The sequence below is a fragment of the Notamacropus eugenii genome, chromosome 1 (genome assembly GCF_028372415.1).
Source record: "Notamacropus eugenii isolate mMacEug1 chromosome 1, mMacEug1.pri_v2, whole genome shotgun sequence".
NCBI lineage: Eukaryota > Metazoa > Chordata > Mammalia > Diprotodontia > Macropodidae > Notamacropus > Notamacropus eugenii.
The window spans coordinates 695,924,693-696,164,089 of record NC_092872.1 but is presented as its reverse complement, the minus strand read 5'-3'; the positions used below and the strand labels follow the sequence as shown (position 1 = coordinate 696,164,089).

At 41.6% G+C, this 239,397-nt stretch overlaps 3 protein-coding genes and 1 pseudogene across 15 annotated transcripts; 2 read left to right on the top strand and 2 right to left on the bottom strand.

Moving 5' to 3' along the window:
- The first annotated feature begins 22,547 nt into the window (after nucleotides 1–22,547).
- CENPT (centromere protein T) lies at nucleotides 22,548–31,211 on the top strand. 6 transcript variants are annotated; one of them, XM_072636111.1, is made up of 13 exons: nucleotides 22,548–22,615; nucleotides 23,796–23,922; nucleotides 25,267–25,348; nucleotides 26,124–26,238; nucleotides 26,488–26,575; nucleotides 26,663–26,799; nucleotides 27,038–27,086; nucleotides 27,330–27,475; nucleotides 28,640–28,918; nucleotides 29,350–29,455; nucleotides 30,268–30,435; nucleotides 30,616–30,720; nucleotides 30,933–31,211. In XM_072636111.1, the coding sequence occupies exons 2-13, from the start codon at nucleotides 23,819–23,821 to the stop codon at nucleotides 31,054–31,056; spliced, it is 1,503 nt and encodes a 500-aa protein (XP_072492212.1). In that variant the 5' UTR covers nucleotides 22,548–22,615; nucleotides 23,796–23,818; the 3' UTR covers nucleotides 31,057–31,211. The 6 variants fall into 6 exon arrangements, with proteins under 6 accessions (XP_072492212.1, XP_072492211.1, XP_072492208.1 ...); XM_072636110.1 differs by having other exon boundaries at nucleotides 22,551–22,637; XM_072636107.1 differs by having other exon boundaries at nucleotides 22,557–22,637; nucleotides 25,264–25,348.
- A 728-nt stretch (nucleotides 31,212–31,939) lies between these two features.
- Nucleotides 31,940–58,954, bottom strand: TSNAXIP1 (translin associated factor X interacting protein 1). 2 transcript variants are annotated; one of them, XM_072636099.1, is made up of 16 exons: nucleotides 58,339–58,954; nucleotides 49,503–49,602; nucleotides 48,878–48,984; nucleotides 48,143–48,269; nucleotides 46,114–46,207; nucleotides 40,090–40,286; nucleotides 39,470–39,605; nucleotides 38,530–38,699; nucleotides 37,790–37,949; nucleotides 36,849–36,979; nucleotides 36,469–36,594; nucleotides 35,918–36,079; nucleotides 34,652–34,761; nucleotides 33,807–33,933; nucleotides 33,257–33,363; nucleotides 31,940–32,328 (listed from the first exon to the last, which is right to left on the bottom strand). In XM_072636099.1, the coding sequence occupies exons 1-16, from the start codon at nucleotides 58,389–58,391 to the stop codon at nucleotides 32,109–32,111; spliced, it is 2,127 nt and encodes a 708-aa protein (XP_072492200.1). In that variant the 5' UTR covers nucleotides 58,392–58,954; the 3' UTR covers nucleotides 31,940–32,108. The 2 variants fall into 2 exon arrangements, with proteins under 2 accessions (XP_072492200.1, XP_072492201.1); XM_072636100.1 differs by lacking the exons at nucleotides 40,090–40,286; nucleotides 46,114–46,207; nucleotides 48,143–48,269; ... (1 more) ...; nucleotides 49,503–49,602; nucleotides 58,339–58,954 and having other exon boundaries at nucleotides 39,440–39,572.
- Nucleotides 58,955–59,049: 95 nt separating this feature from the next.
- Nucleotides 59,050–221,997, top strand: RANBP10 (RAN binding protein 10). Of its 7 annotated transcripts, none has more exons than XR_011972860.1 (14): nucleotides 59,050–59,327; nucleotides 60,806–60,917; nucleotides 81,200–81,252; nucleotides 166,269–166,436; nucleotides 196,147–196,169; nucleotides 200,628–200,812; nucleotides 204,674–204,786; nucleotides 208,489–208,597; nucleotides 208,744–208,892; nucleotides 209,949–210,144; nucleotides 211,824–211,948; nucleotides 212,771–212,916; nucleotides 213,250–213,456; nucleotides 213,600–213,685. XR_011972860.1 is itself a non-coding variant. In XM_072636101.1 (14 exons), the coding sequence occupies exons 1-14, from the start codon at nucleotides 59,087–59,089 to the stop codon at nucleotides 215,512–215,514; spliced, it is 1,860 nt and encodes a 619-aa protein (XP_072492202.1). In that variant the 5' UTR covers nucleotides 59,050–59,086; the 3' UTR covers nucleotides 215,515–221,997. The 7 variants fall into 7 exon arrangements, 6 of the variants coding, with proteins under 6 accessions (XP_072492202.1, XP_072492203.1, XP_072492204.1 ...); XM_072636101.1 differs by lacking the exon at nucleotides 213,250–213,456 and adding an exon at nucleotides 215,384–221,997 and having other exon boundaries at nucleotides 212,774–212,916; nucleotides 213,600–213,711; XM_072636103.1 differs by lacking the exon at nucleotides 213,250–213,456 and adding an exon at nucleotides 215,384–221,997 and having other exon boundaries at nucleotides 59,057–59,327; nucleotides 213,600–213,711.
- Nucleotides 92,460–93,225, bottom strand: LOC140521266 (zinc finger CCHC-type and RNA-binding motif-containing protein 1 pseudogene; annotated as a pseudogene).
- Nucleotides 221,998–239,397: the final 17,400 nt, after the last annotated feature.

Here is a 239,397-nt window from a genome sequence, read left to right as displayed (position 1 = left end):
AAGATTCATTTCTGGGGTAACCCAGCCTCTAATAAGAGGATTTAGACTCTCATTTTTATTTATTTCATTAAGTATTTCTCCATTTCTTGTAAAAAAATTTAACAATTTTTAAAATTTTGAGTTCCAAATTCTCTCCTTTCTTACCCTCTTCTACCCTTTGAGAAGTCAAGCAATATCTCAAGTATACATGTGAAGCATGCAAAACACTTCCACATTAGACAAGTTTCAAAAGAAAACACACACACATGAAACCCAAGAAAAATTTTTAAAAGTATGCTTAAATTTGCACTCAGAGTTCATCAGTTCTCTCTCTGAAAATGGATGGTATTTGTAATCATGGATCTTTGGGTACCATCTTGGATCATTGTCCTGATCAGTGGCTCTCTTTTTTTAAATTAATTTTTAGTTTTCAACATTCAGTTTTGTAAGATTTTTCCGTTCTAAATTTTCTTCTTCCCTTCTCTCCTCCCCCAGACAGCATGCAATCTGATATAGGCTATACATGTACAATTATATCAAGCATATTTCCACATTAGTCACGTTGTGAAAGAAGAATCAAAACAAAAGGAAAAACCAAAAAAAAAGAGAGAAAATGGTATGCTTTGATCTGCGTTGGGGCTCTACAGTTCTTTCCCTGGATGTGGATAGCATTTTCCATCATGAGTCTTTTGAAATTGTTTTAGATCATTGCATTGTGACAAGAGCTAAATCTATCCAAGCCAGTCATTGTACAATGTTGCTGTTACTGAGTACAATGTTCTCCTCGTTCCGTTCATTTCACTCAGCATCACTTCATGTAAGTCCAGGTTTTTCTGAAGTCAGCCTGCTCATCATTTCTTATGAAACAATAATATTCCATTATCTTCACATACTACAACTTGTTCAGCCATTCATCAGTTGGTGGGCATCCTCTCAATTTCTTTTTTTTTTTTTTGAGGGGGGAAAGCAAGGCAATTGGGGTTAGGTGACTTGATCAAGGTCACACAGCTAGTAATTGTCAAGTGTCTGAGGCCAGATTTGAACTCAGGTTTTCCTGACTCCAGGACCAGTGCTGTATTCACTGTGCCACCCAGCTGCCCCTCAATTTCCAATTCTTTGCCACACAAAAAGAGCTGCTAGAAATATTTTTCTACTTGTGGGTCCTTTTCCCATTTTTATGATCTCTTTGGGATACAGACCTAGTAGTGGCATTGCTGGATCAAAGAGTATGAGCAGTTTTATAGCCCTTTGGGCATAGTTCCAAATTTCTCTCCAGAATGGTTAGATCAGTTCACAATTCCACCAACAATGCATTAGTATTCCAGTTTTCCCATTCTCCAACGTGTATCATTTTCCCATTTTGTCATGTTAGAGGCTGTCCTTTATAAAAACATTTTTTCTATTAAAATTATTTTTCCCTTCCTTCTTCCCAATTAAAAAAGAAAACCAAGTCCCTTGTAACAAAAATGTGTAGTCAAACAAAACAATTTGCCACATTGACTATATTTTAAAATGTATGCCTCATTCTGCATGTTGAGTTCATCACCTTTCATTCAGGAGGTGAATAGCGGTGGTTCTTCACTGATCCTTCCCAGTTAGAGTTGGTCATTGCATTGATTAGAGGACTCAAATCTTTCAAAGTTATTTGCCTTATAGTGTCATATGTTGTATAAATTGTTCTCCAGGTTCTGCTCATTTCCCTGTGGATCACTTTGCACAAATCTTCACAGGTGAAACTGCCTTTTATAATTTTTCCAACAATGGTATTATTAGGCTTTTTCTCACACTAGTAATCCAGAGAAAACTTGCTTTGGTGCCCGTCTATGATCTATTCAAGGTAGGGAGCAGAAAAAGTATTTCATTTACAATGTAAATCAGATATGGGACAGATTTATTTCAAATCAAAACACAACTGGAAATGTACATGTAGAACCCATATAAGACTGCATGTCGTCCTGGGGAGGGGATTTATGGAAGTGATTGTTGAAAACTGAAAACAAATTAATAAATTTGGGGAAAAAAACCCACTGGAACTGGAAGGGAAGCTTTTTCACAGGCGATGAAAAATTTACATGTTAGTTAAGCCAACAGTCATTTATTACATGTTTCACATTAAATTACATCAACAATCATTTCTTGTTTAATATGTGTCAGTAACATGATTGTTATCTAAATGGTTGTAAAGTGGAGAGATAGATAGCACAGATTCTCCAAAGATACAAACAGAAAACAAAATAAAATTTAAACCAATTACCTGAACTCAAGAAGCTCAGAGACTAATGAGTTCTGGGAATGATACTCTGAATTGTCAGGATAATTTTCATTTTAAGTGTTTCACAAAGCACCCCTCCTAAGTTCATCATGAAAATGGTTATTCACAGAGACAGAAAATTATATAGTCACAAGAAATGGGAAGCAGAGCCTGTGCCTGGTTTGGTCCCAGCCCCTCAAGATTCAGAAAAGAATCTAATGCAATTTTAAAAGAATTTTGATGAATCCGGTAGAGTCTTTGGGACCATCTCTGTCAGCCCTTCCAGAATGTTTAGAAGAGACTCCTTTAAGATATACGGTTTATTTTTTTTCCCCAAGTGTGTTGTTTATATTCTAAACCCAAAGTTAAGACCAATTCCTACATCTCCCATAATACAAATTGTTTTTCCACCCCACCACACAATTGCTCTGCATATTACATCTCATTGTGCATGCAACTTTCTTAATTTCTCCACCCTTAAAAATCCTCTTTTCCACCAATTAGTACTTTGTACTTCCCAAATAAAAGGCTCTGTGGGGACTGGAAGAAAAATTAGGAATCTTATACATATCACCTTCAGAGTGATTTCACTGGTTCCAGAAGTTGCTGCTGCTGTTGCTATTGGAGCCACAGAAACCAGGAATGTTCCTTAACCAGCCCTTGGAAATCATCTGTTCCCATTGGTCAAAGAGGTGAAGGGATCTACCTGCCCAGTGTCAAACAGTTAACTAAAACCCTGGTGGTCCCCAGATTCTTTCTCCAGCACACAACAGCATCCCCCCCTCTCCCCCAGCCAACTGAAGAAAATCAAATTCATTGGAGGGCTAGAAACTGTTTAATCAGTTAATTAACATTCAAACATAACTCTCAGAAGTCCCTAATCCCAAAGCATAGCAGAGAGTGACTGGACAATTTACCTCAAGTATTTTCATCTCAGAATTTACTCAATTTTTCTCAAAGGAGGTGGGCAGTGAGGTACAGTGAAAAGCTGTCCAAAAGAGGTCTTGGATTCAAACTGTGCCCCTGATGTTACCTGTGTGACCTTAGAACTTTTTGAGTCAGTTTCTTCAACTGCAAAATGAGGAGGATTTAACTAAATGGCATCTGAGATTCCAACTGAAGTCTTATCCAGCTTATTCTTCCCTGATTAACCCATTTAGTTCTCCTGGCTCACATACTCTGGATCATCCTTTCCTCCATCTATTTACATATCTTCTCCGTTGCCAAGTCATCACCCTGATTCAGGACCTCATTACCTCTCACCTGGACTCTTGTCATTGTCTCCTAATTGCACCTTTCAGGCTGTCTCCAAACATTCCATTCTTCACTCTGATGCCGGAACAATCTTCCAGAACTACAAGTCTGACCACATCTCTTCCCAGTTCAGAAACCTCAGTGTCTCCCCATTACCTTGAAGATAAGATATGAACTCTTCAGTTTGTCATTTAAAGTCCTCACAATCTGCTTCCAACTTACTGTGGAAAGCAGACATATATGCTCCTTGTCTCCCTTTCAATAAAATTAAAGTATTTTAAAATGATAAATTTTATATGTTTAAATTATAAACTTTATAAGTGTTTAAGAATTAACCACTTAGTTAAGAAACTGGCAATGTTCCTGGCAATGGATTAAGGTATCTCAATGGAAAATGCCTCAGTCTAGTTAAGATCCATTGCCTAGCCCCATACTCTGAAAGGAATAGGGCAATGAGAGAACTAAGTGGTCCATAGTAAGTAAAGTTCTGGACCTGGAGTCAGAAAGACCTGAGGTTGAACCCTGCCTCCATCAACTACTAGAAGTGTGATCCTGAGTAAGTCATTAGCCCCTCTTGACTCAGTTTCCTCATCTGTAAAATGGGTATAATAATAGCAGCTACCTCACAGTTGTGAGAATCAGCTGATATAATGTGTGTAAACCTTAAAACTATAGATTACTGTAAGCTATTGTTATTATCAGACTGAAGTCTCTTGAATTCACCTTAGACCAGATGGAAAGGAGAAACTTTGAAGGGAGCTGGAGATCAAAGAAAGACTTAAGAATTTTAGGAAAAGAATTCTCCCCAAAGTGATTATTGTTCTTGTTGATGAAGCAAACTGTTAAATGAACTTTTACTTTACCCTGAGCCCTGGGACCTGAGATGAGTAGATCATGGCATTTAAGGATATTTAAAGGGTCAGGAATTTGAGAGACCATCAACACTGATGTTGAAGTCCTCCAGTATATAAGGGCAGAAGAAGAAGGTAGACCATATTCTGAACTCTTCAAGAAAAGGGTGAGAATGGCCTTATGGTTAGCAGCGACCATAGTTTGGATTAGGTGGACATTGTTGCTTCTGTGGATTTGAAAGGAGGAGAGAGAAGAGGGGTTCCTGAATGACAGTGATAAAGGCAGAGTCTGAAAAGGACTGAGGAGAAACAAGGAGTATTCTAATTATTCCTGCTAGGTAGCCAACTGGCCACTGGGCACAGGAGAGGGGGCAGTAAACACAAGTTAAGGAAGGATGAACTGAGCAGGGAGAATATGACCTCCACCAGATGTCCCCTACCATGGTATAGTGAATAATGTTAGACGGGGAATTCAGGAATTATACTAGCTATGTGTCTTTGGGAAAGTCACTTGACTTTTCTCAGACTCAGTTTCCTCTTCTGTAAAATGGGGTTAACAGTTTCAACCTTCCAGGGTTGTTATAAAGATCAAATGAGATAATGTATGTAAAGTGCTTAGCACAGTGCCAGGTATATAATAGTCACTATATAAATGCTAGCTATTATTATGTCAGACACCAAGAAACAAAAGGTCACCAAACTGTTGGGGGTGCAGGGTGTATGAGTGTTGTGGTGTCGCCTCAAAAGAATTTGCTCAGACATCTCTAAATCAAGTAAAAGAATTTATTCTGGGTAACACACCAAGTGGCCTCTTTCTTCAGGAAGGTCACAGCCCCTCAAGGGGGGACAGCCCCCTAATGGGAGGCAACATCCTAAGGAAGATGGCCCTGAACCAGGAGAAGCTAGGGAGCTTACAGAGGCAGATGAGGTAATCAGGTACAGGAAGGTGAAGAAACCAGGGGCCTGTAGGCATGGGGAGGTCGCACATCACTGTTCCATTGTTGAGCCCATTTGCCCAGGGAGGAGGGGCCCCTGTTAGTTTCAGTATTTCATTGACCAACCTATTTGAATCTCTTTATCTCATTGACCAGTCTATAGGGCAGAGGGGCCTGTTTTTCCTCATCATTTCCAGAAAAGCTTCAACTAATCTCATTATCTCCCCCCTCAAGAAAAAAGTACCCAAATTCATTTTGGAAAAAGGGCAAAGGTCATGCCTCCCTCATTACTACCATGTCAGTATTCAAAGCTGTCTGCCAACTCTTGCCTCATCTTATCTTCCCTCTGCTCAGCCTCTATCTCTATCTGGGGCTTTGTGGGGCCAAATTACCCCCACTGCCAACAACACATCAATATCCTTCCCAGGGTGCATTAATGTCCTCACTACTAAACAACTAACCCATACTACAAATGCAGACCTCAAAATATGCTAGGGAACTTCAGCAAGAAATTATGCTGGAACCAGACCACTATTTGGTCAGATAGACCAATAGAACAAGCTGTTATATACCTGGATATAACACTGGTACATAAAATCACAAGAACAACATTTTAAATAGACGTTGTATGCCAAATACTCATAATCTCCAAGCAGTATGGAATGAAACATAGCACCACTCTGCAGCCATTTCCCAAACTCTCCCTCCCACTAATGCCTTCAGAAGGTGGCTGTGCAGTAGGGTGCTCAAGGTTCTTGGGAAAATCCTGAGAGTCTGGGTTTGTTGCTTCAGAATCACCAGTAGTGCACTTCTCACTGATGTCAAACAGTATCAGTAAGCATTTGTTAAGCACCTACAATGTGCCAAGCACTCTGCTAAGCCCAAGCACAGAGGTAACCAAGAAAGGGCAAAAGCTTTTGAGGAGCTCACAGTCTAGTGAAGGAAACATGCATACACCTATGGACAAACAAGTTATATTCAAGATAATTTGGAAATAATCAGCAGAAGGAAGGTACTAACTTTAAGGGGGATCAGGAAAGGCTTTCTGTAGAAGGTGGAGTTTTTAGCTGGAACTTGAAGGAAGTGGAGAGTTAGGAGGAAGAATATTCCCAGCATGTCCTTGGGTGTCCACATAGAAAACTGTCTCCTAACACACCACTGGTGCAATGATGTCAAGAACAGATGATATAAAGTGTGGCATTCTTCAGGGAAGCAGTTTAAGCTCTTTATGGTTCTCCTAATCTTAAATATGTATTCATCTCTCTTAATTAGAACAAGATATGGCTCTCAAATTAAAGAGAGAATTGAACCAAAGGATCTTATAGACATTTGATAGATAACATCAAGTTACATGGCTCTACCGAGAAGCATATTAAACACCCCCTTCATCTCGTGGAATCTTTATCATTAGATTATAAGCTCCTTGAAGGCAGGGAGTGTTTTTTGAATTCTGAATTCCCAGTGCTTCACACAGTGCCTGGCGCATAGTAGGTGCTTAACAAATGTTTGATTGATATAAAAAAATCACTTAGATTCAATAAATCCCATAATGATATTTATCATCAGAATGTTAATTCCTTAAGGGCAGTGACTGTTTTTTGTCTCATTTTGTATCCCTAGTGCTCAGCATTATGTGCCTGGCACATAGTAGACAATAAATATTTGATTGATATCAAAATGTCACTTAGATTTGACAAATGACTGTAAAAGTAAGCACCCCAACATACACAGGGAGGCCTGCTATCACAGGTTTTTTGATCTTCTTTTCTAAAAGGAAAGGTAACTTTTGAGGGGTCAACAATCTCTTTAATCAAGCACATATATCATTCACTTAGTACAGGGGGAAAAGTCAGCACCCTGAACTTCAGAGAAAATACAGAGAAACAAAGATCAACCAACAGACAGGGCTTCCAGCTACCTGACCAAAAGCAATACCTGGTTGGTTGTTGTCCTTCCTTCTCAAAGAGGACCAAAATGACATCACCATAATAAAGTGAAGTTTCAGTGTGTCTAACTGTGGTTGACCAGACCAATGTGAGCTCAGAATACTCTATCACAGGTTGGACACAGATAGTCCATATGAATTTTTGGGTGGGTACTCCAAATTTGCACATCCTACCTTTACTTTGTGCTGTCTCAATTCAGCTTTGCTCATAGAGCATAGCACCCTTTTTGATGTGGGCATGCCATGCTGAGCGATCCTGTGCCAGTGTCTCCCATGTTGCACAGTCAAATCCAAAGTTCTTGAGAGAGACCTTGAGAGTGTCCTCGTATTGTTTCTTCTGGCCATCATGTGATCGCCTGTCCCATAAGAGTTCTCCATAAAATAGTCTTTTTAGCAAGTGCACATTTTGCATTTGAACAACATGACCAGCCCAATGGAGTTGTGCTTTCTGAAGCACAGTTATGAATGCTTGGCAGTTCAGCTCGAGCAAGGACTTCAGTGTCTGGTACCTTATCCTGCCAGGTGATCCTCAGAATCTTCCTAAGACAGTTCAAATGGAAGCAATTCAGTTTCCTGGCATGGCACTGGTAAACTGTCCATGTTTCATAGGTACACAACAATGAGGTCAGCACAACAGCTCTGTAGACCTTCAGTTTGGTAGTCAGTCTAATACCTCTTCTCTCCCAAACCTTTCTTTGGAGCCTCCCAAACACTGAGCTAGCTCTGGCAATGCGTGCATCAACCTCATTGTCAGTGTGTACATCCCTGGAAAGTACACTACCAAGGTTAGTGAACTTATCCATAGCATTCAAAACTTCTCCATTTGTTGTAACCTATGGTTCCATGTATGGATGGTGTGGTGGTGGCTGATGGAGCACCTGTGTTTTTTTGGTGTTAATTATTAGGTCAAAATTAGTACAGGCAGCAGAGAATTGATCCATACTTTGTTGCATCTCAGCTTCAGAGGCTGCATTGAGTGCACAGTCATCTGCAAACAGAAAATCATGCACCAGCACTCCCTCCATTTTGGTCTTGGCTTGTAGCCTTTTCAAATTGAAGAACTTACCATCAGTATGGTAGTTGACCTTGATGCTGTGTTCATCCTTGTTGAAGCATTTGACAACATAGCTGAAAATATCATGCTAAAAAGCATAGGAGCAAGCACACAGCCCTGTTTCACTCCATTAGTGACTAGTGATAATGTTTAATATAAAATTTTGGAATAATCTCTTTGCTCTCTCTGAAGCAAACTCAGAGAATGCCTCTTCCTATGTCAACAAAAGCCAGCCAAGGCTGACTTAACATTCCTTAAGAGACCTTTAACCTAAGACACTATCTTGAATAATGGGACGTTTTCCATATCTTAATATTGGTAGACATATACTATGTTATGGCATGTTAATGGTAAAGAAAATACAGATATCTTAGATCATAATTTCTATTTGAACTTTGTTTACCCTTTCCTATGTCAGCTATTTCAAATATCTGTTTAGGACAGGAAGCCTGCCAGTCACTAGTGGTGGGATTTCCTTTCTTGTCTTATGTCACTGAGACATATGTTTACCCAGCCTGGAATTGCAAGGCTCAACTGACATTGCTCTATTAATTGTCTTGTCTTACTGAATTTATGATTTGTTCAACTAAAAGAGTTCCTTTCTCACAGCAAAATGTATAAGCCAGAAGATTTCTGTACTGGGTAGCCAGAACATTTTTCTGGCTCCATAATGCATTATGTTACCATTTTCTTTAATAGGGAATTGATTAATTAGTTAATTAAATCATAAAATGTATGTATTTAGCCTGTTGCCTTTTCTTTAACCAAGTTTTCAGGTTAACACGAGGAAGGCATAAGCAATAGATACATCACAGATCAACAGACAGATAACTGTCAGATCATACATACATAGTTACCAGAGAGAGAAGCACCAACATCTTTGTTTTCAGAGGCGGGGGGTGGGGCTCCTTAGAGTCAGGAAGACCTGAGTTCAAATCCTGCCTCTGATATTTGCTAGCTATGTGACCTCAGTTTCCTTTTCTATAAAATGGGGGAAATAATAGCATCTACCTCTCAGGGCTATTGTGAGGATAAAAATGAAATAATGTTTGGAAAGGGCTTTACAAGCCATAAAGTTCTATGTAAATGCTAGCTATTATTATTATTATTAAAAAAACAGTAGAAATCACCACGTATTATAGTGTACAAATTTAGAGCTTACAAAATACCTAGCAAGAAATGACATGATGTCTAGGTTATCAGAAGCTTGCTGTCTTTAATGATTTGCCAGATGACAGAACTTCACATTACAAACAAATATCTCAAAATATCCTTGAGAACTCAACCCATAAACTGAATTGGAACTAGATCATTACCATAGACTAAACAGATCTTTATAGTTACCTGGACATAACTGATGCATAAAAACATAAGAACAATATATTTAATTTCAGTTGTGTCCAATTCTTTGTGACCTCTTTTGGGGTTTTCTTAGCAGAGATACTAGTGTGGTTTGCCATTTCCTTCTTCAGCTTATTTTACAGATGAGGAAACTGAGGCAAAAAGGATTTAAAAGACTTGCCCAGGGTCACACAGCTAGTAAGTGTTTGAGGCTGGATTTAAACTCAAGGTCTTCCTAACTCCAAGTCTAGCACTTTATCCTCTGCACCATCCAACTACCTATAATTATTTAATGGCTGTTGCCATACAAGATACTCATACTCTCCAAGCAACATGGAGGTGAAATGTAGAACCCACTCTGGGGTCACTTCCCCAACTTGGTTCAGGTTTCCAGAGGGCAGCTGACCACTTCTTTGCTTAAGGTTCTGAGGAGGATTAAGAGACCAAGTTTCCTGTACTATTGTTCACGAACTATCCCTGGTGTGCTTTGAATTCATGTCAATTTAGTCATTAAACACTTATGAAACACCTACTATATGCCAGGCATTGTGCTAAAGCACTAGAGGTATAAAAAAATAAAAAGACAATTCTTGCTCTCAAGTAACTGAAAGTAAGGTTTAAGAAGAAAGGTAAAATGGGGGTGGGGTTAGGGTAGGTCATAAAAGGTTTTGACCATGGAACAGCAGATCAGCTACACTTTAATTATCTTTTAGAAAAAGGTATTTACTAAGGCAATATAATAAGAACAGTAATTATGGAAATATTCCTCCCAAACTAGTGGCACATTTTTGCCTTGACTATGAAATGCCCCTAGGAAAAATAGGCTCAAACTTCAATCATGGCAGTGAGGCACAGGTGTAGACAGCTCATATTGCCAGAGTAGGTTCAATATTCCTGGTTAGGAGAAATCCTTTCTTGAGTCTTTAGGCAGTATTCTTCCCTGGGGCAAAGGATCAAGAGGTGAGAAGCTTGTTCTTCCCGGATGCCTATCTTTCTCCCATGCCCTTATTTGTCCATGTTTATCCTAGGTCTGTCATCTGGATAAATGGTCCCAGCTCCTGGGTCTCAGATAATATGGGAAATTGTTGGGAGGGTGACACTCCTTCAGGGGTACACTCCCTCCAGTTTTCTGTATTTTCATAAAGAGAAAAGATCTGACTTCTCCCAAGCCTGGAGCCCTCAGCCTCTTGAATAAAAATTGCTAACATTTCTTCTCCTTTTTAAAAAAAAATCCCAGGGGATTTGGTTAGCTTGTTGGGTAAGCAATCACTGTGGTCACTTCACCCTAGCCAGCTCCTGTCTTACTCTTGCTATACTTGCTATACATACTCTTTCTTCCATCCAGTGACACTGGCTTCCTAGATGTTCTTCAACCAACACACTCTATCTCTTGGCATTTTTCCCTGACTGTTCCTACCTCTTGGCTTCACTGGCATCTTTTAAGTCCTAACTAAAATCTCACATATATGTATATTTACAGAAACCCTTCTTAACTCCTCTTTATTCTAGTGCTTTCCCTCTGCTCACTATTTCCTATTTATCCTACATATAGCTTGTTTGTATATATTTATTTGCACGTTGTTTCTCCCATTAAATTACAAGCTCCTTGAGGGTAGGAATTCTTTTGCCTCTTTTTTGTATCCTGAGTGCCTAGCACATAGTGAGCATTTAATAAATATTTGATTGATTGATTCTTTCCATGTGTCCTACTGTCACAAAAACTTGCTTTGCATATATTTGTTTCTTGAGGGGACTGTCTTTTGCCTCTTTTTATATCCCCACAGTGCCTATACACAATACCTGTCACATAGTAGGCATTTGATAAATGTTTATTGATTGGTTGATAGAGATCACAGGATGTAGACAATTTTGATTACAGATTATGAAAGTCTAATATGTCTTTTCATTGACTGACTGATGTAGAAATATAGAACTCCTTCCCTTACAAAATCTTTGCAAATATAGAGGGCTCAAAAAGGACTTCAAAAATATATGAAAATAGGAGAAAAGGAAACAGTCCTTGCCCTCAAGGGGCTTACACTGTAAAATTGCAAAAGAAAGAGAAAATAAGCAGCTCAATAAAATAAACCAAAACATCAAGTGCATTTGATAGCATAGTCAAGGCTCTTCACCCATAGTCACTTACCTCTGCAAAAAAGGAAGGAATGTTCTCTTAGCTCACCTGAAGAGACAAGCTTGGTCATTAAAGTTACATAGCATTCAGTTTTGATTTTTGTTCTTTCCATTTACATTGTTTTGGTCACTGTGTATATTGTCTTCCTGATTCTGTTCCTTTCACTCTGCATCAGTTCAGCCATCTCCTCATGCTTCTCCGAAATATTCATCTTCAGCATTTCTCATAGTGTAATAATATTTCCTTACATCCAGTACCACAATTTATTCAGCCTTTTGCCAGTCACTTGGGCATCTATTTGTTTGTTATTCTTTGCTATTAAAAAAGGGCTGCTATGAATATGTAATTGATGAAACCACAGCAATAACACATTAAAATGTTTTCAGAAGCACAAATATATTCATTACCCCTTCCAAAAAAAATGAGATGTGGGAATAGGATGAGGTGCCTATCATTCCTGTTGTCCTGTCTGTGAATATAATTTAAGTGATTCAGGAGGGGATATGCTTACCCTTTCTTGGAGGCAGATCTCTAATGCTTAGTTAGTTAATTCTTAGTTCAGGTTCAGTGTTGGGATAAAACAAGGAGTTCACAAGTCATTGAACATTTAACAGAGGAAGATTACACTGTCATAACATAGCAAGAAGGTTATGGTGGTACTTAGCTCCTCTGGATATGGCCCCTCTCCTCTCCATCTAGACACACATCTGGTCAGTAGTCACCTCAGGATATGGTGTTTCTTGTATTCTTAGGTGCCCAACAATTCTGAGAGGTCCAGATTTCATATGACTTAAACTTTTTAATGTTCCTAGATAACCATGAAGTCCCATTAGGGACTTTAACCTTAGGAAAGCTGAGGCCAGTCAGGTCCCTGGGGCAGATTCATTCCATCACATACCACCTCTTTACGGCAAGGTGCTAAGGATCTTCTGGAGGGACAGTATCAAACAATAGAAACATGGGCTGCTAAGCCAGGCTGCATGTTAGCTTAGTTTTAAAATGTGATATTAATCTATATTTTTTTATATTTTCATTAATTTTGTCAAATAATTCCCATTTCATTTTAATGTGCTTCAGGATGCACTTGGGATTATTTTGGGCCACTGGGAAAAGGGGTGGGGGAGGGAGGAAGGGGAAAAAAATGAAAAATAAAACAAAAATGTGGAAGGGAATTTAAAGCCAATAATCTTAGGTCTTTCTTCTCCCCTTCAGAAGGGCCACGTCTCAAATCTGTTACTGAATAGCCCTCTTAGCATGGGCAGTATTTTAAATATATATATGCATATATATATACATTATTTGGTTAAATTTTTCCCAATTACATCTAATAATTTTTAACATTAATTTTTAGAAATTTTGAGTTCTAAATCATCTCCCCTGCCCCTTGTCTGTACCCTATCTCTTAAGAAGGCAGACAATATGGCATTAGTTATATATGTGAAGTCATGCAAAAAATATTTCCATATTAACCAGAGCTTGGGCAATATTAAGGGAAAAAGGCAGATAGAAACAAAAGTATCTAAGGGTCATAAGCCTCTTGTATACAACCTGTCCCCAGGATCAAAGTCAATGGAGGTTTTCCTTACACCACAGCCACCCATTCAGTATTCCCTGACCCACCTGCCAAAAGCTCCCCCTCCCTGAGGATTGATACAAAATCTTTTCCCCCTTACAGACCTCTATGTATGGGGCTGCCTTCTTCTTCCACAGTGGCTAAATTAGAACTCTTCCTCATCCTCATCCAGTAACTCAGAATTACCACCAATGCAACTACGGGATTCTTTCTTCCAGGTAAATACACGCCCATACAGTATAGTAGGGAGTTAATACATATTTCTTGAATTAGACAGAATGCAAAGAAATATGGAAACCCTAATGTGAAATGATGAAGAGGGGAGAAAGCAGATCTGCTTTTGTTACTTTTGTCTTTATATCCCAGTGTTTGGAATGATGCTTCCAACATGAATACTTGATTGGTTAATTAACTAAAACAACAATATACATACTGACTACAATGAAAATAATAAAGTTCCTCAATTCCATTTCACAAGAAGAGCAGCAGTGAAATCTAGGGAAATGCATAGGAAGGGGAAAAAGTTCAGAAAGGGAAATTGAAACAATTTAATTAATTGAAACAAAATAATTTCCCTACTACTTTGTTAAAGGCATATATACATATGTGCAATTTAAAAAATTTTAAAACTATAAATAACATATATGGTTTCATATACCAATGCCTTTTATTCCTGTTTATGTAAGAGAAGGACTGATTGATATTTACTTAATCAAGTGATCCAGTGACTAATCACAGGACTTAGACTAATTATGAAAAGTCTTTTTTTGTGGAAGTGTGAGGTTGCCAGACAGGAAGTCTGTTCCCTTGACTAGAGGATTTCTTCACATCCATGAATCAGTTATAAAAAGCATTTCAGGCTGGGAGGGAAACAGTTACTATTGATAATCACTCTGAAGCCAGGAGGGTTCAGAAGAGAGCTTTAGGCAGGGGGCAGGGGCCCCATGGTAACTGAGCTTCACAGTGCAGTAGGCTCAAGGTTCAGGGATGCGAAGGAAAGGGAAGAGCCTTTACTAGCCAGTAAAACCCAAGTCAACTGAGCATCTTTTGGCCATCCAAATTTACCTTCCTTTGGAGAGGAGAAGGAAGGGGAGGGGGAGACAGACAGCAGAGGAGGAGCTGAGTCTACTCACAGGGTTGTGTTCATCCTTTGCTGCCAAAGAGGACCGTGCCATCAGAGAAATGATGACATGACTTGCACTTGACTTTTGAGTGAGGGAAGGGTGAGGAAGGTCACCAGCCTCACTTCTCCTCCAGAGCCATCAATAAAGGATGAACACACAACAAAAAGCATTTATTTAACTAGAATCCAAAATTCCAGAAAATGAGACTCTAGAACTGAAAATCCAGAATTCCAGAAAGCAAAGTAAGCTTGGAGTTCTAGCTGAACCTCCTGAGAAGAAACCTTGAGTAGTGGGAGCAAAGGAAAGGCAGTGGTTTTGGCTTTGCTTGGTATCTTTCCCTCTTTGTCCCTGTTGGCTATAAAAGGAACTTGGGAGCTTTTCTCCTGGGTCCCCTTCTCTTCTCCCTCTGTATTATTTCATTTCATGATTCCATCAACTCCCATGGATTCAGTTACCATCTCTATGCTGGTGATGTTCAAATCTACCTGTCCTGGCCCAAACTCTCTGCTGATGTCTAATCTTGCATCTCCAACTGCCTTTCAGACATCTCTAACTGAATGTCCAGTAAACATCTTAAACTCAACATGTCCAAAGCAGAGCTTATTATCCTTCCTTTTCCCCTAAACCCTCCCTTGGTCCTTTGAATTGAACTGCCAAGCATTCAAACTATGCTTCAGAGAGCACAACTCCAATGAGCTGGCCACATTGTTTGAATGTAAAATGTACACTTGACAAAAAGACTATTTTATGGAGAACTCACATGGTGGTCAGAAGAAGCGATACAATGACACTCTCAAGGTTTCTCTAGAGAACTTTGGATTTGACTGTGTGATGTGGGAAATGCTGACAAAGGACTGCTCAGCATGGCGTGCCCACATCAGAAAGGGTGCTGTGCTCTATGAGCAAAGCAGAATTGAGACAGCAAAAAGTAAACATAGGATGAGCAAATTTGGAGGATCCACCCCCAAAATTCATACGGATTATCTGTCCCCAACCTGTGGTAGAGCATTCCGAGCTCATACTGGTCTGATCAGCCACAGTTGGGCACACTGAAATTTCACTTTATCATTAGTGATGTCATTTTGGTTCTCTCTGAGAACGAAGGACAACAACCAACCAAGAAGGCAATACCATTCTCCCAGCCTGTCAAGTTTGTAACCTATGAGTTGTCCTTGACTTTCCACTATCCTTCACCCCCTATATCCAAGCTGTTGCCAAGGCCTGTTGAAATTTCACCTTTGCTGCATCTCTTCAATACATTTTCTTCTCTCTTCTCATACTGCTCCCACCTTGTTGCCTCCACCTTTATCACCTACACACCTGAACTATTGCAGTAGTCTGTTGGGGGGTCAGTCTGTCTCAAGTCTCTCCCCACTCCAATCCATCCTCCATTCAGAAAACAAAGTGATTTTCCTAAAACTAAGGTCAGACCAAGTTACTGACCTACTCAATAAACTCCATTGGTTCCCTATGGCCTTCAGGATCAAATGCACAATGCTATATTCAGCATTCAGAGACCTTCATAACTTAGCCCTCTCCTACCTTTCTAATCTTCTTACACCTTAGTCCCCACCACACTCTTACATTCAGTGACCCTGGCTTTCTGGCCATTCCACAATACTCTCTCCTTACCTCCACCACAAAAATTCCTTTCTTTAGCATTCAACTTAACCACCATCTTCAGCATGAAGTTTTTCCTGATTCCTCCAACTGCTAATGCCTTTTCTCCCAACCTTCCTTGGATTCAACTACTTTGCATGTATTCATATTTATTCATTTTATACTTATGCTGTATATATATACATATATACATACATATTTGATGTCTCCTTTATTAGATGATAAGGTATATGTAAGTAGAGATTGCTTCACTTTTTGTACTTATAAGCCCATTACCTGGCACACAGTAGACTTCTAATAAATGGTTGCTGATCAATACTATGTGCAGGGCACTAAGTTAGGCATTAGGGATAGATAAAATGGGAAACACTGCCATCCTCAAAGAGATTATGTTCTACTGTGGAGAGGTTCATAACAACATGTAAACATATAAGTATGCTATATATGACTATTTGAGGCTAGAGAAAGCACTGTCAGCTGGGCAGTGGGTAAGAATCTGAGCAGGCATCATGGGGTTTGGGTTAGTTTACTTTATAGGCTGAACCTTGAAGCAAACCAGAGATTATAATTAGTGAAAAGGAAGAGTTTTCCAGACATGAAGAAACGTCTGTGAAAAGAGAAGAGCAAGTCAGTCAGTCCAGCTGAGAGTTCACGTGAAATAAGCCTGGAAATGTGTCAAGGAAAATCCTGTACTAGTTAATGTAAGAACAAGCCTAGCAGGAAATATTTTTTATTAATTTGTGGTTATTTTAATTTGAAGCATTTTTCTGTTTAGAGAAATATCCAAACTGCTGGGAGTTGCCTCATGTCTTTGAACATCTCTTTAATACAAGTCATTTTGAAGTCCCAATTTAAAGGATTCTAGCACAATATGGTAAAATTTAATTATAAGTAGGGATGCTCTGGGGCCAACTGGAACTGTTTCTCATTGTTGAATTCAGTATGAACATTTACACCTTGGGAAACAGCAAACGTAAACCAGGGCTTAATTTATTGCTTTTTGATAGTCTAAAGTAGACTTAAGTGTTGGAGAAAATATCAATAATGCAAATTAAACTTCTTAATATTTTATATTTTTCCCAATTACATGTAAGAACAGTTTTTAACATTCTTCTTTTTAAATTTTGAGCTCAAAATTCCCTTCCTTCTCCCCTTTCCTTACTCCCTTCATTGAAAAGGCAAGCAATTTGATATAGGTTATACATATATACAGTTATGCAAAACATTTGTCTCTATTAGTCATGTTATGAAAGAAAATACAGACCAAAAAACCCCCAAAACTCAACAACCTCAAAACCCAAGAAAAATTAAATTTAAAAAAAGTATGCATCAATCTTCATTCAGACTCCATCAGTTCCTTCTCTGGAGATGGATAGCATTTTTCATCATAAGTCCTTCAGAATTATCTTGGATCATATATTGCTGAAAATAGCTAAGTCTTTCATAGTTAATCATCATGCCATATTGCAACTCTTGTATATAATGTTCTCCTGGTCCTGCATCAGTTCATAAAAATCTTTCTGAGTTTTTCTGAAAGCATTCTACTCATCATTTTTTATACCACAATAGTATTCCATCACAATCATATATCACAACTAACAAGCTGATGAGCATCCTCTCAATTTCCAATTCTGCCACCACAAAGAGCGGCTATAAATATTGTGTACATAGAGGTCTTTCTCCTTTAAGTTTTTTTTTTTTTTATCTCTTTGGGACACAGATCTAGCAGTTGTATTGCTGGGTCAACGAGTACGCACAGTTTTATACTCCTTTGGGTGTAGTTCCAAATTGCTCTGCAGAATGGTTGAATCAGTTCACAGTTCCACCAACAGTGCATTAGTGTCTCAATTTTTCCACATTCTTTCCAACATTTATCCTTTTCCTTTTCTATCATATAAGCCAATCTGATAGGTGTGAGGCAATACCTCAGAATTGTTTGAATTTGCATTTCTTTAATTCCATATAACTATAGATAACTTTGATTACTTTTTCTGAAAACAACCTGTTCATATCTTATAAATTTTACTCAGTTCTCTATATATTTGAGAAAAGAGGTCTTTATCACAGCAACTTCTGTAAAAATTTTTTAGTTATGTTTATTTTCCTCCATTCTGTTTTTTCTGTTTATCCTTCTCTCTCTCTTCTTTCACCCTGTCCATGCTCAAAAGTGTTTTGCTTTTGACTACTGCCTTCCCCAATCTACCCTACAGTCTATCAGTCCCACCCCCTTTCTTTTATCCCTTTTCCTTATCCTCTTTCCAGCTCTTACTTTCCTGTAGAGTAAGACAGATTTCTATACCCAACTGAATGTGTATGTTATATTCCCTTTTTGAGTCAATTCCAATGAGCATAATGTTCAAACACTTCTCCCTACCTCCACTCTTTCTCTCCATTGTAAAAGCTCTTTCATGCCTCCTTTATGTGAGGCAATTTACCCTATTCTGCCTCTCCCTTTCCCCTTCTCCCAGTGCATTCCTCTTTTTCAATCCTTAATTTTTTTTAAGATATCATCTCATCATATTCAACTCACACTCTGTATATTCTATGTATATTCATGTATATTCTATGTATATTCCTTCTACTTGCCTTACAATGACAGAGTTCTTAGGAGTTACAAGTATCATCTTCCCATGTAGGAATATAAACAATTTAACCTTATTGAATCCATTATGGTTTCATTTTCCTGTTTACCTTTTGGTACTTCTCTTTGAATTTTGTATTTGAAAGTCAAATTTTCTATTTTAGATCTGGTCTTTTCATCAGGAATGCTTGAAAGTTCTCAGTTTCATTAAATATCCATTTTTTCCCTGAAAAATTATATTCAGTTTTTCTGGGTAGATGATTCTTGGTTGTAATCCAAGCTTCTTTGCCCTTAGAAATATCATATTCTAAACTCTCCAGTTGCTTAATGTAGAAGCTGCTAAATCTTGTGTTATCCTGACTGTGGCTCCATGATGTTTCAATTGTTTCTTTCTAGCTGCTTGCAATATTTTCTCCTTGACTTGGGAGCTCTGGAATTTGGCTATAATATTCCCAGGAGTTTTTATTTTGGGATCTCTTTTAGGGGATGATTGGTGAATTTTTTAAAGTTCTATTTTACTCTCTGGTTCTAGAATATCAGGGCAGTTTACCTTGATAATTTCTTGAAAGATGAAGTCTAGGATCTTTTATTTATTTATTTATTTGATCATGGCTTTAATTCTAAAATTATCTAACCTTTATCTGTTTTCCAGGTCAGTTGTTTTTCCACTGAGGTATTTTACATTTTCTCCCATTTTTTCATTCTTTTTATTTTGTTTGTTTCTTGACATTTTATAAAATTATTAGCTTCCACTTGTCCAATTCTAGTTTTTAAGGAACTATTTTCTTTAGTGAGCTTTCGTGCCTCCTTTTCCATTTGGTCAATTCTACTTTTTAAGTTCTTCAGTAAATTTTTGTACATGTGCTTTTCCATTTGGCTAATTCTGCTTTTTAAGACGTTCTCCTCTTTATTGGATTTTTTTCTTGCTACTTTGACCATTTGGCTTATTCTGTTTTTTTAAGGTATTAGTTTCTTCAGTATTGTTTATTGTCACCTTTACCAAGCAGTCGATTCTTTTTTTCATGATTTTCTTGCATCATTCTCATTTCTTTCACCAATTTTTCCTCCACCTCTCTTATTTGATTTTTAAAATCCATTTTTAACTCTTTCAGAAATTCTTTTTGGGCCCAAGACCAATTCATATTTTTTTTTCAGGCTTTGAATGTAGCAATTTTTACTTTGTGGTCTTCTGTGTTTGTGTTTTGTTTGTCTTTTATATTCCTTGTTACTACAGAAACTTTCTATGGTCAGGTTCTTTTTTTGTTGTTTGCTCATTTTGTAGCTGATTCCTTAACTTTTAACTTTATGTTAAAAATTAGACTCTGCTCCTTGGGTGGAGGGGACACTGTCCCAAGCTTCAGATTTTTTGTGTACCTGTTTTCAGAGCTAGTTCTGGGAGTTTGTAAGTTTTCAGTTCTTCCAAGGTAGTATGATCTAGGGACAGATGTGTTTACTATTCTCCTGACCTGTGCTCTGGTCTGTGAGTGACCTCAAGGAGTCTTTTCTTCTCCAGGATCCCTTGCTCCTCTGTGGTCCCAAGCCTTGATGTGCTAATGCTCCTCTTTACCGTGAGACTATGACCCATGACTGTGACCCAAATTATAGAATGGGCAATGCAACAGAGTCCTGCACCCAGTGCCAACAAAGGGAACTTTGTAATCTTCTTCTGACCAGTTTTCTGATTCCTTTACCATCTGTGGACTGAGATCCCCAGAAGCCATCAATTCAGTTGCCCTCTTGAAGCCTGTGCTCCACTCTCACCCCAGTGTGACAGATCTTTTTCCTACTGACCTAAGTTATTTCGGGCTGGAAAATTGTTTCACCCCTTCACTTTTGCTCCAGGTACCATAATTGCTAATTATGTCTCTGGAAAGGGATCCCAGGACACAAACATTAAACAAACAAACAAACAGAGTTCTCTATCCCTCTAAAAGTTCTATCTGGTATCTTCAATGAATCAACAAGTATCAAACAAATTCAGTTCACCCTACCAGAGGCCTTGGGGCATTCTGGAAAGAGCACTAGACCTGGATTTGGGTTCAGATCCTGATAGTAACCTTGGCCAACTAATTTTTCCTCTCTTGGCCTCAGTTTCCTCATTGGTAAACTAGGCAGTTGGACTAGATATCTAAGATACCTTCCAATTCTAGATATGTAAGGGCTTACTATAAAAAGCTACATTTTTACAGACCTTTAAAGCTAACAAAGTATTAGACATTTATTTTATTTGAAACTCATGACAATTCTCTGGAGTAAATACTGCAAATATTATCATTCCCATTTTATAGATGAAGTCATTTACCCACAGTTAGATGATACAGTACATAGAGCTTCGGGTCTAGAGTCAGGAAGACCCGTGTTCAAATCCAGCCTCAGACTCTTATTAGCTACGTGACCCTAGTGCGAGTCATTTAACCGCTGCCTGCCTCAATTTCTTCAATTGTAAGAGGAGGATAATAATAGCACCTACCTCCCAGGGTTGTTGTGAGGATCAATGAGATGATATTTGTAAAGTGACTAGAACAGTGTCGGCATATAGTAGGTACTTAATAAATGCCTTCCACATATATGTAGCAAGTGGTGGAGACTGGACAAAGTCTTTTCTTTCGATGACAAATCCAGAATTCCCACTACAACATTATACATCTTGTGCTATCCTGATCACTGAGGGAGATGGGAAGATAAATAAGACAGGCCACTAAGGAAAGTGTACACAAATAATAATAAAAGCAGGCAAGGACAAGTGCATGGAAGACACGGGAAAATGCTAGCAGAATTGGAAGAGATGACTGATAGCAGGAGAGGATCTCATTAGAATTTATGGATGCAGTATTCATTGATTAATCAACAAACATTTATTAAATGTTTATGGTGGGCCAGGTACAGAACTAAGTAACCAATCAATTAGCAAACATCTATTAAGTGCCTACTATGTGCCAGACACCGGGCTAAGGCTGGGGATACAAAAAAAGGCAAAAGACAGTCCCTGTCCTCAAGGAGCTTACAGTCTAATGAGACAACATGCAAGAGAGAGGGAGAGAAAGAGACAGAGAGAGGGAGAGAGGGAGAGACAGATAGACAGAGACAGAGAGACAGAGACAGAGAGACAGTAAGGGAGACAGAGGGAGAGACAGAGAGAGGGGGAGAGAGAGAGGGAGAGACAGAGAGACAGACAGAGAGAGACAGAAACAGACAGTGAGGGATTCAGGGACAGACAGAGGGAGAGACAGACGGAGAGACAGACAGACAGACAGAGACAGAGAGAGGGAGAGACAGATGGTGAGGGAGACGGACAGACAGAGGGAGAGACAGACAGAGACAGAGAGAGGGAGAGAGAGAGACAGAGAGAAACAGAGAGGGAGACAGAAAGAGGGAGAGAGAGACAGAGACAGACAGAGACAGAGAGAGGGAGAGAGAGAGACAGAGAGAAACAGAGAGGGAGACAGAAAGAGGGAGAGAGAGACAGAGACAGAGAGAGGGAGAGAGAGAGACAGAGAGAAACAGAGAGGGAGACAGAAAGAGGGAGAGAGAGACAGAGACAGACAGAGACAGAGAGAGGGAGAGAGAGAGACAGAGAGAAACAGAGAGGGAGACAGAAAGAGGGAGAGAGAGACAGAGACAGACAGAGACAGAGAGAGGGAGAGAGAGAGACAGAGAGAAACAGAGAGGGAGACAGAAAGAGACAGAGACAGACAGAGACAGAGAGAGGGAGGATACATAGCAGACAGTTCCTAGAGGAGAGAGCTTTGTGCAGCTCAGAGCCCCCAGAAATGCGGAGAGAAGGGGTCATGGCTGCAACATCCCCGTGTTTCTCTTCCACACCTGCTAGGAACCTCGGCAGTCCCGCCCCAGACGCCCGCGGCCGAGAACTACATTTCCCGTGGGGCTGTGCGGCTGCGCTCGCGATATTTGGCTCAAATTTAAGGCGGGCGCGGAAGCACTAGCCCGGGCGGTGGGGCTGTCTGCGCGCCCGGTACGTCTGTCTGGCCTCCCAGGTAGGCCAGCCCCAGCCTCCGCTCGCCCCCTCTTTCTGCGCTTTCTCCCTGGGTCTCACCCGGCCCCACTCGGGCTCCGCGGGCTCCATCTCCCGATGTCCCGTGAACGCCACCTCCGCCTTCCCACGGGCCTCCCACGGGCCTCCCCCAGACCAGAGGGGGAGCACCTCCCTAAGCCCCCCCCCCCCCCCCCGCAGCCCCTCCACGGTCTCCCCCGGTACCCCCCTTGGCCCACCTACGGGCCCGCAGCCTGAGGGGGCAGCTCCACCCCAGCGGGGGCCCCCTTGCCCACGGGCACCAATCGATCCCACCCACGGACTCGCGGAACGCCCCTGCTGGGCCTGCCCCACCGGAGCCCCTCAGGAGTCCCTGGTGTGCCCCCTCCCCAGGGGCCCTGTCCCACCATGGATTCCTTCCCTCTTTGCAACCGTCCTTGCCCGTGATTGTCACCCCTCCCAGAAAGGCCCCTCCCCCTCCTCATCCTGCTCTGGGGTGCCCCCCCAACTGGCCTTGCTCTGCTCCCCCTCTGCCCTGCACGGGCCCTGTCAGGGTCTAAAGGTGCTGGGGACCCCGAGATTCAAGGGGTCCTGCTTTGCCCCCCTCCAGCCTTCTTTCAGTCAGAGACAAGGTTTATTAAAAGCCGGGTTGGGATGGCGGCCATTGACCAGGCTTAAGGAATCTGAGGATCCGCGTGGGGCAAGACGGACACACCTACCGTGGTCCATGAGCTGGGTCTGGGGTCGGGCCAGGTGCAGACCACTGGGGCCACTGTGTAAAAGCTAGGGATCTGAGCGAGGGCTGGTTCTTGAATTCCTGGGAGAGCTCAGAAGCCCCACCGCACCGCTTCTTAGGGCTCTCCCCTGGGGTGGGGAAGCCTTCTCTGGGCCCTACTCTCACCATCTTGCCCCAGAGGGTACTTTGTGGCTCTAGCCTCTGCCCAGCGTCCTAGTTCCTGCCCTACCCCTTATCCCCCGGCCTCCTTTTTCCCTTCTGTCCTTAAGGCTCATCCAGTGTCCTGGTACTTCCATACTCTACATTTCATTTATTTTCCTTTAGGCCCCATCTCCACCGGATTCTCTCTGTTCTTTGTCCTTACCTGCCCCTCCCAATGAAGGAGGTTGTCTGAGAACCCTGCCAATCAAATTTGATTCTTTCCAGGTGATCCCATCCAGGTGAACAACATGGCATTTGTCCCTGACAATGAAGGGACCACTCGGACTCTGCTCCATCATGTGCTAGAGACTCAGCCTGTAAGCTCCCCGGTCTCATCTAACACTAGGTCAAGGTTGGTCTGTTTTCCCCTCAACACTGCCCCTTAGTCCAGGGTCAGGCATCAATACTTACCTTAAGGACTCTGCACAGTTTGTGGTGGTTGTGGCTTTGGGACTGGCTAAGGTCAGCGTGTAAGCACAGATGGCCCTACTGGACATTGTGAGGGATACATTTCAAAACAAAACAGAAATGGAAATCTTTCTGTATAATGATGGTGGGAGACTGGGCACAATTAGCTGCATGTGAGCATCATTTAGAATTCCCTGGGGGCTCCATGTGAAATTTAGGACAGCATGGTTTAATGGTTGTTGTTGAGTCCTGTCCACCTCTAGGTGATCCCATTTGGGTTTCCTTGGCAAAGATCCTGGGGGGGTTTGCTATTTCTTTCTCCAGTTCATTTTACAGACGAGGAAACTGAGGCAAACAGGGTGAAGTGACTTTGTCCAAGGTCACACAGCTAGTAAGTGTCTGAGGCCAAATTTGAACTCAGAAAGATAAGTAAGTCTTCCTGACTGGACCCAACACTCTGTGTACTATGGCACCACCAAGCTGCCCTATGGTCTAATGGAAAGAATGTCAGATTTGGACTCTGGAGAGACCTTTGTTGAAATGCTGCATCTGAAGTTACATTAAGTTACTACCCCACTGCGGATCAGTTTCTTTTTCTATAACGTGAGCATAATAATACCTCCTTCTACAAGGGACAATGTACTGAAAACTTTAAAAGAAATTTGTAAGTGCTAGATAAATGTGGGTAGCCTGAGCCTTCTGACCGCCCTCTTATCTTCTTTTTAAGGATATCTATCATAGTTTACCTGTCAGAGTTAATTACCATAGGACAAAGGTTTTAGATCTAGAGTGTACCTTAGGAATGACCTAGTCCAACCTTATTTTGCAGATGAAAAAATTGAAGAAAGAGGCTTGAAATGACTTGTTGAAAATCACAAGGCAATATTCTAAAGCTTTCTCCGGGTTTGCCCTGCAAAGTTTAAAAAAAATATGTTAAAGGTCTAAACTTTAGCTTGAAAGATAAAGCATTTATTAAATACCTACTCTGTGCTTGGCAGGCAAGATAATACCTACCTTCAAGGACCTTACATTCTAATTGGGGAAGACATGTAAAGGACAGCTAGAAGGAGGGGAGGCTATGTGTCCTGAAGGTAAGCCTCCTTCCTTCAGAGATAGAGGAAAAGGTCATCTATGAGAGTCCTGGAGAGTTCCAGGGGAGGTGGTATTTTTAAGAGTGTTTTTCACATACCTTTGGACATAATGTAGAACTGATCTAATTAGAATAAGGCACCTCTAGTAACAGTCCTACTTCTGGGTCTTCTTAATTACCTATATTCTTTTTCAGCAGAAGTCTTTCCACATCTACAGACCGTTCCAGCGGAAGCCGACGTGACAATTTGCGCCGGACTCTTCTGAGTAAGCAAGCAAAGGTAAACATTGGGCATTCCATTATCTACCTCTACAGTAGACTTGGAATGATAGGAAGGGGGAGAGGTGTACTATGAAACCTGGAGGTCCTCTGTTCTGGAAACTGAGGATACAGTCCCACCTTTCCTTTGTTGTTGTGTTATTTCAGTCATGTGTGACTCTTGATCAAAACTGATTTGGAATTTTCTTGGCAAAAATACTGGAGTGGTTTGCCATTTCCTTCTCCAGCTCATTTTACATTTGAGGAAAATGAGGCAAATCAGGTTAAATGACGTGCCCAGGGTCACCAGCTAGTAAATGTCTGAGGCCAGTTTGAACTGAGATTTTCCTGGCTCCAGGCCTGTCCCTCTATCCACAGGGCAACCACCTAGCTGCCCCAAGATGATGGGGACTTGGCCTGGCTAAGTAGAGTCTTCAAATCTATAAAAGTGTTGTGCTTGTATGGGACTTGGAGGAAGAAGACCTGGGTACGAATTTCTTCTCTGTCACTAGTGACAGTAGGTTTGGCTTTACTCAACTTTAAAATGAGATATGCAATACTTAGCTCATAGAATTGTCTGGGGAGAATTTTACAAACCTTAATGGTACAGAATTGAGTTGTTATTATTAGTATTGGATGAATCTTAGCCATAATTCCAGTTCAGAATGATAGGAAGAAGGGTTTCTAAAAACCAGATCCATGGGTGATGGATTACTGGGGATACTGACCCCAGGTTCTTCCTAAAATAAGTACCTTGGTATTGACATGCTTGTTTGCTCCTTATATGCCCTCTCTAGACTGCACCTGCTCAGCCAAAAAACATTGGAGCTAATGGTCAGCTCTGTGTTGAGCTCTATAACATCTTGGAAGAAGGCACACCCAGGACTCTTCTGAAGAAAATCCTGCAGACTGGTGAGCACTGTTTGAACCTCACAGCAGGAGAGGCCATACTTGGATGTACAGCTTCAGGGTGGTCCGAGCCAAGGTGTGGACAGTTGGCTCTTCAATGAAAGATCCTTGTTTTCTCTAGAGGAAGCTTGCCGCTTCCCAGAGCAGAACAACATGGGGTCAGAGGCTGCTGAAATAAAGATGGATTCCTCTTGACCCTTGCTCCTGTGCTTGAGCATCTCAGCTCCCTTCCAACAAGTGTTCTTTTTGCAGCTTCAGAAGCCTCTGTCCTGGTACCAGCGCTGGTGAATTCACAGGAGCCACAACCTGTTGAGTTACAGAAGGAAAGCAAGTGGAACAGGTCTAAGGCATTTTGAGGGTTAAAAGCTTCTAGGGAAGCCAAAGGACCAAAGGCATATGGCTGAAAGTTGGCCCAATTTCCTTTCAGCCTGGAGTTGCAGCTTCCTGAGCTGGAGCCCTCTGTGACCGTAGCTCCAAGGCTGCTGGTCCAAAGCAGGAAGAAGCGATGCCTTAGAGTGTCTGAGTTTGAACAGGAAGTAGACCAAGGACTTGCTGTTGCTTCAGGTGAGCTTTCCAGGGTCCTGACCCCTTCACTGGGCCTCCTGTGGGGCCTGTTCACTGCTGATTGCTCTACTGAACTTTGAGAATGCCTGGAACTTCCTGGGCAGCAGGTTTGAGACAATGTTTGGAGGAGACATCCACAGGGATGAATTTCCAACTGTGCCTCTTTCTCCCCCACCCCCCATCTTCCTGCACTAATAATCAGGATTTCTTCTCTGTTTCTTTTGTTTTTGGACAAAAGATCTCACTGGAGAGCAGCCAGCTTCAGCCAACAAGTCCTCTGTGACCAGGTGCCTAAAAAAATATTTATATTACCATGATGGGGAAGGGGTAGACAGAACCCAGAGACTGGAAGAAGGACAGATTATAGAATGTAGCCAGAAGCCATCCAGTAGCTATTGGAAGACAAATCTTTTTGGAGACATTGAGTTTTCCAAGGAAATAGGCCATGGCAGGGGAGAGTGCCAGCTAACACCATTGGGGGATGGATGTCCAACACAGTAGGGACTCACAGCAAACCTCCCTTTTGTCAGGTCCTTTAATCTGACCTTGGCCACACTTATGCCCCCTGAGTCTGTAAAGAGGCCTGGCTTGGCCCGAAGGCCCCCAACCCGTAAGACAATTGACATGGAAGCATTTGAAGAAAGACTGAAGGACATACCACTGACTCATCTCTCAGGTAAGGCCATCTAGCCCTGGGCTCTGAGGAGAGGGTCTAGACTTTTATCACAGAAAAAAGCAAGTATTCTTGCCTTTTCTCCTTTCCTCCCACCCTCACTACCTGGGCATTCTGGCTTCAGTGGTGTTTCAGGATCACGTTTTTTCCTTTTCAAGTCTGTTTTGATTTTCCCAAGTCATATAATTGATGTGAGAAGGAAGTGACTGAAGAGTTGTCTATTTTTATCTCCGTTTTGAAAATTCCTTGGAACAGCAAGGAAGGAGATGTTATAAGTCATGAACTTAGAGTGAAAGATAAAATCATCAAGTTATGCAGTGTCTAGTGTATTGCTTAGTGCAGCAATGGGACAACTTCTAAATTCCCTGTCCATGATAGAGGCAGTATCTTGAAACCATGAAGAAGGCAGCCTTGGACCTCCTTCACTGCTCCTTGTAGCTTGATCTCAAGGCAGAAAAGGAGCCCCCTCCCATGTACATACATCATGCCAGAGGTCACCCAGCCTTTCCATTAGTACTGACTGCAGGGTGGCTGAGGGAGTAGGCTGCCGGCAGATGAGGAACAGAGAAGTTGTGAAGAGCCTCTGAGCCCTTGGGGCTTTTCCCTAAGAGATGGCTGAGTAGGGCCTGAAGCTTTGTGGCATTAGGGTGGTTTTCAGTGTGGCTAGCCAGCTAGGGGTGAGCTCCTAAGCCAGAGACTTTATTCCAGTTCAGGAGCTCAGCCTTCTGACAGTCATCTCCTTTCCATTTCTTTCCTTCATGTCTAACTTGTCAGACTTATCACAATGCCACTCCTGTGGATGGGGATAGGATTTTCCAGGCAAGTCCTGTCTCCACAGGCTTTAGGAGAAGCTTGGTAAAGGGCCAGGAACTGAGGGCCATGACCCAGCAGGGTAATCAAAGAACAGAGAATGGTATAGGGGCCAGATTGGGACAGAGGGCTGTCATAGTCAACGTTAGCCCAAGTGTTTGGTGCTATGTGTAGCAAATTGGTGCTTTCTACTCATCCTAGGATGTGACGGTGGTGGGTGTTACCCTTAATCATTGTATGACCACATGCTTTTCTAGTCCAGGTATCTGGTTGGATATTGGAGGTGGGATAGGCCCTGAGGGATCAGGGTTATAGAGAACTCATCAATCATTTTTTATTTTCTTCTTTGGTATGTAGGTCCTGGGAAACCAACGAAGTCTGGTACAAAAAGTCGAAGTCAAAATACTTCCTTTTCTGCCAGCTCCATGTCTATTGGAACACGAACCAGACCTTGTACGGAAACACCAAGTCAAAACAGTTGCTTTTCTGCTCACTCTTTACCTGCTAGAAGCAGCATCTCCAGGGAAGCCAGAGCAAAGTCAGTTGTGGCTCATCAAGTAGAAGAGGAAGAAGAGAGATCGGTGGATGAGGAGGCAAAAGAGTCTGACGAGGACACAGAAATCCCCCAAAGGACTGGTAATATCAGGGTTCAGCCAAGACCAGTGGTAACTAGGCCAGTTCAAGTTGATTCACCTTTTCCTTATGAGGGTTTCAGAAACATACAATACTCCCAATATCATTCTGTTACACAGTGAGGGAAAAGCTACTTACATTTTTGCTGGGAACCTTTGCTTCCTGAGACTTCTGAGCAGCTTAACCTGCTTGAATGTGGGGAGTGTTGAAAGAAAAATTCCTTGGGATTAATGATCAGTATATCATTCACACATTCAAACATAGGGAAAGGGATTTTCCCATCTACCTAGGGCCTCATTGTGGAAATCCAGAGAACCATGTTGGTTTGTTGACCAGTGCTGCTAGGGGTTGGGAAGAGGCAGACTTTGAGGGGATAGCTGGGTTTCCATCTGGCCAGTGGGTGGAATCGGTCATTCCTCATCTTTTTTTTTCAGCCATCTCAGAACTTAGTGTGAAGACACCAGAATTTCTCCGGGCCAAACGATATCATTCCCTTTCACAGCCTACCTCCCCAGTACCTCCTAATACTAACACTACCCGGTAAGTATACAGTATATTGCTCTGACACACCCTTTTTCCTTGCATTATTCATCTGACAGGGAACAGGGCCCTGGAAAAACTGGTGTTCACCATCCCTAGTCCATGGTTCAGTCTCAGGGGTATTTACAGCTGTTCTCCTGCAGCTGTTCAGGGCCTCTGGCCTCCTGTCCTTCCCAGGGTTTCAGAGGCCTAGAATGCTCGCTGAATCTTACCCTTTCTGCTTCTTTTGTGTCTTCGGTTGATGGAGGGGGATATGCCTTGTTAAGGTTTCTCTTGGGGCTTAGAGATAGCTGCCTGACCCTGTCAAGGGCAGAGGGAGCAGCAGCTCTTCAGGTATTCAGGGGCTTTCCCCAACACAGGCCTGGTTCTGGATGTGTAAGGGATTTTGTTCCCAAATAGCTAACAGGTACAAAGCTACTGTGTGAGACACAAATGTGAATAGGTGCACCCTCCCAAGAAGGTTCGGGAAGTCTCAGAGAAGAGAGATGAAAGGCTTTCTGGAGGAGGCCTGCACCTGAGCAGGGGGGGCATGGGAGAGGCAGTGAGAGCAGGATGGCCAGTCTTGAACGGTCCAGTACAGCTGAAGCAAGGCTATGTGTGGGGGAATTGTGGAAGATGAAGCTGGAGACTAGGTTGGGGCCAGGTGACAAGCAGGTGTTTGGTCTGGGCCTGTTCAGTACTTACACAATTTACCTCACAGTCATTGTGGTGGAAGTGCTGTAGAAATTCAAACAGGGCATGAGGAACCTCACCCTGCCAGGTTCCGGCCAGGCTGGCAGACCCATCCTGTTTATGCTCTTCCTGATTCCTAGGTTGCCCTCCAAGCTTCCCCAGGCCAAACGTGCTCCTAAACGCCGTGCCCCAGGCCCTCAGCAACCCCGTGATCCACACAAAGCTGGCTTGAACAATTACTGCAAAGTTTTCCGCTTCTATGCCAAAATTCCTATGGAGAAGTCAGCCTCTGAGGCCCTGGTGAAGTGGTGAGCTGGCATGGGCAATGGTCAGGGCCAGGGGCCACTTTTTCTTCTTTTCCCTCACTCCTGGGAAGGGAGACTTGCATGTTTGTGGATGTCCAGTGTACAGACCTACTTCATAGTAGAGTGGACTCTGACTTTGTGTTTCTGAGCTCCTAACTCTTGCCTTACCTTTCCTCATTGTAGCTTGGACCAGTATTTCAGGACACTTTGTGATGACCTAGAGACCTTTGCTCACCATGCAGGCCGAAAAACTGTGCTGTTGGCTGACTTGGAGCTGTTGATGAGGCGGTCAGTAGGGCCTGAACCCTGGTCTTTTCTGCCTGTCACCCAACTTCAGTAATACCAGGGGTGGGGGTGGGTTAGGGTGGGCAGCAGGAGGTGGGGAAGGGTTGGAAAGATCCTCTTCCAGGGAGAGGGTCTGATGCTGAAATTTCAGAGGAATTCCTTAAATATGATATGACCATTCTCTTATCTTTTCCCCTCCATTTTCCCCACTCTAGGCAGGGCCTAGTGACCGATGATGTTCCCCTCTATGTGCTTGTGGAGAGATACCTGCCCTTGGAGTACCGGAGGCTGCTCATCCCTTGTGCAGCCAGTGGCAATTCTGTCTTCCCTGCTGGGTAGGGATGGTATCATCCCAGCTTCCCCTCTCCTCTCTAAGTAAAGGAGCCTAGGCTGGGACTCCTTAGAGGCCTCCAGGTAAGGCCTTTCCAAGAGTGGACTCTTCACATGCAATATACTGTCAGTGTCAATAAAATGTAATAAAACCACTTTAAAAAGATGCTGATGTGGCTGAGTTGGGGGCCAAAAGCAAAAGCCAACCTTTCCCCCCTCCTAGGTGGGGGACTCATTCCCTTTCAGTCTGTACAGATGCATGCAGTAGTCAGGGAGGATGATTAAGCAGCACAGTCACAGAACCTTAGAACTTGGAGTTTGGGGATCAGTCAGTCCAGCCTCTTCTGGTCTCCTGCCCATGGGCATTTTACTTGGCCTCCTGGCCTCCACAATAATCTTCCTAATGCACGGGTGTGACCCCATCATTCCTCTGCTCTAAAACCTTCAGGGGCTCCCTTTTGCATACATAAGAAATCACATCCTCTTGATCCTGGCACCTTAAGTTCTTGGGCCCTCTGGCTCAGATCCCATCAAGCAGCTGTTTTGGTTTTTGACTGACCGTCTCCCACCTGTTCCTCCAGGTGATTCTGGGTGTAGGAAGTGTGCTCTATCCCCACCTCTCCAGGAGCCTTTCTTTGCTCCAGTATCCTTCTACCTACACATGGTGTGTCCCCTACTAAGTTGAGAAACTGTGAGGGTGGGGACTGTGATTTCTGTTGATTGGACCTAGGTCATGGCCCATATTAAGAAGGTGCTTGAGCCAAGATTCAGACCTAGCTCTTTAGACTCTTCTTGCCACTTCCCACGTTGGAATCTCAGTTTTCCTTTCAGCCACCCTTATTTCTTTGTCCTTTCCTTCCCAAGCATGTCATAGATAGTCATGGAACACAAATTCTTACAAATGATATATTTGTTTGCAAAATTAAGGAATCTTTGCTTCTGTAACGGGGATGGAAGGAGGGAAGGGAAACAAGGCTGTGGCTTGGAGTGGCTTTTGACCCTCTGCCCTTGCTTCCATGGACAAAATGTAGGATTTTTACTTTGATTGGTTGGGAGAGGTTCTAGGAACCTGGCTCAAGCTCCCGAGGGCCCATGCGCTTGATGGCTGCATTCTGTAAGCGGGCTAGCAGAACTTCTTCTTCCTGGACACAATCTGGCTCCAATTCTGCTATCGGGGTCTGGAAGGCCTGGCTCACGTAGCTGTCCAGGGTTTGCTCATCCAGAGAGGGGTCAATGGACATCAGGGCCTGGCGCAGCTGTTCTGGGGTTATCTCAGCGACCCTAGCGCCAGATAAACTGACCTCAGCAGTGCTTACTTCTTCCCAGCCGTCACCAAATACTGCCCCATCAGATGGTCACTGGGAGGGAGCATATGGCATCTCCTTCCCCCAAGGAGAGGAGAGCTGTCCCAGGGGGCCCAGAGAACATCCACTCTAAAGGGGCCCTGAGTCAGGTCCTGTGGGGCACACTCGGGTATGAGTTCAGTTTACAGCCTTCAAGGAGCCTGGTTTGTCCATTGAAGGTAAGAGCAAGCACTGGACTTGAAATCAGAATTCAATAGGAAACATTTGTCAACTAGCCTGGGCAGAGCACTGGGCAAAGATCAAAAGGGTGACAAGGGTGTTTTCCTTAGGGAGCTGACATTTTGTTAATCATAGCTACTACAGATGTAGTGCCTTCAACAGAGTTCCTCACAACTGCCCTGGGAGGCAGGTGCTATTAGCCTCATTTTTACAGAGGAGGAAACTAAGGCTGAACAAAGTTTGATGCTTGCCCAGGCTCACACAACTAGTAAGTGTGTTAGGCAGGATACGAATTTGAGTGTTGTGACTGAGTCCAGAACAGTATTTCTGATGCCACCTAGTCAAATAAAAGATTGGGAGGGTTGGTGGAGGGTGATTGACCAAGGGAGAAATCTGAACCAGGTACCAGAGGAAAATTTAAGGCAGTGGAGAGCACAGGATTTTGGTCCTGTTTCTGACTCCAGTGCTGTGACCAGAGGCAAGTCACTTCTCTGAACCTTAGTTTCCTCATCTATAAATGGAGGTTCCATTTGTATTAACCACATTACAGGGATGTTGAGAGAAGAACACTTTGTAAACCCTTAAGCGCTCTATAAATGTGAACTGTTAGGTTGCTTTTCTGGATGAGGAGAAGCACAGGTGGAGCAGAGAGGTGATGATTTGGGAAATAACAGGGGAACACTCACTTGTTAGGACCAAGTTCCGTCTCCAGTTCCAGCAGATAGGCCTGCTTCTCATTCTGAGCCTGGTCCCACAGTTTATGAATGAAAGGCCCTGACGCACCCAATTCATCCTGGGAGAGGTCACAGACTGGAGTTAGGGCTCTGCAACACTTCTGGGTCTGGCTCTTTGCCAGCCACTACAGAGAATGCCCTAAACTGGAAGAAATCACTCATTCCACTTTTGGAAGAAGGAATCCTATCTATATAGGAGGCCCAGGACGAGGGAGATTGGAATGAAGATTGATCTCTCTCTTTCCTTCAGGCTTGGAGGAGGGCTCCTATGAACAAAAAGTCCTTCCTCAATGCTTAACCAAGCTTTGCCTTCTCCCAGCCCCAGCCCATCCATCTTGCTGCTGGAGTTCAGTTTGCAAGATCAGCCCAGACACCCCAGTGACAATATTTCAAACCTGGTGGCATGGGGCTGGGCTTCCTGGGGAGGGCATCCCTGGCTGCAATGATCTCCCTTGAAGGATGGGACATGGGGCAAAGACAAAGGGCCTGCTGGTGGTGTTACCTCAGTAAACAAAAGTCGGTAGTGAATGACATCTTGGGGGATGCCCTCTAACTGGACCTTTGCCAACTCCAGCAACTCCTGAATCTGTTCATCTGTCTTGAGAGGGAAGGCGTTCTTGAGCACTGTGCTGTATAGTGAGAGAAGATACCAGGCAGTGGGAGAGGAACCAACCTAACGGCTAGTTTTGATGCAACAAACAGTAAGCAGCTGCTGATTATATGCACAGAGATCCTGGCTTAGGTGTTGGTGTTACAAAGTGGAAGGTAGCCCTGCTAGCTTAAGGAGCCCAGCATGACCAGGTCTCTCTTCCCCTTGGCCATAGTTTTGGATGAAGGGTGGTGGGAGGTGTATGATAAACAATGGCAGATGGAGTGGGACTGTCCATGGTGCTGGTGTGGTAGTGATTGGCCAGATGGCCTCTTACTGATTTGTCATGGATTTTTTTTTTTTCAGTTATTTTGGTAAGCCTAGGGGTAAGCATCATTTTGGAAGCTTAGACTTTCAGACCTCTCCTCCCCTCATTCAATATGAGACTGTGCAGAATCCCCAGAGGATCCTGAGAGCAGATAGAGCACTCACAAACATGTGGCTTGCCTCAGTGCTTCCTCTTCCTATAGGGCCCTCAAGCTCCAGTGGAAGATCAGTCCAACAAATCAACCAGTATCATCAGGGGGCTCAGTGTTAGTTATTGGGGCCACTGAGACAAAAGAAGGATCCCTGTCTTCCATGAGTTTGTCTTATGGGGCTACTGTTCCTAAATTCCAATCCTGAGTGCTCAGGGGCAGGGAGGAGGATTTGGGGGGGGGGGCAGGGCAAGAGGTTGCCAGGGCCCTGGCCTTTCCAACCTGAACTGTTCTAAGGTGAGGTTTCCCTCGTTTTGGATATCACTGTTGTTCAACTCCTTCAGCAGATAGGACACGAGTTCTCTCTGGCCAACGTACACGTTTTCTTCTACCTGGGAAGAAAAACCTGGTCTGTGGCTCCAGGGGTTGGTGTCATTCATTCCACTGCTGGCCTATAGGAGCCCACCCAGGTTTTATGGGAAAAGCTAGATCCGAGAGGGGCAACAGAGCTCTTTCTCAGGGGCCTCCCAAGGCAAAGGAGGTAGGAGAGAAAAAAAGGTGATGGTGCTGACTGCCCAGGTATGACTTAGCCCTATTCCTCATCTGTGGGTGGGGATAGAAATTTCATGGAGGGATTTCTATAGAGGGCATTTCAGAGCCCATAGGTCAGATCTGGAAGGTGTCCTTAGAAGTCATCTAGGCCAGACTGCATCTTTTATAGTTGAGAAAACTGAGGGGAAGTTACTCAGCCTCTGAGAAAGGGCTCTGGTTTGTATCCAGTGCTATGCCCACTGTGCCAAGTCATATTTTGAGGATAACAGAAACCTAGTTTGAGACAAAGCTCCGCTTCAGAGTGAAACTGCTGGACTGGCCATGTTGTCTGAATGCAAAACGTATGCTTGCCAAAAAGTGTTTACATGGCTAGAAGTGATACAAGGACACTCTCAAGGTCTCTCTTAAGAACTCTGGAACTGATTGTGTGACATGGGAGACACTGGCACAGGACTGCTCAGCATGGTGTGCCCACATCAGAAGGTGCTATGCTCTATGAGCAAAGTAGAATTGAAACAGCTCGAAGGAAATGTATGATATGCAAAGTTAGAGCATCCAACCCAAATGTTCACACAGACTACGCTGGCCTGTGGTAGAGCATTCCGAGTTGATACTGGTCTGATCAGCCACAGTTAGATACACCGTAACTTGCCTCTAGCATAGTGAGGTCATTTTTGGTCCTCTGAGAAGGAAGGACAATGTCCTAACCTAACCTAAGCTGAGTCTGGACATTAGCCTAGCATCAGCAATGGCTTTTGTCCACAGCTCATTAGTGTCAAGATTAGGATGGGAACTCAGGCCTCCCTTTTGACTCCTTCACCTCAGTGCCTTTTGTATTCACATTATGGCGGCTTTAGAGAATCTAAGATTCCTTCCAGGTCTGAAATTGGTTCACTGACCTTATACTCTTTTCCCTCTTCTGCTTGTTCCATTTCAGGCAAATGGATACTCCTTTGGCAGCCCTTCTTTTTCTAGGTTGTAAGGGGTTAAGCTTACCTTTCCTGTGAGGACATCATGGAACTGCTTCATGACCTCACTGGAGTGAAAGAGTTTGACATTTTCAAAAATTGTGTAAGACCAGTCCATGGCAGAGGCATCCCCAAACCGTTTTTTCAGGTAGTTGAGGAAAAACTGGGCCAAAGTGGATGTCTTCTCTTTCTGCAAGGAAATGAAGGGGTGAGGTTGCAGGTCAAGTGGTCAGGAAACTTGTGAGATCTACCAAGCCTGCTTTATCATCTGCCTTGGGAGAACTATTTAGCCCATTGGGCCCCTTAAGAATTCTATTCTGCTGAGGCCATAGGGCTTTCATCCTAGATGAATTCCTTATAGCATTTTCCAAAAATGCCCATGTCTATCCTGTCCCTTGCCACCAGGAGCCTCACAGAGCTTGTAAAGACCAGTTCCCTTTATTTCCCCATTTTCTGGGCTAGAAGAGTGAGGGCCTTTTTTACCCTCCCTTTTCTGTCTGATTTTGCTGAAGTATTTGCACCATCCACCCACTCTCCTCCCACTGTTGTCCTCTTGCCAGCCACAATCAGCCCAAGGACCTGGTCTTCAGCCATCCGCTCTTTCCAGACATCTTTGATAATGTCCACCACTTCCTTTTTGCTTAGCTTTTTGTTTCGGACAAACCCTCCAGACCGAAGGAACTCTGGAATGTCTTCAGTGGAGCCCTGGAAAAGGGGATATGTTCTTACCACCCATAGAGTTCTAAGCCAATGTGCTTTCATTAATTCAAGTATTTTACTAAGCACCTACTGTGTGCTGACGTGCAGAGCTTGGGCCAGTTTTGACTAGGATTTGAAAGCCCTCCCTAAGCCACAAAGTATATACAGTACTTTCCTAGAGACAAAATTGGGAGTTGCCCCTCAAAGAGCTTGGAGAGCAGAGGATACATGTGCTGGCCAATCCCAGGGAAAGGTCCTACCAGGCCTTGGAAGGTCTCCCTTTCTTGGAGAAGTCCTGAACCAATCTCTTCTAGCAGCACATCAACAAGCTGGTCGCTGCTTTTCCCTTCAGACAAAAATTGCCAGCGTTCTTGTCCCCCAGATATCACATCTGTGAGAGGAAAAGCAAGGGAAGAAGTTGGAGGCTGATGAACCTAGGCACCAAGTAGATGATGAGAGAGGGCTCCTAGAATCAGAATTCTAGGAGGTCACCTGGTCTAGCCATAACCAAGCAACAATTCCTTCCACAGTATCCCTAACAAGCAATCTTTCAGTGTCTGCTTGAAGACTTTCAGTTATGGGAAAACCCACTACCTTCTAAGGGAACACACTCAACCTTTGGATCATTAGGAAATTTTTTATATGGAATGTTGCTTATTTACAATTTTCACCTATCCAACTGCTCCTAAGTCTAAGCTCTAGGGCCAAACAACCTAAGTTTAATATTTCTTCTCCCTGACAACCCTTCAATACTGGGAATATTATTGTACCCCATCCCTTGCCTCCAAGTCTTAGCTTTTCCAGGCTAAACACACTTTGGGCCCTTTACAAATCTTTGTATAGCACTCTTCCCCTGTCATGCTGGTTATCTTGTTCTGAATGGGCTATAGCTTACCCTAAAATATGGCACCTTGAACAGTGTGCCAGCTGTGGCTGATCAGGGTCCTGGACTCTGAAGATCCTCCCCCCCTCATTTTTTATATCATGTTTTTGTTATTGTAGCCCAAGACTTGATCACTGCCATGACCCACTGATGACTCATTGAGTTTCTAAGTGCCCAGGCTGTTCTACTCTGGAGGGTCTTCCTCCCCAATCCACTCAACCCTACACCAGAGGGGCAAGAGCTAATGCTGCAGCTTGGTCTTTGTTTTAGAGTGGGTTCTTAGCCCCAGCTCTGCCCCTCTTCCCACCCTCTGGCTACCTTCACACTTGGACCAGTTGGGCCTGGGAGTGGATGTCCGTTGTATCTCTTGTAGTTCATTGTAGAATTCATCCCTATCCCTTACAATTGTCATGTGAACCTGTAGCAGTGTGTCATACTCCTTTCGTATCTCTTCAAAGTCAGTTTTTAAGCTCTCCACCTGGAAGACAGGTCCAGTTCAGATCAAACACTGGAGGCCCCTATGGAAGTACCGTGTGGTGGTATTGTGGAAAGAGAACTGCTTTTTGAGTCAGAGGACCTCTGGTTGAGTTCCTGCTTAGCTCCTTGGAACCTCTGTTTCCTTGGGTAATAATAGTAATAAACAGCAATTACATAGCACTTTAGGGTTTACAAAATGCTTTATAAATATCTCATTTTATCTTCACAACAACACTGGGAGGTAGGTACTGTTATCCCCATTTTACAGAAAAGGGAAATGAAGCAGAGGTTAAATGACTTGTCCATGGTTACACAGCTGGTGAGTGTCTGAATCTGGGTTTGAACTTGCGTCTTTCTTACTGCAGGCCCACTCCTTTTACATACTGCACCACCTAGCTATCGCTGACCTCATTTTCATAATCTATCAAATGGGGTATCAGCCTAGATCATAGTTAAGATTCACTGTAGCTCTCAATCACATAATGAATTCCCCCTTTCAACATTGGACTATGAGGGAAGAATTCTCTCCCTAGTCAATCTCCTTACTATATCCAGCTTTACGGTGGGGAAAATAGCCTCACCATTTCAAATAACTCCTTGTTTCTTTTCTCCTCCATTTCAAAGTCCCTCCTGGGGACAACATCACCAAAATTTGCCTTCATTGTGTTCAGTTCCTTCTGAGTTTTGGTGAGGTCTTGACGAGCCATCTTCAAAGCCAGGGTTAACTTTACAGGGTCTTCTCCCCACACATCTTGAAAGATAATCACCCAGTTAGTACCCCTGGCTTATTTCTCTCCAGGTTCCAGCAAAAAAACCCCAAACAAACACCTAAAGCCCTTTCTTTCCTCTTGATGCAGCCTTCTGAGGTTGCTCTAACCACTAAGTGGTTCAATTTAACTGAGTGCCTAACTTTGTGCAAGGCTTTGTGCTAGAGTTTGGAGGGTGAATACAAAGGGAGATGATAAACTGAACCTCAAACCTACCCAATGGTAGGGGGGAGAAGCTACCACAAATAACTATAATGCAGATTAAAATCTGAATAGTGCATAAGAAAGGGACAAGGATGGAAACATCACTTTGGATTGGTCAGTGAGGGAAACATTAGAGATCATCTCACCCAATTTCCTTATTTTACAGATAAAGAGTTTGAGTCTAGGAGACCTTACGTGATTTGCCCAGGATCACACAGGTAGAGACAAAGTCAGGATTGGAACGTAGGTGGGCTTCAATCTGTTGATTTTTCTTTTATGCTACACTGCCTCAGGCAAAACCTGAGATGGTCCCAATAGCCCTTGCTACAACTTCTTCTGTGTCCATCTTATGAAAGATTTCCAAGTTCAGATCTGAGATTCACTACCAGTCTCTCCGACTCTAGAGATCACCCACATTCCTCAGTACCTACTAGAGAGAAAACCCTGTAGAACAACACCCCACACCCATATCTCCTTTTGTTTCTGACTATACCCAAAACGGAAACTCCAGAGAAGATACCTTTGGAGGCTGAACAGCTGCTTTATCTACCTGGAGATTGGGCAAGGGACATGTCTTCCCGCTGATATCGAAGCTCATTAAGATCAGCAATGAGGATCCTTCTGGCATCTCGTTCATTAAGGAAATGAAGATATTCCTCTGCCAAGTTTTTCCGGAGCTTGCTCACCTGGAGGACAGGCAAGCTCAGCTTGGACCGTACTTAGGGGCAGCCACAACTTTTCTGACCTTACCAGGACCAGATGAGAGGCTAACAGGGCATGTTCTGTTAATGTAATGATGCTCGTGCTTACCATACGTGTACAACTGGAAGAACAAGACACATATGACCTTTGTGGGGACTTAGTTGAATTGATTTAGTTAGGACTGAGGAAGAGGAGAAAGGGGAAATATAATTGTTTCTAAGACTCAGAAGAGAAAGGTATTCACAGGGACAAAGTTGGAGCTCTGAGGGAATACACATTTTTCTCATCTTGACCCATGGACTGGACTATCAGCTAGTAAGGAGGTTTCAGTACATGCTTTCAGGTAGAGCTAGACACTGTGCCAGCTAGATGTTTCCTAAGCAACAGGCTCCTCTTAGGACCCTGCCCCATCCCCACATCCCCCATCAGCCAGGAAAAAACTGATTTGGCAGACTTCATCAGACCCACTTGAGTTTGCAGAGAGATCTTTTCTTCGTTCTTTTTGTCAATGAGCTTTAATAGGTTAATTTTCTCTTTCTTCAACATTTTGATTTCATATCTCTCCTCTGCCCTGATAGCCAAGATTTTTTCATTGCAGTCTTCAGACACATTGACCAGCATGGCTTTCAGTGGCTCCAGAGACCGAATCTTCTCCCTAAAGTGAGCTGATCAAAGCCAGAGAACATGAGAGGAGTCCTTCAGTCAGTTGACTAGGGGGTGTGGGGGATGTGGGGCAGCTCTCCAGGTCCTCCCTGAACAAGGGGTCTTTGTAAAAAACATTTCAAGGAGGGCTGGACTGGTTGGTGGTATTCTAGGAAACAGGTGTTTAAAAGATTATGGGATTAGAATGTAGCCCAACCTCATTTTATAGATTAGGAAGCAGATCCACAGAAATCCAGATCCAGTAACTTGTCTAAGGTCACACAGTTACTTAATGACTGAACCTGAGTTGTCTCTTAATCCAGTGCTTCTTTCATGATACCACTTGGTTTACTTGACTACAGTCTAGACACTCTCATATCTGAAGGCTTCAGGGTTGAGACAGAAACCTGTCCAGACAAATCCAGAGCAATACCCCTGAGATTTTATCTAGGCTAGGACTGGGTATAAAAAAAAGAAAAAAAGCTTAGGGCTACAAAAGGCCATAAAACTGCATATCCTTTGTCCCAGCAATAGCACAACTAGGTCTGTATCCCAAAGAGATCAAAGGAAAACTATGTGTACAAAAATATAGAACTTTTTTGTGGTGGCAAGGAATTGGAAATTGAGGGGATAGTTGAACAAGTTATGGCAGATGGTTGTGATGGAATACTATTGTGCTATAAGAAAGGAGCAAAATGCTTTCAGAAAAACTTGAAAAGATTTATGTGAACTGATGCAAAGTGAAGTGAGCGCAACCAGGACATCAATTGTGAATGACTTAGCTTTTTAAAAAAATTTTTTTTATGACTTAGCAATATGGTGATCACTTTTTAAAATCAATTCTGAAGGACTCCATGATGAAAAATGCTATCTACCTCCAGAGAACTGATAGAGTCTGGATGCAGATTAAAGGGTTTTTAAAAAACTTTCTTCATTTTTCTTTTTTTTTTTTTGGTCTGCCTTTTTTTTCACAACTAGACTAATATGGATATATTTTTTGCATGACTGCACATGTATAATCTATATCAAATTGCTTACCTTCTCAATGAGTGGGGAGGAGAGGAAGGGAAAGAATTTGGAACTCAAAATTTAAAAAAACTAACGTTAAAATGTTTTTACATGTAATTGGGAAAACAATATTTGAAATAAAAGCAGCAACAGCAGTTTAGGACTGGCTGACAGACTTTATTTAAATATAGGGTTTTCCCCAAAGTCTCAGTAAAGCTTAAAACTACACTAAGACTTTTGAGAAACTCTGTATAATACAGGTACTGATTTTTTTGTGAACATACCAAAACGAAGGTCTAAACAAATACTGACCATTAAAAATAGTTCCCTTAGGATTCGTATATTTATTTCAATGACATTACCACTGCTCTGGATTTGGATCTCTTGGGGAATGGCCTCCAGAGCTTTTAGCACAATTTTTAAAAAAATATATTCAATGGTAGAAAATTCTTGACCTTTGAAAGTAGAGTCAATTTTCTGAAATAGTTAAAATTATTTGGAGTGATGTGTGGCAAATAAAGTGGTGAAATTCAGGCTGGAGAATATATGTTGAGAAAGAGACAGAGGAAGATATAGAGAGAATGAAAGGAAAGAGGAGAATAGGAAGGAGAGAATGGGAAATAGAAAGAGAGAATGATAGGGAGAGGAGAAGGGAGACATGAGTGGCTAGAACACTAGAATGAGATTTGGAAGGTACTATAAAGTTCATCTCGCCTGCCTCTCAACAGTTTGAATAATCCCAGTGATGAACAGCTAATGGACAAAACAGGTCGTTCTATTTTTAGACAAATCTAATGGCTAGGAAGGTCTTATACTGAGCCAAAAAGTAGACACATTTTGTTTATTTACTGTTTCTGGAGGCTGTTCCTAAAGAGGAGCCCAGATATCAAATCATAAGATCTACCGCTGGAAGGGGCCTTAAAGGTAATTTAATTTAAATCCATAATTTAACAGATTAGGAAACTGAGGCTCTGAAATGTAGACATGATTTGTCCAAGGCCACACAGGTAATAAGGAGCAGAGCTGGGTTTATTAAGCCAGGTCCTCTGACTCCAAATCCAACACTCTCTCCGCTTCATTCTTCAGGGTGTTTTAAGCAATGAAGGCATTATGGACTAAATGTCTAGTTTCTCAAGGTGGTTATTTGGAAAAAGACAACGCTCATTTGGATGTATGAAGAGCTGACTATTTAAAATGGAGCACATAACCTCAAGCTGTGGTTCTTAGAACAAACATGAGAACATTCCCTATCTACTAGGGCTGAAAGAATGACATTGGCATAGATGGTATCCAAGGGTCTCTCCAGGTTTAGGTTCTTTGACTATTGTCTAGCTAAAGAATGGAGTCCTGAGATGAACAAGAAGACTTCAGAGAGGCCTGGAAGGACTTATATGACCTGATGCTGAGTGAAAGGAGCAGAACCAGGAGAACTTTATGCACAGCAACAACCACAGTGTGTGAGAGTTTTTTCTGGTAGACTTAGATTTTTGTAATAACACAAGAACTTCTGAAAAAAAAAAAAAATCCCAATGGTGGACCTCAAGGCAAAAAGCCTTCCACACTCAGAGAGAGAAATATGGAAGTCACTCACATAATGTAGCAGATCATGTTTGTGTATGTGTATCTGTTTGTGTATCATGTTCTGATTTGTTATACGGATTCTTTCATTTATCTTAGTCTGACTACACAGCATGATGATAGTGAAAATATACTCAATAGGAAAGTTTATGTAGAATCTATACAGAATTGTATGCAGTCGTGGGGAGGGAGGGAGGTAGTGGGGGGTGGGTGGGGAGGGATAAAATCGCAATTGTATGGCAGTGATTGTTAAACATTAAAAAAAATAAAAAAATTAAAAAAAAAAAAAAAACAAAAAAAAAAAAAAAAAAAAAAAAAAGAATGGAGTCCTGAACAGGGCCCCAAAGATAAAGGGACCCTTCCTCAGAGACTGTGACACCTGCCCTCCCTGCTCCCCTCCCCCTCGCCAATCAGAAGGCTGACTTGTACAGGTCTCTCTCAGACCACCTGACTCACCTGGGGCAGACTGCCCCTCCCTCTTCCTACCTAGCCTCCCAGCCTGTCTTTTTCTGGATGCTTCCAAACCCCTTGCTCTTACTCCCCACTTGGTGTAACTGAGCCTCCCCTCTACAGCCAAGTACCTAGTGCTCCTTTTGCAGTGACTAGAAATAGAATACCAACCAGTTGTGACTGAGAACTGCCTCCTTTCTTAAAAACCCCATGATTATCTCACTGAGGTGTATGTGTGTGTGGGGCTCTTGTGAACCTCCTATTTCCTGCCAGCTCTTTTGCCCCTCTCTATCATACCCCCATACTGGGTACTTTCTTCATCCACCTCTACTCTCCCTCTTCTCCTTTTAGCTTTCTTTCAGGGTGTTGTCTTCCCCTATGAGACTGGAAGCCCTCCACGTGCAGGATTATCTTGTTTTTTTGTATTTGTATGCCCAGTGCCTAGCACATAGTAGGTGCTTAATAAATATTTACTAACTGACAGATTAAAGATGATTGTCGCCCTAGCATCCAATGCATCCCTTCCTCCCACTGCCTTGAGACCATTCTGCCTGATGGCTCAGCAAACCACCCCGGCTGGATTCTGCCCTTGTTGCCCATTCCCCATGTTCTGGCTCCCCCAGGTTTTATTTTAGGTCTTGAGTCTCCCCTTGTGTGAATTCAAGTGCCCAATAATAAATCACCTACTGCTTTAGGCATTCATTATTAGTCAGATTCTTTTGTGAAAAAACTCACAAACTGCTGACAAAGACAGGTGGAAGACCCCTTGTTCAGCTCAGTTTAACCCAGTCTGTACAGTGGAGGGAGGAAAATCTGGGAGTCCCAGGAATCCAAGTGGGTGTCAGTGTTGGGCAGTGGGGCAAGTCCTGGGTTGAGTCAGAAAACTCAATCCTATTACTGCTCTGGATGTCCTACTAGCTAAGTCACAGGATCTCCTGGAGACTCTGTCCATCTGCAAAATGAGGAAAGATGTCAGGTAAGGTGATCTTTAGAGTCCCTTCTAATTCTCAGAAACCACTAGGCTTTCCTCAACCCCAATGACTAACTCCTTGAATGACAATTTGTTGTCTCCTCTCTTGTGAAATGTTAAAGTTCCTCTCTGTTCTAAAAAGAAAACCCTATCTTGTTTTCCATGGGAAAAGTGATATAAGGAACTGGGGGGTGGGGAGTGGGGGAAAAGTTCTATGTGAATAGCAGGGTTATTAGACAATATCCTAAAAGATGTGACCTTTCTTTTCCACTCTAGAGTTCTTATTCTTGTGATAAGCAGCAGTCCAGAAGTATAGTGAGAGACAACCTGATTACAGGGAAAGGCACAGGATTTATGGGTCAGAAAACCAAATCTTCGCTCAGAAATTTAGTAGCTGTGTGGTCATAAGCAAGTCATTCAATCTCACTAAGACTCATCTATCTATAAGACTCATCGATTCAATTTCTTCATCTATGAAACAGAGATAGGAAATATTTGCATTACCTACATGGCAGGGTGCTTGGGAGAAGAATTCTTTGTGAACCTTAAGGCATGATAGAATTGTTATGTAATGGTTCTCAACATACACTCTTCATAGCAGGTAGTCTAACTCTCCTCATTTTTAAAGTGAGGAAACTGGGCCTCAGAAATGTTACGTGTCCTTGCTGAAAGTCCCAGTAGCCGAGCTTGGGTTGGAGCTCAGATTTCTCCTTTCAGTCCAGGGTTTTCCCCATGACACCCTTGTTTCCTAAGCTGCACACTCCCCAGAAAAGGAGCTACATGAGAAAAATTCAATGCTAGCTATTTTTCCTTTCTAAAATGTTTTTAGTTATATATGAAATTTGCTAAATATTGCAGGGGAACCTATCTGCTTCAATTTTTTAGTACAAAGAGGTTAAATTTTCTATTTTCTTCCAAAACTTTTTTATGCTTTCCATCCTCCCTCTCTTTATCACAGGGACATTCCTGAGGAGGATTGGTGAGTTCTGTCAATATGTTTCAAGCCCTGAAGTGTTATATGGTCAGATTAGCGTGAAGGGCTCTGCCATAGGAAGGAGAATGCCTCTCATTCTATTATACTATGACACTGACTTCCATGGGCTTGACTACAGAGGCAAGGGCTAGGGATTGGTGAAGAAATACTCTCCATATACAGGACAGTACCTTCTCTGCAGTTTATAGTCTTAAAGCAGGGTTTTTTAAACCTTGTTTTTCTTCTGGTCATGAACACCCTCCCCATAATAATGTTTTAAAATGCATAAAATAAAATACACAGTACTACCAAGGAAACCAATTATATTAATTATAATATAGGTATCAAAATATAAAAATAAATTAAAAACAAAACAAGTCCAGGTTAATCCCAGGTTAAGAATCCCTGTCCTCCTGAGTTCCTTAGAATACTGAGAGATTAAGTGATAACCCTGTAGGGTTACAGGGGCAATATGCGTTACAGGCAGGACTTGAACCCAGGTCTTCTTGGTTCTGACAACAGCTCTATTGTCTTTCTGTGAGGCAGAGAATAAAAACCAACTCCCTCCCTTAAAGGTATTGGGAAAATGAATTTGTGAACCATTCTGAAGTGATGAGGTGCCCTGGGTAGTTACAATAACCTGGCGCTACCCTGTGCACCTCACTGTAGAGGGAGGTGTCAGACTGACTGTTGAGCAGATTTTTGGAAATTTGGTTGTTAGGACTTCTCTAGTACCTGCAAAGGACCTTCCAAGAATTATAGAACCAGAATTCAGAGGGACTCAGTCAATTTGCCACTGGAGGCAGCACCCATTCATATACACACACTCACACATGCTGGCTGGAGGGACCAGTGGCACCCGAGGTCTTACCTAGTGTAACTTCATATGCATTCTTTATGGAAGACAAGAGGGGCTTGTAGGTTTTGAAGTCCTCTATAAAGAATTCAAAGATTTCCCTGTAAGGCTAGTGAAAAAAGGAGAGAAACAAACCATGGAGGGAAAGCTAAGGGAAGAAGACCTTCTGTCCTGTTTCTACCTCTTTGGAATGCCCTTCCTGGGCACATATAGTGGGTGAAGGAGATGACTTCTTCTATCTTCACTCCCAATCCTTGGGGCCATATTGGATAATGAGAGGATGACAAATGACTAGAAATCCCACAACAACCATGGCCAATGTTACTATTTTTGCCAAGTACAAGCAAAGATGGGCTCACTTTTGCATTTCTGCTCTCTAGAGGCCCTCACAGGAAGGGATGTGGGTTGGGGTTCAGAACCTTACTTTCTGATTCAATGACCCCCTAATGCTGCCCTTGCTTCTCTTGTCTTTCAATCTGTAGCACCCTCCTCCAACTCTCTGATGGGACGGGAGCAATACCCATATCTCAGCCTTCGAGGCCTCTTTTCAAGCTTCACCCTACACCTGAGGAGACCCGAGTTTGCTCCTGGCTCTCCCATCATTCTCAGGTTAGACTGTGGGCAAGGGCCTTGCCCTCTCTAGCCCTCTCTCAGTTTCAAAGGAGGAGGTTTGAACAGAGTGGTCTCTACCATTTCTTCTAACATCCTATGAGTCTCTAACTTCCTTTTGAATCAACTCTCTTCAAACATGGCATTTCCTTGACTCCGTAAGATGCACAGATAATGTCAGTGCCATAATCATATTTTTAAAGGTCTGTGCTGGGTATTTTCCCTATGCATATTTGTGATCTATGTCCATCTCTCATCTATCTTTGACTGTAAGATGCAGTATGTAGCTTAGCAGAAGACAGATGAATAACATTGTGACAAGGGCCCATAGAGGTTAGTACAAAGCCACTCCTGGAAACCTTAAGGGTGAGAAACACTGTCCTCTCAGCAAGGACTCAGAGAAACACAGAATTCTTGAATTCCAGGAGATATCAGAGTGGCCAAGAGTCCAAGTCCTTCATTTGACAGATCAGGAAACCGAGGCCCAGAGAGAGGAAGGAACTTTCTTCGGGTCACACAGCTAGCTACTGTCATCACCCCATGGCCTAAAAGTCAGCTGTCTTCTATGCCAAGACTCACAGGTGTATGCTCCTCTCAATGGGTCTGCTGCCTCTGAGGAGACCTCTCTTAAAAAGCTGGGCTCTAAGCAGTAAGTCTGAGGGATTTACTTTGGCACCATTTCTCACATCTACGCCCTTATCTCCACTCATATTGACACTGTCCCATTTATGATCTCTCCACTTCTTGTCTAGACTATCCCAACAGCCTCCTAATTGAACTTCTGGACTCCAGCCTGTCTCCCTCTGTAATCTGTTCTCCAGGCAGCTGCCAACAAGACATTCCTCAAGCAGAGACCTTCCCCTATCACTCCCCTGGTCTACAGAGGTTCAGTGGCTCCCAAACTCCTCCGTTTGGCATTTAAAGTCCTTCACAATCTGGCCTCAGCCTTCATGTCCCTCCATGCACTCTAAAATTCAGTCAAATGGGCCACCTTGGGGCTGGAACTCAGTCCTCCTTCTCCTTCCACCTTCAACCTGCCTCCTGGTCTTCCTCACATATGGAATGCACTCTCCTCCTCTTAGTGCCTTTTCTTCAAGTACAATCTCCCCATTGATCACTTACACACTTATCTAATTTAGAGCACAAGCTCTCTGAAGGTAGTGATTGCTTTTTGTTTTGTTTTCTTATCTCCTGCACCTAGCAGTACTCTTGGACTGCACCTTCCCAGCCAGTCATATGTAGACCTTTTCCTGGGGTCAAAATCTGACCTAAGGGTTTGACTCCAAGCTAACCCACGGCTGGCCTTATGCAGACAGGAGGGCCTGGCAGCTGTTCTCTCAGTGTCAGCTGCTGCTTCTCAACCCCAGGATTCTTCCCTGTGAGGGCTCCCTCCCATAGGGACCCCCTTCTCCAAGCCTGACTGGAGCAGCCGCACCTGGAGCTTGAGCTCCAGAGCGTTTTCTTTCGTCATATCCAGAAGAAGCAACTCTTTCCTCAGGTAATTCTCTAGTTGTTCCAGGTATCTGGGCTTTGAAATGGTGATTGAGGGCTTGTCTCTGGCCCTGTAGGAAACATTGGGAAAGAGGTTGGTTCTTCATTGCAGACAGAAGTCTAGATCGATTGGCTTTCTGAGAATGAATAATTCTTATCTGTGGGGCAGTTTTCTGTCCTCCCATCACTCCCTGACCCCCAGACCTTCTGGAGAGTCCATAGCTCAGAGGAAGCTGTGTTCATGTGCTGAGTATTTAGAAACAGTCCCTTGGATGAAGTGGCCACAAAGCTATTCCAGGCATCCAGTAGGAAGAGAGAGTAGAAAGACTTGGATCACCTTGGAAAAATCTGTCCTGCCACATGGACCCCCTGTTTTGAATAGTGATGGCTACATTTGCCCTTCTGGAGAGCTCCAGATACAGGAAGATTCAGAACTCACTCCAGGCTGTCTTAATTGAAAAGGAGGAACACACATATGTGTGTGCAGTGTATATGTGAATGTGTGCACGCACATGTGTGTACATGTGCCCATCAGCACGTGTGAGAGTTCATACGTGTGAACATCTGTGTGCACAAGGAGGTATGTGAATGTATACATGCATGCGCATGTGAACACATGTGCATACTGAGTATGAGTGCATGTGTGTGTGTGTGTGTGTGCTTACTTCCACATACTTACCCTGTTTTGTCGGTGGTGGAGCAGGGTTTTCGGTTTTGTAAGATAGCTTGTGCACTGGCATATGCAGGCCATGAGGAGAGACGGCCACCCACAGAAAAATGAAGTGGCTGAAAAACGGGTTCAAGAGAGAGCACTCACTTTGCTGAGCCCCCAGCCCAGTGCTCTTGACGTTTCCTGCCCTCCCACTTTCCCGTCACTGACTTGGCCTGTGTCTTGTGTCATGGTCGCACTGGACTGGGAGATCCTGTGAACAGGGATGGCCTTCTGCTTAGCCCAGTGCCTGGCACAGAGCACCACTTAATAAATGCTTGTTGGCCAATGGACCATGAGGAAGTTGCTGCATTCAGAGCCCTCGCTCTCACCCTGCCCAGGTTGTGCCATGTGGGGTACATTTAGGGTTAGTAGGGGCTGTGGGGACTGGATAAGAGAGATGCTGGGAGCTGCCTGCATAAAGCATGGGGGAACCCCCTCACTCTGCATTTATCTTGTATTGTTGGAGGGGCCTCATAGCTTTTATATGTCATCGTCCCATCAATGAAATGGAGGAAAGGAAGCGAGATGCTAGCTTGGGCCCCCTAGCCCATCAGCTACCTTGGAAGGATACTAATAGGAAATGCCCACTCACTGGTGTTTTGCGGTGCTGAAAGATCTTCCGTTTATGGAGATTCTTAACTTCTGAGAGAGGGTTGTATGTTGCACGTACCGTAGGCAGAGCAGGATGTTCTCTGAATGTGGGAAGGACAAGAACTTGTCACTGGACAGAGGCTACCCCAGGGCTTTTGTTGAGGAGAAACAGAGAACCATTTAACGGGATCCAGCCCTTTCCCTTCCTCCCCTCCAATGGAGACAATGAAGTGTTGGGGCACCTCAGTTTCTTGCCCTACTCTGTTGTCTCCTGGAAACCCTTTCCTTCTATTCACCAGCACTTCCTATGGCCGACCACAAGGAACACAGGACAACGTGCTCAGGTAGGCTTGCTTTGTCATTCATTTCCAAGTGTTTTCACCTCCAAATAAAAAGAGACCAAAAAAACACACCAATTGAGCACAATGGGAAGATGGGATAGTAGTGATGAGGTAGCTTCTGGTAGGCAGAAAGGAGGGAAGTGGATCTTTCCCGCATTTCCTCAATCCTCAGGCAGTCACTGGCCTTTAGGGTTAGGGTTAGAGCAGTGAAGGAAGGGTCATGGCATGAGAGATCTCAGAGCTGGATGGAACTTTAGAGGTTATCCTGTAGCAGAAAGAGCTTGGAGTCCCAGGATTTGTGTTTTGGTCCTGGGTCAGTTTCTCACTAGTCCTGATTAGGAGTGTTGGTCATCTCTTGGCATTAGGTAAGTGGCTAGAGTCTCTCAGAGCATGTCTGGCACACAGTAAGCACTTAATAAGTGTTTAGCGACAGAGGGGTAGCCAGGTGGCACAGTGGATAGACCACCAGCTCTGGAGTCAGGAGGACCTGAGTTCAAATGTGGCCTCAGAAACATAGTAGCTGTGTGACCTTGGCCAAGTCACTTAACCCGAATTGATTAATTGATTAAAAAAAATGTTTATTGACTGATAGGAGCAGAATATAGGACAAGTACTGGGGCCGCATGTGCAAAGGAGGGGAGCAGATTGATTATATTTGTGAAAGGAAAAGGAAAACATCCTGGCCTTGGGAGTTTGGAAGATCTAGGTTTGTGTCCTGGTTCTCTTCCTAAGTAGCTGTGGGACTGTGAGCACAGTCCCTTGACTTCTGTCTCCTCATCTGTAAAATGGGGATGATAATCCTTGTTCTGTCTACCTCACAGGGTTTGTAAGGAAAATGCTTTGTTAAAGTTGTTTTTGAAAATGAACTGTTAAAAAAAAAAAAAAAAAGAAAATGAACTGTTAATGTTGACAGTCACTAGAAATTTCCCTCATGCCTCACTAAGGTTCACTGAGGCTGGTGTGGAGCAGCCTGTCGGTAGTCTTGGAAAGGTACCAGATGTAGACTGTCATCCGTCCTTTCTGAGGACCAGCCTTGCCAAGTGTGCAGCAGCTCCTCACCCATGCAGCCTTTTCTTTCTTCAGAGACATTGGCAGAATAACAGAAAGTGCTAACAATTCCTCTCTGTTAAGATTCCCTCAGCTACCAGTAATTTTAATGTGAGTTCCCTGTTCAGGTGGCTGAGAGTGGATCTGGTCTGGAGGTGGAAGGGGCTTGGACACCATTTAGTGCAACCCTCTCATTTTAGAGGTAAGTAAACTGAGGTCAAAGGTAAGTAAACAGAAGTCAAAGGACTTATCTGAGGCCAGAGAAGGGCTAAACATCAGGGCATACCATGAACCCAAGCCTCTGACTTGACTTCGTCTAGGCACGCTCAGTTATTTTACTGGAGAAATCGCTTGGTTCATTTCAGTTTTGTCATACTTACTACAAGTGAAATTGGAAGACAAAATGAAGTTGCAGCTTAACAGAAGGAGGTTTTATAGGTTCTCATTGGAGAGCTAAATCAAGTCAGAGGGCCGGGTTGTATCCTACAGTCATTTCATGGGACACTTGGTTATCTGATACGGCAATGCTCATGATCAACATTTGCAAAACATATCACCAAGAAGTTGAGAGGCAGCATGGCTTGGAGGATAGAGAGTGGGCCTCAGATCTAGGAAGAGCTGGGTTCAAGCCTGAGCCAAGGCTATCCTGAACAAGTTGTTTAACCTCTCAGTGCTCTAATGATAATATTTCCATAGTGCCTATTTGCCAGGCACTTTACAAGTATTATCTCATTTGATCCTCACACCCTTGGGAGGTAGGTGCTATTATTATCAGGTTAAGTGACTGGCCCATGGTAGATTTGAACTCAGGTCATTCTGACTTCAGACCCCATGATCAATCTAGATATACTTTTGACATGTGATGACTTTGTTACAAAGGGGGCATGAGGTCCTTCAATGAAAAAAGAGACACAGGGGAGAATGGCAAAAGCTATTTTGGAAGATAGCTTGGGAGAAAACAAGGAGAAGGGCCAGAGATTTGTAGACAGCCTGAGGCCTAGCCTGATGAAGAGCCCAGTGTGTGGACTGCTAAGGGGACAGGAAGTCAAGATGGAGGAATACAGGCAGCAACCCAACTGAATTTTCCCAATATTGCCCCCAAAACAAATCTGAAATAATTCCTCAAATCAAATTTTGGGACAGCAGAGCCAACAAGGTCAGTGAGTCATTTTTCAAGCCTAAGGCAATGTAGGAGGTTGGAAAGAGAGATTTCTGACCCTGGAGTGGGAGCTAGCCTAGAGTTCAGCAGGAGCACGAAGTAGTGGCCTTGGAGGCAGCTGTTAAGGCAGCAAAAGCAGCAGCAGCCACTTTGGGAGCCCTCAGCCCAGACACAGTGAGGAGATGGTACAACTGATCAGAAAGAGATTATAGGACACCCTTTGCTGGTACTGGATGCAGCCAGTGCTGACTGGCAACTGTGCATATGCAGGTTTGCGTTGCAGTCCCAGGACAGAGAGGAGTGCTTGTGGTTGGTCATATGGGAGTGGGGTTTCTGGTTGCAATTCCAAGGCAGAGGGGGGGCTCTAGTGCTTGTGGCTGCAGAAGAGCAGGGGAACTGGTCACAGTTCCAGGGCCAGGAGGAGCATTAGCACTTGTGGCTGAAGGGAAACCAGGGGTCCTTCCTGGGTAAAGACCAGGACACAGACCAGGACAGCAGTGACCACTCCTTTCCCCAGACCACATCACCTTGGAAGTCCTAAAAACTTGCAGATCCCCAAAACTAGCTCTGAAAACAGTAGCATGAAAAAACCTGAAGCATGGCACACAGTGCTTCCCCATCCCCAGGTGAACAGAGCCCAACTTTAACATAGAGTTCAAAGTCAAGAAAAGAAGCTGGAAAAATGAGTAAACAACAAAAAAATAACTTGACCATCAAAATTTACTATGGTGAGAGAGAAGATTCAGATACAAACTCAGAAAAAAAAACCCAAACAAACATGAAAACAGCTACAAGCAAAGCCTCAAAGAAAAATACTAATTGGATCCAAGAATAATAAGAATTCCTGGAAGAGTAAAAGAAAGAGATGAGTGGTAGAGGATAAACTGGGAAAGGAAATAAGACTGATGCAAGAAAATTATAAAGAGAGAGAATTAGCAGCACGGTAAAAGAAGTGCAACAATTCAGTGAAGAAAATAACTACTTGAAAAAAGCAAAATAGACCAAATAGAAAAGGAGGTATAAAAATTCACTGAAGAAAATAGTTCCTTAAAAATTAGAATTGGAAGCTAATGATCTGTGAGACATCAAAAAACAAAACCAAACCAAAAGAATGAAAAAAATAGAAGAAAATGTGAACTATTGGAAAAATACTGACTTGGAAAATGGATTGAGAAAAGATAATTTAAGAATCATTGGATTGCCTGAAAGTCATGATCAAAAAAGGAGTCTAGATATCACATTTCAAATAAATTATGCAGGAAAACTACTCTGATATCTTAGATCCAGAGAGTAAAGTAGAAATTGAAAAATCCCACCAGTTACCTCCTGAAAAATATTTCCAAATGAAAAATTTCCAGGAATATTATGGCCAATTTCCAGAGCTCCCAGATCAAGGAGAAAATATTGCAAGTAGCCAAAAAAAATTCATATATCATGAAGCCACAGTCAGGATCACGCAAGACTTAGTGGTTATCAAGTTAAAGGATCAGAGGGCTTGAAGTATGATACTCTGAAAGGCAAAGGAGCTAAGATTAAAACCAAGAATCATCTACTCAGAAACACTGAGGATAATCCTTCAGAGGAAAAAATGGACATTTAATGAAATTGAAGATTTTTATGCACTTTTGATGGAAAGACCAAAGCTAAATAGAAAATCTGACATTCAAACACAGGACTCAAGAAAAGCATAACAAGGTAAATATGAAAGAGTGATCATAAGGGACTCAACAAAGTTAACTTGTTTACATTCCTATATGGGAAGATGATACATGGCACTCCTAAGAACTTTGTCATTATTAGGGCAGTTAGAAAGAGTCTACATAGACAGAGGGCACAACTGTGAATCAATTATATTGGAATGATTAAAAAAAATGAAGGAATGAAAGAGAGAGATGACCTGGGAAAATGTGAGAGAGGTAGAAGGGGAAAATCTTCTCACATAAAAGAGACTTGTAAGGAAGCACTTCTGTAGTGGAAGAGAAAATGGGGAGGTGGTAGATAATGCTTGGGCATGCAAAGGAGAACTTTTATGATGTAGGGGAAAACAGGGTGGGGGGAGTGGCAGCAACCCTTGAACCTCACTCTCATCAGAATGGTTCAAAGAGTAAATACTAAATACCCACTCAGTTGGGTATAGAAATCTATCTTACTCAATAAGGAAATAAGAGGGGAGGGGGACTAGAGATGTGGCGGGGGGATGAGAAAAGGGAGGGCAGGTTTAGGGAGGCAGAAGCAAAACAGATTTTTGAGAAAGAACAATATAAAAAAAAAGAAAGAGAAGGGCAGACAGAAGAAAATAGGATAGAGGGAAATATGTAGTAATCATAACTGGATGAGAATGGGATGAGCTCACCCATGAGATGGAAGCAGATAGCATAATGGATTAGAAAAAAGAACCTAATGATATATTTGAAATAGAAACACACACACAGAGTTAATATAAAAGGCTAGAGCAGAATCTATTATGCTTTAGTGGAAGTAAAAAAAAAGTCAGGGCTAGTAATCATGATTTCAGCAAAAGCAAAAATAGATCTAATTAAAAAAGATCAGGGAAAATATGTTTTGCTAAAAGGTACCATAAATAATGGAGTATAATTTTTTTACAGTAAATTGATCTGATAAAAACCCTGTGGAGCCAAATGACTTTCAGTGCTACTCTGACAGTTATCCCTCGAAGGCTAAGTTCATCAGTTTTCTCTAAGGGGCAGGTAGGACAGAGGCCATGTTTTCAGGGACCAGAGAAAGTATATGTCCTCTAGGTGGTGCTGTTCCCCTATATTCAGTGGTTCCCCAAATGCCAACAGGGTGCCAGCCCCACGGATGACTGTGGGTCAGTGTCTTAGGGTTGTCTTCATTAGAGCCAGGTTGTGTTGAAGCAATTCTGTTTCGTTTCTCCATCCCTCATTTCTTACCGCTCCCCTCCCCACCATGGAAAGAGTTTCTCTTAGGGTCCATTTCAAAATGGTTTAAAGAGAGTGTGGTCCCATTCTGGACTTGTTTTGCCTTAGGGCAGAAGGTACAGCTGTTCCCTTCCTATCAACATCTGGTAACCTCTTAAAGTGCTCAGAATCTCATTGAAAGAGGGGTACCGTCAGAATGGGTAATGATACTGCTCCTCAACATTTCACACCCTTCCAGAGGGATTCAAGGTTCCAAGCAAAACAAAGGGGAATTCAGTTGGTGCCAGTACAAATACCTGTGGCCAGATTTTTTTGATAAGAAAGTCCAAGGATCATGAGAGGTGGAGGATACGCTTTAAGATGAGGCCTTAGAAATCAATTCGTTCTAGGCTCTCATTTTTCGACTTGCCCAAGTTCAAACTAGTAGTATTAGAGTCAATATCTGAACCCAGATTATACTGGATTCTTTTCAATTGATCTAGTATTGATCTTCTTTGTACAAAGTGATTGGCATATTGTCTTCCCAATTAGATGGTGAGCTCCTTAATAAAAGAGCATTTCTATATCATCTACTATGTGCCAGGCACTTTACCAGTATTATTTCATTTCATCTTCATGATAACCCTGGGATGTAACCGCTATGAGTATCCCCATTTTACAGTTAAGGAAAACTGAGGCAAACAGAGGTTAAGTACTTGCCCAAGGTCACACAGCTAGTAAATATCTGAGGCCAGATTTGATATCAGGTTTTCTTAAGTTTTGGCACAGGGGAGTGAAGTGAGTATTGATTCACTCAACAGCCATTTATTAGGAATTTACTATACCCAAAGCATTTCATAATTTATGGGGCCTATGGGAAAAATCGTTTGTGAAGAAGCCCTGATTCAGGTCCTCATCTTCATCATCAACAACTTTCACCTTCCAATACCTCTTCAGGCAACAGCTACAAAAATACACCACCCCCTTTGCCAACAGCTGATATGAAAGACAATTGCATATTTTATTTTGCAGATGAGGAGCAATGACTTGAGGAGATCATACAGGTACCTGGGCTAGGATCTGAATGTAGGCTTTCTGACCACAGATCCCTTGCCTGTGTTTTACCTTACCAGTGCTGCCTTAATTCAATGAATGTAAGTATCCGTTCAGTGGACATCCTAATTGTCTTTGCATCTTTATTGGCATGAACTTCAAGAAAGGTATCATTGGATTTTAGAACTGGAAAGGCCCTTCAGATCATTTAGTCCATGCTCCTAATTTTACAGATGAGGAAGCTGAAACCTAGAGAAAGGAAATGATCTGCCCAAGGACACACAGATGTGTGCTGATGGAGACGAGGTTGGGACTGAGGAGGAAGTGTTATAGAATGTGAGCAGTAGTGGAAAGGACAGGAGAGTTAGAGTCAGAAAACCTTGCTCTGTTACTTGCCAGCTGTGTAATTGTGGGCAAGTCTCTTGACCATTCTAGGCTTTAATTTAATCCTTTGTAAAATGGAGAGTTTTCACTGTATTGATACCTAAGGTCCCCTTCAATTTTAAACCTGGTCATCCTAAGTGCTACAGAAACATGAGGTTTTTTAAAAAATCATTGGTGAATCTCTCTATCTAATAGGACTGTACTTTGCATTTAACCTGTATGATCTGGAGCACATGCTTCTTTTCTCCAGATCCCAGTTCTATCCTTGGTTCTCTCACTTGTGTAATTTGGAGCAAATAGCTTCCCTCTCTGGGTCTGTTTTATCCTCTGTAAAATGAGGGGTTGGACTAAATCTCCAAGGTATCTTCCAGCTCTAAATCTTATTAGATACACAGGATAGTAGAGTGGAAAGAATTAGAGCTGGAATCTGGTAATCTTGGATCCAAATCTGCCTCTGATACTTTACCAGCCCCTCTGTCCCCCAGGGCAAATCATTTCAGCTTCTAAAGTCCCAGTTTTGTTATCTAGAAATACGAGGAAGGATAATACTGGTAAGGATTATAAATACTTCACAGGGCTGTTGAGAGGAAGCCTTTTGTAAACCTTAAGACACCATGGAAATGAGAGTTATTCCAGGACTCCAAATTAATGGAGTGGCCTCTAGGTGTCAGTAATGGATAGGGTGTGTACTTAAGAGTTAAGGAAACAGAAGTTCAAATCTTGGCCTCCATCACTTTCTGTCTGTAATTCTGGCCAAGTTCGTTAACCAAGCTCAGTCTTAAGTCAAGTCAACAAGCATTTTTAAGTGCCCACTCTGTGTCAGGCACTATGCTTAGCACGGAATACAAGGAAAGGCAACACCACTCCCTGCTTTCAAGGAGGCAGCTAGGTGGCCCTGTGGATAGAGAGACTGGCCTCAAGACATGAAGACCTGAGTTCAAATGTGTCCTCACATACGGTGTGACCTTGCACAAGTTACTTAACCTCAAGTTTCCTCAACTGTAAAACTGGGATTGTAGTAGTAACTGGCACATAGTAGGTGTTACAGAAATGCCAGTTATTACTATTATATTTGGTGTTCCTCTCTGCTTTATTTTTTAGCGTTCATTTTAAAAAATTTTGCGTTTCAAATTCTCTCTCCCTCCTGTCCCTTTTCCCCATCCATTGAAAAGGCAAGCAATATATCAATTATACATGTGGAGTCATTCAAAACTAATTTCCATGTTAGCCATGTTGCAAAAAAAAAAAATGCAACAAAAGTAAATGAAAAATAAATAAAATAAAATGCTTCAATCTGCACCTAAGAGTTCACAGTTCTCTTTCTGGAGGTAGACAAATGCTAGCTATTATTAAGGAGCTCACAGTCTAATGTGGGAGACAACAGTGCCAACTACTTCGTATAAAGAAAATATATACTAGATATGTTGGAAACAGTCTCTAAGGCAAGGCACTAGAAATTAGGAAGCCCTGAAAAGCTTGCAGAAGGTGGGGACTCTGAAACTTGAAGGAAGCCAGGAAGTGGAGATGAGGAGGGATAGAACTCCGGGCATGGGACATATCCAGGGAAAATGCCAAGGGCAGGGGGACAAAAGAGCAGGGAGTCCAGTGTCAACGGCCAGCAGAGTTGGAGGATGGAGGAGGAGAGGGAGGTCAGGTGTACTCAGACTTTAAAAGTCAAAAGCAGGATTTTATCATTTTTCTGGGTTTACAGACTCATTTTACTGAATCGGGACGCTTCCGTTCACTCATTTATAAAATGGGAATGATCCTAGCAAAGCACTTTGGAAATCTTAAAGCTCCATGGAAATGCTAGCTATTACTAGGCGCAGTTATTCTCCTAATACACGTGGGCACCCTCACAGCGAGTGCCAGTCTCTCGCCCCCGGAGGTACCAGCTATGCCCCCCCCCCCCCCCCCCCTGCAGCTGAGGAGAAAGCGAGAAGCCCGGGGATCCAGCTTCTGCCCCAGCCATACCTCACTGTCGCTTGGGACAAGGTAGTATCGCCTTTAGGCCGAGGGAGAGCCATATCCCTTTCCTAGGGCAGCGACCGTTCGCCCGCAGCCTCAGCGCCTTACTCCAGGAGCCTCCGCCGGGATTTGTTTACAGTCCGTCGCTATGGAAACGCAGCCTCGCGAAGACCCCCGCGGACAGGGGTGGCTGCGATACTGCCTGAGTCGCGCGGCCCGTAGCTAGGTCAGGGTCCCTGCCCCCGACGAGGAGCAGCTCTGGCCCCTTGTATGGGAGGTCTGGGAAGGAGAGATTCACGTCCGCTTGGGGGAGACTTCCCTAGGATATTCACACAGGTGAGAAGTAATACTTAGAGATAAACAAGTTAACACGCTCCAAGGCAACAGAATTACGGTGGCTTCGGGGTGGGGGGCGGTGTCGAAGGCTGAGAGGCCAAAGCCGCTTTCCTTTAGGGAATTGTAGTTTTTACCGTCCGAAAGTCTCCCCTTGACAGGGTTCCAACTGAAGAGATACGGACTACCACCCCCGGTAAGCCTTGCGCGTCCACCCTCTCAAGCGAATTCGCCCCGCCCCTGAGACCGCTGGCACTGTGGGACTTGTAGTCATTCCGACGGGAAGACACGCATGCGAACACGGAAGTCAAACTCAGTTTCCCTACGGCCTCCGCGGGCGCGCAGCTTATTGGCTGGGAGCGGCGGATCTGGTGCTTGTCTCCCCCCGCCTCTCTGTGACACAATAGCGGCTCCCTCCAAGATGGCGGCAGCGGCGGCGGATCCGGGAGCGGGGAGCCCCCCAGCTGGCGAGCCTTGCGGCGGGGGCGGCAGCGGCGCTGGCGGGCTCCCCTCTCCCGGGGAGCAGGAACTGACCCGGCGCCTGCAGCGCCTCTACCCGGCTGTCAACCAGCACGAGACGCCGCTGCCCCGCTCCTGGAGCCCCAAGGACAAGTACAACTACATCGGCCTCTCCCAGAGCAACCTCCGCGTCCACTACAAAGGTGCCGGGGTCGGGGCCGTGGGGGACGGGGGGTCCGCGGGGGTCCGCGGGGGTCCGCGGGGCCGGGCCGCCCTTGGACAGGGCTCGGGGGATCTGGAGAGAGCTTAGAGACCGCCTAGCGCACCGCCCCCTCCTCCATCCCCCCATTTCACAGGTGAGGAAACTGAGGCTCAGAGAGGGAAAGAGACTGTCCCAAGGTCACACAGCTCACCGGTGCCAGAGCTGGGATTCGAACCCGGGCCTTCCGAGCACCCAATCCGGGACCTCGCAGCGGAGTCTCCTCCCTGCGGTCTGAGCCCGCGGCAGATATTTGGGGAGGGGAGAAGGGGACAGAGAAGAGGGGAGGGCCTACAGCCCCTCTCGGCCCCCCCCAAATTTCTGTCCTTCATTCTTTCCCTTTCGGGCCTTTCTTTCCCTGATCCGAGAGGCTCTTAACGTGTGTGAGTGTGTAAGACACCGTGTCCTGCCCCATAGCTTTGTTCTCATCCTTACCTAGTCATAAGTAAACCTAGGTCTTGGATGTTTGGGGTTAGGGTTGGAGACCTAGTTTTAACCCTTTCCTTTTTTGGGGGGGAGGGAAACTGAGGCCCAAGGGGTCCAAGTGCCTTGAGCTAAAACTGAAACCTTTGCTTTTGAGCTCCACACTCCATGCTCTTTCCACCTTCCTTTTGTCTGTCTTCTCCGAATTCAGCCTGATTCAGTTTGGGGGGGCCCCCATCCCCCCCCATTTCCCTGGAGAAGGTTGTCCTGATGGCTTACTGAATCCCCAGGAGTCCCAGCAGGTGTCCCCTGTCTCCTGCCGGCACCTTACATAATGCACTGGGCCCTCCAGGCTCCCTGCTACACAGGCTTCTTAGCTTCTTGTAGCTCAGACTGCCGAGCCATTGGCCATTTTGTAGTTTTCCTGATGTTAACCTCTTGGTAGTGACCTCCCCAACCGTAGGCCAGAGGCCTGTTGGCACTTTTTCCTGCTAAACCTCCTCAGGAAGCCCCGCATTTCTTATTTAAGGGGAAACATTTAAGTAAATAGAACAGGGTATTGGTTCTCTCCCCCCCCACTTCCCAGATGCCCGAAAGGTGCCTGCCACAATTTCCTGAGGACTGACAGACATCACCTCCTTATCTTTAGAAGTCACACAGACACACAGCCTTTTATTAGGGAACATCGTTACCTAGTTTTCCTCTGTATTGCTGCCAGTTTCTCAGTCAGCGCTACTGCTTCTGTCTCTCTAAGTCCTGGAAGAGGTGAGACAAAGTAAAACCCACAGCCATAGCATGTTCTGTAGGTCATTGACATAGTTACATGCAGGGCCAGACTGTTAACTGATTGAATTATCATCAAATTCCTCCTTGTACTGTGTGAGAATTACTTGTGATGAGTCCTTGCTTGGGCTCCACTGCAGTAATCACCAAACAGGAAAGAGAGAGGCTGCTGTTAGCATTTCCTTTTCCTGAAGCTTCCTTATCCCTTTCTTCCAGGTCATGGCAAAAATCACAAAGACGCTGCATCAGTTCGTGCAACTCACCCCATACCTGCTGCCTGTGGCATTTATTACTTTGAAGTGAAGATTGTCAGTAAAGGTAGAGATGGGTAAGTTACCTCTCACACCAGTCTACCTAGTGTCCCCAAAGATGAGTTTTCCTTGTCAGTCAGGGTTGGAGGTCACCCAGTTGATGTTTGTGAGCCAACAGGTGGTAAGCTAGTAATGTATGCTGAAAGAGCAGAAGGCCCTTACATGTTGCCCTTGGCCTAGTTGATTGTGGGTTTTCCATTTAGCACTATTGTCTCATCTGGTAAACCCAGCTGAAAGACAGGTCTTTGCTAGGCGTGATGTAAGAGGTATGGAACCACAAGGGGATTGTCTGCTGCTCATTCTTTTGGATGGGAAGTTTACAAAATTGTCTCACATTCATGTGTTGGGCTTTCCCAACATATGGAAATATGCTAGGTCACTCTTCCGTCCTCTCCCCCCCTGCCATTATAGCTCTTACCACACTTGAGTCTGTTTCTTATAGGTTATAATCACTTGCAGATTTCAAGGGGAGGGAGAAAATTACGGATTTTGGTAGCATTCGTAAAGGCAGTGAGAGAAGACACAGACTGAGGAAGGACAAAAAGAAACTGTCTTTAAGTACTTAGAGAGATGTCATATTTGGAGAAGGAGGGACTAGATTTGTTTTCTTTGGTGCCATAGGGTGGACCTTGGAGAAATGGGTGGAAGTGGTAGAGGGACACATTTTTGGTTCAGTGTAACCTTAAAATTCCCCAATAATTAGACCTGTTTCAATGTGGAATGAGCTGATGAGGAGGTGGTGAGCTTCCCACAAGTAGCAATGGGATGACCAGTTGTTAGAGATGTTGTTGAGGATGATTTCTGAGGTACCTTCTAACCATGACTGTGCATCTTTGACTTGCCTCTAGGGAAACAATGAATACCAGTGTTGGCCTTGCTGCACCTAGAGGTGTTTTTAAGTGGAGAGATTTGAATACCCATCTGACTAGCTTTAAAGGGGTCTAATTAAAGTAAGCTGGAGTGAGGCACACTAATTCAGGGTACTCCAACACTAAATACACAGGAACTATCAAAGTAGTCACTGGGGAGAAAATTTTTTTCTTCTATTTCCTCCCTACTCCCAATCCCATCTGTAGCAACTATCTTTTTTTAATGGCTGGAAACAGAGCAGGTGTTTAGGTTGTGAAAGAACATGAAAGTAAATGCATTGGAAATCCTTCCCCAGTCATTGTTAGGTGTGCTGTGGGAAATAGGCCATCCCTTGCTAATGATCTGAGCTCTCAAGCTGCTTGTTCTCTGAGCTCCTGTGTAACTTCTTCCTTCCCATTCCAGCATGCACAGAGAGCTCTGCTGAGTGCTTTACCAGAGGGCAACCTGGTCAGCAGGGCCAGAGGCTGGCCTGCCTTTGTCGTCAGTAGGCATTAGTGAGCCCAGGTAGAAGCCATGCTGCTTATTCTTGAGTCTCAGATTACATATGAGTTGGAGCATCATGTTGTTGTGGAAAGAGGGCTGAATCAGGAGTCAGGAGATCAGGGTTCAAATCCCAGTCCCAACACTTAGTTACTGTGTGACCTAGTGCTACTGACCTCATTGTTTGAGCCTTGGTTTCCTCATCTGTAAAGTGGTGATGATAATACTTGTAATGTCCACCTTACAGGGTGGCTATGAAGGAATCACTTTGTTAAACTTTAAAAGACCATAGAAATGGGAGCTGGTCAAAGTAGAGGTTTAGAGAAGAGCTGTGGTGATTTGAACATGAAGTCATTACGTAGGGTCTTCTTACTTTAGGGGTTTTTCAGAGAATCTTCAGAAAATTTGGGGTGTGTGTGTGTCTGTGTGTGTGTCTGTGTCTGTGTCTCTGTATGTCTGTGTGTGTTTTGTGTGTGCATAGTGGTGGTGAATTTGTCTCTTGGATAGCCCAAGGAGTATGGCTTTGACAAAGGACCTAGATGAGCCAAGCCTAGATTGAAACTCAGCTGACAGCTCACCACTGGCTAAGACTCATAAACCACCTAGGTAGGTGTGCCCTGAAGGGAAGGAAGGTGCTGGTGTGAACCCTAGCAGGCCCTTCCGCCTCCTTTCCCGGGCACATGGGACAGATGTTGGTTGGAGTAGGTGGGCCAGTCTGACCACATTCACGACTGAGGCCGTCACCAGGCAGGAATGCTCTGGGCAGTCTCTTTTGATCTGGGACACACCTATGAATGGTTTTTTCCCCCTCATTTTGTATGGTGCTTGTTCATTCATTATCTCATTTGATCTTAGACCACCTCAGTGAAATAGATGGGGCTAGTGGCATTATTCACATTCTGCAGATGAGGAAACTGCGGCTTAGGGAGATGAGGTGATTTACCCTAAGGTCACCCAGTGTGTCACTATAGGGGTTCCATGACTCTTAGGCTAGATCATGAAATCTTCTGTTAGTATGCATCATAAGCATCCCTGGTAGCCCTCCCCTGGTCCAGTCATTTGCTCATCCCTTCCCCCCAACTATATTTAGAGATGTTTAGAACTATGTCAAAATCGTTTTAATTCAACAGATATCACAGTCATCACACATATTGCACCTCCTACAATTTTCCTCATCAAGAATTGGGTGAGGAGGGGGGATGGCTGGGTGGATGTTGCTGTTTTCTTTTGTTTGTTTTTTGATGGATATTTTCATGCTCTGGTTGGTAAACTCTGGAGCTGGATGATTTAGATGAAAAATGCAATGTTTAGGGGATGTGGTTTTTCTGTCCGTGCTATGTTGGAATTGGACATTGGTCCTAACTTCTCTCCCCACTGAGATGGTAACTTCTAATTTGCAAATTTGAGAATTGTCACTTTGCACAGTGTGCTTATAAATATAACATTCAAAAAAGAATTTCTGTATTTCAGTGTTGGGATTACAGAGGAGTGTGGTAAATACTATAGAGCTCAAATTTATTTCCAAATGCCTCTTGGTGGCAATGGGCAAGTTCTGAATTAAGAACTGAATCTTTGGTCATGTGACAAAGTAATCATTAGTGGTCTGCTTGATAGAAAATACATCCATACATATGTGTGGTAAATACAAAAGCCTTAATTGGAAAACTGAGCTTAGCGTATAATTTAGGGAATTCTGATGGTGGTGGCCTTTGGTACCTTTTGCCCCATTACCATGAGATGATATTTCATGGAGTCCTAGCAGACCAGATTGTGTGTTTGGGAGAAAGACCATCTGACAAGAAAACATCAGACTTCTTTTAGTGGGTGTCAGGAGAAACATGGCAGAGTCCTTTTAACTGACGTTCAGCTTCATCTTGTTAGAAAGCCCCAGAAGCACCAAAATGGAGTTTCCTCTGAGATGATCTGCGTCCTGGGGATGGCAGCATGCAACTCTGCTGGAATCCATAGTTCTCTGGGATGACACACTGAGGGTGGGGCTGGCAAACAGATACTATAATATTACTCTCAAAATAGATTGTAACCTCATCCAGGCTATAGCCTTCTGATGCATCATGTGTGGCTGTACCTAAGTGTGAGCCCTCTTGGAGGACCTCCTCCTTCCTCCCCCCACACTTGGGCTCATGAACTCCTCTCTTCCCTCATTGTTGTTTCAGTCTCTGAGTTCCTGGTAGAGAGCTCTGAATGGTGTTTGCCTTCTCTGCTGATGCTGACTCTACGTACTCTGCCTGGAGAACAGTGACTTAATTTTACCCAGGCAGCAGAGCATTGTCAGAGAGGCTGTGTAAGCAGGAAGGCAGTTAACTTTGTTTGGATCATGTGAAGTTTTTGAGGAATGAGGAGGGGGAGCCTAGTCTGCTGGCTTGCTTTAAAGCCAGGCCTCTTTAGTTCTGCCTAGAGGCCTAGTATAGTGAGGCTGTAGTTCCTTAGTTAATATAAAATGTCAGGCCTAGTGTTTGAGTACCTGGTAGTTGAGATGCTGAGGTTTGGCTTGAGAATGGTAGGAAGGGAGGCCCCCTCAGAGGTAAACAGATTGTAAATTTCTTTCATTTTCAGGCGTTGTCTTGTCTGAACACTCTAGGTCTAGGTCATGATGTTGTCTTGGCTTCACACAACCAAGAATCTCACACGTGCCAGAAGAAAGTGAATTCAAAGTTTCTAATTGTACCTAGATAACAATTTGGTGAATTAAGACTTCATAAAACACAGGCTTAGCTAGACATTAAATAATAGTGACGTATTAAATAATGGTGCTTAAAGGCCTTTTTCTTTGTAGATCTCTAGCATCTTCAACTTAGTATAATTGCCATAATGATTTAAGTTTCTTCCTGCTTCTTCCTGTACTGGGTTTGCTTTTCACTACAGTTTATGGGGTTATCCTTAAGCTGCAAAGCAGTAGAAGGGTTGAGTCTTAACCACCCCTGAGTAATAATCTCCCCTACCCCAGGCCAGCCAAGAGATCTGCAGCACTCTTACTGCCCCTTGGCCTGACTTCTAGACTCTCAGGAGAGATTTTTCAGGGAATTTAGAAAAGTTGTTTTGGGCCACATTGGCTGTAATGGAATTTGAGGCATTCTGGAATCTACCCTTTCTACTTCATATATGAGTTAATAGTCCATTTTGGGGGCTTAGAGTAAGGGAGGCTGGTGAGGTTCAGAATGATGTTCAGCCTCGCTTCTGGTGATCTCTGCTGTGGTCCAGTGTGGGGACCCCAGGTCCTACTTATGCCCCTTCTCCTTTAGGTCATAGGTATTGCTGAGTGGTGGTGGTGCAAATATTGAGTTCAGCCTTTCTAACCCTCACAGCGCAAACCAGGTGCCTCCCTCCAGAGTGCAAAATTCCAGGGAGCTATGGCTGTATTTTCTCTAATTGGAGGCTTCCCTGGGCCTCAGGCTTGCCATGGGAGGGTTTGCCAGAGCTCCTCACATGAGTCTGAGGTTGCTGCCTCTATTTTCACTCTCCAGTGGCCTTTCCAATTCTTTGAAATGACCCTCTTCTCAAAGCAGTGCTGTGTGTTACAGATTAATGGGAGAGATCTTGACAGTTATAGAGTAGATTGATATTCAGGCATGTCCTGGAAAAGGCAGGAGGTCACAGCCCCAGCTTAAGGCAGGTTCGGCTCCTTTGCAGAGTCTCCATGTGCCAGGAACAGTTGCACCACCACCACCATCCTGAAGCCATTCGGGAGGAGATCCAGGGCCCCGAGATCGGAGTTTGGATACCTTGAAGAGGGTAAGAAATTACTGTTGGGGGAGGCATAAGAAAATAAGAAAACATAAGCCTGGGTTAACACTGTACAAGGCCTTTCCTGCAAATCTCTTAAAAGTACAGGTAAAGTCCCATTGTAGTAGCTGTAGGGGACTAGCCATGTGGTTTTGATGTAATGGAATTTAGTTATCATGGATATGTTGCTAAAAATCCCATCCGTGCTCTGTAGAACCTGACATAGATAAGAGCTGGGACCCTACAGAGACAGTCTCTGTGGTGAATTAGCTGGTGATAGTGTGTGTGCGCGTGTGTGCTTGTATATGTGTACACACACACACATACACACATACACATACACACACACACACACATACACATACACACACACCCCTTCTATGTGTCAGTTTTTCCTCTCTCATTCTCCCTCCCTTTCCTTTACCTTCTCTTCCCCCATTCTCCCTTTTCTCATCACTATCTCCTTGCCTTCCTACTCTCCCTACTTTTCCTCTTTTGTTCCTCCCAGCTCTTGCATGATTTTTGTGGTGTTGAGGTGGGTGACTGGAGAGTTGTTTTGTTTAGATATTCGAGGTGGGAGGAGTGAGAAGAGTTAAATTTAATTTAGCCAACATTTATTAAATGCCTTCATTGCACAAGTACTATATATAGTATTGGGCATGAAAAAAACCACAGTTATTTCCCTCAAGGATGTTATGGTCTAATAGGGGAATATAACATGTATGCAGATAAGTATGATACAAGGTAAAGTGTGATGGAATCCAAAGAGAGATCTAGTCACAATGTTCTAGGAACATTTCAGGAGGAAGAGAACACTTAGTGGAGGAAGGGGAACCTGATCTGAGCCTCTAAAGAGAAGGCTTTTGGTGTGTAGAAATGAGGAGGCCTGGCTTCTGCCAATGAATGGATGCTGGAGCTAGCACCGTGAAGATGACATTGGAGCTCTGGGAATCCAGAGTGGGTGAGGGCAGGAATGAAACAAAAGATGGCTAGATAGGGCAGAGATAGTTTGTCCATCCCCTGGGAAGGAATTTTAACTTTATTCTAGAGGTAATAGGGAGCCACTGAAGAGTTTTGAGTGGGTAAGCCTTTTTTTTTTTGTAGTAGGAGGATTTTTGAAGTGAAAAGGTAATGAATTTGCATCTTGATGGGACTTAAACTCAGCTCTTCTTTTGGACAGTACAAGCATGATTCTAGAGAAGTGCGACTAGAGAAGACACCTGTATACCCAAGATAGAGTATCTGTTATATAAAATTTGTTGCAGTCATACCAAAAAAGCTGTGCTTCTTGTAGGTTTTTGCTAATATTTGGGAATATATTTATAGATTATAATACTTTATTATAGTATTCATTGGATGGGAATTCCTATCATATGGTTTTGGTGGTGGGGGATGGTGGCGTGCTGTGGTCCCTATTAATGATGATTAAGGATAGCCATGAGTTGCTCTGTCCCCTTTTCTGTGAGGCATGTTGTACCCCCCAGGCCACCTCCAGGATCTTCTTGGTCGTCCCTTAGTGGAGAACTTTTGTAGCATGAGCTTGTTCATTTCTGGGGGTGGGGTGGGGGGGTGTAGTAGGAAAATGGACAAAACAACTTCACTCCGCCTGGTAGTGTTGTAGTCTTTAGTGAGGTTCACTAGGTTATCAGCAATATACCCTGGCTCAAATTATTGACTCATTTTACAGTTCAAAGCCAGGGGGCTGCTTTTCCTGAAATGTTTCCATTCTTGGACCTAGAGACTTTCCAGGTTTTCCTCCTATCTCTTGTTGCCTTCTGCTTCCTGAGTGGGAGGGGTGGCCAGCTCTTTGGGTGTCTGATTGAGTCAAAGAGTGTTAGAATGAGGGGGTACATACCCACTGAGAATGGGCATCTAGTCAGACTTCATCAGTCAGATGAGCAAAATGGGTGCTAGAGAAGAGGTGTTCCCTTATGATATTGTTATTGATAGAATGCAAAGCAGAACTGAGTGTTTTGTGCCCCAGACCAGGGTTTGAGTTAGAAAGAGCCATTTCTGGAACCCTGTTTTGGGTTCTCATTCCATTCCACCTCTCATTCTTGAAGTTGTGGAAGCGTAGATCCTTCTCATGGACAGCAGGACAGTTCTCTTCTAGGTCCTGGAATCAGACTTCTCCTGCTTCTGGAACAACTAGTCAGAGTCATTTCTTAAAGAAAAGCATCTGAAGGAACAAGTTCTAACATAACTCCTTCTAGATCTCACGTGGTTCATTTGTGTACAATTGCTCCATTTGTGGTTTAAAGGTTTTATTAGTATTCAGTGGGTTTGATTCAGTCAACAAGTGGGAACTCAGTTATCTTGTTTGCTTTGGTATGGTGCGGATCACTCAGACTACCTGACCCTGGCGGGATAATCTTGTGTGACACAGAATCCTGTATTTTATCCATTTCATCATCGCTAGTCTTCATTGATTGCTTACTCTCCGGTGCCACAGTATTCATAGAGGTGCTTGTGTAGGCAGGAGGTTTGTCCCTTTGGTAGCTCTCTGGTGGTAGTGGGATTGATTTACCCTTTCCCTGTTTTTTTTTTTGCCCTTTCTTGAGGGTGCACTATCATTGATGCATCCATCCCCCTGTTGATACCCAGGAGATCATGATATATGTTAGGATAGTCACTGACAAGCTCAGTATGACACTTGAACTTGCTTGTGACCTTGGGAGGGTAATTTAACTTTTTAGGGCCTCTGTTTCTTTATCCGTAAAATGGGGGTAAAATTGCACTACCTCACAGTGTTGTGGAAAGGATCAAATGAGATAATAATGTGTGTAAAGCTCTTTGCAGACCTTAAAGCTCCATAAAATGTTAGTTATCACCATCACCATCCTCATCTGTACTTTACATGGTCTAGTAGGAGCACTGGGCATGATGTCAGAAGATCTGTGTTTAAATTTCTTTTCTACTTTTTATTATCCACATGAGCTTGAGCGAGTTATTTTCCTTCTTTAGGACTGATTTCTAATTTGTGAAATGACAGTTTCCAGGTAGGTAATTTTTAAGATCTGCAAGCTTAGGATTTGGAGCATGTTTGGCATCCTAGCCTGGAAGGGCCATTTTGTCATAACATGTTATGTGTTGGGCACTTCTGGTCAGATGTGGCAGAGAACACAGTCTGTACTTTGTCTGTGGAATCTGAGCCTTCCAAAGGCAGTTAGTGTCCTGGGGCTCCACAGTGCCAGGGCTGTGCGCTTCTTGTTCTGGCGTTTTTTGTCATCTTCTGGAAAGCATTTCTTGGATTAGTTCGAAGTGCTCACTCCTTCTAGGTTTTGTTTTCACTGAAGGGGTGGTGTTCCTATGTGAACAGACCTCACTTAGAGACCCTTGTACTTCTCAGGCCCAGGCCTCTCTAGCCAAGGCACAACACAGATCCACTGCATGGTGCCCTTCTCCCCGGCTTATGCCTGTGCCATCGCTGCCAGCCAAGGTCTCCCTAATCAGTTTCACTAAGGGGTTGCTTTTCAGCTTTCATTGGGGAAAGTTTGGCTATGGGGAGGGCTTGGTAGGAGGAGTTTTAAGCACATCCATGACTTCACTGTAACCAAGGGTCTTTCTTCGTTCTCATTCTTCATTTCTACTAAACTTGTCTGGGCAGGTCATTTTTTGTCTTGTGACCAAACTAAAGAAAGAGGTGAATCATGATTGTTTCCAGTCCCTTCACAAGGGCTGTGGCATGAGGGATTCTTTCCTTGGGTTCAGAAGAAGTTGTGACACATTTATGGAATACTCGACTCTTGAGAAAAGTTTGTCTGCCAAGAATGAAAGTCCCAAGATAGAAACTTGTGGAGCTTGAGCTCTGTCTCCTTATACAGCCCCCAGCAGCAGAAGGCTCTGGTGACTTTGCAGAGTGGCAAGTTTGTGGTCTCTTCAGAAGCAGGTTCAGCCCAACTCATTCTGGTGTGCTCCTGGCTGAGCGTGCACACACATGGGTGCACACATCAAATCCCTTGTCTGGGAGCATTTGGGGAATAGATGAGAATTACAAATGAAAAAGCTACTCAAACAGTCCTCAACAAACAAACATTTGATATATCAGGATCTTTCTGAAGAATATGGTGTAGGCTTTTGAACTGCCAATGTATTTATTTTTAACCAACAGCCAGAGAAGCCTCTATTTATTCTGATTCAAGAACTTTTTTCTTTTGTGTTTACCTGTCTTACCATAGCTTGAATTTAAACCTGAAAGCATTGGTGGGGAAGACAGGTCATTCTGAAGGTTTGGTGACATCATTCCTGGTTGATTAGAGTGAATTAAAAAAAAATGATTTTTATTGTTACCCCTGGTTTTCACATTACCTTCATTTCCAAATATATCCTTCTTTCTCCTCCATCTTTGTTGTAAGAAAGATTAAAAAAGAGAAAGCAAAACAGTTCAGCAAAATTAAGCCACACTTCCACCCTGTCTGACAGCATATGCAATGTTGCATACCCTAGTTCTTGTTCTGGTGATGAGGGGAGGGAGGTACATTTTTCAGCTCTTTGGAGCTATGCTTGATCATGATAATTACGCAGGGTTTTGTTTTTTTTCTCCAATTACACTGTTATAGTCATTGTGCATATTGTTTTCTTTTTATTTCACTCTGCATCAGTTTATTCATGCCTCCCTGCGCTTCTCTGAATTCTTCCGGTTCATCCTTTGTTGTGGCTTACTAGTATTCCATTACATTGACATACCTCAAACTTGGAGAGTGAATTTCTTTAATCATTCCCTTTTTAAAGAAATCATTTTGATAATAGCGATGGATATTGTAGCTCCTGAAATTGTGAGATTAAATTGGAGGTGAAGAGCTCACAGCTTTATTTTAGCTTGGTGGTGTAAACATAAAATTTTTTGTTATTGTAAGTTGAGGTTTTCACAGGTTTCACAGATTAAAAAGCACAAAACCATTTATTCATTTTCTTGGCTTCTCATTATAGAATTTGGATTGATCTTGATGGCCAGCTGATCTACTCTCTTCACAGTGAGTTAGATTCTTAGATGTTTTAATTAAAAAAAAATTTCTTTTTCTGTTCTATAATTGAGGAACATGATGAAACATGAGAATTTCCATGTCTACAGAAGTAGAAAAAATGGAATGTATGTAAAACTGTGACTCTATTACATTGAGTGTGCATTAAAAAAAGGAATATAATTCAGCATGTTAGTTTTGAAGCTATCCTACTTGTCTGTCTTGGAAATGCTATATAGAAATGTTCATTGTGCACATTGGGAGCACTTCTAGTTTTTGACATTGTACCCAGAACTTCCTGACTCTTCAGCGGCATGTGTTTTGTGCTATTGCTTTCATAACCAATATTGGGTATCATTATTGCCCGTTGTTATATCAGTGTCTCTTGGTTCATAACAGTTTTGTTTGGTCTTGTCATATCCTCCCAACCAGTGTGAGATGAATGAGGTTCTCTTCTTGACCATTGTAGCCATCCTGAGGACTGGAATGCTGATAGCTTCCTCAGTGGACAATCAAGGAAGCCAGCTAAGAGTGAAACTCTCTTAGTTAGCCCTCTTCTTCCCCCTCCACCCAGCATTTATCCTTGACTATCACTGGATCACAGTTTTAGAACTAAGTGAACCTTAGGAATTGTGTAGTACAGTAGTGTTCCGCTCAAATAGAAATGGATCCCTGCCCAAGCACAGCTTCTTAGAAAACCACAAATTAATGCTTGGTTGTATGGTATTTTTGTTTATTTTGTGAAATATTTCCCAATTATATTTTTATCTGATTTGGGCTACACCCAGGAGTTAGGTGAACGTGAGTTCAGAGGTGTTGAAGTCACCCCTCCCATCTTACAAATCTCCATTCCATTTTACAAATAAGAAAACTGACTCTTATTGATAAATGAAACTTCTTTTGATGTTGTTGTTCAGTTGTTTCATTGTGCTCAACTCTTTGTGATCCTATTTGGGGTTTTCTTGGCAAAGATCCTGGAGTGATTTGCCATTTCCTTCTCCTCATTTTACAGAGGAGGAAACTGAGGCAACAGGGTTTAGTGGCTTGGCCACGGTCACACAGCTAGCAAGTGTCTGATGCCAGTTTTGAACTCGAGGACTCCAGGCCTGGCACTCTATCCACTGCTCCACTCAGCTGCCCCAGGCTTCTTACTGGAAGTCTTCGTAAGCTGAGATTGGACAGTTGATCTTGCCTACGTCAATACAGGCAGTAAATGGCAGATCCAGGACTCAAGACTAGGTCTTTCACTGCCTGTCCAGTGCATATTTCCTCCCAAAGGTTTTTACTTTCAAAGCAAGCTGTGGGATCTTACCTGTTTTCTTCAAATTTCTGTGTACAGTATTTACTTATCCATGTTGAATTTAAGCTGGTCCTCTAACCACAAATCGAGTGGTGTCTCACTACACTTTTGCTTTTATTGGGTGTTTTCTGTTTCTTTAACTTTTTTCATCATTTTAGTCTATGTAAGCTACTAGAGAGCTGGAACTGATTGGCCTGAAACCTTGTTTGGGTATTGGGTTTTTGCTGTTTGTGGCGGGGATATAAGACATGTTTTCTGCCCTCATGGAGATTTTGCTGTTTAGTTGGGGGAATAATGCACAAATGACCAATAGAAAATTTAACTCCAGCATGCGTACTAAGTGCCTTTTTGGAGAAGACATTTCAAGGCTGCATGGACTACTTGAGAAACAATAATGGGGAATGATTGATGGAGAAATGAAATGGTGGTTGAAGACCATTTTCTGTTGCTAGTTTTGTGGCCTTAGACAAGGCATTTAACCTGTTAGTACTTCAGGAAAATAATATCTGATGATCTGCTCACCTCACAAGGATATTGTGTTATAAGCCTTCCTTTGGAGCCCCTTTATGAAGGCAGTATTACAGAACTGGAAGGGACCTTAGAACATAAATTGTCCAAAATGGATAGGACTTTAGAAGTCATCAGGTCCAACTCCTCAGTTCTTTACAGAGACAAGAAACTAATAAGAGTGATCCCAGAAAGCAGTGGTAGCTTTCCTGTAGGGATCACCCGTGATACCACACCTGCCAGTCAGTGAGCATTCGGATCTTTCTGTTTTCCTGAGGAATACTGGGAATTCCTTCATGGAACATATGGGCACTTAAAGGACTTGGCTTTCTTCTGCTCCAGCTTCTTGGGCCTGAGAGCTTGAGGATAGAGTGTAATTTTGACCTTCAGTACTTGTGTTGGATATTGAGGCAGTGTGTTGTAACAGAACACAAAATCTGGTGTCAAGGGGAGCAGCCTTCAGACCTTAACCCTGCTTCTTACCAGCCACAGGACATTGGGGATGTCACGAACTCTCTGGGCCTCAGCTTTCTCTTCTATAAAATAAGGAGGTTGGATTAGTTCTTTCAAGTTCTTCCCAATTTCAGACCCAGGGATCCTGTGATAGCCTTAGACTTCCCTCCTGTTCATTTACCTGATGACGCAGAGAGGTGGAGATGCAGGCAGACTGGCAGAAGGAAGTTGACACACACACCTAGGAGCTTTCTCAGTCCCCAGGTTTCAGTTACACATAGAGCAGTTCAAAACAAAAGTCCAGGTGACTTAGCAACATGAAGTTTGAAGTTACTTTAGCATTTGTATTTGGGTCCAAGATGGATAAAAGCCTTGTCCTCCAAATACCAGGGGTTACATTAACAGCCTCTGTCAATAACCTGGCTTTCCAGCATGCAAAAGTGCTACCTTTTAACTGTAAGCAAATTTTAGAAAACTTCAAGAAAGAGTTCTCTCCCTTTCTTAAGCACAACAGGCCAGGCCAGCATATACAATAAATATCCTGCATACATAAGATGTTAATGATTTTGGAGGAGAACAAATGAATCCAGCAATTATTAAGTGCCTCTCATTTGCAAAGAACTATGCCAGCATCTGAATATACCAAGTCCAAAAGGAAAAAATAGTTCCTGCTCTCACTTAATTTAGGAATATATTTGATCCCAAGATCCAAGCATTCTAAAGCTCTAATGAAGCCTTGTATTTTAGGAGCAAGAATCAGACCCTTTTCTACTTTATAAATTACTGAAGGGAGTATATAGAAAAATGGTTTCACTATGCTGACATGTCAAAACAGGAAGGTGCCTCAGGAGGTGGTGAGTTCCCCATGATTGGAGGTATTCAAATAGAGGCTGAATGATTGTCAGGGATGACATAGAAGAGATTCCTGACCAGATATGGTCAGGTGACCTTGGGTTGTCAGTCTATTACAGAGCCCTGATGATGCAGTTCAGTTGAATTCAGTAAACATTAAGTATGTACACCTGACCAGGCGCTAACTCTGCAAAGAAAAAACAAGTTTCCAAGAAAAGTTTTTTCTCCCATTCTAAATGCAGAAACACAGTGGCCCCTATCCTCCTTTGACTTAAGTGCAGCCTCTAAGTAGAGAAGTAACTACAAGGGGATTTAGGAGAAAACAGCTAAGAGCCCATAACTTGCTCTAAAAATGGGGACCTTTGGGAAGATACATGTACTGGACAAGGACTCAAAGAGCTGGGCTGGAGTCCTGGCCCTGCTGTTAGCTGCTTGTATTGTCTTAGGCAGGTCCTTGGTCCTCTTTGGGCCTCAGTTTCCTCATCTGAACAAAATAAATAGGCTGAGCTTGATGGTCTATCATTGGACATTGCCTCATTTGGGGTTCTTTGACTGGGAAGATCTCCGGGTGAATGCCATTTCTAAGTAAGGAATCCGTAGGTATTTCCCTTTCTTAAACATCCCTGTCAGTGAAATGGTATGAGGTGTAATCCTGAATTGATGAAGAGTTGCCCTTTCAATGGGCATTGCTGGCTGCAGATGCTCCAAGAAAGAGGTTTGTCCAGCAGAGAGGGTTATCTAGTAGAATAATCATGGAGCTTATTTCTCTGTTATTAGCAAGGACAGACTTTGAATCATTCCTAGTATGTATGTGCCTAGCATTTCCCTAGGCAGAGTTGTTGTGTTTGTCCTTCATTCTCGAAGAAGACCATGACATCAAGATGATGACATGACTTGCAGTTGACTTTGATTTGAGTGAGGGAGGGCTGTGCAAGGTCACCAGCCTCGCTTTCTTCTCCTGATCCGTCTGGGTCCAGTGGCCTGATATTCATTAGGACTACTGGAGATGACTCAGGATGCAATGTGAGACCCTGGCCCTTTCAGGCTAAGTTCTTATCACATTCTCACTTTGAGTGAGATATACCCATTTAATGGAATTCATAGACTGGACAACAAGTCCTTACCCACCTAGCACAGAGTGAATGTCATTCCTAAATCTTAATTGTTTCTCTTTTACCCAGGAACCCCGAGGGTCTTCCCCTCCCAGTTTGATTTTATTTTATTTTTTGACTAAAGGGGCCATTCCTTGAGTAATTACTTTTTTATTTTATTTGTTTGTTTGTTTTCAGTTTTCTTTTTTTAAAATTAATTTTATTTATTTTCAGTGTTCTACAATCACTACCATATAACTTAGATTTTTTCCCCTCTCCTCCCCCTTACCTACCCCTCCCTTCCCTAGATGGAATAAAATTTTATATAGGTGCTACACAGAAAAAACTCTCGCACACTATGGTCATTGCTGTGCACACAGTTGCTCCGTTTGCTCAGCATCAGATCATATAAGTCTTTCCTGGCCTCTCTGAAGTCTTCCCGTTCATCATTTCTCATAGCACAATAGTATTCCATTACATTCATATACCACAACTTGTTCATCCATTCCCCAATTGATGGGCATCCCCTTGATTTCCAGTTTTTGGCCACCACAAAGAGTGCTGCTATAAATATTCTTGTACATGTGGGATCCTTTCCCATTTTTATGGTCTCTTGGGGATACACAGAAGTGATATAGCTGGGTCAAAGGGTATGCATATTTTTGTAGCCCTTTGGGCATAGTTCCAAATTGCTCTTCGGAATGGTTGGATCAGTTCACAGTTCCCCCAACAATGAATTAGTGTTCCAACTCTCCTGCATCTTCTCCAACATTTATTGTCTTCCTGTTCTTTCATGTTTACCAATCTGATAGGTGTGATGTGGTACCTCAGAGTTGTTTTGATTTGTATCTCTCTAATCAATAGTGATTTAGAGCATTTTTTCATATGACTATAGATATCTTTAATTTCTTCCTCTGAAAACTGCCTGTTCATATCCTTTGACCATTTATCATTTGGGGAATGACTTGTATTTTTGTACATTTGACTCAGTTCTCTGTATATTCTAGAAATGAGGCCTTTATGACAGACACTAGTTGCAAAAATTCTTCCCCAGTTTTCTGTATCCCTGCGAATCTTAGTTGCATTGGGTTTGTTTGTGCAAAAACTTTTCAGTTTAATGCAATCAAAATTACCCATCTTGCATTTCATAATGCTTTCTATCTCTTCTTTAGTCAAAAATTCTTCCCTTCTCCATAAATGTGGCAAAGTGGGTGTTGAGAGGTTAAGTGACTTGCCCAGTGTTTTATAGCCAGCATGTGTGAAAGGCTAGATTTGAATCCAGAGCTCCCTGACCTTCCTTTGTCATGGCTTTCAAAATGCTTTAGATCAACCACTTGTTGATGGTGGTTGTTACTGCTCCTGTTTTTTGTTTTGAAATTTTTTGTTCTAAGGAATGGTTCTCTTAGGGGGTGGGGGATGAGGGGATATAAAAACAAAAGATGTGAATAAAAATCTGCATTTTAAAAATGCTTTAAATCAAGTTGGGGAGGCAAAGTTATTGATGACTCCAGTAACAATATTGGACAAATTGCTTAACTTCTGTGGACCTTAGTTTCTTCATCAATAAAATTAATCATCAATAAACATTTATTAAGTGCCTGCTATGTAAGTGTCAGGCACTCTGCTGGAGATACAAAAACAGCAAAAGACAGTTCCTACCCTCAAGGAGTTCACAATCATGAAAACAAGCAGGTGAACTGAAAGTAATTAACAGAGGGAAGAACTAGAATAGGGGGTAGGAAAGGCTTCCTGTAGAAGATGAGATGTGAAAGGAACCTAGGGAGGTCAGGAGTCAGAGTGGAAGAGGCTTGGCAGATAGTCACATCTCAAGCCAAGAAAATGCCTGGAGCTGACATGGAGAATCAGCTTTGTAGGAGAAACATCCCAGAGGCCAGTGTGCCTGGATCAAAGCATATGTGTAGGGGCATAAGGTTATAAAGGGCTAAAGTATGCCAAAAGGAGACAGTTGAAGTAAGGTCCCTTGTGGATCTAAATTTTGTGATTTCTGTGATCTCTGTGATCCTTATGTCTTCTCCAAAGGCTGTTTCCAGGTTACTGAGGGAATTCTTCACCCAGCACAGTGCTTTGTATTGTAAATAGGTGTTCAATGAATGTTGAGAATGATGAGGAGTCATGCATGGTAATTGCCCTTTTTTGCATTGGAGCCTTCATCAATGGTTTGACAAACACCTTTATCTCAGACTTTTTTCTTATGACACCATGAAGACTGATGAGTTTCTCTTATTTGGTGAATTAGTAAGTTTGCACCCAGGTAGCATGACTTAACTTGGGGAGTTGTTGGGTGGTTAAAGAGGGTTTCTGCTGAAGCCCTCATGAATGAATGAGCAGCTTACTAAATGAACTGTCATGACCATTCTGGTCACACGAAGAAATAGTTAGTTCTATAGTCCTTTCCCACCAAAGGAACAGCTATGGGGTGTATGTGAGGCAATTTGCTACTTGGTTGTTCCAGAAGTTGAAAGGACAGAAGCCTACCTTTGGGAGCCTCTGAAGTATAAATGCTGGAGAAAAATATTTGTGTTACCATTTTTCTTGGGAAAAGGTTCATCCTATAACCTGATGGGAAATCTACCAGCATTATCAACTTCCCCTTGTAAGCAGGCAATTGGTTGACCATGTTTACATCTCTTTTTTGAGCTAGGCATAGCCTGATTAGGTATTAGCATTTGCATATTTGTAGAGTTTAAGAGACCAATTGTACATTCCAAGGACTATATAGAAAATAAGCCAACTTGTCTTTTTACAGTAGGGAATACTGCTCCAAATTCTGTTTATTTTTCTTTAGCTTTCTGCATTTGTTAAATTCAGTGACGTTTTTGACAGACCTTGTTTTTTTTCCTTTGCTTGCTTATGACAACTAGGTCATAATACTTTTTGGTCTCTGAGCAGTGTCCTGTATCATATTGAGACAGTGGGTCTTGGAGCAACTGGGACAGCTTAGGGAGACCTCCTTCACCACCAGATCCTGGTTCCATAGAAGGCATCTATTCTCTGATTGCCAAACAATTCACTCAAAGCAGACTTTGCCTTTCAGAAGAGGAGCTACATTCCCCTTGATGTCTGGTTCAGTGTTATCATCTATCCCACCTGTAGTTAACCATTCTCCAAAACAGCATGCTAATCAAATGCCCCATGCAGACTTCCTTTGAATTGATTGGTGAGATAGAGTTGCATTGATATCTCATTCATCTGGCATTGTTGAGCAGTGAAGTGTTCCTACAGAAGTTTTACAAATAACTAAAGCTTATTCCTTTGAGTGCCAAATCTTTTTTAAAATTTCAACCATTTTGAATGAAAATCTCTCTAAAATATATCTCATACATCTCTGCTTCCTTTTTTTTAAAGTTTTTTATCTTCTAGTGTTTTAAAGTGTTTTATCTTCTAGTAATTTTCCAATAGATTCTTTCAGATCCCTTCTTTCTTAACAAAGAAAAACAGTTAAATAAAACCAACCAGTACATTTGAATCATAGCTTATGCAACATTCTACACTTAGTCCTTGGCCTCTTTATAGAGAGGAGAAAGGTTTGTTTTATCACTTGTTCTTCTGAAATAAAATTGGTTATCATATTCAATCTGAGACTAGCTGCCTCTTAGCATAGTTTTCATTTATATTATTGTCGTTTTTGTTTATGTCTTTCTTTGGTTTCTGCTGTCTTAAGCAATATAATGAACATAATTTAACCTTTCCCTAATGACTTAGCATCATCATGAACAGTATTTATCATTATATGCTGTAATGCCGGCTTACCACACCACCCACTCTCTCCCTCTGTCCCCCGCCAAATGACCTCAAACTTAGGTGCTTTTTATATTCTTCCTTCTTCTCAGTCTATGTGTCATCATTTTTTACTGTGGGCAGTGAACCTGCATCTAGCAGTGTCCTCTACTCACACCTCTAACTTGCTTCTAATCTATTAGAGGCTATGAAACCAAATAACACTACTGGTTAGAATTATTTGTAAAGCAAGATTAAGTAGCCTCTAAGTGAGGATCTGGAGGGCTTACTGAATCTGTGACCTTTGTGATACAGCGCCAGCATCTAGGACAGCACTCAGTGCCTTGTTTTTATTTGTGACACGATGATATATTGTGACTGTTTGGAGGCCTTTGGGGCTTTCTTCTCAGTTTTCAACTGTTTTTAGTAGTAGAGATTGCTGTGTGTATAACTTGATTAATCCATTATTTCCTCATCTACTTGCCTAAAGGAATAATGATATGCATGTCTGTGTACATAGATCTACACACATACATGTATACATGTATGTGTATGCATGTAAGCATGTTAGCTTATATGTGTGTGTATATGCACATGCACATTAACGTGTGTGTGTGAGAGAAATGCTCCAGGAATGCTTGGAATGAGGAAGTTTTCACTGTAATATTTAGCTAGAGGTAGTTCCATGTTCAGCCTTTGACAGAATCACAGAATCTCAAGGTTGAAAGGGATGGTCCATTCCATACCTGAATCTGCCAGTCAATGCTCATATTCTAAGGCACTTTGCCTAGATGCTGGGGATACAGATATGATCAGAAAACTTTCCTGGCAAGAATCTTGTCTTGCTCAGTGAGCTCTCCAGGCAGCATTGTCGGGGTTCTTGTGGAGAGAAAGAAGACCAGACCTTGGAGGCCTGGCCTTGCCACTTACTAGCTTTGTGACTTTCACAAATCCTTTAACCTTTAACCTTTGCCGTCTTTTAGCTTGAATGTTTCTTGAGGGTCTCATCTACAGATTTTGTCAAGTTCTCATACCTAATGTTTAGCATGTAGTAGATGCTTCATGAATATTTGTAAATTTTTGAAGAACCTCTTTGAACTTTATTCTTTCATCTGTAAAATGAGTAGTTATACTGCTTACCTCCCAGGGTTATTTTGAGGTTCAGATGAGATAAAGTTTGTAAAATGCTTGTTAAATTTACTTGGAGAAGACTATGTCCAAAATATTCATTATCCTTGGGGCAAACTGAACTTGGCTAGATTGAGTCTCAGAGGATGGACATACACAGTCTGTCCATATTCAGAGCCCTTCCAATCACAACTGTGTTCTTCTGAAAATCTTTGTGAACCCATGGTTGCCTCTGCCACAGTGACTCAATAGAGAGGTACTTAAGTGGGGTGATTCAGCAGGGAGATAACACATTTACAAATGTAGTTGTGTTCTTCTGGGACTTTTCTCAAGAGAAAGTCAGAACCTTGGTGTAATAGTGAAACTTATCTGGGTTTTCTAGGTCTTTGGAACTGTTGCTTAGTAAACTTTAAATTCTGTGAAGCAGCAAGCCATATGATGATGTGCTAAGGTGGGTTCTACAGTCAAGGACCCTTATATCTGAAAGGGGAGGGACATAGTTGTATTATCCCCATTAAGCCTTTAAAAAAATGTCAGCAGTGTCTCCTCATCAAGCAGAGTTCTGTATATGGTGAGTGGGCTCATGAGGGATGATCACCTTGCTCTTGTAGCAGGGTCCTAGATGGTGTTGGAAGGTTAAGCTAAACCTCAGGCCATCAAATGTCCAGAACAGTAGGGATACCAGAGAGCCCATGACACCCCTGTGGGGTGCTATGAGGGTTGTGGAAAAAGCATGATCCTGTCATTGATACCCAGTTAGGTTATATCCTTATTTTCCTGTGTCAGATCTGGGTCACTTATGCAGAGCCACTTTCCTATGGGACTCAGTCATCTGTATTGCTGTGCCAATAAGTACAATACCACTTCTTATTGACTTTCATTTTTGTCAGCTCCTGGGAGCTACCTTTGCAGGCATTTAAAAACGAAGATTACTTGAAGCCAGTTAGCCTTGAAAATAGGGCTGGACGCTTCCAATTTGATAGACTACCTCGCTCTTTTCCCTGCTTTAAGATACTTTCCACTTGAACATTAGAATTCAGACTTCCCTGAGAGACTTGATGCTTTAACCGTTTTTTCTAGTTTGTTGTTCTTTCCATTCTCCTTCCTCTCTTCCCCCAAGAAGCTTTCAGGAGGGGGAAGGATAACTGTATGCTAACCAACGTTATTTTTTTTTTAAGGTACATGGGAATAGGACTCTCAGCCCAAGGTGTCAACATGAACAGACTGCCTGGTGAGTCACTAGTCAAAAGAACGTTTGTTCTGCTCTCTAGATCTGTTATGGGAAGGGAATCCTCTTAGTATAAAGCCATGATAGGATTCCTATCTATCTATGAGTCAAACCTAGAATACGGTTGGAGGGAGAATGGCAAATTGGAGATGCACTCATTGGTTTGTGATGTGATTTTGGGGACCAGCCAATGATCTGGAATTTTTGATCTTTGTGGGATTCAATTCCAAAAATGAATTTGCATTTGCTTTGCATTAGTGGAATTTGAACAGTTGATAGTTTCAGCCAAGTGACCTGGGCATTTTTCCAGTGTGATACGCCTCAGTAACCAAAAATTCCCATTGGCTTTTATTAACTAAACTGGGGCTTGGGACATGGGCCTTCAGCAGGTGTGTTGCCAGTTTCACAGTGTTTAAGATCAAAGTCTTTAAATTACTTTAATACGTGGAACTGAGTTGTTGAGATTTTTTTTTAGCAAATGAGATGGCATTATAAGTAGGCTATAGGGCACCATGGTAACTACTGTCAACAACACTAAATCATGCGGAGTTTTGGTCTTTGTCCTTTTAGCCATTTGGGAAAACTTAGGTTGTTTGTTATAAATATTGAAGTACTTTGAAAGGTAGGGGCAGCTAGATGGAGCAGAGAGGATAGAGCACCAGGCCTGGAGTCATGAAGACTCCTCTCCCTGAATTTAAATCTAGCCTCAGACATTTACTAGCTGTGTGACCCTGGGCAAGTCACTTCACCCCTGTTTGCTTCAGTTTCCTCATCTGTAAATCATCTGGACAAGGAAATGGCAAACCACTCCAATATCTTTGCCAAGGAAACCCCAGATGGGGTCACAGATTCGGAAATGATTGAACAATAGCGGCACTTTGAAAGATGGGTGATTACCTTGATATGGATAAAGAATACAGCGGCTCCACATCTGAGATAGCTTCTGCACCAGAATAATTCATCCCTTGGTGGCCACATGTCTGGTACTGAGCTTCTCCCTATGTAGCGAGCCAGGTTGTGTCTGGGATGATGCATACATGGTTAGGAGCTAGAGAAAGAAGTACATGTATGTATATATATATATGTTTAAAGCTAGAGAAAAATAATTAGCTACAAGACCAGTCTGGCAACTGAGCAATCAGGATCCAAATGTATGTAGTGGAGCAGATGGCAGACTGACATCTTTTATTTGAATGTAGCTCTGTAGCTGTTCCACTTGAAAAGATGAAAAGTGAAAAGATGAAGACTTTTCTGACTCTCAGGGAGTGTTAGACCACAATTATTGCTTGAGTTATTTGTCTGTCTTTGGATGGGTGGAACTAGGCAGGGCTTGAGGAGGAGGAGGTAAATAAAATACTGTGTGAAGACTGAGGTGTGAAAGAAGAAGAATCCTTTTAAAATGACATAACCCCAAATTTCAAAGAATAGCTTCCAAATTATTATAGTAACTGGAATGCATGATGTGAAAAGATCCCTCCAAAAGAGAAATCCCCAAAGTGCTTGAGAAAAATCACCTAAACAGTGATGGTCTGTTGCATATAGGCACTCTAGTAGGAAGATGAAGAAAAGGATCTCTTAGAAAGGTGTGTGTCTGTGCGTCTGTGTCTGTGTCTGTGTCTGTCTATCTGTGTGTGCCTCTGTGTGCCAATGCCTGTGTGTGTGCCTCTGTGTGCGTGTGTGTGCCTGTGTGTCTGTCTGTGTGTGCATGCTGTGTGTGTGTCTGTGTGTGTGTGTGTGTGTGTGTGTGTGTGTGTGTGTGCACGCGCACGTGCCTGGGTACAGGCTCCTTTCTTTGAAATAAAGTCAATTTCTGACTATAAAGCCTTTTCTCCAAGGCTGATACTCTTCAGTCCAGTGGTTGCAGACCTCCTTGGCACACACTGCTAGAAAGTAGGCTAGTGGTTTTCTTTTGATGCTTTGGGATTTGCTCTTCTGCCCATTCCTGTGTTCTTATGGCCAGCTCTTGCTTTCCTTAAGGTGAGGGGGCTGGTCTCAGGTTCCTTTTGTCTCTACCTTTGTGCTCCCATGATTTTATCAGCCTTTGGTCTGTCCTTGTCTCTTGCCTCTGTGTCTGTTTCTTTTTCTGACATTGGATGGGCTCTGGGAAGATGGGCATAAGGTTTTCTCCATAGAAGCAGAGATTTTTCTCTTTTACACCCTTTTCCCACATACTGACATTCATCCCAGGCAGCTTATTACAAAGTGGCGCTAATTAGAATTTGCTAAAATGTAAGCACCTGCCCCAAGAGCAGCCCGGTGTCACGGAAAGAAGGCTGATGCATTGGCATCAGGTAATCTGCATTGAGTCCTGTTTTGACTCTGGCTGGGCAAGTCACTTTATTTCTGTAATCCCCTATCCTGCCTCTGACTCACAGGGGCTGTGTGAAGAAAGAGCTTTGTAAACATTAAAATGCAATAAAGATGTGTGCCGTGGTTATGGGGATCACGAGCAATGGTAGGTGTTAGCTGATAGTATCACCTAACTCAAAGAATCACATGGTCATAGATTTAGAACCAAACAGGACATCAAAAGGCAGCTCTACCAGCTCTTTTGTTTTTGTCAGAGTAGGACCTTTTGAGCATGGAAATTTTAAAAATCTTCAATAATGTATTCTAAAGGACATTTCATCTCCTCGGAGCACTGTCACTGGCTGTCTCCCATGCTTGGGGCTATCTCCCCCCTCATCTCTACCTCCTGGACTCCCTGGCTTCCTCCAAGTCACAGAAAAAGGCTTACTTTCTACAAGAGCCTGTCCTAGTCCTCCTTAACCTTGGTGCCATCTCTCTGAGAGTACCCTGAGTTTTTGTTACAGTTACTTTGTACGGTTATTTGCATGTTGTCTCCTCGCAGTGTTTTTTGCCTTTTCTTTCTAAGTGTATCTTTTTTTTTTGAGGGGGAAGGTAAGGCAGTTGGAATTAAGTGACTTGCCCAAGGTCTCACAACTAGTGTGTCAAGTGTCTGAGGCTGGATTTGAACTCAGGACCTTCAGGCTCCAAGGCTGGTGCTCTATCCTCTGCCCCACCTAGCAGGCCTGCTAAGTGTATTTTTAAGGCTTAGCAGAGTGTTGAGCACCTAGTAAGTGATTAATTAATGCCTGTTGAATTAAAACAGGATTTGATAGGGTTGTTTTAAGGACTCACAGCCCTGCCTGGGGGTGCCTTTGTCTTTGTGGACCCTTTCAAGTGGTGGTTCTGCAGGCTTCTTTTTCCTTCCTTTAGTGAACTCTCCACTCAGTGAATTTCCTAGAAATGTTTTATTCCTCTTTTTCATGACCCACTTATGCTTTTCTGGACTTCTGTACTGATTAACCAGTGGGGAGAAAGGAATTGCTTGAGGTCTGCAGAAAAAGTAACATCTCTACCATGATAATGGAACAGCAGCTTAAATACTAAGAGAAATGAGCTCTTAACAAGCAGGAGGAGCTCTGGCAGCCCGTCCTGTGGGCGACTACGTAGTGCTGGCTTTAAACCTATGTTAACTTTAATTGGTTGTTTCCTACATAGGAGAGACTTTTTACTTGTTCCTTTTTCTGCCTCTTAGATAACTCCAATTTCCTATTTGATTGCTTGCGTTTAATTGTAGCAGCCAGTCTTGATCATTATAACAATCAGAAAAACAGATAATGAAACATGTCTGTCTCTCTTCTTGAGGAGTTTGCAGGACTGCGGATCTGCTCTCAGGCATAGTCACGTGACTGCTTGTTTTCGTCCTCTTTTTTCTGTTTGTATAATGGGGAGCTGGGTGAGGGGTAAGGGGTGAGGGTGTATTTAAAAAGGCCTATGATAGAAAAGCAAAAAATCTAGAAAATTTCTTGTTGCTGTTTTATCGTAAGCTCCTCCAGGGCAGGAATATGTAGTTTCTCATCTTTGTCGTTCCAGGCATTTGACATGTGTTGAATTGAATAGCAAAAGTAATTGAATCTTAAGTGCCTTCTCTGTGTTAGGTACTGTGCTAGATGACAGAAATGCAAATTTGAAAAAACAGCTGAGTCCTTGCTCATAATGAGCTTACAAACAAATGTGGAAAGGGGGAGAATAAAACATATCTACAGAAATGTCTAATGCATGGAGAACAAAAGATAGAGTGCTCTCACAGGAGGGTCAGAGCCCTTGGAGTCAAGGGGATCCAGGAGGGTTCCACGTAGGAAGTGGCCCCTCTGGAGCCTGAAGGAGGAGGAGGATTCTCGATCCTGTGGCTGCTAGTGTAGCATTGGCAGCTCATATGTTTGGAGTCTTTCCATGTTCCATGCCCCCATGGAGGGATGTGGGTGCAAACATGTGGACATAGGAAGCAGCAGGTGAATGAAACTCGGGACTGACCAGTGGGCCAGTTTGGCAGCAGTGTGAAGGGCTAAGGCTGGAGAAGTAGGCTGGACCCAGCTATGGGAAAGGCTTCTTGGTTTTTGACTTGCCCATCGTAAGCCCCCATGAATGGTTTGTTGAACTTGAAAAGAATTTTTCTTCAGTAAATTAATTTGCAGTAGAATAGCCTTTTGCACATAGTTTTTTTTTATCCTAACTTTGCAGTGTCTTTTGTGATTTAGGATAAGTTTTATCATTTTGTGCCTCTGTTTCTTCATTTATAAAGTGGGGATATTTACTCATCAGGGCTAGGTTGAGGCTGTTAATATTTGTCCAATGCTTTGAAGTCATCCTTTTGAAGTTGCCATGTTAGAATAGTACTGGATGTAGCCTGGTTTCGTGAAGCAAGAATATTAGGTCAGTTACTACCAATTAAGGTTTGTAGGGAATGAAGGGTATAAGAGTGAGGAGGGAAAGGTGTTTTGAAAAGAACATTTCCCTTGTGTCATCAGGAAATTTGGCTTCCCTTTACTATTCCTACTGACTGTTGGTTTTCCAGGTAAATCTAGGGGATCATTTCATTCAGATCTAGAAAGATGCTTCTAGATAATTCAGTCCAGTTTTTTACATTTTACAGATAATTGGATGCTTAAAGTCACACAACTAGTAAGTATCAGAGCTGGAATTTGAATCTGGTCCATGCCTCTAAATAATTGTTCTTTCTGCTCCACCATTCTGTACTCAGTGATTTTTTTTTTTCTGTAGATGAGAAGGGGAAAAGGTACTGCAGGTAAGGTTGTTCTCACCATTTTTTTATTTACTAACTCGTAGCAGGCATAAGTCGTCCAGGGGCCCCCAAACCAGCCTTAGCCCATCATTACCTGCAGAAGGCTTAAAGCCTGGATCTGGCCAATCAGGAGAAAGACGTTTTTTGGCCCAGTCTGAGCTCAACCTGCAATAATGCTTTGTGTGTCCATCATAACAGACTTGCTTCTCTTGGCCCTCTGAGTGAACCCAAGCTCTCCTGTTGGATTTTACTGACTGGGAACATTCTTCTGCCAAGGACTAGGCACCTTGGACTGGACACTAGCTTGAGTAATAGGACTTTTCTTACCTTGTTATTTTATGGTTACTGTTATGTTATATCCTATTGTGACATCCATGTTTTACGAATCTATCTTATTAAGGAATTGTGTTTTTATATTATGGTTAACACATATGGAGACTGTAATTTTGGCTGACATAGGCATTCTGAGCCAGGAAGGGAGGGAAAAGGAAACGCTTCCTTGCTCTAAGGATATAAAGTCCTCTCCAACTGTCCTTTCCTTGAGCTCATTCTTATGACTCCCTTGTAAATACTGGTCTTCTGCTTTGACAGAATAAATATGCGCATGCAGCCTAATGTTGTTTGTCTTTCTTAGAATGAACTCTAAAGGTTGACACAGGCTTCCTTCCTTCTACATAGTATCCTCCTTTCCCTACCTCTTAAAGATTAAAAATGGAAAATAGAGATCAGATTTCATCTAGATAAGAGTTTATTCCTTGAGGATCCTAAGACAAAGAATTAGTTTTCCTAATTAATAGTCAGAGTAGCTCCCTCAGCCCCAGAGAACCATTTTACAATGGGTCAGTTCCACACACAGGTAGGCTTTCCTGTTAGGGTATCAGCACAGTTTCCTTTGGAGACACCATCTCCGTGTTGCTTTATTTTGTGTAGGACACAGTTGCTCAGCAGGCTCAGTGTTAGTGGCAAGTTTACTAACAAATTATACTCACACTGAACAAGGCACTTGATCTCCTGGTCTGCAAGATAAATGTCACATTCTGTATGTTTCCTTTTCTTCTGACATTAAGAAGAACAAATATATGTTTAAATGATCATTTTGGGACATTAAATCCAAATGCTCAATAATAACAGTGGGACTTGTAAACCCTTCCAGGTACCTAAGGTAGGGTTTTTTGCTCAGCGTGTCACTAAAGCTTTCTTCCATTATCTCTTCATGGCAGAGGCCTGACCCTCGCTTCTCTGACCATTGAATGTGGAAATCTTAGAGGACTTGACTAGCTGTGAAGGCTTCAGGTTCAGGCAGGTGATACACCTCCTATCTGTTGTCTGAGGACAGGCCTAATCAAGTTTGGAGAGTCTTGTCACTAGGTTGTTGTAAGATGATGGGTTTTGACTATAGCTAGCTGTGTCCAAGATGATACACTAAACTGTAAAAGAGTCCACTCTGCCATTGTGGAGACAATATCCACATGTTGATAAAATCACAGATCCTTGAGTTTCTCTCCTAGCTGCCTAGTGTTTATTGTATTTCTCTAACTTGGTTAGGTCAATGGCTCTTACCCTGAGTCTGTGATTTCAAAGTAAGCTGTGAACTTGGATAGGAAAATAATTAGATCTTTATTTTCACTAACCTATAACTGGCATTTAAATTTCCTTCTGTTATTTAAAAGCATATTTATGAGAAAGGGTCCAGAGACTTCCCCAGACTTCCATGACACACAACAAAGGTTTAGATAAAATCTAACCCATTTGCTTTTACTTGGTAGCTCTTAAATTGGCGAAGAGAATAAGCCAAACCCTCCAAAGAGAGTATGATAGGATTATAAGATTTCGAACTTGGAAGCACTTTAGGGATCATCTGACTGAATTCCCTCGTTTTCAAGTGAGGAGATTAAGGTTCAGAACGGTGCCCTGTGAACTTGCTCACGATCATACAGAGAGTGAGAGGCAGAACTGGTATTGGAACTTCAGTTTTCTGGCTTCTTTCGCTGTAGCTCAGAGCCTTCTCTTATCCTTGATGCTTGCTGATTTCGGTCTTTGTGTTAGATTAGTTTCTACAGTGTTTATTTTCTCTTGGTTAAAGAGATCCAGAATCATTTTGTTTCACAAGGCATTGAGAACTGCTCACTCCCATAAGGTGAGCTGTTAAAACTTGGTGTTTCTGTTTCTGTGGGCTAGGCTTTTGTTCAAATGCACATGTCCACCTCTGATGGGAATGTTTACTTGAAATGTTCTTTGCCTTCTGTAGCTCTCGTGGACATCGTTCGTACAGGATGAGAAATTCTAAATTTCCAGGAATGGGCGGAGAGAGCTGCCTTTCCCCAGCTTTTTTCCTTCTGAAATATCTTTTGAATCTTTAGCTTTATGTTGAACAGAAGAGTGAAAAGTATGGGTCTGAGGCCAGAAAATTAGAATGCAAGAGGGGATATTTCTATAATATCAGAAATGTTGTCGCACAGTGCCTTGAACCCAGAGTAGGCCTTTAATTAATATTTGTTGTAATTTGGCCAGTATTTTAAGTTGGTGTTTTATTTTAGATTTTTATTTTAAGGTTCACTTAACAGGTTCCTATGGAATATTTACTTCTGTAACTTTCATAATTTTGTATTGCTTTCATTACATTTTTGGATCAGTCTCTTTTTTAATGTCAACTATTAACAATCTTTTTTCCCCACAGAAATCCCCAGATTGTTAGAATTGGAAGGAACCTAGAATGTCATTTTACAGTTTAGTAAACTGAGACCTAGAGAATGAAAGTGATTTGCCCAATGTTATAGAGGTAGTACTCAGAGCAGATCTGGGATTCAAACACAGGTTTTTAAACTCTGAATCCTGTGCTTTGTCAGCATCCTGGTTTGGATACATTTGCTTTTCCTTTCTCCACGTTGGCAAATTTATAATACATTTTTCCAGTCCTTATATTAATTAAATTAATTAATTAAAGAAGCATTGAACATGTTTACCTGAAGGGGAAGGGAAGGTGCTGGAATTCAGAAGGTAAGGTAGTGAAGAACTTTGAAAAAGAGGACCCTGTTGGCGGACAAATTATTCATGGTATAATGGCCCATGGTCAGAGAACATATGGGGAAGCAAGAACAGTGGTATCAGCCAGAGGGAGTGATCCTATAGTTGTTGCAGTGGACACAGTCTGGAGAGACAGCTGTAACTTTTTCTATTGACTGTTGTGCATGGGGATCAAACCCACTGGCTCAGCTGTCTTCAGCTTCTTCATAGGAAAGGAAGACAGTGTCTAACCATCCTCAGGCATGCTTTGTCAGCTTTGGAGCAGATAGAAGAAGGTCTTTCTCTATTCTCCATCAGAAAACATGGTAGGAACCAGGGGTGTTTAGAGTGTGGGAGGAATAGTTGGCACTCAGGATACTTGAGCTTTCATTGACTTTTCAGGTTCACAGGCTCATGGGTTAAGTGGCTATTTCCATATCCACTTTGACTCTGCCTGTACTTCTTTGCGTGTATTTTTTTTAATTGAATTATTTTATTTGTTTTCGGTGTTCAACAATCACTTTCATATATCTTAGATTTTTTTTCACTCCCTCCCCCTCATCATCCCCTCCCTCCTCATTCCCTCCCTGAAACGGCTTACAATCTTATGTAGGTTCTACATGTACATTCCTATTAGATGCATGTGGCATAGAAGAATTAAAATGAATAGGAGAAACCATAAAACAAAACATAATACAAAAGAAAATTGTCTGTTTCTATCTGCGATCCAATTCCATAGTTCTTTCTCTGGATTTGGAAGGCATTTTGCCTCGAGTCCATTGGAAATTTTTTAAGTCCATGCATTTTAGTGAAGTGCTAAGTCTACCAGAAAGGTTCCTTGCACACTGTGGTTGTTACTGTTCTCCTGGTTCTGCTCCTTTCACTCAGAATCAGTTCATATAAGTCTTTCCAGGCTTCTCTGAAGTCTTCCTGTTCATCATTTCTTATAGCACAATGGTATTCCATTACATTCATATACCACAACTTTTTCAGTCATTCCCCAGTTGATGGGTATTCCCTTGATTTCCAATTCTTGGACATCACAAAGAGAGCTGCTATAAATATTTTTGTGCGTGTGGAATCTTTTCCCATTTTTATGATCTCTTGGGGATATAGTCCTAGAAGCGATATTGCTGGGTCAAAGATGGTATGCACATTTTTGTAGCCCTTTGGGCATAGCTCTAAATTGCTCTCCAGAATGATTGGATCAGCTCAGAGCTCCACCAACGATGAATTAATGTTCCAACTCTCCCACATCTTTGCCAACATTTATCATCTTCCTGTTTTGTCATGTTAGCCAATTTGATAGGTGTGATGTGGCGTGTGTGTTTGTCCTTTGTTGCCGAAGACCATGCCATCAGAGAAATAATGACATGACTCGCACTTGACTTTGTTTTGAGTGAGGGAGGGCTGTGCAGGTCACCAGCCTCACTTCTCCTCCAGAGTCATCTGAATCCAGTGACCAGATATTTATCAGGATGACTGGAGATCACCCAGGATGAGGCAGTTGGGGTTAAATGACTTGACCAAGGTCACACAGCTAGTGAGTGTCAAGTGTCTTAAGGTGAGATTTCAACTCAGGTTCTCCTGTCTCCTGCACTGGTGCTCTATCCACTGCACCACCTAGCTGCCCCTATTGTGATGTGGTAGCTCTGTAATCATATGAAAAAATGCTTTGCGTGTATTTTTGACATTTGTTGCTTGCACTTGATAAATATTTGGTAGTCAAAGTCATCATGTGTTGTGAAAGTGGAATTCGGATGATTTCTTTAGAGTGAATATTGAAGTAAATATACTTTGTGAACTAGATTCAGATAGGACTTTATCAGTATTGGTTTTCTGACTTACAATTTCATTTGAATTTTTCCAAGTTGAGTTATCTTGCTCTTTCAGTTTTCTTAGCCTGTTGTTTGGCTCTCTAATCATTTGCCTCCATCACATTCATCCTATATTTACTTACCTAGTTAGGGGTGAGAATGCCACTTTTACCTTTGTATCCCTAGTGCCCAGCCCAATGAGAGCAGACTCTTAATAATATTAGTTTAATTGAATTTGAGTAATTTATTTTGATGACTCAGGAAGGCAGGTGATGAGGAAAGCATGAACTTGGCACTAGGTTTTGTTTTGGCTTTTTGCTTCTGTTTAGATTTGGAGGAGACTGTCTGAAAGAGGAAGTTAGTTTTTGTGCTTTGTCAGGGGAAAAAAATGAGCTCATGATGGAGTCAATGGTGGCCAGCTAGTGAGTGATTCCCTCTTTCCCAATACCAGCTTTCTGAATGTGTCTCATATTTTGGGTTGATAGAGAGGTTGGCAAATTCTGGTCACTGTTATTCTTTTACCTAATCAGGGTTTAATGATTTTTTAAAAAAATGCCCTCCAGCTTGCACTAGTGATCATCCTGGAGCCAGCGTCAGGTTTCTGGTGGCCAGTGGCTAATGGAGCAGCATTCACATTTGATAGATGATTCTATCAGTTCCTGGTGTTTAGGAAGCAGAGAATGAAGAGTGGTCAGGGGGACTTGGAGAATGTAAACTTGCTTCAAATCTAGGCTGTCATACAACTTTTTGTGTGTGTGTGTGTGTGTGTGTGTGTGTGTGTGTGTGTGTGTGTGATCAATTTATGTTTTATATAAGTAGAACACATAGTAAATTCTACCCCTCTTCCTCCAAATCCTGCCATTCATCCATTAAAAAAATTCTTTTGGAAAATTTAGTAAAGAACATTTCTAAGTACAGTTAAGTCACTGACTTTAATTTTTAGGAAGCTTTTGTTTAAAATTAGATTTGAGAAGTGCTCAAGTTGACATGTGAAATGTGAAGAAAGCTTTAACTTTTTAGTTGCTTTTTAGTAGCTTTCTATATTAAGTATGAAGCTTTATCTCTTTAATGCATGTCTGTAGTGGCATCATGACAATATTTAGCAATTTAGTTTATTACTGAATGTTACTGATTAGGTTGCATTTAGGTATGGTTCTAGAAAGGTCATAGTTTTAGAAGCAAAATTTGACTTATTACTTTATTAAAATAAATTTAGAAACATGTTTCTAAATTAATTTTTGGTTTCCTATGAAAATAAACTTTGTAATCCTAGTTTTAAGGTGTAAAACTAGTTACATGTTTCCTTCTATTCAAAATTTGAAGGGTAATTCTGACGCCAATTAAACTGTAAATTTTTGTGCTTCAGTAATATGTATGTAATAAATCAGTTTCAATCACTAAGTTCTTCTTTATCACTGAAATATTCACTTTTCTTTATCCTTGGGTGTCTTGAATCATCTGATGTTGAGGGTTCCCCTGCACTGGGCTTCCATCTTTGTTGGTCTTCAATTTTGGCTTTCTGGAAAGCTATGGCTTGGCTGAGTCTATCAAGAGCAGGCTCTTCTCTTTCATCCTCACTTTCTTCCACATCTTCAGTTTCTTCTTCCAATTCAACAATTTTCTTTTTTTTTTTTTGGTGGTTCACGTTCTCCAAGCACACTTTTAGGCATAATTTTGGTGACCTGTTTTTCCACATTCATAACACCTAGATTTATCAAAGTCGCTGTGCCTTTGGATGAACTCAGCAGCTCTTCCATTGTCAATAGCAATGCTTACTTTTATTGCTCTGTCAGGTAACTGCTTATTGTTTAGTGCCCTGGAACAGTTTATTCCGATTCTTTATCCAGAAACAAAATAAATGCAACACCTTGACTCTTCCTGTTTTCTTTGTCTTTCATAATAGTAATCTTTACAACTTTTCCACATTTGGAAAATATCCCGTATAAGTCATTGTTTGTCAAAGAAAAAGGCAAGTTGGATACATATACAGTGCTTTTAGTTGATGCTGATTCACTGCTCATTTCTTTTGCTTTTTTCTTTTGCACAAAGTGCCAGAAAATCCTTAGAGTTTCCCTGTACCCCTGAAGATTCAATCCGACTTTATACTTCCGTAGCTCCCAACAGCAGTCATAACATCACCAGGCCAGGGGTCTTAAAGACAAAGAGCCACATAACTTCTTAAAGCCTCGGTTTTCCCCATTTAAAAGTAGGGATAATAATATTTATATCTCTGACCTCAGGGTGGTTGTGAGTAAAAACATTACCCATTTTTATGCCTTTTCTCAGGTTGTCCTTAGGACTAGTTTCCTTCAAAGCACAACTGAGATGCCCCCCTGTTTCCTTGTCGCCTTAGCTTCTAGTGCCTTCTCCCTCAAACTAGCTGAGACTTATTTTACCTATTCTTATTTGTTATACATATTGTGTGGATTGTCCCATCTATGGAATGTAAACTCCTTGAACTGTTCCATTTTTATATTTAAATTACCCCCCCCCCCCCCCACAAGCTCGAACAGTGTTTTATTCATTGCATGCCCTTTTACTCCACTGTGAATTCTGGGATGTGCTTGTAGAACAACCTCAGTATGAAAGGAGAATGTGATTAGTGATGGCTCATCCCAGTTCTTGGAAAGGCTAGACTTCTAGGTCTGAATGACCCTGCCTGAGAAAGTTTGCCAGCAGGAAAACTTCAGCATCAATGTGTTTACAACCTCCCTTGAAGTGTTCTCCTTGGGGTTATTGGGAGATCTCTGGTTGTTTAACTATCCCTTATGGTGGCTACAGATTACAGAAAATGGAGTCTGTAGGGGCTTCTAAATAGGAGAGCTTGGTGGGAACGAGTTTAGAGCCATTGACTTCACATTTCTTACAGACACTGATAGATGTCTCTGCTACAGATTGTGGAAGGACAGCTAGAAAGGATCAGCCATGGTGCTTGTCTTGGTTTCTTTGTCAAATAATGAGTGATGCTGGATTCCCTTCTTGATGATAACACTTTCTTCTGTGTTCCTGGGAGACTGTTCTACCAGCTTGTGTCTTTTCTTGAGATGTTTGTTTTTTTCCAGATTTCAAACTGATAGCACTGTGTGGTGAGTTGATGTACCGAAGTGTTTCTGGAGAGCCAAGACAGTTCTTTAAGATGTTCAGAGACAGATTTTCTGGTATTTGTATCACTTAAAGTGTTATTACCAAGCCTATATTCATCTGTTGTGGAACTGGGTATTACATCAAGGTTGCCCCAAAAGCTTATAAGCCGCGTGAGAGCAGGGAATGTTTCATTTTGGTGTTTGTACCTCATGTGCCTGGCTTAGTGATACTTAGGCATAAGCAGTTTTTAACACACACTTGTGGATTGAATTGACCCAGGGTTTTCTCTTTCCTCTTTTGGAGACTGAGTGTTTTGACTTGAAGGAAGGAATGTTTATGATTTCAATGTTCTTTGACTTTTGCTCTTTACAGAAAACATTGGGCAATGTCTGTTTTTAGAAAATTTATCTTCTCATTGGAAGTCAGGTTTTGGCATGGACTAATACTTTGTTTTCTTAGTGGCCTCTGCCTAGTGCTGAGGTTCTGGAGAATTGGGTTATAAAATCCAAGTAGCAAATCAGAGGAGGGTTTGAGATTCATTCATTCAACCATCTCTTGTCTATGTACTATTCTGTACTAGGGATAATGGAGAATGTCAGAGACATGCTTTCCACCTTTAATAAATGTATACTGCTGCTGGGGAGACAAAATAAGAATGTAAAATAACTACGTATAAGCAAATGTGTGGTAGCACCGTATAGGCCATACTTACAGACTTGGATGGATTTATAATCTCATCAACGTGGGCAGTTTCTCCTCCAGTGCAGGCAGCAAACGAATGGTACCTTTAAGTCCTGTCCATAAAGTCCCCTTAGAGGATCAACTGTGTACATATATGCTGGAGCAATGAAAAGACAGGCCTGATGTTAAATACAGCTTCATTGAAGAAATGCTTTAAACCAAGCCTTGATAGAGATGGAGATTTTTAAATAGAAGAACAGCTGGGGAAGGCCATGAGTGTAGCACTGAAATAAGCAGAGGGTGATTAGGAGATGGTTAGGACACTTAAATGACTAGAGCAGAGTCATGACTGGGGGAGTGGAAGATAATTTGGGGCTAATTGCTAATAGGCTTTGATGCAGAGGAGCTTTGAGTCATGTTGAGCCTTCCCTTGAGCCTTGTTGGTTGCTTATTATTCAGAAACGGTGGCATGGACCTACATATGTATTTACTTATGTTGTATCTGTAGTTGAGGTAGGGGCAAGGGTGAGATGGAACATTTCAGTTTACACCAGGGAGGTTTTAACTTTTTTTGTGTTATGGCCACCTTTGGTACTCTGGTGATAGCTATGGGCCCTTTCTCAGAATGTTTTTAATTGCATAAAATGAAATAAATACAGGGTGTACCAAAAGACTCAGGGGGATTTTTAAGCTTTAATAGCTTAAGAAGTATAAAGGCTACAAACTGACACAAAACATTTGAAGAGTTGGTTATTTAAAATTTTTAGATATTGGTATGTCTCATATTAACATTCAGCATAACCACTGTCTTGTGCTACAGGTTACAGTAGCTGATTTTTTAACTTTGTAAAAGCTTTCATCAGCTGCTTCTTAATGACTAAAAGGATTGTATTTGTAGTCTTGTCCTTAAAGGCATTCAGAAAATGAGGTTTTGATGCATTCATGACAATTTTGATGTGACCCTACAAATAGGAGTTTAATGGAGATAGATCTGGGATCAGGGTGGTGAAGCAAGAGGACCCTCCTTTAGTGATCCCCTGGTCTGAGAAAGTCTCACACATGCAATATGTAATGAGAAGATGGCCCATCTTGTTAAAAATATAATAAAACATTTATTATTCAAAATTCAAAAGACTAAGTGCACAAGAAATTTAAACAAACTTTGAAATGTCACTTTTTGTAAACTTGTATCCTTTATACTTTTGAAGTTATTAAAGCTTAAAACTGCACTAACACTTATCAGACACCTTGTAGGATCACAAAAGAAATAAATTGTATTGAAATACAGATATTAAAATAATTTTTAAAAAGCTATTCAGAGATCCAAGGATAAGAACGTTGGTTTACTTGAATGTGGGAATCTTTGTTTTTGATCATCCTGGAAATTCCTGACGTGATTATAAACTAAGCAAAAACTCATCAGCTGCATTCTTGAATTTCTTGCGGTACCTGGTAGACTTTAAGTGATTTGCCTGTGTTTACATAGCTAGTGAATTTGGGAGTCAGAATTTGAACCCAGTTTGAAGCCTCACATTCTTGTCTCTATTACTTGGTGACTGTATTTGTTTATTCTTTGAAAGCATGATTGTCTTGATAAGTCAAGACAAAGCTCATGTTAACTTCCTTGCATGTTTACAGCTGGGGTTTCTGTTTCTCATATTGAAATCTCTGCCTTAGCTCTGGGATCCTGCTCTTTGCTCTTGTGTATTCTCTTTCCATCACCTCAAAACAGGGAGAAGACAAGACCCTTCCAGAAGCAATCACTGCAGCAAAGGAGCTGTGGAGAAAGAAGACAACTGTCACCTTGCTCTGAGGGCAGCCTCTTTGTGGCATCCATGTGTCTCCTGATGCTTGGGTATCCCTGATAAATGACAGAAATCCTTTGAGATCAGATCACTTGCTTTGTCCATGGAGAAAAAAATAATATTTTCCCTTCAGGTCATTGGTATCCTGTTGTCGCTAAGGATGATGATGATAATTGGGCAGTGTTGACAGTAGGAGAATTTAAGTGAGCCAGTCCTTGTTGAACTCTTTTTTAAGAAGAAAAGATTCCATTACAACGGCCCTTGTTCACTCTGCTCATTCTAGTGAGTGCTTAGTCCCATCTTCTCAGAGAGCCAAGAGAAGGCATCTCTAAGTGAAGGATCTACGCAGTGTAAATTGAAGGGAACATTTCTCATGGTTCTTGGGACATCAATGCATATATAACTGATAACAGCAGATAATGGATGGCAAAAAATGGTACATGGAAACTTCCCACTGGTGGAGCAGAAACTTTGAGCTCCCAGTATATGGAGACATCCAAGTTTTAGCACACATGGTCATAGGATTTAGAGCTAGGAGGGACCTTAGAAATAATCTAGTTGCACAGAAACTCATAATTGTAGGGGAACTCTGAGGTCATCTAGTTCAACTCAGTCCCTTCCATCTGACAGTCCTGACAGGTACTCATTCAGTGTCTACCTATGGTAGAGTTCATCTCCTCCTGAGGCAGCTCATTACACTTTTGGACAGGTATAATTATTAGGAAGTTTTAACTTACATGAAGCCGGAAATCTTTGTCATTGCAGCTTCCACCTAACTACTCCAAGTTCCACCCTCTGGCAAGCAAATAAAACAAGTGTCACTCCTCTCCATATGACAGCCCTTCATCAAGTACTTATCTTATCTCCCCCAAGCCCAAGTCTTCTCTTGTTGAGTGCTACTGATGTTCTACTTTTCTCTCTCCCCTTGAATTTGTGGTAAAAAGAAAGAAGATGGGGAGGAGGTTGACCTGGTGGGCTTCTGTATCGCCAACCCTAAATACATATTCTAGTTAGAAAAGCCAAATCTATCAATCTGAAGTTTTGTAAACTTCCCATCCAAAAAAAAAAAAAATAAGCAGCCCATAGTCTCCTTGTGGTCACTTCACACTTGTTTCATCATTCCTCTTAGTTGGGCTTGAATGCTTAGACAGTAATAAAATAAATGGAATGCCCACAGCCAGGCATAATGTAGTTTCTAGGCAGAGTTTAACAACCTCATTTTACAGATGAGGAAACTGAGACTCAGAGAGGGTTAGTGACTTGCTTGCCAAAGGTTACCAGGGAGCAAGTAGAACCAGAATTTTAAGCCAGGTCCCCTGACTACCAATCCAGTGCTCTTTCCTTTCCCACGCAGTGCTTGGCATAGTGATAAGCACTTGATAACTGCTTGTTGCCTGCCCTGTGCAGCCAGTCTTAGAAGACTTAGGCATTTGCCAAAGAAAGATGGCTGGAAACAACCTGACATTTTAACCACAGAACATTGCAGGTGTCTCGTAGAATACACACTGTGGAAAAAACAGCTCAATAGAGGTGGTCCAAGGTGTGCCCTTCAGTTGTCTGTGCCTGCTCTGTGCTTCACAAGGGCATAGAGTGATCTCTGTGAGGTCTTTGGATAAAAGCAGCCTTTGCAGCAGATAGCTTTTGAAGGCTTCCCAAGCAGGGCTACTGGTCATCCCAGTGAGTCACGCTCTTTTTTTGTAGGGGAGAGTAAGTGGGGGAGGTGTTGTGGTCAACTTCTCAGAATACCTTTAGGACTCTGCCTGTCTGTCGTCTGTCTAGTTGTTTTTGATGATAACCTTTGATGATAACCCAGTGATGATATCACTGGGATCTCTGAATGCATCACTTCTCACCAAGTAAACTGTTCTTATAAGATTTTAAAAAAAAAAGAACCGTTCAATAGAACTCGTCAGCACATAAACTCTGACAATGTGCACAGCATCCATATCCATACCTGTCTACCTCTACAGAGAACAGGAGGTGATCTTCTCAGTTTTCTCCAGTAACCATGCTTTTAAAAAGGTTTTATTGATTATTTTTCTTTTAGAAAATATTTTTCCTTGGTATTTTTTCTTTTTATATCATTGTCATTTCCCAGTGACTCACTCATGCCCCTCCTTCAACCCCACATTCGAGAAGGCCAATATTTGATATTGCTTTATATGTGGAACCATACAATATTTCTTTGGAGGTGGACAGCATTTGCCTTCCTAAGTTCTCTATAGTCAATTTGAATGTTCATAATACTGAGAATAGCTTAGGCATTTTCTCCCAACAGCATTGCTGTTTGTATAGAACATTCTTTTGTTTTTGCCCATTTCAGTCTTCATTGTTTTCTTGCGAGTCTTTCCATAGTTTTCTCAAGTGAGCCATCGTTTCTTACAGTACAGTAATATTCTGTCACAATCATATACCACCGCTTATTCAGCCATTCGCCAATTGATAGGCATCCCCTCAAATTCTAATTCTTTTGCCACCACAAAAAGAGCTGCTATAGGTATTCTAGAACATATAGATTATTTTCTTTTTGCCCTGGTCACCTTGGGAAATAGACATGGTATTGCCGGGTTAAATGGTGTATATATACACAGTTCTATAACTCTTTGGGCATAATTCCATATTGCTCTCTAAAATGGTTGGATCAGTTCACAGTTCCACCAACAAACAGTGTATTAGTGTCTTAATTTTTCCACATCCCCTCCAACATTTGTCCTTCCTTTTTCTAGCATTTTAACCAATCTGGTAGGTGTGAGATGATATCTCAGAATTGTTTTAATTTGCAAGTAGATCCAGTACTTAGAGGTTCACTGACTTGTCCAGAGTACCACAGAGTTTGAAGTTATAGGGAATACAGTTCATATTAGACTGAACCTTGCCTTTTAGATTTTGCTGTTTCTGTCTGGTCATAGGACAAGTTAGTGCATGGAGGCCAACTTTGCACTTAAGTGAATAGTCAGTGATACTGGAGATAGATAATAGTTGCTTTGATTTCATAAGTATGGAAACTTCCTCTGTTGATAGATTACAATAATTTCTGTCTTGTAATGTTATATAATGCTTGTCTACATTCTCTTATAAATCCTTCATAAAATGTCCAGTGGATGTCATAAAAGACCTTCCCTGGTCTATTAATTTTCATTCTTTCTATGTATATATGACTGACCTACTTTCTTTTCTCATCATGCATGTGTTGTCTTTTGCCTTACTTCTCCTACTTGTATTATTCTTTTTTTTATATTCTTTTATTTTTTTTATTTTTATTTTTTAATGTTTAACAATCACTGCCATACAATTGCGATTTTATCCCTCCCCACCTACTCCCCACTACCCCCCTCCCTCCCCACGACTGCATACAATTCTGTATAGATTCTACATATACTTTCCTATTGAGTATATTTTCACTATAGTCATGCTATGTAGTCAGACTAAGATAAATGAAAGAAATCGTATAACAAATCAGAACATGATACACAAACACATACACATACACAAACATGATCTGCTACATTATGTGAGTGACTTCCATATTTCTCTCTCTGAGTGTGGAAGGCATTTTGCCTTGAGGTCCACCATTGGGATTTTTTTTTTTTTGTAAGAAGTTCTTGTGTTATTACAAAAATCTAAGTCTACCAGAAAAAGCTCTCACACACTGTGGTTGTTGCTGTGCATAAAGTTCTCCTGGTTCTGCTCCTTTCACTCAGCATCAGGTCATATAAGTCCTTCCAGGCCTCTCTGAAGTCTTCTTGTTCATCATTTCTTATGGCACAATAGTACTCCATTACATTCATATACCATAATTTATTCAGCCATTCCCCAATTGATGGACATCCCCTTGACTTCCAGTTTTTGGCAACTACATAGAGTGCTGCTATAAATATTTTTGTACATGTGGGACCCTTTCCCATTTTTATGATCTCTTGGGGATATAGTCCTAGTAGCGATATTGCTGGGTCAAAGGGTATGCACATTTTTGTAGCCCTTTGGGCATAGTTCCAAATTGCTCTCCAGAATGGTTGGATGCGCTCGCAGCTCCACCAACAATGAATTAGTGTTCCAACTCTCCCACATCCTCTCCAGCATTTATCATTTTCTTGTTCTGTCATGTTTGCCAATCTTATAGGTGTGATGTGGTACCTCAGAGTTGTTTTGATTTGCATCTCTCTAACCAATAGTGATTTAGAGCATTTTTTCATATGATTACAGATAGCTTTAATTTCTTCCTCTGAAAATTGCCTGTTCATATCCTTTGACCATTTATCAATTGGGGAATGACTTGTATGATTATACATTTGGGTCAGTTCTCTATATATTCTAGAAATGAGGCCTTTATCCCCGAGCTTAGCTGTAAAAATTCTTTCCCAATTTACTACATCCCTCCGGATTTTGGTTGCATTGGGTTTGGTTGTGCAAAAACTTCTCAGTTTAATGTAATCAAAGTTATCCATTTTGCATTTCATAATGCTTTCTATCTCTCCTTTAGTAAAGAATTCTGTCCAAATGGGTACATGATTTAGGTATAAAGATTGATACCATGAATAAACTGGAGAAGCAAGGAATAGTGTATTTATCAGATCTATGGAGAAGGGAAGAATTCTTTACTAAAGGAGAGATAGAATGCATTATGAAATGCAAAATGGATAACTTTGAGTACATTAAACTGAGAAGTTTTTGCACAACCAAAGCCAATGCAACCAAAATCCGGAGGGATGTAGTAAATTGGGAAAGAATTTTTACAGCTAAGCTCGGGGATAAAGGCCTCATTTCTAGAATATATAGAGAACTGACCCAAATGTATAATCATACAAGTCATTCCCCAATTGATAAATGGTCAAAGGATATGAACAGGCAATTTTCAGAGGAAGAAATTAAAGCTATCTGTAATCATATGAAAAAATGCTCTAAATCACTATTGGTTAGAGAGATGCAAATCAAAACAACTCTGAGGTACCACATCACACCTATAAGATTGGCAAACATGACAGAACAAGAAAATGATAAATGCTGGAGAGGATGTGGGAGAGTTGGAACACTAATTCATTGTTGGTGGAGCTGCGAGCGCATCCAACCATTCTGGAGAGCAATTTGGAACTATGCCCAAAGGGCTACAAAAATGTGCATACCCTTTGACCCAGCAATATCGCTACTAGGACTATATCCCCAAGAGATCATAAAAATGGGAAAGGGTCCCACATGTACAAAAATATTTATAGCAGCACTCTATGTAGTTGCCAAAAACTGGAAGTCAAGGGGATGTCCATCAATTGGGGAATGGCTGAATAAATTATGGTATATGAATGTAATGGAGTACTATTGTGCCATAAGAAATGATGAACAAGAAGACTTCAGAGAGGCCTGGAAGGACTTATATGACCTGATGCTGAGTGAAAGGAGCAGAACCAGGAGAACTTTATGCACAGCAACAACCACAGTGTGTGAGAGCTTTTTCTGGTAGACTTAGATTTTTGTAATAACACAAGAACTTCTTACAAAAAAAAAAAAATCCCAATGGTGGACCTCAAGGCAAAATGCCTTCCACACTCAGAGAGAGAAATATGGAAGTCACTCACATAATGTAGCAGATCATGTTTGTGTATGTGTATGTGTTTGTGTATCATGTTCTGATTTGTTATACGATTTCTTTCATTTATCTTAGTCTGACTACATAGCATGACTATAGTGAAAATATACTCAATAGGAAAGTATATGTAGAATCTATACAGAATTGTATGCAGTCGTGGGGAGGGAGGGAGGTAGTGGGGGGTGGGTGGGGAGGGATAAAATCGCAATTGTATGGCAGTGATTGTTAAACATTAAAAAAAAAAAAAAAAGAATTCTTCCCTTCTCCATAGATCTGATAAATACTTGTATTATTCTTGAAAAATCTCTAGGAATCGCATGCAATTTCTTTGTTTATTTTTTTAAAATATTCATTTTTTATTTTGAGTTCCAAATTACCTCCCTTGCAGTCTTTGCCCCACCCATTTAAAAGGCAAGCAATATGATATCTATATTACATGTGAAGTCATGCAAAACATTTTCATATTAGCCATTTTGCAAAAAAGAAAAAGAAAAGGAATCTCATTCAATTTCAATAAATATTTAAGAAATAAAAATTTGAACTGGATCTGAGTGTTAAAGGAAAGGAGAGGACATTGAAGGACATCGACCTATTTATTGTCAGAGCTGTGAACTTTGTTGATGCCAATTTCTGTATTTCAGGTTTTTCCTGACAAGTTATGCTGGATTGGCAGGATCTCCCAGTCCTAGGTCGTATCAGAAGAGGTGGCATATGTGTCATGTGGGTATAGGGTACAAACAGAAGTGGCTTGAGTGATTTCATCTTATCCTTGAGGCAGAAGTTTAATCTGGTCCTCTTGTCCGAGACTTTGACCTTCCCAGATGTTTGGAATAGGAGTATAGTGTTGGGGGATTTTTAATTTCTTGGAGAAAATCTAGGTGTGTTTTAGGTGTTTTTGGTGTCCTATATGTGTGGAACTAATAAACAGGTGACATGGTGTTTGGGTGTGGCCCAAAACTGTGAGCAGCATAATAATGGACTAAAGGGTATGGAAGCAGGACTGGATGAAATTCAGGGTGAGTGTGCCAGTTTCCCCACCTACATGTGAGTTGCTGAGAAAGGGCTAGGTGAACAGGATCTCTAAACCCATGGACATTGTTGGAGGAAGCACTTGTGGTGAGGGCAGTGATGTTGTATTAGGTAGAGTGGTATAAACTGGTTCCCTCTCAGGTGAAGGAAGCAATGGATGAATTGGTGTACGCTGACATTTGAGAGGATGTGTGGTCCTTTGAGGTGACCAAGATTAGAGGTAGAGGTAGGCTCTGGGCTTGTGAGGCAGTTACCCATTGCTGGCAAGGAGATTGTTTTAATGGGAACTTGTACCCCTATTCTGTAGTTTTAGCTTCTCCTAGTGCTTACACTAAGGACTTTGCCAGAGTTATTGTAGAAGTGCCAGTAAGAATACTGGAAACAGCTCAGGTTTGAAGATCCAAGAGTCTTCTGCCACCTGAGCTTCAACTTTTTGGTTTTACAGAAATGGGGAAATACCTTTGTAAGAAACTGGACCATCCGGTTGGAGGTTGTAGCAGCTTTTCCTGGAACAGATTCAGTTACCATAAATAAAAAGAAAAACACATCTAACGAGGCGCGGGTTTATTTCATGTGTGACATTCTTGATTGGATTTTGTTAGGGAAATAACTAGATACCGTTGTGAGCTGTCAGCAAAAGCCACATATTTGACTGCAGATAGCTTGTTCTGGTTGTATGCTTTGGCTGGGAGTCTGGTTTGAGGAATAGCCTGGTTCTCAAAGTCCAGTCTTGCAAGAGAGATTCAGGCATTGAGAATGGTCAGTGTGGAACTAGCACATTGTCCTTAGCCTCTGGTTCTAACAGATGGTTGGAGTTCACTCTGGGTCACTTGTAAGTAGGTGTATTGCATGGTGTGAGCATCATTAACCAGTTGTCCCTGGGACATCCATCTAGTCCCATTGGGTGGGGCCCAATGGGGAGATGCTTTTTTTGGGTGGAGAGTTTTCTGCAGCCAGCTGATATTTGACTTCCACATCAGCTTTAGGAAGAGGACAGGCTGATATCTTAGATCAGTGTGGGACATAGAGCCGTTGACAGTTGTTTGTGCCAAGTTTTGGCCTGGGCCAAGTTGCATGAGATTGCACCAGAAGCTGAACACTATTTTTGCATCAAGATTGAGAAGAGCAGGGTTATACAAGTGCTCTTCTTACCTTCCTACTTCTCTTAAGGACAAGGCTATATGCATGAAAGTCATGTTATTGATGAAAGTAATTCTGCTGGGTAAAACTACATATTGAATGATGAGCAGAAATAGGTTTTTATCTTCCAGTTAATCTTTAGCTACTTGATATGCTTAAAAATGGTGTATTTTACTCTCAGAAAGACAACAGAAGTTATGACAAACATCACCATTAATATCTTTCTACCTTGTCATTGTGGTTTGAAACTAAAGGGATTTAGGAGACTATCACTTTCCCCCAGAGAATTGAAGGCAGCAATGTGTATAGAGAAAAGAAAACAGGATTTCATTTCAGAGAATCTGGTTTCCAGTTCCAGCTCTGTTCTTTGTTAGTTATGTGACCTTGGGCAATCCACTTCTCCTCTGGGATTCATTGTACTCATTTGAAAAATGAGAGAATTGGACCAGATGGATGTCTAAAGCCTCTTCTAGCTTGAAGTCTTATGATCCCATGATTCCAGTACAGTTGACTAAGAAGATGACAGCTTAGAGAATTTACAATAAACTATAAAAATGACTCCAGCGACCCTCATTTCTAAGGGTCTTGTGGATGATCCCTTTTCAGGACAAAATGTAGGAATTGTGCCTTAACTAATATTAAGTGATTGAGGCATGTAGTGGTTCCCATCTTTGTATATCCTAGCTTACACTTTCCACTTTGTTATGCAACTCCTTTCTAGAAGACTTGCCAGCCTTTCGTTACTGATATTAGCCTATAGAATGTTTTATTTAGCTAAGACATACAGCTACACAAGGAGATTTTTTTGTCATTTTTTTAAAAAAAGCAACTTTAAAAATGAAATAAACAATATGCTTATATTAATATGGCCTTCATTTCAGATATAATAAGGTTCAATGATTAATATCTTTGAATTAATATCCCTGAATAGAGATAACTTTTAATTATACTATGTCAGAAGGTTATATCTTCGTGTGACTTTTTGAGAAAAGTTCCAGAAGTAATTGAAACAGACCATTCACTATTTCAACTGATTTTCTCACCAACATTCTGGATATTTTGTGTTCCCACCAGTCCTAAATAGAGATTATCAAAGAGTTGGTTATACTTGAGTAGTTATCCTTCATCTTCCTTCTGTCACACAAAGTCTAATGAGTCCATTTGTCGACGAGTTTTGCAATAAGACTCAGCAAAATGTTGAGGATCTTTCATGAGTGGGGCACATGAAATTCTACCATAAACTGATGGAAATCACATGGCTCACCCCCGCTAGACACATGGTAGTGGTTCCTCCTTTTTCTTCCTGGCTGTTCTTGCTAGCCACCTTGCCACTCCTTCACACGTTCCTGCTCTGGAACTGTGTTTTTTTGTTGTTGTTGTTTTTTTTTGTCTGCTCCTGCAAGGCATAAAATTTCTTGTCCCCATAGTAATTATTACTACTTCTTGCATATATAGTAAGCACTTGGCAAATGTTTTTTTAATTCTTTTTTGATACTGGTTGATGTTTTCATTGTGTTTGCCAAATTATATTACAAATATCATTTGTTGAATTGGGGCTGACTTATTTATTTAAACAGTAGTTTTTAACTTTCTTTTTCATCCTTGACCTTTCTGGCAGTCTGGTAGAACCCATGGACTCTTTCTTGGAATGTTTTCAAATGTACAAAATAAAGTACATGGAATTACAAGGGAAACGAATTATATTAAAGTACAATTATCTGAATATATATATATTTTAAACCAAGTTCATGGACCTTCAGGTTAAGAATTCGTGAAAAATTAAAATGACCCAAATAGATGCTACTAACTCCATGAAGTAACAAGAAATATTAAAACAAAGTCAAAAGCTTAAAAAAAGAGAAGAAAATATGAGGTATCTCATATTAAAAACAACTGACTTTGTTGAATAATGTAAAAATCAAAAGAATCCTGAAAGGAACTTCAAAATGAAAATTCCAAGGAATCTTAAAGCCAAAATCTAGACCTCTCAGGTCAAAGAAAGAATGTACTGCAAGCAGCCAAGAAAAAAGAATCCAAGTACTGAGGAGGTGCTGCAGTCAGGATCATAAAAGAGTTGGCATCCACCCATTACATAGGAGTGGAGAGCTTGGAATATGGTATTCCAGAATGCAAAGGCTTTAGGTTTATAACCAGCAAAACTGAGACTGAGGGAAAACAGACGATTTCTAAGCATTCCTAATGAGAGACCAGAGCTGAGACAAAAATCTGACATGCAGTTATAGGAGTTAAGCTTAAAAAGGTGAACGTTAGCCAGCAATCCTAAGGGTCTAAATAAGGTTAAATTGTTACATTCTTATGTGGAGAAATGATATGTGTAGTCACTCAGAACTCTCGTTATCCTCAGGGGTCATAGAGGGAGGCTAATTAGATAAGGCCTGGGAGCAGTTCATACTAAGTCTTGATGATCTTAACGATCATTCTAGAAGAATAGAAAGAGACAGGAAGAGGAATATAAAGGAGAGGCAGGGAAGGGAGAGGAAGAATGAGGAAAATTATCTCATATAAATGGAATGGTCAACAGAAGTCTGTGCACAACAAGGAGAAGGAATTAGGAATGAGCAGACAACACTTGAATTTCACTCATTTGAACTGGTCATAGTAGGGGGAAAATATACATTCACACACAAAGTTGGGTACAGAAATAGATTTCACCCAGTAGGAAATTGGGAGGGGAAAGGGGAAGAGATAAACAGGAGAGTAGATTATGGGAAGAATTAGTAAGAGAAGCAAAACAAACTCTTAAATGCTCATGAAAACAAAGAGAAGAAAAAGTAGGACAATAGAATGGAAGGAAATAATACAGTTAATAAACATAGCTGTGAACGTGAATGGAATGAGCTCATTCATCAAATGGAAGATAGCAGAATATATTAGAAACCAGAACCCAATAATGTTATTTACAAGAAACATACTTGAAACAGAAAGAGACATACAGTTAAAATAAGGGGCTGAAACATTCTGTGTCCAGCCTAATTGCCATGGGCTGCCCAGGTCATCTTACCTATCTCCAGGTCTTTGGTGGCCAGCCAGATAAACGAATGAGAGAAGAGACCTCCGGAGTCAAACAGAGGTGTAGGCTTTATTCCAGATCTTAGCTACATGTCACCATGCATGGAGCCCCCTTCTCCTTCCGGATAAGAGAGGAATCCAACCCCTCAGGCTTTCCTGTCCCCATTTAAGTTCTCCCAGCTGCATAGTTCGCTCACAGACACCGTGCATGCTCTCAGCCCCTTAGCTAATTAACAAAAAGGTGTGCTCAGGCCATGGACCAATCTCAAGGGTGGGATGTTCTCCCCAGCAAGTTTCCACTGAGAAGAGGTGGAAAAACGAGATAGCTCGTGTCTCACTCCTCAGTTCCCAGCTGTTCTCTGGGGGCCTCATGAGAGCTCCACGGTTTAGAAGCCCTCACCTTTACCTGACCCGGGGCCGTTCACGTGAGAACTGCGCCTACCTTAACAATTCTGTTTTGTTTTGGCTGAAGTAAAAAACTCGGGTGGCAGTCATGTCCTCAGACAAAAGTAAAAGCAAAAATAGACTTAATTAAAGAGATGAATAGAAAAATTACATTTTGCTGAAAGGTACCACAAACAACGGGGCAGCTAGATGGTACAATAGATAAGAGCACCAGACCTGACGTCAGGAAGACCCATCCTCCTGAATTCAAAGCTGCATGATGCTAGACAAATCACTTCACATTGTTTGCCTTCGCTTCCTCATCTGTAAGATGAGCTGGAGTAGAGAATGGCAAACCACTGCAGTATCTCCTTTGCCACGAAAGCCCTAGGTGGAGTTACCAACAGTCCAATATGACTGAAACGACTGAACAACAACACAATAGACAATGAATTAATAGCAATACAATATGTACATATATTTTAGAAAAGATAGATATGACAGACTTCTGGAGAGTATTGAATGAGAATAGGAATATGTGTGGCATGTTCACCAAAATTGATCATGTATTAAGGCATAAAAGGACAGGTACGTTACCCAGTGGAGGCCTTGATTCAAGAATACTCATCTTCCTGAGTTCAGATCAGACCTCAGACACTTAGCTAGCTGTGTGATTACCCTGGGCAAGTCACTTATCCCTGTTTGTTAACCCTGTTTCCCTCAGTTCGTCATCTGTAAAATGAGAAACTGGCAAACCACTCCAGTATCTTTTGCCACGAAAACCCCAAAATGGGGTCATGAAGAGTTGACTGTGACTAAATCAATGCAACAACAAAGCATAAAGAATCACAAATAAAAACAGAAATATTAATTGCATCTTTTACTGACTACAATGCAATAAGAAATAAATTCCATAAAGAGCCTTTGAAGCAAAACTTAATAGTTACTTGCAAACTGGAGTGGGTGAGTCAGAGAACAAATCAGAAACAGTCAACAGTTTCCTTAAAGATAATGACAAGGAGACAACATGCCACAATTTTGACAATTCAGGCAAATTAACAGTTAGGGGAAATTTTATATCTTTAAGTGCTTTTGTTGTGGTTGGCAGGTGTATGTTATAGGGTGGTCTTAAAAGAAGTCATAGACTCAAGCTGTCACCAAACCAAGCAAAGGCATTTATTGATGATTATTGCACTGTCAGCAAGCAGGCTACATCTCCTTAGTGGAACTAGCTGGTAAGTAGAAAAGCAAGATAAGGATTTTTATAGAGCAGAAGATAAAATTATATAACAGAACATATGCATATGCATTATAGAATGTATGAATATTAAAATAGAGTTTACTAATATGAGGAAGGGTCTTCACTTTGGTTGAACTATACATGTAGCTGGCTACCCATAATTTATATAGAAAAGCCCACTCGAGGGAGTATTAATGTATGATAATGATATTATAACAGATCTGTCTATATCGTAAGTTCATCTAAAGGATAGTTTTTGCTATTATTGTACAGGCACCTACTTAGGAAACGCCTCTTTTGTGGTTTAGTGGTCAAGCATCCTGCTTGGCATCCTCTTGGTGCTGCTTTCTGATTGGCTGACTATTGTTCTGTCTGAGACTAGATGGATGATGTGGTTGAGAACATGGGCACATACCTGCTGTTCTAGTGAGGCAGTGAGGCATATGAGGAAGTTGGGATATTAGGTCTGGGGGCAGTGGCTAGGATTCCATCACTTCAATGAAAAGAAAGTGCAGATTGATCAGTAAGGCATACAACTAAAAAAACTTAGAAAAGCAACAAATTTAAAATTCCTAATTAGTCACTAAAAAGAGATTAACAAAATTGAAAGAAAAAACTCATTGAATTAATAAATGAGGTCAGCAGCTCTTTTATTAATTAAAAAAACAATAAAACAGATAAGCCATTAGCTAACTTGATTTTCAAAAGGGGACACCAAGTTATCAGTATGAAAAATTAAAAAATAAATTTATAACCAATGAAGAAGAAATAAAAGCAGTTGTTTCTCCCAACGATATGCCAATAAAACTAACTAAATGGAATAGAAAAATCTTTGCAAAAATAAAATTGCCCAGATTGACAGAACAGGAAGTAGTGCACTTAAATAATTCAGTCTTAGAAAAAGAAACTAAACAAGCCGTAAATGAACTCCTAAATAGATTATGAGAAGGGGGAAGATTTTACATCAGGTTGCCTCTGTTTTCTAAATTAATGAGAGGCAAGACACTTGTCTGAAAAAAAGGGGGAAAAGCATTGAGAAGAAAAGAGGTTTGGAATAGTGTTTGTGGGATGTGAGTTAGGGAATCATGGAAGAATTAAAGGAATGGCTTGTTGCAGTAAGGTTCCAAGTTTCATTTACATAGCATGAATTTCTAATGTACCAAGAGAAAGTAGGGTCATAAAAAACTCAGAGGAAGAGTGTGGTCATCAACAGGGTTAAATGTTTCAGAGAGGTCAAGAAGAATGAGGCTTGAAAAAAGGTCATTTAGGGTTAGCGATTAAGTAGTCATTGACAGCTTTGGAGAAAGCAATTTCAGTTGAGTGGTATGCTCAGTAGCTATATTATAGACGGTTTAGAAAAAGATTTGAGGATAGGAAATGGAAGCATTGACTGTTTCATGGAGTTTAGCTGAGAAGGGACACAGATGATACTTCCATGGAAGGGTAAAATCAGGTGAGGATTTTTTAAAAGATTGGGTGGGGGGACATATGGACTTGTTTTTAGACAGTGAGGAAGAAACCAGTACATTGGAAAAAAATTGATCATAATGAGAGGAGAGAGAGAGCACGAGGTCGAGCAGTATGTTAGAGACAGTGGGAAGGAATGGAATCAAAGATGAATGTAGAAGGTGTTGGCCTTGGGAAAGGAAAATGAGCATCTCGTTATTAGAACCTGGAGGGAAGGAGAAGATAGTATAGTGGGGGATGACGTCAGAGGTATATGAGATGAGAAGAGGGCACCCTAGATGAATGACCTCAGATGATGAGAGAGGCCTATCATGAGGGTGGAACCAAAGGGAAAGGGAACATGCATTTATTAAGCATGCCAACCATTTGCCAGGCATATGCTAAGCACTTTATAAATGTTATCCCATTTGTTCCTCACAATAACTCACCTGTGAGATAGGTCATATAATTCCCACGAGAAGCTTGAGGACAGATGCAAATGTCTGGAATAGCCACTGAAATGTGTAGCATAGAGAATTATTGATTAGAGAGGGGTAAAAGGATTGCCTTTCTGAAGTAAAGGCCCATTTGAATTTAGATAATATAAATTTGTAGTGAACTCAATGAACATGGTGTCTTGACTTCCACCATCTCTGTTCAGTAGCAGGAGAATAGGAGCACAGGAGACAGGTGGTGAGAGTAATTTAGGTATGGGATTTGGCAAGGCATGATTGGTGATAGAATGAGGGGCAAAGGATTCAAGAGTAGAGGCTGTTATAGAGTTGAACTGGTTCATCTGTGGGGTTGAGATTGGCACTGTAGTAATGTGTATAACTACTGAGGACTGATGAAGGGATTAAAGGTCAAAGGGAGCATGAAATGTAGGGTAGAAGTCATAAGGCATAGAGACATATATAGAATTATAAAAGATTATGATCAGATGAAAGAACTTAAGAGTTCGTGACCATGGAAGGACGGCGGTGGAGGGGGGGCGGCATTCGTGGATGATGGCAAGATTGAGAGCATGATTGTCTCCGTGTAGCTCAAGGGAAGTGGAGGAACAGGTCATGGAAGTTGGAGAGATTAAGGAACTGGGAAGTTTTGGTGTTTGATAGAGTATCATTATAAATGTAGAAGTCCCCTTACAGTATAAGGGCAGGAGTTTTTGAAGAAATTAAATTTTATTCAGAACCTTTCCAAGAGTTTTCCTAAGATCTCTTTACCAAACTCAAATTCCCATTACCCATTTGCCTGATGGTTAACCTTCAGTTAATCAGAATGATAAGAAATTGTGACAGGTCCTCTCTTGTCACAGATCCTATCTTATTTAGGAAGGAGGAGTCTGGAAAGGAGTCAAAATAACAAGGTGTGGAGCTCCCTTCCTTTTACTACCACTTACTATTTGAAAATTCATGGTTATTATTTAGTGCTTTTTTTTTATCCACCACCCTGCCCTAGACACTTTAGGAGAGAAAAGAGCCTTTTCTTGAGGAGCTTAGAGTCTCCCTGGGGAGACCAAACTAAACTTTGTTACATAAAATTGGTAGACACTGTTGATAGGATCCCAGGGGTAATTGCATGGTACACACTTTAGAAGTACAATGGGAGGTTAGAGAATTGAATGCCATTGTAGGAAGACATCTTGGAGGATTTGGATTGTGAGTGAGCTAAGTGGATATGATAGAGTGTGAGTTTATTAGGGGATAGAATGGGGCAGTGAGGAGACAAACATGAGAAGGAATTGAGGCAGACTGGGTCCGTATTATGGAAGGACTTTACTGTGGGGCTTTAAAGTATCCCCATAAGAGATAGGCCCTGGGAAATAGAACATCCTCAACTTTTAGTCACTCTGTTCAGTTCAATTGAACAAACTTTGTAAAAGTCTTTACTATGTATGAAGCACTAGGAGTACAAATATGAAAAATAGTAGCTTCTGTCCTTTTAGAAGGTGGAAGGAGAATTGTTTGTGTCTCAGCACCTTCTTTAGGTCCTAGGTCCTACTGTCTAATTCACACTTAGTGAAAGGGAAGCAGTGGTAGTCATAAAATCTTTTTCCCATTTGCATCCTTGTATGTAGGTACAGGCTAGCACCCTAAGCTTTGGTTTGTTTGGGACACACAGAGTTAGAGAACTTTGTATATCCTGAACAACAAGGTGTAATGAATTTCTTGCAAATAAAAATGAGTGTCTGTTTCCACTGGACTATAAATATAAAGTGGCTGTAATCACCCAATAGGGTCATTGTTTTGAGACTGTACCCACGACACACTCCACCTATGCTGTGCTCATCACTGACACATACTCACATGTATTCATAGCTGCTGTGTTCTGTCAACTCCCATTGTAATTATCCTTCATTATAAAGGGTAATAATGCCCTGTTTCTGTAGCACCTTTTATCCCATGATCTCACAACACTTCATAGGTGTTTATTAAGGAAGCCTCACACTCTTTGGATAAATGAGGAAGAGTGTAGAGAAAAAAAGTTTATATTGATTTTCCCTGGTGTATATACCATCCTCATTTATTCTCAGCTTCCTGATGGAATGTTTCTTTTGAAAAATACAAACAGAAACACCCTTAGGTTTTTCAAGAAAATTCTCCTTTTATTTAATGGTAGCTGAGCAGACCATACAACAAGCTAAATTAGAGTCAATTTCAGTAATGGCTTATGTAGTTACCTCTTAGATAATAAAAAAGTGTCATGGTCTAAGAAAGAGTTGGAGTGGGGGCTGCTGAGTGGTGTGACTTAGGAGAAAGTCCAGAAAAAGAAATGTTCTGAGTTGAAGTACCCTTCTCCTTAATCATAAAATTTTAAGATGGAGAGTCCCAGGGATTTTGTTCTAGGCTTTGAATGAGAGCTTATTTTTGACCTCTGATCTGGGGTGTGATCACTTACTGCATTGGAAAGCTTCAGGCCATGTACCGAGAGTCACAAGACAGCCCTTGCTCTCAAGGAGCCCGCATTCTATTAGAGGAGATAGTGCACAGAAGAAGTGTTAGCTGCAAGTCAGAGGGAAAGACCCAGTAATCTTGAGGTACAGAGGCAAAGCAGATAGTCATGCTTTTCATTACTGTCATTGACTGATAAAACTGTGTTTCTTGATGGTGTTGAATAATCTGACAGTATCAAGAATATGAGTACCTCCAGCCTCTGCAGTGGCAGTTCCTAGTTCATATCCCTACAAGGGCTGTCCTTTTAGAAGTGGCTGCAAGGGTTGGGCTGTGCATTATTGATGATTGGGGATTGGGAGGTGTGTGTGCTGCTGTTGCCAAGATTCTTGGACTTACTTGCCTTTCAGTGGTCATGATCATTGGTTGATATTGGGATGGTGTGATGTAATTTCGTTTCCCTTTCTAATGCCTCAGGTTCCTGTTTTCTGAATGAGCTTGGGTCCTAGTTTATAGAACCATTATGGACCATCATTATAGGAACAAATAATAAAGTGCTTTCTGACTTAGGTATTGGGTGATGTAATTCAGAATATAAGTAGAAAACATTTTGCCTAGCCCATGAAGAACTTAAACAAAATACCTCTTCATTTTAATGCTTATGTTTTGGGGAAAGCACATAACTGCTTAGTAATATATTATTTTCTTTATTGCTGAAGAGTCAATTTACATAGTAGTGAAGTGTCTACTCATTTCTATCCCAAAATAACCGTGAATTTTTCTCCAGTTTCTATTGGCTAATGGGTAGGCTCTTTCTTAAAGGATTGTTTTCCCCAGCAGGCAACAGTCTTTTTTGTTGTTGTTTTTTAGGAAAACAGAACACTCAGTAGTGACATGAATGAAAAGTCTGAGAGACAGGGTTTCTGGGTAATTAATAACCAGTTTATTAATTAGACTAGCAAATCATCAATAAATTGATGGTTAGTAGTTTAGTCACACAGAGAAGCCTGTTTTCTGCTCCACATTTCTTGTTGATTTTTCTGTTCAGTAATAATAAAATTTAATCCAACCCATACCTAATTAGGAATCTTTCTTCTGTGATGTCCCTATCATGTTTTCATGTAAATCTCAAGCAATAGACAGCCTACTACCTCCCAAGAGATTGATGGATGAATGAATGGATAAATGTTTTAGAAAACTACATTGTTTACTTGAGGATAGTTATCTGTAACCTGTTCTTTAAGTCAATCTGAAATCTGACCCATTGTAACTTCTACTCATTTCTCCTAGTTCTGCCTTCTGGGATGAAGCTAAACAAGTTTAATCCTTCTACCCCATGATAGCTCTTTAAATATTTGATTAGAGTTATCATCTCAAGCTTTCTTTTTTCCAAGCTAAACTTCATCTCTTTCTTCAACATTTTGTTTATTCTCTGAACTAAATGAATGGTTCTTAATTACTTTGCAAACCTTAAAAGACTTATAAGCTTATATCTTTATCTGAATATGTTCCAGCTTGCTAATGTTCTTCCAAAAATGTGGTGCCCAAAACTGAATACAGTACTTCAGATATTGTCAACTCAAAGCAGAGGAGAGTGTCACGAAGTTAGTTCTAAATACTATGTCTCTATTAATGTGACCTAAGTTTGCATCAGTAGGCAACATCCTATCAATAGTTTAGGCCTGTTTAGGAATGTGTAATGAATAGTCAAGAAGACCTGGGTTCCAGTTGCATCTGTGACATATTCTTTGTGTGTCTGGGCAGATCATTTAACCTACCAGTGCCCAGTATCTCAGATTACACAGTGAAAAGAAGGGCTAACTGAGTTTCATTGGTATGGGAAGTTCTTTACCAATATCCACCATATCATACCATTAACTTAGATCAGTATCAGCAGTTTGTAACATTCCAGTGCTTTTGGAACAGTAAAATTAAGTGAAATTCTGTGAAGAATTTCAGCTGTTTTTCCTGGTATGTCTAAGAAAAACTGAGCTTGTTTATTTCAGCATCGCTCTTGCTCCTGTCAAAAATTCCTCCAGTCTTCTAGTCATGAAGTAGCTCTGGATTATTTTTGCCTTCTTTCTTGACAGTCATAACAACTCTTGGTTCTTTTGTGACAATTGAAGACATTAAAGTGTCTAGTATTTATATCATAGATGTTTTATTTTTTAAAATCAATTGTGAGTTCCTCTGCATAGAACAAAAGACCATTGATGAAATTTTTATTTCTTTGGTGTTCAGTGTCTAGCAACATACGTACTTATATATTTGCTTCCTCTTACTTTCATGTTGTTCAGACCACACTGTGGTTTATTACACATTTTTTCGGTTGACCTCCAGGCAAGTCCTGTGCCCATAACCTGTTCAGGTCAAATTCCTTCTTGTCTCTAGCAGATAGGTTAAAGCTTTGAATCAGGAGCTTTTCAGGACATTAATGAATGCTTTGAAAATGGACAATGATAAAGGGCAGTAGAGAAGGCAAAACTTACTTAGTTCTTTTTTTTTTTCCTTTTCCAAAGAGAATAGTTTTGGAATAGAAAGATTAGAATAAAAATGGCCAATAAAGTCAAAACCCAGAATTAATAAAGAGGGTAGTAAGAGTTTACCTAGCTGCCCTTGATAAGTTTGAGTCACTGGCCCTTAAAAAAAACAAATCCAAGGCTACTGAAAACTGGAAAGGCAGGTATGATGGCTTAGCTACTGTCAGTCAGGATCTTTGAAAGATTATGGAGAAAAATAGGGATAGGGGTCCCAGAACTAGAGAAGGGAACATGTTCCATTGAAAAAAAGGAGTGGAATGGAGTTTGGGTGTGGGGGTGTCTGAGATAATGGAATCTGCAAAGATCAGTGAGCATGACTTTGGTTCCTGGGAAAATTGTAGAAGATATTATTAAAAGGTTAGTTTGTGAACATCTAGAAAAGAAAGTAGTGATCACAGAGAAGCAAATGGCTTCACCAAGAACAGGTCATGCCAGATTAGCTTTATTTCCTTTTTTTTTTTTTTTTTGACAGTTATCAGGATGGTAAAGGGATTGCTGCAGATACTTGGAGTTTAGGAGAGCATTTAGCAAAACCTCTGATGAAGTCTTTATGGGGAGGTGTGGAATAATTAGGACACATTTAAAAGTACTGACACACATACAAAATCAGCTTTTAAAATACCACGTGTCATGTCATGAAGAAATGTTCTTTGATCACAAAGATGATAGAGTTCCCATGTTAACAGGATAGATCTTTTCTAAAGTCAAAATCTACCTGATACTCAAAAGAGGCACTTCCAGTGGATATTGGGGGCCAGGGTGTCTTAGTATGGTGTCACTGGGTATACAGACATTAACACTGTAAATCCTGTGTCAGAATAGGCCACCATTGGAGCCTGTGGATAAATTGCGATTATCATCACCCCATGATACCTGGCTTTAAACAAACAAAGCAGCTACTGTGATCTCTGTGGATATGACTCACCCTTCCAAGAACTGCAGCTAGGGCCAACTTCATTTTCCTGGTGATGTGATAATCCATGGGCAACTGATAGTTTCATGTAAGATTTGTTTCCCTTTAGACAAGAGACTTTATAGCAGTTGCATTTGGGAAAATATTTTTTAAGTTTCTTTTCTATAACCACTATTTTATTTGCCTTTTCCTAGTTTTTGCCCTGCTCTGGTTTTTTTCAAGAGGAATGGTTGGAAGGCATCATATTCCAATATCTTCTTTTCTTTATATTAGTTGATATGTGATCCTACATGACTCTGACTAGAGTTCTGTGGTATGTGATCTTTTTCTAGGCACAGGTACTTTTTTATTTCATTGATCTTTATTGTGTGTGTGTGTGTGTGTGTGTGTGTGTGTGTGTGTGTGTGTGTGTGTAAATTATATGTAGTGTTTCTCCATTCAAGCTGTGCTTTGTTCTCTGGTTTTAGTACTGTGAAATTTTCTTTTATGATTTCTTGGAAAATGGTATCTAGAGATTGTTTTTTGGTCATTTCCTTTTGAAAATCCAGTAATTCTTAGATTCTCTCTGTGTTTGGTTTTCTAGGTTTTTTCCCTAATACAAATCTCATTTGTTCTTCCAGTTTTTCTGTCATTTGACTGCTCCAGTGTTTATTTCATTATATTTTTGACTTGTTTCATGTATTATTTTAAAAATAGATTTTTTGATATCTTCTATTTTTAAATTGTTCCTGCTTCTATCTTTCCCTTTCCCCTTCCCAGAAAGCCATATCCTATAACAACAACCACAAAAAATTTAAAATGGAAAAGGAAAAAAACCTAAAACCAACTAATACCTTAAAAAGAAAATTGATATGTTATCCAAACAGGGCATGCCTAGACCTGCCAGGGTTATGTATACTACATACAGTTTATACTGTTTATACGCTGTTTATACCCCAGCTTCAGAAAAGGAACAGGGAGAAGCTCAAATAAATCTTTTTTTTTTGGGGGGGGGGTCACCATTGGCCATTAGAATGTTAAGCTTTCGGTTTTGATTGTTGGGTTTTTTGATAGTTCTTTCCCATTGTGTATGTTGTTTTCTTGCCTCTGCTTATTTTTACTGTGCCATCAGCTCATTAAAGCACTAACCATGCTTCTCATTATTCATCATATTTCATTTCTTAAAACACAGCAAGATTCCATTATATTCATATTCCAGAGTTTGTCCATTTGTTCCCCAGTTAGTGGACGTCTACCTTGTTTTCAGTTCTTATCAGCCACAAAAAGTGCTGCTGTACATATTTTGGAGTATTGTGGGACTTTACTTTCTGTCAGTGACCTCCTTGGAATATAAACTTAGCAATGGCATTTCTGGGTCATAGGGTAGGAGCATTTAGTCACTTTATTTGCATAATTTTTATTGCTTTCCAGAGCAAATTCATTAATGTTCTTGTTTTTCCACAACCCTTGCAACACTGACTAGTCTTATGTTTTGTCAATCTGTTGGAGGTGAGGCATAACCTCAGGATTGTTTTGATTTATATTTCTCTTATTAGTAGTTATTTGGTGCATTCTTTCTTTTGGTTGCTAGTAATTTGTAATTCTTTTGAGACTTGTTTTTTATATGCTTTGATTACTTTTCTATTGAAGAATGACTGTTTTGGTCTTCAGTATTTCTTTTAGTTGTCTTTTAGGTAGCAGATAGTTATAGAAAGGCTAGCAGTGTGATCAGAGAAATTGAAAGGCATGAAAATAGGCAGAAGACAAAACTATCCTTATTTGCTAATGACATAGTTTACTTAGAAAATCCTAGGGAATCAGCAAAGAAACTTATCTGAGACAACAGCAGCAATAAAGTAGCAGTTTACCAAGTTAACCCATAAAAATCAACATTTACATAAAATAATAACAGAATTCTGTAGGAATTAATAGAAAGGAATTCCTATTCAGAATAACTATAAAATTCCTAAAATATCTGGGAATCAGCCTACCAAAGTATTATTGTACATATACAATTACAGAAATGCTAAAGAACAACTTCTGTAGCAGAAACGTAGTAGTCAGTGCTCATGGCTAGTCTGGGCCAGTATAATAAAAATAATAATGTTAATAACATTAAAGGACACCAACGTCCTCATCTCTTTTCCCCATTGTTTAGATTTTAGTATCTTCTGATAATAGTGTTGCTGCCTTTTCTCTCCTGCTCCCCAATTTTGGATACTCAGTCCTAGCTTGTTAACTTTAGTTATGCCTCTCAAGTGCCCATTCTCTTCTGAGAGAGCACTAACCATTCTTGTTATCCTGCTTTCTTTTTCCTCTCATATTTCTCAGCCCTACCAGTGATAGTAGCATCGAAAGTTCTCCAGTTTGGTGACCTAGTTTACCTCTTCTTCAAATACTTGTGTGACATTTCCACTGATGTTCTGCTTAAGGATTAAACTACATCTTTGAAAGCTCTAGTCTGCTGTATCTTTCTTCAATTCTCCTTTACTTCTTTGCTTGATATCCTCTAACCAAATGCACAGGAACATTGGAATGGAGAGGACTTGTGAGGCCATTTTTTATCTAGAACAGGACAGGAATTCATCCTTGAACAACACCAAACTTTAAAAAGCACTTTCCTCTCAACAAGCCTTTGAGATTAGTAGTCCAAACATTTTTCTGCTAGTTTTACAGAAATGGAAGCTTGGGGAGAGGAATTGTCTCATATCTGGTCACCCAGCTAGTAGGTGTCAGAGCCAGAAATTGGATCTGGGTTTCTACTCTCTAGGTCCAACCTCCTTTTTCCTATGTCATGCTGTCTTTTTATAATAGTCCACATTTTGTCTTAACAACTTACGCGTCCTTGTTTTGTCTAGAATGTCCCACTGCTTTCCAAGCTTTTGTTAAGCTTCTATCTTGTACAATTTTTGATCTAGCCTCTGGTGACTATACGTCAAAATCATTGACCGGTTTCCTTCCTTCATCTTTCACCCATCCCTTACCTACATTTTGGCACTTTCCAGCCACCCTATGATCCCTCTGTCTCCCATGTTTGAACAGGATTCAGAAAGAAGGAGAGCTGAAGCAGTAGCTTCTGTCAGAGGCAGTGACTGCTGTTCATGACAGCAGTCCTTTCAAAGGCTTGAAAGTCCTTTCAAGGAATGAAAGTGTTACAGCAATCTACATGTCAGATCAAATCAAATTAGCCGTCTAGGAACTGTTTTCAAACCAGAAAAGGGCAACAAAAATCCCACATAAACCAAAACATGCAGAGCATCACTTTTGGTGGGAACAGAAAACTGGAAACAAAATGAGTGACCATTATTCAATCAGTTATTGAGTATTTATTAAGCGCTTACTATCTATCAAGTACTATGCTAGGCTCCAGGGACACAGAGACAAAAGTGAAATAGCTCCTGACATCAGAGAGGAAGACTCCATGTACATGTAGAGGTGCATATAAAAAGCATTCGCAACTAGGGGAATCAGGATAGGTTTCATGAAGAAAGGTGGTTCGGGAGCTGAGTTTTCATGAAACTAAAGCTTCTCAGAGGTGAAAGTGAACACAGAGTGTGTTCCAGGCCTCGGGTCAGCTATTAGGAAGACATGTGTAGATGTGGGAAACACAGTACTTACTATGTGTGAATAGCAATAATGGCAGTGTGGCTGGACTGCTACGTGTCTGCTGTTTAGAAAGGTTGGTGGGGCTGGGCTACAAAGGGCTTGAAATGTGAGGCAGAGGAGTTTGCATTTGATCCTATATAGTAGTGAACTACTGAGTTTATTGAGTAGCAAAGTGATGTTCATACCTATGCTTTAAAGAAAAATAACATCTTTTAAGGAAAATAACATCTACTGCACAAAGAATGAATTGAAGTCAGGGGAGAGATTTGAGGCAAGGAGGTCATTTTGGAAGCAGTAGTCTAGACAAAAGATATTTAGGACTTTAATTAGGGTGGTTCTGTGATTGAAGAGAAGGGGATTGATTTTGGGGGTAGTAATGACAAGATTTGGCCAATTAATTGGATATTTTTGGGGAGGTACATTGAGAAATTGAGGATGACACTAATATTGGGAACCTGGGTAACTTGAAAGATGACAGTGCCTTTGATAGAAGTAAGGACATTTAAAAGCTGAGTGGGTTTGAGTGAAAAGCCGAATTTTTGTAGACGTATTGAGTTAGAGATATTTCTGGGTCATCTCGTTTGAAATGTCCAATATACAGTAGGTAGTTTGTGACTAGGTCTCGGGACAGAAGCCGGATCTGGTTAGATAGGTATTATTAGAATTAGAGCTCCAGAGCCAGAAGAGGCCTCCAAGATCATTTAGCAGTCTCTTCATTTTTCAAAAAAGGAAACTTGGGACAGAGAGCTTAAAAAGTTTGTCCCACCTTCCATGAAAGTGATAGAGCTGGGATTCACACTCAGGTCCTGGCTTCAGGTTCAAAGGTTAGGGCTGTTCCTATGGTACCATGGTATTGGTCATATTGAGACCTGATGAGCTAGATCACTGAGAGTGTCGAGAGAAAAAGGAAGCCGTGAGAGAGCAAAAAGGAGAGACAATTGCTAGTAACCATGATCATTGATAACTCATATTTATAGAGCACTTCTAACACTTTCACAGTACCTTACATATATTGCTGCTTCTGACCTCCACAGCCCTGTGAGTTAAGTACTGTTGTTAGGATGCAAGTGCTTGGCCAAGGTCACCCTATTGGTTGGGGAGTATCTGAGGAGAGACTTGGATCCAGATGGGCATGATTCTGAGCTCACTGTTTTATCAACTATGCCACATGGCTCATTAGTGTCAGATGCTGCAGAGAGGCCAGTGAATGAACATTGGGGTGAAAATACATTTATTAAGTGCTAACTTCATGCTTTGATTGTACCTGATTTCAGCAAGCTTACATTCCAATCAGGGAGTACAAGTAAGTGTAGTCAAAGATGGGTTCTTTGGTTTTGAAAGTTAGAGAGATAGCCAGTAGAACCCTAAACAGAGAAAGCTGGATGGAAGGGTAAATTCTTCAGGATATGGTGTGTTTCTGGTGCACAGAGATGAATAAGATGTGAGTATAGGTCAGGGAGTAAAGACAAGGATGAGGATTGGGGAAAAATGAAAGAGCTCAATGCTAACTTTGGAGACAGGTCTTAGTGGAGTGATGAACTTAGAAGCCAGATTGCAAAGGGTTCAGAAAGGAGAGAGAGAAAAGGAAGACAATGAGAGGGGTGGCAGTATCAAGAGAGAGGTTTTTTTTAAGTGTGGGAGACTGGAGAGTATCTGCTGGAGGCTTGAAGGAACCTGTAGATGGAGACTGTGGGGGAACTGCTGTAGGACAGAGATAGCAAAGTGGGGGCCCATGTGCTACTTGTGGCAGCCAAACCCTGGGAGCTGTCTGAGCCAGATTAGAAGATAGTTGGGAAATGTTGAACAAAGTAAATAAAAAGTACACTACACTACATTTTTGGTTAATTTTTGGTTTTCTAAGTCAATATGTGCCCACAGAGATCCATCTTTATTTGAATATGACCTCAGTGATGCAGAAGACAAGTTGTAAAGGAGGGTGGGCTCAGGGGGGGTGGCGTGGGGGGGGTCTACATTGACCAGAAGGCCACCTCTGCATTGGAGACTAGAATTAAGGAGAAGGGATGGGTTGTGAAATGTAGAGAAAGGAGTAAAGGTTGAATTCATTTTGAATGTAAAATATGAGGTGGGGTCCTTAAGTATGGGAGTGGGGCAGAGGGGAGAATAGTGTGGGAGCCTTGAAGAGAGAAGGGAGGACTTGGAAAAGCAGATGTGAGCCAGGGGATAGGGGTGCAGTTAGGAAGAAGTAAAAAAGAATTTTCTGAAAAAATTAAAGCATATGAATGAAAGAGACAGTTGAGTGGTAAGACATGATGAATATGAAGAATTCAGAAAAAAAGGTTTGTATAAATTTATGCAGAGCAAAATTATCAGAACAACGTTTACAGCAATATAAGTGAAAAAGTAATGAATAAGCATTTATTAAGCTCCTACTATGTTCTAGGCACTCTGCTAAGTGCTTTACAATTATTATCTCATGTTATCCTTACGATATTCCTAGGAATGTTGTCATCCATATTGGACAGATGAGGAAACTGAAGTAAAGGTTGAGTGACTTGAGTAGGGTTACACAGCTACTAAGTAGCTGAGGCTGGATTGGAACTCAGGTCTTCCTGACTCCAGACCCAGTACTCCATCCATGATGCCACCTAGTTGCCTCTAAAAAAAATCATTCCAAGGAATTCTGAGTGATAGAAAAAATTATGAAGGTTCCATAAAGTAGTTTATGAAGCCTACCTTCCTCTTCACTGCAAGGGTAGGGGCCTATTGTGAGAGAAAATTGAGCATATTGTCATATGTGGCCACTGTTTTGGACTTTTTAGTTTTTTAGTTAATTGTCTTTCTCTGTCACAAGGGGATAGTTTATTCAGGAGAGTTGAAATGACTGATATAAAGACAAACGTCTTCAGTAAAATGTATTTTTTAAAAAGGAGGGGTGGCCTTCTGGGAAAGGACCAGGGAATTGGTTATATTTTCATTGTGACTTCTTTCGGTAAGAGCCTGTGCTGGGAGAGGTGCAAGACTTGACAAAACATCAATTTTGCCTCCTTGCCTTCACTGAGCTCAGAGGTGATGAGGGGAACAAGACACAGGCATGTGTTATGTCTGAGCCTTTTTTTGCTCACATGGTCACCTCCTTAGTTCATTCCCTCACCACCTCTTGCTTACAACAGCCTTTTAATATAATAGCAACAGTAATGATAGTACCTGCCCACTGTACTGAGCACAGACGTATGCCCACACACCCCACACTCCACAGCTCCACTCTGAACCCCTCCAGAAGTATTTTTCTGGCGAACTGTATGTACAAAGAAGATCTCATTTGATCCTCACAACAACCCTGGGTGGGAGGTGCCCTTACGATGCCCATTTTACAGTCTGGGCAGAAAGAGGTTCAGTGACTTGCACAGAGTCACATAGCTAATAAATATCTGAGGTGGGATTTGAACTCCAGGCCCAGTGGCCTATCCACTGAGCCACCTAGCTGCTTTTATTTGATCTCCCTGTTTCTAATATGTTCCTTTTCTAATCCATCATCAACCCAATTGCCAATTCCCATTTCTAAAAAGTTCTCTGGACCCCATTCCTGATTTTCTGTCTTATCACAGCAGCCTTCTTATTTGGGAAGTTCACTCTGCCTGAGGCTTCTTCATCCTGGAAATAACTACACTCTTGACCTTCTCAAACTAGAAATATAGTCTACTTTCAGCCCCTTTCTCTAATTGGTTACTTCCTCCTAGAACTTCCATCTGAAGGAAGGTGCCCAGGCTGAGCATGTATGTCTTCATCCCCTTCTGGGCTCTACTGCTGGCTCTCTGGACTTTCTCCACTTTGGGATGAAAGGGAGGTCTGCCGGTCTCCCCATCCTCCTTTTTTGATTTCCTTTTTTTGTGATGTCTTCCCCCATTAGAATGTAAGCTCCTTGAGAGTAGGAACTTTTTCCTGGTATTCTATTCTTATCCATTCCCTCAGTGCCAGATTCTATTAAGTACTTAAATGCTTGATTTTGTGACCCCAAACCCAGTTTTCTTTCTGTTAAAGGGGGGCTGCATTTGAGCCATACTGTAAAGAATAAAAGGAAGTTTAGTTGGAGTGAGAAGGGAAAGCAGTGTGAACAGAGGTCTAGCTTCGGGCAAGTGCCAGGAGGGTTCCAGGGCTGGTTGTGAAGGAAGCCAGGATACCACATTAGAAAGAGCCTTGAATGACAGGAAAGGCATTGGAGTTTTTGTCAGTGGAAAGCCACTGGAAGGCCTTTGAGTGACCCGACAGCTCTTTTAAGAAGTATTATTTCTGGCAGGCTGTATGTTTAAGAAACAAATTTCTGCCCCAGGAGAGTGGGTATTATATGCATGAAAGAAGTCCCTAATAGTGTTTATTTTATTTTATTTTCTCGACTTAATCAGCCCTCCCCAAAAGAACATTCCAGAATGACTGGATCAGGTAACCTTTTGGGTAGTTCTCATCTCTTATCATCTCACCTCTACCATCTCTTAAAAGAGATAACTCTTTATGCATTTCTAGAAAGAGGACATTAGAAGAGGCAGGAAAAGAACCTAGCCTCCTCATGAGGGGAACCCCAAATGATGACCTTCCGTAGAGACATGCCTAAGTTGCTGAGTAATCAGCAACCCCACCTGTTCATATAGCTGGGAGGAGTTCCCACACAAACTAAGCAGTTTGACCAGACTTCCGCAATACCTGTTCCTGGCTTGGGTCATCGTTAAGTAGCTTGGGTGGGAAGAAGAGGGGAGGGCATTATCTGGGAATGTATATGTTGTTAGAGGCCCTTGTCCTCACCTTGCAGCAGCCCTTGCAAGTGAAGTCTCAGAGTAGGTTCCAGTAAAGTTGTTTTTTTATAACGAATTCCATAGTATATGGGGTACTAGATGAGGTAACTTCAGGTCAAACCTAAGAACTTGTTTGTGCCTTTGGGATACAATGAGAAAGGGAAGCAGTCTTTGTCTTGTCTTTAAGGAGCCCACATTCCAATATGTTTCTCTATAGATGCATGTTTTTAATCTCAGTTAGGCCCTTAACTTTGTGATTCTCTGACACATTTTCATGTTACCTTTCTTTTCTCCTTAAGCCTCCAACTCTAACCTGACTGTCGCCCTTTCTCAACCAGATGAAGTTGCCTCTTACTTTATTTAGAAAATTGAAGTCATTTGATATGTTCACTCTTTATCTACCTCTCAGAGCCTTCTTTTGTTTCCTTCCATTTTCCTTCCCTCTAGTCTCACCCCTTCTTCTCTTCGTTTTTCTGCTCACATTTATATAATGCTGTAGAATGAATGTAATGCTTTCTAAGCCTTCTATCTCTTGACTTATCCATGATCCTCTAGCTAGTGTCAGAAGTAGGATCTAAATCCAGATCTGTTGACTTGAGATCCAGCACTCTTTCCACTTTTACAACATTGCCTGTAAAGACTTAAAAAGCATTTGAAACAGGTCAGTGGATGAAGAGTAAGTCCAGAGGTGCAGTTTTTAGATAAAAGCTTGTATTTTAGACAACTGAAAAATAAACATGTTAGCTTTCATCTGACTGCACTCAGGTGGATGACATAGGGACAGAGACCTAAGATCTGGCACAAAACTTTGCATATATTTGATACTTGAAAAATATCAAATTGAATTTTCATAACTTTTTTCTCCCATTCAGTAAGCTAATATGTATGTTGTCATTGGAGGTGAATATGCCTTATTAGTGAGTGTGCATTCTGAGATATCCTAGTAGTGAGCTTGTTTTTATAAATGGAAAATTAGCCTGTCACATATTTGATTGTTAGCATTCATTGCCATGATGCTTGGCCACCTAATAAATATATCATACTAAAAATGGGAATTAAAATGCTTGTGTTTAAAGTGCTGTTTGGGTAAGATGAAAAGATGGTGTCAATTTGATATTCATCAGAATGCTAATAATAATTTTGAACTTATATAACACATTTATTCCAACAAACTCAACATTTCTCAATGATGCCTTCTCAGTACTGCCCTATAAGGGAAAGAGGAAGTAAGAATTATTCTTTCCTTTTTATGGATGACAGCATCTGAGATCCAGAGCAAGAAGTGACCTCTTCCTGGTCACCTGGCATATTTACGGCATAACTGGAGCTAAAATCCAGCTTCCTTCTTGTCTATCCCTGGATAATGCTGTTGTAGCTTTTATTATTAAATGACTTTGAATGAATAAATGAAAAATGATTTATTACATTCTCACTAAATGCCGAAGCATCATATTAAGTACTGGGGATACAAAGACAAAAGTGAAGTACTTTTTCATCTTAAGAAGTTTATTCTAGTAGGAGGAATATATTTATTTAAATGAATTTAACTATTGAAAAATCTAAAATCTTAAAACTAGAGCTCCAACAATTAGGAAATTATGTAAAGCCTTATTAAGGAGAGGACTTCGAAATGAGATTCTGAACTAAAATGACCTCTACAGTCCTTCTGTAAATTGCCCCTTAAAGCAGTTATATTGGTGGGATCATCCCTCACTCCTCAAGCAAACCCGAGGTTTAGTGTAGAAACATGACCTTTGTTCCTTTAGGGGTGAATTTGAGCAATCCAGGCTCTCTTAATGTGTGCATCTAGCCTTAAGCTTACTGAAGATGACTGAGAAATGCAGTCTTCAACATCTCCTCCCCATAAAGCAAAGTTGATGTGAAAAGCTGACTTTCTGAAACGTCTCATGATAAAATGGAAGAAGCAGTGGACCAAGGTTCATTCGTGTCCTAGTTCAGGCATGCAGGTGGGTTTTTCAAAATTGATTTTTTTTTTTTTAATCAGTAAAAACTTGCTTTTTGTTCTCACTTCCCCAGTCCCCTTAGAAGGAAAAAACAAAAAACCTGTTACAGATATATGTAGTTAAGTAAAACAAATTTCCATATTGGCCGCAACTAAAAAAACCAAACAAGCCACCTATGTATCATTTTGTAGTCTCAATGAGTCCTTCATTTCTTTTAACAGGAGGTGGGTAGCATGATTCATCTTGAGTCGTCTGGAATCATGGTTGGTCTTTACACCGATCAGAGTTCCTAGCTTTTCATAGTTGTTTGTCTTTCCAGTATTGCCATTGTTTAAATTATCCTCCTGGTTCTGCTGATTTCACTCTGCATCAGTTCATATGTGTCTTTCTGGGGTACTTTGAAACATCCCCTCATAGTAAGGGCCAGGTTTTTCCCACTTCTCAGAGGAACATCTGGGTTGTTCCTGCTGCTGCTTTTTTGGAGATATTGAGGATTATATTTTTCCAGGCTCTCAGAAATATCCCAGACTGGGTACCTGTAAGTTTCCGGTGTTCCAAAAGTGGTCTCAGCTAGGGCAAGTCTGATTTTTGCTTTCTTTTTTCATGATTCTCTTGCATCACTCCATTTCTTTTCTCAATTTTTCTCCTACTTCTCTTATTTGATTTTTAAAATTCTTTTGGAGCTCTTCCAGGAATTCTTTTTTTGGACCTGATATCAGTTCACATTTTTCTTTGAGCTTTGCATGTTGCCATGCGTGTAGCTGTTCTCTTCTGAGTTTGTTTTGATTTTCCCTTCACCATAGTTACTTTTGTAACCATGGTCAGGTTTTTTTTTGCTCTTTTCCCAGCCTGTTTCTTGACTTTTAACTTTATATTAAAGTTGGGTTCTGTTTTGGGGTATTCCTGGGGCACTGTCCTAAATGTCAAGTTTTTCATGCTGCTGTTTTCCGAGCTAATTCTGGGAACCTGTTTTCAGTTCTTTAATGTATTCTTGCCAAAGGCAGTGCTCTGATCCAGATTAAGGAAGGATTTCTCTGGATGTTAAGGTCTCCATATATTTCTGTTGAGAAAAAATTAAACATTGATTTGGTATTTTATATTTGGTTCCACTCTGTAGTTGATTTTATTCTCTAACTCCATTCTGTATTTAATGAAACAACCTAAACCCTTCTCTCTTTCTGTGAGTGAAGCTCATGAACTCAAAAGTTCAGTCTTTCTCTCAAGTTATAGGCAAAAGTTGAGTTTTACTATTGATCACTTTTAATTAAGGAAAAACTCTGATATTTAAATTCAAAGGGAATTGTTATCTCAGCACTACCTGCAAATCAGTTTATGCCAAGGGAATTTGTCATCACTCATATTCAGCTCTGGAAAAACTCCATGACATCTGTGTGCAAGATATACTGGCCATCTTTGTCCATCCTTGCCCAATTAAAAATGTCATCTTCTTTTTCGGAGGCAGGGAGTCTACTCTCTCTGGTCTGCTGTCAGTGACCTCAGAATGCAAGTTGGGTCCCATAAATCAATCAAGCATTCCTCCAGGACAAAGAGAGGTGGTCATTGCTCCTATGTGAGTCTTAGCCCACTTTTCTTAATATAACCAATCATGTTGTCCTCATCCCCCTTCTCCCCCTTCCCACCCCCCCCCCCCCATGCTGTCAACTCTATGTATAATCAGTTGTATCATTTTTCTCACCTGCATAGAGAACCAAAAAGAGCTGCCCCTCCTTTGGGATGTTTTGGCCCAACTGAAATAGTTGACCCACTTTATTAACAGGCTTGTGAGAAAATGTGCCTCACTTTTTACCTTTGTTGAATTTCCATTGCAACATTGTTTATAAATGACATTGTATTAATTGCATCAAGACTTGCAACTGTTGCATATCTTCCTAGAAGAGATTTCTTAATTACTCCAGTTTGGTTAGCCATAGGAAAGAAATACGAAATAGAGGAAGAATACTTGTTTCACTAATTGAAGCATGCATCTGAAATGAATGGACACCTTATTGAAATTGTCCAACAGTGAGTATACTTGGAACAGACAAGACAGATGGACAATGAGCGAGGCCCAGAGTGAGTTGGATTGCTTTCTGAAAATTGCAAAGCCTCTTTACTGACCCCTATGCTTCCTATGAAAGCAAATGTTCATCTTTGAAAAATTTAACATTTTACCAGGTTGCTATATTGCCACAAAACGTTGAACACCACTTCCTCTGAACAACTAATGACAAGTATCACAAAAAGAGACAGGCTCATATTAGGTGGCAACATATAACCAGCAAGGAACTCTGAAAAACAGGAGCAAAGAACATTATCAAGGAATTGTGTGGTAGGAAGAAAAGATGGACTGCTCATGTACCAAAGAATGAGGGGTGACAGGTGGACAGTTAAGAGAGCTCAACTGGCACCCTTGCAGTGTTACGAGAAAGCATGGGAAGCCTCAGGATGTTGGGAGAACTACTGTGGCAGACTTTTGTGAGATCATGCCATAGGATTTGTGGAGAGTTGCACAAGATGGGATGAGTTGTGATACTTTACTGGAGGGAACTCCTCAAGTGATGAGACACAGTTCTATTCCTTGAGTGATGAGATCATAGATCCACTCCTAGAGTGATGAGATCACAGATCTGGCTCAGTATGAGTTTATTGTTTGAGTGTTTTGCTCTTTGTCCGCAATCACATTAACTATTTAAGCTTTCTTAACATTCCTTCATAAGAAGATAATGAGCTGTAGTACCTTTGTAAGTGCTGAGTCTGGACATTTGGAAAGGCGGTACAACTTAGCTGTCTCTTTAGTCAATCAGGATCCTGTCCAAGCTGTTCCAGCAGTACCCCACTATCAGCAGTACTTTGCAGTATTTAATGAAATCTCTGATAATCTATCCCTGAGAGCTCAAGAAATGGCTTCTGACTTGGAAAATGAGTAATGTTATAATCAGGGGCTAGGAAGGAGCTGCTTTAAGGAAAAAACATCCCCAGTACTTCTCATTGCTGGTTCTTTATCATGTTGACTTCTTTATTAATAATCACATTTATTCATTCAGCTATATTTATTAAGCTCCTACTTGTGCTAGGCACTGTGTGATATAAAAAGAAGACACAGTTCTGTCCTACTGAAATTAGTCCGTTCAATCATTCATTGGCAAACATTTAAAAAGTTCCTGCTTCACACACATCACTGAGCTAGGTTCTAGGGAAGGTAAACTATCCAGATTCAGATTCGAAGGGCTAAGACATATCCACAGAGTGCTATAACATTCAGCGCCCAGAGACTCAGGTACTTGAATGAATCTGTGTCACTGATTTGGATGTTCTCTTCCATCTGTATAGCTTGTAGCCCTTCTACACCTGGCCCTCTTGTTTAACTTGTCCACATTCTTTGCTGTTTGCTCTGGGGGTCTGCCACTCCTGCTGAAGACTGTCCTCACTTCCTGTGATTACGGAATGCCAGGAGGGCACAGACTCTCTACTTTTTATTTCTTACCTTACCATGGGACCCACCTTCCTTTTTTGTGATTATTTCCCTAATGACATCTTTTACTTCTGGGGTTTTTTTGTTGGAAGTTTCTCATTGGTTATGTATTGCAGCCCACTCACACCCATCTTGTCTTGTCCATTGAACCTATGTGAATTTCATTTTCACTTCATAGGAGACTTGTGTTGCCCATCTTGCCAGACACATAATACTAGTATTGTATTGGTAATAAAAAACATGTGCATTTGTTTCCAGGAGAAACTTGGGTTCATTAAAAGCTTTGTCTAAGTTTTTTGTGCTAAGTGCTGGGGTTAAAAATACAAAAAAAAAGGACAAGTCCTCCTCTCAAAGATCTTACAATCTAATAGGGGAAGATAGCATGCAAAAAGAAGCAGAAAGGAGGGTGGGGGGGCTGGTGGAAAAGTCAGAGAAGTCCCAAAGTAGTTCTGCCAGGAGAAAGTCCCTTTTTAAATTGAGGATTTAGAGTTCTAGACTCCACCCTGATGAGATTCTCCCAATAATGAGTTTCCTGGGACAGAGCAGAGAAATCAGGGAAGTTTCAGAGTGCAGTCAGATGGAGTCTTGTTTAAAAACTGAACTTTTAGTCCAGAAATCCCAGTATTAGGTAGATATACTCCAAGACAGAAAGAATGGTCTAATGTATAACAAAATATTCATAGCATAATCTCAACTGGGTCCTCAGTGCAGCAAGATAATCTTTTTTACAGTTTCTTAATTGATCCTCTATCCCATTTATCACAGCAGCTTTTCAGCTTTTTGAAAATTTCCCATGGTTCCCCTTCTCCCTATCCATTCAGCTTGGAACCTAGCCTCAAAAAAGTTGAGGCCATTCCCTGAGAGCCCCCTCTTCTCCCTTCCCCCTCATCTCCCATCTCCCAGAGACTTTCCCCTACTATCTTCTCCTTTACTACTATCTCACATAAATGGTTCGAAACCCTTCTTGGCAAAGCAAAACTTTCCTTCAAGATTTTTTTTTTTGGTTGAATGTTTTATTGGTTATCATCCATCTTTCATTACCCATTATCATACTGCTGTGAGACCATAGGATTTTCTGAGCTTGGCTGGGACTGCTCCTTCCCCACAAGATAGAAATAAGGGTCTTTCCACAGCCTCTTTGGCGGTCAGCCTTTGTTGATGGTCACATCACAGAAGCTTGTCCAGAAGGTCAAGGGCCTCAGAACTAACCAGGTGTCTATTCTCACAGTGGATGAAGTTTTCCCAGTGTTTTTGAGAGTGTTGCCCCCAGGATATTATTGAGTTGTGGGTCCAGGTCCATGTGGTACTTATTCAGATATCCATATAACTTATCTGTACCAAGTACTTTGGCAGTTTGGACAAGTTAGTTAGTTTGGCCATGGAAGAAGGGCTCCTTTTAGAAGGTACCACACTGTAGTTTTCCTTCAAGATTTTTTTTTTTTTGGAAAACTTTCTAAATGCACACATGGTCCCATTCTGTCCTGTCTTCTCCATCAGATTATTCCCTCTCACACCCTTACTTTTTAGTCTCTCCCTGTCTACTGTCTGCTTTCTTGGTGCCTACAGACACTCCCATGTCTCCCCTGTCTTCAGTAAATCCTTACTTGATCCTCCATCCTCACTATCTGTGGTCCCATCTCTCTCCTCCCTTTTGTGGCTAAACTCCTTGAGAAGGCTATCCATGATTGGTGCTTCTCTCTCCTCTCACCCTCTTCTTAACTCTCTGAGAACCTCATCATTCAAATGAAATTGCCCTCTCCAAAGTTCCCAGTGACTTTTAAAAATATTTTAAAATAGTTTTACTTATTTATTTTGAGATTTCAACATTCATTTCCACAAAATTTTGAGTTCCAATTTTTCTCCCCATCTCTCCCCTCCTCCCACCTCATAACACCTTGCATTTTGGGGGGGCAGAGCCAACATGGCGGAGTAGAAAGACGCACATACACATAGCTCCGAACCCACAACCCACAGAACGGCTACAGGGAAGTAACTCACAGCGAATTCTGCACCCAGAGGCCACGGAATATTGGAGTGAGGGAGATTTCTGTTCCGGAGAGACCTGCAAACCTCTCGCGGGGGGTCCTTCGCGCTGCGGACTGGGCGCCGGGACTGGGAGCTGAGTGCAGTCGTGCCGCGGCCACGGCACCAAGAGGAAAAGATCCGAGTGGGCTTCAGGGACGGGATCTCCAGCGGCCACGCAGGTCCCTCCACCCACAGAGGGACCTGCAAACCTCTCGCAAAAGGTCCGTCGCGCTGCAGACGTGGAGCCCAGCCCAGACCTGCTGCAGCCGCAGCCGCGGCACCGAGGGATACAGATCCAAGCAGGCTTCAGGGACAGGATCTCCAGCGGCCGCACAAGTCCCTCTACCCACAGGTGACGGGGGTCGGCGAGAGAATCTCTTTGGCGGGTCGAGAGGGGAGTGGGGTGCCCCCATAATTCAGGCCCCCCCGGGAGGTAGAAGCTGAGAGGCGGCTGCAGACAGGGGCTCCCCAAGTGGGCGGGAGCCTGGATCCATTGTGGAAGGTCTGTGCATAAACCCCCTGAGGGAACTGAGCCTGAGAGGCGGCCCTGCCCCAACCTCAGCATCTGAACTTAATCTCACACTGAATAGCAGCCCTGCCCCCGCCAAAAGCCCTAAGGCTGGAAGCAGCATTTGAATCTCAGACCCCAAACGCTGGCTGGGAGGATCAGGAGGTGAGGTGGGTGTGAGGAGAATATTCAGAGGTCAAGTCACTGGCTGGGAAAATGCCCAGAAAAGGGAAAAGAAATAAGACTATAGAAGGTTACTTTCTTGGTGAACAGGCATTTCCTCCCTTCCTTTCTGATGAGGAAGAACAATGCTTACCATCAGGCAAAGGTACAGAAGTCAAGGCTTCTATATCCCAGCCCACTCAATGGGCTCAGGCCATGGGAGAGCTCAAAAAGAATTTTGAAAATCAAGTTAGAGAGGTGGAGGAAAAGCTGGGAAGAGAAATGAGAGACATGAAGTCAAAGCATGAACAGCAGGTCAGCACCCTGCTAAAGGAGACCCAAAAAAATGTTGAAGAAAATAACACCTTGAAAAATAGGCTAACTCAATTGGCAAAAGAGGTTCAAGAAGCCAATGAGGAGAAGAATGCTTTCAAAAGCAGAATTAGCCAGATGGAAAAGGAGATTCAAAAGCTCACTGAAGAAAATAGTTCTTTCAGAATTAGAATGGCACAGATGGAGGCTAATGACTTTATGCAAAACCAAGAAATCACAGAACAAAGACAGAAGAATGGAAAAATGGAAGATAATGTGAAATATCTCATTGGAAAAACACCTTGCATTCTGATTACCCCTTCCCTCAGTGTGCCCTCCCTTCTATCACACCCCACCTTTCCCTTATCCCCACCTTCTGTCTTTCTTGTAGGGCAAGATAAATTTCTATACCCCATTACTTATATTTCTTATTTCCCAGTTACATGCAGTAACAATTCTCAGCATTTGTTTCTAATACTTTGAATTCCAACTTCTCTCCCTCCCTCCCTACCCACCCATCCTCAATGAGAAGGCAAGCAACTCAATACAGGCTATATATGTGTCGTTTTACAAAAGACTTCCATAATAGTCATGTTGTGTAAGACTAACTCTATTGCCCTCCATCCTACCCTGTCCCACCCTTTTTTTTCTATTCTCTCATTTGACCTTGTCCCTTCCTAAAAGTGTTTACTTCTAGTTACTCCCTTCTCCCATTTGCCCTCCCTTCTATCATCCCTCTCACCCCACTTGCCCTCTTCTCCCCTGCTTTCCTGTAGTGTAAGACAGATTTTCATACCAAATTGAGTGAGCATGTTATTCCCTCCTTAATCCATATGTGAGGAGAGTAAGCTTCACGTTTCCCCTCTCACTTCCTCCCTTTTCTCCTCCATTGAAAAAGATTTTTCTTATCTCTTTTATGAGTGATAGTCTGCCCCATTCCATTTTTTCCCTTTCTCCTCCCAATATTTTCCCTCTCTCACCCCTCAATTTTATTTTATTTATAGATAGCATCTCTTCTGATTCAACTGTGTGTGTGTATTCCCTCCACCTACCCAAATACTGAGAAGAGTCTCAAGAGTTAAAAATATTATCTTTCCATGTAGGAGTGTAAACAGTTCAGCTTTAGAAAGTCTTTTATGATTTTTCTTTCTTGTTTACCTTTTCATGCTTCTCTTGATTCTTGTGTTTGAAAGTCAAATTTTCTATTCAGTTCTGTTCTTTTCATCATGAATGTTTGAAGGTCCTCTATATCATTGAATGACCATTTTTTTCCCCTTGAAGTATTATACTCAGTTCTACTGGGTAGGTGATTCTTGGCTTTAATCCCAGTTCCTTTGACTTCTGGAACAGCCTGTTCCAAGCCCTTTGATCCCTTAATGTAGAAGCTGCCAGATCCTGTGTTATCCTGATTGTATTTCTACAATACTTGAATTGTTTCTTTCTAGCTGCTTGCAATATTTCTCCTTGACCTAAGAACTCTGAAATCTGGCCACAATATTCCTAGGAGTTGATCAGTGGATTCTTTCAATATTTATTTTGCCCTCTGGTTCTAGAATATCAGGGGCAGTTTTCCTTGATAATTTCATGAAAGATAATGTCTAGGCTCTTTTTTTTTTAATCATGGCTTTCAGGTAGCCCCATAATTTTTAAATTATCTCTCCTGGATCTATTTTCCAGGTCAGTTGTTTTTTCAATGAGATGTTTCACATTATCTTCTATTTTTTCAGTCTTTTGATTTTGTTTTCTAACTTCTTGGTTTATCTCATAGTCATTAGCTTCCCTGAACTCCACTCTCATTTTTAAAGACCTATTTTGTTCACTGAGCTTTTGAACCTCCTTTTCCATTTGGCTAATTCTGCTTTTTAAAGCCTCCTTCTCCTCATTGGCTTTTTGGACCTCTTTTTCCAATTGAGTTAGCCTATTTTTAAAGGTGTAATTTTCCTCAGCATTTTTTTGATTCTCCTTTAGCAAGCTGCTGACTCACTTTTCAAGCTCTTCTATGGCCTGAGCCCATTTTATATTCATTTTGGAGGTACTGGAGGCAGAAGCCTTGACTTCCTCTGACAGTATGCCTTGTTCTTCTTCATCCAAAAGGATGGAAGGAGATACTTGTTCACCTAGAAAGTAACTTTCTACGGTCTTTTTTTCCCCCCTTTTTTGGGCATTTTCCCAGCCAGTTACTTGACTTCTGAATCCTTTGTCAGGAGGAGGGTCCTAGTGCTTCTCCTCCCCTCAGTACAGTGCTCAGGGCTGAGATTCAGATCAGCTGCTCAATTTCCCCAGGGGCTTTGGTTGGGGGCAGCACTGCCACTGAGAGCTGAGGTTCAGATCAGCTGTTCAGTTGCCCCAGAGGCTTTTAAGCTGAGCTGCCTGGACAATGGACCCAGGCTCCTTCCTTGGCCACCATAGCCACCCACCACCCACTGCTACTGCTGTCTCTGCCTCTGCCTAAGGCCAGTGCTGGGGGGACCCTGCTCCCCTCTCACCCAGCTGGGAAAGCCATCCCACACTGACCTTTGAAGCTTTCTTTGTTGCTTGTGGGTTGAGGGATCTGGGACCCTCCCTGCTGGAGATTCTGCCCTGGAGGCCTATTCAGGTCCTATTCCTCCCTGTGCCATGGGGGCTGGGGCTGGGCTCCACTCAGCATCCAATGGGATAGACCTTTCTTGTTGGCTTTCCAGGTTGCCTTTGATTGGAAATCTCTTTCACTCTGTCATTCTGTGGCTTCCGCTGCTATAGAATTTGTTGAGATTCATTTTTTACGGTATTTTGTGGGCTGTGGGAAAAGCACTAGAGTGTATGTGTCTTTCTACTCTGCTATCTTGGCTTTGCACCCCCAATGATTTCTTTAATGAACTTAATGGCCCTTTCCCAATCCTCATCCTTCTTGACTTCTCTGCTGCCTCTGACACTGTCAGTAAATCATTTTTCCTTATACTGTCTTCTGTATGTTTTCATGACCCTACCCTTTCCTGGATCTTCTACCTGTCTGAGCGTTTCTTATGCTCCTCGGATGTATTTTGATCCAGATCATGCCCACTAACCGTAGGTGTCCCCCAAAGCTTTGTCTAATGTCCTCTTGTCTCTAAGGTTATTTTCCTTGATGATTTCATCAGCCTCAAAATTCAGTTATCTTTATGCTGATGGTTCCCAGATCCACTTGTCCAGCCCTAACCTCTTCTCCCATCTTCGAGTCTTACATGTCCAACTGCCTATTAGAAATCTTGGACTAAATGTCCTATAGACTTATAAAATTCATTTGTCTAAAACTGAACTCATTTTCTTTACTCTTTCTCTTTTCCCCTAAAATCCCCCCCTCCCCAATTTTTGTCTTACTTTCAAGGGTTACTGCCATCCTTCAAGCCTTCCATGCTTATAACCTAAGTGGTATCCTAGATTCCTCATTCTCTTTCACTCCCCATAGCCAATCTTTTGCTAAGGCCTCACAGTTCTACCTTCACAACATTTCTCCTATATACCTTTTTCTTTCCCCTGCCACTCTCCACTGCCACCATGGTCCAGGTCTTCATCACTGGACTCCTAGACCATTGGAAAACATAATTAGACTTCTTTCCCAGAAAGATTGTGGAGAAGAGAATTGAAGGTAAGGGATAGTACAAGCAGGGAGATCACTTAGAAAGCTATTACAGTAGTTTAGGTGAAAGGTGTGAGTGGAGAAAAGGGTATGGAGGCAAAAAATGTTGTGAATGTAGACCTGAAAAGACTGGGCAACAAATTGGATATGTGGGATGCAAGAGTGAGGGGGTCATGAGAAGTTTAGAGTTTATGAACTTGATTGACTGGGAAGATGGTGGTACCCCTGAGGGAAGTGGGATAGGTAGGAAGAGGGAGGTGGGTTGAAGAAAATACAATGAGTTCTTTTTTGGACATGTTGAGTTTAAAATGCTTATAGGACACTCAGGAAGATGGCCTTTTGGTGATATGTAGAGTTTTGGAGACAGATTAGTGTTGTGTATATATATAGATTTGGAAGTCATCTCCATGAGGATGGCAACTAAACTCAGGAAAGCTGAGATCACTAAGAAAGAGAAGAGGACCCAGGACAAAGGTTTAGGAAGTAGCTACATTAATTGGGTGGGAAGTAGATGGATCCAACAAAAGAGACTGATAAGAAGTGGTCTCACAGGTGGGGAGGAGAACCGAGAAGTCAGTGGCATGGAAGCCAGAGGCCACAGGGATCTGAAAGACAGAATTACAAATCCCTAAATTAATCATCATTTCCCAGTATGTGAGCCCATATTAGAGCTGGCATTCTGGCAACAAATTTAGCAGTTATCAAGCTATTTTGAGTCTTAGCCCTCTCAGTTTCCCTCCTTTGCCTTTCCTCCTTTCCATCCCAAACATGAAGATGGGCTGGGAAGAACCTAGATGAATTACTGGCATTGATAACATTTATCTCTCTTGGCAGGCAGTACCAAGAAGTATAACACCATAAACTTAGCAGCTTTTTTGTAAATTGCTTTCTGGAGAAATTCAGACCCTGGGAATACTGACAAATTGCCCAAGGGACATGCATTTTGCTTTCAGAATGTGAGTTTTGAGGTTTTCCAACTTGACGTCTCTGCCAGGGTTGCCAGAAGCTAATCTTAGCAGAGACAATCTAAAAATAACTATTCCTAGGAAGATCCCTTCTGACTGTAGGGGGAAGGCCTGCTCTGCGTTCATACCAAATATCTTTCAGAACTATCATTCAGATCTGTATTCCTATAATCTTATAAGGCTACAACCTTTTCCATGCCTCAGAAGGTGGGAGGAAACCCAGGAAAGAAAAGCCAGAAAGAAGAGAGAATACCAAGGAAAGTGGTTGATCACCACCATTCGAGGCTGCTGAGCAGTCAGGAAGGATGAGGATTGAGAAAGAGCCATTGGACTTGTTGATTTAGAGATCATTGCTAGCTTTAGAAGGGACAGTTTCATTTGAATGATCAGGTCAGAAGTCAGACTTCAGAGACTTAAGAAGAAAGTAAGAGCCTCTCTTGGGGCACCCATTATAGACTGCTGTCTCAAGAAGTTTAACCCCTAAAAAGGAGGAGAGATAGGGAGCCATAGCTAATGAGGACAGAGGATCAAGTGAATTAATGAATGAATAAAGGAAGCTTTTATTAAGCACTTACAGTATGCTAGGCACTAGGGATACTGATTGAAATGTGAGACGACTTTTGCTCTCAAGGAGCTCATAGTCTAATGGGAGAGACAATACATGTGTTAGGTTTCAGCTGGAAGTCAGATGGAAAGGTCCCATATTCCTTAGAGTGCACCAGCAAAGCAAATGTTAATCCCATCTTAACAGTGTAAATTCCACTAATAAAATCATATTTCCTGATGTTGAACCATTGACAATGTCAGGGACTTTGATAGTAAAACCTTTCTCTTCCTAGTCTTTAGTAACAATAACTGTAGTACCTGTAGGAGCAGTGGCCTGGATGTTCTTGGATTCAGAGTACTAGCCTGTCTCCTTTAGGGTCTGAGGGGAGATAGTGGTGATGGTGGCTTCACTTGTCTGGCACATACTGCTTTCTGTCTCTCCTTTCTCCCTCAGGTAGGCTAGTTTTACCTGCCTGGTGGGGTGGCAGTTGGAGAAAGCTGATCCCTTCTCAACTCTCTCTCTCTCTCTCTCTCTCTCTCTCTCTCTCTCTCTTTCTCTTTCTCTCTCTCTCTCCGTTTGTGTGTGTGTGTGTGTGTGTGTGTGTGTGTGTTTTTGTGTGTGCATGTGTGAGAGAGTGAGAGAGACAGACAGAGACAGAAAGAATGAGAATGTATGTCAGGAAGTTTCTGAATTGACTCAGGTGAATCACCCTAGCCATCATTTCTAGGGCATAGCTATAAACACCTGCGATTAGAGATATGATGAACTACTTCCCTTGGTTACTTTTGATCCTTAGTCCATGTGACTTCATCGTTGTGGAGCAAGGAAGAAAGAGCTGGTGTTGCCAAAAATTCCAAACCAAGTAGGCAGTGTCCTTCTCATCTCTTTGCCCTGGGATTTACTTTGTTTTCTACTTTCATGAAGGACCAGCAGCTACCAAACTGTCAAATTCACTTACTAGATGCTTCTCTGGTGTGACCTTCTTACAGTTTCTGATTGGTCCTTTGAAGAGGGGGCAGGTTTGAAGATGAAGGCTCAATCTACAGTATGCCCTTTAGATCCTTCTCTCTTAGGTTGTGGCTTTGCTGGGCATCCTGGCTCTCTCACCACACTCAGCCATATAAAACAATAATGATAACAAGGATAGCTCATTGCTGGAATGCTTTCTACTTTTCCAAAGCAAAACAAACCTATGAGTTATGTGGGTTAGTAGTAATATTTTCCTCCATTTTCGAGGTGAAGAAATGGAAACATCAGGGCACGAAGAGCCTTGCCCAGAAACAGGCAGCAAGTACCAACATGGCTGGAAGTTGAGCTCAGCTCAATAAGGACCCACTTTGTTTTCTATTACAGAATGAAATGCTGCCACCTGTACTGCTGTACGTACAGGACCTTCCCCCATCTTCTCTGAGTCAAAGAGTGTGTGTACTTTTGTGACTCCCTGAGTATCATTTCAAATATTTTTTTATTCTAGTTCTGTGCATTTTAGTGCACCATGCTATCTCTGCTCCCTTACCTCTTCGTGTAATTTTTACAGGAATTTTAGCTAGAGCCAGTTGCCTTTAGAGTCAATTGTTTTTTCATCTCCCTATTTTCATTTGCTGTATTCCATTCCAGTAGATAGGTATATTAATTACTTCTGTTAAAAGTGGCCCTTGGAGCCCCTGTTGTGGGTCTTGAGACAAGCTGCTGATGGCTGAGTTTATTGCAGTTTTGGCTCTGTGTAAATGGAGAAGCTGATCCCATAAAGGTACAGATCTGGTTTCAGATTGCAGGGAGCCACTTGGTCCCTGGGATTTGAAGACAGGAGAATAATAGGGAAGTAGCATATTAGGATCTCCAGTGGAAATACTTTTAAATTTGAATAAAATTATGGCCTTCTTCATTACTGGATAAAAAGTGATAGTCTGAGGATCCAGAGTGATCTAGGGAAGACTCTCAGAGGTAATAACCTTTCTAAACACCAAATCCTTATAAATGATACCCGTTGTAAATCCCAACCTTCCCCATCCCACCCTTCCATTGTAAATTTCCCCATCTCTCATTGCAGTGTGATATAGAAAAAGTTTAAGAGACTTAGTTTCTAGGCAATTAACAGTTAGTGAATTTACTAATAAAAGGATGGTCATTTGGCCATCTCTCATGAACTAAAGATGAATCATGGCAGCCTGTTGATGCTTACATGCTCTTAGAAGAGTGGATGCTCCCAACAGATGTCAATCAACTCTAATTGGTTAACAATGAGAAGAATGGATATTATAATGAGATGTGGACCTGTGGTGGGGTTTGGGGGAAATGTGACTTTGATTCTATCACTGTTACTCCTAAATCATCCTCAGTCCCCTGGGGAATCTAGACAAAGGAATTCTCCTTCCCTGAATTCACCTAGACTATAAAATCTCTTTACCGTTTGATTAGATCTAAACTTTTTCCTTTGGTTGGGGGTCTGAAAATGATTGAGGAGAATGTTAATCCAATCTCATTATCAGCAATGTCCTTTAGATGCTGACTGAAAAACCTAAGAGGGACTAATTTCTGAATGAGGAAATAGGAAGGGAAACACCTTAGTATTAATTTAGTAGTTGGTTATTAACATAAGAGAGAAATAGATCATTTCTCTTTAGAATCATCCTCCCTGTCTAGGAAAATTTTTCAGTGGGACTCCCATTACTGAATTGAAATTTCTTCCTTTCTTTTCCTTGTTTCAATCCCTCCCTTTGCCACCTCATCTTTTCTCCTGTATACCCTCTTCCTGAGAAACTACAGTATTTGTTTTATCTTTATTATTTAACATTACTTTGGTAGGATACATTACACATTCCTCTCTTCTTCTTTTTCCTCCTCCTCCTTCTCCTCTTCCTTTCTACCCTTTTATTTGCTTTAGCATTCTTCCTTTTAGTTCCAATAAACAAACAAAAGCACTTATTTACTTTATAGGTGAGATACCATGAGGTTTAGTCCATGGTGTTATAGGGCTATTCCTCCTCCTCAATTCTTCCATTTAAGTTTATTTTTTCATTTTCTCCCTATTATACTTTCAGAAAAAAAACTTCTTAATGTTGCCTCTGTTGTTATTTTGTTATTGTTTTTAAACCTTGTATCTTTCTAATTTTTTGCCTCACAGTGGCAAGTTTATTTTTCACCAGCCTATGCTCCAGCTGACTTCTGGGAGGGCAGAACTGACCTCAGCTAGATACTGGTGCCCTTTTCCTTGGGCCTGGTGGAGCTCCACACCCTGCCCCAGTTTCCTCTATTCCTGAATTTGCTGGCTGAACATTTTTGCACCTGCATGACTTGCAACCATGTAGCCCAGAAGAGCAAACTTGCCCCTTTTCCTCTAGCTGAGTATTGAGGAGCAGGATGGGCAGAGCTGAGTTCTGTTGGGTGGGGTGGGGTGGGAGTGGCATACAGGGCTGAGCAGCAGGAGGATTAGCCTTCTTTGTTGTTAGTCCAGTGAAGGGTTGCCTCATTAGCTTCTTAGTGCCTTAGACCATGGAGACAGCTGCAATTACTTTACCTCTCTCGTACATACTACTTAATTTGGAGAAATTTAAGAGAGAATGTTTAGGTCTCTGTCTTGTTGGTTGCATTACCCAGGAAACTCCACTTCCATTATTTTTTGAAATCTACTGTGTGGGAATACAAAAAAGTATTACAGTTCCTGCCGTCTAGAAACTTAAGATCCAAATGTGGAGGCACTGCTTAAACACTTGGAAAGTTAACAGTAGAGTTAAATTATATATATCACAAGAAATACATGACTAATGGGGGAGTTAAGAGGTGCAGTGGATAGAAATTCAGATCTGACCTCAAACACCAGCATGTCCAACATACATGTCCTTGGGCAAGTCCCTCAGCAAGTACCTAGTTTGCCTCGGTTTCCCTCAGCTGTAAAATGGGGATAATAACAACACCTACCTCCCCAGGATTATTGTGAGGATCAATTGAGATAATATTTATAAAACACTTAGCACAGTGCTTGGCACATAGCAGGCACTATTTCATAAATGTTTATCCCCTTTCCTTCCTAATTACCAAAAGTGATTTCTATAGACAGTAAGTGATAGGAATCCAGTTAATATAGAGATAGCATTTTCTATTATGAGGATCTTTAAAACTGTCAGTGGGGAGCCAACAGTGATACAGTGAATAGAGTGCTTTTAGAGCTGGTTATCTTTACGTTGTTGTAGTTACTGTATAAATGGTTCTCCTGGCCAGTCTCACTTCACTTTGTATCAGTCTAAATAATTCTTCCCAGGTTTTTCTGAGATCCTCCATTTGTTTTTTCTTATGATCACTTCCATTACATTCCCTAGTTGATGGTTACCACCTTAGTTTCCAGTTCTTTGCCACTAAGAGCTGCTTTAAATATTTTTGTACACATGGTTCTTTTTCCTCTTTCTTTTCTGTAGGGGTTTAGTAAGTGGTAACTGTGAGTCAAAAGGTATGGACAGTTTACTGATTCAAGGTGACTGTTCCTAATTGCTTTCCAAAATGACTAGAGCTAGACTGACACACAGTTCCACCAACAGTGATTTACCTACCATACCTGTTTTCTGACAGTTGTCATTTTCTGTTTTTGTCATCTTTGTCAGTCTGATGAAGTGGGATTTCAGTTTCTTTATCTTATTAGTGTTTTGGAATTTTTTTTGTATATTGGTTGATAGTATGTATTTCTTCCTTTCAGAATAGTCTGTTCATATCTTTGGACCATTCATCTATTGGAGAATGACTTTTCCCCCCAATTACATGTAAACAAAACTTTTTAACCTTCATTATTAACAATTTTGAGATCCAAATTCTCTCCCTCCCTCACTTCCCTCTCCATGAGAAAACACGCAGTTTGATAGAGACTGTAAATGTGAATTCATGCAGAACATTTACATATTGCCAAAGAAAACAAGAATAATAAGGAAAATTAAAAATTATGTTTCAGTCTGCATTCAAACTCCATCAGTTCTTTCTCTGGAAGTGGATCGCATTTTTCTTCATCAATTCTTTACAATTGTCTTGGATTGTTGTGTTGCTGAGAATAGTGAAGTCTTTCAGTTGATTGCTGTACAATATTGCTGTTACTATGTACAGTGTTCTCCTGGTTCTTCTCTAAGCATCAGTTCATGTAAATCTTTCCAGGTTTTTCTGCAAGCGTTTTTCTCATCATTTCTTATAGCAGAATAGTATTCCATCACATTCATATACCACAACTTGTTCAGCCATTCCCCAGTTGATGGGCACCCCCTCAATTTCCAGTTCTTTGTCACCACAAAATTAATTGCTATAAATATTGTTGTACATGTGAATTCTTTTCTCTCTTTTATGTTCTTTTTGTGACATAGCCTTAGTAGTGGTATTGCTGGGACAAAGGGTATGTACAATTTTATAGCCCTTTGGGCATAGTTCCAAATTTTTTTCCCTGGGAATGGCATTATTTTAAATTTACTTGAGTATGATACCTTTATCAGAAACCTTTGCTGAAAATTTTTTTCCTCAGTAAACTATTTTTCTTCTAATTTTAACTCCATTGCTTTTGTTTATATAAGAACTTTTAAATCTTGTATAATTAAATTTTTTTATTCCCGTCTTTTCCTTGTTTGGTCACAGACTTCCTTTATTCATAATTAAGGTGGTGTATTTGTCCTTGTTCCCTTAACTTGATTATGTTGTGAATTTTTATATCTAAGTCCATTTGAAGCTTATCTTTGTATATTGTGTGAGATGTTACTCTTTTCTAAATTTTAACAGACTCCTTTCCATTTTCTCAGCAGTTTTTGTCAAATAGTGAATCCTTCCCCTAGAGTTGGGTCTTTGGGTTTTATCAAACATTTTGCTACTGTGTGTTTGCTTCCGTATGTTGTAAACCCTTCTGTTCCATCAATCATCCTCTCTGTTTTTTAACTAGGACCAGTAATTTTGATGATTACTGCTTTGTAGTATAATTTGAGACCTGCCACTTCCAGTTTCCCTTCCCACCTGTTTTTTCATTATTTCTCTTAAGATTTGTTACCTCAGCTTCCTTCACATGAATTTCATAGTTATTTTTCTAGCTTAATCTTTTACAGGAGTTTTTAACCTGAGTTCCATGAAATTGTTCTTAAATATATTTTGATAACTATATTTCAATATAATTAGTTTTCCTTTGTATTCTATGTATTTTTAATATATATATATTGTTTTGAAGAAGGGTCTGTAAGCTTCATTAGGCTATTAAAGGGATCTATGACCAAAATATGTTAAAAGATCTCTATTCTAAATCTTTAATCCTGTGGTAGCTGAGCTGTCTTCTAGGTGCCACTCTGCTTGAGTGTTATTCTCTGCCCTCACCTTGTCAGAGTCTCTGGTTCCTGTGAAGTAACCTTTCTAAAAGGCTAGGTGGTGTAATGGATTGAATGCTGGGCCTGAAGTTGAGAAGCCCTGAGTTCAAATATGCCTATAGACACTTATTAGCTGACCCTCAGCAAATCACTTAACTTCTGTTTGCTTCAGTTTCCTCATTGGGAACATGGTGGGTAATAATAGCACCTATTCCCAGGGTGATTATAAGGATCAAATGAAGTAATAATCGCAAAGCCTGGCACCTAGAAAGCACTACATTAATGTTGTTGTTGTTGTTACTTCTGTCTCCAGCAGAAGGTGTTCATCCTTTGAGTAACTAGACTACACCCTACCTGTTCTGTTGACAGCTACCAGTGGCACTGCTTGGGCTGGGCATTTATCTAGGGGATAAAATGGAATATTATTAAAAATATGGTATCTCTGGTGTGCACATAGCTCTCAAGCCCCACCCCACTTGTAGACTCCTCTTTCTCAAGTTATGATTCTCTTCTAATCCGTTGACCTTGTAAGATAACACATTTTGATACATGTGATCACATACTTGGAATCAGAAACTCTTCCATGCTGCTGATCTCTGAAAGTTTCATTTATTGGCTGATAGTCTGGAGTGCATCTGCAGCAGCAGCAGCTGCAGCAAGTGACACTGTCACATCCATAGTCCTGGCTGTTCCAAGCTAATTCATGGAGACTCTCAGGCCAATGGCAGATGCCCATTACCTACAGATACCTGAATGAAATTGAGCAAGTCCCAGTTTCATAGACGGCAGAAGAAAGAAGAGGCAGCCAAACCTGAATGTCCCTCTGTCCTGTCTTGAGCTTCCCTAAAACTTTCTACCCTCCACCCTAAAGGGTAGAAAGCCACTCAGCTTCTCATATGTATGGGAAACATCAGAAAACTGATTCGTCAGCCTCTCTCTTCTTGAATTATTATCCTTAGCCCAGAGAAAGATAATAATTCAGAATATAAGAGTGCAAGGCACAGGTTACATTCAGTTCAATATTCTTTTTACTGTAATAGAAATGCTACTATTAATTGATGTTTGTGTTAGACTTTAACATTTGCAGACATTTTATAGTATTTCACATGAGGTCACGTGAAATGAAGTATTTGAGAATAACTTGTGCCAGTCTTGCTTACTCCTGTGTCTTAATACATAATTAGGTTCTTGAGATGTTGAGTGATTGAATTATTTACCCAAAGTCACACAGCTAGCAGACATTGAGACTCAGCCTTGAAAACAGATCTTCCTGACCTCAAGTCCATCATGTTATCCACATCTATATTTTTACTAAACTTTAACTGAAATTTAGCATTTCCTTCAATTATTTGTAAACATTATTCTGAGAAGATATCTCTAGGCTTCACCAGACCAGTGTGGTTCAGACTAAGCATCTTAGATTTTAGAAGGGGAAACAAGGGGGCACAATTACAAAATCATGGCCTGGGTGTCCATGAAACAGGATATCTGTTACTCACAATAAACTGAGGCTATGGAGAGAAGAAGCTGAGTACAACAACCAAAGCCATGTTAAGGGAAAGAGGATCAGTGAAGGGTTAGGACCATATGAGAACATGAGACAGAGAAGACAGAACTACTCTGTTTATACTTTGTTTCTGCTTTCTCTGTGAAGGAAAACAATCTTGGGAAGGGAAAGAACAAAAATGGCTAATGGAGAATCAAAACCCAAGATAAGGAGGGAGCTAGTTTTGATTAATTCGCTGTACGTGAGGTGAATTTTAGTGTAAGTAAGGTGGATTTGTGTGTGTAAAGTGAATTTTTGTTATTATTTCTTATAGTTCAGTTTCCCGGGATCCATAGCCATAACACTCTCTTACTCCCAGGTATTAGATACGAGTTCCCACAGTTATGGTGCAAAACATCTCCACCACGCTTGTGCAGCATTATATAATGATAAATAATATAATCATCCACTGCAACTGTGCAGTGAAATACAAGGATGAGGTGATGTAAACTTGTGAGGCTATTTACTGGCAATATGCCTTCTTTGTCCGCTGCCCTATAAAGGTAGTCACTGGTGAGTGAATGGGTAACCTTAGGGTTGAATGTACAAATGCTGTGTGTGCCTCAGCTGGCCCCCGTTGAGGCTTGGGGAGAACCTTAGAGTTGAGTGCACAAGCTGGAATTCTGTGTGTGCTTTGATTGGCCCCATCAAGGCTTGGGGTGAAATCTGTATTTGCCTCAATTGACTGCCATTGAAGTTTGAGGGGATTTAGGGGATGCACAAGTGTGCCTATCTCTATTGAGACAGTCACAGTCTCCATCGGGAAGTAGGGGTAGTTGCCCCCTCTAACCCCTTTCTTGCCGGTCCCTGTGAGAAGGGTGATTAGCAAATGCTATAGGAATTGTGCTCTCATTATCAGCAATCTTCTTCTGAGAAAACTAAACTAGAATAAAGTGCAATTATTAACTCCTTAGTGCCCTCCCTGTCTGACGAGATCAAGAGTGAACCTGTGCTAGCAGCCCTCCTCTGTGCTGTATTTATCTGTGTTATATTGACTAAATCAATAAATTGGATAGGTTAGTTATGTCAACAAAAAAAAATTGAACTTTTTGAAAAAGAGAGATTGTGGAGAAAAGGAGAGGTGCTGCATGGCTGGCAAATGGCAACTTATATATTGATTTTCAGAAAAGGAGAGAAGGAAGAGCTTGTTGGCCAGGTGCCATTCTCCTTGGTTTGGATTCTTAGCAGAGGCTAGGGTAGAGCATATATCATTAAAGCCATCATAAACATCCAGAAAAGGATGCACAAAAGAACCCATTTGGCTTTTTTCAGAGTTCATGCCTATGAGGACAGAATGTTATATACGTTGTGAAACATGTTTTTATGGCCTGTGTTTGACTTAATTGCTTTTCATGTTGCCAGGGAGAGTTCATGAGTGGGTAGGTGAGATAAATCTATTTAGAAGTGATTGTGATGTACAAATAAAAGGCATTCTATAAAATTTAATAAAATCAAGAACAGGCTGTGCTTGCTAACCCCATTTTCTTCTGTGATAAGATTACTAAACTGATTGATAAGGGATATGCTTGAGATGTCTGTTACTTATGTTTTAGTTTCCCATGCTGTTCTTGTGGAAAAGATGACTAGATGTTTAGTAAGGTGGAGTTAGAAATGGTTGAAGTAATCATTAATGCTTTATGTTGAGTAAAAAGGAAGGCACTGGTGTATTGCCTCAAGGATCTTTTGTGTTTGATTCTTTGCTGTTGAACATTCTTCTCAGTGACTAGGATGTAAGTATGGATAACATAATGATCAGGTTTGCAGATGACACAACTCTAGGAAGGAAGGACTGACATGTTGGATAAATTCACAGTTCAAAAAATCTTGATCAGTGGGAACATTGGACTACAGTATTGTAGGAATACATGTAAAGTAGCTGTATAAGAAAAATCTATTTCACAAAGTGCAAAGTGGAGAAAGCCTGACTTCATTGTAGATAGTCTAAGAAAATTATGGGGTTTTAGTAGGTTCCCTGCTTTAGGAAGAATTTTGACAGAGATAGAACATATTCTGAGACTGGTGCCAAGGATAGCTCTGGAATTTATGCTATATAAACATCAGCTAAAGGAGTTGAGTGAGATGATTTGCTTGGTTTCACCTTCAGGCCCTGCTTTGGAGATACCCCTTGGTGACATTCCCCCCTCCCCGCTTCTGGCTTCCTTTTGTGTTTTGTCTTCCTCCATTAGATTGTAAGCTTCTTGAGGTCAGTACTATCTTTCTTTTTCTTATTTATATCCCCAGGTTAGTGCACAGTGGTTAGCACATAGTAGGTGTTTAATAAAAGTTCAGTGAATTGAACTGGAGAAGAGGACACCTGTGAGGTGAGGATAAGGGAAGGGGAAGGGTGTTGGTTTTCTGCAGGTATTTAAAGGCTATTATGTGAAAGAGGAGTTAGGCTTGTTTTGCTTGGTCCCAGAGCTTAGAACAAGGAGCAGCTGGTGGATGTGCCAAAGACATGAGGCCTGATGTGAGGAAAGATTCTTAACAAGAACTGGTCACACTTGGGAGGGGCTACTTTGGAAGTGTTGAGGTCCCTTTCATTAAAGGTCCTCAAGCTTGTTTGGGGGCGAGGGAGGGGATTCCTATACTGAGTATTCTGAGCCAGAGAGTGACTGAATTCCATGGCAGCTGAAGCCCCTTCCACCTCTGAGATTGGGTGACTCCATGCAGGTTGACTGAGATTTGGATTATGGAATGCTGAATATCCTGTGCCCTGTCCAATTTGGCTTCATAGAAATGGATGATATCAACAAAATCTCTCTGACCCATTGCTGCTGTTCCAGCCTTTGAAAGGGAAAACTTTTACAGGGTCCGTGGGCCTCATTTCCTGGAGAGCATGAAATCCCTCTGAGTTAGCCTTCAGGAACTACATGTATTTGTTTTGTTTCTGAGTCTGGATGGTTTGAAGCATTAGTAGAAACTTTTTGCCCTTAGATAATCATAATAATTGGAAAAAATTCCATTAACCAACATAGGAATTCTCTTCATTCTTTGATGTCTCCTTTAACCCCCCCAGTTGAGTATAGTGGGATTGGGGAATCCATCATGGGGTGAGGCAGAAAAGACAGGAGTGGAGCCCAAAGAAAAATGAGAGTGAATTTTCCCCCAGGCTTGAACTCATTAATTTGAAGAGACACAGGGACTGTGGGTTTGTGAGAGATGAGCCCAACCAACAAGCCCCCAACTGTGAGAAACATGCTCACCTTAATAAAGAACAATACTTATTGTGAAATCAGGAAGGCCTTTATTAATCTCTATGTTCATTTCCCCCAAAATGAATGGGTAACTCCCAAGGAAGGCCACAGAAAGACTACAGTTTGTTCTGACCAATGCAGGCCCTTTATACTGTTCCAAATTTTGGACTTTCCACCACACCATCCATTTGCCACGTGACTTCATGTTCTCCTCTCTGATAGGCTTCCCCTAAAACAGCTCGAAAAGCCTGTGCACAAGTTTCTGACCTTTTAAACCTGACCATGCTATGTCATTACTATGGTCGCCTAAAGCTGGTATGAGTTTTAGCCTTGTGGAAACAGAACTTCTTCCTTGTTTCCCACAGGTTTGACTCTCAGCTCTGCTACTTCATTTCCTGTACTGAATTGAGAAAATCACTTCCTCGGTCCAGACTTCATTTTCTACATTAGTATAAGGTGAGGGTTAAACTAGATAAGCCCATCAGAGCTTTAAAAGGGTTCCCAGAGATCATGTACTTCAGCTTTCTCATCTCTGAGTTAGGAAACTCACCCTTGGTGGGGGGTGGGGAAGTGACTTGTCCAAGGTCCTAGAGTCCTTTAATGGCTAAGATGAAATGAGAACCAGTTTCTTTGGACTCCAGTTCCTGGTCTTTTCCCTAGACCTTACAGCTGATTTTGCTCTTTTGACCTACCCAGAAGTGTGGTGAGCCTCAGCCGTGTTGTGGGTGTCTGGTCTTTGGCCTCCTTTCCTGCTGTCAGGCTGGCATCAGTTCCCCCTGGTTTTCAGAAATCTGGCAGTCAGGAATGCTCTTCTCGCCTTGTTTTTACAGCAAAAAATATTCATGCTCTTTCCTTGACCTCTAATGTTTTCTTATGATCATTAATAGAGACCATGTCTATACTAATCTGTTTGGTATAGAGTTATTCCTTCCACATCACAAGGGTTACGGATGCCGTACTCCCTACAATCTGGAAAATCTGCATAAAATTTTCGGGCCCTCCCTTTGTACAAGAGAAGAAGTCTGAATTATTATGGTACATATATTATACAATAATGTACATATGTTTTATGCATTTCTGAGATTCTCAACTTTTTTCTGCGTCATCTACTGGCCTTTGCGTGTTGTCTGTGGCTTCCACAAAACTCCTCCAAAGTTTCCATTTAATTTCTCATGCCCCCTCCTGCAATATAGCAAAATCTCAATGGGGAAAGTTGTGATGCGGAAAGGGTAATTGCACCAGACTGTTGCTGGCTTCTCACCATCAGCGGGTCTGTTGCATACCAGGGTGGTGCTCTGACACAGGGTAACAGCACAGGGGTGACTGACACGGGGAATCAGCAGGCCCAAAGCCAGGCCTGAGCCTTTTAGGGTTTACGCTTTAGTGATAACCTTTGATCTTTACACCTCAGTTATTTCCCATTATTCTCGTTCACCATTTTAATCTTCGTCATAACCCTCCAACAAAACAAAGCAAAACTGGCTGACACGCAGACTTCATCTTGCAGTCTGTGTTGTTGTGAAATCCCCTTCCTCTCTGTGAGGAAGAGGAAGGTAGACTTTATCGTCCTCTGATTAGGACTAGGAGTGGTCATTGCAGTCAGTTAGAGTCTGGCTGCCTTATAGTGTTGTTTTTATTCACATCATCATAGCTATTTTATGTATCCATTTACTTCAGAGGTAACAAAACTCCTTACTGCAGCCTGAACCAGATTAAAATGTAACTGAGAAATGTGTAACAAAATAAATAAGAATACAATTCAACATAGATAATGTTACTTTGTGGTTTCCAAAGTCTGTATACCACCAGCAGGATTGCTTCTCTTTAAGTTTGACACCACTAATTTTCATTATTGTAGCTAGTGTCTAGATTGTTCTCTTGGTTTCACTTTCATGTGCATCAGGCCATACAAAGTTTCATGTATCTATCAAGAGTAGAGCAGCATTTGTGAGGCTCTGTGATAGTAGTGCCCCCGGCCTAAAGACAAAATGAAGCAATCTGGCCTCTGGGACTTGACATGTTTTGGAGGAGACATGTATGTAAATAAGCATTAATGAACCAATGAATGAATAAAGGGGAAAAGTCTTTATTAAGTGGCTGCCATATGCTAAGCACCAGTGTATAGATACAAAAGCAAGGAAAGGCCCTGCCTTCATGGAGCTCATCTTTATGGGGGGTGGTTTGATGACCAGAGAGGGCAGCTGGTCCGTACCTTGACAGGGTTGGTGACTGGGGCCAGAGGAGGCAGCATTGATGTTCTCCTTCTATATAGAGGCAGTGACAGAGGGGATTTGATCATGGTTCCAAGTATAGCAGGAGTGAAATATGGTTGCTATCCCAGTGATGACTACTTACTTAGGTATGATCTGCCCTGGTTGTTAATGCAGACCTCAGCTGGGGGACATGAGACATTTTCCTCAGCTGGCGTATTGAATTCCAAGGCTTTTAGTTTTCTTGGACGCATATTAGCTATAGCTCTAATCACTTTCATCTTAGGTCTGTCATATCATAGAATATTAGCGCTAGGAGAGTCCTTCAGCCAAGGAATACCAGAACATGACACAGCTTGTTAGTGGCAGTGTTGGTACTGGAGTCAAATCTACTGATTTCCTTCTAGTCCAGAGTTGTAAATGCCTTTTGAGCCCTGCAGTGCTAAGGACCTGCTCCCCTACATGTGTAAGTTACCATCCCAAAGGGAAGACTTTCTTACACCAAACACTAACCTTTCTTTGTCTTCTAAACACTCTTTAACCTGAGCAGCAGTCCAATCAAGTTCTGTTTGTCCTGTGCAGTTTCCTTGTAAGCTCAGGTGGCCTGCTGACATCTCAGCAGAACTTGTATCTTGTTCCTTAAGAGCTCAAGAAGGATAAAAAAACCAAACTAGTGACCCAGGAATGTTGGAGGGCAGAAGTGAAGTGGCCTGAGAACATTTTATGAATCAGACTCAAGGCTGACGTCATACCATTCAGAAAATGTCCCTGAGTAGATGGTAGAGAAACATAAGCCCCCCAGTCCACTGGCTGAGGAAAGACTCCTCCTCACATTCTTGGTGGGTTATGTGGAGTCAGCTTTGGGGAAATGAGGACTGAAAGCAGTCTGTTGGCCATTCAGCTCAGGAAGCAGATTGTACTGGGTTGGACTCAATCAATTAGGAGTTACCCTCTGAGTTCCTGGAGCCCAAATCTCCCTTAGGTGTATCAGTTTATAATCTCATGGCCCACACCAGTTGCCTAAACTGGAGGATCTGAAGGTAGAGTGTTGTAGCTGGGTAAAGAGGTTGGTACAGATGAGCATTGTCAGTGGTTAGGAATCCAAGGATCGCTCTAGACTTTGGAAAATAATTCTTCTATCCTCTAGCTCCTTCCCCATGTCCCTCCTTTTAACTATAAACCATGTCATATGCTACAAAGGGCTGGCTTCTTATAAGGAAACCAAAGTATCTAAAAACTCTGTAACACTCTCTTCCTGTTAAGGACAGTAAGTAAATAAGTTAGCTTAGAGAGGATGGATACATGCTCACATTTTATTTACAACCAAAAACTGTTTAGTGTTGAAAGCCAGCAGTGCTCTGAGGATCAGAAGAGTTTTCCCAGTTGTAGTCTTTGAAGTGTGTTTAAAGTTGCAATTCTGCATCCAAATGGGTTGTTCTGCCAACAGGCAGTCAGTCAGCAAATATTTATTAAAGTGTCTACTATGTGCCAGATCCTAACATGCACCTGAGGGCATAGAAGAAGAAGAGCCTAATGGAGTCCTTGATGCCAGTGCCCCTTCCCTGTCTTCACTTCTTCACTTCTGTATGGAAATCACCGCCTCCATCCCCCCCCCCCCCCCCCCCCCCCCGTCTCCCCAGTCCCCAGCCCCACCTATGAGTGAGGGAACTCAGAGCACCAGTTCCACCACAACCCTCGATCATGGGCTGAGTCCCTCCAGCCTCATGTTCTCTACCTCTCTCCACCCCTTACCTGTAGGAGGATATAGCCCCTCACTTGGACAACCAGGGAGTCACCAATTAAAATCCTTCTGATAAGATGGAGGACCACTAGGCTCACTTACCATCTGCCTTGCTGCTAAGCCCTCTGGACCTCCAGGAATTTCCATCTGACCTGCCAATGTACCCTAAGGACTTCTTGACCTTTCCACCTGTCCTGCAGTCAAAGCCACATATGTGTGGTATTCCCTAATTAGAATGTAAACTCAGAGCAGGAAAGGGTGTGTGTGTGTGTGTGTGTGTGTGTGTGTGTGTGTGTGTGTGTGTGTGTGTGTGTGTGTGTACGTGTGTACGTACACGTGTACAAATACAAGACAGTTTCTTTTGGTGAGGAGATACTAGCAGCTTTGGGGGGATCAGGAAAGTCTCAAGAGGTGGCACTTGAACTGAGTAAGCTTTGAAGGCTAGTGGTGAACACCTAATAAATATCTAGCTTACATAACTGGTAGCTTGAATTGTATGTGAGAAGCTCACTAACTGTCTGTCATGAACTGACAGACAACATATTTCTATAGTACAACTATGGACCTCAAAACAGCCTGGAGTACTCAAGCAGTAAACTGTACTGGGACCAAACTTATTACCCACAATTGCCCAGACCTAACATTGAGCCATAAGCATACATGAGATTGGATTTTCAGTCTTTATTTGCAATCTTTGGTGGGTATCCTACTCAGCGCTATACTGTTTTGTTTTTGAAGAATATTGTCCCAGAATGATTTCTTTTGAAATGTTGACTAAAACTTTTCCTCATAGTTAGGGGATCTTTTCTTTAGTCCATAGGTCCCAACCGGATTTAAGTTGTATAGAGCCTCAGTGAGAGCCCAGTGCCCACACAGGTATACTGTCACATTTCCAAACAGTTCTAATTGTGAGGGACTCTTCCCTCAGGTCCAGTCTAAAGTGTCCTCTTTGTAACTTATTTACATTTACAGTTGCTTCTGGTTCTATCCATGGGTCCAAGTAGAACAAACCTCTCTTTCACATGACAACCCTTTAAATACTTGAAGAGTATTTAAAGACACTGAGTCTTCTCCAGGTTAAATATAGCTAGTTCCTTTAACTAATTTTCATAGGACTTGAACTAGTTTGAGGCTCTTTGACCTCAAGGTTACCAGTTTATCAGTGAACTCTCCAGTTTATCAATGAACTTCTTAAACTATAGTAACCCAAACTGAACACTCTATTCCAGATGTAGGTTTACCAGGGCTGAGGACAAAGGAACTGTTGCATACTTAGTACTTGAATTGAGTACAGGGCTGTTTTTACTTCCTTGTGTTGCCCAGGCACTCTGCATTGGGGTCATTAAAAGGGACACACAATCTTAGCTGCCTCCCTTAATGCTCCCATCTGCTTTTTCAGCTGCCATATCACAGCTTGCAGTCCACTAAAATCCCCAGATCTTTTTCAGATGAATTACTGCCTAGCCATGCCTCCCCCACCCAACACCATATTGATGTCTTTATACCAGGATAATGTAAGATGCTTCCAGGGAGAAGCTGGAGAAGCCAGAGAAGCAAGGAGTAGCTCAGCTTCAGTTACCCTTGTGTTCTCAGTTGTAGGAGTAGCCCCACAGCTCTACAGCATTTCTTTTTCTCTCATCCCTAGGACTTGAGCCTCACCGTGTTCCCCCTAACCATGGTCTCATAGCTTCATGAACTCCTTCCCCCAATCCCTGATTCCTCCCTACTTTAGTACGTGTGCCTGGCAGAGGTTGTTTACAAACCAGAACAGCCTGTCCCAGAGATGTTTCCCAGGGCTGGGTAATTCCTTACCGAGAACTCAGAACCCATAGCTTTACATTGAGGCAATGTTTGTACTTTTGGCTCTTGAGTCACTGCATGCGTGCTTTAGGATGTGGATTGTGGGATCGACTGTGGAATTTCCCCAGCTGTTTCTTAGAGAAAGCTGCCTTTCTTTGTTCCAGGCAGCCTGGCACTCTTTGCAAATGAAATGAGCTAGAACAAAGGTTGGGGGTGTGGGGGGGAATAGGGATTTCATTTGGAGAACTTTTTTGCTTTCCTGCAGTGTGAAGGTAGTATTTAGGGAACACCAAACCTTAGACTTGGCTCCTACAGGCTCTAGGACCTCTTAACATCCAGGGGCCACCTTTTCCTACCATTTGAGCCTGAGAAGAGATTAGCTTTTGTTTAGGGTTCCTGTTTATCCTTCTGCTATCCAGCCTTTTTCCCCCCCTTTACCTCATAGAGGTCTAGACCAGAACTTATCAGGTAGCCTTTTAATAGCTTTTGGCAAGACGCTGGCCTCTTTTCTTCTGTCCTGACTGGGCTAGGGGTGGGCATCATGAGGATACTGATCACCTGTCAGTCACCGAAAGTGCAGAGGAAAAATTGTTGACCTCCAACTCATAGGCAGGGAGGGTAGTGCAGCCCTGTCTGGGTAGACAGCTTGCAGCCTCCCCATGTGCTGAAGAAAATTGACTCGTGAATCTTATTCATTTATCACTTTTTTTATATTTATAAACTTAACATTCAGCAAACAGCAGCAAAGACACCAAATATGGAGTTAGTCACAAAATAAAACCCTCAAATTTAAACTGTTACTATTTTGAATTTTTAAAATGAGTAAGTGGAAAAAACAAAAAAATGAAACTGAATGGTGTGTGTAATGGTAGTGTCTAATTTTGCCCCCAGAGAATATGAAAAATACACTTCCTTCCCTTCTTGGACAAGATGGGGGACCATGGGTATGGAACGTCGCATGTGAATCAAACATGATGATGTGATGTCTAGGTTTGCTGAAATACTTCCCCTTCTTTTACATTCTTTGTTACAAAGTATGACTCTCTAGGCAGTGGAAGAGGTTGGGAAATGAATGTGATATAAAAACAAATTGTATCAATAAAAAAATTTTTAAAAATGAAATATAGAAAAAATCCTCTTGACACCCTGTCTTCTCGGTGTTCTCATGACGCTTATATAGGTACAGTTCCTCTTCTAGGGAAGGCAGCATGATATCATGTATATATGTAGAGCTGTGCTTGGGAGTCAGGAAGACCTGGGTTCAAATCCTGCTTCTGATATTAGCTATGCGAATATGGGTAAATCATTTAACCTGTCTGAGCCTCAGTAACTTTATCTTTAAAATGGGAATTGTAATAACTAATTTACAGTTAGTTTGAGGCTCAAATGTGATTATGTGTGTAAAACACTTGCACTACTTCAGTGTCATCTCTTCTTATCATTCCAATTAAGAAAAAAGAATAGAAGGAAAACTTCTTGAGCTGGGGCTGTTTTAATTTTTATCTTTGTATCCCTCACTCAGTTTATTAGGTGCCTTACACACAGTAAGCACTTACATGCTTGGAGAAATAATGCATATTTTCCCATTAGTATAGTAACAGTAGTCTTCTCAGTGCTCCCTTACAAATCTTTGTGTACTTATAAAAAGCTGTTGCTTTTGTTGCTATATTTTTAAAAAACCATTTACTTTTTTATTTTATTTCTTTTTAGTTTTCCACATTAACTTCCATAAGATTATGAGTTCCAAATTTTCTCCTCATCTCTCCTCTCCCCCCACCCTGTGACACATTATATGTAAAGAAGAATTAGAACCAATGGGAGAAACCAAGAGAAAGAAGGAACAACAAAAAAAAAAACAGCAAATAATATGTTGCTCTGTATTTTAAAAATAAGGTTGTAGTCAGCGTGTATACTTTCATCGTTTTGTTGACCTTGCTTTGAATCATCTTGCATTGGACTTTAAATATTCCTTTGTATTCTTCATATTGTTTTTTAAAAAATCATCTTTAGCACACATGCCTGGGGTTGCCAAATCCTGCCCTTGTCTGTTAACCCCTTGAAAACAGGTGTGGGGACTCTCTTGCTTTTCTCTGTATACTCAGTGCTTAACAATGTTCAGCACATAGTATCATCTTAATAAATGTTTATTCATTCATGCCTGAAACAGAACTCACCTTCCCCTCAGCCCTACCCCTTTTCTCATTTTCCCTGCCACCATCTTTCCATTTGCACATGTTTACATACTTGACTCAAGGTCTTGCTGTGTTTCTACCAGTATGATGTCTCTCATTTGTTTCCTTTTCACCACTCTTGTGGTTACCATTGTAGTTCAAGCCTTCATCACTTCTCATCTGAACCACTGCAGTAGCCCCATAATTGGCCTCCCTGCCTCCCCTATTATTTCTTTTTTTAAAAATTAAATTATTTTATTTGTTTTCAGGGTTGAACAATCATTTCCATATACCTTAGCTTTTTGCCCCTCTCATTTTCCCCTCCCTCCCCACTCCTTCTCTGAGATGGCATACAATCTTATATAAGTTTGACACATACGTTCCTATTAAATACATGTTGCATAGAACAATTAAAATGAATGGGAGAAACCATAAAACAAAATATAATACAAAAGAAAATGGTCTACTTATATCTGCGATCCAATTCCATAGTTCTTTCTCTGTATGTGGAAGGCGTTTTGCCTCAAGAGTCCATTGAAAATTTTTTAAGTCCTTGCATTGCAGTGAAGTACTAAGTCTACCAGAAAAATTCCTCACACTCTGGTTGTTGCTGTGTACAAAATTCTCCTGGTTCTGCTCCTTTCACTCAGAATCAGTTCATATAAGTCTTTCCAGGTCTCTCTGAAGTCCTCCTGTTCATCGTTTCTCATAGCACAATTGTATTCCATTACGTTCATATACCACAGCTTGTTCATTCATTCTCCAATTGATGGGCATCCCCCTGATTTCCAGTTTTTGGCCACCACAAAGAGAGCTGCTATAAATATTTTTGTACATGTTGGGACCCTTTCCCATTTCTGTGATCTCTTTGGGATAGAGTCCTAGGACCCTATTATTTCTTTTTTTTTTTTTATTTAGCTTTTAACATTTATTTTCACAAAATTTTGGGTTACAAATTTTCTCCCCTTTTTTATCCCCTCCCCCCCCAAACCCAAGCATTCTAATTGCCCCTGTGACCAATCTACTCTCTCTTCTATCCTCCCTCTCTGCCCTTGTCTCCGTCTTCTCTTTTGTCCTGTAGGGCCAGATAGCTTTCTTGACCCCTTAACCTGTATTTCTTATTTCCCAGTGGTAAGAACGTTACATTTGATCCTAACACTTTGAGTTCCAACTTCTTTAGCTCCCTCCCTCCCCACCCCTTCCCCTTGGAAGACAAGCAATTCAATATAGGCCAAATCTGTGTAGTTTTGCAAATGACTTCCATAATAGTTGTGTTGTATAGGACTAATTATATTTCCCTCCATCCTATCCTGACCCCCATTACTTCTATTCTCTTATGATCCTTTCCCTCCCCATGAGTGTCGACCTCGGATTGCATTCTCCTCCCCATGCCCTCCCCTCCATCCTCCCCCCCACCCTGCTTGTGCCCCTGTCCCCCACTCTCCTGTATTATGAGATAGGTTTTCCTATCAAAATGAGTGTGCATTTTATTCTTTCCTTTAGTGGAATGTGATGGGATAGACCTCATGTTTTTCTCTTGCCTCCCCTCTTTATCCCTCCACTAATAAGTCTTTTGCTTGCCTCTTTTATGAGAGATAATTTGCTCCATTCAACTTCTCCCTTTCTCCTCCCAATATTTCTCTCTCACTGCTTGATTTCATTTTTTTTTTTTAAGATATGATCCCATCCTCTTCAATTCACTCTGTGCACTCTGTCTCTATGTATGTGTGCGTGTGTGCATGTGTGTGTGTGTGTACTCCCACCAAGTACCCAGATACTGAAATGTTTCAAGAGTTCCAAATATTGTCTTTCCATGTAGGAATGTAAACAGTTCAACTTTAGTAAGTCCCTTATGACTTCTCTTTGCTGTTCACCTTTTCATGGTTCTCTTCATTCTTGTGTTAGAAAGTCAAATTTTCTTTCCAGCTCTGGTCTTTTCATCAAGAAAATTTGAAAATCCTCTATTTCATTGAAAGACCATTTTTTCTCCTGAAGTATTATACTCAGTTTTGCTGGGTAGGTGATTCTTGGTTTTAGTCCTATTTCCTTTGACTTCTGGAATATCCTATTCCATTCCCTTTGATCCCTTAATGTAGAGGGTGCTAGATCTTGTGTTATCCTGATTGTATTTCCACAATACTTGAATTGTTTCTTTCTAGCTGCTTGCAATATTTTCTCTTTCACCTGGGAATTCTGGAATTTGGCCACAATGTTCCTAGGAGTTTCTCTTTTTGGATCTCTTTCATGCGGTGTTCTGCGGATTCCTTGAATATTTATTTTGCCCTCTGGTTCTAGAATCTCAGGGCAGTTTTCCTTGATAATTTCATGGAAGATGATGTCTAGGCTCTTCTTTTGATCATGGTTTTCAGGTAGTCCCAGAATTTTTACATTGTCTCTCCTGGATCTATTTTCCAGGTCAGTTGTTTTTCCAATAAAATATTTCACATTATCTTCCATTTTTCGAATCTGCACGCTATGTTCTGTGATAATCTGTCTTTCTCAAAGTCCTTAGCGTCCATCCGTGCCATTCCACTTTTGAAAGATCTATTTTCTTCAGTGAGCTTTTGAATCTCCTTTTCCATTTGGCTAATTCTGTTTTTGAAAGCATTCTTCTCCTCATTGGCCTTTTGAACCTCTTTTGCCAATTGAGTTAGGCTAGTTTTCAAGGTGTTAATTTCTTCAACATTTTTTTGGTTCTCCTTTAGCAGGGAGCTGATCTGCTTTTCATGCTTCTCTTTCATCCCTCTCATTTCTCTTCCCAGTTTTTCCTCCACCTCTCTAACTTGATTTTCAAAATTCTTTTTGAGCTCTTCCATGGCCTGAGCCCATTGGGTGGGCTGGGACACAGAATCCTTGATTTCTGTGTCTTTGCCTGATGGTAAGCATTGTTCTTCCTCATCAGAAAGGAAGGGAGGAAGTGTCTTTTCTCCGAGAAAGTACCCTTCAATAGTTTTATTTCTTTTCCCTTTTCTTGGCATTCTCCCCAGCCAGTGGCTTGACCTCTGAATATTCTCCTCACACCCACCTCGCCTCCTGGTCCTCCCAGCCAGCGTTTGGGGACTGAGATTCAAATGCTGCTTCCCGCCTTAGGGCTTTTGGCGGGGGCAGGGCTGCTATTCAGTGTGAGAATTAAGTTCAGATGGTCAGGTCGGGGCAGGGCTGCCTCTCAGGCTCAGTTCCCTCAGGGGGTTTATGCACAGACCTTCCACAATGGATCCAGGCTCCCGCCCGCTTGGGGAGCCCCTGTCTGCAGCCACCTCTCAGCTTCTATCTCCCCGGGGGGGCCCAAGCCATGGGGGCACCCCACTCCCCTCTTGACCCGCCAAAGAGACTCTCTCACCGACCGTCCTCACCTGTGGGTGTAGGGGCTTGTGCCTCCACTGGAGATCCCGTCTCTGAAGCCTGCTCGGATCTGTACCTCTTGGAGCCGAGGCCGCCTCAGGTCTGGGCTGGGCTCCGCGTCTGCAGCGCGACGGACCTTTTGTGAGAGGTTTGCAGTTCCCTCTGTGGGTGGAGGGACCCACGTGGCCGCAGGAGATCCCGTCCCCATAGCCCACTGGGATCTTTTCCTCACGGTGTCGCGGCCGCTGCAGGGCTGCACTCAGCTCCCAGTCCCGGCGCCCAGTCCGCAGCGCGAAGGACCCCCCGCGAGAGGTTTGCAGGTCTCTCTGGAACAGAAATCTCCCTCACTCCAATATTCCGTGGCCTCTGGGTGCAGAATTCGCCGTAAGTTACTCCCCTCTAGCCGTTCTGTGGGTTCGGAGCTATGTGTATGTGCGACTTTCTACTCCGCCATCTTTGCTCCGCCAACCCTATTATTTCTTGACGCAATAAACTCCAGTGGCTCCCTAGTGCCTTGGGGATAAATTTAGTTTGACACCCTTTATAATTTGGCACCACTCTTCCCTTCTAGCCTCACTATATGTTCTTCCCCTTCCTTCTGTGAATAGTCTAGTAGCCAAACTGGCTTCTGTTGTTCCTTCATACATACTGCTTCCTCTCCTATCTCAGTGCTTCTGACATTGGCCCTCCCCGTAGCTGAGATGCACTGCCTACCTCTGCCTTGCAGAATCATTCATTTCCTTCCTTCAAGACTCAGTTCACAAACTTTTGTGTGAAGACTTTCTTCATCCTCCCAACATTGCCAGTGTCCTCTTCCTCTAAAATGATTTATGTTTATTTTGTGTTTATTCTGTATTTATGTTTTATTTATGGTTTCTTGATAGGAAATTTCTCAAGAACAGAGACTGTTTTGTTTTTGTCTTTGTCTCTACAATGCTAGGATTTAGGAGCTTAATAAATTCTTCTCGATTGATTATTAGGATCATTATATTTAGGGCTATAAAGAGTCTTAAAAGTCATCTAGTCCAATGTGAAAATATGTTTAGTATGAATGTATGTGTAGAGCCTATATCAGATTGCACCACTTTTTGGGGTAGAGAGAGGGGAAGAAGGGGGAGAAAATTTGGAATTAAAATCTTATGGAAATGAATGTTGAAAAATTAAAATAAATTAATATTTTTTAAAAATAAAAAAATTCCATAGAGCAGGAAAAAAAGCCATCTAGTTCAACTCCTTAATTTTAACCTTGACAAGCAGGGTGGGACAGGTTTGAGTAGGGAGGAGAGGAGTAAAGGGTGGCACCCAGGATCAGCTCTGCAAGAACACGGCAAAGGAAAGAAGAACAATATGAAAGGACCTCGGTTTCCCCAGAGGTTCTTGGGGCTCCTGGGATGGTCATCGCTTTGCAGAAATTTTGGCTTTCTGTGTCCTCAGGAGGAAACTGAGTTCTAGCTTTACCCCTCCTCGTTTACAGATTCATCCTCGTTTGGTCTTTGTCTCTTGTGCTTCCTTGCTTTAAACCTTGCTGAAAACTGTCATCTGAATGCTTGCATTCGTAAAGAGATAACTAGGACGAGTCTCACTCCTTTTTATGTTCATCAGCAAGGTTAACAGAGGAAGGTAGGGAAGAAATGAGTTTTTTTCTTATCCTGGGTGATTTTTCTCTTTATAGCCTTTCACAACTGATTAGTTCATCAATCTGGAACGGGCAGGGGACCTTAGAGGAATGTAATTCAGGCCTCTCATTTTATGGATAGGGAAATGGAGGCCCAGTGAGGCTCAGGCCACACAGGCAGGAGGTAGGGAAGCTGCAGTTGGAACCCAAGTTCTTCAGCTTTGTCCATGGTTGTTTGCATGTTGTGTCTTCCATCAGACTGTGAGGTCCTTGACAGCACAGAACGTCTTTGGCTTTTCTTTTTTCATCCTCAGTGCTTGGCACATAGTTGGCTTTTCAATTCTTGTCTGACTGACAGCCTTTTACTCTCCCCACATCTCAAACCCTCTCCCCAACTCCCCCCAAGCCTTTTTTTGTAACAAAACAAGCTAGCCCCCTGACCCTAGCTGACAGCTCAGGCCTCATTGCACACCTGAAGTCCAGAACTCCAGCCAAGAGCAGGAAGGTAGATTTCACCTTCGATCAGCTGGAGTCAAGATGTTTTCAGTGTTGTTTTCCCTTACATTTTTGAGATCATTGTGTAAATTGTTTGGTTTTTTTTTTTTTGGTTTGTTTATTTAGCTTTTTTCACTCTGTACTAGTACAAACAAGTGGGAAGTGACTTTTCAAAGGCCATACGGGGAATACCAGATGATCGTCAAGGTCTTTTCCACTTCTAGCATTTTATATAACTAAAACTTCTGTTTTCATAAACCCAGGACCTGGTAAAGGGCATTTGACCATAAACAGATGGTAAAATTCTCTGTGAAATGAAAAAAAACCCCACGTAGCTACAGTTTGCATTTCATTGCACATGGAATTAATCATAGAAACTGTTAATTTGCCTTAATTGGCATCTAGTATCTTATTCCCTGTTGTGTCCTCCCCCTAATTAGTATTACTTGAATTCTAGTCAAGAGGCTTATGTATTCCTTCCTTGGTCTGAACATGTAAATAAATGGCATGAGATGTGGAAGCAGGAATTTGACCCTTCCTGAAGACACCGTTTTGGAGGAAATAGAAACTTTTCTCTATAGACATCTTGTGTACAGCATCATTGATTTAGATTTGGATGGAACCTCAGGTTGTCCAGTTCCTACACTTTGATTTTGCAGATGAGAAAGCTGTGTGATCTTGCTAGGCTAAGTGACTTGTGCAGGGTTACCTAGTTAATGTATGACAAATTCACAATTTGAACCCATTCTCTCTAACCCCTGATACAGTACTTTTTCTGTTATATAATATTGCTCATGTTTGATTTTTGAGAAGTAGACTGTTGAGTTAGAGAAGTTTGGTGGGAGAGCCATCCTATAGTTGTGTCTTCTTCTTGCCTGAACTTCCAGCAGCTTTTCTGACACCCATCCCAGCAGCTTGTAAGGGGCTTCAGCACTCACTGTTTATTGGGAACTAGGAGCCATACTACAGTTCCAAAGAGGAGATTGTAGCTCCTCTCTCTTTGTTTCATTTTTATATCCTCATTTCTTTAAGGACCTGTGATTTTACTGCCATAGGTGTTAACGTTTTCTACACTAGCCCATTGTGACTGAGTAGAAGGTTTTCAAGTGTTGCTATGGCCAGAAGAATGAATCATCCTGTGGTCAGACTGGGGATGAATTTCTTCCAACTTAGTGAGTCTTATCCTCAAACAATAGACATAAAATCTGTCTCTGGGCCTGTATTGAAGAATCAGCCAAAAACACTACTTTGTCATATAGTACTTACCACCTCATTGACTCAAAACATTTAAAATGGTTTACTTTGCCCATAGAACAAAACCATGGTGTTCCAGGTTCTCCATCTAATTGTTGTCCTATGTCTTCCCAAGAAACTCAACTCTAGCAAAACTAGTCTCTTCACTTTTTTAAAAATATGCCATTCAGATTCCCATCTCCGTGCCTCCTCTTCCCCTCCACTCCCATCATTGCCAGTCTTTGCTAGTTTGTTGGGTTTGGTTGTTGTTCAGTTGTTTCAGTTGTGCCCAACTCTTTGTGACCCATTTGGGGTTTTGTTGGCAAAGGTACTGGAGTGGTTTGCCATTTCCTTTTACAACTCATTTTACAGGTGAGGAAACTGAGGTAAACAGTTAATTAAGTGACTTGCCCTTGGTCACACAGCTAGTAAATGTCTGAGGTCAGATTTGAACTCAGGGAGATGAGTCTTCCTGACTCCAGGCCTGGCACTCTATCCACAGTGCCACCTAGTGGTCCTCTTTGCTTATTTATTTGTTACTTATTTTTCAAGACCCAGGTCATTTTTCTACCACTTACCTCATCAATTCAATCTCCATTAAGTTCTTTTGACAACCTTTATGTGTGTCTTTCATTTGGCAGTTAACATACGGTCTCTCTCTCTTTTTTTTTTTTTTTTTGAGATAGCCAGCCCTGTCTCCTGACTAGATAGGGAGCAGAGACTTTAATTGTTCTCTCTACCTAGAATCTAGCATTGTGCCTGACATGCACTCAGCAGATATCTCTTGTCAGTGGAGTTGTACTGCCATGAGCACATATGAGACCCTAGGGTTCATCTGTAGCTGATGATGGGTGTTGTGGGAGTGCCATCAAAGTAGCTATCGTGTAGTAGAAAGGACACAGGATTGAGAGTCAGAAGACCTTAACTGGAATCCCACCATGGTCAGTCCATGACGTTGTTACCTTTGGAATATTGGGAAAGTTGAGTAACTTCTGTGAGCCTCAGTTTTCTTACCTTTAAAATGAAGTAATGCTACATGATCTATAGAGCTCATTCCATCTCCATGTCTCACAGTCCTGTTTCTGCCTTGGTCCCAACAAACCAAAACTCAGGCTCCTTTGCCTGGCATTTAAGACCTAGAATAGACTGTCTCCAGCATTTGTTGTCGTTTTGTTATGTTTTTTTTTAAATCCAGCCATCTCTTTTACTATAGTCTGATTAATCTAGTTATCCCCATTCTTATTTCTATACCTATTGCTTTGCTCATTTGGTTTCCATGATTTACAGCTCCTTTCTTCCTCTTCTTTATTCTTTAAGATTGAGCTCTAGCACCATGTCTGTTAAGCTTGCCCCAATTATTCCAGTCTACATTAGTCTCCCCTTCTCTGAGTTTAAATATCACTTACTTTGTCATTTAATCATGTCTGCCTTGCGTTGTTCCTTAACTATTTGTGTGTGTGTGTTGTTGTTGTTGTTGTCAATTAGACAAAACTTCTTGGAGAACATAAACTAGACTTCATTTGTATCTCCCTGACTCTTCTCCCAGTGTGTAGCATAGAACCATACCTAGTAGGTGTTCTGTAAAATCTTTGAAGTAATGAAATGAACCGTGGAGCCCTCTGATGAGGCACACAATGAATTATAGGTTTGGAAGGAAGAGGAATCCCAAGCCCCGTGTTTGATAGCTTGAAGCAGTTGAGTTGCTTTCTCAGAACAACTGTTTCTCTAGAGCTTTCCTCCAGTGTTTCTTGAACTCCACTTCTCCTTTCTTGTTCTCTTTACTCAGCTGATATTATTCTCTGTTCCCACAGGTTGGGACAAGCATTCATATGGTTATCATGGTGATGATGGACATTCATTCTGTTCTTCTGGAACTGGGCAACCTTATGGCCCCACGTTTACTACTGGAGATGTGATTGGCTGCTGCGTCAACCTCATCAACAACACTTGCTTCTATACAAAGAATGGGCACAGCTTAGGTAAGTGAATGAGGGACATTGGATAAGGGCAGCTGTTACTGGCCTCAGACATAGACTGAGATGTCACACTGCATCTGATTGATGGCACAATGCAGGACTTCTTGCTGGAATAGCATGGGAATACTGTGTTAGGCACCACATCTTCCCCCCCACCCCCTTTTTTTCCCTTTTGTCTGTTTGTAATATTCATTTTTCTAAATTTTGAGTTCCAGATTGTCTTTTTCCTTCCAGTCTCTCCCTCACCCTATTGAGAAAGCAGGCAGTATGATGCCTCCATTTCTGTGTAAAGCTGTGTAAAACATAGTTTGATAGTAGACATTGTACTCTCTCCCCCACAATCTCCCCCCCCCCCCCATAAAAGGCAAGAAAAATTTAAAAAGTGTGCTTATTCTGCACTCAGAGTTCATGGCTCCTATCTTTGGAGATGGGTGGCATTTTTGATCATGAGTCCCTTGAAATTGTCAGGGATTATATGTATTGATCAGAGTAACTAAATCTTTCACAGATCATGGTTACAATATTGCTGTTACTGTGCACAGTGTTCTCCTGATATTCTGCTCATTTCACTTTATATCAGTTCATACAAGTCTTTCCAGGTTTTTCTAAAACTGTCCACTCATTATTTCTTTTTTTAAATATAATTAATTTATTTATTTTTAGTTTTCATCATTCACCTCCATAAGATTTTGAGTTTTAAATTTTCACCTCTTCCCTCTCCTCTACCCTCCCCAAGATGGTTCATGATCTCATATAGGCTCTACTTATACATTCATATTAAACATTTTCACATTAGTTATGATATAAAGAAGAATTAGAACTAATGAGAAGAACCACAAGAAAGAAGAAACAAAAGAAAAGGCGAACAAATAGTCTGCTTCCATCTGTATTTAGACTCCAAAGTTCTTTCTCTGGATATGGACAGCATTTTCCATCATGAGTTGTTTGAAGTTGTCTTAGCTCCTTACATTGCTGAGAAGAGCTAAGTCTGTCAAAGTCAGTCATCACACAGCATGGCTGTTACTGTGTACACTCTTCTCTTGGTTCTGCTTACTTCACTCGGCATCAGTTCGTATAAGGGTTTCCAGGTTTTTCTGAAGTCTGCCTGCTCATCATTTCTTATAGCACCGTAGTATTCCATTACATTCATAGAGCACAACTTCTTCAACCATTCCCCAATTGATGGACATCTCCTCAATTTCCAGTTGTTTGCTACCACAAAAAGCTGCTCATTGTTTCTCCTAGCACAATGGTCTTTCATCGCAGTCATATGCCACAACTTGTTTAGCCGATCCCCAATGTTGAGCATCACCTCAGTTCTCAGTTTTTTGTCACCACAAAAACTGTTGCTATAAATATTTTTATAAATACAGATCTTTTTCCGTTTTCTTTTCTTGTTTTTTTTCCATATCTTTGGGATACAGACATACTAGTGGTATTACTGCATCAAAGGGTGTGCACACTTTTATAGCCCTCATTCCAAATTGTTTTCCAGAATGGTTGAACCAGTTCACAACTCTACAAACAGTGCATCAATGTCCCTATTTTTCCATAGTCCCTCCAGCATTTATCACTTTCTTCTTCTGTCACATTAACCAATCTGATAGGTATGAAGATGATACCTCAGAGTTGTTCTAATTTGCATTTCTCTAGTCAAGAATGATTTAGAGCATTTTTTCTTATAATTATTAATAGCTTTGATTTCTTCTTCTGAAAACTGCCTGTTCATATCCTTTGACCACTTATCAATTGGGGGATGGCTCTTATTTTTATAAGTTTGGCTTATTTCTTTATATATTTGAGAAATTAGCCTTTTATCAGATAAATTTTGGGCACCACATTTTAAACATAACTCTATAGGTTCACATTGATTAGACTGGTCCCTTGGAACATTTTGGTAGTGGGAAGACCACTTCACCTCATAGGGATGACCACAAGGCCCATTACAGGGATTGATTGGTTCCCTCCTTTCTTGAGCAGAAGTTCAGTCCTGTTGAAAAAGTATGCTGAAATCTGTGGGTACAAGAGCAGCTTGTATTACTCCATGTATCTTCTTGTCAACCCTGCTCCCTGATAGGTGTCTGGAATGTGGGAACTTGGAGGTAAAGGGGACATGGCATTGAGAGAATGCATTTGGAGAAGGGCTACCTATCTATTCAAACTTGGCCAGACTTCTTTTCCCTGAAGGAGACATCTCTGGTTTTAGAGGCATGAGAAAATGGTGATGGTGTCGAGATGTTGGGGAGGAGAAAACTTGGCCCACACTATCCTTTAAACTGCCTCCTGGAGTGTCCCTCATGAAGTGGCTTCCAGTGCTAGCTTTCAGCATAGCACAGCTGAGGGTAGTGAATGATGCCTAGCTACTTAGAGTCTGAGACATATTGTTTTCCATCTTTTGAGTTTCTGGGGAGAGAAGGGAGATGCTGGAGCCTAACTAGGAAATTAGCTAAAACCTTAAGAACCTAGTAGGCTATTTATTCTAGGGAGGACTATCATTGCAAGTGAGAAAAGAAATCAGATGGGTTGCCAGGCATGGGGAGAAATGAACTCAACATGTCAGAACCCTTCAGTGGCAGTGACCTTGTCATGCCAAGCTGCTCTGTTGGGAAAAGCCTTGCCTCTAAGGCTATCTTACAAAGACTGAAAGCTGTAGAGGGTAGTGCTTTTTGATTTAGGGCATGGAGCATGAAGAGGCATTCATTGCTATGTAGCCTAATAGCTGAACAAAGGGGCTACTCAATAGGACTGGTGCACTAACCCACTTTTGTTACCTCTGCACTCAGCTGGGGAGAATCTCAGCTGTCATCTGCAGTGTAGAAGTGGGACTGTTGAGTTCCAGGTGTAAGTTCCAGGTGTAAGCGCCTTTCAGATGCCTGTGGAGTTAGGACCTTCTCAATGATGCTTCCCCAAAGGATGCCTGCTACATTTCTCACATCACAGAGTTCATATGGGCTGTTGTTTACCAGGAACACAGTGACTTCCCTTCTTGGACCCCAGGTATGGACATTCTCTTTTAAGGAGATCTGTATGATCTAGTATCCTGGGAGCATTTGAGAGAGGAAGAGTTTGAATTCTCAGGGTAGCATTTGAAGTTAAGATCCTGTCTGTAGGTATTAGGGTCTCCAAAGGCCTAGATTCTCGGTGGTCCTAGCCCTTGAGTGCCAGATGTGGTCTGACTCCTGGGGCTTTAGCGGAGTCTAGTGTAGAATGTAGCAATGGAAATCCCCTTGATAGCAGCTGGTCTGATGCCTTCATTTTATTGAGAAGGAATATGAGTTGAAGGGATGTTAAACAACTTGACCAAAGTCATGTAAGTAGCAGAGCCAGGACTCAGATATAGTCTTTGGTTTTAGACTCAGTATTCTTCCTACTCAAGTCAGAGATGTTGGGCTTTAAGAAAAAAACCCATATCCCAGACAGAGGGTGTCCATTACGACTGGCAAAAAAAAGGAGCAGTGTTTGCCCTGGTACTGAGCCCTACACCAGGAGAAATCTCACGGGGCCCCTGCCATCTTATCTTTTTGATTCCATCTCTAGGACCTATTCAGAAGCTTGCTTGAGGCTTTCCTGGAAAACAGTTAACACATTTCCCTTTGTTATGTTGAAGGAGAAATACCACTCTTGAATTCTATCTCTTCAAAAATTTTCTTTTAGGTTCAATCTCAGCAGAATCTGCTAGGGTCTTTATCTCGCCTGATTAAATTCTTTTGTGCATTTTGGACACAAATAAGGGAAATATTGAACAATTACCAAGAAATGTGGGTAATGACATTGTGTTCATCAGGTAACCTTCCTTCCTCTTGTTCCTTCATGTAATTCACTTGAAGCTTAGTCTGACATGATTGTATATTTAGAGTTGGAAAAGTCGTTAAAAATCATCTAGTCCAATCTCCCAAAGAAGCTAAGTGACTTACTTGCCCAAGGCAGTAGGTAGTGGAACAATTTAATTTAAGCCTAGGTCTTCTGACTCCAAATTGAATGTGTTTTCCACTGCAAGCTGTTGCTTATCTTTAGACAGAAAATCTTGATTGACCCTTAGCTCTGCTGCCCAGTATCCTTACTGGAGGGTGTCTGCCTTGGAAATAGCCCAAAGTGCTAGCTTTTTTCATTAAGCCAGTCAATTTCTGGGGCTTCCTGTCTTTTCTGCTTTCCAGGGGAAGAATCATATGAGGATTATTGAAGGGCAAACCTGGAGTTGGGAAGAAAATATTGTTCTCTCCCTGCTTCTCGATAGTTATTCTTCTTCCCAAGGTCAAGGTCCAGGTCTAAAAGGACTCACAGGTTTTTGAGGACAAAGGCCCACCTGAAAGGATGGATTCTTTCTTCCTGGGTTCTGAGCCCTGCCACTGTAAGTCATCTGTGCTCGGTCATCTTCTCATCTTTACCGAGAAGAAAGTCTTCCATGCTTCCTGCCTGGTCCTGGCAGACACAAAAATGTCTTGCTAGAGGGTGATTGAAGTCATCAGAACATTTAAGTGTCCAATTCTTTATCTGGTTAATGGGAGGGTGGATCACATATCATTCACCTCTAGATGAGACCTGTTTTCACATGATGATCCCCCAGACTCTCAGGCTCTACCGTACCTTTTCCATCCCTAGTATACCCTTAAATGACATGTGGTAGTTGGCCTGGTCCCCTCTAGGCCAGTTTTCTGGGCAGTGTAGGAAGGCTTTTAAGCACAGGATTTTAGCTGTGGCTCAAGAACAATATGGGGCCTCTAGTTAAACAAAACATATTTTAGAAGTAGAAATAGAAATTTTTTCTGTGAATAAACCTTGAAAATTCTTGTGCATGTGATTAGTGTGTAGTCATCCTCCTCTTCCCTCCACCAATGAGCCCTTCCTTGGCTTTCTATGTCTCATGTACACACAAGTGGTCCTGAGCAGAACCTTAGGTGGATATTAACAGAAGCAGCAGCTTCAAACTTTGGAAACCAGTAGAAATTAGAGAGAATCTTTAGCTTTTATGTTTTCAGCTTTTCTCTTGAAATATTTAAATATGAGACTGGAAGTTTTGTTGGAATTAAGACACAAGTACTTGTGCACATACTTCCTAGGAGGACTTCTCAGTAATCCTTAAGGTTACCGGGCCTTAGTAGTTGCTATAACAACATAGTACATTGCATGTAGTCTGTCCATCCCCTTTCTGATTAGATGATCCATCCAGCTGGGAATAGGATACGGTTTTATAGAATGTTGCCAGTACAGGGACCATGAGGAAAGGGAGGCCCTTGTGAGTAGTTATGAAGCCAGAAGTGAGAGAAACAATAGTTTGGGCAGAGACTCTCTAAGGTAAAGCAATCCAAGAGGCACAGAAGTCCAAATTTCTTAAGAATATGGTCAGAAATTATTTCTGTGAGGAAAAAAAAGAGGGAGGTATCAAAAGAAACCAATGTATTTTTAAAATGATGACCTTTTGATGCACTCATTTTGAGAAGAGACTGAAGGAGAGATACATAGACAAAGGCTAATACAAAGAGCATTGTGAATTTGTAAGAATAGTCCTTTGAAACCAGAACCCAGAATGTCCTAGGGAAGTGAACAATGTCTATGGCTTTGTCCAAGTAAAGATGCTCCAGGGGGATAGGAGCTATGCAAGCACCCAGCTGGTTTAAGTGAGATTGTTTCCAGGACTGGAAAAGTTACATCTCAGAGATGTCATTCTGGAAGCTGTGACCACTGAACTGCTTCAGATAACCTGATAAATCACAAAAATAGCAAAAGTGCCAAGCAAAGATCTCCACTTCCTAAAAGGAAGAAAAGATAGTTTGCAGAAACTCTATATTCTTGAGTTTGACATCCCTTTCAAGTTCTCCAGGTAATTATGAGCAGATTGCTTATGTGCTTTTAGAAAGAGAAGCAATGAGTGATCACTAGATTAGATCCCAGCATAGATCCATTCAGAAAAGCTGGGCCAAGCCAAGCTTATTTATTTCCTCTTTGGGTAAACTGCCAGACCCGTCTATGGGGGCAGCAGGAGATAATCTTAAAGAAAGCCTAGGAGTTTAGGGTTTTGGCCATATAGGGGAAGGAAGATCACAGGATGGGGCTTTGCTCAGACTAAAGAGATAGGGGACCAGCATGTGACAGAAGACAGAACTGTTCACCTCTCATTCTGCCTCTGACTACTCTGATAAACAGGACCAGAAGATGTTTATTACATACCTAATGTGTACCAACCACTCTTGGAGGCACTTGAGAGACAGACACAAAAGGATGAAGTGCTCTTCCCCTCAAGGATCCCTCTTCTAGGTAGCTACAGGGTGTTTACAGTCAAATAAATGCAAAAGAAATATTGATGAAATTCAAGAAAAATGAATAAATGGAAAGTTTATTGTATACTAACTGTATGCAGAACCCTGTGATAACAGTAATAATAGTTAGCATTTATGGAGAACTTTAACGTGCTTCCTAATGTGCTTTACATATGCAGTTATCTACTTTGATCCTCACAACAACTCTTAAGATATTAGCATCTCCTTTTTCCAGGTGAGGAAACTGAGATAGAGGGTAAATGACTTGCCCAGGGTTATGTATCTAAGTGTCTGAGGTTAGATTTGTACTTGGGTCTTTTGACTCCAAGTCCAGCACACTCTCCTTTGTGGTATCTGCCTGCCTTAGCACTAAATAGAAAAGCAGGACAGTTGCTTCTGTCAAGGGGCTCACATTCTAACACTTGAAGACCAAAGTGTGTGTGTGTGTGTGTGTGTGTGTGTGTGTGTGTGTGTGTGTGTGTGTGTGTGTATAGATATAAATATAAATAAATATTTAACATTTAAATACATTTGGCTATATGTGTGCATATATGTATGTGTGTCTATCTATCTATCTATCTATATCTATCTATCTATCTATCTATCTATCTATCTATCTATCTATCTATCTATCGTTTCAACTGCAAATCCAGTGAAAAGACTGGGATTCAGTAGCAAAAATAGTAATGGCTCCTTTTACATGTTATTTCCATTTGTAAAACCATGTATTTTTCTAATATTGAACAATTTTAAATTGCCAAAGAAGCCTTTGTCTATGGTTTGAGACATATGTGGTGGGCAATAAAGTCTAAGAAAACCCGAAAAGGCAGGAGGGGCCAGGTTGTGAAGGATTTTGAACACCAGATGATTTTGCATTTGAGTCTGAAGGTGATAGGGCACCACTGGAGTTTATTGAGCTGGCCTCAGGGGTGGGGGAAATAGAGTCAGACCTGCATTTTAGGAAAATCACCTGTAATTTAGGCTGAATGAAGGATGGATTGGAGTGGGGAGAGACTTGAGGCAGGAAGATCCACCAGCAGACTATTGCAGTGGTTTAGAAGGACATAGACTTTTATTTAATAAAAATAAATTATTTCCTAAAAATAAAAGCAATCCAGTATTGGAATTCCCTGTTTTACAAAATAGTGGGAGGGTCCATGTCATAAAGTGTTAGGATAGAGGCTACAGTCACCATCTTCCTGGGATACACTAAAAGGAGTCTTTTGATATTGCTGCTTTTTTTGCATTGAGTGGGAGACTTGACTAGATAACCTTTGGAGTGTTCCCTGTTTTACTTGTGTTGATTATTGAGCCTTCTATGCATGGCCCCTCCATTTTTTTTCACTCTTCAGGAGAAAACTTCCAGGCTAGAACCTTAGGCTGCTTGTTCAGCTACACCTAGAGTGCACATTTCTAGGCTCTGCTTCAGGCCTTTTGCTGAGACCACAAGGAGAGGTAACTATAAGGAAGAAATCATTTCTGTGGAGTAATCAAGGCCATTAATAATTAGTGGCTTCTGATGCAAAGCAAATCCACAGAATAGAAAGGACCTGGGGAAAGCATGCACATTTTTCCTTGAATTAATATGTCCTGTATGCTTGGATAATCCCTGCCATTACCAGGGGATGTCCTATTTCACTGTTCACAATAAGATGAGAGTAAGCTAGCTGGGTACAGGTAAATTTGGCATTGAACAGCTAGTTGTTAAAGACATTCAAATTCTTTGGCTAAACTGTAATTCCAGAGTACTGAAGACAAAATATGATACCCACCTTTTAACAGAGGTAGGTAATGGACTCAAGATGTCAGGTGAAACATGCATTTTTGGACATGATTATTGTGAGAATTTGTTTTGTTTGACTATGCATATTTGTTACAAGATTTTGTTTTTAAAGTAGAAAGAAAGGTGGGAAGGAGACTGAGCCTAGGAATAGGCTTCCTCCCCCTCCATCCCCCACACTAGCCCAGCAATATGAAGAGAACAGAAGGATGGCCAGAAGGAATAACAGACAAATCAGGACAACTTTGAAAATTATGTATTGAATTTATCTTATGCTTTTAAAAAGCAAGTTCTACATAATAGAGATTCAGTTTCATTTACATTCTTCTTCTGCAATATATACAAAAACGCTCATTTTATTTGGTGTTAAGCTTAGAATAAAAAAGAAAAGCTAAAGACTGGAGAAAACATCCATGAGAAGACAACTTGGTATGGTTATCATATTAAAACATGTCTTCATTTTCCCCCCTTCCCACTCCAAGATTTCATCATTTACTGCCTTTCAGACCATTTTCTCCTATTGAAAGCCACTTACTAGTAATTCCTTACGGAGAAGGGCCTACGAGCCTCAGTTGTTGGATCTTTTCCTACATTAGTCCATTGCAGATACTAATCTGAGTTACTTTCTGCAGGACCCAGCGTTGTTCTAATTGGTGGCCTCTTGAGATGTCAGTGAATAGGTGGGATGTGTCTCACCTGATCATTCCTTTTTCAAAGCTAACCAATAGCCTGAGCAGTGATGGCTTTGAAAAGTCTCAACCCCACTCTCCCTTCACGTTTCTCTTACCAGGGTTTTAGGCTTGAAAGGGAGCTGGTTAATATGAGGTCTAGTCTATGATTAGGAAGGAGAGCAACTAACACTGGCCCACCTTCTCATAAACCCAACATCCCTGGTCACTCTGAGATGGCAAGAACACTTTAACATTTGACTGTCTCTACTTAATTAGGCCTTTGCTGAGGATGGATGGGATTTCCAAGTGGTTGCTGGTAGACAAAGAAATTAAATTCCTCACTTTTCAGTGCAAAGCAGACCATAAGGAACATGAATGTTTACCATATTTGGGGAGGACCAGGTTAAGGAGAATGACTGTAAAAATAGATATTAATAAGCTCTGACCCATTCTCAGTTTCCCAGACTTGACAGCTTCCAGCCTCAACGCTGATATATTTATCATTAGGTCTTCAGATTCCCAGTCATCTACCTCATTGATTTTTGAGGTTTTTTCCTCCCTGATATTTAGGCAAAAAGTACAATCAGAAATTTCCAGAACAGTTAGAAGCCATGTTGTGTTCTTCATGGCAGTGCCAGGCTGACTTACCTCCTTTGTACTGATAGATCTGCTCCTTGCCTTTATACACACGCTGTATCATAGGCTTATCTCTCCGAGCATCTTCCTACTCCTTCTTGCACCCTGTAGCACTTCTGGATGTTTGGCCAGGTTTTGTGTTTACTTTCCACTCCTGCATTTGCAGTGAGAGACTATTCCATGGATCAGCCAGACTTGGAGGGTCTTCCCACCCATATAGCCGGAGGGTCTCTCTGAAGCTAAGGGTTTCCAAAGTAGTGCCTTGGGGACCTCATTTGGAACCTGTAGAGCTGTGGAAACTGTATGGCTTCTGTCTCAGACCACAAGTCATAGAAAATCCTAGAGTTCAAAGCTGAATTACAGATTGGAAGGAACCCCAAAGGCCATCCAGTTCATCACTTAGTAGGAGCAGCCAGCCAGCATGGTCTTGCTCTCCTCTGCCTCTGGGGGCAGCCCAATCTACTTTAAACACTCTTAATTCAAGATTTTTCTGACATCAAACTCAACTTTGTGTCTTTGCAGTTTCCACCTATTGATCTATAAGAAACTATAGAAATAAAGTTATAGAAAAAAGGTCACAAAACCTGCTTCCTCCAAATCCTTATCAGAAAGTAACGTAGAAGCATCACAAAGCAGCAAAGCCACCTGAAAACTGCAGACACTTCAGAGAAAGAAGCTAGCAAAAGAAGTGTTCCAGTACAATGAAAATGATATCATGAAATAAAAGTAGTACTAATTACGTATCTCTGACCCAGCAATCCCATTATAGGGCTCTGCTCCAAAGTGATCAGATAAGGAGGAAAAGGACCTATGTTTAAAAATATTTCTTTTATGGTGACAGCTGGCAAACTAAGAAAGTGCCCATCTACTGGGGAACAACAAAAGATAGTATGTAGAGTGGAGTGCCATTGCCCCATAAGAAAGGATGAAAGGGAAGGTTTCTCCTGGGAAGACACGTCTGAGCTAGTGTTGAATGAAGTGAGCAGAACTGGTGCAGAGATTGTAGACTACAGCAGTGATGTAAAGAAAAACAGCCTTGAGAATCTTAACAAGTCTCAATAACATATGAACCTTCCTAGTTCCAGAGAACTGTTGATAAGCATGCTGCCCTCCTAATGAGGGCATGGAAGGGATGGGAATGGACTTGGTGCAGAAGTAGACATATATTTTTGAACATGACTAGTGTAGAATTTTGTATTGCTTACCTGCATATTTGTTATGGGGGTTTGCTTTTCTTTTCCATTTAGGTGCCAGACAAAGATAGGGACGATATTCTCTGTGGGGCCACACACACACACACACACACACACACACACACACACACACACACACACACACACACACCCAGAAGGAATCACAGGGGAGCAGGAGAGCTCTGACAGTTAGCATGATAAATTTATTACATGCTTAAAATGAAAAGTTTTATAGATACAAATATAGATATATATAGTTTCACGTATAGTCTCAGTGTGCAGTATATATAAGAATGCTCATTTTACTTGAAGTTTGTTAAGTTCTGAATTTAAAAAAAAAAACAATAAAAAAGAAATTGGGGAGAGCAATAGTTAATGTTGTAGCTGTCATCCAGTTTGAGATCCTTACTTTACGTGTAAAATAAACGTCCGAAGAAGGAAGATGATTTCTCCTTATCTTATCCACTCTGGTCTCTTATATCATTAAAACTGATGAAGAAAACAACAGACTTGCAGCAGTGTGTTGTTGTAGACAGTGTACCCAGATGGGGTTCTCTGCAGTCTCTGTGATCTTACCTTGTTGGGCCTCAGCTTTCTGATCTCTGAAGTGAAGGGTTTGGTCACTGTGATCTCTTAAGTCCCTTCTAGCTCTGCAATATCACAAAACCAATACATGGGTAGTTTTATCTCCTCCTCTCTCATTCTCACTTCCACCACCAGCCCTCACCTTGACTGTTGCAGTGGTTTCCTGTGAGACCTTCCTTCCTCTACTCTCTTCTTTGTCACATCTGTCTGTCACACTCTTGCCAAGGATCTTTTCTCTGCATAGACTTGATCATAACTCTTCTGCTTAAAACTCATCAAAGACTGTGTAGTGCCTACTGAATAAATGTCCAATTCCTTGTTTGATTGTTTATGCCCCCCACATACTTATCCTACCTTTACAACATTATCTTATGCTATTTCTTTTTTAAAATTTATTTTTAGTTTTCAATTTTTATAAGATTGAGTTCCAGATTTTCCCCCCTCCAAGATGACATGCAATCTGATATAGGATGTACATGTACAATCATATTAAACATATTTCCACATTAGTCATATCATGTTGTGAATATATGCTCATTCTTTAGCCAGATTGTATTATTTGCCATCTTCCATACATTTGCAGCTAGGTGACTCAGTAGATAGAGCATTGGGACTGGAGTTAGAAAGACCTGAATTCAAATCCCACCTCAGAGATTTAACCCTGGATAAGTCACTTAACCTCTGTTTGCCTCATTTTCCACAACTGTAAAATGGGGATAATAATAGCACCTACCTCTCAGGATTGTTGTGAGGAACAAATGAGATCATATTTGCAAAGCACGTAGCACAGTGCCTGGCACATAATAGACAGTTCATAAATGCTTTCTCCCTTTCCTTCTTCTCATTCCCCTGTGTTTTCCTTACTTTATTCCTAATGCCTAGAATATCTTCTATTTCTGCTCATTGAATTCTTCCCCATTCTTTGAAATTTAGCTCATATGCCATCTCCAGGAAGTCTTCTCCAATCTTTTCTTCCCCCCAGATTTGGTCATCACCTTTATATTCTTCCCCCCACCAACACTTTTCACTTCTCATGCACTTATATATTATATTACTTTATAAATACTGGCTTATTGTGATACTTTTTACTAATCCATAAGTTCCATGAGACAATGAATTGTATCTTATCTAAACTTTGTCTTTCCCCCAGCATTGCTTAGCCCAAGGTTTTGAACGCGTTTGATTCCTTAATGATTAAGTTATTCAGTTGAAATGGGAGGCATCCACTAGGATCCTCATTTATTAAGATTCTAGACATGTTCTGCTGTGTTCATTCCTCAAAATGTAAAGGGAAGAATGTGGTAACTTCTACTTCAAACTTAAATTTGACCAGCCTGGCAAAGTGGAATTGACAGGAGTCTTTAAAGAAAATTTTCACATCATCTTAAGAGCTTATAATTATTAGTAGCTGATGTTTAAGAAGTACTTTACGATTTACAAAATACTTTAAGTACATTATCTCAATACATTTTAATAATAGCCTTATTTTAAAGCTGTTTTACAGATGAGAAAACTGAGATTCAGTGATTAAGTGACATACTAATTTACGTACAGTCATACAAGTAAGTTATAGCCCAGTATCAGACTGCTAGTCACTCATGTACTCTAGACATGAAATAGGGAAATGGTTCAAGAGAAATGGGAGTGGAGGAGGTCTAACAATGAAGTTTTGACTGTGTAATTGCTTAACTGATCCCAATAAGGAAGAAAGGGAAGGATGCAACTTTAAAAACAAATAAACAAAAAATCCTGATGTTCACTAGGAGCTCTCTGATAAGGTCACATTAAAAAAGGATAAACACAAAAGACTGGAGACACAAGACCAGGGATTGTAGAAGTGGGTGATGAATTTGTGAGTCTTTAGAAACCTAGAGTGTAGAGTCTAGACTTGAGGGTTTTGAAAAAAATGCCAAGAACTACATACAGGCCCTTAGAACTGTATTTGATACAAGAACAAAAAAAGAATTAAGGTCCTTAGGAGTAGATACTGTACTGTAGACAGATGTCAAAGAGGAAGACCTTAACTCTTGCTTCTGGCTTCTCTGGCAGTGTTTTTTCAACCAGAAATGATAGAGTGTTAGGAGTTAAAGCTCCAGACAGGTAGATTGGAGAGCACTTAGCTACTTTAAAAAAAATAATTATTTCCCCTGAATTACATGTAAAAGCAATTTTAACATTCCTCTTATTTAAGTTTTGAGATCTAAATTCTATCCCTCTTTTCCTTCCCTCCCTCCTCCCTGAAATGGTAAGCAATCTGATATACTATATGCAGTCATGGTAAAATGTTTCCATATTAGTCATTTTCTGCAAGAAACTCAAATGAACAAAAAAAGAAAGTGAAATATAACATGCTTTGGTCTGTATTCAGACAACATCAATTTTTTCTCTGAAGGTGGAGAGCATTTTTCATCATGAGTCCTTTGGGATTATCTTGGATCATTATGTTGCTAAGAATAGCTAAGTCATTCACAGTTCTTCATCATACAATATTGCTGTTACTGTGTACAATTATCCTTCTGATTCTGCTCACTTCACTTTGTATCAGTTCATGTAAGTCCAGTTTCTTTCAGAAATCATCCTGCTTGTCACTTTTTATAGCATATTAATATTCCATTACATTCATATACCACAACTTGTTCAGGTATTCCCCAATTAATGGACATTTCCTTAATTTCCAATTCTCAGCCACCACTAAAAGAGCTGCTATAAATGCTTTTTGTACAAATAGGTTCTTGTCCCTTTTTTAATGTTTTTGGGACACAGACCTAGTAGTTGTGTTGCTGGATCAAATGTTATATACAGCCTTATAGCTCTTTGGGCATAGTTCCAAATTGCTCTCCAGAATGGTTGTAGTACCAGTGTGATACCCATAGCAACTGCTATGAGTACCCATGTGGATTTCCAGGGTAAATTCACAAAATATAAATGTTCTTCCTCAAAGACAAAACCAAGACACTTATTCAAACACCAGAAAGCCAAATTCATTATGGTAACAAAGAAATCTATAAACATTATCAATGCAGGGAGGATGGCCATCCCCAAACCTTCCCTCTGTGAGACCTCCCCACAAACAAGCTCCCTTAGGCAAAAATCACTCCCTCTCTCACTCACTACCTGCTCTGCTCTGCCTCAGCTTTGCCTCCTCTCTCAGTTCCACTTCATTCTCACTTCCAGCTGCACCCTTCCTGCTCCACCCATTTGGCAAGCTCCTCCTCCCATGGGCCTCATGTGACTCAAGCTGTGGGCTGGGCCAAAGCTCGAATTCCCTTAACTGGTGGGATCAGTTCATAACTCCACTATCAACATTTAGCTACTTTAAATAATTTAAAGAGTATTTGCCCAGTAGGATTACAGCCTAGGACATTGAGAGAAGGACTGTGGAGATGTGATAGCTGTGGAGATGGGGAGAAGTGGGCAGATATGAGCCTCATTTTCAAAGAGATCAAGTTCAAAAACGGCCTACCAGTGAGCTTGGCATTGTTCTCTTGTCAGACGGCGTTGTAGCATCATGGTGTTTATACACCCTCTGAAGGAAGCTGGGAACCCACAGTCACAGCAGTTCTGTGGTGCTTCCTCACATGTCCCTGCATGCTGGACATTGTTATCAACCACCTAGATGAAGAAGATGGCAGAGAGGGAGAGCTAATGTACTGGATGACAGAATCAGAATCCAGAAAGATTCTGAAAGCCTAGAGTTAAGAGCCCATGCTAACAAGCTCAGATTAATAAGGATAAATGTCAACGGCTACATTTTGATTTTTAAAAAAGTCAGTGGAGCCAAGATGGTGGAGTAGAAAAACAACTTAGTGCGTCTCCAGCAGCCCACAAAATACCTGTAAAAAATGACTCAACAAATTCTAGAGAAGCAGAAGCCACAGAATGACAGAGTGAAAGAGATTTCCAATCAAAGGCAACCTGGAAAGCCAACAAGAAAGGTCTATCCCATTGGATGCTGAGTGGAGCCCAGCCCCAGCCCCCATGGCACAGGGAGGAACAGGACCTGAACAGGCCTCCAGGGCAGAATCTCCAGCAGGGAGGGTCCCAGATCCCTCAACCCACAAGCAACAAAGAAAGCTTCAAAGGTCAGTGTGGGATGGCTTTCCCAGCTGGGTGAGAGGGGAGCAGGGTCCCCCCAGCACTGGCCTTAGGCAGAGGCAGAGACAGCAGTAGCAGTGGGTGGTGGGCGGCTACAGTGGCCATGGAAGCAGCCTGGGTCCATTGTCCAGACAGCTCAGCTTAAAGCCTCTGGGGCAATTGAACAGCTGATCTGAACCTCAGCTCTCAGTGGCAGCGCTGCCTCCAACCAAAGCCTCTGGGGGAATTGAGCAGCTGATCTGAATCTCAGCCCTGAGCACTGTACTGAGGGGAGGAGAAGCACTAGGACCCTCCTCCTGACAAAGGATTCAGAAGTCAAGTAACTGGCTGGGAAAATGCCCAAAAAAGGGGGGAAAAAAGACCGTAGAAGGTTACTTTCTAGGTAAACAGGTATCTCCTTCCATCCTTTTGGATGAGGAAGAACAAGGCATACTGTCAGAGGAAGTCAAGGCTTCTGCCTCCAGTACCTCCAAAATGAATATAAAATGGGCTCAGGCCATAGAAGAGCTTGAAAAGTGAGTCAGCAGCTTGCTAAAGGAGAACCAAAAAAATGCTGAGGAAAATAACACCTTTAAAAATAGGCTAACTCAATTGGAAAAAGAGGTCCAAAAAGCCAATGAGGAGAAGGAGGCTTTAAAAAGCAGAATTAGCCAAATGGAAAAGGAGGTTCAAAAGCTCAGTGAACAAAATAGGTCTTTAAAAGTGAGAGTGGAGTTCAGGGAAGCTAATGACTATGAGATAAACCAAGAAGTTAGTAAACAAAATCAAAAGATTGAAAAAATAGAAGATAATGTGAAACATCTCATTGAAAAAACAACTGACCTGGAAAATAGATCCAGGAGAGACAACTTAAAAATTATAGGACTACCTGAAAGCCATGATTAAAAAAAAAAAAGAGCCTAGACATTATCTTTCATGAAATTATCAAGGAAAACTGCCCCTGATATTCTAGAACCAGAGGGCAAAATAAATATTGAAAGAATCTGATCAACTGATCAACCCCTAGGAACATTGTGGCCAAATTTCAGAGTTCTTAGGTCAAGGAGAAAATATTGCAAGCAGCTAGAAAGAAACAATTCAAGTATTGTGGAAATACAATCAGGGTAACACATGATCTGGCAGCTTCTACATTAAGGGATCAAAGGGCTTGGAATAGGATATTCCAGAAGTCAAAAGGAACTAGAACTAAAACCAAGAATCACCTGCCCAGCAAAACTGAGTGTAATACTTCAAGGGAAAAAAATGGTCATTCAGTGATATATAGAGGATTTTCAAACATTCGTGATGAAAAGAACAGAACTGAATAGAAAAATTTGACTTTCAAACACAAGAATCAAGAGAAGCATGAAAAGGTAAACAAGAAAGAGAAATCATAAAAGACTTTCTAAAGCTGAACTGTTTACATTCCTACATGGAAACATCATATTTGTAACTCTTGAGAGTTTTCTCAGTGTTTGAGTAGGTGGAGGGATTACACACACACGCACACACACACACACACACACACACACATTTGTATAGCAGATAGTACAGATTGAGTTGAATCAGAAGAGATGATATCCATTAAAAAATAAAATAAAATTAAGGGGTGAGAGAGGGAAAATATTGGGAGAAAGGGAGAAATGAAATGGGGCAGACTATCACTCACAAAAGAGATAAGAAAAATCTTTTTCAATGGAGGAGAAAAGGGAGGAAGTGAGAGGGGAAAGTGAAGCTTACTCTCTTCACATATGGCTTAAGGAGGGAATAACATGCTCACTCAGTTTGGTATGAAAATCTATCTTACACTACAGGAAAGCAGGGGAGAAGAAGACAAGTGGGGTGAGAGGGATGATAGAAGAGAGGGCAAATGGGAGAAGGGAGTAACTAGAAGTAAACACTTTTGGGAAGGGACAAAGTCAAATGAGAGAATAGAAAAAAAAAGGGTGGGACAGGGTAGGATGGAGGACAGTTAGTCTTACACAACATGATTATTATGGAAGTCTTTTGTAAAATGACACATATTTAGCCTGTATTGAATTGCTTGCTTTCTCAGTGGGGTTGGGTGGGAAGGGAGGGAGGGAGAGAAGTTGGAATTCAAAGTATTAGAAATGAATGTTGAGAATTGTTATTGCATATAACTGGGAAATAAGAAATACAGGTAATGGGGCATAGAAATTTATCTTGCCCTATGAGAAAAGAGAGAGGATGGGGTTAAGGGAAGGGTGAGGTGTGATAAAAAGGAGGGCACATTGAGGGAAGGGGTAATCGGAATGAAAGGTGTTATGGGGTGGGGGGAGGGGAGGGATGGGGAGAAAAATTGGGACTCAAAATTTTGTGGAAATGAAAGTTGAAATCTAAAAGTAAATAAAGTATTAAGTAAAAAATAGTCAGTGAACCAATACTTGGTTCAGTGTTGTGCTGGGCACTGCGGGTATGAAACAGTCCCTGCTTTCCCAGAGCTTTCACTCTAACTGTGATGGAATTGGACAGTTCTAAAATCAAGTAAAAAAGTCTCAAACATATCAGAGGAGAAGGAAGCCTCCTGTGACTTGGGGAAAGGATTGAGAGGAGCCTCCTGCAGAAAGGGGCATTTGAGCAAAGTCTTGAAGGATAGAAGAAAACAAAGACTCACAGGCCAGAAAGGTGGAATTCCAGGCATGGGAGTTGGCCAGCACAGTGTCATGAGGCAGGAGGAGCAGAAAGTACCTGGATGGTAGATTGGAATTGTGGGATCACAGAGTGGGTGGAAAGGAGGAAAGTTTAAGAAAACTGAGGCATTAAGAAGGGGCCACACCAAACAGAAGACTTACGGTTGATCTCAAAGGTATTAGGGAGCCACTGGAGTTAATATTGGGGTTGAGGGGTGGATAAGGTAGAAGATAAGATTAGCATACCTCCATTTGAGGAAAATCATCTTGACAGGTGGTTGTTATTGTTATGGTGGTGGTGGTGGTGGTTGAATCATTTCAGTGGTGTCCAGTTCTTTGTTGGGTGCCCAACCCAGTTGGGGTTTTCTTGGCAGAGATACTGGAGTGATTTGCCAGATGAGGAAGCTGAGGCAAGCAGGGTTACACAGTTAGTAAGTGTCTTAAGGCAGGTTTGAACTCATGTCTTCCTGATTCCAGGCCTGGTGCTCTTATCCATCATATCACTTAACTGCCCCTAGAAAGCTATTTCATTTAGATACTTTCAGAGTATCTTAGTGTCTTCAGCATACTGTGGATATTGTGGAAGAAAGTAGTGGTCTATGGAGTTTTCAGTCTTGTGTCTTAAATGAGAAATGATTCTAAGTACAACACAATATCCAAAGAGGGACTAGATCAGGCTTGAACAACCAGCACAACCTCCCTCCTATAGACCTTAAGCAACCTGTGGGCTATAGGTTGTGCAGGACTGGACTACGTTATGATTAGATTATGATGTCAAGACCTCCATCCCTTTGAGAAAGGGGTTACACAGTATATAAAGCTGTGATTGTCTTCCCCTATTAAAAAAAAAATTGATAATACCAAAAACAACCAAAAATACTTTTATTATAGTTCACAAAAAAAGGTAATAAAGGCCTGGTTAGGGTAGAAGTTGAATGAGAGAGGGAAAATGGAACATCTATGAGAAGTGTTGTGGAAATAGAAACAATGAAATTTGGCTACTGGTGGGATGGATTCAGTGAATAAGAAAATCCAGGAATCTTGAGAACCTGGAAGAATTGATATCAGTAATAAGGAAGTTTGGAAGAGAGGAGGGTTGGGGAAAAGAATAATGTAATCTTTTATGAACATTTTGAATTTGAGATGCTTGTAAGACATTGGATGTTTGGACATAATGTCCCAAAAGCAGTTGGTGATATGTTATTGTAGTTTAGGAGAGAGATTAGGCTTGAATGTATAGATAATAGTGTTACCTACCTCACTGGGAGTGAGTTGTTATGGAGAAAGCATTTTGTAAACATTAAAGCACAGTAACAGACTTGAGTTCTTCCTATTATTACTACTACAAGTTCAGACAAACATCTCATGCTTAATTAGTCATCAGTTCCCCCCACCCAACCCTTACCCTACATTTCTGTATATGCTGACTCCAAATGGTTCCCAGGAAGCTTGATAGGTTCACAAATCTGCTAAGGGAGAAGAGATGCTAATCAAGACTAAACCACAAGTATCCCAACTAAAATTTATCATCTAGACATATTCTTTGTTCACACTAGTATCAAGACGAAAGCATTTTAAACTAAAGTATATATAATTTGGCTAACCTTAAGAAAAACCTTCTGAGAGAGCCAAGATGGCAGAGTGATTGGTAAATGCTCTACCCTTCCCCTTGTGAACCTTGAAAAACCTATAGAGTATTTCCCCAGGAAAAATCCTGGAACAGTGGGATCAACCAAAGGGGTAAACAGTCTCTTAGCCCTTGAGGCTAAGAAAATTGCAAAGGGGTGGGGTCCCTCTTGCTGTGGTTGAAGGGGAACAGTGCAGGACTGGAGCTGTCCCAGGTAGTCCCACTTCAGTGAACTGAGAGGAGATCCTGATTCCCCCCAGGAAGGTGGAGCCGTAATCATCAACACCAGAACCCCAAGCATGCCTCAGCACAACCAAGGGAATAGGGAAGACACTAGTGCAAACACTAGTTCACCAACCACTGAACCTGCCTGTGCTCAGGAGAGGAAACCTCCTATGGTCAGACCACCCCTCCCCCACACTTAATGAGCTAGCTCCAGGATAACTGCAGGGAAACTCAAAAAGACTTCATCTGGTCTCTGCTTTGACACATCAACCAGCTCGGCTACAGGAAGCTACAGCATTCTAGCCTCTAAATGAAAGAATCAGAGGCCACAATACACAAAGCCTCAAGTTCTAAGCACAAGAACGGTAGGACAGAACCCCCTTTGCCCCAGAAGCAGAGATCTGCTTTAAAAGCCAGGAAAAGTGCAATCATCATGAGCAAGAAGCAAACCAGAAAAGATAAAACCATAGAATCTTTCTGTGGGGACAAGGACCAAAACACCAGTACCAAAGAGGGCAGCATTGAACCTGTACTCCCATCTGAAACTTCATAAGAAAATATGAACTAGTCTTAAGCCCTAAGAGCATTCTTGGAAGAGCTCAAGAAGGATTTTAAATGCTAAATTAGGGAAATAGAAGAAAAACTGACCAATGATATTAAAACTATGACAAAAGAATCATGGGAGAATTTAAAAGGAAAAGTGGACTAATGGGAAAGGAAGTACGTAAACTAACTGGAGAAAATAACTCCTTAAAAGGATTGGACAAATGAATAAGGACATGCAAATGTGAACTGAAGAAAACAATCTGATAAAAATTAAAATTGGGCAAATAGAAGCTAATGACTCTGTGAGACATCAAGAATCAGTCAAACAGAATCTAAAGAATGACAAGATAGAAGAAAATGTAGAATATTCAATTGAAAAAACAACTGACCTGGAAAATAGATCCAAGAGAGAAAAATCTAAGAATTATTGGTCTACCAGAAAGCCATGATGAAAAAAAGAGCCTGGACAATATCTTCTAAGAAATCATCATGGAAAAATGCCCCAAAGTCCTAGATCCTGAGGGCAAAATAGTCATCGAAAGAATCCACCATTTACCTCCTGGAAGGGATCCCAAACTAAAAACACCAAGAAATATCTTTGCCAAATTCCAGAACTATCAAGTGAAGGAGAAAATATTGTAGGCAGCCAGAAAGAAACAATTCAAATATTTGTGAGCTATAATCAGGATCATACAGGATCTTGTAGCTGCTATGTTAAAACACTGAAGGGATTGGAATATGATATTCTATAAGGCAGAGTAGCTGGGACTACAACCAAGGATCAATTACCCAGCAAAATTGAACATAATATTTCAGGCAAGGAGATGGACATTCAATAAATAAGGGATTTCTAGACCTTCCTGATGAAAAGACCAGAACTCAGTAAAACATTTTTGATGTTTTATTTGATCTTCAAACAGAAGTCTCAAGAGAGGCATAAAAAGGTAAACAAGAGGAAAAAAACCTTGTTATTCAGTATGGGCAAACTGTTTACATCCCTATAAGGGAAGATGATACTTGTTAATCTTGAGAATTATATATTTATTATTATACATAAAAGGGATATACATAGAGGAAGTGAGTATAAAGTAAATGATGTGATGATAAAAATGTGATTTAAGGGTGCAAAGGGATTGTAAGGGGAGATATAAAAAGGAGGAGGCAGAAAAAGGTAAATTACATCACAGGAAGTGGCACAGAAACATATTACATTAGAGGGAAAGAGGGGAGGGAGATAACCATTGAGATTTACTCTCATCTGATTTGGTTCAAGGAGGAAACAGCAAACTCAGTTAAGTATAGAAATCTAGCTATCTCTATAGGAAATAAGGGAAAAGGAAAAGAAAAGGGAGGGGAGGCTAAAAGGGAGAGAAGTAGTAAGGGTAAAAGGGAGTTAAAGGGAAGGGAGCTGAAAGTAGAGAGGGAAGATGGAGGTGGTGGTCAAAAATTAAAACTATTGAGGGAAAGGGAGAACTAAAAGCATAAATGGGGAGAAAGAAGATGGAGGAAAAGACACAGATAGTAATCATAATTGTAAATGTAAATGAGATGAACTCTCCCATAAAACAGAGACCGATAGCAGAATAGATTAAAAACCATGACCCAACAATATGTTGTTTACAACACGCAGGGTAAAAGTAAAAGGTTGGAGCATAATATTTATGCTTCAGCTGATGTAAAAAAAGCAGGGGTAGCAATCCTAATTTCAGACAAAGCAAAAGCAGGAATAGATCTAATCAAAAGAGATAAGGAAGGAAACTGTATCCTAACAGGCACCATAGACAGTGATGCAATATCATTACTAATCATATATGCTCCAAGTGGTATAGCATCCAGATTCTTAGAGGAGAAGTTAAGGGAGTTACAGGAAGAAATAGACAGCAAAACTATACTACTGGGGGACCTCAACCTCCTTCTCTGAACTTGATAAATCTAACCTCCAAATTAACAAGAAAGAAGTTAAGGAGATGAATAAAACTCTGAATATGTTAGATATGATAGATCTCTGGAGAAAATTGAATAGGGATAGAAAGGAATATTATTTTTGCTCAGCTGTGCATGGACATATACAAAAATTGATCATGTACTAGGGCATAAAAATCTTACAATCTAATGCAGGAAGACAAAGATAGTGCATCCTTCTCAGATCATAATGAAATAAAAATTATATGTAATAAAAGGCCATGGAAAGATAGACCAAAAACTAATTGGAAACTAAATAATCTAATCCTAAAGAATGAGTTAAACAACAAATCATAGAAACAATCAGCAACTTCATTCAAGAGAATGACAATAATGAGATAACCTATCAAATCTTATGGTATGCTGCAGTTCTTAGGAGAAGTTTTATATCTTTGAATGCCTACATGAATAAAATAGAGAAAGAGGAGATCAGTGAATTGGGCATGCAGCTGAAAAAAGAACAAATTGAAAATTTCCAAGTAAATACCAAATTAGAAATACTGAAAACCAAAGGAGAGATTAATAAAATTGAAATTAAGAAAACTGTTGAAATAATAAATAAAATTAAGAGATGGTTTTATGAAAAAACCAATAAAATTGATAAACCTTTGGTCAATTTGATTTGAAAAAAAAAGAAAGAAGAAAACCAAATTACCAATATCAGAAATAAAAAGGGTGAACTCACCTTTAACAAGAAGGAAATCAAAACAATAATTAGAAATTACTTTGCTCAACTGTATGCCCATAAATTAGATAGTCTAAATGAGATGGGTGAATATTTTAAAAAATATATTAGTTGCCCAGGTTAACAAAAGAGGAAGTTGAATACTTAAATAACCCCATCTCAGAAAAAGAAATTGAACAAACCACCAATGAACTCCCTAGGAAAACATCTCCTGGGCCAGCTGATTACAAGTGAATTCTATCAAACATTTAAAGAACAATTAATTCCAGTACTATATAGAATATTTGGGAAAATTGGGGAAGAGTCCTACCAAATTCTTTTTATGGTACAAATATGGTTCTGATACTTACATCAGGAAGAGCCAAAACAGAGAAAGAAAATTACAGAACAATTTCTCTAATGAATATAGATCCAAAAATTTTAAATAAGATATTAGCAAAAAGAATACAGCAACTTATCACGAGAATAATAAAGTATGATCAGGTAGGATTTATGTTAGGAATTATTGATCATATCAACAACAAAACTAACAAACCACATGATTATCTCAATAGACACAGAAAAAGTTTTTGACAAAATACAACATCCATTCCTATTGAAAACACTGGAGAGTATAGGAATAAATGCAACTTTCCATAAAATAATAAGTAGTATCTACCTAAAAGCATCAGCAAGCATTATATGCAATGGAGATAAGCTAGATGCATTTCCAATAAGATCAGAGGTGAAACAAGAATGTCCATTATCATTACTGTTATTCAGTGTGGTAATAGAAATGTTAGCTGTAGCAATAAGAGAAGAAAAAGAAATTGAAGGAATTAGAATAGGTAAAAAAGCAACTAAGTTATCACTCTTTGCAGATGATATGATGATATACTTACAGAATCCCAGAGAATCAAGTAAAAAGCTACTTGAAATAATAAACAACTTTGGCAAAAACCCACACAAATCATCTGCATTTCTGTATATTACTAACAAAGCCCAACAGCAAGCTATAGAGAGAAAAATCCCATTTAAAGCTGTGGTAGACACTATAAAATATCCGGGATTCTACCTGACAAAATAAACCCAGGGACTACATGAACACAGTTGCAAAATACTTTTCCCAGAAATAAAGTCAGATTTAAGTAAGTGGGAAAACATTAGTTGCTCCTGAGTAGGCTGAGCTAATATAATAAAAATTACAATTCTACCTAAATTAATTTATTTATTTAGTGCCATACCAATCAAACTATCAGATAATTATTTTCTAGAGCTAGAAAAAATATCAAAATGCATCTGGAAGAACAAAAGGTTCAGAATATCAAGGGAGCTAATGAAAAGAAATGCTAGGGAAGGTGGCCTAGCCCTACCAGATCTCAAATTAAATCATAAAGCAGCAATCGTCAAAACCACTTGGTACTGGGTAAGAAACAGAGGGGTAGACCATTGGAATAGGTTAAGTACTCAAGAAACAGTAGTCAATGATTATAGCAATCTACTGTTTGATAAACCCAAGGACCCCAGCTTCTGGGATAGACTCACTGTTTGACAAAAATTGCTGAGAAAACTAGATAACATTGTGGCGGAAACTGAGCATAATCCAATGCCTGACACGTACACAAGAATAAAGTCCAAAAGGGTCCATGATCTAGGTATAAAGATTGATACTATAAACAAATTAGGGGAGCAGGGAATAGTGTATTTGTCAGATTTATGAGGAATGGAGAAATTTTTGACTAAACAAGAGGTAGAAAACATTATGAAGTGCAAAATGAATAATTTTGATTACATTAAATTGAAAAGTTTTTGCACAAGCAAACCCAATGCAACCAAGATGAGGAGGAAAGCAGGAAACTGGGAAAGAATTTTTTGCAACCTGTGTCTGTGATAAAGGTCTCATTTCTAAAATACAGAATATACAGAGAACTGAGTCAAATGTACATAAATACAAGTCATTCCTGAATTGATAAATGGTCAAAGGATATGAACAGGCAGTTTTCAGAGGAATGAAAATGAAAGCTATTTATAGTCATATAAAAATATACTCCAGAGGGGCAGAGCCAAGATGGCGGAGTAGAAATACACTCATATGCTAGCTCTGAACCCACCGCCCATAAAATATCTGTAAAAAAGATTCTGGAGCAACAAATTCTGGAGCAGCAGAAGCCACAGAACAATGGAGCGGACGAGACTTCTGTTCCAGAGAGACTTGATGCGAAAGCGCCCCGGACTGGGAGCCGAGCCCAGCCCTGCCACAGCCGCGGCACCGAGAGGAGCGGGTGCGAGCGGGCTTCAGGGACAGAATCTCCAGCGGCCGCGCGGGTTCTTCCACCCACGGGCCCCAAAGGTTGGTGAGAGGGTCTTCTAGGCTTGCCGAGAGGGGAGTGGGGTGCCCCCATAACTCAGGCCCCCTCAGGAGGCAGCAGCGGAGGCGGCAGCGGACCAGGGCTCACTAAGCAGGCAGGAGCCTGGATCAATTGTTGAAGGTCTTTGCATAAAGCCCCTGAGGGAACCGAGCCCATGAGGCGGCCCTGCCCCCACCCAAGCACCTGAACTTAATCTCACACTGAATAGCAGCCCTGCCCCCGCCCAAAGCCCTGAGGCTGGGAAGCAGCATTTGAATCTCAGACCCCAAGCTCTGACTGGGAGGATCTGGAGGCAAAGTGGGTGTGAAGAGAATATTCAGAAGTCAAGTCACCTGCTGGGAAAATGCTCAAAAAAGGGGGAAAAAAAAATAAGACTATAGAAGGTTACTTTCTTGGTGAATAGGCATTTCCTCCCTTCCTTTCTGATGAGGAAGAACAATGCTTACCATCAGGGAAAGATACAGAAGTGAAGGCTTCTGTATCCCGGCCCACCCAATGGGCTCAGGCCATGGAAGAGCTCAAAAAGGATTTTGAAAATCAAGTTAGAGAGGTGGAGGAAAAACTGGGAAGAGTAATAAAAGAGATGCAAGAAGAGCATGAAAAACAGGTAAACACCCTGTTAAACGAGACCCAAAAAAATGCTGAAGAAAATAACACCTTGAAAAATAGGCTAACTCAATTGGCAAAAGAGGTTCAAAAAGCCAATGAGGAGAAGAATGCTTTCAAAAGCAGAATTAGCCAAATGGAAAAGGAGGTTCAAAAGCTCACTGAAGAAAATAGTTCTTTCAAAATTAGAATGGCACAGATGGAGGCTAATGACTTTATGCAAAACCAAGAAATCACAGAACAAAGAGAGAAGAATGGAAAAATGGAAGATAATGTGAAATATCTCATTGGAAAAACAACAGACCTGGAAAATAGATCCAGGAGAGACAATTTGAAAATTATGGGACTACCTGAAAGTCATGATCAGAAAAAGAGCCTAGACATCATCTTTCATGAAATTATCAAGGAAAACTGCCCTGATATTCTAGAACCAGAGGGCAAAATAAATATTGAAAGAATCCACCCATCACCTCCTGAAAGAGATCCAAAAAGAGAAACTCCTAGGAACATTGTGGCCAAATTCCAGAGTTCCCAGGTCAAGGAGAAAATATTGCAAGCAGCTAGAAAGAAACAATTCAAGTATTGTGGAAATACAATCAGGATAACACAAGATCTAGCAGTTTCTACATTAAGGGATCGAAGGGCATGGAATAGGATATTCCAGAAGTCAAAGGAACTAGCACTAAAACCAAGAATCACCTACCCAGCAAAACTGAGTATAATACGTCAGGGGAAAAATTGGTCTTTCAATGAAATCGAGGACTTTCAAGCATTCTTGATGAAAAGACCAGAGCTGAAAAGAAAATTTGATTTCCAAACACAAGAATGAAGAGAAGCATGAAAAGGTAAACAGCAAGGAGAAGTCATAAGGGACTTACTAAAGTTGAGCTGTTTACATTCCTACATGGAAAGACAATATTTGTAACTCTTGAAACTTTTCAGTATCTGGGTACTGGGTGGGATTACACACACATACATGCACACGCACACACACACACACACACACACACACACACACATAGAGACAGAGTGCACAGAGTGAATTGAAGAGGATGGGATCATATTTTTTAAAAGAAATCAAGCAATGAGAGAGAAATATATTGGGAGGAAAAAGGGAGAAATGGAATGGGGCACATTATCTCTCATAAAAGAGGCAAGCAAAAGACTTTTTAGTGGAGGGAAAAAGAGGGGAGGTGAGAGAAAAACATGAAGTTTACCCTCATCACATTCCACTAAAGGAAGAAATAAAATGCACACTCATTTTGGTATGAAAACCTATCTTACAATACAGGAAAGTGGGGGATAAGGGGATAAACAGGGTGGGGGGGATGATGGAAGGGAAGGTAATGGGAGGAGGGAGCAATTTGAGGTCAACACTTACAGGGAGGGACTGGATCAAAAGAGAGAATAGAAGTAATGGGGGACAGGATAGGATGGTGGGAAATATAGTTAGTCTTATACAACACGACTAATATGGAAGTCATTTGCAAAACTACACAGATATGGCCTATATTGAATTGCTTGCCTTCCAAAGGGAAGGGGTGGGGAGGGAGGGAGGAAGAGAAGCTGGAACTCAAAGTTTTAGGAACAACTGTCGAGTACTGTTCTTGCTACTAGGAAATAAGAAATACAGGTAAAGGGGTATAGAAAGTTATTTGGCCCTACAGGACAAAAGAGAAGATGGAGACAAGGGCAGAGAGGGATGATAGAAGAGAGAGCAGATTGTTGATAGGGGCAATTAGAATGCTTGGTGTTTCGGGGTGGGGGGAGGGGACAAAATTTGGAACCCAAAATTTTGTGAAAATGAATGTTAAAAGTTAAATAAATATTTTTAAAAAATATTAAATTAATTAAATTAAATAAATTAAATAAAAATTAAATTTAAAAAATTAAATATCAAAAAAAATATACTCCAAATCACTATTGATTTGAGAGATGCAAATCAAAACAACTCTGAGGTACCACAGCACACCTATCTGAATGGCTAACATGACAAAACAGGAAGATGATAAATGTTGGAGAAGATGTGGGAGAGTTGGAACACTAATTCATTGTTGGTGGTGCTTTGAGCTGATCCAACTACTCTGGAGAGCAATTTGTAACTGCCCAAAGGGCTACAAAAATGTGCATACTCTGTGACCCAGCAATACCACTTCTGGGAGTCTATCCCAAAGAGATCATAAAAATGGGAAAGGGTCCCACATGTACAAAAATATTTATAGCAGCTCTCTTTGTGGTGGCCAAAAATTGGAAATCAAGGGGATGGCCATCAATTGGGGAATGGCTGAACAAGTTGTGCCATATGAACGTAGTAGAACTATTGTGCTATAAGAAATGGTGAAAAGGAAGACTTCAGAGAGGCCTGGAAGGACTTACATGAACTGATGCTGAATGAAAGGAACAGAATCAGGAGAACTTTGTACACAGCAACAACCACAGTGTGCGAGAAAATTTTCTGGTAGGCTTAGTCCTTCACAGCAATGCAAGGACCTAAAAAATTCCCAATGTACTCTTGAGGCTAAACACCTTCCACATTCAGAGAAAGAGCTATGGAATAGGATCACAGAATGAAGCAGATCATTTTCTCCTCTGTTTTGTTTTGTTATATGATTTCTCCCATTTCAGTTCTTCTGTGCAACATGACTAAGGTGAAAATGTATATGTAGAGCCTATATAGGATTGCATGTCATCTTGGGGAGGGAGGGTAAAAAATCTAAGACATATCAAATGATTGTAGAAAACTGAGAACAAGATAATTTTTAAAATAATAAAGTAAAATTAAGATTCTGAAGTTAAAAAAAAAAACTTTCTGACTTAAATCAACTAATACAGAATATCAGCTAAATGGCACTATGGATAGAATGCCAGACCTGGGTCAGGAAGACCCAAGTTCAAATTTAGCCTCAGACATTTACTAGCTGTGTGGCCCTGGCTAAGGCATTTAACCTAGTTTGCCTCAAGTTTCCTCATCTATAAAATGAACTGGGGAAGGAAATAGCAAACTCCAGTATCTTTACCAAGAAAACTTCAAATTGAGTCACAAAGAGTTGGACATAACTGAGATGACTGAAGAATAACAGTAAAGTAAGGAGAACAATACACAAAGGGAGTTAAGACTCTCTGCAGTTTGTCTCCAATCGGCCTTTTGCAGCTTATTTCCTATTTTTCCTCTTGTGACTGGTCTTGCTGTCTTTGCCCTCCGGATTTAGAACAGACCTTCCCATAGGTTTGGAATGCCCTCCTTTCTTATCTCTTCCTTCTAGATGCCACCTCGTCTGTGTCATCTTTCCTGATTTTTATACCCTCCTGCCATTATCCCCCCCGTCCCACCCCGCCACATTAAATGCTTTCTCCCCTGTGACACTCTCTCTTTTACCTATTTGTTTCTATTCCCTGTTGTTCCTTAGGGACATGAGCTGTTTTTCATCTTTTCATTCACAGGACCTTGCGCAGTAGCAGGTACTTAACAACTGCTTGTCAAATTTAGGGTTAATAAGGAGAAATAAAGGGAAGCAAGAATTCTTTTGAGTATCTGAAAAACAAGGCGGAGAAGGACTGGAACAGGAAGGACTCCTGTGCCCTCCCAACCTACTAGTATGACGACCCCACTTAGAAATTCCCGTTTCCCCCTCCCTCCATCCTTTTACTAATTACAGATACACAGTAATTTATATATGCATGTGTGTCTTCTGTGTGTACACACACACACACACACACACACACACACACACACACACACACACACACACACACACACACACACACACACACACACACACACACACACACACCCGACCTTTTCAAGCCTCAGATTGGTGTCTTCTCCTTTCTTTTAGCTTCTTTTTAATGATTCTCATTCTCTCCTTGCAGGTATAGCTTTTACAGACCTCCCGGTAAGTACCAACCTTTCTCTGTTTTCTGACAAATGGTATGGCAAGAGAGGGCATCCACACCTGCAGGGAGAAAGGGCCAGTCCCAGTGAAAAGTGATTTGAGATCAAAATGCTGTCTGTTCACCCAGTCTTTCTTGTTGCTCTGCCATAGGGTAGATCTCTATCACACTGTGAAATGCAGTTACCTCCATCACATACAGGGATTCTGAAACATTGGCTGTTCCACCCCCCATCTTCTTTGTTTTTACTAAGCCTCATGGAGTGCGACCCCTCTTACAAAGTTGAGGAAGGGTTGGTCCAGGGGGTATGTAGCTGCTTGCCAATAAACTATGCTAAATTCCCTATGTTTTACTGTCTGTTAGACTGGTTTAGGCTGAGGCTCATCGTGGCCAGAATTGGGAAAAATCTCCTGAATACTAACACTCCTCTGACCTCCCCCCTCCCCCCCCAAGACATTCCACCATTTGGCAGTTTCATTCAGTAACTGCTTTTCAGTATCCCTGTAGGAAAGTTCCCCCTGTTAGTCTATTAGTTGTTTACACCTTCATGTCAGTGGATTTATCATAACATGTGGCTGAGGTCAGCCTCAGTGAAAGAGCCAGCAGATGCCCGCATTTCAGACAGGAAAGTTGGAGATCACAGGTAACTTAGGTTTTATTGTTAGCTGCTCTGCACTGATCTGGAAGCGCTTGAGCTTGTGCTGTACCAGGCCTGGCATAGGAGACACACCCTGACCTTCCACATTCGTTATTCTAGCTTCTGTTTAAGGAAATGCCACAGGAAGGAGAAGAGCCCTTCTCTGATAGGAGTCAAGGGGGATCTACAGTCTCAGTTATACTAGGGTTTTGAAAGAGACGCTGGTCTTTCACTCCTTTTTGAGGGGTGAGAGATATCTGTATTCTGCCTCACTTTCCAGATATTGTCCCTGCAAAAGACAGTCATTACCAATCAAAATTTTTTTCCATAAAAGTTTCCATCCATCCAACTCTGAGTTTGTTGGAATAGTAGAAAGAGGTATTAGGAGAAATAATCATTAGCAGAAGTCAGATTTACTAGTTTATATCAATTCCTTCTTGGAATTCTTCCACATCCAGATCCTCTTTCCTTCCTCTCTGCCCCAGCTCATTAGCTTGCTGAAAACCTCTTGCATGTTATATAGTAAGTTCTTCTGAGTGGCTTTGGAATTATTTATTCAAAAAATTATCACTGATCATTGACAAGAACACCAAATAATAAAGTAGAAAGTGATAAAGTTTCATATGGTCACTCCAAGTACTGTGAGTATTAAGCAGGGAAGATCTTATTTCATGGAAAAGATGTAGGCACAACTGAAAATGGGGCTCCGTCCTGGATGGTGAGGCAGGTGATATGGGAAGAGGGAGATGTAGAGAGATGGTATGGGTCCCAATGAAGACAAAGGAAAGATTTAGTAGCAGGGAGGGAAGAGCATGGAGAGAAAGGAGTTTGTGATCAGAGGGGGAATTTCAGGTTTGGATATTTTGGAACAGATCCAGGAATAAGAATACAGAAGACAGAGCCACACTAGGCTGCAACTGCAATGGAGTGGAGGCGATCAATCTGAGAAGTCTGTATGCATTTGCTAGCATCACACAGCTAATGGTGAGGTACAACATGCAAGGGAAGGTTGTGAAACAAGAACTGGAGAAATAGGCCTGGAAACTAGCAGCTTGGGGGAGAGGATTATGGAAATCCTTGGATGGTCCAAGAAGCAGGCTTATCAAATAAGCTTGGTGGTCTGAAAACAAGGAGGAGCAAGGAAGATTCAGACTCCTGGGGAGTGAGAGAACAGGGGATGGAAGAGCCTTTGTTGGAGGGCAGCAGGATCTTGACAGCATGGCTGGGACTCACTTCTCCAGCCTTATTTACAACTACTTCACTCTGAACAAAATCATCATTGTAGCCTAATGGATCTCACTGGGAACAGAGAATAAATTTTGCTTTTCTCTTGTGTTTCCCCCTCCCTCCAGCTATAGTCTTCAATAAATATTTGTTGGTTGCCAGATATTCTCCAGAACTGGATAGTTTGAGAAGGAAAAGAAATTGGATTACCAATGAGCTGGATTAGGTAGCTTTTTTTCTTTCTTTTGGTGAATGCTTCTGTTAGGACCTTTGGGAAAAGGATCCCTCTCTTCTGCTAGGAAGTATCAAAAAAGTTGACCTCACTAACCTGCTAATAATAAGACAGAAGTCAAGAAAAAGGAACTTACTTTTTCTTTGTCTCCAGCATTGACCTAAGCCTTCCTGGATCCTACTACTTGTTTAAATAGATTGCACTGTGGCCCCCATTGCTATGACCATCAAAGACATTGCCCCTCAACCTCAGTTTGATTTATGAGGTTGCTCCATTCTCCTGAGTCCCATTGGGACTGCCTGGCTAGTTGGCATAGAAACCATCATACTGTTTGCAAAAAGAATATTGACTTTAGGTGAAGAATGAGCAGGGAAGAAATGTTAGGACCTTGACTGTCCCCAAAACAGCATGTTTTATTTTCATTCTCCCATATCTTTTCCCCAGTTTCTTAGTTTCATCTATCAGTAAGACCCTAGGATGTTAAGAGCTGATCCAACTCCCTCAATTTAAAAATGAGAAGCCCAAGGCCCAAAGGAGAAAAGGGAATTGCTCCACGCCAAACAGTTATTATTAGTAGCTGAGCAGAGATTATTGGTCAAGTTTCTTTATTTTACTTATTTTTTATTACTTGCTTTTCCCTGTTGGTTTACTATCTTGTGAATAGAAACAGCCCAATGAAGAGGCCATCATAGAGGTGACCAGGGAGTAGACAACACCGTCCCTGTTAGGGAGTCAGAGGAAGCAGATAGTGCAGAATAGAGCTTAGACTGCCAGAGAATTTGATAAGCTAAGTAGAATTCAGTGCTGTGATGTGTGGTCCAGATGACAAGCGCCTTAGGGATTCATAGGCTGGAAAGTTCATTGTGAATGGGGGCTACTTGAAAGCTTCATGGGACTAATAGATTCTGAGATGGGCCTTGATGGAAGCACGAGAATTAGATTGATAAAGGAGAAAGACATTTTTGCTGGAGTCAGTAATGTGAAGAAAAGTGTAAGAGTGAACAGTTTCGAGAAATTAAGTCTGACTATAGCAGAGAGTTCTCATGAGGAGAAATTTAACATAAATTTTGAGAAGGTAGGGATGGCCCTTGACAAAGGCCCTTTAATACCTGGCTAAGGAATTTGGACTTCATCTTATAGACAGTAAGGAGCTATTGAAAGTTTTTGAACTGATAAAGGGTTTGTTTAAAGAAGACTACTCTGACTGAGGTCTTTCTAAAAGATTAGAGCCTACTGTAGTAATCTTGTGTGAAGTGATTTGGCTCAGTGAGGATGCTCTATAAGCAAATGGAAATAGATGGGTCATCTGTTCTATAAATGCAGATTTTCTAGACATCAGCAGAGGGGTGATCATGGAAACCATCAATGTGGATAGGATCTTAAGACTGAGCCTTGGAGGTAGACCCCATTTACTAGGCAGGCGATTTCTCAAATTCCACAGTAGCAGAGATGGTTGAATAAGTAAGACTGGGTTGAGAACCCATGGACATTCTCACTTCTTTTCCCAATCAGTCTGGTGTGATGAGGGGTGAGAATACGCTGCTAATTTAATTTTATTCAACTTTTCCTCTTTTCTTCTCATCCCCCCACTACTTTCCAGGGACTCTTACATGAGTTGGAATCCTCTGAGCTAACTTGGAGATGCAGTATGTGTGAGATCCCTGAGAAGTGCTGTTTAGGGGTAGGAGAAGGGCTCATAATTCTAAGCATTTGCTTCCTTCTCTGGATAATTTATGCTCTCCTTTTCCCCTTCATGGCATTGTTGGATCTAGAGTGCAAAGAAACCTTTATAATCATCCAGTTCAATCCCCACATTTTACAAATGAGGAAACTGAAGCCCAGAGAAGAGGTTTTTCCTACAGACTAACTTATGGCATTTTATTGGGTGCTAGTCAGCATGACCTGGCCTTGCTGATTTTTTGGCCACCCCATCCTGGAGAGTCTTGGTAAGCTAGAGTGGGAGGAAGGACTAAAGCCAGAAAGAATCTGGATTGGGTCCAGTAGGTCTCCCCCATGAACCTTTTCCCTTGGAGCTCTCTCTCTCTTTCTTTGTCTCTCTCTCTCTCTCCCTGTCTGTCTCTGTCTGTCTCTCTCTCTCTCTCTGTGTTCTCCTAGTGAGGTGGCTAAGCACTTGAGGGGATTAGGGCTCATGTCCTCATGTGTCCAAGGTATAACCCACCCCATCATGTCTTCAGGCTGGTTACCCCAAGACCACCCAAGGGCTCTCCTGAAATGAGTCCTCTTCTCCTAGCTCTCCAGAGTGTCAGTCATCTGTCCCAACTCACCTAGTCCCATTCCTGGTGGTATTGGCCTGCTTTGATCTCCCCTGAGGCTAATTTTCTAACCAATGTTCCTTTTTCTTTCCAGGCAAACTTATACCCCACAGTGGGCTTGCAGACTCCTGGGGAGATTGTAGACGCCAACTTTGGGCAACAACCCTTTGTGTTTGACATTGAGGACTACATGAGGGAATGGAGAGCAAAGATTCAGGGAACCATCAAGCGTTTTCCCATTGGTGACAGGCTTGGGGAATGGCAAGCCATGCTGCAGAAGTGAGTCCTCTTTCCCTGATCCTTTTCTGGCCCCTATAGCTGCTCCTATGTCATCCCTACCAGGCCCACCCCCAAACCTCCTCATCTCTGTTTTCATCACCACAGCCTTAGGGCAGAGTCTCTTGGCTCTTAAGATTCCAGCTTTCACTGAATTGATCTCAAGGGCAAAACTTGGGCCTACTGCCATCCTGGGCTGTCTTTTACTTTGGCCAAACTGTTTTTGCTCCTAGAATCCCCAGGTAATGGCTCAAGTAATGAGGGAATTTTGAACTGAACTTTGCCCAAAGAGGGCCCCTGTCAGTATTTGAATCCTGCTTATATTAGGGATGAGGTTGGGGAGAGGAAGTTCTGGTGTTCCTTTTGGCTTCTTTCTCCTCTAAGAATCTGTGAAGCCCCAGCCTGCATCTGAAGACCACCTGCCTAAGACCAAAAGACTAAAAGAGACTTTATTTTTATTGTATGTTAGAAATCTAGCCAGTGTAGGGGCACAGGAGGCTCAGGCCCAGGCTGCCTAATTGACCCTTAAAGTCTTTGGAGCAGTCATTGTGATGGATGATGAAGCTTTAGGAGAAGGCACATCATCTCAGCTTGAGTCATAGCCTCACTCTCTGTTTTAGAGCCTGATTTTGGCAGGATCACTTCCCTCTTCTGTGCCCCATGTTCTGCCCCTATGTGCATCCTCATCCTAACTTCCTATGGTCTCTCACTGTTCTTACAGGTTAGACAAAGAAGAAAAGGGTTTAATTGTCCTCGTCAGTGACTTAAGAGTCTTAGCATTCAGTAGCTATGTGAACTCACTGTCTCTGGATCCTATAGTGGAAGTGGAGGGCCTCACCTGAGGACCTTATGGGGGATGATGTTGCCATCAGACCATCTCTAAGCCTCAGAACCTCCTGATCCCTGTTTGACCTCACATTAAAAAAAACAAAACAGCTAAGGGTTCTTTTGATCTCCTTGAGGTATAGTGGCAGCCTCCAGGAGCTGATAAGAAGCTCTTATTACTTAGAACTGCTCTCTTTGTTTGAAGCTACCAAATGAGCCTGGTGAGTGGACCTAGAGCCAGCCAGGGATGGGGATAAAGTCCCTACTGGTCAGAGTCCCCTTTACTTGTTGCTTTTCTCTGGGCTCTGACACTCATTGCCTCTGTGTGACCATGGGCAGAGCTTCATCCCTCAACTTCTACTAAAGGAAGATAATAATACTTAGATTACCTCCTTCACAGGGTGGTTGTGAGGAAAGGACCTTGTAAACCAAAAGCATTTTTATTCCCTCCCAAACATGGTGGTCTTTAGAGAAGATGGACCCATTCTTGATCTTGGGGAGAAGAGACTGAGCCTTAGTAAAACTTCCTTGTGTCCTGAGAGTTCAGATGTGAGCAGCATCAGGCTGTATCTTGTCCTGCTTTGTTTTGCTGGGGGTGGGGGAGTGGGGGGGGTGTGTGAGTACAGACAGACAGACACACACACACACACACACACCCTTAATTAAATGTTTTGCCCATAGGATTGTCTGAGAGGAAACCATCACAGAAACGTGAAAATAAAGACAACCCAATTACTGAACCTGTAGGCTTCTATCTGCCATTTGCCTTTGACAGTCAGTCTGTTTTTTCACTGAATGAACATGGTTATTCCAAGCTACACTGAGCTAGCTCCCTCATCCCAACAGTTAGTAATAAAATGTTTCCATATGAAGTCTTTGGGTGCTGAATTTCTGGAAGCTGACTTGAGTAGGGAAGACTGGCTAATGGAGCTCTCATTTGAAGGGAGTCTATCTCTAAGAAAGGAGCATGTATACACTCCTAAACAGAGACACACAAGATTGCCCACAAACCTACACATGCCTATACGTAGACAGCCAGACACTCTTAGAAGGAGGTCATCAGATCTAGTGTCCCACCCAGCGCAATAATCTGAGTCCTCCCCCTCTGCTGCACTTCCATGATCATCCAGCCTGTATTGGAATCTTTCCGGTGATGAGGAACTTACTACCTAGCAAAACATCCCGTGTCAGATGGTCCTAGTTGTTCAAAAGTCCTCTCTTTATGACGCTGAGTTGAGTAATAGTAGTAGTTCCCATGTCTGTAGTGCTTTAAGATTTATAAGACATATTTGTGACTCAAAATTTTGTGGAAATGAATGTTGAAAACTAAAAATAAATAAATGAACATTGAAAAAAATATTTATAAGACATTTTTCTTATAACAACCTAGTTCACAAGTACTATTATTCCCCTTTTGCCCATGTGCTTCTGTGTCCTTGATCACAGAACTAACAGATTTCAGAGCTAGGATTTCGACTCATGTCTGCTGACTCTCCAGTCTTCATGTCCAGCTCTCTCTCCACTACACCTCACTGTCTCCCATCTCTCTGCGCCTTTATAAGGTCTGTGCATTGGTCTTCTTTCTGCCCTTTTCCACATGGCATTCCTTTAAATTCTTGAAATCATTCTAATACTTTACGCACATTGGCATGAATAGAAAAGGCCTATAGAGGTATATCCAAGTGCACACCCAGATATAAACATGTACATATGTATTTCTGCACATGTGTGGGTCATATATGTAGGCCCTTTTTGACTTTTCACAGCCCTCTGGAGGTGAAGTGGACTTAAGGATGTAGCTTCTATCTGAGTAGGCTTTTCAAAATTGTTCATTGCAATTTTCTGTACATTCTTCTCTCCTGTAGGTTTAATGATTGGTTTTAGATCTAACTTGACCTTTTCTTCCCCCAGCTCTTGCTCAGTGACAAGAAGAGTAGACGGTTTCTCAGTTAGGGGCAAAGCCAGCATTTCTGAAGGCTTAATGGAGTCCAATGAGAGTGATGTGTCTGCAGGAAATCAGCACAGCCAGCCTGGCCCATTATGGGGCAGTGAGAGGAAAGATTCTAGTATCTCCTGAAAACATGCTTGCACTGCAGGCTTTCTCAAGCTAAATTACATTAGGCTGCTTCTCAGTGTCGTTTCAGGATGTACATAGCAGAGAAATTAACTCTCTTTCTGGTAATGTCCCTGAGGTCCCTCAAGGAAGCTGTTCCCAGAGTGATGTCTTGGCTTTGTAAGTGTGCTTGGGAACATCACACTAGTGAGAGCCAGGCATTGCATCCATTATGATCAGCTGCCTTCTTCACCACAGACTTGCCCACCCTTCTGGCACCCACTGGAGCCAAATCCAGTGTTTGGATGGAGAATAGTCATAATTGGAGTGTTAGAACTAGAAGGAGCCTTAGAGGTTGGCAGGCATAGGCTAAGGAGCCTTAAAGGTCATCTCACAGAGGAGGAGCCTGACTTTGGAAGATGAAGGTCTTGCCCCAGGTCTTGGGGAACAAGAAGGAGACCTAGGGCCTTGGGCTTCGTAACCACTGCTTCCTTGGCTCACATTTGCTTCTGTTCTAGTCCAGGGATTCTTATCCTTTTTTGTGTCTCACACATTCCTCTGACTGGCTGGTAAAGCCTAGGGGCCCCATCTCAGAATAGTTTTTAAATTCACAAAATAAAATACATAAGATTACAAGGGAAAGCAATTATATTGAAATACAGTTATCAGAAGTTTCTTGAAAAACAAGTTCTTAGAGCCTGGAACAGAAACCCCTGATCTAGTCCTACTCTCATTTTATAGATGCCGAGAATGGGGGCCTCTGGTGGCAGAACCAGGTCTCCTGACTTGCTAGCCCAGGGCTCTTTTCTTCTCCATGAGCTGAGTTAAAGTGCTTGTGTCCTTTTTCAGTACAGCAGTAAAAGCCTCCACCATGGGTACATTTTGGGGAAAACTTGAATGAGGAGCACGATTCAAAAAGTTGGTATTTCCAGTCACATCCTATTTTGCAAAGTTCCTTTTTTGAATGTCCCTATTTTTTTTTTTAGCATGGTCTCTTCCTACCTGGTGCATCATGGGTATTGTGCTACTGCCACAGCTTTTGCCCGTATGACAGAAACCACAATTCAGGAAGAACAGGCTTCCATCAAGAACAGACAACGTAAGACCAAGACTTTTCCCTCAACCTCTCGCCCTTCTCCCTGCTTCTCTGTGTCCTTCCCACCTGAGACCTTCTTTATCTCCTCATGTTCACTGATGCTAGCCTTAGCCTATATGGGAGCCCATCAGAGCCCTGAAGCCCAGGCTTTAGTCCTCCTCTTGGTGCGGTATCTCTCCTGGTGGGGCTCAGCCCAGCAGCTCTAACTATCCCCTTTTCTTTATAGTAGGATTTAAGACCAGGAGGTCTTTAGAGACCTTCTACTCCAGCCCAGCCATTTTCTTTAGCCATATCCTACTGGACTGATTCTTTTCTTGATGTGGTCAAAGCTCACTTTCTCCATTATGTTCTGGCTGCTAGTCTATGACCAAGAGTCTTGGCAAGCTTGGATTCAGAGCCTTCTCTGTGGGTCCCATTGAGCTTCATTGTCTCAGTCACATCAGTCTAAGATTGAGTCACATTTCTTTCTTAGATACCAACAGGGCCTGGGCCTTCTGTCCTCACATTATCAAGCAACTGTTCACGTTGGTGGCTGAAGAAAGGACTGAAGGACTCAGGTCTGTCGGCCTGTTGCTCAGCAGCCTGAGAGAGGGCAGTGCCTTCCTCTTTTTGACCTCCCTGCCTTCCACAGGGCTCAAGGAGGGTCCTGGCTGATCAGCCCTAAAAGACCCACCAACAGCTCCGAGTTGGCAGGGTCCTGATCTTCCCTAGCTCTCTAGTTATAACAAAATGTTTAAATTATAGATAGTCAGTCTAGAGGGTTGACCATAGAAAGTGAATGTTGGAGAGAAAGAGTGAAAATCTCCCTTGTGGCCCTGCAGATGTATTTTCTTTCTTTTCAGGCTCCTCCTGAGAGGAAAGAAAAGAAAAAGAGAAAATAGGATGGGTGGGCAGTTGTCTCTATATTAGTCTTTGAACCTGTTGGTATTTGTGTATATATTTGTGTTTGTGTCTCCCAGAAAAGCAAACACTCAACTATGTGAGCAGTCCCAGACATGGGACCTGCACTTGAGAAAGAGTGAACCAGAGATAGCTTCCAAGCAGGAAGATAAGAAATAGAGTCAAGAATGAAATGTAACAGTGCAAAGACAGAAAATTAGAGATTTGGGGATAAGAGAAAAGGAAAAGGGGGCAGACACACACTCTGCCACACCCTGTGACTTGTGGTCTTTGGGTCTATTCATTTGATTTGAATAATCACAATAGTAGTAATCACCAGTTCTCTAAGATTCACTTCCCTCACAACCACCAATGCAGTAGGTAATGTGAGAATTCTGTCTCCATTTTACAGTTGACTGGTCTATAACCATACTTGTAGTGAGTGTCAGAATTGGACTTGATAAAATCATGGCTCTGGAAGTGAGAGGATCTTGGAACTCATCTTTCTAGTTCTACCCTAGGACATGAGAAAACTAGAACCTAGCAAGGTGAATTATGACTTCTGCACTTGGTAGCAGGGCTGAGATTGGGACCCAGGTGAAGTGCAATCCTTTGTTCTTGCTCCTCAGCTTTGCCCTTGGGTCCCGAGGAGCCCCCCATGACTATTTCCTGGTTTCCTGGAGTTTAGAGTCCCTTCAGCACAGTGAAAGTCCTCTCAAGAGCAGATGCCAGTGCCTGTTTTCCTGCTTTTTGACTGAGACTGAACTCTTAGTTTTCTCTTATCCATCCTTAAAAATTCCTGAGTGCCTGTTCACAATGGAGAAAAGGCCAGAGGATAGGAACAGACAGAATTAAAAGAGAAAACCCAAGCTTCTAACAATAGCTTGAAAAAATACTCAACTTCAGGAAGCCCAGAGATGTCAATTAAAACAGCCTTGAGGTACCACTTCACCCCTCAGATGAGCAAAATAATGAAAAGCAGCAAAACAGCTGGCCAGAGTTTCAGAGAACAACTATTCTCATTCTTTGGGACAGAATTATAACCTTCTAAGATCTTTTTGCAGTACAGTCTGGCAGTATATACTAGAAGATACAGAAACAGTCATGTCCTTAGAACCCATAATTCCATGCAGGAATGTACCCTGCAAGAATGACCAAAAACAAAACAGCACTATCTGTTGAAACAAAGTGAAATTTCACACTGGGAAAGCAGTCAAATTACGGTAGGTAACTTAATGCATTAACCTAATGGCAGTTTAAGATCAGTAAGTTAAGAGAATACAAAAGAAATCTGGAAAGACCCTATTTGCATGAAACAATGCTTTGTGGAAAAATAGCCCCAAAATCCAAATGCACTACAAATGTAAAGGGTAAAAGGGAATGAGAATGAATCCCAAGGGGGATTTAGAGGGAGGGATGGAAAAGTTAGGGCATCTTGGGATTGAAATGAATGAGTTGAAATGTAAAGAGTTATGCAATATTGATGTTAAAAGTTTAATTTTTAATAATTTAATATTTTAAGATAAAAGATTCCTTGACCGTTTGTAGAATGAGCGAGATTCACAGCAAAATTCTACTTTGGTGAATTTGCCAGAGTCCCTTCTGGCTTTGCAGGGTCTTCCTGCTCTCTGATTTACTGTGGCTCCACTATGTTATCCAACCTTCTTCATGCTGCAGATCAGTGGGTCCAGATGGCACTGATATGTCATTGAACACCATTTCAGCAGAGCCTAATAAAGCAAGCGCTGTCCCTGGTGGCCAGGCCACTGGAATCTCACAAGCAGTCTTCCTCCCACAAGACTCTTCCCTTTCTAATTCATCTCCTCCTTCCCCACTGTGAAATCAAATCAGTGTTGGAAGAAGCACCAAATCTGCAGTCAGAAGACATGGGTTCAAAACCTGGCTCTGTGTGTCATAGGGGCAGAGCAATAGACTTGAAGTCAGAAAGACCCTGGCTCTAATCCTGTCCCAGATGCCTAACTGGCTATGTGAGACCCTCCTCTCTGTGCCTCATCTTCCTCATCTGTAAAAGGAGAAAATTGGCCTCTGTACCCCTCTGAACTGATGATCTTATGCTCCTGTGGGCAAGTGATTTCCCCTCTGTTTCTTCCTGTATGATCTGAGAAACTTGTACAGGGTGATTGCTAAGGTCCCTGCCAATTCAAAATCCTGCGATCCCATCTCACTCCCTCTAGTCAGTAAACTTTCCTGGTTCCCCATTGAATGTTGAGTAAAATAAGAAATCCTGGTGCTGACACACAAGACTTCAGGCCTTCTGGCTCTGCACAGACTCAACATTTCTGTGAGACAGGATTCTGCATCCCGAGGGTTTGTCTTGCCTTCTCTCTCTCTGTCTCTCTCTGTCTCTCTGTCTCTCTCTCTCTGTCTGTCTTTCTCTTTTTCTGTCTCTCATACCTATGCTTCCACCACCCTTCACCCTGCTCTGGGTTTCATCTTTGCCTCTTGAAATCTTTCCCTTTCTTCAAGGCCCAGTGAGATACAGCATTCCCTAGGTGAAAGTGTCTCTCCCTCCTCAGATTTTGTCTACTTTGCCTCTGTCTTTCCTTTAGTCTTAGTCTCCTTTAGGTCTTCATTATTTGTGTCTCTTCCTTGTGCCTTAGATCATAAAGTCCCTGAGGGCGGAGGCAGGATTTGTACTGTGTCTTTCTATTTCCAGTACTAAGATAAGTCCTTGCCCATTGCAGATTCTTTAAGCAGTGGTTGTTGAATTAGTTTCTTAAGCACTGAGAAGGGCTCAATGGTCTGGTATTGAAATGTGTTTCTCTTTTGCTGCTAGAGTGCTGACTGCTGTGCTCTTGCTTACAGGAATACAAAAGCTTATGCTGGCAGGCAGAGTGGGAGAGGCCATCGAGGCCACCCAGCAGCTCTACCCTGGTCTCCTGGAGCACAACCCCAACCTGCTCTTCATGTTGAAGTAAGTTGGCAGCTCAGGTGACCCCCCCCACCAGCCTGAGCAGCCTCATGTTGGCTGCAGCTCTGACAGATGCTTATGGAACCAACCAAAGTATTTACTTAAAGCATTTTCTCTCTGCTCCTTGCCTGGCTTCCCTACCTTCCCAGGTGCCGGCAGTTTGTAGAGATGGTGAATGGAACAGATAGCGAGGTTCGTTGTTTCAGTGCACGAAGCCCCAAATCCCAAGACAGCTACCCAGGTTCTCCCAGCCTCAGCCCCAGACACGGACCCAGCAATTCCCATCTGCACAGCACTGGTAAGCCCATGCTTTTTGACATCTGTTATAGAGGGCACGATGAAAAATGTGAAAGAATCTTCAGAAATTCTTGGCTCAGATTTAGACCTGATCCCTTTTTCAGGAGTGTTGCTGACCCCAGCCAGACTCTACCACTCCATAGTTGTGGGACCCTGGGCAAACCTGAACCTGGCTTTCTTTATGGGGATAATGACATTTGCACTACCTACTTCATAGTATACTTTTCATAAATCCTAAAACACTAGAGAAATCTGAAGTGTCACCATTCTTGCTAGTATGAGACTATTCTTTAGGCTTCTAGGTAAAGACTGCGAGTAATTATCTCCCAGGACCTGGCCCTGTTGGAAACTTCTCTCTGGTTACTGGGTCCCTGATGACTTGCTGACTCAAAGGAGGGCAGACGTTGAGTGTACAAGAGCACCTAGGTCAGGTATAGGTGTTCAGCAGAGCATGAATATTCTTGAGGAGGTAGAAGAACAGGTTTGGAAAAGGATTTGAAAAGGAGAGGCCAGGGAGAGGTGATGAGGCTAGGTTCCTAGGTGTTCCCTGGAGAGCTTTTAGAAGAGGGGAGGGATTGCTGAGTTCCTGGGCCAGGGGTGGAGTGAGCTTTACATGAGGTTTTGGCAGGGGTGTTGCTGGACAGTAAATGCTGTGAGCAGCAGTGGTATTACTGGTTTTATTGGAGCCCTAAACCTAGAAAAAAGTCTGTCCCACTGCCTGAGGTTCTCTTTTAAGGAAGATTCTGCTGGGGAAGCCTCAGTCCTCAAGAGCACCTGAAGTGGAAACAACTTGCCAACGTATGTGTCTCTGACATTGCTGTTCCAGTCTCTTGTGCCATGTCACTGAGGAAATTAATATTCAATATATCAAGTTTGGGGACCCTGGCAAGGAGGTCTCTGGGTACCCCCTCTCTCTTCTGTAGCTCTTTCTGGGTTGATGCTTCCATGCCAGCAGGGAGGGGAATTGTTCGGTTGCATTGCCACTTTATTATTTGGGCCACGTCTTCTGCCAGATGCCACCCATTCAGCCTTTTGACTCTGTTCTCTTGGCTTTCAGGAGCAGAAAGCCCAAGCTGTAGCAACGGGGTCACATCTACCAAAAGCAAACAGAGTCACAGTAAATACCCAGCCTTGAGCTCCTCATCATCGTCGTCATCCTCCTCCTCCCCTTCGTCAGTCAACTACTCTGAGTCCAACTCCACAGACTCCACCAAATCCCAGCAGCACAGTAGTACAAGTAACCAAGAGACCAGGTACCATTCTTCCCTTCTTTGTTCTTGGGGCAGGCCACGGTACAGAAGCAATGCCCACTCTGAGGGCCTTGCCCCTGGCAGTGCCACACTCTGACTAACTGCTTAACATTCTCCTCCTCTTTTTCCCTCATTCTCACCATCCCTGTATACTCAATCCACCTCCCTAGTAGAGATCAGAGACTGAGCTTGACCCCAGGAATCCTGAGCCCTTAGGTCAGTTTTGTTAATGCTTTCCCCTCTCCCAGACAAGGCTCTGTCTTAAGGCAGTTACCTGCAGGCCTCAGGATTTTTCATACCCAAAGGACCATGGGAAACAGCAGTCTCTCTTATTCCTTTCTGCTCTCTCCATATGCTGTTGACAGTTCTATTGTATGATGGAGGATAATGTTCCTTTTAGCTTGTAGGGCATTTCTGAGCTCCATGGCCAAAGCTGCTGAAAGGGATGGGACTTTTAGGATGACCAAGCACACAAGAACACTGTTCTCTTGGCACCAATGCCTGGCTGGGCTAGACTGGACTTGAGCTGGAGGTGGGGAGAGGACGATTCCTAGGCAGTTCCTTGGGTTCATTGGACTGTAAATGAGGCTGTGGAATAGCATTTGTCTTTATTAACAAATAAAACTTTTAAAAGTTACAAAATTAAATGAAAATTAACAAAATTAAAATTAAAAAAATTAACAAAAGAAACTTCATTGCCAACCTAGCTCAGACCTCTGTAAGGTTCAGCCACTTGTTCAGGGTAGGTACTAATATGAACAAGGTGCAGTAGTCATTAAGATTCTAGAACTGGTGTCTCTCCACTTACCTATCAGAGACTCAAGGTTTCTCTCTCCTGATTAAGCCTTTGCTTCCTGCTGTTGTCAACATGGCCATTTCCACCAAAGCTGACTGGGGCCCTGAGGTCCACCTAGAGTAGCCAGAGGGCTGGGGAGGACCTCTTGGACCCCAGGATTCAGCTTAAGAGGAATTCTAGCTATTCAGTGGGTGGAGAGTCAGGGAGAAAAGGACACCCAAAGAAAGAGGAGGGGATCTGAAAGTGGTTGTTCTCAGGGGTAGAGAGAAAAATTGCAAATTAGGTGCCAGCTTCAAAGGATGTCAGAGGGAGTTAGGGTTTCATAAAAAGAACGCTGACTTTGAAGTCACAAAGACCTGAATTCAAATACTCACTCTGCTATTTAACACCTTTCTAACCTCCTTTATGGCCCTGTTTCCTCCTTGGCAAAAGTGAGGGCATTTGACTGGGTGAACTCAAAGACCCCTTCTAGCTCTAAATCATATGATTCTGTAGGCCTCTGATTATAGAAGGAGGATTAGCTATTGGTTAACGTGAGGGTGGGGATGGAAGGAGAAAAGAGAGAATTGGGAGAGTAGATTAATGGGAGATAGAGAAATAAGGCCCCAGCCTAATTGTATGTAGTGGGCAGAGAGTAGGTGCTCACAGAACACATTGGTTTGAATTGAAATTAAAGTGATAAGCGGAGATGACTATCTGACCTTGCAAGGCTCCCTGGAAAGCCATCTGAATTCCCCCAGCAGCACAAGGCTAGGCTTTGGGAAGGCAAGAATCCCAAGCTTGAGCTCTTCTCTCCTGCCTGGTAGAATGGGGAGCCCCAGCCAGATCCAAGCATCTTTTCTTCCTGACCTGGGTTGGCCAACATCTTCTCCTTCCTCTCTCTCAGTGACAGTGAGATGGAGATGGAAGCAGAACATTATCCCAATGGAGTGCCAGAGAGTTCATCCACCCGGATCATGAATGGTGCCTACAAACACGAAGACATCTTGCAGACAGATGAATCTAGTGTGGGTAAGGGCTTTTCCAGGAGGGTGGCAGCCTCTTTCTGACGAGCCCAGAAATAAACTCTAGGGATGTGGCTTTCACCATGTGATTCTCAGCCTACAGTGTTGGGGACTGAAGCCCAGAGAACAGCTGGAGCTGGGCCGGAACAACTGAGGTCTGGTGGGAATTTAAGAAGCCCACTGGTCTTGAGAAGCTCTGGCCTACTCTTGGCCAGGTCTTCTTTAACAGTGCAGGGGCATGGATAACCTATGTTAGATTGCTTACCATCTCAAGCAGGAAGGGAGGGAGAGAGTTTGGAACTCAAGATTTATAAAAATGAACATTAAAAATTGTTTTTTATGCAATTGTAGGAAAAATACTTTAAAAAAACAGTGCAGGAGGCTGACTCCCTGTGTTCCTCCCAGGGAAATTGTACTTTGGAATATTTCGAAAGCTGAATGAATGTCTAGATTTATTTTCAGGCCTAGCATGTCATTTGGGGCTTGAATGAGATCACAGTTAAGTAGTCAGAGAATGCAGAATATGTCTGACAGAGAGCATGCCAAGTCAAAATAGAACTTGTTGGATCTAAGGTGGTCTTCCCAAGACTGCCAGCTGGCTTCTCCAGCTTCCTGAAGTGTGGCCATATAGATAGACCCAATCACAGCTCATCCAAAAGCAGCCTTAGTCTTAGGTCACTCAGGGGCCTGCACTTTTGACTTCAGCCAAGACTGCCACCATCTTTCCTTAAAGCCTTGTGATGGGAAAATAGTGTACTAGGCAACCCCTGAGATTCCTGCTAGCCTCTTCTTAATGTATATTTTATGTCTCCTGTCCCCATCCACATAGAAGATGGGCGTCCTCGGCGACAGCTCTGTGGAGGCAACCAGGCTGCCACAGAGAGAATCATCTTGTTTGGCCGGGAGCTGCAGACCCTCAGTGAGCAGCTGTGCAGAGAGTATGGCAAGAATCTGGCCCATAAAGAGATGCTGCAGGTAACTCCAAGATGGCCTTGGGGCCTCAGGGCTAGGGGCCTGGGCAGCACCCTCATCTGTCCCTGAAGCCTGTAGGAAAGGCAGCATCCCAGTGACAGTCTCTGACCAAGGGTAAGGCATGTCTTGAGAGCAGGAGCACAGAGTCCTTTGGTCCCAGCCCTGAGTTCAGTGGGTTTCAGGATTGGCTTAGACAGAGTTTCCAATCGGCCTGATTTGGCAGCCCACATTGGGGGGAGGGCACTTCTGTGTCTGAGGGAGAGAAGGGGCAGCAGCAGCTTGTTATGTTGGGAGTAACCCCTTCAGGGGATTCGAAGATCCTACTTCATGTTTCAGCCCCAACAAAACAGTCACCTCCTCTGCAGTTCAGCTCCAGAAACTCCCGCTGCAGGAGAAGCCCCTGAGCTCCTTTCCAGCTGCTGCCCGGGGCTCCAGGAGTAAGGCCAGGCCAGCACTCAGGGGGTTGGGCTGGGAGCCTTCACGAAGAGGACAGCTTTTTGCTCTGCCTGAAGGGGAGCTCCTCGGAGACGGGGAGGAAAGCAGGTCTGTTGGAGCTTGTAGGCTCAGCCCCAGCGCGCCCCAGCACTCCAGCTGAGGAGGTGGAGGGGGGTTTTGGGAGGGGAGGGCCTCATGGGAAGGGCCCCTCCTTTCTCACCACTTTCTTCCATCTGCTTTCTTCCATCCAGGATGCATTCAGCTTATTAGCATACTCCGACCCATGGAACTGCCCTGTTGGTCAGCAACTAGACCCTATCCAGAGGGAGCCTGTGTGTGCAGCTCTCAATAGTGCTATTTTAGGTAGGAAAAGAGCCCCCAGACAAGATTCTGTCGTTCCCATCCCTGGGAGTTCAGAGAGTCAGATCTCCCTGGCTGCCTCAGGGAGCTTCCCCTGCCCCAGGCTTAGACAGAACCTGGGCAAGGTGATGTAAGGACATTTTCCTCTCTCCTCTCTTGACTCTGATCAAAGATAAGGTTTGGGGTCTTTTGAAGAGGGGTTTATGTTGGGCTCAGACCTACTGGGGACATAAAGAGATCAGTTGGCTGCCTGTAGGCCATATATAGGCACTTGAGGGCCTTTGAGGGCTCAGGAAGAATGTGGTTCCCTGCTCTTAGCCACCCTCCTTTAGCCACCATCACCCATGTAGAGCTTTGATTGCCTCAAGGCTTCTTGCTTGCCTTCCCCCCTTTAGAGACATTTGGGCCTGGGGACTCCCTTTTCCTTCTGAAGAATCAATAAACCCTAGTCTTTATTACACCCCTTCTGGAATAGTCAGCTCACTGATTCTGTCCAAATTCTACCAAAGCTTTGTTCCATGAACTAGTCCCTAATCCCAACCATGGACTGAGTCCCAATTCAACCCTAACACCTGGTCATAGATGAACCTCTAACCTTGACTGAACTGACCTTCAACCTTGGTCATAGACTGGACTCCTGACTCTGGGTTCTAGTGTCCCTGTCCCTGGCCACAAACTGACCTTTGAGTTTGTTCCCTAATCCAAGTCACAAAGATCCTCAACTGTGACCTCAGACTGACTCCCCACTGACAGTAGATTTGTACCTCACCCTAGACACAGACCCTAATGCTCTGGACTGAATACTAATCCAAAACTGACTCCCTAACTGAATCATGGATTGAACCATTACCTTAGCCACAGACTGACCCTTTCCCCAACCTCATTTATAGACGGAGTATCTTAACCATCACCACAGATTGCAGCCTTTACCCTAGTCTCAGACTGTATCTAACCCTGGACACAGCCTGACATTCTCTTTTTCCATTTCTGACACCAGAATAATCATCTAACCCTTGCCCTAGTTTGAGTCTTAACTCTGACTCCTGATTGACCTGCATGGCCTTGGCCATGACTTGATGCTTTATGCTGATCATAGTCTGACTCTTTCTCCCTAGCCCTTGCCTTGATTTCCTAACTTTTTATTAGAGACTATGTTCACCTTAATCCTCGGTGTAGATTGATCTCTGACCCTAGCCACATACCAAGACCCTAACTTTGATCCCAGACTGACCCTTTCCCCCAACCTTAACCCAACTCCCTGACACACAGACCAACCTTAACTCAGGTTACAAATTGATCTTTAGCAGTAGTCAGCCCTAAGCTTAGCCATATAGAAATTCCAGTCAAGGCCACATAGGTCAGTCCCCCCTGAACCTCATCATACGCTACATCCCTTTCACTGAGCTCTTACAAGTATGTGCCCTTGGTCACAAAGAGAATTGGACAAAAGCTTGCATGCAGCCCACTCTCCTCCTGACCCCAAATCAGGGGCATTTTTCTGTGCTCTGGGTTTTCTGTATTTCCCTGTACAAACTTTGCTACATGGGAACCAAACCTAAGCATTAAGCACCCAGTTCTCCCAAATCTGACTCTAGGGTATGTGCTGGCCTTATGCAGTGATGCTGAGAGCTGAGGCCTTTGAGAGAATAACCTGGTCTTCTCTTTTTCCCTGCAGAATCTCAAAACCTGCCAAAGCAGCCCCCACTGATGCTCGCCTTGGGCCAAGCATCCGAGTGTCTTCGGCTTATGGCCCGAGTTGGCCTGGGCTCCTGTTCATTTGCCAGAGTTGATGACTATTTGCACTAGCCACCTGAGTAAGAGGCTGCCTTAGCCTGGCCCCTGGGCTGTACCTGGCCTCTCCATGCTGCCCCTCCTCACCCTGGGCTAGCCCAAGGACTCAGGGCTAGCCTTATCCTCTCATTATCATCATGGCCCCTTCTCACACATCTGTCTCAGAGACCTGGAAGCTGCTGGCAGAGTTAGATCTTTCCTTCTCTCTCTTTTTCTCTCTCTCTCTCTCATCTATCTAACTTCCCCCCTTCTTTCTCCTTCCCTTTTCCATTCTCTTTCTCCATCCTTCTCTCAGCCTCCCCTTGACTCTTCCATCATGTGCAGCAACAGCAGGGACAACATACACAGTATTTGGCTGGTTACCCTAACGTAGCGCCTTCCACTCTTAGGGGACATTGTTGGCGGGAGGCAGAGGGAGTTGGTTGGTTTTGGTTTTTTAATCTATATTTTTTCTGACTGAGCCACCAGTATTTATCTCTGGAGAGTTTGTGCTGAGCTGGTTTCTGCTAATTTAGTGATGATAAAGCTCATCCAAGTTGGTGATAGCTTATTATTTTCTTAAGTAAAAAAAAATGAGATTATATATAAATATATATATATATATATATATATAAACAAACACAGTATTTATCGTAGTGCTAGTTGTCTGGACGCTTTGGGGAGAGACAGTCCAGACAGTGTATGTTTTTAGGGGAAGGGGGAGGTCCCACTCACTAAAAAGAAGCCATCTCTGTCACCTCAACCAGGTTGTTTGTTTCTTTCTACTGTGTCCCCAGCTGAACTTCCAAACCATAAAGTCAGTTGAAGAAAACACAGTAGGAACTTTGTTGTGTTGGATGTGGCCAGAGTTAGGGAAGAAGAAGAGAGTAGGAGCCAGGGGATGTTGGTCAGCAGATCATGCAGTTCAGTGTGAGCCAAGGACTCTTTGAATTTATCCGTTCCAACACCCTTATTTTACAGATGAGGAAACAGTTCCTGAAAGAGAGTGGGACCTGCTTAAGGTCACATAATAAGTAGCAGATCTAAGACTAACCTTGGTTTTCTGGCTCTTAAGTCTAGTCTGCCCTGTTCACCACAATAGGTCACCTCTCTGAAAGTGTCAGAGTGAGGATAGCCTTGAGAGGGGGCCAGGAACAGACCTTCGGTTCAGGCAGAGACAGCCAGGTAGAACTGGGTACCAACCATGTCAGAGTCTGATTGTGGAGGCCAATGAGACTCCCTTTGTCAGGATGCAGTTAGAATAACCCTCTGTGGGTAAGGACTGGAAACTTAGAGAAGCAATCAGATCTTTTCTGAGAAAGGACTCCAGGCCACTTCAGGACTCAGAACTCTCTCGGGCATGGATGTTCTAGTGCCAGTCCAGGCTTTAAAGCAGTGCTGATTCATAGAACAATGAATTGCAGTCTTCATTCCATCTTTGCAAGGGGCAGCAGCCATCTTGGGGTTAGTGGTTGGTTTGGTTGGTTTTTTTCCTTCTTTAAAGTGTTTACTTTGAAGTCTTGAATTTTTTTTAATGGCTATTCTTGGCAAAATGAGACTTGGAGGAACATGACCCTTTTTTGCCTAACTATCATCTGGTCTGTATGAGGTGGAATCACTGAATTCTTGGGGAATATGAATGTCATGTTTAGGAGTTTAGCACAGGGCCTTTGTTCTGCTGGAGAGGCCAATAGTAAGTAAGTAGTCCAGAGGATTCCCACCTATAGGGATAATCTTTAGCCTTTGATTCCAGTCAGCAGAAAGGTTGTCTGCATTTAAAACAGTGGAAGAAAAGAAAAACACTCTGCCTACTGAGCTCCTAATGCCCTGAGATATGAGCTGGCTATATGCCAAGGCTGCGCCAGGAAGACTAGAGATGATGATTTTCAGGTAGAAAACACCTTTCCACTTAGTAGACAAAAGAAGAAAACTGTTTAGAAAGGGGATGTGATTTGTCCAAGTTCTGTTGCCTTCATCAATGAGAGCTCTCTCCTTCTGAGTTGGGGGCACAGCAGTTCAGCATCAGGAATTAGATGTTTCAGGCCCACAGAAGAGAGACTCCTGCATGGAGAGGATGCCACATTCTCTGGCATCGCACCTATGGAGTTATCTCTTATGTGGGCTTCTCAGAAGCCAGCTGCAATGACTCTGCCACCTGGGCTACTAGGGTCAGGTTTCAGGATCTATATCTCTTCCCACTCCATGCCTTGCTCCCTTGAGCGGATCCCTGGGCCTGAGTCTGCTCTGGCCTGCCTGACAAAGTTCTGCCCCCCATCTCAGAGAGTTCTCTCTGAAAAGTGTGTTTCCAGGGCTCTCAGCTTTTAGTCCTAGTAGCTAGAAATCTATCCTCCTGTTTCCATCTATGCTGCAATTTCCTTTCTCATCTCTAGCTCTGCAGTGGTCTTCTGGTGAACTCTGGTGACCTTTTGGTGAGGGCTCTGAACAGCATCAGATTGGTTGGTCATCCTAGTGTAGATGTAGAGAGGGAAGAGATACCTGAGAAATCATCCGGTCTATCCCCTCACGTGAGGAGTAAATAACAGAGCCAAGACTTGAAGCCAGCTTCTTTGATTCTGGATCAACGATTCTTTCTACTGTGCTCCAATTGGATAAAGACAGGCAGTGTTGTAGAATGGAAAAAACTTTGAATTTGGAGTCAGAGGAACTGAATTTTCTACTATTTACCACCTGAGAAACCATGGACAAGTCACCTATCTTCTCCAGGACTCAGTTTCTTCATCTGTAAAATGAAAAAACATTGAACTAAATTATCTCTAAGGTGCCTCCCAGATCTAAAGTCTCTGATTCTATGAGAATATGAATTTTTTGATTTAATAGTGAACAGCAGGAGTGGGTACGAATTACTAGCTAACAGAAAAGGAAGACTTCTCATTCCCCTCTGGGTTGTCCTGATGAGTGTTGGGGGGGCCAAAGCTTTCCAGAAAACAGTTGTCTACTTATTCCCAGCTCTAGTACCATCTCCTTATTCATTTCTGAAGGCCATCATAAGTTCCAGATTACCCCAATTCTCAGAGTCAGATTGCCCTGCTGATAGCTTTTGCTCTTCAGAGTCTTTGGAATTCATGGCAAACATCTGAATATCCAAAATGGGATTGGGGCTCCCCTTGGGTCCCTTTGCAGTCTTTAAGAGGTAGTGCTCAGTTGAGTGGGAATCTGTTTTACAGGCTTGAAGACAGCAGCAGAAACATTTTCTAGAAACTGGTTAAGATTCACCAGCTTAGTATTTCCTAGACTTGTCTCTTGCTCATCACAAATCCTGTCAGTTGAAAATGCAGCCCATGCCACCTGAGTATCAGGTTGACATGTGAACCAAGGAAGGAAAGGAGAAGAGAGGAATTTCAAAATCTGTCAGAAAGATCAGTTCTAGACTCTTAAGTTTTAGGCCCAGGAACAGATTTCTGGACATTTGTAGCCAAATAATATCCATAAGAACCCTGTAGTAATTGGAGAAGTGTAAGAGAGAGAGAGTGTGCTTTTGTCTCTTTAGGGAAAGGAAAACAGTGTTGTGGAGATGAGGACTGGAAGCCAGTATGAATGGGGGTTGTCTAAATGTATGGAAGAAATGATACTCATGTTTGCTAGGGCAGAGCAAGACATGTAGAGTCCAGGAAATCCAGCCTGCCTCCCACTCTAACCTCAGCCCTGGGCTCAGCCCAAAAAGCTAGTGAGCCCTAAAGGATGGGGTTAGGGAAGAAGAGGAATTAGCTCCCTCAGCTTATGTAGGAAAAAAGTTTAGGTCCCAAGAAACTTAGATGTAGCCAGTCACCTGGTAGTAGGGTTAGAATTCAAACATGGAATCTGTTATTCTAAGCTACCAGAACTGCTCAGTCCCTAGGACTGATAGAACATTCTATAGTATTCTGCCTGTAACAGGTATTGGGTTTAATTCCCAGATTTCTTAAAGATCATCTAATCCAATTTTCTAATTCTGTAGTTCAAGAAGCCAAGTCCCTGAGAAATGGTTTGACCAAAGTCACAGTGGCAGATCTGAGATCTGAACATTGGCCTCCTGACCTTTGTCCAGTGTTTGGTTTTGTTTTTTTTTTTTCACTATATTACACTACCTCCCAATGTAATTGAATTTTCCTAGTGAGAGACACCCTCCTAAGACAGAATGTAGGCTTTGCTGGCCAGTGTCTAGTGGTTTGAGAACCCTAAAGAGCGCACCAGACACTGATCTGCTAATGTTAGTTGACAATGAAAAAAATGGAGAAACTGTCACTCACCCTGAGGTGTTCCTCAAAAGATGGTCTTTTTATCATAGTGCTGGTCATTTCCTCCTTGTCTGAGGAAACCATCAGGAGCTCAGAATAGTTCTGGAACCACCATCATGCCTCTTCCAGAGCAGATTAAGAAAGGCCCAAACCTGGGGCCAAGATTTTTTTAACCTTTTTTGTGGCACCCACCCCCCTTTTTTTAAGAGTAAGAATGATAGTATAACTGGAGGAGGGAGAAAGAAGGAGATCTCATTTTTGTAAGTGCCTTGATGTCTCAAATGAACATCAGGGAGACCAGGCTACACTCCCTCCTCCTCCCTGGTATCTATGGTGGAAACAACTTAACTTTTTGAAAGTCAGTAACGTCTGCCTTCTAGTGCCCAAGAATTGAGGATGCTGAGCTGATTTTTTAATTGGCACCAGCTGAGTTTAGAATTTAGAGTGAGTTCTTAGAGCTAGAAAGGACCTCAGAAATCATCCAGAGCCCACCTTTTCATTGAAGACACTGAAACCCAATGACATACAGCTTGTGACAAGCAAAGCCAGGAGGGCTAGGATGCAGGCTCACTACAAGGCCAGTTCTCTTTCTGTTCTCCCTTGATACCACAAAATCACAAACTATGGCTGGAAAGAGAGGAGGGGTATCATGCCCTTGTAGGTATCATAAGATACCACAGATGGACAAGTCCCTGTTGATTTGGGTGAATGGCCGGGTTTTGACATTTGGTGGAAAAGGCCATCCCGAAGGTCAGTGAAGATCCCAGGAGAGTTAGCATAGCAAGAGTGCTGAGAGGGAGAGGGGGATCATTCTCCATTGGCCACTCCCTATACAAGGTTTCCTCTTTGTTTTCTGTGCCTTATCTGAATATTTCAACTGACTCCAAGATGTTTACATTTCTTGTCCTACCCCAGGGAGGGGGCACCTTCAGTTCCAGGTGGATCATCTGCACCTCTTGAAATCTGTAGGTAACCCAGCACCAAGGTCCTTTGGGCCCTCTGTCTTCAGGGGGAATTGCCCATGCCATCTCTGATCATCTTCAGGGGACTCAAGCTGCAGGAGGCCACAGAATTCTCGAATACTGAGGTTGAATCAGATTTTTTGTGAGTCCTCACAGAGCTGCTAAAGGGAAATCTAAATCCTTTCCCTCTGGGAAAGTAAAATAAGAGGCGGCCCCTTCCTTCATTTCTTCTAGGCTTTCCTCACCTTATTTGTGGTGCTGAAGAGAGTTGTCACATCACTTATAGGTGTGGTCAGGGAGGTCATTTCTAGGAGAGGCATCCCTGTTACTTGGCATCTAGGTGCTCTCTGGGACAACTGTCAACTGAGAGACCCTTTCTCTGACCTTGCAATGCCATGATCTGTGGGAAACAAATGTCCAGGCAGATTCACAGAAACCAGCTCACAGGCCCAGGCTCTCCCTAGCTCCTGCTGTGTTGACCCTTTCAGTCCCAGTCCCCTGGGGTTCTTGGAAATGGGGCCAGTGGTTCTGAGTTTGGAGCAGTATAAGGATAGGAAGCAGGGAGTGGTTCTCCAGAATGGCAGGAAGTGAATCCTGAGGGCATTCCTTTTACCCAGTCCTGTCTTTTGGAAGCTGTGGCTTTCTGTGGATGGGGGAAACAAATGCAAGAGCCCTTCATCCACTGTACCCCCAGCCATGCCCATTGGTCTCTGATGGACAGATCCTCCAATGGGTTAGGTGTGTTTGGTTGTGCATGCTATTCTGGGGATGGAGAATCCCCCACTCCCCTCCCATGGAAATGGAGGAGGAGCAGAGTCTGCTGATCTTGGGACACTGACACTCCTGGGTTAAGCACAAAGTAAGATAGAAACTATTAAAATGGGGTTTTCTTTTGGACATTTAAAACTCAGGTATGAAAAGCTACATCTCAGCATGAAACCACAGAAAAATGTGTCATTTGCCAGCACCATCAGCAGGACACCCAACAGCCCCTGCTTACTCCTGTTTGACAGAGATGGCAACTCGGACCCTTAGCTTTCTAGGCCTCCTCCTCATTCAAAAGAGTGTTTCCTCTTTGTGAGTAACTTCACCAAAATGGATGTGATCAGAGTTGTGCACACTGGGTCTGCCTCTGCTTTGTATTTGTGAGTTGAGTTACCTGGCACTAGCATGAAGCCTTGAAGAAGGGGGGGAGGGGGGAGGGAGGGACGTTTTAACTAAGGAAAAAAAACTATTCAAATGTACTCAAGATATGATAAAGATGAAACTCTCTGTTGTATTTTGACAGAATTATTTTTATTAAAATATACATCCAAGTGTAACTAGGTGTGTTAGCCTCTGCTTTTGTTGGTCTTTGTTGGGTCATTCATTTCTCAACAGAACCATTTGAACCCCAGGCCTTATTTCCCTTCCCCTTGACCCCTCTTTGCTGACCTTTTGCCTTCTTAGCTTCTCCCATTACAGAGAGAAATAATCTCTTAGTCCCAAAGGAGATTTCTAGATTTCTGGTCCTTCTCCTTTAAAGACATCACCAGTGACCTGCAGAAGGAGAAAGATTCTCCAGGATAGCAGCAACATGAAGGAGCTGGGACCATGAGAATTTGACTTGTTTTCAAATGGCAAATGTCATCACCATCTACCAGGATTTCATATTTTAAAAAACAAAAAGGCACTCAAACTATGGAAGACTATGGATCTTGAGCTATGCCATAACACAGCTGTCATCAAAAGCATTCAGTGCTGGTTAAAAGAAGGAAAGAAGCTCGATGGAACAGACTAGATGAGGAAGAATTAGAAATAACTCCATTTCCCAGCCAATGAAATATGAATTATACAGGAAAGAACTTCAGGTGACCAAAACCTCTAAGAAAATGAAAAGCTCTCATATCGTATTCCATGATAAATTCAAAATGGATATGTGACATGAATAGTAAAGGTCATACCATGAAAAAATATATACATCTTTCATAGCTGTAGGTGGGGAAAAATCTAAATCAAAGAAGAGGTAATTAGAAAAATAATAAAACATGGCTTTGATATGTGAAATTGAAAAGTTTTTGCATGAATAAAATGCAAATATAGGATAGGAATGGAAGTGACTTACCGGTTAAAAAAAAATCCCACAACTTTGTATCAGGTATTTCTGAAGGATCTGTTATCCAAAATATATGGGCAGCTAACAAATAAATAAATGGTCAAAGGCTAGAAATAAACATCTCAAAAGAAATGCAAATTATTAGCAGCCATAGGAGAAAATGCTCTGTTATCTCTAGTAATAACAAATACAAAGCAAAACACCACTGAAACATCACTTCACCCCTAGCAAATTTGCTCATGTGATGAAAGATGGGAAAAGTCAGTGCTAGAGCAACTGTGTGAAGACAAACAGACAGGCCTACTAATGCATTGTTGGTAAAGCTGATTTCAGTACTAGTCTGACTTGCATGGCAATACTATTTGAAATACTGCTAGTGTGAATTTTTGCTCGTAGTAAGAGGGCTAAGTGATGAACAAACCCATATGTGGGCTTGGACCTCATTTTCCTTTTTTAATTATTATTAATTTGTTTTCAGTTTTCTCCAATCACTTCCATAAGTCTTAGATTTTTCTCCCCCTTCCTCCCCCCTCCCTCCTTGAGATGGCATGCAATCTTATGTGGGTTCTACACGTACATTCTTATTAAACACATTTTCACATTAGTCGTGTTCCATAGAAAAATTAAAATGAATGGAAGAAACTATGAGAAAAACCCAAACAAAACATAACACAAGAGAAAATAATTATTCATTCTGTGCTCCAGTTCCATAGTTCTTTCTCTGGATGTAAATGGCATTTTGCCTTGAGTCCTTTGGGAATGTTTTAGGTCCTTGCATTGCTGTGAAGGACTAAGTCTACCAGAAAAATTTCTCGCACACTGTGGTTATTACTGTGTACCATGTTCTCCTAGTTCTGCTCCTTTGACTCAGCATCAGTTCATATAAGTCCTTCCAGGCCTCTCTGGAGTCTTCCTATTCATCATTTCTTATAGCACAATAGTATTCCATTACATTCATATACCACAGCTTGTTCAGCTATTCCCAAATTGATGGGCATCCCCTCAATTTCCAGTTCTTGACCACCACAAAGAGAGCTGCTATAAATATTTTTGTACATGTGGGACCCTTTCCTATTTTTATGATTTCTTTGGTATACAGTCCTAGAAGCGATATTGCTGGGTCAAAAATGGTATGCGCATTTTTGTAGCCCTTTGGCCATAGTTCCAAATTACTCTCCAGAATGGTTGGATCATCTTGCAGCTCCACCAGCAATGAATTAATGTTCCAACTTTCCCACATCTCCAACAATTTTTCTTTTTTTACTAAAAATTTTTAGACACTTCCACTGCTCTGAATGCCATATGTGCCAAAATATTCGTAGCAGTACTTTTTGTGGCAGCAAATAATTGCCAACAGCATTGATTCCCATTGTTTGAGGAATAGCTAAACATGGTCCATACAGGTAATGAGATATTACTAAGTAACCCAAAGGAAACTAAATGAAGATTTCAGAGAATCGTGAAGAAATGAACTGAAGCATAGTGAAGTTAAGTACCAGGAAAATTTACATAATGACGGCAATATAAATAGAAAAAAAAACCTGAATGAAATGTGATTATAATGACCAAGCCTGGTCTCAAAAAAAAAAAAAAAATGAGAAAAGGAACCTCCCTCCCTTAGCAGAAATGGAAGACAATGTTGTAGAATAAGAGTCAGCAAACTTCTGTTAAATGGCCAGATAGTAAACATTTTAGATTTTTTGAGCCAAGAAGCAAAATCAAAGACACTTTGTAAGTACTTATATAACAGTATAAAACAAATTTCTGCCAATTTTTAAAATCAAATTTAAAATATAATTAATAATTGAGTAAGGTTTTTTGTAACAGGTCTACAAATGAGAAGAATGAAATTTCTTGTTTTGGGATAACATTTGACTTAAGGGTTCAAAGTGTTCCCTTATCAAATGTTCATTTGTTAATATTTAATCTAGAATGAAATTTTGTATATTTCATCTTAAATTGTCTTTTCTCAGACAAGTACTGTCAAATATTGATATTCTACAACCATATGATTTTAGTTGAGCACATTAACCAATGGGAAAGCTTTTATAGACTTCTATTAATTTCTCTTAATAGTTGCCTTTACCATATCATCATACTGCAGATTAATCACTTCTAATTAAAGGTTAGGTTCCTAAATTGCACAGTTAAATGGATTTTGAAATATAGAAATTTCTTTTTTATAATTAATTTATTTTCAGTTTTCAACAATCACTTCCATAAGTTTTAAATTTTCTCCCCCCTCCCCTTCCCTCTCCATGACGGCATCCAATTTTATGTGGGTTCTACACATTCTTATTTTTTTTGTGCTTATTTGTTGTTTTTTTTAATTGAATTATTTTGTTCTCAGTGTTGGACAATCACATCCATATATCTTAGATTTTTTTCCACTCCCTTTCCCTTAATCCCCCCTCTCTCCCTGCTCCCTCCCTGAGACAGCAAACAATCTTATATAGGTTCTACACATACATTCCTATTAAATGTATGTTGCATAGAAAAATTAAAATGAATGGGAGAAACCATAAAACAGAACATAACATAGTACAAAAGAAAATGGTCTGTTTCTGTCTGTAATCCAATTCCATAGTTCTTTCTCTGGATGTGGAAGATGTTTTGCCTTAAGAGTCCCTTGGAAATTTTTTAAGTCCATGCATTTCAATGAAAGTGTACTAAGTCTACCAGAAAAATTCCTTGCACATTGTGGTTGTTGCTGTGTACAAAGTTCTCCTGGTTCTTCTCCTTTCACTCAGCATAAGTTCATATACGTCTTTCCAGGCTTCTCTGAAGTCTTCCTGTTTGTCGTTTCTCATAGCATAATAGTGTCAACACAACTACCAACACCAGGACCCCAGGTGTGCCTCAGCACCCCAGGGGAATCAAGAAGACACTAGGGCAGATGAGATCACCAATTGCTGAGTTTGCCTATCCTCTAGCTCAGCAGAGGAGACCTCCTGTGGCCAGACCACCCCTCCCCCACACTTAACAAGCTAGCTCCAGGGTAACTGTAGGGAAACTCAAAAAGACCTCACCTGGCTTTGGCTTTCCAACACTGGCCAGCTCAGCACCAGGTTAGCTGCAGCATTTTAGCTTCTAGCTGAAAGAACCAGAGGCCACAACACACAAAGCCTCAAGATTTAGGTACAAGAACTATGGGACAGATCTCTCTGTGCCCCAGACACAGATATCAACTTTAAAAGCCAGAAAAAGGGTGATTATCATGAGTAAGAAGCAAAGCAGAAAAGACCATAGAATCTTTCTGTGGGGACAAGGACCAAAACACAAATACCAAAGAGGTCAGCATTGAGACTGTACTCCCATCTGAAATTTCAGAAGGGAATATGAACTGGTCTGAAGCACAAAAAGCATTCTTGGAAGAACTCGGGAATGATTTTAAAACCCAAATTAGAGAAATAGAAGAAAAACTGACCAATGACTTTAAAAATATGAAAAAAGAAATCATAGAAGAATTTAAAAGGACAATTGCACATGCATTCTTATTAAACACATTTTCACATTAGTCATATTGCATAGAAGAATTAAAATGAATGGGAGAAACCATGCAAAACAAAACATAACAAAAGAGAAAATAGTCTGCTTCATTCTGTGTTTCATCTCTATAGTTCTTTTTCTGGATGTGCATGACATTTTGCATCATGAGTCCTTTGGGAATATTTTAGGTCCTTGTGAAGAGCTGTGTAGGGCTAAGTTTATCAGATACAGTCCTCACACACTCTAACTATATGTAATGTGCTTCTGGTTCTGCTCACTTCACTCAGGATCAGTTCATATAAATCTTTCCAGGTTTTTCTAAAGTCTGACAGTTGGTCATTTCTTATAGCAAAATAGTGTTCCATTACATTCATATACCACAACTTGTTCAGTCATTCCCCAGTTGATGGTTATTCCCTCAATTTCTAGTTCTTTGCTACCACAAAGAGAGCTACTATAAATATTTTTGTACATGTGGGACCTTTTCCCTTTTTTTGTGATCTCTTTGGGATACAGTCCTAGAAGTGATATTGCTGGGTCAAAGGGTATACACATTTTCGTAGCCCTTTGGCCATAGTTCCAAATTGATCTCCAGAATGGTTGGATCAGCTCACAGCTCCACCAACAATGAATTAGTGTTCCAACTCTCCCACAACATCTCCAACATTTATCATCTTCTGTTTTGTTGCTTCCTTTCCCTAATTCCCCCAATCTGATAGGTGTAATGAGGTACCTCAGAGTTGTTTTGATTTGCATCTCTCTAATCAATAATGATTTGGAGCATTTTTTTATATGACTATAGATAGCTTTCATTTCTTCTTCTGAAAACTGCCTGTTCATACCCTTTGACCATTTATCAATTGGGAAATGACTTGTATTCTTGTACATTTGACTCAGTTCTCCATTTTTTTTAGAATTGAGGCCTTTATCACAGACATTAGTTGTAAAAATTCTTTTCCAGATTTCTGCTTCCCTCCTAATCTTGGTAGCACTGGCTTTATTTGTGCAAAAATTTTTAAATTTAATGTAATCAAAATTATCCATTTTGTATTTCATAATGTTCTCATCTCTTTTTTGGTCAGAAGTTCCTCCATTCTTCATAAATTCAGCAACAAACTATGCCTTGCTCCCCTAATTTGTTTATAGTATCAGCTTTCACACCTAGATCATGTACCTGTTTTCATTTTATTCTTGTATGTGGTGTCTAACATTGGTCTATGCCAAGTTTCTGCCACACTATAATCCAGTTTTCCTAGCAGTTTTTGTCAAACAGTGAGTTCTTCTCCCAGAAGCTGGGGTCCTTGGGTTTATCAAACAGTAGACTGCTACAATCATTGACTACTGTGTCTTGTGTACCTAACGTATTCCATTGATCTACCTCTCTATTTCTTAGCTAGTACTAAGTGGTTTTGATGATTGCCGCTTTATAATACAATTTAAGATCAGGCATGCCTAGGCCTTCACTAACATTTCTTTTCATTAATTCCCTTGATATTATGGATCTTTTGTTCTTCCAGACAAATTTTGATATTATTTTTCCTAGTTCTATAAAATAATTTTTGATCATTTGATTGATATAACACTGAATAAGTAAATATAGGTAGAATTGTCTGCCTGCCCATGAACAATTGCTATTTTTCCAATTATTTAGATCTGACTTTATTTGTGTAAAAAGTGTTTCATAATTGTGTTCATATAGTCCTTGGATTTGTTTTGGCAGGTAGACTACCAAATAGTTTATAGTGTCTACAATAACTTTAAATCATATTTCTCTTTCTATCTCTTGCTATTGGCTTTCTTAGTAATATATAGAAATTTCTTTTGCACTCATATCTAGGTCTGAAAAAATGCTGTGGAAACTGTAGTTTGAGCTCAGAAAATTTATGCATTAAAAATTCGTATGGAAATGGAGATTTCTAATTTTTGACATTACTAGAAATGCATAAAGCACTTTCAAAAACATTAGTTGTCATTCAGTTGGCTTTATCATAGTATAAGTTTCACATATAAGTGCTGGTTTGCCTTACAATTTTAGGTTGCATTTGTTAAGGAACATTATCAACTGCAGCAAAAACTAATTCCCAAAGTCACCCAGTGTTCTTTAATTTCAATCTTGGCCCTGAGCTCAAAAACATTGTAATAAAACTTTTACCCCCTCTTCTTTGCCATTTTTGATTGATGGGTGTGCACTGGTGTTTTAAAAAAAAATGAAATGTTGAGTTACAGCAATGCATATGGCACTGGAAACTCTTGTCAAGCTCACTGACTTGCACTGAGCAGCAGTGCAAAGCTATGAGAGTACCATAGAGGTGTCTGTTGCATCTACTCAACTTGAGTTTAGCTATATTCCAGTAAAACTTTATTTTAAAATAGAAAACTATCCTTAGCTTGAGGGCGGTACAAAAACAGAAGATGTGCCAAATTTGCCTTGCAGGTCATAATTTGCCAACTCCTGGTATAGAACTTTGTATATTCCTGTCAGACTTAGTTGATGTGTGGTTAATTTTGCAAAACTACTTTCTCTCTTTTTTTTATTCTTTGTTACAAGAGATGGTTTTTTGTATGAGGAAGGAAGGCTATATTTGGAAATCAAAGTGATATAAAAAGCAACAAAAGTCACTAAGTACTGTATTTCCTAAAAATAGTGATGGTGTCTTGTAACCCTTTCTATTTGGATTCTGAGGTAACAATTTTCTTGAAAATATAGTATCATTATTGTAATTTTTGTAAAAAAAAAAAATTGTTACTGTACAGGCTTTGCTCCCACCTCCTTTAAGATAGCAGTAGCTTCTGCCAAGATCACTCAGAATGACAGTTGGCATTGGTGCTGGGTAAGGCTGCCCACCATGAGATAATGGTTGCCTCCCTTGGTTATTGAGTGTGGACCATCCTTAGGTTCCTTATATGAAACATGTCTACCATGGAGGTTCTAATGAGGATAACAATTGCCTATGTATCTATTGCCAGTGATTGGAACAAATGTGTCAAAGTTTGGTCAAGCTGTCCAAAAACCTAATTATGAGTTGAAAAAGATTGTCCACAAGTTCTGTCATGAGTACCTTGGCAAAACCATGCCTTCAAGGTCAGATCCAAGGTGACATTTAGATAACAAGCTACATCAGAAGGAAAGATTCTTACCACTTCTATAAGTAAGAACAAGCCAGTCTCAAATTGTCCTACAGAACAGCATTGCTGCCTGCCATCCATGGACATAATGGGAATTGACAAAAAGCAAGGACTCATCACAAGCCCACGAGTAACATCAGAGGCAGTCATGTTCCAAATCTCTTTCTATCATTTTAGGACAGGGCCAGCTGCCTTATCTTTCAGTAAGCCCTATTTGAATAGCGAAGTTATGCACTGGGATCTCCTTTTATTTTTTTAGTGTGCTATTATTAACTCCTACACTATAACCATCCATATAGAGGCCATTTGTTTCTAAATGTTAAAGAAAGAGCAGTAGATACAGATCACCTCTCTAGCCTCAGAAATTAGCCTCTCAAACCCAAGACATACCAAAAAGCATATTTATCTACTAAAATAAATAAGATTCTTCTTTCCATATTCCTTAAGCATATAATCTAAAACCATTGTCTCCATTTCCTGCACATTCTTTCACTTCTTAATCCATGCCATCTGACCTCCGCCCCTACCCCTAAGATTATCTATGAATTTGCCTTATCCAGCAGCATTTTCTGTCCTGATTATCTTAAAATTCTTTTTAGTATTTGACCCTGTAGATCCTTTCCTGTTGCCTACAAGCACATCCAGTTTTTTCTCATCCTAAAAAAAAACCCTTTATTGGACCCTACCATCTCCTTAGGCTACTGTTCAGTTTCTCTATTTTCATAGCCATATTTCTAGACAAAGTCATCTATTCTCTTGCCTCTCCTTCCTTTGATTTGCTTCTCAACCCTGTGTGATCTAACTTGTGACCTCATTGCTTAACTGAAACAACTGTCTTCCAAATTACCAATACCTTTATCTCTGACCTCTCTTCAGTATCTGACACTGTTGAATATTCTCTTCACTGGGTTCTAATGACACTACTCTTTGTGGTTCTGCTACCTGTCTGACCTCTCTTTCTCCATTCTTTCATTCATCTCATGCTCTCCAACAATATATCCACTCCAAGATTCTATCCTGCCTCCCCTTCTATTCTCTCAACACCAGGAGTTCTTAACCATTTTTGTGCCATGTCCCTGTCCCTTTGGCAGTCTAGTAAAACCAATAGATTCCTCAGAAAATTTTTATAAATACATAAAATTAGAAAGAAAGCTAATTACATGAAATGTAGTTATTACCAAAGTATTTTAAAAACAAGTTCATGGACTCTAGGTTCAGACTCTCTGCTCTAGAATGTTTCATTTGGTGACTTCATCAGCTTCCATTAGTTTAATTATCATCTCTAAGCAGATGGCTCCAATCTATATAGTCAACACTAGTCTCTCTTCTGAGCTCCAGGATATTTCAAAATGGATATTCCATAGGCATCTTAAACTCAACACGAACAAAACAACTTACCATACCCCCTCAACTTATTCCTCTTCCAGGCTTCCCTATTTCTACAAAAGACACCACCACCATACTTCCAAGTCACCTTGATTTGGATCTTTGGTGTTATCTGCTAGTTTTTGTGAGGATCAAAAGATTTATTTGTGAAGTATATAACAAACTTCAAACTCTGTATAAATACTATTATTATTTTTTCTGACTTAACAATATCTCTCCTATCCAACCCCTTCTCCATACTCACATAGCTAGTATTCTAGTGCAGGCCCTCATCACCCTCTACTATTGCAATAGCCTCCTAACAAGTCTCTCTTTTTCGAGAGCCTCTCATTTCCAATACATATGTTCCTTCACTCATAAAGTGATTTTTCCTAAAGAACAGGTCTAAGGGGCAGCTAGGTGGTGCATCAGATAGAGCACCAGCCATAGAATGAGTTAAATTCGGCCTCAAGACACTTACTAGCTGTATGACCCTGGGTAAGTCACCTAATCCCTATTGCCCCCCACCAAAAATTAAATAAAAATAAAGAACATGTCTGATCCATATCATGCCTCTGTGGTTTTCACAGGAAGTGCCTTGGCACATGCAGCATTCTTGGAGTTTTGCCATGTGTGCAGCAAAATACACACCCTGAGACTCACATTCCTGAGCTTCCACCTCAGGCTTCAGTTTGCTGACTGCTCTCTCAAGCTGAACTTCTGGAACATCACAATATTAGCTCTATCTGTGGCAACACAAAGCAGTTTCATCTGCTATGACGTCTAGGGATGCAAAGAAAGATGTTTCAAAGAGAAGTCGAGGGATCCTTGAGGTCCAGGCAGAAGGCCTGGAGGTCAGACTCCTCAACAATCCTTCATTGTTGCCAATTTAAATGTTAAAAATGTGAAAGGAGGGGCATAGGAAAGATGGCAGACTAGAAAGACACATATACTCTAGCACTTCCCCCCAGCCCACAAAATACCTGCAAAAAATGACTCTCAACAAATTCTAGAGCAGCAGAAGCCACAGAACAACAGAGTAAAAGAGGTCTCCAGTCAAAGGTAACCTGGAAGGCTGACAGGAAAGGTCTATCTCATGGGATGCTGAGCGGAGCCCAGCCCTGCCCACATGGCACTGGAAGGAACAGGACCTGAACAGACCTCCGGGGCAGAATTCCTAGCAGGGAGGGTCCCAGATCTCTCAACCTACAAGCAACAAATAAAGCTCCAAAGGTCAGTGTGGGAGGGCTTTCCTAGCCGGGCGAGAGGGGGCCAGGGTCCCCCCAGTACTGGCCCCAGGTGGTGGCAGAGGTGGAGGCAGCAGGGAGCAGCTGGAGGCTACCGTGACCATGGAAGCAGGCTGGGTCCATTGTCCAGGTAGCTCAGCTTAAAGCCTCTGGGGGAATTGAGCAGGAGATCTGAACCTCAGCCTTGAGCACTGTACTGGGGGGGAGGGGCACTAGGACCCTCCTCTTGACAATAGATTCAGAAATCAAGTAACTGGCTGGGAAAATGCCCAAAACAGAGGAAAAAAATAAGACCATAGATGGTTATTTTCTTGGTAAACAGGTGTCTCCTTGCATCCTTTTGGATGAGGAAGAACAAGGCATACTGTCAGAGAGGAAGTCAAGGCTTCTGCCTCCAGTACCTCTAAAATGAATATGAAATTGTCTCAGGCTATAGAAGAGCTTGAAAAGCGAGTCAGCAGCTTGCTAAAGAAGAACCAAAAAAATGCTAAAGAAAATAACACCTTTAAAAATGGCTAACTCAATTGGAAAAAGAGGTCCAAAAAGCCAATGAGGAGAAGGAGGCTTTAAAAAGCAGAATTAGCCAAACGGAAAAGAAGGTTCAAAAGCTCACTGAACAAAATAGTTCTTTAAAAGAGAGAGTGGAGTTCAGGGAAGCTAATGACTATGAGATAAACCAAGAAGTTAGAAAACAATACCAAAAGATGAAAAAATAGGAGATAATGTGAAACATCTCATTGGAAAAACAACTAACTTGGAAAATAGATTCAGGAGAGACAATTTAAAAATTATGGGACTACCTGAAAGCAATGATCAAAAAAAAGAGTGTAGACATTATCTTTCATGAAATTCAAGGAAAACTGCCTTGATATTCTAGAACCAGAGGGCAAAATAAATATTGAAAGAATCCACTGATCACCTCCTGAAAGAGATCCAAAAAGAGAAACTCCTAGGAACATTGTGGCCAAATTTCAGAATTCCCAGGTCAAGGAGAAAATATTGTAAGCAGCTAGAAAGAAACAATTCAAGTATTGTAGAAATACAATCAGGATAACACAGGATCTGGCAGTTTCTACATTAAGGGATCAAAGGGCTTTGAATAGGCTGTTCCAGAAGTCAAAGGAACTGGGATTAAAGCCAAGAATCACCTACCCAGCAAAACTGAGTATAATACTTCAAGGGAAAAAAATGGTCATTCAATGATATAGAGGACTTTCAAACATTCATGATGAAAAGAACAGAACTGAATAGAAAATTTGACTTTCAAACACAAGAATCAAGAGAAGCATGAAAAGGTAAACAAGAAAGAGAAATCATAAAAGACTTTCTAAAGCTGAACTGTTTACACTCCTACATGGAAAGATAATAGTTGTAACTCTTGAGACTCTTCTCAGTATTTGGGTAGGTGGAGGGAATACACACACACAATTGAATGAGAAGAGATGCTATCTATAAATAAAATAAAATTAAGGGGTGAGAGAGGAAAAATATTGGGAGGAGAAAGGGAGAAATGGAATGGGGCAGACTATCACTCATAAAAGAGATAAGAAAAATCTTTTTCAATGGAGGAGAAAAGGGAGGAAGTGAGAGGGGAAAAGTGAAGCTTACTCTCCTCACATATGGATTAAGGAGGGAATAACATGCTCACTCAATTTGGTATGAAAATCTATCTTACACTACAGGAAAGCAGGGGAGAAGAGGGCAAGTGGGGTGAGAGGGATGACAGAAGGGAGGGCAAATGGGAGAAAGGAGTAACTAGAAGTAAACACTTTGGGGAAGGGACAAGATCAAATGAGAGAATAGAAAAAAAGGGTGGGACAGGGTAGGATGGAGGACAATATGGTTAGTCTTACACAACATGACTATTATGGAAGTCTTTTGTAAAATGACACATATATAGCCTGTATTGAATTGCTTGCCTTCTCAGTAGGGATGGGGAGGGAGGGAGGGAGGAAGGAAGAGAAGTTGGAACTTAAAGTATTAGAAACGAATGTTGAGAATTATTATTGCATATAATTAGGAAATAAGAAATACAGGTAATGGGGTATAGAAATTTATCTTGCCCTACAAGAAAAGAGAGAAGATGAGGATAAGGGAAGGGTGGGGTGTGATAGAATGGAGGGTACATTGAGGGAAGGGGTAAACAGAATGTAAGGTATTATGGAGTGGGGGGAGGGGAGAGATAGGGAGAAAAATTGGAACTCAAAATTTTGTGGAAATGAATGTTGAAATCTAAAAATAGATAAATGATTTAAAATTTTTTTAAAAAATGTGAAAGGGAAAAAAAAAGTTTGAGAATCATTGCCTTAACTCTCACTCTAATCCATCCTCCACACAAAGTGATTTTCCTTAACCATGACCCTCCTCTACTCAGTGAATACCAGGGGCTCCCTATTAACTCTAGAATCAAACAGAAATTGTTTAGCTTTACCACTTGTCCCCAAGCTAACTTCAACCTTGTTGTCTGTTACTTCCTTTCCTGAACTCTTAGATCTGATTATATTGGCCTTCTGAAGTAATGTGGTAATGCAGTGGATGGAACACTGGGCCTTGAATCAGGAAGACCTGAGTTCCAGTCCAGCCTCAGACACTTACTAGCTGTGTGGTGGGGGACAAATTTAACCTGTTAGCTTCAGTGAAGGCTGGGCCAAGTGACCTTGGAAATATTACCCTTCTTGATGCTCTTTGGTTTGTCTTCTCTTTGGTTGAAGTTCACCAAGGGCCTAAGATGAGGAAGGGAAGAAACTGTGGCCAATGCAGATCCCTATACCTTTCTCTGAAACTTCCTCTTCTTTCTTTACAGCCCAAGGAGTCATAACAGAGAAACCTGCTTTGTGCCATCATGGAAAGAGATACTATTGTCAGCCTCAGCAATGGCCTCGAAAGAAATGAGAGGCAGAGGGATTAGAGGTCACAAGGAAGAAGAAGGACACAGTTTTTCTCAGCTTTCATCATTCTTGACCATCATCCTCTCCTCCAAATTATCATGACACTGCTCTTTCCTGGTTCTTTTCATACCTGTCTGACCATTTCTTTTCAATATTCTTTGCTGGATCTTCATCCACATTGAGTGGTAACATTGGAGGTCTTCCTAAGCTCCTGTCCTGGGGTTTCTTCTCTTCTCCCCCTACATTATTTCACTTGATTTTATCAGCCTCATGGTTTCAACTACCAATCTGCACATAGATCCTCAGATCTGTCCAGCTCTAACCTCTCTCCTGACCTCCAGTCTCACATCTCCAACTGCTTGTTAGAAGTTTTGGTTTTGGATATCTTCTAGATTCAACAAATCCAAAGCAGAACTCTTTTCTTTCCCCTCAAACTCTTCCCCTCTTCCTATCTTCTCTATTACTATCTAGACTAGATCATCAATCTCTCAGTGTCCTGGGCTCACAACATAAGTGTCATCTCTGACTCTTACCCTGTATATTTAATCTGCTGCCAAGTCTTGCAGTCTTTTCCTTCACAATATCTCTCATCTTTATCAAAACCCTTCTCTCCACTGACACAGCCACCACTCTGCTGTGTAAGGCATCATTGCCTTACACCTGGCCTATTGCAACAGCCTGATGGCTAATCTCCCTGTCTCAAGTCTCTTCCCAGTTCCAGACCATCCTCTACTCAGCTGTCAAATTGGTCTTCCTAAAGCACACATGAGACCATGTTACTTCATTATTCCATCAAGGGGGCAGAGCCAAGATGGCAGAGTAGAAAGACACACATACACTAGCTCCGAACCCACAGCCCATAAAATATCTGTAAAAAAGAACTACTAACAAATTCTGGAGAAGCAGAAGCCACAGAACAACACAGCGGATGAGATTTCTGTTCCAGAGAGACTGAAAACCTCTCGCAAAAGGTCCTTCGCGCTGTGGACCCGGAGCCCAGCCCAGCCCTGCATTGGCTGCCAGTGCCGAGAGGAGCGGATCTGAGCAGGCTTCAGGGACGGAATCTCCAGTGACCACGAGGGTCCCTCCACCCACAGGTGACAAGGGTTGGTGAGAGAGTCTCTTTGGTGGGTCGAGAGGGGAGTGGGGTGCCCCCATAACTCAGGGCCCCTTGGGAGGCAGCAGCAGAGGCAGGAGCAGACCAGGGCTCCCCAAGCAGGCAGGAGCCCGGATCCATTATTCCATCAATTCCAGTGGTTCCCCATTACTTCTAGGATCAAATATAAAATCTCCTATGTAGCTTTTAAACCCTTCATAACCTGGCTGCTTCCTACCTTTCCAGTCTTCTTACTTCTTACAACCTGCTGAATACTTTGTGATCCAGTGATACTAATATCCCTGCTGTTTTTTGAACTAGACACTTGCTGGCATTTTCACTTGCCTGGAGCTCCTTTCCTCTCATTTCCACTTCTAACTTCCTTGCCTTCCACCAAGACTTGACCAAGGCCTTTGATACTTGAGGGCTTGTGGAAGATCATGGTGAAATTTGGTTGCCCAGAGAAGCTCATCAGTATTGTACTCCAGTTTCATGACAGCATACTTGCACAGGTTCTGAATAATGAACAATACTCTCACACTTTTCCAATCTGTTAGGAAAGAAATGAAGCAGGTCTGTGTGCTTACTCCTATGCTTTTAAGCATGATGTTTTCCTGTTGTTGTCGGATGCCTTCAATGAAGATCAAAAATCACTAAGGTCAGTAAATTTAACTTGAAAAGACTTCAAGACTAAAATGGAGGGAGAATTGGTGAGCTTTTTGTTTGAATGTGATTGTGCATTCAATGCAGCCTCTGAGGCTGAGATGTAACAGAGTATGGATTTGATTCTCTGCCACTTGTGCTAATTTTGGCCTGACAATTAACACTTAAAAAATAGACATTCTGGGGAGGAGCCAAGATGGTGGAGTAGAAAGACACACATATGCTAGCTCTGAACCCACAGCCCATAAAATATCTGTAAAGAAGAACTCCCAACAAATTCCGGAGCAGCAAAAGCCACAGAACAATGGAGTAGAGGAGATTACTGTTCCAGAGAGCCCTGAAAACCTGACAGGAAAGGTCCATTGCGCACTGGACCAGAGCAGAGCCCAGCCCTGCTTTGGCCGCGTGGCACCAAGAGGAGCAGATCCGAGCGGGCTTCAGGGATGGAATTTCCAGTGGCCTAGTGGGTCCCTCCACCCACGGGCATGGGGGGTGAGTGAGAGAGTCTTTTTGGGTGGCTGACAGGGGAGCAGGTGTCTCCATAACTCAGGTGCCCTCGGGAGGCAGCAGCAGGGGCTACAGTGGACAGGGGCTCCCCAAGCAGGCAGAAGCCTGGATCAATTGTTGAAGGTCTTTGCATAAACCCCCTGAGGGAACTGAGCCCAAGAGGCGGCCCTGCCCCCACCCAAGCACCTGAACTTAATCTCAACTGAATAGCAGCCCTGCTCCTGCCCAAAGCCCTGAGGCTGGGAAGCAGCATTTGAATCTCAGACCCCAAGCACTGGCTGGGTGGATCTGGAGGTGAGGTGGGGCTGGAAAGAAAACTCAGAAGTCAAGTCACTGGCTGGGAAAATGCCCAGAAAAGGGAAAAAAAATAAGACTATAGAAGGTTACTTTCTTGGTGAACAGATAATTCCTCCCTTCCTTTCTGATGAGGAAGAACAATGCTTACCATCAGGGAAAGATACAGAAGTCAAGGCTTCTGTATCCCACACATCCAAAATAAATATACCATGAGCTCAGGCCATGGAAGAGCTCAAAAAGGATTTGAAAATCAAGTAAAAGAGGTGGAGGAAAAACTGGGAAGAGAAATGAGAGAGATGCAAAAAAAAGCATGAGAAGCAGGTCAACACCTTGCTAAAGGAGACCCAAAAAACTGCTGAAGAAAATAACACCTTGAAAAATAGGCTAACTCAATTGGCAAAAGAGGTTCAAAAAGCCAATGAGGAGAAAAATGCTTTAAAAAGCAGAATTAGCCAAATGGAAAAGGAGGTTCAAAAGCTCACTGAATAAAACAGTTCTTTAAAAATTAGAATGGAACAGATGGAGGCTAATGACTTTGTGAGAAACCAAGAAATCACAAAACAAAACCAAAAGAATGAAAAAATGGAAGAGAATGTGAAATATCTCATTGGAAAAACAACTGACCTGGAAAATAGATCCAGGAGAGACAATTTAAAAATTATGGGACTACCTGAAAGCCATGATCAGAAAAAGAGCCTAGACATCATCTTTCATGAAATTATCAAGGAAAACTGCCCTGATATTCTAGAACCAGAGGGCAAAATAAGTATTCAAGGAATCCACCAATCACCTCCTCTTTCAGATCCAAAAAGAGAAACTCCTAGGAACATTGTGGCCAAATTCCAGAGTTCCCAGGTCAAGGAGAAAATATTGCAAGCAGCTAGAAAGAAACAATTCAAGTATTGTGGAAATACAATCAGGATAACACAAGATCTAGCAGTTTCTACATTAAGGGATCAAAGGGCATGGAATATGATATTCCAGAAGTCAAAGGAACTAGGACTAAAACCAAGAATCACCTACCCAGCAAAACTGAGTATAAGACTTCAGGGGGAAAAATGGTCTTTCAATGAAATCGAGGACTTTCAAGCATTCTTGATGAAAAGACCAGAGCTGAAAAGAAAATCTGACTTTCAAACACAAGAATGAAGAGAAGCATGAGAAGGTAAACAGCAAAGAGAACTCACAAGGGACTTACTAAAGTTGAACTGTTTACATTCCTACATGGAAAGAAAATATTTGTAACTCTTGAAACTTTTCAGTATCTGGGTAGTGGGTGGGATTATACACACACACGCACACACACACAGAGACAGAGAGCACAGAGTGAATTGAATAGGATGGGATCATATCTTAAAAAAATGAAATTAAGGGGTGAGAGAGAAATATATTGGGAGGACAAAGGGAGAAATGGAATGGGGCAAATTATCTCTCATAAAAGAGGCAAGCAAAAGACTTTTTAGTGGAGGGAAAAAGAAGGGAGGTGAGAGAAAAACCATGAAGTTTACTCTCATTACATTCCACTAAAGGAAGGAATAAAACGCACACTCATTTTGGTATGAAAACCTATCTTACAATACAGGAAAGTGGGTGAGAAGGGGATAAACATGGTGGGGGGGATGATGGAATGGAAGGCAATGGGAGGAGGGAGCAATTAGAAGTCAACACTCTTGGGGAGGGACAGGATCAAAAGAGAGAATAGAAGCAATGGGGGGCAGGATAGGATGGAGGGAAATATAGTTAGTCTTACACAACACGACTATTATGGAAGTCATTTGCAAAACTACACAGATATGGCCTATATTGAATTGTTTGCTTCCCAAAGGGAATGGGTGGGGAGGGAGGGATGAAGAGAAGTTGGAACTCAAAGTTTTAGGATCAACTGTCGAGTACTGTTCTTGCTACCAGGAAATAAGAAATACAGGTAAAGGGGTATAGAAAGTTATCTG

What these genes read in the sequence shown, in the direction of transcription:
- RANBP10 (XM_072636103.1), top strand. Translation starts at nt 59,087, where the DNA reads ATGGCGGCAGCGGCGGCGGATCCGGGAGCGGGGAGCCCCCCAGCTGGC. An exon ending in AACCTGCTCTTCATGTTGAA is followed by an intron (nt 208,598 to 208,743) that starts GTAAGTTGGCAG and finishes CTACCTTCCCAG; the next exon opens with GTGCCGGCAGTTTGTAGAGA. An exon ending in TCTCAATAGTGCTATTTTAG is followed by an intron (nt 213,712 to 215,383) that starts GTAGGAAAAGAG and finishes TTTTCCCTGCAG; the next exon opens with AATCTCAAAACCTGCCAAAG.
- TSNAXIP1 (XM_072636099.1), bottom strand. Translation starts at nt 58,391, where the DNA reads ATGGCTCTCCCTCGGCCTAAAGGCGATACTACCTTGTCCCAAGCGACA. An exon ending in TTGTCCCAAGCGACAGTGAG is followed by an intron (nt 49,603 to 58,338) that starts GTATGGCTGGGG and finishes TCCCACATTCAG; the next exon opens with AGAACATCCTGCTCTGCCTA. An exon ending in ACAAGGAGTTATTTGAAATG is followed by an intron (nt 37,950 to 38,529) that starts GTGAGGCTATTT and finishes CCTGTCTTCCAG; the next exon opens with GTGGAGAGCTTAAAAACTGA.
- CENPT (XM_072636107.1), top strand. Translation starts at nt 23,819, where the DNA reads ATGGCATTTGTCCCTGACAATGAAGGGACCACTCGGACTCTGCTCCAT. An exon ending in ACCACTGACTCATCTCTCAG is followed by an intron (nt 27,476 to 28,639) that starts GTAAGGCCATCT and finishes TTTGGTATGTAG; the next exon opens with GTCCTGGGAAACCAACGAAG. An exon ending in TTGGAGCTGTTGATGAGGCG is followed by an intron (nt 30,721 to 30,932) that starts GTCAGTAGGGCC and finishes TCCCCACTCTAG; the next exon opens with GCAGGGCCTAGTGACCGATG.